Genomic DNA, 233,446 nt, shown 5'->3' on the forward strand with positions numbered 1-233,446 from the left:
AAACAGATTCCAAAATATACATGCATTCAGTTCCTGAATGTGAAGAAATCCTGAATCTCAATGATTGCAGTGAAGTACCAGCACATCTCAAATCATTTAATGTTTTTGAATCTCTAAATTAAGCTTTACTTGGCCTACATTTAAGAATTGATTATACTGAAAACAGGATTCATTCAATCCAGAAATCTTTGGATCAATACCATCATTCTTGAAGGGAGTCATAAATGAAACAGAAGTCAACAATTCTGGATTAATGACATAGAAGAAATCCACTCCTCCCTTTCTTTCTCAAGTCAGCTTCTACTGCTACAGAGTAGCTCCAACACAGGGACCACCTTATGTGCCAACGTGCACATCCAGAATGTCAGAGTTCTAGAAGAAATAAGGGGGGAAATGATGCAATTATAACTGCCAGAAACTTGAAAGCCTTTCACCACAAGCGTTCTTATGGCTAGATTACCCTTGCTGCCAGTGGCAAAGTTACAATTTTCAGGAATTCAAACCTTACTGATAGCATGAAGAAGAGTGACATGAAGGTACAAGACTTGGGGAATGAGAACGATACTGCAGTATCACTTGTGTATCTATTTCCTCTTACAAGAGAGCCTGCTGATGTGAAGTCAAAACTATACAAGTCTGCAACATGCTCAGCAAGGCCAGAGTGACATTTTTAGTTTAACTTTTTCCTTTAGGTCTTCTAGTTTCCATCAGTTTAGATATCTTAGGTGACATGAATAATACTAGAAGAGCCTTCCAGTCCCAGCTTGCAATCCTGGAAAAAGGAATTGGCTTGTCAGCATTCAAAGAACGCAAATTTACACGAGGCTGGAATGAATTCCAGCATTCAAGGTTAGTTACACAAATACCTCAACTGTTACCCTGGCTCTCTTTGACCAAGGTCTCTTTCTTTGTTAAGAATTGCAAGACTATCAGAGAAGCAAGTCCTGGAGCATTTAGAAATGTATAGATTCAATACAAACAACCCCACCCCCCCAAAAAAAAAAAAATCAGCTAAGATAGTGAAAGGCAATGACTACAGATTAGGTCTCAAGGAAGTAACAGGTTCTTGCCATCACTGTCAATTGAAAGAAATTTGAAGCTTAGCCTATCCACACAGGTACTCTCACAGTTAAGACCTATATATGCTTACATTTGAACCAGACTTGCATTGCTTTTGATCAACTTAAAGGATTTCCCTCAATTTCAGGTGATTTGTTGTTTAGCAATCTAAACAGGGTTGATAAATACAGCACCATTACTCACTGCCTGATTTTAAATTATTGAGACAGGCAGGAAAGCAGCAAATGTCATCAGGACCCCTAGAGTGCATTCATGCAACAAAATGCCACCTTTCCCCTTGCAGTAAACACTGTCTCTTTCCCTCATTAATAGAGCACCTACTTGGCTGCAATGTCTCCTTGCTTTACAATGTAACCACTACTAGCATCTTGTTCTGCATTTGCTTTAAAAAAAAAATTACATTGAGAAAACCTACTCTCTGAGGCCAGTGGCAAATTAAGAAAGGTAATTAACAAAAGAAAAAGGTTGCTCATCCAACCTGTACATGTTGTGGGTTTGTTGTGGGTTTTGTGTTTTGTTGGGGTATTTTTTCCCCCAACTGACTGTAAGGATAAAATTCTGCAGAGAGCAGGAAACGTGCAAATCAAACAGGCTTGGTTTAAATAAACTTGAAATTGTGGATTAAGTTATTTCTCAGTTAAATCTCAGTTCTTTAATACAAATTGTTCACTATATTTCTTCTGAGACAACTTCCTCATTCAATATTAATAAGAATCTGAGCACCTATAAAAGGTGTTTCAGGACCACGTAGTATCTCTTGAGGTGAAAACACTAAACTTCATCCCACAGCCACAAAGCAGCTTCTCTGATAAAACTTTGTGACCTATTTTACAGTTCCTTCTCTGGCTGGGAAAGGATTTGTGAAAGGACATGCATGTCACTTTCTCAGTATCGAGACAGTAATAAACTGTCAGTTAAATTGCTAAATTGACAGATTTTATTAAGTTTGCATATTTGCATTAACCCCTTTGAAAAAGTTACCAGTGCAGAAAAATGTAGTTCTTGGAGCCTAATTCTGACTTCCTTGAAAAACAGTATTAAGAATTAATACTATCTTTAAAGACAATAATTACACTGTTAGAAAAAGGCCCAAGGAGAGGTCAGAAAGAAGCACAAAATAAAGAGAATTCAGGCTGTAAAAATGCTACGAGATATGTACATATATATACACACACCCATATACATGAAATTATATGAAATACATGAAACAGCTACAAAATCTGTGATAAGAAAATGCCAGATGTGTCAATAAGTAGTATATTACAGTTACAATACATGATGAAATTGTGTTAAAAGTGTGATCCTGTGTGATACACACCCAGACAAAACCAACTGAAAGAGCAACAAGATTTTTTTTTAATAATCTAAGGTTATCAGCTTTTGAGATTCAGCGTGCGGTCCAGCGTTGTAATCCAGTCACACTTTAAGGTTCAGATACCAACTAGATTCTCAGATACAGGTGCCTCCCATTAGTCAAAACTGGTCTTCCATCTGTGACTCATTATGAGTCTGCAATATTTGCTTTGATACCAACTTCACTACAATTATCTCTGTCTTTGTCACTTCGCAGCAAGTCTATTGCAATGCAATCAATGACAGGTTACAATTCAAATATTTTAAAAATACTCCATTGATGCCTTCTTTGATATTTCAGTTAAGCTGATGTCACATCTCTAACATTTCAAAATAATGTCTTTTTACCTTCAGGATAGAACACTCGTAAGGGCTTTAAGAGGATCCACAGCCTGCACGGCTTCCAACAGTCTATCAAGGAGGTTTTATTTCAAAAGTCCTAAACACTTGGACCTTCTTCCAACTTGTTTCAATATTTTTATCCTCTTTAAACATAGTAAATCAAGAAATGACACTATCAAAGCATAAAGTTCCCTGCAATATTTACCCAATACAGATGAAAAAAAGTTTATGAATATACATAACAAGAAAGAAATTCAGAAGCAACAGAAGATAGCTACAGGTCCAAGGAGTGAACCTTAGGACTCCCCTCCTCCAGTTCAGCATGAGCAAATGGATTTGCTATCTTTGCCCCCAGTCTTATAGCAATAATCCCAACCCCTTTGGAGGTCCTCTAATTTTACTGACCCTACAGAAAGGTGCTTCACACACCACCTGAGCACCTTCACACCAACTAGGAGATATAGCCGGGCAGTAGCTTCTACCTCACATGTGGCCTCTCACACCTATCTTGCTTTTTTGCTAAGATGCAGGGTGAAATAACTTCCAGGGAATTTCAGGGATTTTTACACCTTTAAAAAAGGGCAGCTCCAAAGATCAAAAAAAATTATGGGACACAAACTTCAAGACTTCTTTGCCATGGCACATCCCTTCCACCTCTGTCCCCAGCTCCAGCCATTCCGGGGAGGGAACTACTCACAGAAGGTAAAAGCACTTCAGGTACAAAAGCTTTTGTGGGTTTTTGTGGTTTTGGTTTTTTGGGGGGTTTTTGTTCATTTTGTTTTTAACAAAAAATAGAAAAGTGAAAAGCCAAAAATGTCTACAATCTGCCCTTTCTCCTGACTTTCTGTCTCCTGTATCACATACCCCCACCCCTTTTACTCATGCATTTATGAAGACTTAAAGCAGTCTATCTGAAAGACTACTGAAAACAGGCAAGTTTCCTCCTGCTTAAACTGTCGCTTACAATAATACCCCTTCTCTAGACTAAAAGTTGAGCCTGTAAGCAATTCACAGTCCCAACTCAAGCAGAGCAGCAACGCATTTTCTACAGTAAGAAACCTAATAGGAAGAGGCAAGCCTACTGTTTTTGGGTAATTCAATTTTTATTGCTTCTAAAAATCTGTTCATCCATTTGCCTCTTACTTGACTTTCACACAGCTAAGGTTTGTAGCTTCATTCGCCTCCACGTCAAGCTGCATTTGCGGCTACATTTGAGACAACCCAGCCATGATATCATAAGGTTAAAAAACCTTGATACTGGGATTTTGTTATGAAATTCTGAAAAGCAGGGTGTTGTTCTTTTTGCCTGATACTAATGGGGAGTTTCCAATACATCACCACTTGTTATTAATCACAGGTGCAAGAAAACCTGCATTCAAATGGGAACTTTGCTATTTACATTTTCTGCAAACTCAGCTTGCTTGTAGGCACCAGTTACACTTATGTAAAAAAAAAAAAAATCCCATTTTGAGATCTCAGGAATACCACAAATAGGACATACAATGACCATTATTTGATCATTTCCCTGACTATACTTTTTGTACTATTGATCCTTCTTCTACGCTCATTTGCTCCAGGGCTTTTACAGCACACTCCTGTTGACCTACTGAATATGCCAACCATTTTTAAAAATGCCTCAAAGTCTGCTGTCATTGAATTAACTGGGCTTTTTTTACTACTTAATTTACTCAAAGCAAATGCAGTCAGGCCATCTGGAAGCACCTTTGAGAATTCTGTTGCTTTTCCATACAGACACACACTTGTATGGTCTTCTAGCTCTTGCAAAGACCATGACCTCCCAAGAATGCAGTGTATTCGGTGGCAAGGAAGCTTCTTCAAAAACTGCAATTGACACAAATAACAGTAGCAGCTGCAGTTATACTAATGATATAAAGTTACAAGAGCTAACCATATCTAAAATTAGGTCATGAGCTCATCGCAGCCAAGTCAGAAATAAGTTCTTGGAAAAATATTGCACGATGTAATAGGTACAATACAGGCAAAAACTAATGCCTCAATCTAAAGCAGCTAGTGATTGCTACTTAATTTTATTAGTCCGCAGCATGATTCAGGATATAGCCATGTGAGGTACTGTACAGACACAGAATTAAGTAAATTCACCACAGCAGGAAACCTACAGTGAAGGAAGATTCCAGCTATTAAGAGGAACTTGGCAGGAGTTGTGGGGGTATGTTGTCATTCAGTTTTGACTACAGAAACTCCAGAATTGTCATGATAAAACTTGGTTTAGATTTACCCACATGCACTGTAAATCACTTTAAATGAAGACATGTACCACTACAGCCTGCGCAGATGGACTGTGCAAACTGACCAAATCAAGGCAATAGTGGCAAATACCCACTTTAACTTCCATTTAAATGACTACCAGGTGCAAACAAATGAAGGACCAGGCTCATGATATCTAGTCATACATTCCTTATTCAGTAGTACTACAGAATTATAGTTCTTCCTTTCTTTTGTAGGGATAAATCTTCAGCCGGCTCTCTTCACAATTCAGTTTTGAAGATGCTCACATCAACCAATAACATGATCTGTGAAAAATGGCTTCTTAGGTTAAATGAACATAAGGGGTTTTATATATATGTATATAATGTATATTATGTATATATTGTATATATACATATACAATGCATATACATAATGTATATTATGTATATAATGTATTATATATGTGTATATGTGTGTGTATATATATATATAGTGTGTGTGAATATAGCTGTTCACAGGTCTATGAGAAGGAGGATTTCTTTTACAGAAAAACAAGGAAAACAATCCCAACACTCTTTAAATGCCTTTCCTGGGGACTGATTCAGTAGGCACTGAAGCTAGTCCAGAAATGGCTTCATTCCCTAGAATAAGGGCATCACTGTTTTAAATTGTTAATTCCTATATCCTTTCAACAACTGCAGAAGATATCAGGAAGAGATTAAGTCTCTTAGAAGCCATTTTAAACACCAAATTCAAGTGCTGCCTGATACAACCTAAAGATTAAACTTGCATTTTATTCAAATGCTACCATAATTAAAAAAGTACCAGTAGCAGAAATACCGCATTTTTCCACACCTCTTGTTTAATGTCTACAAGGTTATTTTTTATTGCAAGATGAAAGACTAACATGGAAGTTTTACTGTAACTTTAGTTGTATGTTGGCAGGGAAAAGAGACTAGCCTGTCAACTGAGTCTTCATCTGCTTATAAACATATTGCAAATTTAGTTGTGATATTAATTAGCTCTCAAATGACTTATTATCATTTGCTCTTAAGCTACATCTCTTTTCACCCAATCTATTGGTTTTTACTGTTATTTTGAAAAAATAACTTTCTATATTGGACTATAGTCATACAGCAACTGCCAGTTGGACAAATACAAGTCAAAAATATGCCTTTCACTGTAAATAAGAGTATAAGTACTTCTCACCAGTTTAATTATAATATACTGGAAGCAATAAGTGATTGCTTTTCATGAAGAGGAACTGAAATGCTAATTAGCACTTTTTTAACAAGTGTTTCAGTTTATACAAGTGTTTACTGCCAACAAAAAAGGATTAATATAGCTCTCCTTTTCTGCAGCTGTATTTAAATTTGCTGCTATATTGTCTTATACAGAACTTGTTTCTTCTTGGAAAGCCAGTGTGGTTGTGTATGCATCAATAATTCTTCTAGCTTCTTAACTCTTGAACAAAGATAAGTCAGTGAAATGATGACCTATGCAATAGAGCTTAAATACTTTTATTCCTACTGATCTCCATATTTCCAGTTTGATATGCTTTCTTGTCCAATTTATTGATTTTTATATCATCAGTTAAATAAGCACATGACCTTTTTGATATCAAGCACATTCATTTTCACAGAATCTGCATTTATTTCCACAGCTATGAAGTTCTTTGTATGACTACTTGTCATACTTTGTATGACTATTACTACTTGCTTCCTTACACCTCGTTCATCACATGAATGACCTCTTGATAGATACCCTGTTCAAAATAGGACATCCCTGGCCAAATGTGCTCCTTCCCAAAGTATGTAAAGCACCAGTTTCTCATTTCTATTTATATCCTTCCTCCTCCTCTGCTTTGTAGGTCACAACGTATTAACCTTGTATTTCATATGCACATAAGCCACGTGCAAGACACACATCACTTTTCAGACAGATGCAGACAAAACAATACAGGTATACCCTGAATTAATAATCTGCAATCAGCATGGTAGATAGCTTTGAACTAGCTATTAGCAACACAGAGCTCAGCATGGCTTCCAAAGCCTGCTCAGGTAGTACAAATTAGCTTGCCAAAGCTGTGTTGCAACAGCACTGGGCTGTTACTGGTCTCCCACTTCCGATGTGCTGAACGATGCATCTCCATTGCATTTCCAGCCAGCCAGAACCATGAGTCCAGGTACTGACAAACTAATCCATGCAAGGTCAGAGAGGACTACTACTTCAGCTCCAGTTTAGAATAACAAAATAAAATTATAAGGCTCTAAGGCCTCTCCAATCCTGCCTACAGAGATCTCCCTTAATTTATTTGGAGGCCCTGGTAGGATTGTGCATGAGACCTGTTCAGTCAAGTCTGTTCCTGTTTCCAATTCATTTCTTACATAGAGGTGTCAGTTCACAACTGTCAAGCTATACATGCTTTAGTGTTCACCTGTCCGCTCTTAATCCTAAAAGCAAATCAAATATAGTAACCCTTCAGCTCAAAAGCTGTCTCATTTAAGCTCATAGGTTTCCCTAGAGACAGGAGTATCCTCTATTAATCTTCTAGTGGCTTCAGGACACCAAAGAAAATAACCCGCCTGCATACCTGTCAGACAGTAGCACCAGCTGCTGAGATTCTGATTCCCTGGCACAGGTACAAGCAGCTTTAGGTGCATGGCTTTAAAACTCAGGATCTGCTCCCCCTATAGTTAGTGGACTATCGTGTACAGCATGAAGCTGGTTATTTCATTCGTAATACATCCTTGATATCTCCTAAGGGGAAGAAAGACTAAAACAGCATGCTTAAACTTTTACCTTCAACATCTGTTGCAAGTGCTTGGAAGATAGAAAAGGTAAGCTTTAGAGCCCCAACCAATTTCAATTTGACAAAGAAGAGCTGTCTAAGAAAGCTTAAGCCCCTTCAGGTTTCAGGAAAGTCAGCAGCAAGGTAAAAATCTAGTTCTCTGCTCACCCTTCTCCCCCAGATACCAGGATGGCAGACGACTTGAGGCTTAGGTAGTTCCACTCCTCAGAGGACTTCCATAGACTACCTCTTTACAAGAGCATAGAATGTTTAACTATGTTGGAAGGCAATTCAGCTAGAACTATCAGGAAAGAGCACACCCCAATAAACCTGTATAAAGAATTCGCAATTCCATTTTCCCCTATCAATGAGAGAAAACACATCTCATATAAACTCTGGATATGCAGCACAGGACATGGCACACTAAGTCACAGCAAGGGCAAAAGTGTTTACATTTGAGCATGTTAGCAAAATCTCAAGAAATAGAGCACAGAATTTGAACGGAAGCACAAAACAACACACAAGGGTGAGGACCACTCGAAATGCATGTTACCTTCTTGCAAACTTCTTTCAACAGTTTACCATAAAAATCTAAGTAGAAATTGAATATAAACTACAGATTATTGCTGTTTGAGTCCACTGTATGCAACATGTTAATTTCACTCTTCCTTTAAATCTCAAAGTGCTCACATTTGCAATAAATGTCCATTTATCCACCCAGAAGTGCTGTCTTATCAGCTGAAATTCTAAGAGCATGTGCAAAACTATTCAAAATCAGTGAATTTTCACCACTGAACTTGGCACAATGCCAGGTGCACAAAGTCAAGATTTTTAATTGCTAAGAGTGCAAGCACACCTGCTTTACTCCAGCTAGCACAAAATCATCTTTTTGAAGACAAGGAGTAGCTTCACCCTTAGCTAATTCACTGTTTAGTGAACAAGGTAGTATACTGGAGCCAGCACAATTATACCCGTCAGCATCTTCAGATTTACTTCAGATTTATTTACACATTTATATCAAGGCTAATATAGCCCTTAAATTTTCATGACTAGCTGCTTGTGATGAGGGCCTATGTTCTCCCTAGCTACACAACATTTCATAGGCTACCATCTAGCCCTGTAAAAACAGCCTTACAGAGACAGAAATCACGCAAACCCATAGCTTAGGCCCATATCAAGAATAAAAGGTAAAACTGCTTATTCTACTCCTGAAGCTATTTTTAAGACTACTTATCCCAACGTGCACATTACTTATCACTTATACGATACCCAACAGGCGTTATGCTAAAATGAGATTTTACTCTGTATTAGGTGATTGCATCTTGTGCAAAATGCTTGCTAGCTACCAAAAAGAAGTGTTTGCTATTCTGTTCTGAATACCTGACTGAGTAACTGACATCGGGAGCATTTGTTTGACATGAATATGTAGATATGTGAAAATCTGTGTTCAAAACAAGACAGACTACGATGAAAGGTCAAGTTTGACGGGCTGGAAAAAAGCCTTAAGGCTCCTCTTCAAATCAAATTTGAGTTTTCTTCAAAGGTCAATGTCACTGTGACCTATTTCAATTTTCTTCATTAGCAGGCCTCAGGAATGCTTTGAAATATATTGTTCTAAGCATTTGGGGAAAACTTTAAAACTGATAAAAATTTATCACTGCATGACCAGCACAATGCAGCCTCCATAGCATGTCAATTCTTGTGACTGAAGAGGCTTCTCTATATCATACATCATTGCATCAAAATTTAGAAACAGTTTCAGTCTGAGTGTTCCAAAAAACACTATCAATATGCTCAGTCTAATGAGTATTTCCCCAAATAGAACATAAATCTTTTTCACATAGCATTCCAAGTAACCCGATTTTTTGTTTGGGGATAAGCCAATGATTTTTGTATTCCTAGTGCATACCACTCAATGGTCATTAGAGCACTCATATGAGAGAAATCAAGATGATACTTCTTTGTGACTTTTTCCCCAGGAGGCTTCCTCAAGCATCCTGCAAAGATGACATATCCTGTCTGTTCAAGTCTAATATGACTACTGCATCAACTGGCATCACAGATAAGATCCATAATTATCAACTAAAGGTACCAAATAAGGCATTTCCCAAGAATGATGATGTATGTAGATATGGAAGACTTTTTTAGTTTTATTCAAGTTTGTGTCAGTTTAAGAACTACACAAACTGACTGTATGAAGCTCATTTCTCTTTCATGTTGTAAGTAACTGCAGAGTTCAATTTAGATCTCGGGATCCTGCCTGATTGAGGTTGAGTCTTCAACCTATTTTTATTTCAGTTAATCCACACTGCATTAAAAGCACTCCAAAGTCATTGATTCCCTAGAAATACTTTGCAGTAAAGACAGGAAGAGGTGGAAAGATACAGTGGGTATTCATGAAGCGACTAAATCCTTCCCCAGAAACAGATTAAACAGAAGTCAGGTCTAACGTTTTCCCCTTGCACAAATCTTATTTAGGAAGAGATCTAGCCCAGGCGGTGTTCCTATCCAGTTACATACCCTGGAAGTACAGTAAGTCACAGGAGTACCTGCAGCAAGATACAACTTAGAGTGCTTTCACTTCACCTACCTTAATAAATTAATCTAAATAAGATAGCTACATACATTTGCCTACCCCAACCAAAAAAAACCCAACAAAAATACTTTCGTGGCAGGTGTCTCCAGACAGGCCTAACATTTTCTACTGTGTTCTGAAGTTTAAAAATCATACAAGTAAGATTTTATTGAAAAAAATCTTGGAGGGGAGGAAGACATCCATGATATACTATTATCTTTCTGTATTAATGACCTTCCAAAAGTGTACAGTTTCCCTGGAAATTCACAGATAAAGTTCTTTACCATTAATATCAATACACATCACAATTAGATACCTTAACATAAGAAACTAAAGGTAATGATCACCATATTCCCTGATGTACTGAGTATGGTTCACCCCTTATTTTAAAAAGGATATTCATACTATTTATACTATAAGAAGCTTTCATAAGTAGCATTTGAATGCTTTGCAACTTCAGGGAAAGAGATGCACAAAGGTTGAGATAAATATTTGTTTTATTGGTGATGTAGCAAAATGCAATTTAATGCAAGGCAGCATTAGCATAATCTAACCCTTATAGACAGGGTGACATCTAAACAATGGCATCTCTCCCCCTCTCATTGGGAAACTGTTTGTTCCATCTTCCACTCAAGTACATCCAGAGCATTTGGGGACAGCACCTCTTTGCATCAGCACCCGGCTAATTTCAATGCACTTCATAACATTAAACATCCTGTTACAGCAAGAGCATATGTTAGACACCTGAGAAAGCCATTACAGCAAGAAAGCCAAGTACTCCTCAACTCCAACACCTGTAGGCCACACAAAGCTATTTTGCAGCTATGAAAGAGGCATGGGAAACAGATGGGCAAAGACAAGATAAGCAACTACAGGTTGGTTTGCTGGAGCTGGAAGTTCTGCTTACAATTCCTGAAATTCATAATTGCTACCATGCATGCTAGCATTTCCATTATACTTGCATAGACAACTTTCAGGCTTTGCTAAGCCCCCAATTCTCTTCCATCAAGGAACAGTTTAAAGAGATTTGTCTGCACAGATTTTGAGCAACCGTTTCATCCAAGCTCACAGTTACCTCACAGATAAGTCTCTTCTACAAAAACAGAGGCCATTCTTTAAGAAGTTGCTGCAATTCCCTGTTGCAAAACTTTAATCACTAGCTCTGCTCACTCACCCAGAACCTAAGTATAAGCTTCAGTCAGATGTATGGCTGAGCCAACAGGACAAGAACAGCACTCACACTAGAAAGGGGTTTACCATGCCTGCTTCAGAGGAAAACTAGACTTCAATACAAAATAAAACATGCTGAACTGAGAGAACAGCCAGAGAGAAGTACACAACATTTTCATTTCTACAGTCAGGTAGGGATAGTTAGCTGGTCAGCACAACTCAGCCATCATTGACTTGCTTAAAAACCAAGCAAGTCTTCCTCACCTTCTCCTGCCAAAGGATCTGTTTTCTCTCCTGCCACGTGCAAAGAGGCTGTCAGCATACCGCAGAGCCAAATTCCCTTACACACAAACCCTTCTTGGAGGAAGGAGTAGTGACATCCAAGGTCATCTCCATGCTAGCAGCGCACCAGTGTGCACAGGGTGCATATATAGAGGAGGAGGAGATTGTTCAATACCCTACAAGTTACAGATATCTCCACCATTAAAGAAGAATATTATGCACATTAGCAAAAAGCATCTCCACAGGAGCGCCTGTCCAAATATGACTACTGTATTAGGGATCCAGCTGTTGTAAGCAAAAAAAACCAACCACACACACATTTCTCAGACTGAACTGCACACTTTTGCATAGACTCCTCTTTCTGAATCATAGCAATACCTCTAGCACTGCCACTTGACAAAGGTATCAGATATGCAGTGGTGTGACCCTTTTTACTAATAATAACCGCTTTACAAAACCTACAACACAGGAAAGCACCTCCTCAGCCTTTGCATATTCCTTTTTTGGGACAGCGTTGCAATATTCCTGTAGAAGATGGGCATTATGGAGTGAGCTCACCTCAAGTGGGAAATCATGAAAACTTTACCCAGGAATCCCTTTATAAACCTTCCCTCTGTCCTCCTTCCTCTTTTATTTCCATGGAAAACTCCTCATCACAAGCCAGTAGATCACACCTACTTTATTACAGATAAGCTACAGCTTATTTTCTCGTGTAGCTGCACACTTAGTTACATTTCTGCCAGACTTCTCTTAATGGAGTCATGTGTTCCCTCTCAATTTATATAAAGGGGCAGGAACATTCATGGGGTACCTCTCCTATGTCCAGGACTAAAAATCAGAATATGCTGAAGTGTACTACAACGCAAATATGCCCACACCTTCAGGATCTCTCCTTGTAATTATTTTTTCTAACCCTACCTCCTAGAGCTTTTCTCAATAAGAAACCCACAGCCCCTTCCTAGGAACTTTTGCCTGCCTCTTTTTCTTCCCTAGCTCCTGGAAAAGTGAGCTGCCACTTACCCTTTTCTCCTTCAATGTCCAGGTAACAAACAGACAGAAGCTTACATCCCACGGCATTTCCCTTCAAAAAAACAGAACCAGCAAACCAGTCCTCCAGTTACCTCTGTTACTGCAGGAGAGTCAAAGAACACAAGGCAACCCCCGGGAAGCCATACAAATATTAGCGTGGCTTTCTTCTCCTCATTTCTAGGTGCAGGTGCCACCTGGCCTGCCCACCTTGTCAGGGCCAGATGGGGAACACCAGGTGCATGGGGCAGCAGGAAGGGCTGACACTATTTTTCTTTATATGCAATGAGTCCGTAGCAGCTTCTTTGGTTTTCATAGCTTAGAAAGAGCTGGAATGTCAGTAACTTCGCTAATTCTAATGAAACACTGCAAGATTTCCATAGGTATTTCACTTACTTAGAGAAAGCTAATGGCATTGTTTTTTAAAAGATGTTTGTATTGAGTAACTGTCTTTTACAAAGTAGCAGCTTGGGGGGTTTTTTAGCTGTTCTTAAAAGATCTGTGAAAAGATCTGTGCAATCTGGAACACATTTTCTTTAATCAAATAGTATCTCACATTCTTTTTGCAGAAAAATAAATGTCCTAATTATCTCTTCTGGACCTAATAAAAACAGGACAGTTAGTCTGTAACATTTCCATGTGCCAGGAATTGCTGAATAGTTGTCTTTTACTGATTTAGACTTTTTGTTTATCCTGAAAAGTCAATTATTTGCTTATAGTTTATGAATCTTGAGATACCAGAAAGGAATTGACTGAATAAGTCTTCACTACCAAAACATGATTTGCTAGCACCAGGGCAAGTTAATCCCAACCAAGACTAATCTTCTAAAACAGATGACCTGAGCCAGATTTAACTCTCGTTGGACCTGTACATTATCGTTTCAGCTGAATTATGACTTTGTAGTCTCTCTCTTTACCCAAAGCAAGGCGCTTAAAGGGTCACTTTTCGTTTTGTGCCCCTGAAAAATAAAAAACCTGAAACAGCAAAAGACTAACAGGCTTATGTCTAAAAAAAGGCATAATGCTGTTCTGTACGGTTTTTGAATTCTCCTTGATTTACAAATACACAATCCTTACACAGCCTGGTCTAACGGGCAGCCCTGGCTTGCTTCCTCTTACCCAAAGGAGAAGGGAACCAGCTTGTTCAGTGAACTCAGCCCGAACAGTGCCTCCTCCTGTTTGTACCCCAGCGGTGGTTTGCCATAGGGACCGGTGCGGCTGCTGCTGCAGATGAGAAGCCTTCGCCTCTTGCCACTAGTCACAAGCACTGCTCCGTCCACAATCCACGGCGCAAACCAGCTCTTGCGTCAGGCAACAGCCATTCTCCTACTCCCAGCAGTGAGAACAAAACACAGCCCACAAGGGATCCTAAAACCCAAATCTGTCCCATGCAGCTGACAAAATTGGACCGCCCTACAGATAGGAAATGAACACATTCCTTATCTAAGCGCCCGATCTCTTTTCATTAGATAACATACGTTTGGGATTGTTGGGAAACGTTGCTTCTTCACTTTCTTGCATTGAAGTTATCTCATTGCCAGCAGCTGAAAAAGTGTGGGTGCCAGTGTGTGAATACCAAATAATAAAGGAATCCCCAGGAGACGTCTGATTCAATTTCCTCTGTACTACAAGACAAACATGAAAATTCATTGTCTTGATTAGCTTTAGTGCAGGGAAACATCTTTCACAGCTGATTGTAAATCTTCTGAATGATCTCATTTAGCTTTTAACCTTCCTCTCTTTTTCATCCCTGCACAGATTATTCCAGCCCAGACATTCATTTATTTAAATAGCGTAAGACATGCATATGTTGTCTCCAGTCAGAATGAGAAGCCTCTGAAGTGCACAAATAAGACTAAGAACATTATAAACATCCTTCAGAGTTTCTTAGTACAAACACATACTGCATATCTTATTCCTAGAAATAAGAAAACTACAAGGAGCATCCCCATCACAGATAAAACACATCTACTTTCCTTAAAACTGCTACTGTTAAAACCAGGGAATGGAGGAACAGTTTAAAAACTGGAGACTGCACCCTATGTTTTAAATCACCTTTCTAAGGACATCCACAATGACATGAAAGCTAGTGATGTGCTAAAGCACGGTGCCAGTGTAGGTCACAGAAACAGGGGATGAGTGTTGTGATCTAATGAGACACTAGCGGCATGCTCACACAGCTGCACTATTCTTACAGTCACTGCATCTGGTGTATCTGTGCCGACTTCTCGGCCCTTCCATTGTTTCATCTGTGATGTTTCTGTTACAGTTACTGAAGGAATTCTTCAAATGTCAAGAGCTGTTATGACCAAGAGAGAAATCACTCTCTAACATGTTTTTTTTCCCAGAATTTTATTAATGCAAATGATGATGGAAATTACTGATCTGCTTTCAAAAGGCATATGGGAGATTAAATCACAAACAGAGCATCATATCTCAATCTGGTTTCTATCAGTATTCTTCCTCATAGGTCAGAAAATCTAAAATCAAAGCTGTTACATGCTTCACTAGGCAAAATATAAGAAATCAAAATATCATGAGATATAGTCCTACCTCAGATACTCTTTGGCCTTAATCATGTTTTAGCAACTTCAGTTAACTATAAATTTTGCAGAATCTTCATGAAATAACTAAACACCATCTTCTCAAAGGTGCAAAATGTCAAAAAAAATTGGGATGTGCTTTTTCCCACCATCTCTTCCTAATATAAATAGGAGGCAACAAAGATCAGCAGGAATATCTTGTTTGTGTGTTTTTCATTCACATGCGATTGGTTTAAGTTAGATGTTTAACTCCTAGAAAACTAACCTACAAAAATCCTACCTAAACTCTTTATGTTAGATTTTCCATACTACCTACCCAGAGAGAAGAAATAATTTACGAACAATCATTATCCCCAATATATTGTCAGTGTGTCATCAAAGAAGGGCATATTTGGACAGTTTTGATAGCTGCCTGGCATGCAGACGCCATCCTGACACATCCATTACAACTGCAGAGTGGCCATCACACTTCCTCCTCCAGAGAGGAGGAAATCATTACATGATGTGTTTTCTGATAACTTTAATTGCATTAAAAATAATGAATATGCAACAACACGAGAGCACATAAATCAGGTTTTAATAGTGTTTTGTATGCATGTTCTTATTAATGCATTGAGTACCTATCACTGTCCAGAACTTCCAGTGACGAGCAGATGAACATTCCTCCCCGAAATGAAGGGAGAATAGAACAAACGTTCCAATCCTGATTTCAGCAGGGACTGGGAATGGCAGCAAAGGTGAAGTAGTGCTCAGTCTTCTTCAAAACTAACTTAATTTTGTACGCATTTTGTCTTTTTCCAGTTATTTTATTATCAAATCAATAATACAGAATACCAACAGTGTTGAGGCAGCCTGAGGACACATCTCTAGACATCCACCACCCATTGTACGCGCCTGTCAATGCCAGATACGCATCTGGTCAACCTGCATCAGAGGGCAAGTCTGGAGGGAACTGAGTGAAGGCTGCCACCTCTTGGTGCATTAAAACGCACAAAAATTGGCTTATCTGCTGGAAAATGACATGCCGTGTGTATTGAGTTCACATTCATTCATTTGAAAGTATGCAGTCAGTAACAGATCCTTTATGTCATACCAGTCTATGTTTTAATGTATGTTGGTGTCATTAAAAAAATACCTAAAATTATATAGAGTCTTCTACAAAGGCCAAGATTACAGAATTTCCAAAAGAAATGAGCTTCATGAGTTTCCATTCAGAAATATACCTAGATTGCCAAACAGTAACACCAGTTGAGGTGATGTCTTATATTCTAAACAGATAATACACAGTGAATAACATTAAAACACCCCCCATAAATTTTGTACACATAGTGTGTCAAATAGATCAGATAAAGGGAGTATTTCAGCCTTAACCAATCTCTAATGTGGAGTCATTGGTAAATTCCCCTTCATTTTGCTCTACTACTAACCTTTAATAGATGACAAGTAAAAATTACTTTTATATAGCATACTTCGCACATACTGATACATGTTAACACTTTTTTTCCCCCCCAGCTGAAATGTAAGATTGCTTTGTAAAGAGTTGCCAATTTCTATTTATTTTCTTCTGGTTCAGTGCCACAATTTGAGTACTCCAGGTTTTTCTCTTCCTTGGCAATAGTTCTGGAGTTTTCATAAAAGTTTTGTAATATTGATAAAATCCTCAAAGCAGTGATAGCAGCACTGCAAGAGTTGCTGCTGTTGCTGTTTCTATCAAAGACCTTTATATTGAATTAAATCTAATGATGACTCTGCAAGGGCTCAATAAATATCAGCATGCATTTGAAATAACATTTGTCTTGTATTTTACATATATTACCTTGATCCAGTTTGTCCTCACGCCTTACATAGGACAGCAATCTGAGAGTGATATAATTTATTTTTTTATAACTTGTTTATTTTTTTATAACTTATTTTTTCTTCAGGTAAAATCCTATGAGATAAATACAAAGTCAGTGCATTCAAATGTCATCTAACTTTGTTTCTGTTGCATTTCTGCTTGACGAAGAACAGACACATTTATTCCTCTGACCAATACTAAGAAGATCAAATTAAAACGAGAAGACCAAATTAAAATAAAACTTCTATTTTAGTGTGAAACAAGTGCACAATGCATTTATTAGCATGTAAATACAATTACCACAATGATGCTACTTTTACTGACACTCTGTATTTTATCTTAAGAAGCCTAAGACATAAGTACCTTCTCCTGACTGGACAAAACCCATCCCAAGAAACATCGAGGAGGCCAGTTTGCCCATCTGCACTACTTCCCCTGGTTTTGGGATACTGGGGCGGAGGGAGGAACAAGGCTTGGTCCAGTTTTGGGAGGAGAAAGAGATGAGGTACTTTAAGACTTTGAACCAACATCCACTGAAATTAATGAGAACCTCTCGAAAGAAGGTCAGCTGAGTCCCACAGGTTCTCTTCAGAAGAGCCATGGCTACGTGGACACTCAGCTCCTGGTCACTTCCTCTTTAATTCCCTTTCAGGTAATCCTAAAGGCCCCGTTCCTGCAGAGGTCAGCGCAGCTGGGGATTTGGGTCAAGACAGAAATGGTGGGTGGATAAATGCTCAGAGAAGTGTTTGTAGTACACGGCACTATATTCATTCTTCTGCTGGGATCAGCACTGCTGAAAGTTTCTGAAACTAAATTTTAAAAATCACCCATTATATCTGTTGAAGCCAGCTGTAGTAATGAAAAACTTACGCCAGGCATCTGCAATGTTGACAGGTCTTTTTATAGGCCTACAAAATGTGTTAAAGAAAGTTTTATCAAAATAATTGCTTTGAAAAAGGCACACTTTGACATTGCTCATTGGCTCCAAGTTCATAGCTCGCTATGTCACATTAGGCAGTATATCCCACTTCTCTTCTTATTCTCAGTTTAGAATAAGTGCCACCAGATATTTATGGAATAAAGAAAAATGTTTTAGTATCGAAGAAGTAATTAAGCCTTTAATGGGATGGATTACCATCTCTATCTCAGAAGACGTGTACGGACAGATATAAATATTGTTGCTAAACTGACATTGAAGAATTACTCCCACTATAGGCATGTCCCTCAGAATAGGAAATGAATTAATCTGCTCATAGTGCAAATAATTTTGCTTTTTACTACAGGCCTCATTTAAGCAGCACAGTAAGTTCTGGAGCTAATTTTTCATAGAAGGTCTGCACAGTATGATTTAGCTTAACAATAGCTAACTTACCCATGATAATTTTTCTATCTTCTGCAGAGCTTTTTGACTTCTAAACAAAATCCTCACTCAAAATTGTGTTTAGAGTACAGAATCACAAAAGAAACTTGAGTGTCAACATGAAGTTTGATTTCATAACAGCAAAGACATTCCTAGGAGAATGAAACTTTCTTGTAGCCTCTTAAATTCTGCTTTCTGGACTTTTGAGTATGAATTAGTTCTACAGACTGAATATCTCCCTAGCAGGCATTTTCGTATTATTTATAGATGACTTGGTCTGGCCTATTACATGCAAAGCTTACTCCAGTGTAAGATCAAGAAACACGCTTTCGTTAGTCTAGGCATTGTATGCTCTTCCCCATAACTGGCCTCTGAGCATTATCTGTATCACAACTCCATATTCATACGCGCCTACCAGAGCACACAGCGTTACCATGTACTAGACTTGGAGTCATCCAAGCACCCAATGAAAAATATGATGCATAGTATAAAAACTAAGTTGAGATCAAGCCAGATTGTTTTTCACCTAGCAGTTGCCCTCCATCATATTTGTGACTTGCTCTCTGGGCACTAAATAAACCTTTTCCATCCTGTTCTATAACCTCTTAACAGGGCTGACATACTTCTCATAAAAAGCTTGAATACTTTTTTCCTCACATGGGCAGGCTACAACTACTCTGTAAGTATCTTTTCTAAACAGATTGATATATTAGGGGCAATATTAAAGAGTGGCAACCAGAGCATGTATGTAGTTTTAGTCCAATCACCATCTTCAAAAACTTGCTCCAATGCATGGACCTGTTCCATCTGGAACCAGCTGATTTGAGTTTGGGAGGAACAGATTGCTTCCGAGGGGTCAGCAGGTTCCTGGGTGGAAATGAGGGTGTTCGGGGATTTGTCAGGCGGAACTACTTTTATCTTCAGAGCAAAATGAGTTTTCAGTGTAGAGATATGAGAAGTAAATGTATCACTCATATCTGAACAGGTGTTTAAAATCTTATCCTTCTAGCAATGTAGTAAAGTAGCTATGCTATTATGTCAGGCTATGCTCCCACAGCAGAATCACATCTACAGACAGTAATTCTGAAACATCGCTATCTCTATTTTAAAATAATCTAGCACAGAATCAGAGCAGGAGCTATGGATGTTGTCACCAACAATTTGTGGTGTCTAGGTGGGTGAGGCAAAGATAATCCATATGGCTGTGATAACACAATATGAAACTTAAGCTTAATTCCTCAGAAAACCTACAGCTATCTACTATAAAAGTATTTTTTAAAATCTGATTTTAGGTGCCTCAAGGAAACATGTTTGAGTTATTGCCCACATCATTTATACTTAATTCAATAGCGAATCATCCTTGTTCATAAGCTGCATTCTGAATACTTGAACATTCTGAATATTTTTTGTTGGACATTTCAAGGTTACTTTTCTAATAAAATTTGCATTTAATTCTGACTAAAAGGCATCTAAATCAGTCCCAAGTCATAGTATAGTGGCTTTCTATATATATGTAAAATATATAACTTGAATAGGTAGTAACAGTGCCTCCTCAAGTATCAAGATAATTACATGACATACTACCACTTCTCTGGCCGTTTTAGCCACTGCTCAGTAATTTTTAATATCAGCTTCTCTTGTGTTTCAACTAGCTATAAGCTGCCTGGACTAACAATAGCAGAGAGGATATTAATTTAGCACTGAAGGTGCATGCTGTAGTTTGATCCAAATATATCCTGTTGTTGTAGGATTGCTTGGTGAAATCTTATGGCTCCTGTTACTCAGGAATTAAACTCGCTGGAAATGTTCTGATGAACGCTTGTCAGAAAACGACAATGTGTGGAACACAAACTGTTTTATTAAAAATATCTCAGGCTTGATAAGCTTTTGCCAAATGCTGACTGAGTGCTCTAGGACATGGAACCTAGTGGAATCAAGAGCCCTCAATGGTCCAAGTGTGCCTGTCCCCAGGACCTTCCCAAAGTCAGGAGCACAGCTCTTTCAAGGTCCACACTTTCAGGGTGGATCCTTTGATGAATAACGCAGGACTTCAGCTCTGCAGTGGAGCTGGGAATCTAAAATCTCTACCTCTAGCCAAAAACACAAACCCTGGCGTTTTAGATGGCAGCTCAGTGAATTCAGCATTCTTTTTATTGGCCAACACGAGTTAGACACAGGTTTCAGGTTCACAGAATAGCTCCAAGATATAGCAAGCATATTTAATTTTGAAAACATATGAATGTTTAAAAAAAATTACTTGGAAAATTTCAAAACCAAAATGGTTGCGGTCCAGTTCTTAATTGAAAAAAATTCCCATCATCATATAGTTACAGAGGATAAGGATGCAGCCTTCACCAGTGACTTTGCTTATTAACAACTAATCCACACCTGCATACCTGTTTATGAGCACCTGATCTTCAGAAAAGCCTACAGTTATGCCTACTTTTCTAAATGTAGAGAGGAAAGCTTGAGAGATAGGTGCTTCCATTGAACAGAGAAAAAGACTGTCCTTTTCTTCCAAGCAATGTTGAGGATATTCTTGCTAGCAGATAGAGTAAGAGTGCCGTTACAGCTTACAGCATGGACGTGGAACGGAAACATTGATGGTTCCCTTATGATTTCATTGACCTTTCTGTCAGTAAGTGAACTCTTTAGATGGAGATACTCTTCAGTGAATAAAAGCTGATTAAACTCCTTTGTAAGCCAACTGAAAAATGGAAGTAGAAGGCACCTGCAGCACCTTTCCTGCCTCAGAAAAGCACAAGAGAATAGAATAAGTTAAGGATATCAATGCACTGAAAATATTACTTTAGTCAGCTTCATGTGAGGAAGTCAGATTGAAATTACTATGATGATCCAGCTGAGCACTGACCTGTTTAAAATGTGGGTTTAAAATATTAGTCTGGGATTTGAAATCTGATAGTACCTACCTCTAACACAGACTTTCTCATCAGTTTAAGCAAGCTGGTTGATATATCAATTTCTCATGTGCCAAAATGAGAGCAGACTTCCAGAAGTCACAGGAGCTCAGGAAAATATCCATTGAGAAGTGCAGAGTGCGAAGGAGACATAATAAATCATCTTCTGAGTATTTTGTAAATATGGTGGGGTTTTAATGCAAACTGTCCTCACAAAGTACAATATCTAAGCAGTCTTAGTCTTACAGCCAGTTCTTGTAGTTTTCATCATTTCTATATTTAGAAATAATTTATCAAACTCAAAGATATTAAAATAGTGGAAAGAAAAATCAGGATTAGAGGAGAAACATGACAGATGTAGCAATCACAACAGGTCACACACATAAAATGTTGATTTTTTTTTTCCCCAGTTTCACTCAGAATCACTGCAGACTTACAATGCATTATTTGATGAATAAAAATGAAGCCTCTATTCTGTAATTTAGCTCTATTAGGAATACCACTAGAACTGCTGTCAACAGCTTAAATATACAAAGTGTCCGCATAAAAATTGTTGCTCAGAAGAAATAATTATATTCTGCTTCCTCTAAAAGATCGCAGTAAACACATGAGTTTTGCTTCAGAAAACCCAGTGCAACAAAAGTCTCCAGCTCACCCTCCACCAGGACTAGATGTGCCCCCTCTTTAATACCCGGATGGTCTCAGATTAAGCCCTCAGGCTCCGGTCTCTCCATCCTCCAAGCTGTTTTTTGGCAGGAGCCCTGCTCCTGCCTCACATCCTCCTGTAACGCCTGAGACCCTCCCCTAAGGCACCGGTCTGGTACCTGACTGCAGCCGCCTTTTGCTGCAAGGTTGTTAAACAGGGAAGGGAAAATCATCTCGGCGTTACCAGATGGGAAATAGCAGTGGGATCAGGACACGGCCTCTCTGCAGTTTTCTACACTGACTGTCACTGTGGGAAGGTAGCTGCTACATCCTGAGTCTCTGCAGGCCAAATGCCTCCAGGAAATACTATTATAGATGTTTCACATTTAAATAAGCAACAGAATGTATCATTGACTTTCATTCATACATAAGAGTTGTCTGTAATTTAGCTAAATGCTTCTGAGTCTGGATCAGGGAGCTCTCCCTATTCCTGTGCATTCAACCATCTTTCTCCTGCCACAGCCACAGCCTCTTTCCTCCTCCATAATCTTCTCTTGCTTGACTTTGCTTGTTACTTTACTTCTACTTTTTCTCTCTTTTGGCATCTTTCCTTCTCATTGACGTCCAAGGAATCATTAGTATTTTCTGCTCTCAGATAAAGCCCCCTAACTCCAGTTTCTCTCTTCTGTCTTTGTTCCTAGTATTACTACCATTTGGATTGCGTGTGATTCCTCTAGGAAACAAACCGAAAACACATTTGTGGTTCCCCTTCATTTAAAAACTCCTTGAAAAGGGCATTAACATCTACTACCCTCCTTTACTTGTTTCAGTACCTTTCTGGAATACTTCAAGCAGACATACAACTTTGGTTGTGGAGAGCCACTTAATCTTACACAAAGTAACTCTTTCAGGAGTTACTGTATGAAAAAGTGTTAGAAATTAATTCCAATTCTTATTTTCCACACAGCACGTGCATCAGGATCCTAATTAAATGGTTCAAGAGTGAGAATCTCAACATGAAAAGGTGCTACCTCGTTGCCACCTGCAAGTGACAGACACAATGAAAAATGTTAAACAAAAAAGATTTTTTAGGGGGCTCCCTTGAATTGTAGTAAAGTATACACATGCAACAAACTTCTGAAATCTTTGCAGTGTTTAACAGAGTCCGTCCCATCACCAAGGTGTTATCCACCTGGCCAGCACAACTGCACTGAGTCTATCTAATTTAGATAGATTCTACGCATTCCTTCCAAAGCAGTCAGGCAAAAGAAGACTGTGAGCAATACCATCCTCTTCTTAGAAAAGTTATACAGAAGTAGGACAATCAGTTAATGCAAGCAGCATCCTAGAACTAGCACCAAGACCTTATCAAGAGGGCAGGATAGTAGCAGACAAATTCTTCAAGAAATCCTGCCACAGTCAAGGATCTCAAATTTACTTTGCTGGATGATTCTCCTTATACATGCTACCACCGCTTTTTCCCAGAATGCCACAACTGACAGAAAGCTCAGCTGTCACACCGCAGGGATAGGCATCAACACACCTCTCTTTCATTGCACAGGGTATGGCTACTACTATAACCACTTCACAGGCCTGGATAGCCTTGTCCGGGATGCAATGCTCTCAAGGGCTGGATGCAGCCACTGATTCCACCCTCTCATTTTACATCCCCAGTTAAATGAACGCATTTAACAATTGCCTTATTGTTATTGCTTGTGCAGAAAGGACTAATTAGGGTCTAGAAAACTTTTTCTGTAGAGGACAGGACAGCCTGTGATATTGCACTTGTCAAATTATGCCTAGAAATTAAAGGAAACTACATTATGCAAATTGTCAGATGAGACAGTAGTCCATAGTTTGTTCAAAAAATGCAGAAAGGATCCTCTTATTCTCCTGATAAGAATTGGAAATAATATTCTCCACTTACCTCCATGACACAGAGCTCCAGAACGGACAGTTCAGCAAGCAAACTAAAGCTTGCTCTTTCAAAAATCTTTGTTTATTTTGGATACTTCTGTTTTTTAATCACCCAGTGTGGGAAGACTGGAGCTAGTTTTCTCCTTAACATTTGCCACTCTGATTTGCTCAGCCCTAAAATTACTGACCTTCATTGCAAGTATACAGGGTCTCCTGTGACCACCAGGATGTCCATGGAGGAGAGTCACTCTGTGAAGGCAACTGCCTAGTGCAACATAATTCATGCTGCTATAGGGCGTTCAGGGTTTTTTTTCTGGAATGCTGCCCAGTTTTTTTCTGATAAGCTGGTTATGTTGCAAGCCTGCTACTATGTTGTAACGCAATTAAAAATGAGGGGCTTTGGCATCAATTTCTACCAATTTAGAAACACTGAGCCCTGTCGTTTCTTTTGCCCCCAAGGGAAGTGCATCATGAAGTCTACAGATTGCACTACTCACATGGCAAATTTTGCCTTTTATTCAGGCAAATAGCCAGGCAACGAATACTTTCTTATCCAGAAGAACTAATGGCTGCCTCCATCACCTTTTCCCTTCAATTATTTAGACTTCCCCCACAGTTAGGCTGGCTTCCTGCTGGCAGCACTGCAGACTGTGTCTATTAATCATTAACTGTCATTGTGCTTTAAAAGAAGGAAAGTGAAAAGATTGCTGAAGAACAAAAATAGGCCTTTCCTTTTTTTCCTGATGAATAAATGACAGCTATATGCTACCTGGATTTACAGTGTCTTCAAATATGTTTTCCCTTTTTTCCAAGGAATAATTAACATTCTAGACAAGCAGAGCAAATTGGCTGTTCCCAGTAAGTCCATATTCCAGGGCTCCCTTTTTCCTGTCATATCAAGGTTTGGTAGCCTCTGTTGAAGCTTAGGAGTCCTTCTCTGCCACCACCTCCAGACGAATATCAGTAGAACAGTGTTACGTTATCCATGTAGTACTGGAGACTTAGCCTATTAAATCAATGGCAAGCCATCTCTTCCAGTGGTAAACCTGACCTGCTTCACTATTTCCCAGGAACCCTCCCAGCAGTACATACTCTTAGGCCTCCTCTGTTGTCCTTGCCCAGACAGACCTCTTGTAGACCACAGCCAGGATCCTCCTCTGCAAGTCCTCCCACGCAGCCTTCTCTCTGAGGAGGCCACAAGGAGGTTCCAGGTCCAGAGCCTCTTTCCCTGAATGCTTAGACTTTGCACAACTTGTTTTCCTAGGTCTTCCTCTTCGTCAATCATGTGCTCCTCTGGAAACCACAGGCACAGCTGAATGCTTGGCTGTACCAACACAGTCACCGCAGAACAAGAGCGTCTCCCAAGCCTTGTGCTTTAAAGACACGTAAAGCTCATACCAACTCAGAAAATAGGAAAACGCTCGTTTCCACTTCAGTATATACTCTCAGTTTTGGTTTTTAGAGACTGAAAAGCCACTATAAGCTGAGAAATCACAGAAAACTGCTTCTATTCACCGCACAGTGTTTTGCACTTAGAATAAACTATTGCCACAACACTGACCCAGTCACTCCAATAAATAATTCATGGTCTGTCTCACTCCAATGCTTTCCTGCAGGGTCCAAGAAAGGAGGATTCCCGAGAAAAGAACATGTCCTGTGAAGAAATGGCCATTTGAGTGAGCATAACGAAAATCCTCCTCGAGTTGCAGTACATCCTGCCAGAGACAGGAGTCAGCCCCAGCTGATGGAAGTGCGGCAGATGCAAGGGCTCCAAAGAGCTGAATCTATATGGCTGAAACGCTTTGAAGCCAATGAAAAGTTGGTTGGTTTGGAACTAAGGAACCTGCTCTCCCTTGTCTCATTAGGAATTAAATATACAGACTATGCTGTATATTTATATGCTTTCTCTGCATTTTATTCTTGTTACAGAATGTAAGAGAATCTTATTCTCTGCATGTTACAGAATGTAAGAACTGAAAGTTTTGTCAAAAACTTTTCAGGGAAAAACACTTGCCATTTATAAGGCTAAACATTGACCTAATTCACTGCAATATATTCATATATTTATAATATTATATTACTATTATCATCACATAGTATTATAATAATACATTAATACATGTTATTAAACGTTATTAAATATTTGCCATAATATTTATATTATTATCTTATAAGAAATTACCTGAGAAATGTCTGGCACTCATGGCTTTAAAGGTACTAGCAGCACTGGAATGGATGTTGCTAATCAGTTTGGATGAGCCCTGTGTGTATATACAAGTGTGTTTATGTGTTGGTGTATCATGTAGTCCTCGTCACGTAGTATGTTTATCACAGCTGTAAGCAGCCAATGCACATGGCTGGGCTGATTCGAAGCATCTTCACTTAAGTTTCATTACAAGTGATTTCATTTTTTCAGAACAGTGAAACAGGGGAAACTAAAATTAAAGAAGTCAAAGGTGCTGACTATAAAGGAGACAATACATTGGCCACATTTTCCGTCAAAAACTGATTATCTAGCAGTAGAGAGAAACTGGAGCAGCAGATTAAACTATTTCCTGGCATCCTTATTTCTGATCTTTCAAATGCACAGGAATTCAAATGGTGCCATTTAAATAGTCAGTAATAATGCACAAGAATGCTATTTCTTTTCTGACTACTGAAGAAAAGACAAATCCTGAGGTCTGTCTTTCTATAGACGAGGGATATTTTCTGTTCCCTGTTTTCTGGAAATTATCAACAGAAAAAGATTGTTTTCAACAGAATTATCAACAATTCTGTTGACAATCAGATTATCAACAATTCTGTTGGCAATCAATTATCAACAATTCTGTTGAATTATCAACAATTCTGTTATTCTGTTGACAATTATCAACAGAAAAAGACTAGTTTGTGCTACCTTTTAGCTAGGTCTACATTAGCAAGTAGTGTGGACCACTCTGTAGAGTAAAACTGTTGATGCAGAGGTTTTGACACCAACAGCACGCACATTTTAGGTTTTGACATTTTACTTCAAATTATCTCCAGTCTGGGCCCACGGACTGAATGCCACAGCTTGTCTTTCAGTTTAGTATCACCTGAAAAGAATCCAGTTCATGCACTCCACGACTACGGTATGATGCCAGCCAAAACCCAGTAAGTGGGGACAACCGGGAGAGACATCTCAAAAGTGCACTTCTACCCAAACTGAATATGGATGCACTTCCCTGTAACTTAGTGGTGCCTGCCCTTCCACTGCTGTCACTTCTGGGTTTCAAAATCAATCTGCACCACAGTAGAAAAGGCAATTCTGTTCTTCAGCAGCCACTAATTTGTTAACTACAACATGGATGTTTATTTGCAAGGGAAAGCAGGGCAGATGGGACCAAAAAATATTGATGTAAGTATCCACTGAGACATTAATTAAATTATAGCATAGGCATGATAGCAAATTAATTCACACTTAAGAAAACTACAGTTAATTAAATCTAATCCTGTTTACCTGGAATACATATAAAATTAACGTTTTACAACTAAGAGAAAAGATATCTCCATTGACCATCGTAGTGCCTCCTGAAAACACAGCAAGACTCTGAAATGTAATAGCTGTAAGGTGCCACTTATTTCTATATTGTTGCAAAACGTCACAAAAGCCCTCAAGAGTACAGAAGTAAACAGCTTTATGCATTTCACTGCGATTCCTGATTAAGTTTGTGACTAATAAGGTTGTGAGTTTAAAGTTTGTGAGACTTTACCACTGTCAGACATTTTCAGTGCTGTTTTCTCTGAACAGTCATGGTATCATTGCACGCCGAAGGCACAGCCAGTTATTTGCTCAACAGATTACTTGGCAGCAAGCTTTTATCTTCTGAACAGCTCAGCTGCCCGTCTCCTCTGGAGAGCAGCAAGCAACCTCCGTGACACCCTTAATAAGAAGAATGAAACTTTAATTCATTCCTAAATACAGACCACCCCTATGTCAAGAAGCCTCTGTGGTGCTGGCTTCCCGAAATGCCGCCAAACTGTGACCACATTACTTGCCAAGGAGCTCTGCAGTGGTGGACAGACCCAGCAATGCAAATAGCCTCAGTACCTGGTTTAAGCTTGTAACTTTTCACACATGAAGTTTATATCTTCAAAGAAAAATGTTTGGTCTGAAAAGCTCAGTTTTGGTGTTATACCTGAAAACAAAAATAGAAAAAGGAACACTTAATACGAACACACTGTCCCAGGAAGCACTGTCGTGAAAAATTCAGTACTCGCATAGGAGACACTGCTCCTCGAGGGAACTATGAAGTGGAAATCGCCAAGGAGGTGCCATGGTAACTTGTAATGCCTATCTGCTCTCACTGATTCAATACCATGGGATGAATTTAGCAGAGGATGTGGATCGAAATGCTATTTTCCAGACGAAAAGCTAAATGATGTCTTATGCACTTGCGTTACGAGACTACCAAAAGCAATCCTCTCAAGAGTAGTAGATTTAAGTCCACTGTCCTGGCCAAACTCTGACTTGGTAAATCAGATAATTTCAATTTTCTAAATTAAATTCTTCCTTTTTAAGGATTGCAACCACTGAAATCTGTAAGGACATCCAGTAGTACCTGGAGGGTCTCATGCTTATGTTTTCCTCATGATCTCTAATGCTTCCAGCATCCCTGTGAGGTGAGGAGATACTACAGCTTGTATCTTAGCTCCCTCACAGCTTACAAATGAGGAAATTATGTATATAAACTTACCGGTAAAGCTATTCAGGAGCCAGCTTTGACTCCCTGGCTCCTGAACATCCATGGGAAGAATCATTTTCTGAGGAAAGAGGCTCTCAGAAGCCATAAGGTTGAGTGACCTAAATTAGCAATTATTAAGGATTCATACTAAGGATTCAGCAGCAGCCAAAGAAGGATCATGGTTGCCTGGAGTTATATCCTTAAATTTCTCAGTAGATCTAGTCCTAATTGACTTGCTTAGTCATTGCACAGTAAACTTTGAGAGGCCTAGGAGTTAAATCTAAGTCTTCTGACACCCTGACCATGCCTCATTCAGTAGACAATTCTCTCAGTGAGTTGGAGAGAATACATTACATATATTTGGGGCAAAGAAAACCTAAAAGGAAATCCATTTTACTTAGTTACACTATAACACATTTTTCAACACCCTGAACAAACTGAAGCCTGCATACCTTGTACAACACTACAAAGCCACAAAATTACTGTAGGCATGAGAATTTGTGGGCTGAATATGCTCAATGACTGCTTGAAGCAGATCACGCCACCCATAACAGTGGGTAGCAAAAATAGCCAACAGTCCTAGCCTACCTGGCCTGTAGGGAATCCTCTTCCTGACTCAGATTTAGCAATTTGTTTAACTGTGTGTGCACAAGCAAGACACAAGCTAGAGGGAAGCGAAGGGCTTCATCCCAGCTCTAGCTGTGCGCTGTCTCCTACTGAAATCAAGAGGCGTACTCACGTCCTCAGAGGAAGGCACTTTTCCTCAGCTTGCATGCTTTTTATGTGCTTTCATGAACAAACGAATTCTGGGGGAAGTGATAAAATTGCTTTCACTCTTTTTTTTTTTTTTAACAGAAACAGAGTAAGAACTGAACCTGAGTTTCAGTCACTTCAACTGAGACTCAAGAATTTGGGGTTCAGTTCTCCAAACATGCCTGAACTGTCAGCATCGCCAGGCCCCACTTCTGTCAATAGAAGAGGGCCACAAAAAAGCCAATAAAGCAAATTCATGTACGCCTAGTGGGAGAACAGCTCTATTTCTGAACAAGAGGGAATTCATTATTTTTAGGTTTTTTGTGGGTAGTTGGACACCTCAAAGCAAAGCTTTTACTTAGAGAGTCATTTTTATAAAAGATTTAAAGCTGTCCAACTGGTTTCAGTTGGCATTCCGACAAAAAAGAGAAAACCGTGTCTCTTGGAAGACCAGCTGCCAGCTCTCTTACGCAGGAAAACTAAAAAAAGGAGTGACTGCACCCATCAGGTGCATCAGCTCAGCCAATAGGAACTATTAACTCACACGTTCAGCACCCTTACCTGCTCGCAGAATACTCGGCAAAGAGAGTCGGAGGCTGGTGCCTGGAGGAAGCAGCCGGTGAGTGTTGGGGCACTTGTCCGCTGTATGGTGCCTGCTGCTGCTCCCATCGAGCCCAAAGATGCAGATTTTCTTCAGCAGAAAAACAATGCACAAGAGGGGCTGGTACATGATCTCACCCTGACAGAGACCTTCAATAGGACTGTATAGCTGGGAGCTCTGAAACATTTTTGGATCCGCTGGTTTATACATACCTACATTGATGAGAGGGCAGATGCTGATGCCATTCTTTACAATAAGCAATGCATAACTCATAAAAGAGACTTATTGAATTACTTAAATGGCTTACCAAATATGATTAACTGCCAAGAATAGCTAAACTATTCTTGCTTCTGTAAAAAAAAAAAAAATAATAATTTTACAGAAGCAATGACCCAAATGACAGATTTTATTTGGGGATAAAGATTATTTCAAATTAAAATTCACCCTTGGATGATGATAGCTGTCTTCATGATTCTTCAGCAAATGTTTTTACATTCAGGCTGCCTAAGGGCCTTCATAACACTTCAGAGCACAGCACTGTACAACTGTGGCACAGCAATGGTTGCAAAACATGTCTATGATGGCATTTGGTAATAAGGTACTCCATGCTCCATCAACTTCGAGAAATCAGTATTAGCAACAATAGACTAGAGACAGAAATCCACTGCCATCATTTATGTGGCAGAACAACCAGATTCATGCAGAGAAACTCCCTTTTGCTCTCAGTGCTTGTCTCCAAGATTAAGTACTTTGTTCTGGACTTGGAGCAGGTGGAGAGCTTCCTTTTCCCCCAGCAGAGCTGCAGTATCAATTCAAGAGCCAGATGAAAAATGATGGCATATACTAAATAAGACTAAAAAAAGTGACAGCTGCTTTTTCAGAACCCCTGCAGGTAAAACAAAGCTTAGCAAGGTTGGGTTTTTTTCTTTCTTAGCACTAAGATGACAAATTAATGTTGCTATTATAATCCCACTCCCCTGGGTGTTTGTATGTCTAAAATAAACTTGCCATGTCAATAAATCCCATAAAATCACTTTAACAATGGAGTGTAAATGGCTTCATTTTCTATTAGCACAAACACACAAAAAGAGAGTAGTGATTTTATTTTCCATGTAACATGCACAAATAAATAAATACACACACACATGTATAATCAGATTGTTAAGCTTTATTCATCAGCAACCTTGCAGCGTGAATGTTTTGACTCGTCTATTTAAAATTCACTTGCCACATGTGCAGCAGGTGTAGTCCACTTGAAAGAAGAAAACACTCATAAAATCCTGCACAGCAGATGGCCCTCTCTTAACTCTGCTGCAGACATGTACGTACTCACTAGGCTCAGCCTCTCCCTAATTGCTGTTTCGAATACGATTCCAAGATTACTTGCCATAACAATCCATGCAAAAGCAGCAGCACAGAAATTTGGACAGACTCGCAGAGAAACATCTCAGCCTTCTGTCCCTCCTCCTCCTTTACTTTCTGGTTTGTATTATTTGGAGTGCATTTCCTCAGAGGGAGTGCAATGTGTATCTTTGCTGCCATAAGCAGCTTCTAGACCCAGAAGCCTTTAGGTCCAACTCAAATGTTCTCACCATATGGAACTTTATTTACCGTGGTTGTCACCACTACCAGTATATCTTTTTAAAGACTAAAGCTCCTTTTTACTGCCCTAGGAGAAGTGTCTGTCAGGGAGCAGCATGGGCAGGGGCCACCCCACCGCCCCCGGGGATGGGAGGGAGCAGAGCAGGCGGAGGGGAAAGGGAGGACTAAAGTCGGATGGGGAACTGCGGAGAAGGGGAGCTCAAAACAGCTATGCAAAGTCATGATCCCTAGAAAGCACAGGGACAGCAGAGCTAAGAGTGAGTGGTTGGCCAAAGAGATGAGGACAAGGTGGAAAACAAATGAAAGACACTGAGCTTGCACAAAAAGAGTGTAATGGGAGACTAGGACCAGTAGCTAAAAGAGGGGAAAAATAGCTGGTGGGCAATGGAAAGAGACAGGCACATTGGACAAGAATCTGGGAAAAGTATAAAAGGACTGGGTAAGACAAGATGAATGGGGATAAAGAAGTGGAGAGTGAAGTAGGATAACGTCCCTAGAGAAGCAGACTAAGCATGTGGGAAGACTGTGATGGCAGGCTGGAGGGACATTACAGTTTACTGAATAAGTTACAAACACATGGGAGCATATTTTACCTATTTTGTTGTAACTATGGGTAACCTTTAAGTATGATGCAGGACCGTAAAACAAAGTAGATTGCTGATTTGTTTTTAGCTGACGTTAGGAGGTGCAGGAATGACGCAAGGAATTACAGGAAGAGAAAATATCATTTAATGGCTAAGAAAGTGAATGTTGCTCCAGAGGGGGAGGGAATTACATTCTACCCTGGCTTGCACCACAGATTCCCTAGGATGCTAATTAAGTCATTTAAATTTTTCAGGGGTGGTCATTAATTGTATGTTCTTCATTTTCTGGGCATCTGACTTTGAAGTCTGAAGGTTAAAACACAAAAACACTGAACAATCTCAGCTACAACTGAAGCTGATAAAAATTGTGTCTTGTACTTAGTATCTAATACCAGTTTGAAAAAAACACAGTCCTTGGTATCTCAGAGAGGGCATCCAAAATTAACAGATACTTCAGGTGTTAATTTTCCTGTGCTTCAGTGGAACAAGTATGCTTCAATAATGAAACTTTCTCTGGCTTGGGTGTTACTCAGATTTTGGAAGTGTTTATATACTTACTAGCTTGGGAAATTAGATGGAAGAGCTCAAGAGAAAAAGACCGCATCTGTCTTCTGACAGGGTCTGAATGGTGAGCCGCAAGTATGCCACCGAATGCACGCTGACCAACAGTTGAATACTGTTCATTAAGTGAACACCCCTCTTTTCTGCACTGCGTTATGTCAAAGGATGGTAAAATAGAGTACTGGGTCAGTTAGTTAAAGATTGCAGTAATGTATATGTGCAACAGGGCAAAATTTAAAGCTATATGGGCAAATTTGAATGACTAACTTGGAAATCTTGCTATTGCGTACTCCCTGTGTGAATTTAGCAATCCATACGTCCTTGTGTGTCTTCCGAGTGTGTGTGTACAAGTGTGCATGCACCTATCCTTGGGGAGCGTACATCTATGTATGTGTGCAAGAGAACACTAATTCTGTATGAAGAAACAGGTTTCTTTTAAGCTTCCAGTAGAAACTAAGACAAAAATAATTTCCATGCCTTCATCATGTTATTTTAGCTGCAAAGAACCTTTCAATCAAGTGTGACATGAGATAAAAATAAAGATGTGGTTTAGCCACTTACAACATTTTAGGAGAAAAGGCTATGTTTGCCTTGCTAGGTTTCAAAGAAAACAGAAAATTTCTAAAGAAGCTCAAAAAGAAGGAAAAAAAGAAGAAAAACCCATGAAGACCTCTTCCATTTCCAGACCATTGTCACTCCAGGGGTTAAGGCAGATTCCTGGTGGTGCACTGTTTTTAGGATAAAGTAGAATTCCTTGTGCCAATGCCAGCTGGCAAATAAGACGGGGACTTGGAGGTGAGAATGAAGTACCGCTGTGCTTACAAAGGTACAAACCTAACCAGCTTGGAGGTATTATCTTCCCCATTTCCCTTGAAATATAAATTAATCTGTGTATTGTACAGGTGCATAATTACATTGCTTGGCAGCTCCTGAAAACCAGCATTGCTCTTATGCCTCTGTATTTGGAAATCTTATTCCAGGTTGGAGTCCCCTCTTTAGCTCTTGTGAAAGTGATGTGGTTTGAAGACTTAACACATATTCCATTACTGTATATTCAAAAGCAAAATAGCAAAACGGAAAAATAAAACTTTTTTATTATTAAATTGTGCAGAGAACATGGAGAAGGTACCAGAATTTCATTACAAGCTCACCCACAAGAAAAATACATTCCTGGACTAAAAAATACAGAAACTCAAACTGTCCTTGTTTTATAAAACCAAAGTTTAGCATCCTCTTTTGGATGTAGTAATGTTAGGTGTTTCAGAGAAAGCGTAAGAACATTCCAGTGGGCCAATGTGGGATAATCTGCCTCCCATAAATCTCCTCTTGATGTGACGCAGTGATTGAGTGAAGTTGCAAAGTCTAATGAAATGTAATATGCTTCCCAAATTCTTATTATTTATGATGAGACTGGATTGTCTTTTTTTGTAATCCATATACATTTCCTACCTTGCTATTAAGGATCTTGATGTGTGGTGAAGGCTGACCTACCAATGCTTTCAGTGTATGCCTTTGGATGACACAATAAACCTGTGAACCTAATGCGAACCAATACAGCGTGATCTCTCAGACCTTGCAGTCAGCTCACAAAACTCTGCTGCTCCAAGTAGCGACTCTGAAGAGCAGCAGAGCAAAATGACCAATACCCTGGACAGGTTCTCTGTTACAGCTTTAACCATGTTGTCAGTGAGACTGAAGGCTACTGTCGAGTCTATCTATTGGCAAAGCCTGATACAGCAGCCAATTCACAGCATGGAAGAAATTAATCCCAAAAGCCTAGATGTGTCAGAGCACAAGCACTGGGGGTGGGGGGGGAGGAAGGAAGGGAACAAACATTTTTAGCACTCAAAACTGGGTGGAAAAGTGAAGTCTACATAAAGCAGAGTTACCTGAGCCCTGAAATGGCTGTAAAAGGTCCTTATAGGAACCCAGTACCCATGTAAGATTTGCTAAGACATCTCTTATTTCTTGCAATCAGTTTCTTGACATAAATATAAACTCAGTAAGTCTAGGCAGCCTGTCATTCCTAATTTGCAAGGATAATAATAACAGGGGGCTTTTTTAGTGAAGCATGAATTCTGTGAGCTCTCTAGTCTCGGCACATCTGCCCCTGCTCTCCTGCCAATCCAACCACCCCAGCAAAAGTAATACAGCATTCTCAAGAAAAAGAAGCAGAGAAGGAGCACAGAAAGTTTCTCCCCTCAGTTTCAGCAACAGCAAGCTGAAGCAGAGACAAGAACAAATAGATGGGGCGTCCAAACAACAGGACCGTGGCCACGGTTCCTGTGGTAAGGAGCTTGCTCAGTCTCAGCACCTCAGCAGCCTGGGGAGGATGACGCTGGGAGACGCACCAAGTCCTCATTAAACAGGCAGAAACAGGCACAGAGTCACAGGGTCTCTTTCTTGCTTAAAATGTTATTTTATTGCCTCCTTTCGTCTGTCGCTCTAGGCAACTGCCTGCTTCGCCTGCTCCTAAAACTGGGCCAGCTTGCTAGGGAGCTGCAAAAAACCATTCAGCTTTAAGTTAGTATTCAATCAGAAGATGTAACTCCACACAGGAGTCTTTTAGCTTCTATGTGAAAGGGGAGATGCTGGTCAATTTGCTGACCCTTAAACTTTGATTTTTGACCTGATCTTAAAACTTTGCCTTCCCAACTCCTGAAAATAGCTACCGTTTTGGAAAGAAGACAATAGGAAGGCTGAACATGCAGCCCCCAGCAGAACCAGGCTCTAAACATCTGAGGAGAACTGATGGGTATTTTAAGTACCTAGGTCATACCTTGGTGGTTGTATTTTAGTGCAGGGCAAAACACTTTACTTGAAAGATATAAAAAAAACCCCTCAGCTATTATGACCCCATCACATACGTGGTACAGGATTTCCAGAAGTGCTAACTACAGGTATGCCTTCACTTCAACAAAATTACTGAGCACGTCTCCACTGATTGCAGCGAGACTGAAATTAGACCACTACCGCGCACTTTTGCACACCCCACAATATGTATTAAAGTATTAAAGCACGTATCTAAATTTAGGTTGCAGACAGAATAAATATTTCTTATAGTTAACTTTGTATCACAACACTGCCTATAGCGTTATCACTCAAGTTACTTCGCAAGCTCTTCAGTCTATTAGAGCTGAACTATAATGCTCACCTTCATACAAAACTGAACTCAGAATTACATGTCTCAGAAAGCTGTGTGTAAACTGCAGACCCTTCTTCATGCTGGGTTTAAGCCCAACAACTTGGTGCATTTTTTATTGATCTCCACGGATTTGGATCAGGGCTACTGAGCTATACTTCATACCTCCAGAGCCCTACCATTGGGACTCCTGTGGGACTGCTGAAGAAGTAAAGCACTACACTGTCTGAATTACAGCAGGATCAGGCCATCAGGAATAACTTGGGTTTACTCATGTGTTTTACCAAGGGATGTATTCTGTAGCTTCATTTAAATATACCTGAACTTGGAGCAAATGAGGCCAGAATGATAATCAAGAAACATTTGGATAAAAGGGGAAAAATGTATACCCAATGCATATGAGTAAAGATTCCCTGGTACTTTACTGATTTATGGTTCAGGATCACGCTACCGGCCATGTTTATACGAAGTCACTTGCAGAATTACATATCTGTTTTTACTCCTGTTAGCACAAGGATACTTCTTGCATTAACTTTAATGACAGACACTAAAGATCTGCTCCAAGTACAGTAAAGTCAGTGTGAAAGTTTGGGTATCATGCCTTCAGGCATGCGATCCTTTCTACAGGATGAGAACCTCTGCTCAGGCGGCTTCCACATAACTAGTTTGGGACTCAAATACAGACACTGACTCTAAAATATCACTTCTAAAGTAGTACATTTGCTAAATGAAAAATTTACAAAATCTGTTATTCAATATGAAACATGCAAATTTTGATATATGTTTTATAATGAACACAGCAGTACCCTCTTTATTATTTGTATTTGGGTTTACATAACATTCTTTGATATTCTTTTTCTTTTTGTTGAATTAACAAAATATTTTTTTTAATTTAAGAAAAGCTACCAACTAATCTCCAAACTGAGTTAACCCAGAGTGCTTTCATACTGATAAAATCTCAGGTAAAGCACTAAGTGAGTTTCTCTGTAATCGTTTCTTTATCCTCTCCACTTCAGCCTCATTGTACCTCATTCCCAGCATTCTATATTCACAGGTGCTGAATCTGAGGATGTTGAGCCCCAAATGCAGAGAGATTGAAGCCGGACAGCTGAAGAGATTACCACTCTGAGGCATCTGTCCACTTCAGCTTTCGCAGAGGTGGCAGCTACCGTGACAGGAAGCTGAGTCATGCATAAAGGCAATCCAGTTTACAGATCAAAATAGAAATAGTGGGAGCCTGCAAGCTGCACGGACTACTCGCTTCATATGCAATGCAACTAACCCTGCCGAAAGAGCGGTAACACCCAGACAGCAAACAGACATGGTGAACAGTTGGAAATGATAGGCCTGGTCCCATGTCATTCAGCCTGGGTTCGTGAGACAATATATTCAGTTAAAAGCTGATGCTGTTGTCAATGTTGACAAAGACAAAATTCCAAAAGAACTCAAATGATGCAAACTCAAGTTTTCAACTTAGTAAAGATGACTGCCAAAAAGGCTTAAAAAACCACTGCATTATGGCTGGCATGTAAAGGGGTAGATCAACGAGCCTCATCTTCCAAAGAAGCTGTCTGAGAAATTTGTTGATGATAATAGTAAGGCAGCAGCAATATGAAGTGAGAGTCTCTGCATCCTTACCAGGAGCTGCTTCCACAAGCAGATTCATATTTAAGAACTTCCTAGTACTTCATGCTGGAGAAGCAAAGGAGATAGTCCAGCTGAGAGTTAGTCCCAGCAACGTACGCAAGACGTAATTCAGCCTACACTATAAATCATTTCCTTCGTGCATTCATTAACTGTCTGCAGCCTCAAGGAGCTGCCTTTCAGCTCTGTATAAGAGAAATTACCTGTTCATGACAGAAGCCAGAAAAAGGAGTGTCTAAGCACATTGGCTATACAAAGGGTAAGTGAAGCACAGATAAGACCGACAGTTTTGTAAGCAGTGACGTATATGCAGCCCTCATTTCCTAGGGAATTGCTTCTCTTGACTGTCAGATTTTTTAACCAAATTATACCAAAGCTTCAGGCTTGTCTTAAATGGAGCATCAGAGAATCTACAGAGAAGAGAAAGATGCACGTCCACCACGAAAGGCTTCAAGTGAGATTTGCTCCTTATCGGACACTACAGAATCCTAAAGGAATATACATTTTGATTGAAAGGGGGATTTTCCAACTCCTAGGCATTCAGTTCCCAACACAGTGGCACAACCTCTTTGTCCGGTGTTGACATTTCAATATTAATGGTTGAAATGTACGCTGCATATTTTTCCTCTTTGCAGATAAGCGCACTCTCCCCTGCCCAGCTATGTTCACAGAACTTACAGGAATGTTCTCTCTTTCAGAATTAGTATCTTAAAATTTTCCCCTCTGCTTCATTTGGTTGAAATCGGACCAAAATTTATGGGGTGCAGAACTCATACAGCAACAGCAAGCAAACAGCAGCAAAATTACTCCCTTATACTCACATGCAAATACACATGGGATGCAATTTCGTATATGCCTTATTTCCTTAAGAAATCAGGATTAAAAAAAATTCTGCTCAGCAACACCTAAGGAACCCATCTGGCTGTCACCTTCGTTTCTGAAAAAGAGCGGAGCAGTCCGCTTTTGCCTACTTCAGGAGCGGTACCTCCCTGGAAGCCAGCTCAGCCTCCCCTGCTGCTGACACTGCCTGCCACAGCCGGCAGCTCCTCCGGCAGGGACCGCAGCGGGGCAGGGGGGAAGGCAAGCGAGCACCGAAAGGACGGCGGGAAGGAAGACCGCAGCTCTTAAATGCTGTGTGCAAATGAACACACGAGAAGGTTGGCTTATACACGTTATACATGGTGTATTATATATTTAATACGTGTAGCTGCACAAAGCGGCTTTGTAGCCGATATAGCACACGAAATAGCCTATATAGATACTACCCGCATTAAAGACTTTCCTCTCCAGCCTTTTAAGCATGCAGAAACACCTGCAAACCCCTCTGTCGAAGTCTGCAGCTTCCTCCCGAGAAGGCATTCCCGGGGCCAACAGGCCCACCAGGCTAACCGAGCCCCCGGGCCCACCCCTCCCCTGCCCCCCAGCCCCTCCCCTCCGCTGTGCTGCCAGGTCCCTGCCCGCCCGCCCCTCCCTGCGAGGTTTCTAAACTCTGCGGCTCGCCGAGGGCCCGCCGCCCGCTGGGGCTGGGGCCGCCGCACCGCACCGCACCGCACCGCACCGCGCCGCGCCGCCACCCTCCAGCGGGGACCGGCCGCCGCCCCCGCCCGCCCCGGCGCACGGCGGAGCCCCGGACCGAGCCCGCCGCCCTCCTGAATATTTAATCGGCGCTGCCCGACGGGATGCCCCGCCACTGACTGCTGCAAAGGGACCGCATCCCGCCGGCTGCTGGTCTCGCTGCTTCCTTCCTCTTTCATTCTTCAAACCGGGGCTTTTCATTTATTCCGATAAATAAATAACTGATTAAAAAAAAAAACAAAAAACAAAGAAAAAAGCAGCGAGAGCATCCCTCTTTGGTATCTGAGCAGGTGGGACTCCTGTGCAGGCGATTACAGAACAAAACGCAAGAAGGGCTCTGAACTCTTCGGGGCCCAAAGGATGAGCCGGCAGCAGCTTTCCTATAAAAATCCGACCGCGGGGCTGTGACACACTCGGAGGAGGGAAGGCGCCCTCAGCCTCGCCGGAGACGTCCCTGCTTTGGACACCGCAAACCCTCGTGGGCGCAGGGGGAACCCGAGAGCCCCGCCGGCCCGACCGCGCAGCGGCTGTTCCGCCGCCCGGCCTCCCGCTGCTCTCCGCGGCGGCCGGGGGCCGCGGGCGGGCGGCGCCGGGGGGCAGGCTGCCGCCGTGGGGCCGCCGTCCCGCCGCCGCCGCCGCCTCCGCCGCGCCCGGCGCCGCTCCGCCGCAAACTTTCTTCCCGCGCCCTCCCTGCCGCCGGCCGCCGCTGGGGAGCGGCGCGGGGGGCGGCCGACGCCTCGCCCCCTCGCTGCCCCCGCGCTCCGGCGCCGGGCGGCGGCCCCAGCCCCAGCCGCGCCGCCGCCGAGGAGGCAGGCGGCGGCCCCGGGCAGCCGGAGGGTCCGCATGGCCGCTGCCGGCGAGCCGCTGGCGAGCGCCGCTGCCGCCGCCGCCGCGGCGGTCCGGGGGCTGCCCTGAGCCGGGGCCCGGCGGCCGCCTGCGAGGATCGCCCCGCAGCGCGGCGGGATGTGGCCGGCCGGGGCGGGCGGCAGGCTGCCCTGCCCGCGGGACGCGGCGCTGCGGCGGGCGGCTTTCTCCGGCAACCTCTCGGCGCTGCCGTCCCACCTGGTGCCGAGCGGCAGGAGCGTCCGCGTCTTCATCAGCGCCAACCCCGAAGGTAACCCGCGGCCCGCCGGGCCCCGCCGCTCCCGCCGCCCGCCCCGCAGCTCCCCCTGCCGCCCGCAGCGCCCGCGCCGCTCCCCGGGCCCGGCCGCCGCCGTGGCGCTTCCCGCTGCTCCCGGGCGGCGCCGGGCGCCCTCGCTCAGGGGGTCCGCGGCGTGGCCGATGGCCGAGACCGGCCCCTCGTCCCTGCCCCGCAGCCGGCCGCCGACCGGCCCCTCGTCCTTCCCCCCGCAGCCGGCCCCGAGGGCCGCCAGGGCGGCGCGCTGCGGGCAGCGGGGCCGCTGGGCCCCGGCGGGCGCCGTGTGGGGCGGCGCGGCGGGGCGGGGCGGGCGGTGTGGGGCGCGGGGCGAGGCGAGGCCTGTGGCAGCGCTCGGGGCGGCTCGCCTTGCCGGGCGTCGGTGTGCCAGCTTGGAGGGGGTCTGGAGGCGCCGATGCAGACCGCTCCTGAAGTTTTATGCCTGTAAATGACACGTCTGAAGGGCACCGGGGGGTCTCTCTTTTCTGCGGTGTCGGAGCAGCGGGGCACAGGGTACGCGGGGGTCTCGGACCTGGAAACGGGCTGCCTGCTAGCGAAGGGGGAGCTTTTCCGGGGGGATGTTTTGTGGAGCTCTCCTGGGGAGTTTCCGATTGATTTCGTAGCACAGTGAAAGGAGGTCTCTGCCGGCTGAGGCGACAGCAAATGTGATCCTTTGATCCCGGTCATACTCTGCTTCCAAGGAAGCACGCACTGAAACCTGCAATTTTAGCTTAATAAAGTCGGGATCGCATACTCGGTGTCTGAACTAATTAGGCCTCTTGCTACTTAAAGCCTATTTTTAAAATTACCCTTTGATACGAGGAATTTGCATACATTCAGGAGGTGTCATTCCCACTCGTAAGATTTAAGTTGCTGAAGCATATTCCCACTTGGAAGCACGGAAATAATAAATTAGGCGTTCACACCTATGACATTTCTGTAAAAATGAGCCCACTGTATTCACAATTCTCTTTCACATCACCACCCACCACCTTCCCCCCCAACACTTCTAATTCAACAATACTGTCACCTTTTCTGCAAACATCAGAGATCTGAAAATCGTGCCTGAAATGACAAAATAGTTTGAATTTTGAAGTGAAAATTGTCTTGGCACCAGTACTTACGCGAGTATGAGAAACGGCGCTCACAAGCCCAAAAAGTGGGCGTAGTGCTGCCTTGCAGAATTCCCACACCTCCAGGTCTTCCGAGTTCCTTTCGACACAAGGAAACGCTCAGCTCTCACATCCAACATCCCTGTTTGTTTGAAAAGATGCCGTTCTTTAAGGAGGGCGTGAAAATGCTTGCAGTTTATTGTTGCAATCTAAGCAAAGACATATAAATAGCAATAATTGAAAAAATGTTTATTTGGCTCTGAAAGAAAATTGCTGTGGATTTTTAGAAGACATGTTGTTCATTAGAAATGGATTTCTGCCAGCATCGCCTTAACTGTGGAGCTACTGATGCCTCCGTATTTGACGTGAATGGCATTTATCATCAGGATAGCTTGGTATGTTAGCTAGATATTTCATAAAGTAATTTAAAAAACCCATTAGACTCATTCTAAAAGTTTGAAGCCATTTGCAGGATTTTACCCTTGCATTGTTATTTCAAAATTTCAGCTTTAAAAAAACAGAGAGGAAGAAAATAATTTGGTCGGTTTAGGGTTATTTATATTAGCTTCTTTGTAGCATCATGTGAGCACAATGATTAAGACTTCTCGTGCCCAAAATTTTATCTGCAATGTTGCTCCTTCTTTCAGAAGTGATAGTATGGGACAGAAATTTCAGAGTGTTTACAGATTTTGATTACCAACATGAGTCACTTATATGAACATTTAGGGACTCTAAATTATGAGAAACAACCATGACTATTTATCAGTGATATCACTGACACAAAAGTATCACTAGCTGCACATGACCTTGAAAAAGAATATATGCATAAACAAGAAAAAGTAGCCTACAAGGGATTTAGATATCATCTAGTAAAGTACTTAGAAATAAAAATGCTGTTTGCAAAATACCTAGAAGAGTTCACAGTGCAAGAGTTCTGGGAAAAAAGGTTAAACTCCTCCAACTTAGTAAACTATTCAGCATATTTGAGCCCCGAACTACAATGTATATTTGCATGACTAAGGCCTTTCTTGTTAATTTTCAGCATACGAAAGCCCTTGATACCTGTTCTTCTTGGTGCTGAGCATTCCTGAAAGGGGCTGGCAGTGCCCAAACTCCCAGTGGTAGAAGTGACTACCCCCTGGCTGTGCTCTCTGCGTATCAGCACTGGGGTGCCAGAGGAGCGTAGGGATTAATCCTGCTAGCAGTCACAAGAAAACTTTATCTACAACTTAAAGTGTGCCATCTACAACTTAAAGCGTGCCATCTTAAAAGTATTTTTCTTGAACGATACCAATTTAATAAGTGTATATTGGAGAACTCTGGTGAATCGGTGTTTGGTCTGTTCTTTACGAACGTACTTTAGTATGACTGAAATATATTATGGTTTTATTATGCAACAAGGAAAATGATTATTTGTAAAATTTCTGAAAAAGAAATCCCTAAAAAGAACAGTAAGTGGTGACAGTGAGCATGGGTAATAGGAACAAAATTGCTTCATATTACAGTCTCTTGTTTTCCAGAGGAAATTTTGTAGATACGTGAAACCGTATTTTCCCCTAGTAGTTAACAGTATTGTCTTGTTCAAATTGTTGATATCAGTTAATCAATGTCCATATCAATGAAGATGATGGGATCTTTAGAAACATTGAAGTTGCTTTATTATTTGAATATAAATAAGTCTGTTTTCTCATTTCAGTAGATATAAGCAATCAGACATATTTTAAATACATATTTTGTCTAAGAGAGGTTGAAGATTTTGCTTTAAATAATTTATTGGTTTTCTCAAGATAATTTTATTGCTTCAAAGTGACAAGGAAAGTAAGTTATATTTGCCTGATTGTAATAAGTGCTTTTGCTGTTACATGTAGAAATCTGTGGACTGTAACAGCAATCAGTTAATGACAGTTTCTCTGCTACTCAATAGTGCCTGTATAGATGCCTGCCATTAACATGCAGGTCCTATTAAATACAACAGGTATGAACTTCCATACGGTCCCATTATAGGGACCTGTGACAGCAGCCCTATATAGGTTCAGAACATTCCAATGATTCTCACCACTACTTCAAGCAGAAAATTATTTGAGTGGCAAAGTCCGCTATTTCAATAAATTATTTGGTGATATAAGGCAATATTACAAGCCCTGGTTGAAACCGATGCCTTAACTGGAGTTAGGAATTCGTCTTGAAAATGAAACCCTATGAATTGGAACATACAGTCAAAACTCTGATAATTTTAAATTCTCTTGGCTCTTCTGAAAGTGAGGAAGTTAGCCCTTTGCTCGTTTGACTTAAGGTCTTGTTATTGCTTCGTTTAGTTAAGACATTGATAATTTTTTACTCTGAGCTCTTTAAGTTTTGGTTGTGAAGGTGCCTTTCACGTCTGTCATTTAGCAGAGACAAATGAAGGCATTGAAGAGAGATACGTATAAAGCCAAATCCTACACACAGGTGGTTCCGTTGAAGACAGGATGATAATACCTTTATATAGCATCTGAGTGTGTCCTGACATAGGTGGTGGTAGCCAGTCTTATCTCAAAGTGTGAACAGGGTTGCACTTAACACTTCACATGCTAAGCATGCTCCCTTTCCCTCCATTATGTCAGCTGCATACTGCTCGCTCGTCTCTGGGCAGCACCTCTGCATACCTCCTCAGTTCCAACACAGGATTGCTTTTTACTGGATCTTGACAGTTAATACTTTTTAGCCATTTTTTAGCCATTCAAAACATTTCATGCCATTTCAGCCATTCAGAACATTCAAACCATTCAAACATTTCAGCCATTCAAGACATATTGTACAAACAGAAACCATTGTGATGAGATCATGAACAAACCTTGTTTTAACAGCCCTTTTTAATACAGAGAGGCTATGTTCCTCATGGTTTCTGTGCCTCAAGTACCCATTTTTTAAAACTATAAACCAAACTGCTTATAAAAAACCTAACTAATACTAGGTTTGGCATGATTAACAACCTTAAGTATGAAGTCCCATATATACATGTAGAAATGTAAAATTAAGATCTTACTCTAATAGAAGATACTGCTGATACTACCACTATTTTAACGGCTCCATTGTACAAGCACAGTATAAAACGAACCTGTACAGTTAGAACTTCACCAGCTTCCCCATAGGCTGCCCGAGAGAGATTTCCTTGTCTTACACTATTGAATGAGTTGGAGTTTTCTTGATTTATTATACAATTGTTCAACTTAGTTTAGTTTCCATTGACATGCATCATCCAGAACATTGTATGAATTTGAAAAACACTCGATTCTAATAAAGCACAAATGTTTGGTGTCCAATTTACATATTTTCTCATGATACATAAAGCAGAATTCTCACCTGCAGTTAGTTTTGTTGACTAGATAAGGATTATTCCTATAAATGATTGTAGAAATGGGTCTTACTAATGTTTTTGTTTGGACCTATTGTTGTAGCCTGCTTTGCAGGAATTACATGTATTTTTATGCATGTTGATGTACATCTGAAAGAAAAAAAAACGTTCTGTACATTTGTAGTTTAGTGCTACTGAACATGAGGGTGAATAACTCATAACAGATGAAGAATTATGATTGCTTTAAGTACAAAGTTATTGGCATATGTGATAAAAGAAAGGTATAACTTTTCATTCTTAGCATATTCCAGGTGTATTATATTATTTTTGCCTGAAATGTTGTTTCTCTTAAGAAAAATATAATTGAGGAAATGTTAATGTGGAGAAATACTCAAAAGCCAGAATAATGCTTAGTTAATGATGGTCCATTTTGGCCAGCCCCAAAATACCATATGGTGTCCTTACTTGGATACATTGCATGAAGATCTTTTTCTAAAGGCAATTTTATATAATCTGGGTGGAATTTATTCCTTAGCTAAAGGAAAACACAGATGTTCAAGTGTATGAAATTGCAAGGGAGGTGTTGCGGAGATGTGGAGACAAATAACTCCAGGACTTTTTTTATGCTAAGTGTCAGTTCTGGTTACCTAACTTTGTAGCTATTTATGGTTTCATGTGACGCACATCACTGTAGTGTTTAAGAGCTACAAACCAAGCTACACTTGGGGAAAAAAAGAAAGTTCAATAGTTTTAGAGATAAAGTTGAGTATCTCAGAGTTTGGGAGAGCAACATGGTTCAAGTACCTGGGTTTGGTATGGGCCTTGATTTGAAATACGTCTTATTTCAGGAGGCCCAGAGGTCAGTTCATTAGGTTGGAAAGAAGCCTACCTTTTTCAGTATTTCTGCCTCTATGTGAAGTTTTCTCTCTTTCCTCTTGTGCCACAGAACAACTCTGTTGTTGGTGTGGTTGAGCAGAAAGCAAGATCTGACTCTCCTTGAGACTGTATGAGCAAGTCTCATGTAGGCTTTAACTTTTTTTTAACTACTGGCAAGGCAGGGATGGTAGATCTCAAGCAGAACCAGTACAAGATTATTTTTTGCTGAGCAGATCCTCAAGCCTTTGTTCCTGTTAGAGGAAATTATAATTTGGGGCTAAGATGGAGACTGAATTGGATTGAAGTTTATTCTGACGGACAGATAAACTTGAGAAACTGTTGATAAAACTGTATGAAAATAACTGCTCTTCATGTCCCCCTGTTCTTTTTGTGGGTTCTTTGCTTATGTGGCTTGGGGACCGGGCTAAGGATTTGCTCTAAATGTACCAAATGTGCAAGTGGAAACATTGAGAGCTTTTGTTTAATTTTCAACAAAATTTTTCATCACATACTTAGGATGTGCATTTGAGGAACAAGACTAGGATCAAGAGGGGTGGGCTGGTGTTTTTTGGGGTTTTTTTTGTAAACAGCAAGCTATTTAGTTTGTTGTGTTTGTTCTTTCTTCTTGATATTTAGAAATAAGCAAAATTACCTGAAACCCAGTCACCTCCCTGCTAAGCAGCATCTGGAATTATCAGCTCCAGATAAAAGTCTGGATTAGGTATTTACCCTATCTACTTAAAAATCAGCACTTAAAATTTTTAACCACATGAAGATTCTTTTTTAATTTAAAACAATTATTAAAATTTTATTTTTCTATAATTTTTGTATATGTGTTAATAATGTGTATACACACACATGCACACATATACCCAAATTATATAAAATAATATAAACTGTATAAAATGGTATAAATGGATGTATAAAACTCAAGCCACACTATCATAGACAATTTTCAAACTTGCTGTTAGGACCCCTTGTGAGAACTGGCTATTTATGTTCAAAGGGCATCACTCAAGGCTGTAATTCTAGCATTATTGAAGAACAGCCTAGGTTTTGTTAAATGCCGTTGTAAAAGTAAAAGCTTTACTGAGGGGTTTAGATTTTATCCACAAGTAAACTTGTAAACAGTCAGGGTTGTATGCACCTGCAGCTTAGGTTTTATGACTGTTTTTCTTAGCATTTAAGAAATAATATTAGAGCAGAACCTACAATTTCTTTTCTTCCATTCTAACTTTGCAAATATTGCTTTATTTCTTCAGATGTATTTGCAGGCTAGACTGGTTCCATATATTGTAGTTTGTGTATATGTACATGCATATATATGCATGCGCCTTTTTATTAAACTAGAAATACAGAGCAGTCGAGATGTGCGTAGGACACTGGAGCGTGCCTCGTTCTTGCGCAGAGTGGTCATCCTTTCAGCGACAGACAAAGAGGAGCTTGCGGCCCCTGTACATTTGACACAGTTTCTAAGTACAGGGACAATGAAACACTTGTGCAAATTCCATGTAATAACGTGTTAGATGATGGACAGCAGCAGTATTGAATGGAGTCCTTATTGTGAATCGTTCCCTGAGCAACGTACGAGACCTAGATTGAAACGCGAGGCAGCCCGGTGCAGGCAGCGTTACCGTGCCTTCCCCCATCAGCACAGGGGAGCTTCTTTCCTGCCCGCCCAAGGGCAGTGGGGTGACCTCTCCGCTGAGCAACCGTCTGCTGTGCAGCAAACTAACGAGGATTTCCGAGGCTGTGTTTCAAGGAGACCACGTGTATTCTGTGGTGGGATTTCTGTAATGGCGTAAGAACAGTGTACCTCAAAGGGTACATAATTTGGCATCCTATCTCTAAGCTTATGCAGTGAAATAACTCCTTTCAAGAAGCTTACATGCATGACAGTGTAGACGTATGCATGTGTTCACAGATGTGTAAACACACGAGAGAAAATCCTACATTAGACTTCGAAGTTTTGTTTGGAGAATTTTAAAATATTTATTATGGAAAGAAAACTTTAGCTCAAGGAGTTACTGAACTTCTAATACAAGACATGAAGGCAGTGCCTGAGTGGCAATTTTTTTCATCTGAAACAAATGAAATTTCTTTGAATTTTCATCTGCTGAAAGAGTATTTTGTGATAAGATATGTTTTCAGGCTGCAATAATAATCCATTAGTAATATTTAGCTACCAGTAATTTCTGGTTTTAATATATTGAAGGTGGTAGATATAAATATAATGTAGTCATAGATAGTCGTGTGTATGGAATACAGAGAAATCTGGCAGTTTTTAATATAGGCAGTGCTGTTCAAGACAACTACTTTATCCCCTTACTGGAATTTTAATTAAAGAAGAATAATAATAGATAGAATTAGAGAACCCAATTCAGTCATGGTTGTGCCAGTGCAACTCTAAAATAACTCCACTGGCCTGATGCTACTCTTATTAATTTAGGTTTTGTATCAGAGAGAGGTTTTTCGTTCCAAAATCTTTAGTCAAAAGGGGAGTAGGGCTAAATCACAGGTAACTGAAAGCAGGGAGTGTGGCAAGGTAAAGAGGAGGGAGCCCGAGTCAGTGCAGAGTACCATGTGCATGCTGCTGGGTCAGGCAAGGAGGAGATGTACCACATGCAACTCTTGTAAGCCACCCCATCACCACCATAATTACATGCCTGCCTCTATCTTTGACCAGGTCTTAAACTCCCTCTGTAAGCATCTGCTAATGCCCATTGTCAGAGACAAGATGCTGTGCTGGACAGACCTGATGCCTGACCAGCTGCAGTCATAATTGTGCAGAATCTGGATCTAGAGAAAAAAAAGTCACCTTTACAGACTAGATGTATCAGGCTGTTCAAAATACGCTTGGTGCCAGAAGCTGCAAAGACTAGCAAATGGCAGGACTTCCACACTGGGCTTAATCCAGAGTCATGCTGTTGCTAAGTGTCGGTCTTTGGGACTGATCAAATAGCTGAACAGATCAGATTTCAAATTGTCAGGGCCTGAAAAACAATCTTGTACAACCTGCTCCTAGCGTTTGCTTGGGGTGGCACAGCTGCAGTCTTCAGTATAGTGTCTTTGGTGTCTTTGGTATGATTAAACACTCAAAAACGTTTATTAATAGAGTTCATATCACTCTACTAGCAATTGAATACCTTCGCGGTCTCACCTATGCTTTATAAATCTCCATCTTTGTCCTCCAACTCTCTGTTACCTGAATCAGGTATTGAGACATGTAGTTATTATAGTGTATGTATGATACATAGCAATGTTATTTGTAAAATTATTATTTAGAGTCTCTAATTAGTAACGTTTTACAAAGCATGAAGATGAAATGAGAATTAATGACTAAGAGCTCTATCTGGACAGCCTTAGTTTCAGAGAGCTCCCCAACTGAAGTGTTTGCTATTGGCGGGCATTTCTGAAGCCTAGACCCTTTGATGTGTTCGTATTACTAAAGAACATTTGCATTTCTTACAAGCTACAACACTTCATAAAAATACAAAATAGACATTCAGAAGCATATAGAAGTTCAAAGTTAAAAATAATTGGCAAAATAAAGGGCTTGTGCAAACCCTCCAAAAAGCCTTTTTACCATAGTGGTTTCAATGTATATTAACTGTTAGTCAGTACTGTTTATTTGTGCTGTACAGGATTGATGCCTGACCATGCAATGTAGGAAGAAATGACTGGCACTTTAGAGTATTTAACAGAATCCCTGCCACTGCCTGAGCTTACACTCAATGTTTATTCACAAGCCATCTCACTGACTGTAGTTTGTTAGATTAAGATTACTTTTAAATGATTGAGAACCATTGAATAACCATGTGGGTCTACTACTTTTAGATAAGAGGAGTTATCCATATTTGTAGAGTTATGCACATCAGCTATTATAGATAAGATAAATGAGAAGCAATTGCAGTAAGATCGGACATAGTGAGTTAGACCAAAGGAGCCCAATACTCGTCTTGCGACCCTGGCAGTTTCAGATGCATGATGAAAGAGTAAGAGATCACAGCAGGGACAAAATGATAAAGATTGTGTCTTTGTGTTTAATAATCTGTGAGGTCCTTTGCTTCCGCGAATTTGTCTAGTTGCTTTACTAATTAGTTAATAGTCTTGGTACTTGTAACAACCTTTCCAAGTCTTGAGATAGATTATTGCCCAGTGAAATGCCTAATCCTACTAACTTCAGTGGGAATTTTGTATGAACAAGACCATGCGTATTCAGCCAAAGAAGAGATCTCAAAAAACAAAAGTGGAAATATTTGTAGAGTGGGAGTACCTAAAAGCAGATCCCCCTAAAAGAGTAACTTTATCCAAAACCATCATTGTAATGATCCATTTTTGTCTATCTGTATATAGAAAGAGAGGTTAACTGTGAAGACCTAGTTATCTGAATGTTCTTATTTCCATGGGATTATTAAACTGGAGCCATACTAAGAAACAATAAGGAAATGACAGTGTTCAATAATCTAAGGAGCCTAAGGTATGGAGTCTAATCTAAAGGAGTCCAGTGTGTCACGCAGGACTCTAATCCAAGAGTTATTTTATTGCCAAGAATTTTCCATACCTACCTATGCCAGCATGACACATCTAGAGGATCTTGCTTTACTGTCATAATCAAACATAACATAAATCATGTATGAGTGCTTTATAAGTGGTTTTCTTAAAATGAAGGACTTAATCTTTTTATTTTTTCATACCTACTGTTGTTTAATAAAGGCCCCACAATTTCTATAAAAGGAGATCAGGGAAAAATATTTTCTTACTTGATAATAATCCTGGTGGCTAGATTCATAGTCTGTACTGTTCTGGCAAGACAAAGTTATTTGTTCTGAATAAAATGCCTATTTTTCTGCTTCATTTTCCATCCTGTAATATTTCTGATAGCTCAGATACTGAGAGCAGTGAGCAGTAAGTGTTGATCCTCTTTTTAGGAGTGGGTACTGGTAAATGTTAGGAAAATTATAAAATCATATTATTGTTTGATAATGGTCTTGATTTACTTATATATTTATCGGATTACATTTAAATGTGATGCAGAATTATGCAATGCTCTTGAAGCAAGTTATTGAAGCATTCCTGTGTATGCGGTCCCCAGTTTGGCATATCAAGACACTAGCAAAGTTTGTATGATGACTTTGATCATCAAATGCAAGTAATTTACAACATGGGATTATAAAGAATTAAGCAATCTGTGGTGAGCAAAATGAGTGCCATTGAGTTAAATGACATGCCATTTAAACCAGAAATACGTGGCTGTAACAGACGTCTAAGGGACCTTAGGCAGTTATTTCATTAGGCAGTTGTTTATTGTGCAAATCACAGACCAGAAGGCTGGAAGGGACCTCTTGAGGCCTTCGGATCTGCCCTCCTGCCTGAAGCAGGATCAAAGATACCTGTGGCATTCCTAACAGAAGATAGTCTAGCTCTTCATGAGCTGTCTCCAAACCAGTTAAGAAAATACGTAGGAAAACAGGCTGTACAGCATACTGCTGCACTGTGTCTTCCATAGCACTACTCGTAGCGCTTACTGCAACATACACAGACACAAAATAAACTCATTAGTCAATAGAAACTACCAAAGGTAAAAAATTCCCTGAGAATTTCCTTGCTTAGAATGAGTTTCAGTAACTTTCACTAGTCTACGTCATTAGTCATAAATTTCTCAAATCTAGTTTCTGCCTCTTCATGCTTTTACCATGTCAGGAAGCTGATACATGCATCCCAAGAAAAGCACGTCTAATATAAAGCAATAAACTCCCATAAAGATTATTTTACCATGTACGTATGTCCTACAGAGGAATGCTTGTCGCAGGTGAAGCTTTCCTGCAAATAAGGCATTTATGAAGTGTCTAATAGCTCGTGTTACAGCGTTTCCTTTGATGGTTTATTTATGAATGGGAGGAGGAGACTCCTTTACAGGATTTCTCTTGTTTATCTGCCGATTTATTCTCATATAGGATATTCATTATATTTGAGATTAATATCATTCTGTCAGATTTGCTTAATGTCAGTCATGAGTTAAAAATATTTTTCAAAAGATAACAGAAGACATGTAGAAGACACACAGATCATCATATATTCCTCCTTTCTTTAGAAAACAGAGCTAAAAATGCAAATGATCTCCTTACACTCCACCTGTTTTAATTATGAATTTTCTATTTTATACTTTCTATAATCAACCATCTATAATACTATATAATTCTACTGACCAATTCCATTGCTGGTGTATTGTTCCAGTGTTAATACCACAGTCAGGTCCTCATAGTCATTATGTAAATTCAAAATTGTTTCAAATAAAATAAATTAGATCCCTAGTTGTGGATTCAGTTGTGTTTAACCGTATGTAGGTGTAGAAGGTAAAAGATGACTTAGAGATGTTTTTAGATATTCTATAGCCAAGGGACAAATACCTTCACAGACATTGAGAAAGACTGATAGTGTCTGGCAGTGCAAGAAATGGAAATGAAGTCAAGTCCACACTTTCAGCCGTCTTCTACACTGCTGTTGAGAGTATAGCATCATAGAAGATCTTTATCCTCCTTTAAAGGTCATCGTAGCTCATTGGGTATCATTATTGTGAAAATAAGAGCAAAGAGTTGGGGAAGATGGCTAAAGTAATTTGAAAGTACTAATTTGGAAGACAGTCTGTAGTTCAGTCACTGATTGATTAAATTGGTATGCCAGTTCTGGAAGTTATTCAAATATTATTTTCTGTATCATGCTTGTGAAATGTATTAGTGGGAAATTGAACTTGGTTGTTTCAACTACATCTGCTTCCCAAATGGAGTAAGTGATTAGAATATGTATTGTCCTTTTTCAATTACTAACTCCTCAAGATTGTTAAACTGCAAATTTACTATTACCTTAATATAAATCATCAACTAAATGTGGTTAGCAAGCAGAGGAAATTAATAAAATCTGGAACAAGAAAACAAAATACAGTAAAATCAAGTCATCACAAAAATATTTTACTGATAAAAATAGATACATTCGAAAATCTATTAAAAATGGCCTTTTCAACTGGATTATATAATCTTCACTGAAAATAATGCTTAGGTGCATCATTAGAATGGGAAAGGGTAAGGGAGAACGGAGGTAAGATAAATCACTCTTCTCTTACATGTCAGTCACTGTTTTCCTCTCTCATGTTACATAATCCATCCAAACGAGCCAGTTTTGTGAATGATTTGGTCATGCTCAATGACTTTTAGTACAGACCCCACCTGGAATTCTTGCTTTCAAAAACTGTTGTACTGCAGTGCCTGTAAGTGGGTGGTTATAGCTAGGTAGAAGTTGTCTGTCGGTTTGTGAAATAGTCCTGTAAGAAATAGTTGAGATTCTCTTACTTAGGCAAGGTGTGGTTGAGTTTCTGGCATCCCTCCCTCACGTAGTCCTGTTGTTCTGGGCTTAATGCCCTCTTGCAGCTGCTCTCCTTTGCCAGGATTGTCATTTAGTTTCTTCATCTTTGATAACTGTTTCTACAGCAGCCAAGTACTATTCTGACTGTGCAGTGATGGTATTTAATAGTCCTCTCCATTCAGCCTCAAGAAAAGAAAGTCTGTTGCAAAGAAAACTCCTACTTTATTGAAGCAGACTTACTACACTGAGAGCAAGCAGCACCTCTCACTTCTTCTGTGGGTGTCTCTGCACACCCTGAAGTGTCAGGTTCAAGACTTTTTCATCTTCTGGTGTAAAAGTCTTCACGTCTTTCACTTGAAGCCAATACAGTAGGCTACATTTATCAGTCGTGCTTTTCCAGCTGGCCCGACTGACTTCAGCAGTTTTGTAGTGACCCAAACCATGGCCATGTGCCACCAGACTTAAGGAAGAATACGACCTGGATTTGAACTTTGTGACTTGTGAACTGAAATAGAAAGTTTATAGAGAAGGGAAGGGCAACTTTACTGGAGAGCCAACAGTGCTTGCAGAGCTCTTCCATAGCTTTGCAGCGCTGCCAGACGTAGGGTCACATAGGAGCGTCTATTGGAATTTCTTCAGAACGAGGTGTATTTAATGGGCCTGTACTGTGAAATACGTGTGCTTTCATGAGCCTTGCTTTCTCGTGGTTTTTTATGGCTGGCCTCTGCTTTATGCCTTCTCAAAGCCTACAACGTACTACTTCGTTTGCTTCCAGCACTTGAATCTGCAGTTCAGTTAGGAGACAAAATGTCTGTGACATCCCATTGCTTTATTGATTGCCACTGCCTCATTACCTCAAGTGCTTTAATAACGTACCCTGATTGTTTTCTCTTTGGTCTAGTGATGTCAGAAAAAAATAGTAAAGCTACTGCAGTACACACAACTTAATTGTTAAAAATATTTCCCAGTGTTGTACAGCTTTTTTTCTGTTTTCCAGGTAATTCCATAATTTTTTGAAGTCTGAGTTGACACCTTTAGATGAATTAGTAGGATTTTTGCACGTATCTTTGTTACTGCACTGGCCCTTTTTATGTCTTCTGTTATGCATTTTTGCACAGCTCACTCAGAAGTCCTCTTTTAGATTTCAGAAGAAGTTTTTCTTTCACGTTAATTTTGATTATCGTTGCAAATTCCTGTCCTTGCAGGCTTTGCTGTTTTCCAGTGTTTAGTTGTAATAAGCTTTGGTGTTCTGCAGAGATAATTTTCAGACTTAATTTTGGTGTCTCTAAATGTGCTGTGTCTTCAGTTTCTCCTGTCACATCATTTAATTGTATGACAATAATTGTTTGTAAATTGTCATGTTTTCAAGAGCTTTTCCTAGTTTGCTTTATTAAATGAAAGAATTAGATTTTGTTGAATTTTTCCACTTGTGCAGTTTGCAGAATGCAAAATTCTCCCCCTGTAGAGATTTTGCCTTCAACCCATGGTGCCACTAAGGCTCCCACTGTGCATTGGCATTTGCATACAGATGCATTTGCATTTGCAGTGTTTGCCACAAATCATAGCCGAGGGATGTAAGGACACCTAGGCACCCAAGCTGCAATCTGGGCACCATTTGCAGGATTGGGAAAGGATTCCAGGTCAACCTAACTCTTCTTTTTTTCTTTAAGAATATCTACAGGTAAGGGTGCCATGTTCCCAAGGGGCAATGTGAGGTTAGTTATTAGGATACATTATGAGATAAAATTCTGCTTCAGAGTCCTTACTCATACCATACCCACTAGATTTAATGAGGATGTAGTGGGGTTTTATTTATTAATTTATTTATGAATTGAAGGATTTAATCCAAACTCTGTGGAAGTCAGTAAGGCATCAAAAGGTACCGGGTTTCAATACATGCCACAGATGTAGAGCTTCATTTACGATCTGCTGAGATTAACAGATCTTTCCATTAACTTCACCAACCTTTGGATCAGAATCCACATTTGTTTCATGTAAGCATATTGTACACATAATAAAACTCAGAACTCTCAGAAACCAACATTTGTTTTAAATTGGGAACACAATCATGTGGGAATAATCAAAAGTCTTTTAATACTTAGGTACAGGAACTGCTTTTCCCTTCTGTCATGTCAGTTCCATACTGGTATTTCCCAAAAATTCTCTGTTTTAACAGGAGTCTTGACCCCTTTGGTTTTACTAGTTGCCTCACTTTTTTACGTATATAAATTGACAGCTGGGTGTTACCATTAAGCCAATAGGTGGCACTGGTTAATCATATTAACAGTCAAGATGCAGGGTATTTTATAAGTAAGATGTCACTGTGAAATGTGGCCAGCTATTAAGCATTATAATTTAAAAAATAATAAATACGTATTCTAGATGTGTTGTTTTAAATTTGTCATCTTACAGAACTGACAGTAGGAAACATTTCAGAGGAGTAGGTTTTAAAACTACACCTCATTTTAAATTGGATATTGTTTGATTTGGGACTAAAAAAGAAGAGCTAATTGCTGCAACTAGAAGTTTTAGGCTTGTAATTATGCCCTACATTTTGAATGCTGCCTCAGATAGTTAGGTCTTTTGTTTTGAAAATGTGTTTGTTTAAATGTTCTGGTGTAGACCACAAATTTGTAGTCACATCCTGTCATTTATTCACAATTGAGAGACACATTTCAGGATTACTTACTATTTTAATGTTGTTTTCCGTTATTTCTTCTGATTTTCATGCCAAGCGGCCATTTCTTTGGGCTCAGATGCTCAGCCCACTGCTGTTGTATTTATCTTTCTAAGAACTGAGAAGGCTGAGGAGAGGGAGATGATACCACCAATGTTACTATGCAATATCCTGGTGGCTAGAGGGCTAACCTCTGAGCAGAAGGACTGCCATCTAGGTCCTCCTTAGTCCAGCAGGGTCACGCACACTTTCTGCACATCCACGAGAGACCTCCCACCATCAGGCAGCTGTGCACATCACAGTAATGTTGCAGTATTTTGCTAGTCAGAATTTATTTGGAGGGTTGCAGTCAGTTCTGAGTTTTAGTTTAATTAATGAATGGCCTTCAGTCTGTCCAGTTTCTCCTTTGCCTTCTTAGAGAGCCAGTAGAGACCTGAAGGTTGGCAGTGTTGTTTGGGGAGGGCACACCGGGAGAAGTGACCCAGACCAATCTGTTCCCATTCCCGAAAAAGAGTCTTGGGGAGCTTTGGATGCTTACCCTAATGCTCTCTACTCACAGAAACCCCAAGGGAAGGAAATGACAACAGAGTCTATGGAGTTAATTTTCTAGGAAGGCAAGGGTACTAGGTAGCTCAAGTCATTTTTCCCTCTCTTACCAGCTACCTGATTCAAACTCATTGCTTGCAAAGTGCTCTGAGATTCTCAGATGAAAGGCACTATAGAAATGCAAATGACTTACTATTATGGTATTATTTTCAGAGACAAGGTTTCCATAATATTTAGGGACATTTGTTACCTACTGGTATTCAAAGCTTTTAGTATCAGGGATAATATACAATGCTATTGTGCGTTATTAGTGAAAAAGGCAGTTTAAAAGGAATAATTCAGCTGAATAGTCCTATGTGACAAGAACATACTAGCATTAAGAGGTTTGGCAGCCACTTCCTTACCTGGTATTCCTGCTAAGTAATTTTTAACCTTATTTGCATCATATCCTTAGATAATTCAAGTACAGAAATTCTCACTGCAGTTAGTAGACAATGGTTATGAAATACCCACATTTTTTAATACTGCAATGCATTAAAAAAAATCCTATGGCAAGAATCTGTCCTACCCATCCAGCAAATCTAAGCATTTAGAAAACTTAGAGGAAGCAAATAGCTGGGTATCTTAGTGGATATGCATTCGGGACTAGATTAGAAGATGTTCTCTGCTCATCCAGGGCCTCAGACCTCCATAGTTGCACAGAAGACTCCAACATTAGGTGATAATAAACATACCTGCGTGCATTTGTGCAGGAGACTAAGCTAGCAGAGAAGTAGGCTGTGAAAGAGGTGAGGTCAAGACCCCCAGCAAGCTTCTGTCCTGACCCACTGCAAGCACGGGAACACCAAGCACAGGGGGGTGATACAGAAATTGTTTCTTCTGTGCATACAAGGAGCTGCTCTTTCCTGGGTGACGGGCTGGAGATGAAACCTGCAGGCAGCTCTCTGACCCCGTATGACGTTCATTTCTGTGGTAGCTTGAACAGCTGCAAGGGCAGCTTTTTTCTTCTTCTTTTTGTGCCTTGGTCCTTCCAGGTTCAGCTGCCTGCCTCAACCTGTTACGTCAGTCAGCAATTTTCCTGCCAGCTCCCGCGAGCTGGGTAATGCCGCGTTCCTCTGTCAGTCAAACTGCGGCAGCTCAGACACCCTCCCTGCTTAGGACTTTCCTCTGCTTGAGGGCCTTAGCTTGCATCGTGCTTGGGTAAGGTTACTCATGGGTTACGTTTCTGTGAACAGACTCTCAACTTGAATGCGCTGCTCCTTTGAGGGTGGTCGAGTGGGGCTCACTGTCCCCACATTGGCACCCCCTGTGCAACACACGATAACAGGATGGGGCTGAGCACCCTGCTTATTCAGCTGCATCGAGCCTTGGTTGAATAAGAGTCATTGTGTGACTGCAGCCGACGTGTCAGACCGCCATTCCCATCACTGTAGCTGAACTCCGACCAGTACGACCACCAGCAAGAAGAGAAACTCTTTGGTCTTAGGACAGAATAACTGGTGCTTGAAAATGGGCGTTTTTCATCAGGCTTCCACGTTAACTCGTTCTGTTCACCTCCATACACATTTTGAAATTTTCTTCAACTAGGCTATTTTCCATGACTTATTTTATCCCAGAGATTAATGTTTGGCAACTGTTTGTAAATACACGTCATCTGTTTACTAACACAAGAATGTAAAATGTACTTTCCCTATTAAAAATAAAATAAGCGACTTTAATAGCAGAACAGCTTGTGTTTGAAGGTCAGACTTTGGCATGGAAATAGTTCATGCTGAGAAGCAGCACCTTGGAGTACTCTAATGAAAACTGGCAGTGATTTGACTGAGCTACAAGCCTTCAGAAATCACACCTCGCACAAACAGTTGTGTTTAAACAGCGATTGCCTATTACTTGGCAGAAAGGCCATAAATACATACGTGGCTAATTCAGTTCTGTCCTCAGCATTGCACTGGGGATGCACGAAGAGAGGAAGGGCTGCGGCAGCGTTCTCAGTCAGTTCAAAGTGTAGGGGTAGGCAGGATGGTGTGGTTATGGACTGGCTTAGGAGGCAACCGTCTGCAAGAGTTAGCACTTGCAAGAAAGATGCATTCAGCAAGTCACTGCCTCGCTCAAGACAGGGTTGTTTTTTGGTTTGATTTAAATATTGGAGATTAATTTAGGGTTGGGGCTTTTTTAAGTCTTGTCTTAACATTTTTGCAGATGTAGTTTCATTCCCACAGTTTATTGTGGACTATCATTTGGATTTCAGCTAACGAACTAACATTAGGAGGTGCATAAAGCTCATCTCATAGCTACTGTCTCATTTTGGCTGCTAGAAGAATGTCATTTAGTTAATCCCGGCAGCAGCAGCCTGGAAGGTGGAATTTGCCTGTGTGACATTTTTGTTGTTAGGATCTGCCAGCTTCACAGATTTGCTGTCACTGTAAATCAGGTTAGATTTTATTTAATTAAACCAGCTTATCTGCCATCCATACTAATTACTGTAGTTCATCTTAACTATATGCACTTCTGTTTCCTTAAAGTTTCACAACTTATTACAAATACGGGAATTCTTAAAATTCATTAATATAAGCACCAGACTCAAATTCCAATTAGATAAGCACATTCCATTAGATTTGGAGGTAGGAATAAAAATACAGGATGGGTATGCCGCGTGTCTTATCCAGAACACAGTTCTAGTTGAAGGAATGTTTTATCTCTTTCTCTTTCATTTATAAGGTATTAGAAATGTAGCACTACTCCTGCAGTGTGTTGTTTCATTTTCTGAACAAGACTCTACAAGTTACACTGCAGGGAACAGCACCATGTTCTAAAACTAGAGCCAGTGGGGTTCTGCAGGGTAAGTCCTATGGGCATAAATGGAAAGCAGCAGAATATGGTTTTATCTATTGTATACCTCAGACAATATATTTCCCATTTATGATTTAATCATGTTTACTCTTAACTTCTGCCCTTTTCCGATAATTTTTTTTTGTTCCTGCAACTTAGCCTATTTTAGTTCCCTAGTAAGACTGTTCTGTCCATTGTCACATTGATCATTTAAGTAACTGCAAACCGTAACTGTGAATTGTTGCTTCCTTAATAACAAAGCTGTAGTCATGATTAATTTGAGTTTAGAGAGGCAAGAATAATTTTGTTTTAGCTCAGTAACTGAGTAGTAAGTTGGTTTTCAACGGAGTTTATTCCGTTCAATTATGACGATATGATGCTCTGTGTTTTCGTAGAATTGCATGCCAAAATGAACCTGCCTTAAGGCAAAGAATATAGAATATATAGTTCTATCACTGACTGATCTAAGGGCCTCAGTTACTGTGAACATAAAAAAAAAAGGTGAAGTATTTCAAATGAAGCAAAGTACACAGGTAGCTTTTATCACAGGGTACAGCAACACCGTGCAGTACAGTGACTCCAAGCTGGCACTGAGAAAAGTTGCTTTGGAGCCAGAATAATACTGTGTCGGCACAGTGCAACCCTCCGGCTAATTAGCCTTGTTAGCTGTGTGCTACATTCTGCAAGAAAAGGTTGACTTAGGCACTAAACTATGAGAGAAAATTAATGACTGTGGATCCTAAGGAGGGAGCAACTCATCCAACCCTCTATTCCTTATGTACTAACTCAGACAGCTCTGGGCTGAGAGCGTTGGTGTTTGCACTCCATTCCTAAATATTTGTAGGATGCGTCTGTATTCATCCAGATCCGGAATACATTTCTGAGGTGAATCTCTTGATCATCACTATCTAATATACTTTGACTCACATCATAGAGTGGTCTTGGTGTGCATGAACTGGGTTCCTTTTGGATGAAAAACAGGAAGATAACTCCAGGATCTCACCTAATGTACTCCAAATGTTTGTGGGGGTTGAGCCCAATCCAAAGTAAAATCCCGTGAAATACATGTGGCATGGACATTGGGTCCTTGGCACCAGCTATTTTACCCTACAGTTTTGCTCCCATTGGCCCACGCAGTAGCAAAGTCTTCCCAGGCACTGTACGAGGGGCCTGCATGACTAAGCCAAACTGGCAGGTTCTTCTGAGAGACAGGACCACTGCTGGTTGCAAGGGGGACTCAGGAGGTCATTTGGGCTAATCTTCCTCTTGAAGTGCTGCCAGCAGTAACTTGGTCAACCATGAACTTGTCTAGTTGAGTCTTGAAGAACTCCAAGGACAGAGGAGCTTCTCCTAGTGTCCAACCTGAGCTTCCCAAGCTGTAATATGTTGTCATTGCCTTTGTTGTACTGACACTGCCACAAAGAGCTTGGCTCCATCATCTTTGTAAGTGCCTTAGAAGTAGTTGTAGGCTGCAGTTAGGTCCCCCTTACACTCTTTGCCAGACTAAACAAGCCCAGATCTCTCAATCTTCCCTTGTAGGCCATGTGCTCTTGGCCCCTGACCATCTCAGTAGCCTCTCCAGTTTCTTCCTCATCCTCCTGATTTGGGGTGCCCAGAGCTGGGCACTGCACTCCTGGTGCAGCCTCTTCAGTGCCCCGGAGAGGAGGGTAGTAACTTCCCGAGAGGGAAGTGAGGAGAGAGGGAGTGAGGCCACACTCCTCCCAATGTAACCCAGAGGAGGGTCTGTCTTATTTGCAGTGTTCAAACTGGGTATATAAAAGCTGTGCACTCCAGATTTAGGATCTCGCTTTGAATGGCGTGCCCACAGTCAAACAGAAAGCTTGCAATGGAGCAAGGACTTGACTAACGCTTCTGGACCATTCTTTGTCTTCAGAACGGATTAGCGTAGTTAGTATATTTTAAAACATGAAATTGTAAATACATAATATTGTTGCTCTTAGAGAGGATGTTTTATGAAAACTACTATGCCTTTGACTTTTTTCCCCATCAAAAGTTTGTGAAGGAAGAACTGTGGTAATTCAGGTAAATTGGATTAAGTTCATGGCTGTACTTTTGAGCCTTTGTGGTACAGCCTTTTTACCTTGATGCAGATTTCATAAGAAGTAATTTCTCTGGAGGTGTTTTGGATTGTTTTGGATTTGGTTTACAACAATATGGTGATTGTTAAATCAGTTTTAACCTATTGTTTTGTTTCAGCACAGTTATACAAATATTGCTTTAACTGCAGTAGATGTTTTCCATCATTCATAAGTTAACACTTTTTTATTTTTCATCACGTGGCGCTCAGATCTAGTAGTTTACAACAGTTGTGTTTTATTTTTGAAAATAACTTAGCAACAGTGTCATCCTCTGTGTCTTAACTCAGTTGACACTGGTCACAATCTAGCCCTAGCAAAATCCATCATGTAGCTTAGTCTTACTGGGAGAGACAATAAAATTTATTATCTATGCAAGATTTCATTACTAACCAAATTTACTGCAAATTTGACAGTATGTTTCTTGAGCGATATGTTTTATATAAATGTGTTCAGATTAACTTGGACAGACAGAACTTTATAATAATTTTGGCATCATTGCCATACTGTACTTCATTATCAAAACATGTCATTTTGCATGATGAGAATAACATGATGTCAGAACTGCACATTTAGTATGATAGCAGGAATCACCTGCACCAAAAGATACCATAAATGATGCTATTAACAGCTTTCTTCCTTTTACTATCAGATTAAAGATGGTGAAGAAAGTGGTAGTGTTTGGCAGAATGTCATTAATCCATGTTATTGATTTATTTCTAAGTATAGTGATCTATTGCATCTTTGGTATATCTCTTTGTTCCATGGTGTTTCTAATTCATAAAATTCAGCTTCCTGAAAATTACGTAGAAGTCAAACTGATGATAAATTCTGACTGCTGAATTACAAAATCAATTCAGCTGCGCTGTATTGAAATATGCTGCAATATTAAGATGTGTATAAAGCCTAATGTTGCACATACAAACACATTTATGTGTTTGTACAACGTACAGTTTGGAGATCAAATCTCAGCACTTGATTTTCATTAGGTTTGTGTGTGTGTGTGTGTGTTTTAAGGGCTCTTTTTTATGTGATAAATCTGTATCTCTGACTACAATAACAGAGTTTGTATAAATATTAATAACATCTTTTTCCCCGACACAGATACAATAGCAGAAAGGAGCGCCCTAAGAGAACATGTGTATCCTAAGCTGAGAGAATTCTGCAGGGAAAACTATGGGCTGGAATTTCAGGTAGGTTTTGTTGTGTTGAATCTTGCATTGCTTTTTCTTGAAATTAACTCTATTTAGAACAGATAACATTTTTAAATATCATTGGTAAAATAGAAAATTGCAAAAAAATGTATTTCATATACTAATTGTACTGAATTGATGTGCTTAAATTATTTTACAGGCAGATTTGAGGTAAATTCTGAATAGATTAAAAAAACACACGGTTTTACAATGCAACATTGCACTGGTGGTAAAAGCAATATGGCAACAAACTGACGACTTTCACATTAGAAACTTAATGAAACCACCACTGTTTTAGATATTCAAAGTATTTAAGAAGAAATAATGTTACATCTCAATTACCATGTTGTACTTCTAGAAACCATACTTAAGTTAATGCAACCTATTTTTAATTTCATGTAATCATCATTGAAGTAGCACCGTCTGTATATTCACACAATTGTTATATTATATCCACTCTAACTACGGGTTTGTCTTCCACTGTAATGTGGAAAATAATTTAACCAGGTGAATATTGAAACTGATTACCAAAATGAATTGGATGTGGAACATTTCTATTGTGATTATATACTATGGAATTTGCTTCCTTTAATGTCAATGGTAAAATTCCCATTGCTTCAGTCAGTTCATGTTTTCCTTTGTGTTATGGAAGACATAGACCCATCCACATCTTTGGTAAGAGCCAACTGGTAATAAATACAGTTGCATTTGACTTAAAACACATGAGTTTGACATCACAGTTAAAGTCACTGGTACTTTTAAGTCAGGTATATCCTAATTCACAGTCCAGTAAAGTCATCCAGTAAAGTCCCATATATGTCAGCAGGCCTGGAACTGGCTCTCTGCTAAGAGAAACAAATACAGTGTGCGATGTAAAAATGTTGTTCAGTTTTTCAAAAATTCTGGTTCTACATTCTCAAGCCTTCCTCACATACTAGTATTAACCTCCCGTCTTAGTGACCCCAAAACCTCAGGTCTCCAGAGTGTAGCTTACTTGGAAACAGCTACTGCCTTTTATGCAACATCCTGTTCCTCCCAGTGTATTATTCTTGATGCACATGCAGCTGGTTTTTAATCAAAATAACAAGTTCTTAAATTAGGATATTTGGTTTTAATTCCCTGAGTCACAGTGGAGTTGCTGAATCTGCATGGTGGTAAATTCCAGAGTGATTTTTGATTATGGCTATAAAAGAATTTCATCTGAAGGTCCTAGCTCATCAGCTGATTGGGAAGTCCCAGCTGCAGTGGTACATGCAAGGAATAGCAAAAGATATCCTGTTACTACGATGTGATATTAATGGAAAATATAAACTCTTTATTTCTCAGTCATCTTTGAGGAGACATTCAGTGACAGGAGAAAAATGTCTGTTCCAAGTAGATCATAATCCACTGAATTGTTTGTGAGAGGAAACATGTCTTTCTTCAAATGCATTGCAATGTGGTCTCTAGGGGAGGAATAATTAAGTTTACTCTAGTTGATACTCATGGAAGCAAATTATTTTATTATGTAGTTTCAACACCAGGAGCATCCTTACATGATAGGAGGTCTGAGAGACAGCTCCACTGACACATTTCTGAAAACAGCTAGAAAGCTATCACATTTCTTTGGAAGCAAAGTAGGAAAATTTGTACAAAAAATTACCAAGGGAAAGTAGTAAAGCATTTTGGAGGAGGCTTTGAGTTAGACTTTATCAAAACTTTTTTTTTGCCTTTTCCGTTCCTGATACATTGAGTTTCTTAGGTTAGCATGCAAAATCAAGATGACAGTTTTTAGTGCAGTGGTGTCAAGAAAGTATTATGTAATTTTCAGATGCAGGGATAAATTTATATTTCCCTGTACAGAGCAGAACACATAACTTTTCATCCTGATACATAATCTTCTACTGACCAAACAAGAACTACCTTGCGTGTGACTACCACAAATGCGCTATAATATAGGGTGTCCTGAAGACGCCCTCTTCCTGATAAATCATGACCCAAATGAAATGCATTTGAGTACATTCATTGCTCCAGCTTCCGCTGAGTCATCTGGCTGCACCGATAAGTGTTGCAGTTGTTGCAAAGCATGAGATCTGTCAGGCGTCCTCAAGTTGGTGGGAGCTGTTAGGGAACATAACAGCCATGTGTGTGGAAGCAGAACTGAATATATGCAATCACTCTATGAATTTGTTTGCTCGATGGACTTCCTTTTCAATTGAATCAGAAAATATTTCTGAAAAACAGGTATTGGTGAAGACAGAAGGCAAGTAAGCTGAGAAGACGACTTCCAGAGTGCATAGTGTTTTGTATCTGAAATACAGTATTTTTTTAGGGGAGGACAGAGAGGTTAAAGAAAGTAGTTGTAACAGAAGATTTTTGGAGGATAACTAACCATAGTTAAGTAGCAGCATACTCTTTTCTTCTTGGGAACAATGAACTGTTTCAAATAATTTTCACCATGTGATATATGCTAGAAGGAAAGTGGAATTTTGCATGAATGACATTTTTTAGTGTTTTTTTAAGCACTTGGAAGCGATAAAGATAAAATTATTTCATTTCCATATAAAAATCTGTGAAACTGTAAGATTGGTAGGACAAAAGCTAAAATAAGCAAAAGGAAACACTGAATTATGAATGAAAAGTCTCCGTTAGGTGGCTAGTGTGGAACTGAACTAGACCAGGGTCAGTCCACTGTGTGTAAGCAGCTCTCGCACAGAGCACTGGTTGTCATCTCACCTTGGCAGCCTTACTGAAAGTTAGAGTGGGTGTTTTGTTTGTCACACAGTTTTTCCAAGTATAAGTAAAAATATACTTCAGCATCAGATACAGTTGTCTTCTTGTTCCATTTCTTTAATTTTGTAAATCCTGTTTATTTTAGTTAGCGTAAAGAACAACCGATAAGCCCCTCATTTTGAAATTCTTGGTGTTTTCAGAGGTTTGATGGCTAAAATATTTCCTCTTGCAGGGCAAAATTATAACATGTTAAGATACTATGTGCCAAAATTGTGTTACCCCATAAAAATAATCTATAACGTTATAACACACAGAAGGCAGCCGCTGAGCCCCTACAATATCTGCTATTCCAGAGAACTTCCTCTTCACATTTACAGAATTAATGTGATTTCTGAACAGTTAATTAAAATAGAAATTGCTTTTATGTTTCAGATGAACTTGAGCAGCACAATAAATTCATTCAACCAGTAATTCAAATATTTTTGACTGTATGCTAAGATGCTCTAATTTTATGACTAGAACACTTAAGCTCTATCATACATCATTCAAGTAATCAGACAGCTGAATACAATGTGAAGTTCAATAATGAAGTCGTATAGATAAATAACAGAAGGGAGAGAGGACGAAGGGAACACTTTTTTCCTAATGAGACTAAAAGAGAAAAGGACAGAGAAGAAATCAGTGCAAATGAGGGAAATAGGAAGGCTGTTTGAGATGCAGTTTTGTAAAGCAGAAGCTGCTTGTTCCAGCAAAGTTTTGGAGCAGAGTTTCTGTAAAAAAAGAAGATATTAAATGTATTTTCATGGCAGTGTAAGCTACAGTGCATTCTATACATTGGGCTATTTCACTCATCATCAGTCAGATGGCACATTACCTCTCGTGTTTGGCCTACTCCAGCAAACACTGACACGCATCCCAAACTTTTCTGGCAGAAATAACCAATGAGACTGTTGGTAGTGAAATTAAACATGGGCATAAATACTTCAAGGATTAGGTCTTTAAACCTTGGCATTTATTGTTATGAGAAATTTTCCAAGGAAATTAACCAACTGTAAACTGGTGAATTTTACTTTTACATCAACCCATTATTAGTTCTTATGTTAGGTCTTCAGGCTGATTTTATGATCTGTTTAGACAACAGCTAGTTTTGTGATTCTGTTTCTTATGGAAACAGCAGAGTGCGTCCACAGTACAAATAATATTACTATAAACTATTGTAATATATTAATGTCTTAATACAATTTTGATTTTTTTTTTTAACTATCCATTTGGACTTTTTTTTGTTCAAGTTACATACATGATGCTAACAATCAATAGTAGCTTAAATGAGAGAGTAGTAGCATGTACCATAAGTTTTATTCCAAAAGAAATGCATACATATGATCCCTATTCTTTTAAATTCAATTTCCCACAGTAAGAATTCAGCCTTTTAGTTAAAATGTGTAGTGAAATCATACTTCATCACTTAATTTCTTCAAATAAGTTTAACATCCATATTCCAGTTTCTTCCAGGAGTTTGTTTGCAACTAATTACCATCACAAAACTGAGTCTGTAGCTACAGATGAAAGGCTGGACAGCAAGCTGTCTGCCATTGCATATCTATACAATCTCTGCTTCCAAAGTAACAAAGACCAGCTAACAAAGGAAGTACAATATTACAGAACCGCACATATTCTTTCTTTTGAGCCATGTGCACAGGATGAGTTTATATCCTGTGGATACAAGTGACACAGGGTGTCAAGTCATGGTCTTGACTGTGATCCACAGCAAAACTCCCATTAATTTCCATGCAGCCAGGATTTTATCAATGCTTTTGTCATTATTCTTACCTATCCATTATATGCAATCTAGTACCAAATAAAGACTACATCAAATCAAGATCTTGTCATGCTAATCTCTGCAAAAAAATATGAATATGAAATGAGAGACTGTCCCAGGAGGGACTGTCTGGGAGGGAAAATAAGAGGCTTGAATTGTCATTTACCTAAGGAAACCCTGCTAGTCTGTGTAAGGACTGGCTATAGACCTTATTGCCTTTTACTGCACTGCAGAGCAATGCTTAGCAGGACACCAAATATGGACAAAGCTAATTTTTATTTTGGTAGGTAGAAAGGGCATATGATAAAGTAACAATGTTGCATACTGTTTTCCAGGTCATAGACTTATACTGGGGAGTCGAAGCAGACGAATGGGACAGTCCTGAGCTGCAAAAGACTCGTATGAAGCTGTTAGAAGATTGCTTGAAAAGTTCTGCAGGTCCATGTTTTGTTGTGGGTATAAAAATAATGTTTTACTTTACAACAAAAATATAATGTTAGCTATCCTAACATGCATGATTCAGTAACAAATGAACTTTTCTTCTTTCTGAAATATTTGATATTCCTCGCTGTACATTTGCTATACTGCATCCAAATGTTTCCCTATACAGCACTGTAGATTAACAGTGATTACTCAGTATTAGTGGAGAGGAAAGAAGGATCTTTCATGATCAGTCCCCACAGCGAGATGGGTTTAGAAACCACAAGGTATGACTGTACTACTGTCACAGCAGAAGTAGGGACTACTTCTTTAAGGAGGCCACCACTAATTAATTCTTGCACTTCTCACACATGCATTATTGGCTGGCATAGAAGGACTTACTTACAAAAGCACAGCAGCAGCAAAGAACTCTCTGTTCTGATCTGCATTTTGCTGGTTTGTGTCGTAAACCCAGGGCAAGTTAGGGTGCCAGGTATTAGAGTGTGAAAAGGCTGGAGGTCGGTGACAACCTGAGGAGGTTCTGAGTCTTTGTCTCTGCCTTCTCTTTACTGTTGCCAGAACAAGCGTTGCTTTTAGGATTCTTCAAGAGTCAGTAAAGCTGGCAAAAAAGATAGATCTTCACTGGCTTTTCCTATTAGGCCTAAAGGAGAGACCAAACCACTTTTACAGGAGTGGTTTATAAAGTTTTACATGTTTATTTTAATGTCAGAGAGGTCTTTTTCTGTAGATGAACCTTTTGTTTTACATCAAGCTCAACAGTCTTCAGCTACCCCTCACAGCTTTTACAGCTGAAGCAGTATGAATTTATGAAGTCATGCCAAACATTGGGTAGGGTTCTAATAGCTGAGAGGCACTGGGAGTAGGCTGTGTATATAAAGTTCTGCCAGGTATGCTTTTCTCCCTTCCAGTGAATCATATACAATAGATTTTGCTGTCACTGATGTTGTATTAAATATACAATTCAGAGTAGTGCATTTTTTTCTCTTTCTTCTGTGCTTAGAAAGATTTGTACCACGCTTTGAAATGAACATAGTTAACTTGAAAAATATTTAAAGACCAGTTTAGTGCATGGTATGCTGACTGTATTAGTTTTCAGTGCATAGACAAAAAATACATGACTTTTGATAAATGCTTTTTCCCAGCTGTTTAGAGAGTAGCATATCCTCTTTATCTGTGAAGAGTAAAGCTGTTCTTTAACTTTCTGGGTAGATCTAGATAGAGAATCTCTCTAATGAGATTGGCTATTCAGCGATATATACTACATACTTAACAGCATCTATTAAAGCATCAAAACAAAAGACAAGATGATTTGGGAAGAATGTGGGTTTATTTTGTGTATGAGAAGTACTATGTGCAAGGGAGACTTCAGTGAAAGTACAAAAACGGCCACAATGAGTAGGATTTGCTATGATCAAGGATACTTCTCTAAAAGATAAGTATTTATATTATTCCAAAACATATTTCATTCTTTATCAGCTGTCTTGAGGCTCCATCTTTGTGCAAAATAAATGGGGGATGTATGACAATTATTTTTCTATGCATAGTTGTAGGATTGCAGAGATATTAGGATAAGTCTCAAGTTAAATTAACCTCTATAAAACTCTTCATTTGTGTCCAAGAAGACAACCAACATTATTTTAAGGCAAAATGCTTGCAGAGAAAAAAATAGATATCCTGCCTACATTAGATAAATTCAGTTCCAGATTCATTCAAGTGCTGTAGAAGTACCAGAGCATACAGGGCGAAAGACAGACTTGTTCAGTATCTATCCATCAGCCTGAATGTTTTCAAGTAAATGTGCCTACTTAACTAATTTTGTCAATTATTATACTAATCATTAATGTAAGTTTTACTAAATTACAAGCATTTTGCTATTGCATGTCTTTACTACAAGTTTTCAAGGATTGGTCTGAAAGTAAAAAAACATTGCTTCTGTTTACTACTGATATCCTACTGATTGTCCTCTCCGTAGTCATTTGCTTATTGCAACTGGAAGGGTAGTGGAAATGCTTGTCACTCAGACATCAAAGGACACCTGCCACTTTGACAGCTTTAATTCCAACTTATTAACCTGTGTTTTGATGTTAGACTTCAATGGAAAACAATTTTAAGACCATGCCTTTGCTATTCCAAATTTTCTTTCTTATAGTATATTTGCTAAGAAAATAATTTAGAAAAGGTAGACTTCTCCTCTATACCTAAACGTAGGTAAGTGAACTCTAATTCTTAGACTTCTCATAATAAGGCAGAGAGAGTTCTGAAAAAACTGCAAGTTCTTGATTATTTTTTTTTTAAGGGAAGAATTTTAAAGATTTAGAGAACTGAAATCACAGAATCCCATGGTGACGGAAGGGATACAAAACACTGCCTGCTGTGAAGGCTGGAAATCACTTCTCTCCATGCCAAAGATTAGACAAAGAGCAAGCTGTAGCATGTGTTGTTCTGTACTTTTATCACACCCTTACAACCATCTCGCTGGCTCTGTTTCATTCACCTGCTTGCCTCACTCTGCTATTTAGCTTCAGAGCCCTGCGAAACAAAGGCCATCCTCAGCGCTGGACCGTAAAGAGCCCGGCACTTGGAGTACTGAGTCTGGGCTGGGTTTGATGCTGACATGACACTGCTTTTCACAAGCACACATTGGCCCAGATCTCTAGAGAGTTTGGGTAGCTTCCATCTTACGTGACTAAATTTAGTTTTCTGGGTTTATTTTTCTACTTTTTATCTTCCCTTTGATGAAAAAACAGAGTTGGAACAGAAAGGCATGGCATGTTTCCTGTAGCAACACCCAGTGTCCTTAGACATGGGTGTTCTAAACTCTCTGACAATGAAGGAAACCTCGTCATGTACCATTGCTGCATATTTTAGCAGCTCAGAATTTTGAAGCTGTTAAGAACTACCTGCCTGATATTGTTCCTAAGGAAAGAAATCAAGCCAAATCAGAAATTTTAAACAGAACAAAACAGTTAGCAAAGAGGTTGCAGTGAGCCAACAACTTCAATATTTATTCCAGGTTTTCCTAGTATGGGCCAGAGTAATAGCTCTCCCAATGACTAGACTGGCAAAACTACAGAAATCTCTTTATATACATTTGCTTTTTGCTCTGTTGTACCTTAGTGGGATGGGATTTATTTAATTTACAACACAAATCGAAGATGATTCTGCTCCAACAAGTATAATTAGTTTTAATTTATAGTAACATAATTAAAAACTGACTTTGGCACTGCAGGCTTTGGGCAACTTCCCATTTCTTGAGAAAGTTCTATAAAATGCGCCACTTCCATTCAGCTGGGTATTTTTTTTACTTTTGAATTACTGCTTTTTTAATTCAGACACAGATCTGGGATTAAATCGGACTACTCAGAATTAACTAGCAGAGATGGATTGATTTTAGAAAGTGTTTCCTTATGGCACTTTGTACCTGCATTGTGATATCAGATGGAGAGAACATGAAATGCAGTTCTTAAATTAGTGCAGTGCGTAAGTTGGAAGTCCTAAGCTTTTCTTCAGATACAAAACAACAAAATCCAAATGAACACATATTCATAAACACAAAGGAGGAAGCAGTTCTGAAAAAAATGGGTAATTCATTTCCTGTGACACTGTCTTTGGGAATGTACAGTCCCCCTATTACCTACTGCCTGAGCTCTATCAACACTTGATCCAATTAAGGGAGAGGGGAGTTGTTTGGTTTTTGGTTAGGATGGGTTTTTTTGGTTGGTTGGGTTTTTGCTGTGTAAAATCAGTGCTTATTATATGTGATCATTTAAAAACTCATAGCCTTTACTGTAGGTAAATACATATCATTCTATTTTTGATCTACAGAATAATTTATCAAGATTTATTTATGAGGCGAAAAGTACTGTTTCTGTGGGAAAAATACTTTCTGTACAAATTTTATGCAGAAATCATACTGGTTGTCTCTGGAATCTACATGGGGAGACAGAAATGCAGTATATTTATTACATTGTGAACTGCTTAAACTCTGCATTGCATAAAGATACCAAAGACAAAATACATTCAGTGCAACACTGGAACCTTTACATATTGTTGGGTTATGTTTCCTAGTAAATTCATAAGAGGTGGCAATACAGACAGGATGGTAGGGTGACAATAAAGGTTATATTATCATCCCACAACTAGTACTGATCACGAACAGGATTCACCTATTACGGACCTAGTCTCAACACCTTCAACAACTAATAGAAAGATATAAGTACCTCCAAGTAATATCCGAGTCATCTTCTGGATGACTGTTTCTCCATTAACAGCGAGGAGCCACTAGGAGTTAGATTGCTAATTTAGGAACCCAAGTACAGCGCTTGATATCAATGAAGGCCTTGAGCTATTTAGGATGTTGTTAGTCTATAGTGATTATTTGCAGCATAAGTTTACTGCCCTTTTATCGGAATTCCCTAACTAATACTCCAGTACTAACCTGCTGTTGATTACGCCTTAGTGCAGATGAGAGAACTGGCAGGCTTCTCTGCACTTCTCTTCAAACACACCCTGCAAGTTATAACACGTGGGTGCTCTCTTCCATCTGTGCGGCACCACACAGTCTCTGCCTGAACTGATGTTCTTGCATGAGTACGTCCTGAAAAATTGTAAAATGAAAGGGAGAAATGGAAATGAAATGTTAGTTTGTCGCCTGTAAGGGTTTGCTCAATTAAATATGTTTGGGTTTGTACAAACCTAAGAGATTCTCCCCACCCATCATTCAAATCATCTGGTCCAAAGTATAGTAAAAACATTTTCTACCTACTCTGAACAGACATTGTAATTTACATTATGCCTCTCAAAGTATTGACAGCTTGTTGTTAATTTCAGCATTTATGAACTATTAAAGAAGACCTAGCATTATAAAACTGGGATTCCAGTAGGATTTTAAAAGAATATTAGCAATTTACAGTATTTGGCATGTCCTTAAATCACCCTGAAATTGAAGACAAAATATAGTAAATTGAGGAGTGAAATGTTTTTTACATCTCTGGATCTTTTTGTTCCTACAGGATAATGCATGCTTTAATCATTGCATGAAGTACACTGCTACTTGGTTCTCTTTGCTTAGTACAAATGGCTGATAATTAATTCTGAGCGCATTCCAGCTCAGAGAAAATTCCAAATTATATTACTCCAGCTGTGCTGAATCTCCTCGACTCCCATTTCAGTTCTGGTGTTACTTTAGGGTTTATTCCTAATGTGAAAACTGAATATATACAGGTTCTGGAACACCTGAGTTACCTTTCACTTTTGCTGTCCTGGGAAAATTGCCACACATTTTGAGTTAGGGAGGCTAAAGTCAGTCAAATGGGCCTATAGTAAAACAGCCAGTTTAGGGGGAATGCTAAGCACCCAGTGCTCCTTGGGAATTCAGCAGAAGTTACATGTGCTTGGTACATTTTAGAATTTGATTTTCCTCAAGGAAGCAGCTCTATATATAGTTTTTAAGTGAATGAGGAGAAATAGCTAGAACCAGACGTGGCACAACAGCCCACCTCTCCCAATAAAGTATATTCCAAGAAACAAATATCAGCTATGAATTTTCTTCTCACTCCACATCTGATTCAAAACCTCTCCAAATAAGAACTTCCTCTAACATAAGTGGGGTTGGGGTCATACAGCATATCAGGAATGGCTCCATAGGACTTGTTGGCATTAATCTGAAGTGAAGTATATGCCTGCGGACACTAATCCTGGTTTAGATGGACTTGGCCAACAGGAAAGATTTTTCTGTGAATGTCAAAGTAGAGCTTTGTATATTTTTTTAAATCCTTCAAAATAGAAAAAAGTAATTAAATTTTAAAGACATAGTATGCAACTTGTCTCAGCAAGCCTTGGTCATCTTTCACAGCCTCCAGACTAACAGGCAAAAGGTGTATATCCCTTTCCATGTTGTTTGTCCCTGAACAACACACATGCACACAGAATGGAATCAAGCACAGGGTGATGTTATATGATTAAGCTATTGTAAGTGAGTTCCTTGATCTGCTTTAGGGCTGGGAATGTATTTTCCTGTGAATCATCTCTGATTCTCTAAATCTAAAATCTAGGGTCTAAAATTGCTTACCGATTTTTTAAACATATCCCATTGAAAATAGCTACAAGATTCATCAGGCAGCTTTTCCATAGAACATAGAAATTGTATGGTTTTTGATGTAGTCTTAGAATAGCTTGCATTTTCAGCCTACACTCAGAAGACTGTATATATTTTCTGCTAAGTCACTGTATTTCTTTTTCTTGACATAAATAGAATTTTTGGTGCTGCCGTCCAGAAAAGTTAAGTATTATATTTAATATAAATGACCATATTAGTGAGAACAAGATTAGGATGAACTCAAATTTCCATCATTCTATGTATAATGTGTAGAGGAAGAAATAGGCTGCATGAGATTTATGAGATTTATTTTCTCTTGACCCTCAAGAGCTTTACCAAACCATCTTCTGAGGTAGTATTGTAATCAGCTAGATGTAATGGTCTGTTCTACAAATGAAACTCTAGATCAGAAAGCCAACATTGGCTATTCTGCAGAAGTGGGGGGGGGGCAAATCCTAAACCTTGCAATTCTATTTCTGTGTAAAGAAAGAGCATACTTTACAGTATTTAGCAGGCAGTTGATAAGTTCAAAGAGAACTCTTAATGCTATTGCTTGCACCTAGGGTATATACCTTCCCTTTTCTGAAATACAGAGATTCACTTCAGCGATCCTTTGGTTCTCCAATAACAGATCCAGAAACAAACACCTACCCACAAAGTAACTAGTTCACTTTTCAGTCTGATTATTGTTAAATCCAGCTAGCAGTAGCTGGGTCTGTTTTTTTAAGATAATCAGAGTGTATAATTTCACAGGATCCTTTTTTCTTCAATGAAAGATACTAATTTACAGAAGTAAAATAAGAGACAGTATCAGTGTTCTTCATAGTGATGCTGGTATGCATCCATAAGGTATTGCCTCTTTTCTCTTAAAATATTTGCTTTCAGTGCAAGGTGCTTTTTTAGGTGCTTTTTTTGGAGTTACTGTTGTGTTAGCATGCCATGTAGCAGCTAATTATCATGTGCTTCTTTCTTTCATAACTGGAAGACCTCACAGAGTAACTTTTTATTCCATTCCACCTCAAAAAAATGAAGTGGAGAATACTTGCTTAGAATGCTATGGAGACTGTAATTATCATGAGTAAACTACATGTTCTTTTCTTGTTAACTACTTTGCATAGTATAGAAATTACTTTAATGCTTAAAACTGTTTAAAAATAATTTAGAATAGTAGTGCTACTCATGGCTGGAAAAACAGCGCATCGCCTGGCCACATGCTCTTGCAGAGCATATACTCTGCCTCTCAGTCATGCCATTGCATGGCATAGGCAAGATCGTGTTTTTATTGAGAGAAGTGTCATGACCTGATGTTCTTTGCTATATTTCATTCGTTTCCCATGGGGATTTGCTACAGAATTTTTAAACATTTAGCTAATGACTTGACCTATTACCTGCAGGCAGTATTTAGTATTTAGTATTTAGTCCTTGTACACTTACCATTATTTTAAGGTCCGATTACCTTTTAGTTAAAAATTAGTGTTAGAAAAGGCATGAAGATACCCAATAGAAAGCTACTATGGGTAAGACTTTATTTTAACCTGTTCCCTTCTTGAAGAAGTATGGTAAGTGAAAGCTAAGAGGATTTTTAAAGGTGATTTTTTTTCATCTATATTATAAATGGAAAACTAATATTGGGTAATATTGAAGAACAAAAGTTTTTGAAATGTGGCATTCCTGAAGGTGACATTATGAAAAGATGGATTGATATTTAATATAAATTAAATTATCAGGGTTAACATTCTTATTGTAATATTTGGTGATGTGAATTAACTGTAAAGATTGTTGACACTCTGAATACCTTAAGTAATGCTGTTCTTCATCAGCCACAATCTTTGACAAGTGTGTAAGGGGTGTGGTTTATGAAGGCAAGGAAAGCTTTAATGTCTACTGTGACAGTGCTTGCTTTAGTCTTTTTCCTTCAGTTCAGCATTTTTGAAGATCCCTTCCACATTTTTCTTTCTCTCCTGAACTGTTATTACAGTTCAGATTATTAGTTCCTTTCATAGGAATTAGTTCCTTTCATCCTGCAACTATGCTACTGTCCTTTCTAGCCCCCTACAAATTTATAATATTTTAATAAACCAGAAAAAACAGTTCTTCCCCTCCAAGCATGTGAAAAGTAGGAAACACATACAAATAATTTAAGAACATAAAGAAGGGACTGATAGTTCCACATCAGTCTTAAGTTTACTGGGCCATCATACTGCTAACATTGCTGGGGAAGGAAAATTATACTCTTTCTATATATGTCTCTTCTTGTGCAAGGAATTATCTAATAATTTATTTTCTTTTCTAATCATTTCATTGAAGGCCTAGATTGATAAAGTATCTGTTCAGAGGGTACCAGCCACCAACTGTCCCAAATAACAAGCCCTGAAACTTATGCCAGCTGGCTTGGAGAAAAGAATGTTTCATTACAATTGGCACATAAGCATACAGAAATCAAATAAAAGTCATCAAAATCCAGGAACTAGTCAAAATAAATAATATAGGCCATTCCACGTGTACTTGCAAAGCAGATTTGATGTTACATTATGCTACTTGTTTTGCATACTGTGATAAACACAAAATTCTGGGTGCTGTGGAGAGGTGGCATTATAATCTGCTAGAGCTAATGTCCCTTATACTAACAATTTGGGCCTTCATTTATTTTATATCCCTGCAAAACATGTTTATTAATGGTGTTTTAGGTGTTTCGCTACACACTACACAGTCTTGGGTCATATCAGGCTCATGGGGACTGTATTATTCTATGCAAGTTGTGAAATAATTTTCTTGACATTTAATTACAAAATTAGGTTTTCATTTGTAGACTCAACAAATACCAATCTGTTTAGCTCTAATAAGAAGGGGACAAAAACAGCAAAAAGAAATTTGTAGCGAAATGTCATATCATGTTACAACTAGCTTCAGTTTTCCTAAAGTCAGGAGGGGTGTTAAAAACTCCGTTATACCATCAGTGATCTCTGCTTCTGATAATGCTAATTAATTAACACTTTCTAATACCTTTGTAGTGGCTATATATGTTACTGAGAAACACAGCTTAATTATGTTACAGAAAAGCATAAATATGTAGGTTTATTTCCAATAAAGAGTGTGTGTATGTGCTTACAGTAGGATTTGGATAGGTTTTGCAGTCCTAAAAACCCTTCCTCCGTTGCTGGAAGTTTGGCGGTGACTACAGACTAGATGCCTCTCTGTTAATCCTTTAGGTGCAGAATTCATCTCTTCTTGCCATGGTCAACATTACCTTAATCTAAGTTCTTTGGCTCATCATTTATCACTTAAATGCCATCCCAAAATAGGAATTTAGAAACTAAGCAGCCCTTCTGATAAACACTAGCAAGATCATATTTCCCAGAAAACAAATATATGGCCCCTTCTTTTTAGAGGGTGCATGGGTGCAGCATTGAGGCAGCATGGTTTCTTACATATGAAGCATACCAAAGAGGGCAGTAAGGATGCAGGAGTCCTAGTTTTTAACTCCTGGGGTTGGTGTCCAGAAGCCAGTGCCCTGTTCTCCCAGCTGACTACACCGATAGGCTCAGAGTTATCTTCTTCCCTTCTGGCTCCGTGATGCCAGCATCCCTGCATGCTCAGTAAGGCACGTCATTAAACAGCAACAGTAGGAGAAGCCTTTCTCCATTAGCCAGCCTTCACCTATGAGATGCAAGACAGGATTTCAAACCCTTTCACAGTTCCTCCCTGCTTGGGTGAGTGTTGTGATTATTTTACAAAGCAGGGGAGGTTACACCACCATGCCCTCCTCTAAAAGACAAGATTGATCTTGCTGTTTCCAGGAAAGGTGCCTTTCCCAGTCCCTGTAGGAAGGGTAGTGATTTCCACAGGCAAGGTTATTGACTCCAGTCTGGGCTGGGTGCTAAAGTCTTTTATTAAACCTAGCCCTTGTAGTTTGTTTTTCTACCCAGCTCCACTGTTATAAAGTGTTACGGGACCTGTCAGAGAGTTGTCAGGAAACTGGACTGCAGTAGAAGTTACCTGCAAGGTCCTGAGCTTTATATGAGAGCAAAAATGTACATGCCCATCAGGAAATCTCCCACCCAATTTCAAAAAAAGAGCAAAGTGAGAATAATACATTTGTTTGGAGGAGAATCAGTGAGTGAGCAGCTCAAATCTATAGCCAGAGGTAGGCAAAATCTTCTCCAGTCTTTCCTCTACCCTACCTTTATTCACAGACCTCTTTCCTAATTTTATTCTTTTTCACTGATTTTCTCACCTGCACCCATGCTCAGGGAGATCAAAGACCCAGCAATGACAAACGGTGAAGGAAAAGGCAACAAAATGAACTAAACTGGTGCTTCATGATCATGTAGAAGACAGGAGAAAGGGTGTGGAGGAAGAAGACCATTGATACTTTCACAGCCAGGAGAAAGGAGAGTTCTGATGAATCAAAGTGTATCAGGGAAGTAGGTCATGAATTTCTTCTGAGGAAGCACGTTCACTCTGCATGATGAACTGTTAACTCCTACCCGCTATGTCCTGAGAAATTACTCATCATTGTTTCATATCTTCCTACCACTAGGGAAAAGCTTTGAGATTTAAAAATATTGCATTGTGGGTGAAGTTCAGAGTTGAGGGAATTGATTCATTTACAGCTGGATTCGGCTGCTCTCTTTAATTTTCTGAAAGACAGGTTAAGCATCAGGTAACTCCACCATCATTTTCTTCTTACAGCTTATGTCAGGAACATTACTCACAGCAAAAGACTTCAGCACTTGCATCTCATCCTTCCAGTCCCAATTCCAGTCAGTTTTCTTACCAGGTAGTTCAACAGCCCTTTTTTGTTTATCATGGAACTGAAACCAATACCCATCTCAAGTTTCTGAAAAACCTGTAGCCCCCCAGTGTACTTCTGGAGCACCTCCAAGGAAAAAAGGAAGAGAGAAATTAGGGCATGGCTCTGTGAAACAATGCACAGCAACATTCCTCAAGCCAAGAAACATAAATGCATATCCAGGCAGGTCGAAAAAAAACCATCTATTTCTCAGCACAGAAATGTCTTTATTATGCCTTCAGTTTTCTACTCACTTCAATAATTTCTATTAAAAATTTTCTTATTTTATGTTTTGTACAGTCAGCTGAAGTTCTAAAACTAAATGTATTGACCCATAAGCTTCAACCAAAGGATTGAGGTATGGACACTATTATTATCACCTAGGTATGGAGAAAAATCAATTGAAAATGTTTGATACTGCTCTATGGTATAATTTTTCCCTTAAAAACTGAACAGGACAAACAATGTAAAGCAACAGTCCCATCCCTGCTGATACATAAATACACAAGATCCTTTGCGTATCAACACTCAAAATAGAAATGCTTATTTTGCAAGCTATCATTAGCCTCATTTTATAGATAGGCAATCTGAGGCAGGGGCAAAAGCATCAGGAAGTTACCAGTTTCCATACTGAGATGAAGCAAAAGTGGAAAGAAGATTTAAGAGTTCTGCACCAGCTTTGATGTTCTGTCTGCTAACTTGCACTGTCTTACAACTGTTGGCAGTAGAAGAAAAATGCTGTTCTGAAGGCACTTTGACTCGGACATCCAAGAAATCGCAGGTTACAACTTTTTTGGCCTTTTTTTCATATTTTTGATTTCTAATGGAAGTATTTTTGGAAGACTTAATTCCAATGCAACATAACTTTTGTCCTTTGATCACTACCATGAATAGGCAAGAAAAGCAGTCAAATGTATTTACTTGAAGAATATTCTCTCTCTGCATGTATCAGGAGGCCCTCACAGTGTACCACATTGCAGCTAGAAGGAAAAAAAGGGCGTAGAAGCAGCTATTTTCAAGATAACTCTTGGGCACCAGCCACTCTGGAACTCCAGCTTCCTAAAACTTGGTTTAGATGAAGTGCCTTACTATAGCTTTCTCCATCTTGGTTTCAGTTGTTTACTTCAGTTCAGTTTAGTGTCTTGGAGTTTACCCTAACAAGCAGTTAACATATATACTCCATTGAGATTTTCAATTAATTCATATATTTGTTTTTCTTCTTACTGAAATCATTAGTGCATTGAAAATAAATTTAAGTAAATATACTTTTCTAGTTTCAGTTCAGATGATTCACTGTTGTTTAAGCCATTATATTTTTGCTTTGCGTTTGAGAAGAATTGGCTATTGTTGCCTTAAGGAATTAAAAAAAAACATATAGGACATTATTTTCTGTTTGTTTCTGGTAGTAAATTCTCAGTTTCAATTCAAATCATATTTATTTCTCAGAAACAAGGTTCCAGCTAATCCTGTTATTTTGTTGGGGTTTTTTTCCCCCAAAATGTCTCTGGCTGCACCTGAACATCTTACCTCGCATAAGTAATTTCTATAGGATACTGTTACAATACAGTTACAATCTACTGACAACAAACCAAAAAGACCTATAGTTGTACTAAATTTCTTTGAACAGGATGTTAAATAGAAGGCCCTTAAAAATTGGTATCCTGACCATTTGTTCCAGATTTTGAAGACATGGTTTACCTATATATTTGGTTATGTCAATTAAGCCCACATTTCTGCAGACCAGGAGGATAATACACCTGCATGTTACAAATCCTGTGTGCCTTCCCTGACTTGAACGTGCCACCTAGGCAGGTTTGCACATGCAAGTGCACTGTGTTAGCACATCCAAATTCAATGTGAAAGACAGGACATAGAATGTAGCCAGTATACATATAAATACATAGAATGTAGCCAGTATACATATAAAAAGTAAGGTTTGAAAACAATGGAGCATTTATTGTAGTTATGCTGAAGTGATTCTGACTTCAATTCGAACATACGTATATATCAATTGAAAGAAATTGATGGGTATTAGCATCTAATTATAATAAGTATGCTTTTTAGACAAAACATTTATAAGAAATTTGAGGGGTTTTAAAACTGAAGTTAAATAGATATGTCAGCCTTTCACTGTATTTTTCTTTATGTATCTTTTTTGTCTATAGCAGTCTGATCTATTACTGAGTAACATACTTTTTATCAGCTAATAGATGTATTAACATCACAGTAAGCAGTAGTGCAAAAACCACATTTCTCTGAGTAAAATGGCTATTTGACTGAAATGTATGGCTTTAAAGAGGACAAGAGTTTTTATTTCATAAGAAAGATTTAACTACAAGAGGAAGGAAGCCTAGAAGCACAGGCTGAGGAAGCAGAGAGTTCGATCTCTAACCCCAGGGATTCACAGAAGGCAGTGAAGAGCGAGTGACCACAGGAGAGTCAGGGATCCAGAGGACTGACATTGTAGCCCTTGATTAGGGCACTCATGCAAACTGTGGAAAGATAAGGTTCATGTTCCTGCTACAATTAATATTCAGTTACTTATACAAAGCTATGCGATTTCATATACAGAGAGGAGCTGCACTAGCAGGAGCTGTGACACGCTACTGTTACCCCATCATTGATGCCCAGAAGCCCGATCAGTAGGGTACATACCTGGTGACCACAGACTTGTCCTTCTTCCAGTTCAGGAGGATTTTGAAACAGGCCTCTTGCTCCACAGGTGAGCTTCCTCATTACCTGTCTTGCTTTAGATTTTGACCCACTAGCTACAGCCTGCTCCTCACCAGTTTTCTGCCCAAGGCGTCCTGGTGAGGCATGGCACGAGCTTCTACCAGACTGCAATCCACACTTCCCTTGAGGATGGTAGAAGCACACCTCCAGGACATAAGTGGGAGCATCATTTCCCAACCCTTGACAACAGATGAACAACATAACATCCCAAGGCATTTTAACAGCACTGAAGTCCCTACAAGTCAAGCAGCTGCTCAAAAACCACTTGGTGCATCTCAGTGGCACCTGAATGCTGATGTTGGGTGCCTGCAGGCAATTTTCAGCACGGAGCATGAAGAATTTTCAGCACATGCATCTTCAATAATGTGAGATACTCTCTTTCTCCTAATGGAGCTGTTCTACTTTGAATAAGTGATCTCAGTTTAAGCTTACATTAATTTAGCAGGCTGAAGTGTGAGTCACTCAAGACCTAATTCATGAGTGGGCAAGGCTTTCCTCCTTTAGTAGTGAGCAGTTTCTGTAAGGACAGGGCTGAGAATTAGGAACAACAGCTTCCACTACCCAGTTATACCTAACCACTGCATACCTGTTACAGCTCTGAATCCCTGCCCAGGCTTAGTTCCCTGCACCTACTTCCTATGTCGAATGGGGACAATACTACTTCCTAATCCCTCATGGATCTTGCAAAAACAAATTGTTTAAGGTGCTTAGCTCTGGACACACAGAGGTATCTTAGGTTAAAAAATTAATTGTGGTTAGATTTAATTCCTTCAAATATGATTTCTTGAATGCTTATTCTTCAGAAAGTTGGCAATCCAGGACTGTTCTGAGAAGAAGCAGAGAGGGCATTTGTATGCGCTTCAGTGTCAGATGTGGAACTTGACAAAGACCAAGAAGTAGAAGTGGTAGGACTGATCCCATGAAGCCCAGCAAAAGACCATTGGATCAGATCGTTCACCAGCTACAAAACTATATTTTCAATGAATCTGACACTTTCTGTGTTGGCAAAACAGCAAAAAAACTGTTGCTCTTAAGTTGACAAGTATCTGAAATCACTTCACAAAACATTACAAATCTGACTTTTCAAATTACTTGGTTTGCAGATGTTAACATACAATTTAAAAAAAAAACAGATTAATGAAACCAATCAGTAACGAATATAACTTGCTGTTATTTGACAGCTTGTTTTTATTAAAATTACCACTAAATACCTTAGTTGGAATTAAATGTATCTAAAATTTCAACTTGTTCTGTATTAATAAAAGGTATGGTATTAGGGTTCATGAACATTTTCATGATGATGTCTGAACTAATAACATGAGATGCACTATGAATCCATCATATCAAGATCAAATCCAAATATGGTTCGTTTCCTCCTTTTGGTCATTGTTGTGACTGTGCCTATAATTTTAATACCTTTCCACACCAAGAAGATCAGAGGGAAAAATATTTCCCATCTGGATCTGAACAGTAATTTTTTAAACTTCATTTAATAGTAACTTCAGCCTCAGGCTCAACAAAGCTAACAAGACTACTGCTGAGGTTGCTCTGTGTTAATTCTATAAAGTTTTGTTAGATACAAATGGTTGCTGAGAGCTTTCTACATGTTTGCCAGCCTGGTAGCTTTAAACAGTTCAATCACCTTCAATCTAATGAATCTTTAATTTGTTGTTTTACTATTAAAGGAAAATGACTCATCAGGTGGGAGATTTTGATTCACGAGTCTGCATATAAAACTGTCTCTTGGTACTGAACATAGTGTAAACATTACTGTTCCCTTTAAAAATAATTTCCTATAATAACCATCAAAATGCTGCAATGTTGTTATCACAATTTGAAGTTTCAGGTTATTACTGTAGAGTACTGTGATATTTTTCATAAAGGTCTGAAATAACAGTATTCTTATTTGCAGACTTAGTATGAAACAACATGAAGATTGGGATAAATTATATTTTCTTTCAATCCTGTTGCTTCATTTTTCTTCATTTTTCTATGAAAAATTTGCATTTACTTGAATGTATAGGGAATATGGGGAGGGGGGCAGATATTTCCAGAGGCTGCTGCAAGCCTCTGGCATGGATGCAGTTCAGACACTGAAGCCCCTGGAGGAAAAGCGCAATTCAGAGCTTCTCATTTAGGTCTCTAAAGGTTTGAGTGTTTTTGTGGTACCATGATAGACTACACTTACACAGCCAGATATAAATTTAACCATAACGACACCAAAAGAGTGGAGGGGAGGTGGCTATTCCCTGGTACCAGCTAGAAGGAGATACTTCCAAGCCTCACCTCTCTGTCTAAACATGGGAAGATGCAGCTTTCACAGCCTGTGCATGCATATGCACCCATCCTAAGGCTCTGATGTAGCCTTACAAACAAATCATTTATTAAGATTCCAGCAAACACACATAGTCTGTTTATAGTCCTTAGTTGTTTTTTTTTTTTAGTAGAGACCCCTTTTAATGGAAAACATGCAGTGTGTCTGGAGGAAGGTGTGTTTAGGTGAAGAACTGTTCCCCAGGAACCTGGTGCGTTTATGTGACCTAACCCAGCATTCAAGCATCAGTCTCTCAGTAGAGAAGAGCTGCATTTACTCAGCATGCCTCCTACTTCCAGCATTGGGGTGTGATACCACAGTCCTTTAGAAAAACAGCGTCAGTTACTTTTGTCTTCTCCAGAAAAATGAAAAGAAGTTGTGTTTCAGTACCTCAGTTAAATGGCCAGTGAAACTGGGCTGTAGATTGAGGCTAGTCTGGAGTTACCGGAAAGCACAGGAATGACTCCACGAAAAGTCTTCTACCACATAAAATTTTTTACCAGAGTATTTTTCAAATGGCTACACAGAGTCAGGTAGTAATACCAGAACCTCAGCTAACTTCTGTTGGGGCACTAAGAGGAACACAGCTGCAGTGCAGTGCCTGGGATTGCCCTGCTCTGAATGATAGACCTGCTCAGCACAGTATTTACGATTTGCTGGTTCTTCTTGTGTAGTCAATTCCCTTCTTCATTCCAGTACTGTTCTTTTTACTCCCTATCCTGTTCCTATTTCTATTTCTCTTTGTTTACTTGTCAATTCTACTGTATTTGAATGTCAAAGACACTAACTCATTTAATTGCCTTTCTAAATGCACATATTCACCAAGTAGGTGCCACAGGTGTCTGCTTTAATTGCAGAAATGCCTAAGTTTTGGCTAAAACATGGAGTCCTTGCTCACACCAGCCACGTGAAGCAGTATTCCTGAGTTAAACACAGCCAAGTTTCAGAGGTGTGCTCTGAGCCTGGCCAACTCATGCAGCTTGTATGGAGGACTTCTACCACAATCCCTACCATAGTTTTCTGGTGTGCAGTGGGCACAGTTGCAGAAGACTGGTTGGCACCGTGCTGCCTGCTGTTCCCTGAGCAGTTCTCAGGGAAAAAAATACGTGGCAGTGGGGTGCTGGCATGGCCTCTGCAGCTTCCTTCTTGCCATGGTCCACTTTTTAAGCTCTAACACAAAATATTTTAGCACACTTAGATCCTTACGTGATGTTCAACTGATGTGTTCCTTTCTTGGTACAGCTGTTAGCTTCAGGCTCTCCTGAACACTAGATGTCAACCATAACAAGCTAGACTCAGTTTTCACCATGCAGTGCAACGTATATTCACTCAGACTTCTCTTTCCTCCACACTTCCTTATTCCTTTTCTTCCTAGCAGTATGCATGTTTCATCTTTTAAGATTAACCTTAAAATTTTTCCATAAACCACAACCAAACAAGAAGAGGAGTAATACCTCAAAGCAAAATGATACAAGGCTCATTCTGTTGTTTATTAAGCTTTACGGATGCTCACTGCCATCATCCAAATGGAGGACACTCTTTTGTCTGTGTAATTCTTCTTCTATGCATGTCTGTTCTTCCCTCAGCTAATGCTAGACTTCTAGCAAAATATTAGAAATGTCATCTATAGCACCAGGGTGCACCATGATAAATGTATGTCCTCTACTGTTTAACATTTGATTTTTTAAAATGTGAAGGCTTTCAAATAATATTTGCATAGGGCTCCTTTTTATGTAAAAGCTTATGATACAGTCATCCACAGTGATTCTAGTATTCTGATCACGTCACAGTTCCTCTTTATTGTGTTTTGCTTTAGTAGGCAGGAGGATGATCCCTAATACAGGATTATTTACATAATATCTGTTGCAATGACATTATGACATGCAATGACAAAGATGCAAGAAAAAAGCCATCCGTCTTTTCATTTTAAAGTACTGCCTTTTGTTATTTACCTATAGTACAGTGGAGAGAGAATAGCACAAACTGTACCAGAGAAGCAGAAAAGTACACAGAATAATTCCAAAACAAATTTAGTTGATTACATGCAGTACATTGAAACCAGACATTTTAATGTTGACATTTTAGTATTGTTAATGAAGGCCCAGCTATTGATCTTTGCTTGGGCAACTGTCTGTTGAATCCACTGGACTTAAATTCGGAAAAAGTGTAGCCTAATGAATTTCAAGTAATAATTGCTATACAAGGTAATTGCAAAATTTGCATAGCGAAGCTCCTCTGAGAGAAATTTATGAGATTTCTACATCAATCTGAATGTGCAAACGCTTGCAATTCAGCATTATATGAGTTATTAACCTCACTTGAATAAAGAAGCAAAAAAGTACTATATTTTGTTTAACCTCTGCAGCTTCAGAATTCCAAAATTATAGGGCTCTATGAATAGATCAGAACAGTAAAAACTTAGAAATTTTCCCCGGTTATCTCATTATGTGAAGCAATGTAGATCTCTCTATGAGGGGAGCTACTAGTTAGAATGATCACACAGAAAAATTAAATTCACATAGTAAAAATACTGGATCATTTCATTAAAATTATTATTATTTAATTCGAGTTACTGAACACAATTGTCCCTTTCTCCTGACTTCTTGATGTGCACCCTGAATGAAGCTACTGTGGGATATGAATGGGCAGCCAGGAAAACCCATCTTTCCCCTAATGCCTCTCTATTGGAGCAGCTTCTTGAAGGACTTGGGTGCTGGGACTTGTCTGAGCTGAAACTTGGACTATAGGAACTATCACAGTTCCTACATTCCTTCATTTCTCCTGAGCAGCGGACTGACATGGACTTGTTCCTGTCCACCAGCTCTTTGTCATTACTCCTCTGCTGGAGGATGCCAACCACTTGCATTCAGAGCCAGCACTGTAGTTCATGTGAGCTCTTCCTAATCTGCTCCAGGCAAAAATCAGCCAGGTTAGTTTACACAATGTGAACTGTGGTCTGAGGTGGTTTTGCCTGAAAGAGGTTAGGAAGTGTTCACGTGCACTGCTCTGACGTCTCTGCTCTGAGGCTACAGCATCAAGCATGATGAGCCACTTGAGTACCTTCTGCCAACACAACTGGATTCAGAAAAGGGGTCTGCAGCTTCACGCTCTTATAATCAGTGAAGCAGGCTTCATCATCATCAGTTATTGATTTTCAGGGTTTAGTTATAGCTGGTAAAGTTTAAAACAGCTTCTCATTATGATGAGTGCTTTAAAAAAATGAATATTTTGATTTTTATTATTTACAAACAAGGTCATTTGCATTTTTAGGGTAGTACTGTATTTGCATTAGCATTACTTAACTAAGAGATCTTTCTGATTCAAATCAGGATGCTGATACTGTTGGTTCCTCTCCACATTAAGTACTACTCCTGATTAACTCAAAATCTTTACTGAATACATTTAAATGAGGAAAGAAATAAAAAATCCTACTTACAGGAAGTGAGAGTTCTCACTGACTTCTGTGGACAAGATTTGAATGCAGAATTAAGCTGATGATCGCAAATTTGAAAAATTCTGTCGAAAGAATGCAGGAATGTCGTGCAACTCTATCTTCTATAAAGTTTTTCCCAATCCTTTTTTTATAAAATATTTATGGACAGCAAACTATGGAAATAAATTCAAAAAAATGTCTTCAGAGCATCGCAACCAATATTTTAATCCTCAGTTTTGAAGGTGAAAAATCTCCCATGCCACAGTTTAAGAACTGACTTCCACAAACCTTTGCCAGTATACCAAATATGTGCATCTAAGTACTAAAATTTCTATTTCTTTTTGTATTTGATCAAAACTGTTTTCCCTTGCCCCACTGTTCATTCAGTGGACAGCTACCAGGGCAAAGACATTGAATATTTTTGCAACAAGGGAATATGAGACAGCAAAGCAGCCTGTGGTTCTACAACATTGATTCTTGGTATTGCTGGTATAAGCCACATTTTTAATAATATCAGTATGAGCTGTACGTAACGTCATGTGAATTTTCATCAAACAGAATTCTGTTCCATTACTGTGGAAACTAAGAATAAAGCCAAGAGGTAAAGAATCCAGAGATGCATCCTTACCCTGAGTCCAGAGTAAAGGATTTCCACATTCGCTTTTGCATGTGAGATTAATGCCAACCTGTGACTAATGGGAATCAATAATACACAAGTCAATACTGTGCTAAGAAAGTATGTTGGGTATTTTTAAATTTCTTCTTTTGAATGCCTTTGTATTTTTATTACCAGTTCATATTAAGAAAGACAATGCATCTACTTGAAATTTTACCAAGTCATCATAGTAGGATGCAGCTCGGTACAGTACTCTCAACAGTAATTCATCTTACACTGTATCTGTTTCCCTTCCTAGTAATTTCAAAGTCATTAAACTATTACCACACTGAATTTTATGAAATTCAGATCCTGAGGAAGGTTTTTGCATAAATAAAAAGAAAAATTTAATCCCTACTTTCCTGCAAATACACAGGGCCTACTGGGAGAGAAGTATGGGAACATCCGAATACCGGGGGAAGTTGAGTCAGCAGAATTTGAAATGATCCTGGATGCTGCTGTAGAGGCCAAGCTAGAGACAAGGATTTTAGAAGAGTGGTATTGCAGGGATGAGAATGCAGTGCCACCAGCATATTACCTCAGACCAAAATCTGAAATGCTGAAGAACTACCAGAATACGGTAAGTCATAGTCGCCTCCTTACAAAATTCTTCTCTATCAGTTAGTGGCGGGTGGTCCCCAGGGCCAGGCACTTGCTGCTGTCTCTGAATTAGCTTCCACAGCCCTGTCCACACCTGAGCAACTGGTGCTGTGATGCTCCTTTCCATACATGGTGAAGGGCGCAGCTGCGAAACACCAAGGAACACGACAGGTCATGACTCCTGCATTGATGCACTCTCTGATAACAGCTAGAGCAAGCGGACTGTAGTCATTCATGACCTGTTGGGGCTAGTGGGACAGTTGTACAGATTTATCTTCCCTTCCCTGATGCTAGAATAGGGAGAGCTCAGGCTCTCCTGCCCTGGTATTGTGCTTTTGCTAAATTTCAGTGAACAGGATTTGCAGAGGAAATAAACATTTTCCCTTCTATCCCTGTACAAGAAAGCTCTTTAGCTTTCTGATCCCGAGTCAGATCTCATACTTTTAACTTATTGACTGTATTCTAACAGAAGATTTTTGAACACTATGAATTATCATTTTTAAAACAGGCATTTGTATTTAATTGATGACAATAAAAACTGCATATTATTCCGGGCTCAGTTCTACTCTCCTACACATCCTATATACCCAAGGACAGATTTCAGTTTACAAAAAATGAAGTCCTTAACAGAGTATTCACTTCATTTTGAGTGCATAGTGTATTATACAAGAAAATGAAATTAAACCATTACACTGCATTCACTTATTATGTAGCAGAATGTTTTCTCTGTTGCATGAAAAAGCATTGAAAGCATGAAAAAGAGACATGGAAAGAGTTTTAATGAGTTGAAGACAGTATAATGTGGCTAATTCTGAAGTATTGATCACAAGGGAGAAAGCAAGTTTTGTAACTTTGCATTGTTTTGCTTATGCCGACAGTATCCCTCTGAATAAAGCTTGGCTTTTTTGTTATTAAAACTTTGTACCTTTCCTCAAGCTACTGATACACAGGAGTAAGTAAAAAGCTGTTCATAACCTAAAGCTAACATAGAGTTACATCTCATAAACTTACAGAAAGTAATAAAAGATACACAGCTCTGAACGTGTCAAGGAGTTGCTAGAGAGCTTATCCTGGAGGCTGTTTTTTTTCCTATTACACCCTCCAGGAAAACTGGAGACCCCTTAAACACTTCACCTGCAGTAAGTAATGCAGCAGTGACTACCAGCTGCCTTAGAGAAACCTCCACCATGGCATCTGCGAGATACCACCTAAAAGGATTGGTGAATTTATATTAGAGTCCCTCTCTGATGACAGTAAGATTACTGTTACTATAGCAATGAATGAATGAAAGTAATGTCAGATATAATCCCGTATATTTCAAATATGGTAGCATATATGAGGTGCTTAATTACAGGTACCAGGAACCTAATTTTCAGTTTTGAGATCCAAGTTTAAATTATTATTAATATTCTTACTTGTCATTAAAGGAGCAATAATTTTAGCAGTATTACTGCTGCTTTATTATCATTATTTTAGGCTTGGTTCTCAAAACCCTCTTTCTATAAAGGTGTTACTGGTCTTATTGTTGAATAATATTGCATTAGCTGTGTACAGTAAGAATTCAGAAAATACTCAAAGTAGCTAACTTTTGTATTTCTAAAATGGAATACATTACAATTATCTGCAGTATAAAAAGTTGAACTCTTACTTATTTATTTTTAGTGTATGTGTTTCTCTGTTACCATGTTATTTATGACTTTGAATATTAGACTTTTACTTTCTGAAGTTGTAGATGTATGTATTACAGCTACTGTTTAACTATGGATATTTTTAAAAGATGGAATCTTCTTCAAACTCTGTGAATGAGAACAAATGGCAAGATATATCAGAAGAGATTAAGAAGATTTTTAAGACTGCTGTGAAATTGCTGTATGAGAAAGGAAAAATGAAACACAGCCAAGCAAAGAGATATCTTTCCTCTGGTAAAGTTCACACTAACTGTTTCTGTATATTCACTTATCTTTTCTATCAACCTTTCCACAAACATGAAAATACATTTCTGTCGGCGCTTCTCATATAATTGAAGAGAAAAAAAATGTTCATTGTGCTTGCTTGAGACCAAAAACCATATGAAAGCACCCAGCAATTTTTCTGTGCTTTTTCTGTTTTTTACAGAAAACAGATGCAATCATTTAAGAGCCTGCATGTTGGGGGTGGGGGATGTTCTTGAACTGTTTATAAAGAAAAGATAACAGAGACTCTGTGTTCTCTTTTCATCCTCAGCTATTGAAGATGAACTTGATTTTGCCTTGGGTAAACAAACACCAGCTTTCCTAAAGAAGTGTGTTTGCTACATTCGGAAAATTGCCAACATTGAGCGTTTCGTTAAAATTCCAGAGATGGGAAAGTACATGGATGTGGTACATACAGCTGGGAAGTTTCTACGAGATCCCGAAGCCCATGAGAAACTGATCAAGCTCAGGGATGAATTCATTCCTACCATCGTCGCATCATCCAATCTGAGAGTGTACACGTCCGTCACTCACTGTGACATGAAACTGGGCTACTCCCAAGAAGTGGAGAACCATTACATCGAAGGACTTGGTAAACAGTTCTATGAAGACATGATTGATATAATCCAAGCAACAGTGCAGCAGAATTTTGACACTGAGACAGACTTGCTGTACGATGAAGTTCTTCAACACTCATCGCTATGTAAAACGTACTCCACTTTTTATGAATATAGATGTGAGGCATTAAACATAGTTCACAAGTACGTTCTACCTAGCAAAATAGGACACATTAACCCTCTTATCATATACGGAGGACCATGCACAGGGAAGACTCTTTTATTAGCCGAAGTGGCGAAAAAGGTAAATAAATACTTTATATAATATGGTGATGTTAGGAGCATTAGTGTGTAAGGGCCAACTTAGTTTTCATTCTTCCTTTTGTCAAGAGATCTGATATCAGCCCTCAATATATAAAATAAAAATAATAAAAAGTATATTCTGCATATTATTGTACGCATATTGAGAAGAAGACTTACCTTTCAATAATAACATGTCTGTATCATGTGCCTAGCCAAAACAAAAGTACTTTATCAAAGCTCTTAAAAACCTAATAGGAATCAATATATTTTTGAATTAACAACATGTATTTTAGAAGGATCTCTCTCCCTCTTGTTCCACTGAGGTCCTATGAATCTGGAACCATCTAAACATCATATGCTGCTTTTAGTCTTATTCACAACTACAACATGTCTTTCCAAGTTATGCCATCTTATGTTCTCATCAGAAATTATTCCGGAATTAGTCTGATACACTTGCTACAAATACACTTGCTACAAATCTATGTGTAATAACCTTCAAAAATACCTGTACTCATTTATCTATCTGACATATGCTGTTTAAGTAATTGAGCTGAGTACTACAGGGAGATGCGTGAAACAGATGAGATGTGCAAGGCAGGACCAGATGCAGAAAAAGACCAAGCTGACATCTGTAAGCCTAATTCTCCAGCTGGGAGTCACAACTTTGAGTTCCCTGCAGGGTGCTCAGAGAATTTAGCACAGTAGGCTGGGAAACAGCCGTATCAGCTAGAAGGAAATGGAGAAGGGAACAATAATGTTTAAAATCCTGTATCTTTCCCAAATGTGACTTCCTGTAGATTCACATTAATTGCGTATATGAAATTGGGATTTGCAACTCAAGATCTCATTTCAGATCTGAGTACATACGTTAACCTAGAGACTCCGGTTACGCTTTTCTTTTAAAATACTCTGTAATAACTTAAAGTGACGTGAAAAGACTTAGCAAGTAAGAGAACTGAGTGTGTTAGCCTGCACAGACTGAGAGGATTTAAAGCTACATTCCTCACTTGCTTAGAGTATGCTAACCAAAAAAAAAGGCAAGAGATACTTTTTACCCCTTGCGGCAGTGTGTAAGAGCAAAAGTCACAGGTACACCAAGACAGAGCGTACTTCTGTGGCCCAGGAATTAAGGTAACCTACTAGTAAAGGACAATCTGTACTCTGATCCCTGTCCTCCAAAACCGTCAGGGCGTGCATTTATACTCAGCTGGGAATCAATGTTAAAGAAGTTTAGGTGGCAAGCTGGTCTGCCTGGCCATGGATGACATTGCTTAGTGTCTAAGGAAGTTTATTAATCAGAGAATCTACCTTCTGACTTTCAAAAATGATTTTGCAAAGAGTACCCTGGGATTTATGGACTACATTCTACTCCTGTCCCCTTAGACCTAAGCCTTTTTGTGGATCTGGGTCTTAGTGTTTTGGGATATTACCTGTGCTAAACAAAGATGACACATGATATGAATTTCATTCAGTGCACATAAATCAAACCAGCCTTCAAATCTGCCAGGAAAGCATTTCCATTCAACCAGTAACATTTAAAAATGTTTATTTATATATAGGCAATCACTATTTATAAACTCTGTTACTGTGCTTCATTTAGATATTAACTAACTAAATTATGCTCTATATTCCAGTCTTATTCCTGGTTGCAGGAAGAGATGGGACCAGATTCTGACCCTGTGGTAGTTATAAGATTTTTGGGATCTACCGAAACAAGTACAGATCTGAAGAATATACTTCAAAGCATTTGTGAACAATTAGCAGTCAACTATCGTTGCCTCGTACAAAGTTACCCAAAAAAGATTCATGACCTTCGGGACTTGTTCATCAATCTCTTGAATGAGTCTTCATTCCACAGGCCGCTGGTGATAATATTCGATGCCCTAGAACAGCTAACAGATAGTGATGATGGTAGGAAGCTCTGGTGGCTTCCCATTCACCTTCCCCGTTCAGTACGGATAATTTTGTCAACACTGCCAAATAAGCATGGGATCCTGCAAAAACTGAGGTGCCTTATTCATGAAGAAGACAACTACATTGAATTGACTGCAAGGGACAGAAAGATGTGTAGCCAAGTACTGAAACATCAGCTGCTGAGAGTTAAAAGGAAAGTGACATCAGGGCAACAAATCTACGTCAATGAAGCATTCTCCAAGTGCACACTGCCTATGTTTGTGAACTTAACCTTCAGAGAGGTCAGGAATTGGAGATCTCACAAAGATGTGGATGAGTCCTCCCTCTGTGTCACTGTCCATGAAAGCATAGAGCAGTTGTTTTGGTCACTGGAAAACAAATGTGGTTCAAGACTACTGTCAAGAGCACTTGGCTACATCACTATGTCCAAATCTGGCCTGAGTGAAATGGAACTGGAAGATATTTTAGCCCTTGACAATAGTGTTATGTATGAACTGAGTGAGAGTGTCAGAGAAAGCAACCCACTGAGAATTCCATATATATACATTGCAAGGCTTAAGGAGGGCTTACAGGGGTACTTGATAGAGCGACAGGTGAAAAATGTAACGCTGCTTCTTTGGGCAAATAGGCACTTGCACCTAATTGCCCAGAAATTGTACCTGCACAATGAAGAAGATTTACATGAAATGCACACGGTCATGGCAGAGTATTTCCTTGGTGTTTGGTCAGGTGGACGAAGAAAACCTTTTTACAGCAATGACCAATATCTGAATGGTTGTCCTGACCATGACAGTAGAGGCCTGAACGAGGATGAAAAGCACTGCATGGATCAGACTGCTTTTGACAGGCAGGCACCTGATCAGCCGTGGGTCTTTCAGTGTAATCCATTAGAGCCTGATATCTTTTTTATCAATCACAGAAAAATGACAGAGCTTATTCATCACTTGACAAGATGTGGAAAAACAGATGATCTTCTGTACGGAGTCATTATGAACTTCAGCTGGCTGTACACCATGATTAGAATAGGGCAGTTTGATAAAGCACTTTCTGACATAGAACTGGCTTACACCTACTCGCAAGAAAAGGAGCTGAAATTTCTGGCCAGTACCCTCCGCAGTATAAAGTTCAAAGTAGTAAAATACCCAGGTTCGCTCTCCGCTGAATTGCAGCAGAGACTTCTCCCAGTAGTAAGTTCATTGCCCAAACTCAGACATCTCCTCTTAGAATGTGACAAGGATGGACCCAAGTACTGCTCTATCGTCCCTTTGCATTCCTCCATGGATGTGACTTACAGCCCCGAGCGCCTGCCGCTGTCATCCAGCTGCATGCACGTCACTGAGATTTTGCCTACTTTTAATCCCAGCACAATTATTGCTGCTTTAGAAAATGGCTCCATCAGCACTTGGGATGTAGAGACCCGCCAGTTACTAAGGCAGATTACAACAGCTCCATCTGTTATCCTAGGGATGAAGCTTACTAGTGATGAAAAGTATCTTGTAGTGGCTACCACAAAAAACACTCTTTTGATATACGATAACATAAATTCCTGTCTTCTGTCCGAAGTGGAAATTAAGGGGTCAAAGCATTGTGGAACTGGGGGGGGCTCCAGTTTTATAAATGGATTTACGTTATCAGTCAACCATGCGCTTGCTTGGCTGGAGGCCAGCAAAGACGTTACTGTAATAGATCTGCTTTACGGTTGGCCTCTCTATCACTTCCACTGCTGGTACGAAGTTACCTGCGTGCAGTGTTCTCCAGATGGAGTTTATGCATTCTGCGGACAGTATTTGAACACCGCGACCATTTTTCACTTGGGCAGCGGAGAGAAGCTGGCCACCGTGACCTCTGAATTTTCTGGTGGATTTGTGAAATTCCTTCTCATTCTGGACACAGCCCAAGAAATGGTGATGGTGGACAACGAGGGTAGCCTCTCTGTTTGGAATACGGAGGAAATCGCGAATCCCCAGCTTACGGATGACTTTGACTGCAGGAGAGAAGACAGTGAAGTTGTCAGCATAGAGCTTTCTGAAGACCAAAGTGCAATTTTAATTTGTAAGGCTCTCAGCATTGAACTTCTTGACACTCGTGTGTGGAAGGTGGCTGAAAAGTTTAGAGCTAAACACAATGAGCGCTTTATATCTGCTGTGTTGTCCAAAAATGGCAACTGTATAATTGCTTCAATGGAAAATACCTCAGCCATTTTTGTTTGGAGGAGAGATACGGGACAGTGTATGGCAAGCTTACAGGAAATCTCAGGAACTATAGTCAGGCTAATTAAATCAAATCATCATAACATGCTGCTATCCTTATCCACCAGTGGTGTCCTTTCTATTTGGGATATAGACATCATAACTGCTATGTCCAATATTGACAAATCTGGCAAGCCTATCCAAAGACTGGTGTTGCCAGCCAGAGGTGAATTAATATACACATTGGATGGATCAGATTCTGTCCATAAGTGGAACTTCAGCACTGGATTTATTGAAGCCGTGTTCAAGCATGAAGGTATTGTTGAAAACTGTGTGCTGACCTCTTCTGGAGAGATAATGGTTACATCAGATGATAAATGCAGCCAGTACGTATGGCACACTGTTAGCGGCGAAAATATCTTTCGCATTAATGGACAAAAAATCTCAGAGCTAATGATTACTCATAATGATCAATTTGTAGTCTCTCTGTGTGAGCAAAACGCATCCAGAGTTTGGCGACTGGCTACAGGACATAGGGTTTGCAATATTTTAGTTGCCTTACAGAATGCATTTATAACAACTGCAAATACATTTGTAGTCGGAATGGCAAAGAATAAAGTGTTGGCAGTGAGTCTCTGGACAGGCAGTATAACCAAGAAGTTTTGCTGTGATGATGGTGCAAGCATTGTGGATATTAAGCTGATACCAGACTGCCCAGATATTATAGTATTTATAACATCTACTGAAACTGTGAATATCTGGAGCCTAACAGAGGAAGTCATCTGCAGACGCGTACAATTGCCTACCAATTTCTTAAAAAATCTGGAAGACATTGAAATATCCCCAAATGGGAAACTAGGAATTATAACCCGTGGTGATGAGAACATCAATGTGCTTGATTTATACAGTGGAAAACTTCGTGTGGTTCATGCTCCAGGTGTCATCTGGCGGCAGAGGCTGTCTCGGGATGGCCGCTATCTTGTGTACATCTGTTTTCGCAGTGAAGAAGATGATGACAATGGTGCAGTCTCTAGTTTAATAGTAATGAGGCTAGCGGATGGCAAAAACATCGGTGCCTGTTCTCTTTATAAAACTCCCACTTTTCTTGCACTCTCACAGAGACATTTAAATATTATTATTGGATTTGATGACGGAAGTATAGGTACTTACACTGTAGTGGATCGAGTCGACGCTGCACTGAAGATCAAAATTGCTACTTCAAACAGCCGTCAGATTTTCAACAACACAACCCAAGTGATTAGGCCAAAATGTCACAATTATAGTTTCAAAGTGACTGCAGACTGCATTTGGAGGGAATCAACGGAAGTATTTGCAAGGGATAGCCCTATTACAGTTACAGAACCTGAGGTGAGTGAAGCGACACCAACCAAAAAACACAACTATTGCTATGAGAAAGTGTGCTCAGCCATAGATTGCAGAGGACACAGCTTTGCTGCTGACAACTGAGTGACCGTCTGGACTAGCTTATCTGAATAATAGTATACATGCATAGATTTGTCTTCTGAATTCACATAAAAATCAGTGCATTTCTTGAAAGACAGAAACAGCAGAGGGCAGACCAGCTGTTTTTTCCTCGACAAATATTCTTACATTTATGTAAACAAAAAAAGCAAACATAAAGCAAATGGGCTGCAGGGTTTTTTAAATTTCGGAATACAAGGTTCAGTCCAGGATTTCACCAGGGCCTTGATTAAAAATTTCTAGCAATACTATCAAAATTGTTATGCTATTACAGAAGTTAGGTGATCTTATCTGGGATTGACAAACTGTTTTAACTAGGACTAAAGCTCCATATGATCAGTGAGAAGAGTCAGACCACTATTTTATATACCAAGTCGCCTAGATGGGTCTATAGCTAACAGCCAACTTTATACCCACTTGCAAAAATGTTTTTTTCTGCTTGATGGTGCAATGACAAGATGTCACCTGCCAACCTGGAACACTTGATACATTCCATCATCATTTAAAAAATACCTACTTTTTTTTTTAATTGGGATTAATCTTTGGGTTGAAAGGAGTAGGTGCCAGTCAGCTGCAAACATGTTAACATGTGAGCTGATAACTATTTGTTCACCTCAATGAGTGGACTGAAAGATTTTTTTTTAATTGCATGCAGGGATTTCAGGTTTCTGTATTGTGATAAAAATTATAAAAACCTAGGTCATACAAGGAATATAGGGTTTGGGGGTTTATTTTTGGTTTGGGGAATTTTTTCGTCTTCACAGTGTGTATTAGTACAGGTCATAATGAAAACTTTTTCAAAGAGAAAGGGCATTACAGATGAACAGTTAAACATTAATTTCTTTATGTTAAAAGGTTGCTATCCATTTTGTTGTAAGAAAGTCTAAAGTATCTCCTATGTCCCCAAAGTAATCATAATAGAAAGTTTTCAGCCATGTCATGTATTAATCTTGATAACATTTGCCTTACTATCCTTTCTGTTCTTTCCCCTGATAAATACAGATCAGATGACCAAACACTCTGGGACTGCTTGTATATGTGCAGAAATACTCCACTAAATGTAAAGGCTGTCCAAAGGTTCTTTACTGGTCCAATTTGTAATGGGTTTTTCTTACTTCCACATACTTACAAGATGCACTTTCTGCTTTAGAACTGTTCTGAGCCTTTTGTACAGTTTTACCAGTTTCAAGGCAGAAATTGTGAAATAATGACAAATGCTTGAAAAAAATTACATTTTGCCCAAGTAAAAAACAATACTGGACAACATCTGAAAGGATAAGAAGATTTTTCCCTCCTTACATATCTTAAAGTTGGCACACTTGTGGAAATATTTTCAAATTATTTAAACAAAACAATTTTATTTTTAGAATCAGAACTCCATGCCACAAATTTCCAAGAAATGAATGCTAAGCTAGAACTTAATGTAGTGTGTGAATGTTCAATGTACAAGCCAATATAGTATATTAAGTGACTTGAATGATTTTTCCTAACTTGTTTGCAACTAATAGATCATATTGAATGTTTTTATGTAAACTTTGTATTGTTGGGAAAACCTACCCAATCAGAGATTTATATTTTCATAAATGTCAAATTTAGTTAAATTTTGTTACAGAGTTGTTAAATTAGAAATCTATTGCAGTCTTCAAACAATATACAGTCTTGTGTATGCATTGTTTGTACTAATAAACTAAGGAAACAGACTTGTGTATGTCCCTTAATTTTCAGAAAATTTCACTCTGGCAGAGGGACACAAGGCATTTGCAGCTCCCATTAGCCTTTATTTAAATCATTTTTAAGGGCTATATTCGTAAGGAAAAATTCCAGTATTTTTCCCACTTCAGTTAACTAAATCAGGCATTCAAGAACCAATGAAATTAACCCCAAAAAATCCATGCTTAGATGCTGCTTATGACTAGATTGCATACTGCCAGTGTGCAAGTCAACAGACACAAAGGCTTGTGTAACCTACCCAGTAGAAAGCTCAGAAAAGAGGGGAGCACCTGAAATCCCACTCCCCTTCAGACCTTTGGAGCTACAGGAAGGGGCTGTGGGATCCACACCTCCCGGGATCCTGTCCTGAAGGTAAGCAGCTTCCACCTTCTTTCAAATACTGGGCATGACTCACACGTTTCAGCCTTGAACTCCTTGTGCATAACCTGCATAATGTTGGAAAGTTAGTTCCCTCATTATCTTGGAAGAGTAAAAATACATCTCCTATCTGCCAGGAGAGTGGCTAACTTTGGGTAGTAAAGCAGTATAACATAGAAACAAAGCAAAACACAGAAACAGAGAAATGTTCTTCCTCTTTGGGAAGCACTACCAGAACGCAGCTGGTCGCAGCTCAGCTGAGTGGCTTATCGATAGAGTACCCATACTTGCTCCTCTTGTTTTCTGGCTCAGTGAACTTTGTGGACTTCTGCATAGTGGCAAGGTTTCTTGGGGCAGGAGATAGTTGCCAGCAAAATAGAGGATCGGCCTAAAAGTGAGAGCAGTCTTCCCTTTATCTCGGGTCAAAGAGGGAATTGATTTTAGGCCTTGCCTAGTTGGTCAAAGCAATAGGCTGACACATGAAAGCAGTGATGCTGTATATAAAAAGGCGTGGGTGTTCTTGTCCTGCTTTGAACCTTAGTCTTCTGTGTTCTAACCAAGGACAGTAAGAGTGGGGCAGCACTACTATTTTTCTTAATTGTAAAACAATGAGAAAGACAAACATGAACGTGACTCCTAATCCACTTAAGCCCTTCAGCCAAGTATTGGGTTCCTGATCTCATTGAAGGATGCTGTTTAAGTCCTGTCCTTCCTCATAGTTTATCTATTAAGACATAGATAAACTATCTCAGTCAGCTTTCCAGCTTTCTGAATCTATTTCTCAGGGGTCAGACTCCTCACACTGAGCCTAAGCAGCAGGCACAGGTTTCTGAATGGCATTAGGCTGCTCAGTGTCCAAATACTTGCTACGGCAAGAGTGAGCACTCCATAGCCCCTCACAAATCTGTCCCCAAGTATGTCTATGCAGTGGTACAGGGACAACGTAGTTTCTCTAATAATGAGCCATCCAAATGCCAAGTGCTGTTCTATCCCTACATAGGAATAGAGCAATTTACTTTCTTTCAAGGAGCACTATTTGTGTATCTAGAACAAAGGTTTCATTTATTCTTTATCTATCTAAAGTGCATCAATAAACAGGCTCAGATGGGCTCCATATTTTCTGACACAGAAGATTCTAGGAATAGGCTGTAGCTGCAAGAAAGCTTTAGAGGGGAATTAGCCGGAAATTCTTTGGCAGACAAAGGTAAGCCGGAGGTCAGCTAGAAAAAATATTTTTATCAGTCATTTCCTTTGCACCACAGCTGGGGAATGCACAGCCCGTGACTTCATTTCATACGGCCTGTGGCCATTCGACTTTTTTCACATTATTATCAGATAACATCAAAATGTGAGTTAACATGTAGCCTGGAAAAGGCATTCAGAAGGCATTCAGATTTCAGTGGTTCGCCAGCCCTGATTTCTCCATGCTGCATACTCAAGCCCTCTACATAAACCTGTGGAAACAGAAGTTTTAGCCATCTAGCAAAGGGAATTTAAAGCAAAAATCCATCGCTAAAATGGCGTTCATATGCAGGGGGGACTATTTCAGCCCCAGATCAGCTTAAAATCCTGAGATTTTGCCCTTTGTCAAAAACTTACGTGTGTTTATACGATACATCATAAAATGGGTCCTTTGGGTCATTTCCATTAGGCTGTTAGCAACAATCTGCATTGTTTTATTTTGTTGATTAAGTATTAAACATAATCCTGTTTTAACATAAATATTAAGACTGCAAAAGGACAGCATTCTGAAATCTATTTTTATTTCTTCTAATTATAAAACCAAAGACACCTTACTTTTTCACACATTATTTTTTATGTAACCAAAAATGGATTATGTAATCATCCAAATGCGGACTAGGGCCTTTGGATAGTTTTGGTTATCAAGGATTTGTTATTAAGAATCATTATCAAGCATTTATGCCACACATACAACCTACTTCAAAGTTCTTGTATGGTGTTAAGGATGTTACTCAATATCTCTTCCTGGAACACCACGTCACTGCAGGGAGAGTAATGAGCTACGTTTTTTTCCCATGCTTTACCTTTCCAGCCTGGTCACTGAACACCATTTTGGAGGCAGTCTCCTTACTTGTATGACGTGAAGTGATGCTCTCAGTGTGGGTCTAAATCATAGTCTCAATTCTCAATTTCAACAGGGAGGTCAAAGGCTGAAGGAATAGCCATCACAGTCCTTCCCAGGGTGGGATGAGGCATTTTATCATGTGGTTCTCCAGAAGCGGCAGTTTGCACCACCATCCTTCTGTCAAAAAGGGACTTTCACTATCAAGGACCAGCTACGCAGTGCTAAATTCACTTGAAAACACAGGCCAATAACCAGAAGAGTGTGAGGGAACGTTCTCCCAAGATGTCCAGTCCAGCAGAACGTGCTCTTAAAATCAGAAGTGGTTCCCAAAGGGACCGTTAAAATCTGCCCCTAGCAAGCTCTTCTGCCTCCCTCCGCTGCCCCATCATCCCAGGCCCACGCTGCTCCTGCTTGCCAGGGTAGGTGATGCTCCCATCCCAGCTCAGCAAAGCCCCTGACGTGTTCCCAGCCATGGTACACTCTCCACCTGCAGCGCCTGGCCTTTTGGCAGCACACCGGTCCCCTCTGCAGCCTCAGCAGGGAATATACAAAAGCAGATTTAAGGCATGTTCACATGTTCCCACTGTCACAGCTTTCACCACACAATACTGCCACACCAGCACGGGTCTTACTTTTACATAGCATATAACAGAGATAAATAAAATCATCTCCCCGCTTTCATGCCACAGTTCTGATTCCACATGCATTTCGGGTCATGCAGGAAAGCTTCTAGACTAAAATGGATCTATTCAGCATATTTAAAGTGAAATACACACACTTCCAAGGTGAGAGATGAAGCAAAAATCCGGACATGCTGTAGCACAGATGATAACAGAACATCCCAAAAGCAACAGGATAGTTTGCTGCCGTTTGTCTCCATTATTCCATTGCCTATTAGTAAATTGCCTGGCACTTCTCACTGGAAGATGATGTTGACGATAGTATCTGAAGTTACAAAGTTAACCTTTTGGGCTGTAATTTTTCAAGGCAGACTTCTATCTCAGCAGGAACGTTCTCCAGAAAACCTCAGCCAAAACAGTCACCTAAGGTACAAGAATGAGATTAGAGGAAAAAGAGGATTTCTGCAGGCTGAATGTCTCAACTACTTTTCCTTTGAAAAAAATGTTGTCACACCCGTGTTTTTGAACAAAGACTATGGATTGGTAAGACAAGTGATCATTTCATGCAGGACACGTCTGTGAAAACATCACCAAACTATCAGCCTGAAAAGATCTCAGCAGTTTGCGCACATTCATAGAAAACGTTAGGTTTCAGGAACAGTACTATGGGAGCACAGCACGCTTGGGACTGCAGGGGCTGGGGCAGACCTTCGCTGCGACTGCAGGAACACTGGGTGTGGGTTCGAGAAACCACAAGAATGAATAGTCTCTGGAACGCCAAAAATACGGTAGCCCTGAAAAGGGTCTGAGGAGGAGGCCGAGCACCAGGAGAAAGGGGGAGGCAGCCTCCCCGAGGTCACTTCCAGTGGCCTCCTGGCCTACAGCACAGCTTTTCGGCTCGGATATTTCTCAGCCTGTAAGCCCAGCTCACTAGCCCAACCGCCACGAGGGTAATGGCAAAATGCCACCGGATGCAGAGCTGGCCCACGGGGGCTGGCTGCGGCTTGGCAGGGCTGTAAGCCGGGGACGCAGCACAGGCTGGGCACGGGCCTGCGCACAGCAGCAGGCTGCAGAGGTAGCCCCTAGCTGTTTGCATCTCCCGCCGTCCTCACCTCCTCTAACAACGTGGGGATATGTTAGCCTGACAATGCTTTACTTACTGACCAAAGAGCCTTTGGGAGAGTTTAGCGAAGGTTTTGTAATAGGACGTTTGCTGGCCCTCAAAGTCCATTTTCAGCTAACGCTAAAAGCTTGGAGGAATAAGGAAAAAGAACGATCTGCCAAAGAGCTGTTGCAGAGCTTTGCAGCTCGCTAGCTCACAGACGGTAAATGGCATTTGCCCTTTACGTTATGACACAGCTCTCTGCTTAAAAGAAGCACACCCAACGCAGCTCTTAGTAAGTCGTTTGCTGGCCACCGTCCGCTGTTTCGGCCGGGGTGCGCGGCTCCGCAGCGGGAGGCCGGGGCTGGGCGGCGCGGCGGGGCCTGCGCTGCCGGCGCGGGAGGCGCCGCTCCCCGCGGGCGGCGGGGATGGGCTCCGCAGCCGCGGCCTCCGCTCCCCGCCGCGCACGGCAGCACGCCCAGCCCGCTGCCGAAGCGGGGTTTTAGGAGGAGACTTCGCATGAGAAAGGCAAGCGGGACTCCGGCACGCCCCTCAGACGGGGAAGGCGAGGACGCAGCCCCCGCCAGGCAGGGAGGCAACCCTAAATCCACGAGTTAGGGTGAGAGCAGCTCCCCTACTCGTACCGCCGCCGAACCTCACGTAACTGCTTGCATGAGGCTTAACACCACAAACAGACAAACAAACAAAGGATTTAGTAGATCATTTCCAAAGCACTATGGAGTGGGCTCTGTTAGCGCTGCTGCGAACCCCCCGGCTGTGACACATGCAGTTAGATGATGCAATGTGAGTGCCGGTTCTTTCCGGGAGGTTGTTTGTTTGGGTTTTTTTTACAGTTTCCAGGTACAGCAATATACGTTAAAGAGTACAGCTGGGAAACACCTGACCCAGCTGCTTGCAGAGACTGCCTAAGTTAAATCTCTCCTCCTGCACAGGGAAGGCTCTCCTAACTGGATTGTGGCAGCAGAACTTCTTTCATATCACTTTTGGAAACACCACGCCCAAACCAAAATGATGCCAGGAAAGTCAGCAACTTTCACAGGTAAAAAAAATGTGATGCGATGCCTGCAAATATACCTGAGAGCAGAGTTCCTCCCTAGAGCATCACCCAAAACAGCGGGGATTAAATGTCATTGCTAGGCAAAACTACCTGGTGTAACAGAGGAACTTTCTGCCAAATCCTTCCAGCGCCGTTTGTGACATGGGGGCATTTAATTTTAAGAATATGCAAATGACATCATTCATACACTGACGGGCTCAGACTTTGTTGTGGTCGTTGTAAGCGACTGTCCCGGAGGAAAAGGAATTATTTGGCATGTGTTCTTCCTCTTCTTTTTCTAACCCTGACCAGGAAACAGTGAGCTCTATCAGGTTTTTATCCAGCTTGCAGGTAAAGGGTTACAGATTCTAGGAAGTATTAAATGCAAACTTTAAAGGATTTTATTTTCATCTGCAGTCACATGATGCCTTAATACCCAATGACACTAACTACAGTGTCTCATTAAGAGGTCATGCAAACTCCCAAGCTAAACACGGCATTCTTATATATTTAACATTCAAATGCAGAAGCCAAGCTAAGCCATGGAAGATTGTAATCAGAAAAAAGCTACACTTCCTGATCCGCACAAAAGCTACAGGTAGGAAAAGCTCTTCTTCCTTTAAACTTGTAACGTTGTGCTTTCAAGAGAAACTGTTTACAGGGCATATTGTGCACTCTCTTTCGTTTTTGGCTTTCCAAATAGTCTAATAGTTTTATCCTGAAAATACCTGCTCTCACTTGTTCCACCTGTTGTAAAGTCAGTATTGTTTTTATACTCAGAAACACAGTTGGCTCAACAGAAATCCAAACAAAACAATCTTTTTAAACCAAATCTACTTAAAAAGTAATATTTTCAAAGATTTCTTAGTTATTGAAGCATTTGTGTTAGAGTATGTGGGGCGAAGGGGGAGTTAATGTGTCTTTGATGTCTGAAATGAAGGGATTTAGAACTCTTCTGACTTTACTTACACTATGAATTGCACATTGTTTCAGTCACTTCAGTCAAAGTATATTTTAATGGATGTGGCTTCCTCACTGAACTTACACGATTTCTGATTTCCCTTCCTAGAATTTGGCGCATTCAAAAAAAAAAAAAAAAAAAACCACTTACAAAAGCAAATGAAAGGCAGATGGGGAGGGTATTTCAGTGCTCCATAAAAGGAGAAAATTTTACAAAATAGGGAGTAGGAGGAAAGTCAGTTAAAACCCAGTTAATAGAGAATTTAAATGACGTTAAAGCGTATGCATTTTCACATGGAAAGATAAAGTTTCACTGACAATTGCTGGCAATATTGCAGTTCATTTCTTTTGCTTGTGCTGAAGGATTTTTCCAGGGTACAGTATTAGCATTTTTATCAGTAAGATCTTTTTCTCATCACAACTTTTCTTTAAACTGTAATTGTTTTCAGACACTGTTCTAAATACTCAGCATTTTAATCCCTTTATAGGAATTTAGTTAGAGACAACATTCTATAAAGCTACGGAATCTATATTTACTAAAAGATCTCTAGTGCATCATAATATTTCCACCCCCTGGGGATTCCCACTGCACAAAAGCAGCAAGCGGTGTTTATTGTTTTACTCCTGCAATGGCTGGGTGGTGATTGCAAGCAATGAATTTTTTCCTCACTTTATTCTATAAAACCCATCTATTTTTCTTCTTCCCACATAACGCTAGGGGATACTAAAAGAAGTGGAGAATAATAATACCTACAGCACCTTGCTTCAGATAAGCTCTCAATTTTCTTTGCAAAAAAAAGTGTTTTATCATTACCAGTACTTAAAATTAAATTTGAGAAAATTTGATCCCAAACAAGTTTACCAGTAGTGCTTCAAAAAATTAATATTGTCCTTCACTTTCAGGGTGACCATCTCAAAACATTGTAGGTCTAATGTTGGGGAGGACCAAGACCCTAGTATGGGCTAGTATGTTCAGCCTGAGACATCAAAACATTTTTTTATCAAACTAATTGTACCGCTAACCTCCCAGCAGAGTCGCTCACAACTGCGCTGCTGGGAATGTAACAAAAGCCACTACACTTTAAAAGAACTGTTCCAAATTTACTATAACTAACCTCTGAACTTAAATTATTTACAAAAATCTATTTAGAAACTCTTGTAGATAAGGGGCTTATTTGCTAAGCTAAATTTAAATCTTAGGGAAGTGAGGGGAACGCACCAGCTCCCAAATAAACTGCCATCCTATTACACAGGCTTTCCCTGAGGAGGAACGGTGCACCTGGCACGCCAGGAACAGCCTGCCACGGCCACGCTATTTGTACAAATTGGGTGTGTCATGGTAAACCAGCACTTAGTAGCTCAGTAGTTAGATCTGTTGAATGTTATTTACGCAAAGTATCTTTGTAGGGTGGAAGGCAGGACAAACACTGAAGTTACTCTGTGACCAGAAAGACAGACTGGCCGTTGAACGGGAGGGAGCAGTAACTCCTTTCCTAAAGAAAGGAATACAAATGAGGCTGTTCAGATGTTCTTTATACCCACAATTTTCCACTCATTACAGGAATTTGCACTGCTTTAATTATTACTTTTTTTCTGATGAAATAATCCAACCTATTCACTTGCTTTGTCACATCAATATGGAGTCAAATGTAGCGTTGTTTCCTGGGGAGCACACACAAATCAAATACTTCCTGCTCATAAACAAGGAAGGAGAGAGGTTCTTGGAAACTGAAGTTATTGGAAACCCAAGAAAGATTTTTTCACTCAGATCTTGCAGGAAATCAAGCAAACATAAAAATCAAAACACTACCAGAAGTTTGGAATAGTTTTCTCTTTACCCCAAAATCAGAGCTACGCCAAGCATTGATCAAAAGCCAATCCAGATCTTCCAAAAGGCTTGCAAATCTCAGGAAACTTGTACCAGATTTAAGGCTAATACTGAAAATCATCAACCTGATGATTTTTGCGCAGCTCTAGGTTGGTGGGAAGACAGAGCAAAGCCTGCAGGTGAAGGGAACTGTGGCTTCCTTGGAAAGCCCGGTTGAAAGTAGTCACTAAGCAGGGTAAACATTTGTGAGTGCTGAGGCCCTTCTCTAACCACACAGTTGTTTGTATCTGATCTCAAGGAAACAAACTTCAGTGTTTGCTCTCAGGCTTTACTGCATGAAAGCCAAGGAAAGCCTTTCTTCACGTCTTTCAGGAAGGGATGGTCTTTTACTATGTTTGCACAGTATCTAGTTAAACATGGCCTCAGCATTGTTTACATATTCCACTGATATCGTTTTACAAAAGACTTGGGGTGGGGGGGACTCACGACACGCAACCCACTGAAACGTGATGAAATGTAGTGAGGTAATAAATACTTGTTTGGAACTTATAATTCCTCCTTCAGACCCTGTTTATCTGAGAATTATTTATGGTCACCTGTCAGCAGAGCATGCCCGTGATTTCCACACAACAAAGTTGTCATGGGGAGGGCACGGCTAATGCAGAGCAGGAAGCCAAATCCCCGCTCCTTAACCAGGAGTGCCTCATTTAGCACCCGATTTTGCTGGAGTAGTAACATCAAAACTTCACGTCCAAGCAATGATGCATGGAAATCGTTGATTTTTGCTGAGCTACAGAAGAAGAGTGCTGGCAAGCAGGATGTATTGCTAAAGAGAATAGGTATAAAACACAATGTAGTTTTACTTATTGGAAGTTTGATATCAAAATGGACAAAATAAATGAGTTTTTGTAGAAAGGTCAAAAGGGATTATTGGAAAGGGGAAAAAAAAAGGCAGCAATTTTCCTATGAGCTCTCCTCTGAGTCACTTTCACTTAGACATATGGAGGAACTTTAAAATTTTATTAAGAGCCGAGTACATTGTTTGGAAACTAAACATTTAATCACTTACAGCAGGAAGCAGTGAAAAAAACACCCAAGTTTTCTTTTTTGTGTGATGTTTTTCTATCTGCAGTTTTTATACAAGTTTATTTAACTTCCATTTTTTCACTTTAACCACAGATGTTTGCTGCAAAGCCACAGATGCTTTCTGGTTAGAAAAATACTTCTGGTTGAATATTCTATTATTAATTCACATAAGTTACTTTTCCATTTGGGATAGCAAGGAGTAAGCCATCTCCTTGGGGCTTACTTTTTTTGGTGTTACCAACTGGGCCTGGCTCAACTTTGCATCATTTGCCAACTATTTAATGTAGTTGTGTATTTCTATTAAAGAACAGTTCATTGTCTGATTTTATGCTAACAAGGTCCAATGCCTTGCTATAGCAGGCAATCTGCTTTTCTGAAAGAGCTGAGTAACAAGGAGAAGAGTATCCCACGTCAAGAACAACACACACCCAATGACTGAAAACATTTTCAACCTGAAGTCCACTCTGGGAACTTTTCATACTGGCTGCAGTGGCAATAGGATCAAATCCCACTGATTTAACAGAGGCCAGAAGAAAAAAGGAATAGTCCAATGTAAGCTTTGCCAGTGCTACCCAGCACACTGCTGCCAGCAGAAACGACAGCACGGTGACAGCACGGCAGCAGCACGGGTTTGCCTGTGCAAAAAAGTGAAATCACTTCTGCCCAGCCTCCTGTGCTCAGGCCAGGTGCATCTGCACATTAAGGAACTTTGCCCAGGCAGGTTGGCATTAATGTCCTCTTACGACACACTCCAATGCACAGTCTCTGAAGGCGGCTTTAAGGCAGGGGAGACAGAGTGTCCCAAAGGAGTCGTATGGAGCCGCGTTCCCACAGTCCTGAGGACTTCTCGGGCTGTGGGCCTGTTCCTCCTCTGACCACCTATCCTCCTCATTGTATTTATTGCAACGACTGTATTTATTGACTGAGCTGTATTCATTACACTCACTTCCCCTTTCATCCTATAGCCACTTTGCAACACTGTTTTATCAACGGTAGATTTGGGAGTGTCCAGCTTTATCTACCTTATAAGCACCTGAGCTTTGTGCAACAGTCTAGGATACAGAAAGCACCGCCTATGCCCTGACACAGCTGCCCAAGAATTTCCTCCTCTCTCTTCTGGACTGCGTGCTCCCTCGTACAGCCCGGCGGTGCGGCAGGGGCCCTCCCCACGGCCCGCCATGCCAGGGCACAGCCAGCTCCGGCCTGCAGCCTGGAGCCAGCCTCCGGGCTCCCTTGGCTGCTGCTCCTCGTGCCCGGCTAGCAAAGCCATGCTGTTCCACGTTACAGGCAGCTTCTTTCCCTCCAAAAAGTGTTCTCAGCTCTTACTCCTCTTATGGCGTGCAAGCTTGATAGTGATCACATCTGCATGATTTCACCACTGCTAATTTCCATGGAGCTGCTATTCTCATCTACTTCTGATCCACTTACAGTAAAGGAAGCGTAAGTCTCAGACAAATTCAGGCTTTTGAAGTAAGCTGGCAGTCTTGTTCACTTACAGCTCAGGGGAAAACAAACAGTTACTGTCAGCTGTCAGGAACCTGAATAAAGCTTTGTTAAGGGCCCCTCTGTCTCTATTTTTGGTTTGGGTGTGGCATGGAAAAAAACAATATTTACCATCTCGGTAGCTGTGCCCTTTGTGTGTTTGTTTTCATATTCCCTTTCCCCATGTGAATTTAGCAGACGTTGCACGGCTTGCTATCAGCCCTGCATTTCTGTTGTCAGAGTACGTGTAAGTCTCCACTGAACTTTAGTAATGAGTAGGCAGTGTCTGTGCAGCAAAGATACAGATTCAACTGCCAGGCACCGCTTCAGAGGCAAACATGGATAAAGACCAAAAATACCACAAGATTTCATTTGCAATGTAAATTAAACAAAAGCTACGGTCATCAGCCCTAAACTGAAGGCCTCCAGGGGCCTGAGAAGCTACAGCCATGTGCAGTGTCCGATTTCTGTCCTTAACATTTCTTTTTAATTTAAAATCACTTGGGAATATTTTCCATTGCTTTGGATGAATGCACACCTATTGCTAAAAGGCTAGTCCGTATTTACCAATATACATTAAAAACTAATGCTCAGTGCAATTATCCAAGCGCAATTATCCAATTAATTACCTTCTATAAAAACATTTCCATTCACTTTATGTTTATATAGGGTACAAACATACGGATTTACTAATGCACAGATGATCCAAAAACCCCACAAACAGTTTAAGAAAACAGAGCAAAGCCAAGGACAAAGAGCTGGATGCTAGGGGAAAGCCAGCTTGCTGCTTTCATGGCCAACATCAGACTACAGCCTTAGCTTTGTTTCATTTCTCTGCCATCCTTCCGTGATAAAGCTTTACAGTGGCACCACTGAAATCAATGTGGCTGGACTTTCCTCCTGGAGAGAGTGAGAGAGCACCTATTTAGCTCAGAGCACATATTGTTGCCCACATTTTGCATGTGGGGGAAGGCCAGGTTTGAGAAGCAAGGTGCTAAATCAGCCCCGTGGCTCTGTGCGGGAGGCAGAATTTGAATCCAAGTCTCCCAAATGCTCCAAGAGCCAGACCTGCCTCTAGGGACTAACACTCTTTAAAAATCCAGCCTAGTGTCAATAACTTTCTTGTCATGGGGCAATATGTCAGACTGGCTAATAAATAAAGTTCTAACACACAGGCAGCAGGTATTTGCTTTACAACAGAGCTACTCGAGATACACCATTTATAGCTATGGCATAAACTCTTTGGAACAAGCAGTTCTGCTGGAAATGTCAGCCTGTTGTTAGCATACAGCACCATGAGGTGCTCCGCTGCCGAAACACAGTCCCACAAGTCAGACTTAATTGTGCAATTTTAATTGATAATTTTGGTGAATACAGCCCATTCTTTTGCACAGGATTAAAAGAAAAAGAAAGAAGGCAAAAAAAAAGGATTACTAAAGTGGCTCGATGCCAGACAACAGTAAGTCTTTTAAGGCAATGAATACTTTTCTATAGCTTTCAGGTATTGTTCTACTGAGAGACTGAAAAAGGTTGCAAATACAATCAAGATAAGCAATTCAATAATGTAGCAGAAATGCAGCTGTATTTCACTGCTGTCTCACTGTTACCATATCTTAGCCACATTTAGACCTTTTTAATGCAGTGGTCAATACTTTGGATCTGCCTAGTGCTGAGAAACAATTATTGTAATTATAAAATAAAACCCCTTTGCTCTTGTTCACAAAATCATTGTGTTTAATCATTCCCTTAGCCACCCATCATCACGCAATGTCTGTGAAGGAAATTAGCTTAAAATAACCAAATGGAAAAGTTCACATGCACTCTAAACAGCTCTAGATTAAATTATCTCTATGCTTTACACATTAATCTAAGTGCTGTATTTAAAAGAAAAGAAAAACCCTTTGAGTCAAAAATAACTCATGTAAGAGGAAAAAGTCACATCACATAAAAGGGTCTTTATTAAGGTATTGTATCAGAGTCTTTTCTTGAATATTTTTGAGTGTGACTTTTAGTGTTTTCTGTATTTTTCTGTTTTAAAAGGTTTGTTACCCATTTTCACAATACTTTGTAACTATGGCCCAAATAATCCTCTGCTTTTCTACTCTCTGCTGACCATTCTTTATGTGAAGTGTTCAGGAACAATGAGGTAAAAAATGCATCCTAGTATGTTTCCCATACTTGTTATGTAGAAGCAGTACCATGTGGGGGGAGCGTCTTGAGCAATGAAACTGGGGGAAAAGATCCCCCCAGAAAAAGGGTGAAGGAAAAAGACATGCATGAGGTGTATTAATATCTTTCAGGCTATGTCTGATCTGAGATATAGCTGATACAGCTATAACCTGATAAAGAGACTGATTTATATGGCTTATACTGTTTTAGAAGGATTCCTATTTTTAGTGTACATATTTGATCCTTCTCAAACATCCCCATAGCTGACTGGGCCTAAGCAGTTCTACTTACAGGCTACAAGATCATCTCAGAAATAACTGCTTGAGCCAGGCACACCATAGCCTTACCATTCACTGAAATACCAGATTCTAAACATTTGGTGCTCCTGCATGCTAGGCATTCATCCCAACTGTGGACAACCAATATCTGACATAATAACAATTGGACAACCAATATCTGACATAACAATGTTACCATTTTGCTCACAAAATAAATCAACTCTGCTCCCACAACATGTCAAATTCTTCTGCTGGGGAAAGGATTCAGGTCTCCCAACACAAGCTATATTACTTATCTGGATTTCATGTTGTGATCCCACTAAAAAGGAACAAGGATAAGAAATGATTATGGTGAAAGTGATAACATTGATTTTACCACTGTTTCCATACAGGACAACTGGGTAAGGAAAGTTTGATTTTGAGGTTGGTTGGTTTGTTTGTTAAGATGGACAAAGTCAATTTTTTCTTTCAAACCCTCTGACTCATCTCCACCAAGTATACTGTTGTCCAGGCTTTACATTTACTTCTTCCACATCATTCTTCTCTATACGCCTTAGCCCAAACACTGCATGCTATACACAGCCTTCTGATTCTCAGACCTGCTAGCCGCCATGACTTTTGGCAGCAGGCTGAGTTGTTAGTTCATGGTGTTCGCTTTCAGTCTTCCCAGGAAAACATGTTTTGGCTGAACAATGAATTTATAGCGTGTGCTTTGTGGGTCATACCTACTCCTCTGTGTAGGATTCACTCTGGGCTAGCAGTAACAAACCAAGGATGTAACTCTTGCAAACTCAAGCTATTTATAAACAGGTTTCAGTATCTTTTCTTTCTGTTTACATTCCAATTTGAAGATCCAGTTATAACTTTAAATCTTCCCAAAAGATTTTCCAGTCTGCCAGCCACACAAAATACAATTTTTTTCCTGTATCAACCTAAATTTCCTTTGACACAATGAAAGAAACATCGACTCTTTTCCCTGTGGGTTCTGTTTGCCCTTCAAGGAGCTAAAGTTTCATGTTTTCCCCTCAAACCTGTTGAGTTGTCTTAACCTGTTAAGGTGCCAAACATGTTAAATTGCCTTTGTCACACCATTTTGAAGTCTGTAAACTATTGATTCTTCTAACCTTATGAAATTGTTTTCCATTCTCTGTATTATTCCAGCTTGATGCAAAAAGACAAATCTGCAAAAAAATTGTTTCATAAGGCCAGTATCTGAGAAGAGCCCCAGAAGCATGGCTTATTGCAAACCTGTGGTTTGCACTGCTGTAACAGCTGCATTAAATGAATACTTGTTAGGATAAAGTAAACCTGACTGAATTTCTCTAAAGTACATTTAGGGCAGATAATCCAGTAGTGGTATGCTCTCCATGCTACAGGGCTTTTATTGTTCAGTATCATGCCATGAAAGAGCCTAGATTTGTATGTTCTACTCTTGACATGAAATAAAGTTAATCATAGACCAAGATTTCTTTGTTCAGGAAAACAGATTTTTTCTGGCCTGCTCAATTTTGCTTTATCTCACATTCCTACAGCCTGCAGTATTCTTCTGTCCGCAGAGCTCACTGTGCAGTGCAGTGCTAATGCAGTTGAACAGCTCACCTAGATACTGGTATAAATTCCCTTAACCCAAGGACTGAGTCCATCAAGAGCCACCTGTTTTCTAGGTTCGGCTTTCTGTTTCCCAATCTGTGCAAATCTCTATTGTTACCCTGCAGGATTTGAACTTTATGCAGGTTGTTTTGGTTTTCCTCATCTCCATGGCATCCCTGGTAAGGAGCATAATATCCAAAGATATCATAAAAAAGCCCTTTGTGCTCCAGGAGATATACAGCGTTTCTTGAATAAGGCTGCTGGAAACTTTGCAAAAGAAACTATGTGAGTAAATATACTACTGCCCAGAAAAAGCCATGCTCCCTCTCCCAAGCAAATGGAAAGGTTAACTCCATCAAGCCCTGCAGATTCAGGAGTCCTTCATCCTCAAAACTTCCTCATCACACAGCTCTCGCAGCTCGTTTGACAGAAGGAAAATTAAGCTTAAGTTGGCAAAGACGCCGTTCATTTATGCCAAGAAAATCCCACACAATTTGGAATTAATCAATAGCACAGAAATCCCCTCCCACATACCACATGGAGCCCAGTCTCCAAAAATCTGCAGAGTCCCTCTCTAGGGTGGTATTTGAAACAAGCCTGTTTGCAGAACTAGTTTCACCCTCCTCCCATGCCACCTTCCCGCACAGAGAGATCTTTCCTACTTTCCTCCCATGGAAAAAATAACACACCTATGTGGAAAATGAAGACTAGATCATCATAAAGCCTGGAAAAGCCTGATATGAGAAAATCTTCTCCCCACTGAGCCAATACACTTTTCTCCCACTACGAAACACTATTTCTAGTCCAGCAAAAAGCAACGCAAACAAGACTTAGCACTCATGTCAATGAGCCCTTTTGAAAGGCCTGGTAACAAAGGTTTGCCTGAAAGAGAGCCTGGGCTTCACCTTTCTTCTTTCTCCAGGCATTTCTTTTGCTTTCCAGGAGGCCTGAAGATCTCTTTATGGAAGCAAAGATTGCAATTGATTGCCAAAAAGCTTTCCATGAATGGCCTTTTTGAAGTACTCAGGTGAGATGGCTGGAAGACTCTGAGCTGTTTGTTATTCAGTGTGCAGTTACCTAGCTCCCATTATACTTCAGGGCTTTTGCCCATTCCCTTCCTGCAGGATTTCCCCATATAAAGAGGCTGTAGGTGCTTTGCCTCTGAGTTACCTTCAGTGTTTTGCAGCATTTCCTTTTTTGTGTTACAGCTGCATCTACAGGCACCAGAAGCAATAAAGGCCTCATTGCTCTGGCTGTCACAGAGACACCTAGTAAGACATACCCTATTTAAACACTTATAGATTAACTAGGCAGTTCCAGACTGGATCCAGACTTCTGGCACCTGCTTACTTTAGGGAGAATAAGGAAGCATAACCCAAGCCCATCTTGCTTATTAGTAAAGAATACAGCATCCCTGAGAAATAAATGCTCTGGGTTTTCATCCCTTTGGATTTAGGAGGCACTTAACCACAGGTACCTGAAATCCCAAGTGATGGGTGACACCAGGAGGTTATCACAACACGTGTGGTTGCCACTGCCTCATGTAGCTTTGACAGCAGGAGGTTCTGGTGTCTGCCCTGTGCATGAGGTGGACTCAGGGCTCACCCAGAGCAGCAGGGACTCTTCGATGTCAAGGAAACACCAGGTTTGTGAACCTTGAGTTGCTTTGGACAACGTGGCTGTCAAGCTGCCTTGCTCAGACAGAAGGGTACCTGCCACAAGCATGCTGCTGTCAAGCCCAGTAACAGGACTTTAGACAGCTACACAGATGTTGCGGGGCAAAATCTTATATGTAACAGGCACTAATATCCCACACAGCTAGGCAGGGCCTTTGTGAATTGTTCTGCCGTGATGTGGCACTTGACCACTGCTGGAGCTGAGCCAGAGCTGTGTCCTACGGACCACTCCTGCAGCCCACCCACTGCTGGGGCAATGGAGAGCACAGACAGGCAGCACCAGCAGGAAAGCCACAAATAAACTGCTGGGTGTTAGTCAGGCCTCTTAATCACAAAGCTGTCCTGCCCAGTCATTGCTCCACCCAAACCACAGAGCTAATTGCCCTAATATTAATGTTTGCCACCTGTTTCCTTCCTCTTAGGCTTTGCCAATGGAGACATCCTTTCCCTAAGCCCAAGTTCCCAAGGTTCCACACTTTTCATGTCTGTAAAAATTTCTACTACCTGAAAAAGTAATAAATGAAAACCAGTATAATATGAGGGTGTTTTTCAAAATAGCTTGAGCTAGCCAAGATTTGTTTCTTTTGTTCAACATTATGCACAATGTATTCCTTTCCAGAAGCAACAACAGTGAAGAGTTTCTACTCCCCTCTTCCTGCACAGGCTGCAGCAGGGCTGGCATTTTAAGACAATGTCACAACAGTGCAGGCATTGCAAATTGAACAGCAAGCTTGTTTTGCAAACTCCCTTGTTGGTTTCTGACTATTAAATACCACCTGAATAAGGAGACTCCTTTGTTAGAGAAAGAAAGGAGGAAATCAGCAGAGACCTGTCTCTGTGTCCTCTCACCTCTGGGGAAAACCTCTCCCCCCACCATTGCTGGGGGGCCACCAGATGCTGTGCTCAGAGCCAGTGCCCAAGGGGACACCTTTGAGACACCCTCAACTCCAGCTGTCTTAGGACAATGCAGTGGTTTCAGCAGGTGTCAAGATCTCTGGTTCACAGGCTATCACCTTATGGGCTCAGATTAAGCTCTAGCCACAGCAGACTGGGTTTTTTTCAGGACTTTTCTTCATTGTGAATCTTCAAATTCACTTTTTTTCCTTTTGAATACATACAGCACAGCACAAGGAATAGGTGAGAAAAGGGCCATCTCTTGGCAGCAGTTCAGCATCACAGAAAATTAGTTGTGACAGGAAACTACACCGCAAGTCATTCATGTCACTTTTGCTGGAAGAAAGTTTTGCTACAGAGAAAATAAAAATATAAGCTTGATACATTTAAAGGATTTCAAGAGGTAATATGCCGGCTAGCATAGTGTGAAAAAGCTTTCTTTTCTGTAAAGGACAAAAATATCTTATTCCTTCAGACCCCTTCCTCACCTCATCACAATGAGCCATGTAGACTGAAACTTGATCAGATAGCAGAAGGGTTAGGAAAGCACCGACTACATTTTTATGCAGATGTGCCAGTCCATCCTAGCTGAAATGAATTCTGGTGTCTTTTTGACATGAACAAGGCAGGATTTGATAGAATTTAGCAGCTATCTGGGCCTCCATCAGCAACTCAACCACTGTCCTGTCACTTCACCATCTCATCTTACCAGCGCTGTGATCCAAACAGCGAAAGAAGCTCAGTTCTTTGGAAATCAAACTGGCAGCCTGACAAGGAGCACAAAAACTAAGCCCTGATGTTTTTTCCAGGGGTACAAGAACCTCAAAGCTCTCTCAAATAGGGAAAGACCACCACAAAGATCATTCTGTAAAGCTAAGGTCTTTTCACAGAGAAATTTAAAAAGAAACCACAAACAAAAATTTGTGTTTTCTCAACCAGAACAAAGCTACATTTTTTGTGGCTTCTGTAAACCAGAGTTACCATTTCCCACTCATCCTTATTACCGCACGACATTTGAAAAAAATATATACAATAAATGTGAATGTCTCTAGATGTCGAAATGTTGGGAAATGTGTATGGTGAATCACCACAACAAAAGACCTAGAACACTGCAGCGCAAGGGACAGCACAGACCCTTATGGGCTCCGGTGTCCCCAGTCCACACAGACAGCCCTGCCACTAGGACCTGAGAAACAACGTAAACAGCTGAGGGGAAAAAAGTCCTTATTATTTGGGATAATACTCATTTTTAGTTCCCATAGATCACTTAGGCCCTCAATTAAAGGTGTTCTGTAAAATAAAAGCACTGCATCAATATTGGCTTTGGGATGCATAATGGAGGTCCAGGATTTTAATTTTAACTGATTTTAACACTAAAAAACTATGTTTTGTCAGAGCTGGGGAACCATCCATTCTGAGAATCAAATCACATGACTGAAGGACTGATATCAGTCATATCTGATTACATTGCAGAAAAAGGAAGCCTTTGCTACAGATTTAACCATCCTCAGGAACTCCAAGATTTAAATAAAGCTCATTCAAGATTTCATACACAGCATTTGTTAGTGTAAAATCAAAAGGAATACTGATTAACAATAACCTTTGCATTGTCTGCTTAAAATCCCAGGAATACATACAAATCACACCAGTTAGTAAAGTTAAACCTACAACACAAAAATAAATACCTGAATTTGAGACCTTCTTTACAGATGAAGTGATCAAAGACTGCAAACAGTGAGGATGTCTCCCATCATTTAAAACTATCCCTTTGGTTTCAATCCTACATATGTGGATTGCAAGTAAACACCAACACCTGGCAAACCCCAAGAAGCCAGTCTCACACCAGGGCACTGCAGGGGTCTCGGCACAGGAGATGTGAGAATCCAGCCTGTATTAAATGCTGCAGCAGCACTGCTTCAGCTGCAAAACCATGGCTCAGAGCAGCTCATGGAAAGACCAATGTGTACTGCATACACAGCTCTAAAAAAAGTGTGGTGTTGCACTGGCATAGTTAAACTGAAGCAATTTTGTACATAAGAATGATGTGCTGATTTAAAATTGGTTTATCATGATTAGTTTACTCTTGCTTCACAACAGTGCCGTTTCTGTGGGCAAACAAGGCTTCAGTCTTAAGTAGATGCTTGGACTGTCGGTCTCATAGGATTAGCAATTTTAAATTAAGGAATAGCTTGCAAGAAAAAGTAATTTCATGCTTTGAAAAGAACTTTTATTTATTTCAAAGGCTTGGAACCTAGAACAATCACTCCATAATCTTATCCAAATGTTGATGTCGTCAATGCATTTTAAAGCAGCTTTTAATTAAGTTAAATAAAGAAAACAGATGCTGCTGAAGAAATGCCCAGTAAGAATTTCTATTTCTAGATAGAACTGCTTTAAATGCATAACCAATTCTGCTAACTGTGGGATGTGATGCACACGACTGAGTTTATAGGTGTTTCGTGAGAGTTTTGTGCCATTTAGTATGTCACTGTGAGCAGTCAGCACAAAGATAATGATATAAATATAGAAGAGTGGGCCTATAACCTCCACTTCTTCTAATTAAAAAAGTATATAAATTGCGTAAGTCATACCCGGTAGCATTTGCTCTGGGCTGCAACAGCGTTTACTTTCTTTCTAAAAAGTTGCATCTGCCCAAATCAAAAAAGTCCTTTTTCAATTTTCTTAGCTCAGATGAGCATACAGACAAGATAACCATTCAGGGAACATTTTCTGTATTTAAACTCTGTCAGTTAATGGTGCTGTAACGCAAGTCCCATCCAGGCCATAACATGATCTTAAGAAAGTTAAATTGTATCAGTGTGGAAATCTGTAGCAGGGAGAGAAGAAATAAAAATTAGGTCAGTCTAATTGAATTGCAGTAGCTTGTCTGAAAAACACCTTTGCTACCCACTTTGAAAGGGCATTAGAGACCACATTAGGGAAATGTTTTCATTTTCAAAACCTTCTTCTTCGTTACTGCCTGCTTTGCTCAGAGGACTCACTGCTGATACATCCTCCTGAGCTTTTGTTTGGCTGGAGGATAAAAATATTGCTAGCATTAAAGCTAGAACCTTCAAATGGGCCTAGCTTCAGCAGGATTTTATGTGCCTTTTAGGCCCTTACGTGCACATTAAGGTTTATAAAAAATGCCTCTGCTTCTCACCCAGAGGAGCTACCCTACTGCAGTCTGGTCTTGGTCTGTTTTATGCATCGTGCTGCCTGCACAGAAAGCATAAGGAGAAAAGGGTTGGGCTGTCGACTACTTTGGCAATGGGGCTTTCTGGCCTTTGGGGACAGCTTTACACCTCCCTCGCACAAGTCGAGCAACTTCAGGAAAAGCAGTAAGCCTCGTACTAACACTTCACCTCACTGACACCAGCTCCAGCCTTGGCTCTCCAGCACTAGGTGCTCTGGGAGAGATGCAGATGCCCAGAAGCTGTCAGCCAAACTCCCCTGGACTGCAGCCCCCATCCCCTAGATGTGGCAGGGGTGTTCATGCTGTGGGTGCAAGTATTTCATAACAAATTGCAAAACAAATATATGTGGCATTTTGAGCATATATTGGTTACATCGATTACTGATGTAAGATGAGCTACATAAATGTACGCCAACTATAAAATAAGGGTCTATCCATTTGTTCCACTCAATATCATACTTCCTAAGCAAGAGGAAACCTGGCTCCACCCTCTCAACAAAACCTAATTTTCAAGAGGAGGATGTACCCTACCAAAAGCAGGAGAAAGAAGCAGCAGCAGCCACTGTGACTCACTTATCTTTCTAACTAGAGGAATAGACACTATTAAAAACTAACTTTGATAGTGTAGGGCTTTCTACACATTAACAGAGCAAGCAGGAATATCTATCTATCTATGCACATAACAAAAGTGATGGGGAAAACCTGCTCCCAAGCCTGTGTTTGCTAGCACTGACTATTCAAAATGTCATCTGAAGCACCTCTGTTCATTCTTTAATTGTGTCAGTGTAGTATTCACACAATTACGAACTATAATGAGCAAGTCCCACTCTGAAGTTGGGGCCTTAAAGGCTGCATATGTTATCCAAATATGTAAGTGAATGCTAAGCACATCGGGATTCTTTCAATCACAAATCTACGTAATGGCGATTATTTCAAATGTTGCAATAGAAGAGTCACAGTCAACTAATTATAGCTCAGAGCATTTTGCTACTACATCTACTCAAAAAGAAAATAAATACCTTTCCTCAAAGTTCCCCAATTTTTGTAGCTTTCAGCAAAATACATTTCTTACCTCTGTTAGCACAATCTTTACTATTAAGCCATTTATATAAGTTAGTTTTTGACTGAATCTCTAATCTTCTGACTGACAGGATTATAGACATAATGTGTTTCCTCAAGGGATTTTTCTACTTACAGAATCAGTCTGCAATCTTCTCACTGTCTAAATTATGGCCCATGATTTAATGTCATCCATTTCTACATCCTCAAAAATGTGAATGGAGGGAAATCCCATTTCTACAGGAGGCTCCCCATGGCTCTTTGCCAACAGAAGAGCTTATGAGTTTATGACAGTGCATTACACTCTTCAGAAACCTTCATCACTTTTGTAGCTAAATTAGATGTTTCTGTCACCACTGCCTGAAAATAGTCAGAGACTGGGAGATGACTGGGTGTCTGGGAATACCGCTTACAGAGCCAGGTCCTAAGCAAGATAGCTGGGGATGATGATTTACTTTTTCAGCCATCCCTATGTAAGACCCCAGAGCATGCAACACAGGCTTTACAGGAAGTTGTGCTGATGAAATCAAGCTGATGAAGATTTTTTACATGATTAAATGCGGTCAGGTATAGCTTTAATAATAATTTAAGAAATTATTAAAGTCTTTTGATTAAAGCTGTTATATATAGATGAGAAAGCTAAAATATTTATTCTACAGTTAAATGAAAAAATGTCCTCTTATAACAAACACCTAGCGTACTAGTCGCCTGGTGTCTGGCATTCTTTGTGAATGTTTCCCAGAATTACCGATGTCAGTGTCTGGCCAGTACAGTTATAAGTATGTTTAAATATTTAAACTTAGAAAAGAAGCAGCATTTTTGACTGAAATTTGTTACGGATGTTCTTGTTTTGGCATGAGTGTTTAAAAACCAAGGATCATGGATCTTGTCAGGATATGGACATGACAGGGAAAGGAAGAGAGGTCTGAGGATTTTGCCTGATTAAAATGTGCACCGGCTTGCACTCTTAACACTCACTCTGAATCTTAAGTTCCAGATAAATATTCGTAAATGCACTCACCACAGGTTTGGTAATGTCCTGAAATTTAGAGGCCCAATTCTCCTTGAATCCCTAGATCCAGAGAGTTTTTGGGCAGGACCTAAGCAACAAACAAACAAACAAAAAAACCCCCCAAAACTAGAACTGACACTGTTAGTACATCACAGGGTTCAAGCAATCATAGGAGAGTGGATGCCATTCTGCACCTAAAGTTTCCAGGATGCTCTCACACCTGTAGGCAACACTGGGAATATAAAGCAACACTCAACCATTTTTTCCAGTATTTTCAAGCTTATTTTTCAGTATTTGAATAAAGCACCACTGTTTTCCAATTTTCTTTACTTAAAGATTAACTCCACATCTCAGAGACATCCACACTAACCAAAAAGACCCATCTGTATAGAAGAGCTCATCTAATGCTCTGAATAACTCTTTCTTCTAAAAAACAGCTGCATTTCTCAGTATACATTTTTCAAAGTCCTCTAGCTGTCTAGACAGCAAAATCCTACACTGCATTGTAGACTAAAGGGGAAGTGTAACCATCTCATTATATAATATAAACACTGGGGAACATTCAATCAGATCAAAAAAGGGACTAGTTTGGAATGGAGCAAACAAAATTATTCCTCCAGCATAACTAGTCTGGGCAACTGCTATCTATAAATTTGTTACCAAGGGAAAGAGTGTAATGAGGTTTCTGTAGAAAACAACAAACACTATCCAGAATCACAACAGTGACCATGGCAAAATCAAATGTAAGTTTTAAAAAGTTAAAAGTTTTAGGAGAATGTAAGTCTGCAAACTCGGAGACTTAGGCCATGTTTGATGTGATGTAAAAGTTGCATAATACCAGCTCCCCGAGGGGTGTTTGTGCAACTTCTGAGGTATCTGATGCTGACTGCAGCACTGAACTGGGGTCTGATCCAGCCTGACAGTTTCTGTGTCTCTTTACACATATTAAGGTAGAATTAAAAATACAAGAAAAATCAAACAATGCAGAGATATTCCTGGTGACCCATTGCAGGGACAGTTTTAAAATGAATAAGCTTTTTTCCTTTTTTTTTTTTTTTTTAAACAGAGTGCCAGGATAAATCTACTTGATTTTTTTTTCATATTATAATTAAATTCCCCAATCATGGAAAACAGACAAAAACCACTCTTTCTGTTTTCCCCTAAAGTTTTCTGTAGCAGCCATTATTAATGCCTTTGTCAAGCAAGAAACCAGGAGCTAACCTGCTGCTCCTTTGTGGCTCTGATCTGGGCGTCCAAAGAACAAGGATTTGTTGCAGTCATTGGCTTGCCACCTGCCTGAGGCATTCAACTGTATCTAGCACAATGATGCGGGAAAGCCTTCATGAGTAAATACACAATAACATTTGGATGTTTACAGCATCTGCAAAAGGTGTGCGTAGGGCAATTTCTCTACTGTGTGTTTCCAGAGCAAGTCAAACCCATTAATTAAATTCATGCTCTTGTCCTGCTTCAAAAGAATAAACAGAGCTGATTTATGGGCACTGACAGCTGCAGGAACCAGGAGCTGGTTTTGCTCACTCCCTCCCCTTAATTGATTTTTAAGCATCTGGGTAGGTTGATTTCTCAGATTCTGATGATACGAAAGGCTCCATGTCCCATCTTCTACAAAAAAAAGAAAAGGAAGCCGCTCCATGCAGAGTACTGTCTGTCAGACTGTCAAGGTTTCTCAGTCCTGGCTGAACAGTGTCTACAGGAATTGAGTATCTGAACATATCTGTGCCCAAGCAACTTATGGGATGAAGCTGTAAAATGTCCCACTCATAAGACATTTCTTATTCTAGTCATTATTTTGCTTGTCCTGACAACAAAAACTTCAAAATGAGAAAGTGGTACCTGAGGAACAATGTAATCTACTGCAACAAAAAAATTCTCTTTTTAACAACAGACCCAAGGAAATTGCCAGAAATACCACCTTCTAGAGGGAAGATAAATGTCTCTGTATTGCCATAACACAGTGATATATGCATATAGCAATATACAGCAATACACCAGTATGTTCTTTTCTTCTTCTAGGTTCTTTAAACAGGAGACGGATTGCTAGCATTTTGGGCTGAAATCTGGAGGTAAGCAATCAGAACACGTTTAACACCCAAGCTAAGAACAGGCAACTGTTACAGAAGTGGAAAATTTTGGATGCTGAACTTTCACCCTAGGCTTCTGGGAGATTTTTACTAATAAAGAACTATACAAACATAGACAGAGTATATTGACACTGCATCACCTGCCCAGCAGAGCCATATGCTGCTGTTGCAGACACTGCCAATAAAGATCAAAGCTTCCTATGCATTAATGAGCTAAACCTGGGTGTTACATGTTTCATACCATGCTGTAGACCTGTATTGACCTCTATAGAGTGGAAGGTTGGGCCAGATCAACTCTGGAGCTCCCTTTCAATCGATTATTTTATGATTCTGTACGACACTTCATAAAACATAAGACAAATTTATTTTGTTGTGATTCATAGTCCAGGCAGCAGAAAGTCTGCTAGGAACAAGATACTACCATCTAAAACAGCTCATGATCACTAGTTGCCAGGAAGAAATAGTAGCCAGCGTGGTCTACAAAAGTGGTGGAACAAACAGAACATAAAAATACCTCTTTCTGCCACTGGCCCAAAGGGGCCTCACTAAAAGACAACTGTAGCTACGAACCTGTACCCAGACACAAATGGGCACATGATAATGGACTAAACAGACAGCACTATCCTAAGCTGCCTTAGCTAACGGAAAGGTGGTAATGCTCCAGAAATCTCTTGTACATATTTGAATATACCACTTCTTACAGTCCAACACACCAGCAGTTTATGACATTTTCAATTTATAGCAAAATGAGCAAAACGCAACTCACACAGGTGGCAACTGGAAGTTCAGCCCATGCATCCAGGAACTGGCAAGACCATAGAGCTCTTCCAGACGATTACTGCCTATTTTCAACTCTGGATCAAGATCTCTCCTTTTGTCAGCTTGTTTTTACCACTCAGGAAACAACCTGTGCCTTTTCAGTCACTGATCAGGCTCTACACAAATCGGGGAGATTGGTCAGATCTCGAAGAATTGTTGAACAGCGTTCATTCAAGTGTTAACTGGCGCATGGTATCTCAGTTACCTGCTTGTGTTCTTCATGTTGTTAGTGACAAGTTTGATATTTACAAGGAGCGTAATGACAGAATTCAAGAACTAGTGTACTGGTAAATATATAAAAAGTCTTGAAAACCTTTCTGAATTCAAGAAAGATTGATAGAATAACTAACCTCAACACGATTAGGTTTCCTAGGTGCTTTTCATAAAGAAAACTATTCATCTCTTTTCCTCCTCAATTCCTCCAATAAACCAAGACAGCTATAGTTAACCACATTTTTACTTCTCCTCATCTCTATAGAGGCTAGGGGAGAAGTGTGCAGTTTTACAGTTGAAGGATTATTTCTCCACTCCAAGCATTCATAGAAACAATTTAGGATTCAAATTCAGCTTTGATTTCACAAAACTTCTCCCTTTCATGACCTTGCAACAAAATCTTAAAGGCTTTGATTCCACTTCTAGCAAGGTCAATCACAGTTTTACCATCAACATGCAGTGGGCCTACATTTTACACAGTATCCCACATACAAAACACATCTCAGCTTGCCTTGCACAAAGAGCACATTAATACAACCATATGTAAACAATCATAGTGAAACACATGGGCAGAAACACAAAGAATGCATGGAAATCAGAGGTTTGTTCCACTGAAATTTGAATTGAGACAAAGAGTTGAACTGATCAAAAAGACCCCCAAAAAGCTATTGGACAACAGAGTTTGCAGCAGAGGAAGTATTTGAACAATAGCACAAAAGCACCCATGGGGCAGGGCCAACACTATTAGAGAAGGGAAGGAACCTGTGAGGGGAATGCAAACCTCAGGGCATAAATTAAAACCACTGTTGATAGCTGAACATTTTCTGAAACTGTCGGGGACAGCATGGAGTTCTAATACTTTTGACCAACAAAGGAAAACAAGTAATGTCTACAACCAACTGATCTTCAGATCAGCTTGGAAGACCAAGTTTTGAATTCTGGAAAGAATGAGTTAAACCCTGTATTGCTTGAGTAAAACATATGTTAGTTCTCTTTGATCATTAGGGTGAGGGAGGCTCTCTTGTTATGGAAGGTGCTGGTTGACTTCACACAACATTGTACAACAGAGAAACTGTGTATGGTGCTTGAAAACTTCAGCGTGGGAGCTCCTAATGGAGTGGGAAAATAGGTGGATCAGAGCAACAACTGTCCAGCCTGCACAGAGAAAGCAGCACCCCATGCACACTTTGAGTAGAGCAAAAATACAACTTTAGAAAACAAAAATCTAGAAAGGGATTCAACAACAGCAGTAGAAGGTAAATACGGAAATAACTGCTCAGTGTCCAAAAGGTTAATTTTGTCCAGCACAAAACACACCCAAGGTCTGAAGTGTACCCAGGGTCTCTGCCAAAGCAGGCTTAGGGTATTGCATTTAGATTTTGACTGTATGACTTTAGGATAGCATGGTTTTCAGCTACTAAATGAAATGGAAAATGCAAATAGGAGCTTCTGAGAGCCTAATGATTTTGTTTAAATTCCAGGTTATTTTGGAATGTGAAAACTACTTGCTGCTTGGATCCATGACAACCATGTAGATACTATACACTTGCTTTAATGATCTACACCAACATGGTAAGCCATATTCCAAAGATCAGGTCTCAGGTTACTTGTAGTTGTGTTGGGCAATAAGTTGGAGTGACTGGGTGTGTAAGGCTTCACGTTTCTATTTCAAAGAGAGTAATACAAAAAGTATTAAACAACATAAACGAGCAGGATGTGGCAACATTCCTTCATTTATGAATACTGTTTTACACACCAGACAAGTATTGAGTTTCCCAGAATATCTCAAAAGGGATGTTGCTAAGCAAAGATGATGGTAAAAAGAGTATTTAATTAAGATGTCTGAATGTAATTTGCAGGAGTAACAGCCATGTTCCAAACTATCATCAAGCAGCAGAGGAAAAAACTCCGAATACAATGAAAAGGGGATATTTTAAACTCAAGTTTAAGTACAAATATAGCATGGTTTATGCCTGATCCTGTCTGACTCAGAGAAAATGAACTATTGGTTCAATTGAAAGCCAGCTTCTGCGCACGTTCTTCTGTTAAATATCCAACATTTGAGACTGAGTTTTCGGCACTCATTTTAACATTATAGACAAACAGTTTCACTAATTAATTGCTTTTCCTTTTCCTTAAAGAAAAATCACACCCTACTTTTGGGTCAAAAGCCAGTCACACGCATCAGACAGAAGTTCACAGTGAAATCAGTTATCACTTGACATGATATAATGGGTAAGCTTACAACTTACCAACAGCTATGACTCCCATGAACTCTCCTTTTTGGCATTTTCATTTTAAGTTTCCAGGGAGTTATAGAAGCATATTTCCTAGAAGATTTAAAATAAATGAACAAAACCCAATTATAAATTAAAAGAAAACCCTATAGCTAACCTACTACTTCAAAATTTGTTAAGCAGACAAAAGCAATCCACAGGAGATAAGAACACACTGTAAGGTTCAGTTAAGCAGGCTACATCTTTTGCATCTGTTAAATAAAATCTGCATCCTTTCAACATGTGTCAAGAGGCCATGGATTTTATTTTTCATTTTACTTTCATTGTACGCATAAACGTTTAGGCCATGGCTTATACAAAACAAATAAGGACATCAAGACAGAATTACACTGTAAGTAAGATTAATTAGAGATTGGAACAAAAATTAAATGGAAGAATCTACTTGCTAATTAGTAATGACAGCTATATCAAGTAAGAATAGAATTAAGGCAAAAAGAGACACAAGATGACCCCAGTAAAAGGTTGCAGAAAAACAGGAACACACAATGACTCATTGTTCATAAGTTTTATTATTTACTCCACCTAAAGTACTGATAGCACCTTTAACAGATGCACAGAAACATTCTCAACCCTTTGCAACAGTATAACAACATTGAATAGGGCTATAAATCTCCAAAGTGCTGCACAAACATTAAGCTCTGAGAAGGGTATGAAATGGTAGCATACAAGACAAGTTAAGTGACTTGCTGTTGGGCAACAGAGCACACAACGAATCAAGGGTTCCCAGGCTCTCCTTAGCAATGAGTCACATCAGATATCAGGGCCACTTCAATTTGCATTTAGTTTTCAGTCATATTTCAGGCTTTTAATAGAAAATATTCTAAATATCACCTATGCGTCAAACACTATGCATTGTCGTCATCTTGACTTTGTAGGCCAACAGCAACCATGAAACTACCTATACAGCCAAGGGTATTTTCAAACCCTAAAGCTAGCAATGAAATTTTCTGAGAACTTTTGAGAGTTTACCCATAAATTCTGAAAAGTATAATTGCAAGGAATATGTATGCAAAGACAGTGTAGCAAAACCAGCAGCGACAGCAATGACCATGAAATTGCCTTGTACTGTCCTTCTCCAGCCCCGTTACCTATGGATGCTGAATTCAGGAATGAACTACCTTGGCTTAGGTCCTAGGAGAGTTCTGCTGAAAGGGATCTCAAGGCCAGTAAAAACCTCACTCTCTTACAAGAAAAGCCTTGCAGGTTTCAAGAATGGTGCAAGCACAACTCTATCTGGATTTGTGGCTTGTAATGTAAGCTGCCCTGAGATTTTTCAAGTTATTGTCACTCAAGCAGAGAGATGCTGAGAATGAAAGAAAGTGCATGGCCCAAATTCTAAAACCCCCAGGAAAATACATTGCCCATTTCACAGAAATGAGCTTGACTTGGTGATTAATATTCATTACAGGTTTGCGTGCACACACAGATCCACATGGGCATATGCCCACATTCCACTCACTACAAGAAATACAGAAAATATTAATGTTTTTAAAGGAGAAAAAGCATCTGCGTTGTTTCATTCTAATTCTAGCATCTCATGAATTTATTTGTCTCTCTGTAAATTCTTAATAGAAAACATTTTGCTGAATTTTCCATTTAGCCTGGAGCACACATATCTGAAAGAACAATAGCTTTACTGATACCTAGAATATTACTGCAATGCCAGAGGCATTTCTTAGGTTTCAAAGTTTGTGAAAATCTGAAGGAGAAAGTTCTGACATGCATACAGTAAAGGTAAAGTTTTAGCCGATACTATAAATATCCTGGCTCCCAGCAAAGAAAAAAAGAAATCCCATAATACTGCATATTTGAAAATTTTCTAATTTTATTGTTGTTGTTTAAAGTATAAACACTTCACATGAGTCCTAATCCACTGTAGCAGGCAAGATCATGCTCACTTTAAGCAGGTTAGCATTCCAGTTCAGCTCAAGGGGATGAGCATACTACTCAAGTGATTTGTTTGATCATTGTCTAAATTAAAAATTCACAATGGCACAAAGAGGTTGTTATATTTCCACAGTGTTTGCAGTAGATAGCCTACACCTCAGAGTATTCTTCTTACTTGTGTGGGCACATGAAGAAACCACTTGCAAAGTGTTGTTTTACTATTGCAGGATCAAGACATTTAAACCAAACCTTTCAAGCAGTTGATGGAGTACAATCTGAGAGGTAGGATTATTTTTTTTTATTCTCCTTGTGTAGGTTTAAAACTTACTGGCCATTCACTATTATAACTTCAGCGCTCCACAACAGAGAACATCACTGGATTATTTTTCTCTCTGCGGTACTCCACCATATTTTCTAATGAAGATGCTTTGCTGCTATGAGCACTCGTGACAGAACAGGTTCTGAACCGTGTTTCTTTCCAAGCCCTAAAATTTCTGTTGTAACAAATAAAAGCCTGCCAGTTTCCACTTTGAAGTTTAGAAAATGATACTGTAAAGAAGAAATACAGGAATACAAAGTTGACTCATTCTAAGTTAGTTAACACAGGTGAAAAATGGACGGAGAAAACATGGAAATGCAGGCAAATGGTACAGGAAGAACAAGCTAAGGCAAAGGAGGAAAGAAAGAGGGAGATTTGGGGAAGAACAAATTGGAAAACATAAGGATTGATTTGGCTGGAGAGGGAGAGCACGCTGACTTCTAACAGTTCCCTTACAAAGAGCTGCATGTTATTGCATTAAATTGTCAAACGCAATATCCTGACAATTTTAAGAAAGCTCCTTGATCCATTTGTTGTTTGGTTTTTTTACAGAAGAGAATCACTGACTCATATTAACTGCTTACGGCTTTATCCAATTTTCTTTGTATTAAGAGAGGCTGATGTTCTGAGCAGTACACCACCACCACAATACCTGCCACTAGCAATATCAGAAGCATTTGAAATATTCAGGGCAAGATGATTTTTGGGGACGCAAAGCTACACTTGAATACCGCAGCTGAGATCATGTATCCTACCAGGCCTCAATCCTGCCTAAAGGCATATACACAAAACACTCCAATACCTGTTTGAAGCAATCTCCATAGACATCTGAGCCTACTTTCAGAATATTGGTCACTTAAGTAAAAATGTATGGCATACTTAAAGGATAAAGGCCTGCTAAACTCCAGCAGTGTCTCTTCATGCCCACTTCCAAAAACTCCACGGGGGGGGGGGGGAAGAAACAAAGCAGCACTGAGCCTATCCTCAAAACTGATGTGCAAAAAAGTTTTCAATAAGGTAGAATGCCAAAATTACATGAGTTAACTTGTACCATTTAGTGCACTAAACTTAACTGTTGTTTTCATAGTTTGGGTTTTTTTTTTAACTTACAAGAATTTTACATCATCTAAAGCATGAGGTCTCTACCACCTCTCCTTTCCCATCTTCCTCTGTTCACAAAGTGTTTCCCAGATCACCTAAAGATTCAAAGTCTTTCAACAGCATTTTTTAAAACTTCTGCTATCTATAGCCCCCAAACCGCTGCAGAAGGCCAATACATTTTTTCTGTGTTTTCGCTGCTGTGCAGAACTCACAGGCAAATACAAAAGGCAACAGGTTCCAGCAGACAAAGGATCAATGAAGAGCTTGATTTCATAGCAGTGTACGGTGTGCTGCTATGCTGCAAGCTAGTGGCAGCTATGTGACAGTGTATATGGCATAATCACATAACATAGCTGGGAACCAGTCTGGCTTGCCAAGTTTTTCTCACAGACTTAATCTTGTGGCAGTAGGCTGTAGCCTTCATGCTCACTGTCTGATATTTTCCATTTTCCTAATGTCCCAAGTACAATTTCTCATTGATATCAGCACCTATGAAATGGATACAATAAAAATGAAATTATTCCAGGAGGCTACAAAACTAGTCTTTATATAGATTCATATGATATATATATATATATGTATATATTCAGTTGAGAAACAATCCACACCTGGAAAATACTTCTATATTTAAGCAGGCTCATAGTCTCCAGCTGATTCTGCAAGTGGAAGACTAAGGAAAAGTGACTTCTGAGCCAAAAGACAGAAAACAAGCAGCTCCAGAGCCCGTTGTGCTGACACACAAAATTCAAGTCAAAGGATTTGTTTGCTTTCCTGTCAGTACTGCGAAGAAAATCGAACTGTGCAGTTTCTGGCTCGTTCAGCCCCAGAGTCATAAATATTCTGAGAATCAGATTCTGTCCTTATTTGCATTCTGCCAGTCCCCTCTGGTGAGGGTGCAGGAAACTAAGGCCACATCATGGCCAGGAGAGAATCTGCTTTGTATTCACATTACCATGTGGATCCTACATTGCTGCAGGATCTTAGTGACCACCATACCAGTTCAAACCAGTGACCCAAGTGACCAGTGATACCCCAATTTTCAGCTCAGTACCTGAGTTTAGAGCTACTTCATGTTTAAGTCACGCATAGGTATTAAGATCCCCCAGCTATGCCTCATTAGGCACTTTAATTCATCAGCTTGCTCAGCAGCATCTCACACACAGCCGAAAAGGGACATAGCCAAAAGTAAATCTGTCAAGGGCTGGATGCAGTTGCAGACCCTGACATATTGTTGTTTTCTTCAAGCGTACCTTTCTGACCTCAGCATCTGCCCTTCCTCAAATTCAGCTAAAATTTCAATCAGATCTTTCACCAGGGACAGCAACATCTTTCAACTGCTGCTATCTTTAACAGATGTCTTTGACCTCTCAGCAATTGTTGAATTTTCTCAGTCCTCAAAATTTACCAAAGCCTTTAATATATCGATGGATCAAGCAGCATGCTTCTATCCCCTCTCTCTACTCTTTGAGACCTAAATTTATTGAGTCCTGTAAAGTTATTAAGTCTTTGTTACCTCATCTTTCATCCAAAGGTTAAAATCTCACTTCTTCAGCTAGCCCTGTAGACAGAACTAGAAGCATCTGTAAGAAAGCCATCACAAGACCTTTAGTTTTTCTCATTTTCTTAATATTTTAAAGATAGTCTGAGACACCTACTGGGGGAAACAAAAAAATCACCAGGTTTGGAACTGTATGTAGTTTTTATGCCAGGAGACATGGTTCAACCATTAGGAAAAAAAGAAAGTGTAAAGAACAATAACATACATATAAAAACCTCGGTGTTTCCAGTGAAATAGACAACTAGTCAGAAATTAGTCAATGGAGGGACTAATCAAGATTTTTTTTTTTTTAAATAAACTGAAATGTCTCCACTGATTTCAGTGTATGATTGTTTCTCAAGTAGGCACACAGAATATGGATGCACCCAGTGTAAAAGCGTGCATCTATAAAAGTGGACATAAAAGTGTCTTCAGGATGCTCAGACCAGGCCACTGAACAGGGTTGAAATTACAGAATATCACTGAAGCAGGATAGAGCAGTTCAAACTTAGGTTTGATCCTCCAGCTAATATGACAAGGGGAAATACCTAGGACAGATATTTCTATCAAGAACCAGGAAGCAGCCTCTTGTGAAGGTACAGAATAGGAACTATATGAGAAGACAGCGAACAGAGGAGTATTTTGGAGTATTTAAATATTGCAGAAATTATTAGGAACAAATTACAGATTTTAACAGCTACACTAAAATGATGTGAACATAATTTGGAACAGAATTTCCAAATTACAGCTTTTATTTTTACTGCAACATCTTTATAAGGTACATCATATTCTAAAATAAACATAAAAAATGGAACTTGGACATTTATGGCATACATCAATCGCCATGCACTTTTCTTTCAGCAACCTCATGCAACCAAGTCAAACAAGTTCTGCTGTATGATGTCTTCCTACTATTCTCTTGAGAAGTCCCTGAGGCATAAGAGCAATGACTCTTTGAAATCCATAACCAGGACTTCAGTAATTGTGTTTCCAAAGCTGAGGAGCAAATAATGAGGCAATTTTACCAACAGGAAGAGAAAACTGCTTGGGCTACCATGAACCTATTCCCTGTTTAAGACCTTTTTATTTATCTATACATATATCTGTATGACACCTAAGGAGAGGTACATGTATATAGAAATACAACCTTACAACCTAACTTGCCGTGCCATTTCTTCATCACAAAGATTATGGCACAAAAATAACAAGCCACTTCCTCTAGCTGAATCTGAGCTGTCCTGCAAGACTGGACAAATGAGGCAAATGAGTCATGTTTTTCTCTTGAAAAGATTCACTGCATCATATATATGACGCACATGAAGTCTCCACTGCCCTCAGGGAGGAAAGTCACAAATCAGCTGCCAATGCTCAGTTTCTACCCGTACCACTGCTATGCCAGTGGGACCCAGATTCTCTGCGGTGTAACACCTAGCTAGCAGAAAAAGAAGTTATCCACATGGACAACCTGGCCTCAGACCCTATTCAAGCTTCCATTTCACTAAGCCCAGGCCAATCTATTGTATATCACACGGATGTATACCATCCAGTCAGGACAGAGCCTTTTAAGTAGAGTCAGGAAAATAGAGCATTTTAAAGGATTTCTTATTCCAACTCCATTATTAATTGTGTTCACTCTAATACTTTTCGTGTCCTGGTGACAGTTTGATGAATTTGAAGTGCCCGAGCCCAAAACTGAAATCCACAGCACTCTCTGGAAGTCCACAGACATTGCATTTCCACCCAGGTGTCTAGCTGACTAAAGCTGTTTCGATGGACGTATCAGAGCTCCTACCATCTTGACAGGTCTCAGCAAAGTATCTCCTGCCAAGCTCATCTGGGAATTGTAAAATAAGCAGACTATTTGTAATCAGGAAAGGCTGTCTAGCCAAATACATGATAGAACAGGGAGTCCAAGTTAAGAGCAAGGATTTATAATCAAATATCCACATGCCTCTAAGCCAGGAGGGACAAGGCATTTCAGCTGGATACCCAGCCAAGTCTACTGAGAGCTTATGAACCCCTTGCCCTAGGGTGTGACTATACCAGATTTCCTGTGGCCTGAAACCACATGGTGTTGCTGAGGCTCCAAAGCCTGGCAGGTGCGTTAAGGCCACATCTCACAGACTTAGAGCACAACGTTCAACCTAAAAAACAGCAGCCACAGCAACTCCCAGTCAAAACCACAGGGGAGGCAGTGATTATTTTACATAGTATTCAAAGGGTTACAGAATTCCCTCATAAATTAGGAGCCCGGGTTCAGTTTGACCCTCAGCCTCAAAGCCATGTCGCACAGCTGTCAAAGTCACATCCTTGATGGCATGCTGTGAAGAAGGCTGTTGAACCCTGCCACTGGGAAGGGAGCTGTTCCAGGCAAAGTGTAAGCAAAGGATACTGTGAATTGAAGCCCCGTGGCAGCACTGTCTCACTGCCTGATTCTAGGGCTCTTTCTATTTAAGTGCTTTAAAAAAACATTGGATACAACCAAGGTTTTTCAGACCAAGGGTTGGAACCCAAGAATCCATTCTCCAAAATACAAAGTCACACAAGGTTGCAAAGAGACACTTTAACCTACCAAGAGCAATGAGATTTCAGATACAGTCCCTCTTTGTTACATAAAAATTGGCTATAGCTATTTTGAGGCTCCAGCTGTGTTCCCAAACACAGATCCCCACTTGGGCCTAGCCTAACACAATTACTGAATCAAATATAGTTTCTCTGCTGATTGCTTCTTTCACACGTATATGACCATCTGCTTATCATACCCATTTTTTGCCTTGTCACACATTTAGACCATGCATCCCTTAGGAAGGAGCGCATTTCTATGTTTGCCTCTGCACAATATGGACCTAAACATGATTCGGGGTTTTAGGCCCACTAGAGTACAAGCTATTATATTTTATAGGATTAACAATTTTAAAAGACAGGAAGTATAAACTTTACTAACTTAAACTCCAGACAGTGATGTAAGTTTGGGAAGATCAGATAGAGGGAATAAGCTTGGCTGAAGAGGAAATGAGTGGTTTTATGCTACAAGCTATATTTGTTTTTCCTTTGTGCAAACTGGCTAATGATTGTGAGAGTTTTACCCTTTGCCCCACTCTTCCTTTTAACCATAAAAAAACCCCCAAACATTTCGTATGGTAAATAATGGGGGTAGGGAAATGTTCTGTGACCTAGTGCTGTGAGTGATGAGGAACTAGTCAGAGAGAATGCATTTCCTCTTAAATATCTCATAAATATTTAAAATCAATTGCAAAGAGTATAACAGGAAAAAAGCACATGTTCAGATCACCTCTAAGTTGTAGCCCATGTGCCCTCTAGGGCACTCTACTGCAGTAATAAGGGCCTCACAAAAAGGTGAGCTGGCCTTCCCTGTGAGCTGGCCTTACTTTTTCAGAGGTGTTTTCAAAAAAGCCTACAGCTACCAGAGAGATTAGTCAGTCAACGAAATAGTACAAGAATGACTTTAAAATAAAAACGTTGGCAGAGTGGAAATAGGAGTCTATGATGAGAATAAAACATGGGACTTCATATACTGACTAACACCGTCAGGAAGGCACTAGGGGTAAGTGGAGGATCCGGCTGACCTTACTGGTTTGGAAAGAAGGACATTTTGAGGAGGAGCCAGTAGGACTTAACATAGCTATGCATATTACTACATTTTTTGGAAGATTAGCTTAGGCAATAACCAACAGTTACAACTCAAAACAAAACACCTTTTGTAAAACTGATAGCATCTACTTCTCATTACCTTCCCCTTCCACCAGCACACCTGCAAACAAGTGCAGGTGTGCTTAAGCTGAACTGGCAACACTCCAGCTTCCCAGCCTTGAGACCTGCCCTCCACTGCATCTTAGTTTGGTGCAAAACAGCTGCATGAAAAAGCAAGAAGGTGAAGGGGAAAGGTGGGAGCAGAAATACCATCAGGATCTGATAAAAACACAGCTAGATGCCTGGGGGCATGGGGAGAGAGCAGCTGTAAAGAAGGGGAGCAGTTTCTGATGTTGCATTTGCATCAACTCAGATGCTCCCCATTCCAGGTAAACCATTTACACTGGCATGTAACACCTGGCAGGTATTGCCAACTATACTGGTATAGTTGCTTGGTATTACAGCTACACATATGTAAGATAATTTGCACATATTTTTCTATTATCAGGAGAATTGGGATAAATCTGACCTTTTCTCAGCTCTTTGAGTGAGAATATGAACGTAAGCAGGTATTTCCATTACTCTCAGCATCCTGACTGCCAGAGTCACTTCTCATCAGATTGTAGCTGGACATCATGCTGGCAGGATGCTCTTCCCCAGTGTTGAGAAATGCCACAGCACGCACCCACAATTAGAGAACATAATTGACTCCTGCACAGTAGACACACCTCTCAGCTAGGAGACTGCACTCTCCCTTGGATGCTGTTATGAATAATCCAAAGATATAATATGCAGTTTGTGTTATTTCATGTACATAGTAATTAGTGTTGACTGCTAATGTTGTGATCCAGGGACAAAGAGCACAATAAGTGCAAATTTTTGTCAATTATTATTATTATTGCAAATTTCCTGGACAAACACTTAATACATGCATAAATTTTCAGATGATGCCATGCAGATAGAGGTTAAAATCACGATAACATTACTCCCACTGGTCATTTGGTGAGTAGGCCATCATTTGGTGATTAGCCGATGCTGTATTGATGATTCATTGGGCAAGCATAGTGTTTATTTGGGTGTTTGATATTAAATCAATTTGCTCTGTAATCTCCTGAAAAGTGTGGGATTAAGCTAATTAGAAATAATTCTGTTTAAGTGTCACTTGGTTTGCTTTTCCCCATGCTATGACTGCTCGCATACCTTTGTCATTTAAGGATTCTGTTCTCCTGTCATGTATTACCTTGCTGAAGCAAAAACATGTTGTGATATCAAAGCTGCTTCCTCAGTAACAAAAAACTACTGTATGTCAGAATACAAAGCATTAAAGTTTATGAAGCCATACCTGAGCGAGTCCTATAAATTCCCAGATAACAAGCAACACATGCTTCTGAGGCATGAGAATCTCCAGGTTTTGATATCTGCCATGGTTAAAGCCACTTTTCTCCCTTGAAAAAGCTACAATGAGTGTAAATCAGTTTCATGGATTTGTCGGAAATAATACCCCATAAATTATACCCCTAAGTCCCTACAAACAAAACCAACTCCAAACTTCATGCCTGGAATAGCATAGAAAATACATCAAATTCTTCCCTCACTGAAACAAACAGACATTGTCTGTACACAGTGCCAGTGTGTAATATCACCCAAAAGTTTGACACTTCAGTCACAGAAGCATGTAAAGAATCAGGCCATTGCCTCAAACAACGTACAATCCATGGGCTCAATTCAGCCTGGCTGGGGAGGAAAAAAGGGGAAGAATCATCTTCAAAAAAAATGTAAATATTCTTCTCAATAGCTGAAGATAATGTAAGGATTATTTGCATTCATGCAATGATGACATTCATCTGTGAAAAACAGGGGATCCGATTTGAAAAGGAACAAGCAGAGAGTGGCAAGGGGTGTCAAACAGCTAAAGCTGACTGCCATAAGTCACCTGTAAGTCACCACTGTAGTTACGCTGAGGCTGAAGAAGTTTTATACGAGTCTTTGATAGGTCCCTCTGTGTCAACTTCTGTTATCTTCACAGTTAGCTGTACTAGAGATGTATGCAAACCATTCAGTGGGCAAATAAGGCCTCAGTGGAGAATAAAAGTGGCTGGTAGACCTGTGCAGCTCCCCAGTTTTGTCTGTACCGTAAATGAAAAGAGCGCATTTGAGGGGGAGGAGTAATGAGGGGAAGGACAGGGTACGATAACCTTGGCGATAACCTTGGCAATAGCCTTGTGCTGGCAGGATAGCATAAGGCTCTTTCTGGCAGGGTCTCTTACACTCCTTATTCCCACATACAGAGCCTGCCTCCCTCAAAACAGGAGGCTAAACCAAGCTGCACCAGGAAAAACACTTGCACAGTTCCCTTTTCTTGCAGAGCAATGCAGACAGCAGGGACTGCAGAGTGACTCTGAGTCAATCTGCAGGCCATACTCCATCAGCAGGACGACACAGCCAGGTTTTCTCACTAGGGCTGGATGGCATGATGGCTGAAGCATGGAAACAACACTTCAGTGCTGTACTTTAAGAAAGTGTGAACAAAGAGACTGAAGTCAGTTCTGCTACAGAAAACCAGACAAAAAGAACCCATGAGGCAGGACCCGCTTCCTATAAGGGAGCATACTAGGGTATTTCTTCAGGTTAGTTCATTTATTTTAGATTATATATGACAATTCAGTTGTTCCCTGAAGCACTTTTAAAACAAATTTCCAGGCTAAGAATCAGTCAGAAAAAAAGTAATGTAGACAGACTGCAGTCCAGCTTTAAGTATTGGTCTTAATGCAGAGTTAAGCACAGACTAGTTATCAAATTGTCACCCCCACAACAACTATGCTAAGACAAGAGTTGCCAAAGGCTCTAGACACTTGCTGAAAAAGATCAGACATTCTACATGGTTTTCTTTTTCATAATTTTTTTGGCTGTCACCTATATGCTAAATGTGACTGTTCCAGCCAAATTGGGCTGTAACTTTCAGGTACAAGAGTAGAGCTGATCTGGAGTTTTGTGGGAAAGAAATTTGTTTTCAGAAGACATTTATCTGTCAGCTCCAAAGGTTTCATCAGTGGTGTTAGCCTCCACAGAGCATTAGCAGGAAAGGATTCTGGGCCCAGAACAGGTGGTTTTGGTGTTTTTTTCCCCCCTCTCTCTCTTTGGAGGCCCTCTGGCCTCAGAATAGTGACTAAGGTCCAGAAAAAAACCCCAAACAAACAGGATTTGAAGAGTTCTCTGTTTTTTAAGCGAAGTGAGACAGTTACAGATTTATTCACCCAAAAGTAGTGATCATTAGCTACGTGCTGTGCAGGCTGAAGTTATGTCCCTGCTCTTCCTTTACAACCTTTTCCCTGTTATCTTCTCTCTCCCTCTACCACAGGCTGGTGTTTTTTTCTACTGTATGTTTACTAGTTTTCTAAATTTCTAAATATAGTTCTTCTCAGCTCTACCATCTGTCCCACAGTCTTTCCATGCTTCTTTTATATTATCTGTCATCCAGATCAATTGTTCCTCTGCCTCCACCCCTCAGTAACATATTGCACTTTCCTCCTCCAACCTAGATGCACCTGACCCTTTCTTAGACCTTGGCACATGCTGAGGACAGCCTCTGAAGTCTCCTGAGAGGTGTGAATGCCTACTCAGCACAGAAGGCAAACTGCACCTCCCACAAGGAGAAGCTTGCCAAGAGCTCTCTAAGGTTATTCCCACCCCAAATTCTTTATATTCCTTCTGCACATATTTCTCTGCAGACACTTTCTCTTCCCACATTTCCTTCTGTGAATATGTCTCCTAGCTGGTTAGCATTTGGCATCTATATGAGACCTCGCTAGCAAAAAAACCCACTAAGTAAATTGTGTTTGTGTTAGTGGTGAGGCAACCAGGATTAATTTTGATGAGCGAGGGTTTGCGTCCTTTGCAAAGAGACTGGTAGCTCAGGCCAGTACCCTGAGAATAGACAGCTTTCACTGAGGAATGCAAAGCACAGCAGGGAAGATGGTGAAGACACTGGCAGGGTCTAGTCTGAGAGGTACCTCTACTGGAAAAAGTGAGCAGAAAGAGGTGCCCCAGGCCCCTGGGAGATGCATCATTGAGGTTTAGCAGCTCAGATAATACACACATAGGAAAAAAGGCCTTACTTTGTAATCTAGAGTGGGAAAAGATGGAGAGAGAAAAGCCAAAGAAACAGCAAAAGCTCATAAAGCACCAGGGTGTGGGGGAGGCAAAACCCAAACAAACAAAAAAACCCCAACTGGCTTATAAAATGAATGACCCAGATCAAAAGTCACCAAGCCAGAGTTTATCAATTTGAGACCTACTAGGAAAGCTATTTTAATATGCTCTCCCCTCACCTTTCTGCCTCTGCTCCTGGAGGGGTTTAAAAAAAAAATCAAGACAAAAGAAAACACACATCGTGAACAAAAACAAGATTGGCCTTTTTCTGTTTCTATGTAAAATTCCAAGAATATCAAGAAAGATTGTCAAACCATTTTTATTTCTCCAAAGTGTTTGCCCTTCCCTTTTCATGACATCATCTTTCATTGGCCTTTTGTTTATTCATAACACAGCTACAGTTTAAATAGACAATAGAAGCTATGTTGTTACATAATGTAAAATCAGAAACATTGTGTTTCTCAAATCTGATAAAGCAAAGCAGACTTCTCTTAAAGCACATTGTGGCTTGTAATGCGAGGTTACATTTTTGGAGTCAGACACTATTCTTGTTATCCTCAGCAAGGTCTCACACTGTAAGAAAAGTCCCATTTCATTCTTTTAGCAGGTGCCACCATAAAAGTATTTAACAGCCTCCCCTTTTTCAGCATTTGCTTTACTGATGGGATTGGCGTTCTGCTCTCCTCAAATTAATTGTAATTACTACCTCCTTAATAACCATAGTAGGATTTTTTCCAACTGGTTTTAAAATAGTTGCTCTTCTGTATCATTTTCTTTTGAAGGAAGAAAGTCACTCTTTCATGACATCAGGTCTTCCTGGTCTTTCTGTGAACACTTGTTTAATACATTGCAAGGACATATCTAGACTATCTTTTGCATGGCTGACTAAAGGTCTGCTGTGGTGGCTGGGGGAAACAGACACAGAGTTGGGCCTCTTCCAAGTCTTTCACTGAAGAAAAGTATCATAACTTTAACTGAAGCAAGCACTGACACTGAATATGCAAACCACAAGGCTATCCTACTCTCTCATGCTGCAAGAATCTGATTATTTTGTAGAAACTGCTACAAGCTCAACCTCAGAGACAGACTTTAGAAGATTCATAGAGCAGAATCATAGAATCATTTAGGTTGGAAAAGACCTTTAAGATCGAGTCCAACCGTTAACCTAGCACTGCCAAGTCCACCACTAAACTATGTCCCTAAGCACCTCATCCAAACGTCTTTTAAATACCTCCAGGGATGGTGACCCAACCACCTCTCTGGGCAGCCTGTTCCAATGCTTGACAACCCTTTCAGTGAATAAATTCTTCCTAATATCCAATCTAAACCTCCCCTGATGCAACTTGAGGCCATTTCCTCTTGTCCTGTGGCTTGTTACCTGGGAGAAGAGACTGACACCCACCTCCCTACAATCTCCTTTCAGGTAGAGCAATAAGGTCTCCCCTCAGCCTCCTTTTCTCCAGGCCAAACAAACCCAGTTTCCTTGGCCACTCCTCATAACACTTGCTCTCTAGACGCTTCACCAGCTTTGTTGCCCTTCTTTGGACACACTCCAGTACCTCAACGTCTCTCTTGTAGTGAGGGGCCCAAAACTGAACACAGGATTCGAGGTGTGGCCTCAGCAGTGCTGAGTACAGGGGGACGATGACTTCCCTAGTCCTGCTGGCCACACTATTCAGCAGCTACTCAAAGCTGGAAAAGTGAAAGCAGCCTAAAAAAAATTTAATTCTAGGCCTCCCTCATTCCTCTCACCTGAACAGCTCTATCTCCTTCCTGTAAATGCTCCCAGTGTTCCAGTGCATGTCTAAAAAAAAATCCGTACTTAACATTTTAGTAGAGCTTTAATGCCAGATAATGTGTTAGTGTTCAGGATTAAGTGACTGTATAATAACCAGTGACAGAAATTTACAGGCCTTCATTCTTTCTCAATCATGAAATTCCTGATGTCTAGGATTAATGGCAATTTGATCTGAATTCTGAGGATCTAAATGTTAAGGCCAAGCATTTTACTGCCACTTTACATAGGCAGCCTTTTTCTGGGGGGGAGACTAGCCCCAGAAGTGTTCTGCAAGGGAGCATTCTGCTTCACATCATGTTCATCTGAAACTATCTAATCAACTGAGCAGCACAGAATATCTAACAGAATAGATGTCTTATAAAAAGGCAAAAAAAGTTTGAACATAAAAGGATGCAATGTTTCTAAACTCAGTATCAGATAACATATCATTATCCACTGCTTGAGCTCTCTAACCCTTGTTTTTTGCAAGTCTGTAGCATGTGCTTAATTCAAACTGCTCCAGATAGCTTCTTAAAACTACTTATCCGTTAATGGAACTACGAACATCACACAATACAGAAGTCTTTAGAACCAGTTACCTAAAACAAGATAAGTAGGATTAAAGCATGCCTTTTCATGCTATAAAATAAATTTGTTCCCCAGACTTACTTGCCAGCTTGACTTGAAAGATTATTATAAATACAGAAGAAAAGGGCAAGGAAAAGAAAAAGCAATAGTGTTCAGACAGTGACATTCTAAAACCATATTCCTATTTCAGGGACGTGAAATAATTTGTAAGATAATACAACATAAAGTATTTTCCATATGTAATAGTTTATTCATGCCAGAGGACAGATCCACTTGTAACTAATCAGTGGAAAAGCTTAACACAGTAGCTGCAGAGATAATTCAAATAGTAACTGTAATTAAAAAAAAACCAAAACAGGAAAAGTGCTTCATATGGAAACAACAGTAATTTCCATTTATAACTGCCTTCTATGACCATCACAAGTGTCTTTACAACAGAATAAAGGAGAGCAATTGGCACTTCCCAATGGTTAAAACCCATGAGCAAGATTTTGTGATTTAAAAATCACAAAAAGTTATAAATAAAAGCACTGAGTAGGAAATTTGTCAGATAAAAGTTTAAACAGAAGCAGCCTGACCTGAAGTGCCCACACCCAGCTAGAAGCAATATCTATTCTCAGAACTGGTCTGCATACAAACCAGGACTGGTTTCACCAAACCTGTAAACTTTAAAGCCAAGCCAAAGGCTGTTTGGGCATTTCAGTGGGCTCACACAGCAGCTGACAGCAATTGGAGTTATCATGATTTAGCAGAGCTGAAATAGTATTTGCACAGTCTTAGCCCATGGCAAGCATGAGGGACAGCAAGAGTCTGTATAGAAAGAGGCTTAACGTAAGCCAAGTTACATTGCCTTTCCCATGAACAGAGATGACACAGTGACATATCTAACATGTGGTAACCTGCCAACCACTGAGACTTGAAGGTTGAGTCTATCAACAGGTAGTCAACTTCATGCAGTTTATTCTTTCAGTTTAGAAGCAGGTTTAAGCTAAAACTAAACATGTCAGTCAAACAAAAAAAAGTGTCCACACAGGGCTTAGCTCAACTGAATTAGCTTCAAATCAGTCTTAACCTAAAGAAGGACTATAGCTAATTCAGCTTTTAATGTGATCAAAGCAAATTGTATTAAGAATTCCTCTTTGGCTGGAAAAGATGGCTACACCAGCCAGCTCAAATAAGCCCCATATCTATTCAAACCTGTCCAAACACCTTTGTACTGTACAACAACTGCATGTAAGGAGGGTCTGTACACAAGACCACCTCACCAGTTATTGCATCCTCTTCAGATGAAAAATCCCGTATCAGAATTCCTGATATGATGTTGTTGAACGGCAGGGGACAACAACATGCAGCACGAGATCAGCAGAAATGTGGAAGGGAGAATGCATTTAAGGAAGAGAGAGAAGCAGCACCAGGACAGAGAAAGCAAAGCATCTGGCTTACAAGCCATCCCAACAGGCACTGAGCTACAACAAGCTGGCTACTCCTGACAGAAGTCTCTGCTCCAAAATAGTTCACATGCAGACAAATAAAAAAGCATACGTAGGAGCAGCTACACCCTAGCTAAAACCAGCTGCTGAATGGTTGTAGGCCCTTAGAGGCTCCAGGAATGAGGGGCCTGGCATCAGGCATTTTGTTCAGTTCTAACACCAGAGGAAGTCAGATTTTAGAGGAAAAAGAGTGAGACGATAAGCCCATACAACAGAGAGTGTTGATTGCAAATTCTGCTAGCATAATCACTGGTGTGCAGTTCAGGCGATGCCTGGTAAGAATAAATCAATGCTACTTTCCTTTGGTGTTTTGTGAATAAATCACTCTAGAAAATACCCTGACCTTGCGTCATCAATTTCTGTTTTATGGGAAGTGAGCTGCTGTCCTTAGGCAGTGGCAAAAGTATGCAAGGCTGTAGAACATCTCAAGAGAAAAAGAAAGCCTGAATAACAATGGACAAAACATATTAACCTGTCCTGACTTGATTAACTTGAAATAGGATCGCCCCAACCCATAAAGAATAATGTTTTTTTTCTAGTATTTTGGGATGTTCAGATCTGTGCCTTCACTTTAGGTTCAGAACATAAAAGTTCTCAAGGGTCCAAATTAGCAAACTATTTCTTCCCATAATAAAAGACTTTGGCATATGAACCATGTAATAGATAGCTCTCAGCATCTCACTGGGTCAGGCAATGACACACATACACAGAAAGCTTGCAATATACCGAGATGTAGCAAAATGCAAACACTGCTAGCTCTAGTCAAACTCTGAAGAATTTACCATAGTAAAAAGCAGGTGCAACACACTGCATATAAGAAAGTGCCAATCCCAGCAATATGTCTGTGTCTAAGAGACAGTTCCACAAAAATGCCACCTCAGTGCTCAGTAGCTGTCACAGAGCCAAGTGAGTGGGGACAGGAGTTATTAGGAAAGAATAAATCTGTGGTTCCCCACACCTTGAGAACTCCATAGATGAGGTGTGGAAACCACAAACACAAAGGATGTTGAAATGCAAAAGGCCCAGAGAACCACCATAAGGACAATCTATAGGCATGAAACAATATCAGTATGGGTAACATTTAAAAAGATGAGGATTCTTCAGACTGCATATTCAGAACTGAAGGGGCAGTACGGGACCTATAGTATAGTGACAATAGGACATGATGCTCACCATCTGTTCTAATACAAAAACTAGAAGGCAAATACTGCTAGTAAGAACCAGGTTCAAGTCAAACAAAAGCAGGTGCTTCTTCACACAGGCAAGGCTGGGCTGTGAAACTCCCAAGTAAAAGACTGTGTAGATGCTAACAGTTTATTGGAGTTCAGAAAACAACTGGACAAATTCATGGAAGAGAAGTCCATCAACAGCTGCCAAATTAAAAAAAAAACCACAAAACAAAAACACTACTCTCCAACTTAGGAGTCTCCAAATGATAAAATTGCTTAGGAGAATAGTCTGGGAGAACACCACTATGTTTAAGAACTGTTAAATTCTTCCCCAGATTTTTCCCCAACTAAAGGCCACTGTCAATGCAAGACAGCAACCTAGAAAGACCTTGAACTGTACTGCATCCATTCTTGTGTAGGCATCTTTCTTTTCAGCCAATAAAATCCTTCTAAACATGAGCATCATTTTCAATGCAATTGCCCATACATTAATTTCATAATGCTTCACTCACTTCCCCTCTCCCTTGCCTTCCCTCTCTCTCTTTTCAGATTAAAGAAAATCCAGATGGGGTGCAGGTGCTGCAAAATGATACAAAGGTACAACAGAGTTGCTTAGACTGAATAAAAGAAATGCATTAAAACATGTCTGTGCTCCCCCACACCTGTTGCTTAAATTAAGCTGATTTACAAGGCTGGAGCTTTCCTGAAGTTTACAGTATCTTTAATCATGCCAGAGCATAGGCATACTGATTTCCTGTGAATGTTCTTTTGATTCACTGTAATTGAGGTCCATTTCTGCAATTCCTATCCCACAGAAAAATTGTGTGGCATTGAAAACTCATCTTTAGCAAAGCTTTTTCTCATTTAGGTGGCATGATCAATTCAGTAGAACGAGGAGCACAGACTTTTTCAGATCCTCCCTCTCTCCTAAGTAATGAAAATGAACTACAGATTCTTGCTTCCATTATGACTTTTAAATGTAGCTGGTTGTGGGAACAATTGCCACATTAAAAGTCTCCTTGGAGAGGGAGACTAGCTAGTTTTAGGAAAACTTCAGCCCCACTTGATGGTTACTCCTTCTCTTGGCCACATCTCTAGAACAGGTAAGGAAGTGGGAAAAAAAACTGGTGCTATAAGAGAAAGAGGGGAGGTAAAGAAGAGAGAAAGGCTCTGGAAGAAATAAGTCAAAGAAAAGTTAGGAGCGAGAGGAAAAAATTAAGAAAGGAAAAAGGAGAGGACAAAAATTAAAAGAGGACAAAGACTTGAAAGGAAAAACACCAGAAAAAAGGGATATATTTTAGCAACTACATGAGGACATAATTTAACAAGCTATGTGATAACTACTCATTCGTTAATCTACACCCCAGAGAAAATAAAAAATAAAGCTGGAAACATGCAACAACCAGCACAAGGTTCTCTGACATCCTCCTTACGCTCCTGGTGAATCTCACTACCAGGGTTAGTTATGGTCAGTCCCAAGAGACAGCAGCCCACAGCTGCATTTCCACAGTTCAGCATTTCCATTCAGTTTAGCTCATTCTCAGGACACCAGGTAAAGCTTAGTGACACCAGTTCCTCACGATCTCCAGCTTAAAAATTAAGCTTAATCCTTTTTCTAATTATATTAACAGCATAATTAACATTTCTTCTGCAAATTTTCCTTGCTCCAGCTATATTTTTGATCCAGAAGAAGTACAATCGCCTGGATGCATTCATGAAGTAAACAGCTACAAACACAATGAGCAAGGCAGCAATAAATCCAAATTCAAAGAGAATAGTGAAATTCAAGAACAAAAGAATGAACTCCAGAAGGATGAGCTAAACAGAACAGAAAATAAAACTCAGGTAATTAGCACAAAAGAAACTCTCTGGAACCACAGAGGCAATGATTTTCAAGAGGATGGCCTTGTGAAGTGTGTTGCAAAGCTTGATGTTGCAGTCAATGGTGGCAACTCCTGCACTGGAGTGCACCCCATGCTCAACCACAGCACAAACCCAGTCAAACAAGCTAGTGAACAGGGACCCATCAGCCAGTCAGCAGAGTCCCCTTCAGCCAGCAACAGAGACTTTTACACCAAATTAAATAGGTCTGGCCAAGAACTCGACCTAGAGACAGGCAGTCAAAGGAAGGCAGCCTGTAATGAGCCAAACAGTATTCAAGATGGGAACTCCCGCTCTGCAGATGATAGCATCTTTCTCAAAGGAAGTGCAATACTGGAGACACAAAACAATGCCATACAACTGCCAGATATTGACTATCCCCAAAATGGCAATCAAACCAGGAACTACGTTGAAAAAGATAGCTTTTCAGTCAACTGTGCACATTCAGACCAAAACACTGGGCCTTCAGCAATACAGGACCAGGACCTTTGTGTAACCCCACCTTTGCCTATGAAGGAGAGCAGTATCGAACCTTTTAAAACTGACTCTGCAAGTTTGAGTGAGGGTATTCCTGGTGGTATCACTGCCGTGGCTGTTACCAAAGTAGCACAGGCACCCACACACCCCAGCCACAAAGACATCAATGGAGAAATTGAGGAGGAAGATGCAGAAGTAGCAGCAGCTCTGGCTGCACTGGAAGCTGCAACTGCAGGGGAAGACCTGGAAGATGATGATGAGTACTAGATGAAGGTGTCTTTCTAATATGCTGGGTAAGATCCAGACTTTATTTCTGGATCTATATGAACACATGTACACCACATGTGGACAGCTGTTATGAACAGCATATATAAAAGGAGTTGGGACTAAACTTATGTCCTTCAGCTGTTTTATACAGCCTTTTAATTTCTACTGCTCGAGGTACAGAAGTGCTCCCTTGGCTAACGGTAATACTAACACTTTTCTATGGTGCCAAAACCAGGAGGGCAAAGCATCATTTCTTCCACACAAGGTATTTGCTGTATACCCACCTCACCTGGACTCATGCAAACATTTCCTTTGGTTTTGACCCTCAAGAGGGTCTGCGCACACTGCATGTTCCAGGTTCAAAAAACTTCCGTTATTTAAAATAGAACTATAGAAGCCACAGAGTTAGAAACCACAGATTTTCATCATGTTAGCACAAAAAAATAAAACTGACCTGAAGTTTTATGATCTAAAGAAGTATGAAATAGAGAGGGCAGCTTGGCATGCATTTCACTGCAGTTACAGTTCCATTCCAGCTTAAGCCTAAATCTGTGCATGTGCAGCTGGCATTAGGATGATAAGCTCATCTCTTCCCTTACACCTCCCTTGGACTTTGTTTGATACCCCAAGTGACCTGCTTCAGTTCATTAAAACAGCAGAAGCCTAGCCAAATCCCAGAGAGTGGGTAACTTTCTGTTGGGTTAATGAGCTGAAGTAGCTCACGTAAGAATTGCACACACACTATCAGAGGTGCCGGAGAAGGATCAAAACTCAGTCCTACCAGTTTGGATAGATTCAAACTGTTGTAAAACTACAGCCTGAGACCTCTCAACTCTGCTAAATTTTCCAAGCACACATCACTTGCCTTAACAATACAGTTTGCAAAGAGGTTGTGTCTCAAACTTCCCCAGCAAGACGTGTTTTGTTTATATACAAATGGCAAGAGCCAGTGTGGACCCATCCCTGGCTCTGCTGCAGTCCTTAAACTTACAGCAGGAAAGGGACTGAGCTTCAAAGTTGAATTAAGCATTAGATCTGAAAATATCAGAGCTGCATTCCTGGAGCGTTTACCCTTTCTCTCATCTTCAGACTAGTATGTTAACCTTTCTTGCGGGAAGCAAAGGAGATAGACCAACTTGGTGCTGCCATTTCATCAGAAGTGGGATCTTAATGAGTGAAATAGAAAGTCCTTGACATTTTATACTGACATTTTGTGGTTTCTGAGTCTGTTATAAACTCTTAATAAATTTTTTTAATCATATGAAAAATCACCTGGTGGCTTTTGTGCTTTATGCATTTTCTGATTATATTACAGTTGCATAAAAGAAGTACTATAAGATATATCCTTCATTAGATATATGAAAAGCACCAACTATGTATTTGCCAACAGTATATGCTGAATCCTAGTCTAACCATTAACACACATAGGGATCAGAATAATAGGAGGTGGGTTTTAAGTAATGTGTAGATATTTAAATTATTTCTGTTTAAATGCAGATTCGCTCTTTTCTTCCAAATACTGCAAGCCCAAATCAAGATTGCAATTTCTCAAAACATTAATGATATCCCTAGGAGCAATTAAAAAAACCCTGAAGTCTCAGCTTCAAGAGAACTATATTCAGCTACAGGTGAAAGTCACCACATTGTATCTGTAAAATAAAAAAGCTTTATGTGTTTTTAAAGTGTTGTAGTACTGTTGATTTCTCTACCACTTTTGTACTTTAATAGGCCCTTCTAAGCATTTTCGTAAGTGCATACAAGTTGTACATGCACATTTGTGTATCAAATTGCTACAATACTGAATGACAGTGAAAGACTACTTGCACGCTGTATATTACTAGTTATGGTTATGACAGGACATAGCATATGTCTGCTTTTATATTGCAAGGGTCCTGAGGGCATCACCAGGCCTGACTGTCCCTGCCCACCCCCAGGGGCTCCCCCTGCCCTGCCCAGGGCCCAGGACCCCATTTCGGCCCCTCAGGGCCATCAGACCCTGCCCCAGCTCCCCACAGCCCTGCCCAGCCTGGCCACAGGCCCCACCAAGCTGGGCCTACCTGCAGGCCGACAGCCTGGCCCAGCCTCGGCCTGGCCCCAGGGAGGTGCCCGATGCCCAGAGCTGGGGTTGCCCTGGTGCCCCCACCCTGCCCTGCTCCCTGGCTGGGGCGGCAGGACAGGCCCTGGCTGCGAGGCCCAGCCCTGCTGTCCCCGGGGGAGCCTCCACCGCGCCCCACGTCCCAGCCCCAGGGAGCCACCAGCCCCTGCTGCACCATGACACAAACCACGAAAAATTATTTAAGTAAAAAGATGTTAAAGAAACGCAACAAACACCCCAGGAAACATATCCGATTTTTCAATATCCACTCGATTAGATTTTTCCAACCTGAACTTCGAGTGCAAATCGCACCAATTTTTCATCTTGCTCCCCAAGAATTAAAACACGCTAGAGGAGAGCACCTGCTCAAACCCAGCTGGTGCCCTGGACACTCCAAACCTGGCATCCCTTCCGCAGGCAACTGCCCGCAATCGTGGACCACCAGACTTAAGTCCTCTGCAAGAGATCAGCTGGGCCACAAACATTTCTTGCAGCCCAAGTTTTCATTGTCTTCAATGTCAGAAAGGCAAAAACCAGTGTAAACCAAGTATGTTCACTGCATCGGAAATAACCGGTCAATGCTTCTCTTAAGCAAAAAAAAAAAAAAAAAAGTCAGGCATATGCATACCTCAAATCTGCATTCAATTTTATGGAAAGCTTCCATAAAATAAACCTACAAGGTATCACCAACATTCAGACTTCTCTTATCTGCTATCTAAAAGTGCATTTGTTTTGTTTTGTTTGTTTTTTCCAAATATATACATATGGGGTTTATATTTTTATATGTGTTTACGTCCCTTCAGCTCTACCATGTCACAGCTGAGTGTCAGGAATTATTAACCATTTCTCAGACTGCAGTACACTTCTCACAATAAATATGAAAACAGAATCAATTATTTCAGAAATAATTTTAAATACCACACACAATTTCCTCTACAAAAATCAGCTTTGAAATAATTATGTGAAAATCAAATCTTATTCAGTTCCCTCGGATGTTGATGCAAAGAAGCACAAACACCGCCAGCTTCAACAATCCATTTTGCTCAGACAATTGTGAGTAAAATTTAGTATGTTGAGAAAACAGAGAAAGTCACAGGGAAAAAGTTACTGGAGTCAAGAGTAAACTGTGTATTTTAAGACTTCTCTCAAAAACTACACACCTTTTAAGACACCTCTTCCTCTTTAACCATACCCAAACACTGTAACTTCACATACCAATCAATTATATTTCCTATATTCAGAGGGCTCACTTATGAAGTAGAGCTTAAATGTTTCGGTTTTCCTTTGATACAAAAGGAATTAATGAGGGTGCTGGTTGGCCAATATCTATTTTTAATGTTTCTATATTTGATGTAATTCTATATAGGTGAGTGTGAAGACATATGTAGCAATAAAGAACAGGCAACAGGATGGGAAACCATTATAAGAAAGATTTTGCATCTTGGAAGCTCATGTTTCACTCGTCATTCTCCAAAGCCAGTAACACAGCTTAAAGGGAAATTGTAATTTTTCCATACATAAGTAAAGAGTCATTGAGTAAGAGTGAGCTTAGTACCCTCTCATTTAGCAGTGGGTCACCACTAGACTATGAAAAATTTTTCAGATTGCTGAAGAGATTCCAGATATGACAACAAGAATGGAAGGCAGCCCAGTCCACCCAACTCAAGGAAGTTAATTATTTCCTAGAGAAAATGTTATGGGGGAAGTTTGTTTACAGAGCAACACAAGAACCTGAAATTTGATACTGCGGAATTCTTCAGTTCAGCAAACAAAACCCTAACAAGAAAGCAGGAACCTGAAAATAGATAAATTCCACATGGATTTTTTTTTTTTTCTTTTAAAGAACAAAGGCAATCGGCTGGGCAAGTGTTGCTATGGAGACTTCCCATTAAAAAGATTAAAATCCAGAAATAGAATGTATATTATTTTCTAAAAGATAGTTCAGATTTGATTGCTTTAAAATAATCTAAAAATAGGATTTATCATTTAAATCATGAAACAAGAAACACTGACTGAAAAATAAAAAAATTAATCTTGACCTTACGTTGCATTTGTAGTGTCAATTTCCTAAATGTGATTTAATTTTCCAAAAGATTAATCCTTGCCGATGTATCACATTTTGCTAAATGAGGATAGAATATCTCAACATTTATCAAGGCCTGCGTATATGGTATTTCATACATTTATTCAAATACCTATATTGTACATTCTAATTACATTGAAACAATGAAGATTAATAGATTATTTATCTTGAATTGCAATATCTCTTCTTGCATGTAGATGGAAATTGGAATCCACCTAAATTGTGCAAGAGCATCACTTCAAAATTAAATGTATTAGAACTTCTTTAACACGCTGAATACACAAGAAAGTAAATTTATCAAAGTCATTCTACCTTAAAAACTAATTTATTTTTAAAAGCAAGTTTCAACAGAATTGTTTCAGACACTGTGTCCTTCTAGGTTTTAGAACACCTGTATCATACAATGTTTAAGAATAATTGTTAGAAGCAGATTAAAACTTTTTCATTGGTCTTTCCAATACGAACTGCCCTTGGCAAAGACAATTTTTCTTACCATCATGAAATCAAACACCTCAGCGCCTTCCCTGTCCAGGCTTTCCAAATTTCATGCATTCACATACACAACTACAGACCTCAGTCTCAGGACTCCCTTGTCCATTAACAATTTCACTTGGCGTCTCACGGACGTTTGTTTTTAAACCTTCCTTCATTTTGCACAATAATTTTCTAAACTTCAGATTAGGCAATCCTTGAATTGAACTAGTTGGATAAACAGAAAACAGGAAACACTGCCTGCACCCACAAACGCTACTACTACTGACCAACCACTTCTGCAAACTCTATCCCACCTGCTTTGGGACTTTTTCAATTTCAAACAATGAGCTGTTGAAATTTTGGAAAAAGCTAAATGTGCCTCCTGGACTCTGTAAGAGACTGAAGTAGATTATAGCAATGTTATGCCTTAACATAAGCAGTCACGACTTTTTTAAATTTCTATTGTTAAATACAATTTTAATTTTGTTAACATGGTTTAAATCCAACTTCACAACAGAACTTTATTAATAACAGACTTACTCCCCCACTCCTCACCTCTTCCTCCTTTGTTCAGAGAAAAGCAATATTCCCTTGTACAACCTAATTCAGAGAACAGGATTCTCTCAATGAAGCAGGAAAGACAATGGCTGTCTTGATTTTGTTTTTAATCCAATTGCTGAGGTACAGATCCCAAGCAGTCATCTCACAACCATCACGAACAAAACTATGGAGGTTACACCATTCCCTGCTCTGAATCTTGATTGAAATTATTATAGATTAAACAGGATTTAACAGGTTTTTGCTGTACTTCATAATTCAACTACTGTACATTACCAGCTGAAAAACATTTTATTCTGTAGCAAAACAGAAAAAACAAGTCTTTCGGGAAATACAGCATCCCATCATTATGTCAGGTTGCAGATGACTTAAGTAGTGAACCAACCCCACAATAAAACCATGTCACATGAAGATTGCAGTTTGATTTGTTTGCTCATTGAGCTCCCTTCTATTTACTCTGAGCCAGAATAGCTTGATTTTTATGAGGGCGCAGAAGCAGAAAGGAGCAAGGCAACGCCCTCAGCTACTCACCTGAACCTTAAGCATGGCCAGATTTTCAATAATCTGTGATCACACATGCTATTCCTTGCTCTTAACGCTTGGAGCTGTACCAAGTGATAGCAAGTAATTTACCTAGACTTAGCCAAAAGGAAAGGAAGATAAGTGACAAAGGCAAGATGACTACAGAGCAAAATTAATGCATGAACAAGATTAAAATACTGTTTAAGTATTTGAGGACAAACTGTAGGGATCCGGCCAGGAATTAATAACCTAGGTTGTCTCCATTTCATGTCTAAAGGTTGGTATCTAAATAAAGCTTTACTTTCCTTGAGTTCTCATTTGAGAACGTCTTCCAGCAGCAAGATAGTATCAAATGAACTTAGGGACATTCCTCGCATTAGTTTTTTCATACAATCTTCAGAAAAAAGTAAGATCCATGCAAACCTCCATATTTCCAATACAAGATGTGTTATATGAAGAGACTTTGCTGTGGCCCAAAGCAATACGAGTTTCGCCACAACCCATCTCCAGAACTGAGGAAATACTACAGACTTCTAACCCCACAAATGTCAGTTCGGTAGATAAAAGCGACACAGGGGTTAATCTAACAAGTATACAGCATGCTTTGCCAGAACAATGTCACTGTCTGATTTGGTTATTGTTAGTCTTTAATGATTAATCTCCTGTTTATGCAGACTTGCATACAAAACTCATCCAGTCAGCACCTGCAAGAAGGGACTGTATTAAAGATCCAACATTAATCAAAATCAAGACAAATTATCAAAAGCCCTACAAAATAATACACATTCCACCCTGACTGGGAATTACTTTTCCAGAGGCATGCATGAGCGTTAATTAGCAGCCGATGCACACCGCTATTGTTTTGACATACGCCAGACAGATCCTGTTCTTCCTCATCGCTTCGATTAAAAATTTGGCTCAGGGAGCAGTTTACGTCGGTCCTTTCAGTAACTGCGGCAGCCACTCCCAGGCCGCCGGCGGGGCGCAGGGCAGGGGCCGCGCTGCCGGGTCCCGGCCGGCCCCAGCCCCGGCTGCCGCCGGCTTCGCGCCTGCCTCCCCCTTTCCCTTCCCGGGGCACGAGAGAGCCGGACACGCACCCCCAGGGCCGCAAAATGCCATTGCAGAGAAACAGTGAGGCACCTCAGATCTCCGACTAAATTAGGGCTTTTAATTTTTTTTTTTTTTTTTTTTTAACACTGACACACTCCGCAAGTTTTTTGAATGATCAATAAAAGCTTCAATAGCTCCCTCTGCTGCCAGCAAACACGTATCTCAGCTGCCTTATGCAAAACCTGCTCGCAGCTGACAAAAAGCCACATTCCTGTCTCTGCGTATACATGCGTGTGTACGTGTATACACACAGAGCTATGTAGAATCCATGAAAAATATGATTTTGGAAATACTATGGGTATTGTAATTAACACTATCCTAAGATTGCTGCTTTTAAAGGATAATTATTTTCACTGTAAATCAAAATACTGAAGGCCAGTAGTTAGATACTATTTTCATATGAGTATTTCAAAATACTATCTTACTCAGTGCAAAAATCACACCATATTACCTGGGTATCTAGCTGGATATATAGTGACACCCATGGAGCAATGGCTCATTGTTAGGACAATAAGAGACAAGAGATTGTCTCAAACCACTGCTGCCCTTACTTTCACTACTATTTTTCAGTCTTCCTCCCATCTTCTGAAGTCTTCCATACTCCCATTGCTGCCTCCTCTCCGTACCTGCCCCTCTGCCATCAGGGCCTGCAGGTATCAGCTAGGTTTGTTAGTTGTTTTGCTATTTTGCAAGAGCAAAATGGCTGTTTCGCAGCATGCTGACAGCTATGTAAAGTTTACTGAAGCAAATGCTCTCTATTCCCCATGACCACCATTTCAAGACCATCAACACAACCACGCAGTACAAGCACAAGTGCCTCCTGTCCACTGCTGCTACACACTTAACAACTCTGCAGTCCAGAAGAAACGAGACTGGGATGACTAACTGAAAAAAGGCGAGGAAATGACAGCTAACGGGGGGGGGGGGGGGGGGGGTGTCAGAGGGTTTACGTATTTAAAAGCGAGCAGTTATATTGATAGAAAAATACATTTGCCAATATATCCTCTTTTGTGGAAGACGGATATGCTATGGCTAAACTTGATGCCACTGCACCTCTACAACACTAGGGGTTGCACAGATAAAATTTAAGAGGAGCTATTTCAGTTAAGGTGTCATAGGCCTGCTCTGCAAAGACTTTACATAGACCAAGACAAAGCAAGCCTGACTGCACGTCCAGAGACAGATGGCCAAGCAGTACCCACGTAACAGTATCTGGACTAAGGCCCATCCATGTCACAGGTGACATGGTATCTCTTCTTATCTAAACTTCCTAGCAAAATATACCACCAACCCACTCATCACCCCGTCACAGATAATTCGGAGGTCACTTACTTTAACAGCACAGACAGCTTTCAGACCTTGTCGGTATGTCTCTTCACAGGCTTCTGCCATCTCCACGCTGCTAGCACTATGGGCCTGGCACCTCTCCTACCTTCTTTTCTCTGAGAGTTAGAGGAACAGACTCCTGCTTTCTCAAACTGCTCAGCTTCCTTTTCCTCATCTTGCTCCAGCCTTACATATCCTTTTACTAGTTTCACCTCACCATATGGTCTTAACCTGCCGGGAACGCAGCTGCGGGGCTGACTGGGTGCCTGTCAGTTTGGCTCTGCCACCCACACCCCAGGCAGCCACATCTCGGCAGCAGGCCCACCGAGCCCCCCGCCCCGAGCTCTGCACACACACACTTCAGCAATACTGGAGCCTGGGTTCATTCCTACAGAAAGTGCGTAGATGCAACATCTATCCACAGACTTGAAGTACACAGAAAAACGCCTGTGCTTTAGCTTTTTTTTTTTTTTTTAAGCAAGACCAGCTGGCTCAAACAACACTGTCTTTCCACAAGCAACACACAAAACACTTGTGAGTACAGGCATCATATAAGGTACCAATTTTGTCAAGGTTTCTGTACCTGTGAAAAACAGGGAGACAGTTCAGAAAGAAAATGGCAATGAGCTACCAAGTACACTGTGGCATGCTTTTCAACTGAGGTTGTTCATAAAGAGATTCAGAAATAACAGAAATGCTTTAATCTTTACCATGTTTCAAAAATACATTGCACATGTGCTCTGTGCTCTTTACAAGTAAAATCAGATTTTATTAAAGATAGAAGTAGCTCCCTCATCTGTTTTGCTACAGCAGAATGAGGTAGGATCCTGAATTTTGGCATAATGCTCTACTAAAAAACCCAAAGTGTCTGTATTGGGGAAAAATAACAGAAGTATTATCCACATAAGGAAAAAATTCTTCACATTTCTTTTGAGGACTTCTCTATGTCAGTCCAGTTATAGCAGAATTTCTCAAACTTTAAGACAGCAATCCTCTTGTATTTCAATATATGCACACATTATCTAATAAAAACTGTGTATTACACAAAATTACAATCTTCTATCCTTATCTTTTCTGGCATCAAAGTTTGTTGATACGGTTCTATTTGCATTCAGTTTTAACTTCAATATAACCTGAAATTGTTCCTGAAAGCAAGGAAAAGAGGACAGGGGGGAAACATGCTAAGGGAACAAGTAGTAGTATAATATATTACTCTCAGGTTATTTTGTTATGTAAAAGAAAAGGAACAACAACAACAAAAAATCCCTGAAAATGAGAAATCAGAAAGTGTGTTCCATTTCCAGAAGCTTCACCATGAGCAGTGTCTCAATTCTCTTTGAAAATTAAGGCCTGGAGGGATTTTTTTTTTTTTTTTTTTACCTCTAAACTTCAAATACAGACCTCAAAATAGACCTTGTGTGATGCAGCTAGGAACACTAAAATAAAGAACAAAAAAACTGCAAACAGGATGGTACACTGATAATTACATCTCAGCTAGCCACAACAACTTGCTTTGAGCCTCCTTCGCATTATTCATACAGCAAAACTCATTTTTAATACCATTTACAGATCGTAGTCATCTGTGAGAACATAATGTAACAAATTAAGCATTGTAGTATCACAGAGGGACACAGGCTGAGAGGAAGCAACTGCAAAGAGCTTCCTGTCATTTGTAATTTTTCATTCCATACTTTATGAAAACAATTGAGAATAAAGATAACGTTGTGTATTTTTTAAAAGCTCCACGTCAAATGTTAAAAGTCTTGATATTTTAAAGGTAAAAGGTCTTTCATCTAATCAGATACCAGCTTGGATTAAAGCACAGATTTTTCTTCTTTCCTATATAGAATATGGAACTAAAATAATACTTGCAATTGTCCTTTCTCAAGAAAAGAAAACTGCTCACAGTTTTCTGTACATCACACAACCACCTAACCTTCTCACTACCTCCATAAACAAAAACTTAAGATGTAAAGAGATTGCATTATACATTAAGACTGTGCAAAGGTTAAATTTCACACAATGCATGCAGACTTAAGGAAATCACAAGCATGCTTAAGAATCAATATTTTTTTATTTACTGCTTGGTAGTACAAAAGTTGTATATAAACTATTTTGTTAAAAATACATCTGATATGCAAATTTAAGAAAGGCAGACTAATATGGCAATATCCATACCCCTACAAAATAGCAGAGTGTAGTGTTAAATGCAATGAAACAGGCACAGTTTCTAAACCCTCTTATTGAAGTAACAATGCACAAATAAAATTCTTGCACATATCAGGTCTTATAATACCTTACTGTAAGTATTTTATACAGGTAAACAATGTTTTACATATCCAACACATTTTCATTTGTTTTATTCTACATATTTCCAATGGAATCAAAATAGAAACTACTTTTAAGTTAAGTAAAAAAATACATATTTCTGTTTAAAGCTTTCTTCCATCCATTTGGCAAATTTACTTTCAGTACTAACCCATCATCATATATCAAAACATGATATTATCAAAATAAACCTCTTTTTTTTTAAAGCTTTTGGGACAGTCTGTAACTGTGTATCTCCTTTCTGAAAATTATTTGTAACTGCTTGGTTTTGCCCAATACTCCTTTTTTCCAGTAACATTTTATACTCATAGCTCTCAATTTCTTGGAAACTGAAAGCTAACCACTATAACCAATACTAACTAAATTATTCTAGAAATATTAGCTCTTCATACAAATAATCAAGTGAAGCTTGAAGAAGAAAACAATTCAAGAATATTAAATGTATGCCTGTAAGGTGAGCTTGGTGTTTATGTTACATGTTATACTTAAATACTGAAGAGATTTCATAAGCCAGGTTTAAATTAATAGGAGCAGGGATGCTAAACACTCAAGTTCCAGTCCTGGCCAAATAGTTATTTTGGGTTCTCAAGGACAGGCAATTATCTCTAAAAATATCCATTTTAAAAGGAACAATAAACCATTTATTCTTTTCAGAGCTTTGGTGGGTGGTGGGTTTTTGGGTTTGGTTGTTTTTTGTGGGTTTTTTTGTTTGTTTGGGGTTTTTTTCCCCCCAAATATAGCATCAGTGAAAAGTATATATTGATAGGTCCAGTCAAAATCTCATGGATACAAGTAGAAGGAAGACCATCAGCAGCACATACTTTCAGCAAGAGTGAAATAAACTTAATGTTTCCTGACAAGACATGGGAGTATCTAATACATAAGCAAGAAGATTAATTTTTATCTTTGTACGCATTGATTGTTAACACTGCATAAACTGATTAAGAAACCTGATTCTCAGATCTGAAGGAGAAACACAGTTTAGAGCACTTGGACTAAAAGGATTGAAAGTATTAATTTAAACCAAATCAATTTCAAAGCAAACACTGATTTTCACCAAGTTCATAAAGCAGATTAAGTTACTTTATAGTTCTCAGAATATAGTGAAATCTCTGCTAAAATGCATTACATTAGAGCTTATATTCTTAGGCACTCAGAACAAACGTTATTTTTCAATTTCTATTACACAGCAAAGTTTGCTGAAGTATTGCAAAGACTTCCCTCCCCCAAAAAAAAAGTAACAGGACAAAGCAGAGATCGTAAGTAGACCCAAAGGATTAACATCACAAAACCACCAGTGGTGGTTTTAGCAGTAAGTCACACTTAAAATATGAAGGGAGTGACACTGGCTTAAGATTTTGGTTCCAATGAAAACAGCTACCCTCAGTCCAATAAAGCCACTCTGAAGTACTCTAGTATATACTCCACAAATTTTTAATGGCAAATATTCCATATCTTTATCTAATGGTTGAAATATGTTGCCTTAGCTTAATAAGGAACCTGTGGGTAAAAACAAAAAAGAAAGGCAAAACTATTAGGCATTCTTCAAATACGAGTGAGCAGTTACAAGACAATGGGAGAATAAGTGGTCTTGAGGAAAGTAACCTTCCCAAGAGCTCACCCAACTGCATAGAAAAAGATCCTCTTCAGCCTGTGTTAAGTAGTAAGGGGGAGGTGGGAAGACAACAATTTAATTCAACATCTGCATATAGCTGAACCACTCTGTACTATGAAGTACCCTTCACAGAGTTGAGGGCTTATGTCTAAAGGCACACATGCAGATCTTGGCTGACATAATTATTTCCTTGTATGTTTTGTTTGGCTACTAAGCAGTTAGATTAAAAGAATATTTTCATATTCCAAAGGCTGGCTTTTATCTTCAGCAAACACTTGTCAATTCTGGAGGGGAAGAACAGAGGAGAAATATCCAGATAGACCAGAGGGGAGAATACAGTTTATCCAAAGGGTAATCATATTACTTGTAATATTGAGCTCATTAAAAATGCTTGTCTAAGTACCAAAAAATTAAGGTTATTTGATAAGGCTTTTACCTTTCCTGTCCAAAAACTTGTATGTATTTTTTCTTTCCAAGACGAAGCCCAACATTTGGTATGAGGTCCACACAGCTCAACAGTATTTAAGTGTCTAAATCTTACTAATTTTACTGGTGAAAAAACCATTAAGTGTTTAACCTTGCATGGGTGCCATCACAGAACTTGTAAAATGCTACAGTGCCATAAATACATTTCCTTAAATAGTATGCATCTCTTGGGAGTTTTCAGTTTTCTCCAAAGTGCTAGCAGACAAGCTTCTTCTAAAAGTTCCACCTGCAAGAGAAGAAAACAATTCTAAAAATAAGCTGAAATAGCAAAATTAGTTTTAGGATTAACATGCCAATTAAAAAGTTAGCAGATGCTCTGAAATGGAAAAAAAATGCCACAATTGCATGAAGTGTTTGCTGTGCATTGCAAGTTCAGCATGTGAAATCCTAAAGGAGAGGAACTAAAAGTTCAGCTGGTACTCATGAAGAGGATGGACAAACACACGGGCAAAAGCACACACAACTTTGAAAGTATACTAGGGATGGAAAATGTTACATAGCTTCAGTGCACCAGTACCTTAAGTTTTTGTTTACCCAGTAGCTTACAATGGACATGCATGAGCTCAACTCAGAATTTTGACTTCAACCATCAGCTGTATATCTACTACTTTTTTATGTGCCACTAAGCATATTTTAAATGAACTTAACTGATGAAATGGAGTCTGCTGAGAACATGGACCTTGGAGACACTGAGAGGACATGCTACAACGTAAAATGATGCAGCCAGCAAGACACTAGGATAAGCTGAAACACTGTAGAGGTCACTTCAAGAGCATGTCAGTTTAGGGGAAAAAAAAAAAAACCCTGAACTCAAGAGTAGCAGTGAACACCAGCAACCAGCAATATTACGTCATTCAGGTACTGCCCAACTCAGGAATTCCGTCTCATACAGGAACTCTCAGTAACAGCAATTAAAATCAGGCCACAAAGCACAAATCTACTGCCTCCAAATACCGGAACAAACCTTTTCTGGCAGCAGTTAAACACACGTTTGTGTCTGCCTTCTCCCTCTGCATCTGAAGATCTGAGCCAAATTCTCCAAAACTATATGCTTTTTATCATAAATTCATTGCCTGGAGGCACAGAAGTCTTAAATGCTGCTTATCTGTTCAGTTTCAGTAAATTAAGCTATAATAATTTATTAGAAGTCTGAAATAAGTAATTGAAGTAAAGGTCTAACTACTACCTGTTTATATGTGAACAGCTTTTCATGGCAGTGGACAAAAACTGATCTAGAACCATGCTAGGGAACAGTATCATAGTCTTTCGAGCAAGATCTGTTTATTTTTTGTAGTGCACATCAAACAGGCCTGGCTAGTTTCCCAGAGGATTTACAAAATAGTTCTGTTGGACTGGAGAGACCTTTACAAGAGATTCCGCAGAGTCATTTCTCTGCTATTAGAACATTTGGTTTCAGAAAGGGCAATACTTTAATCCTAAGGGAGATTCTACAATAAAAAGCTGCCATAGATGGACATTTATTTTTTTTTATAGCTATACTACCATCTCTCTCTAGAGAACAGCTTATTTTTAGATTAAAGTAGTAATGGTTTAAATTTAGAGAATAACTTTTAGGTAATTACAGGGAACAGCTTTCTTATTTAGGAGAGGAAAGAACAAATCAGAAAATTGGACTACAAAACATTTTGAGAGTGATGTCAAAAGATTATTTTTTCTTTCTTTTTTTTTTTTTAAATCAAAGTGCACTGGAAAACTTTATTTTCATATATGCCCTTCTCTTTAAACATTAGAAATAGAAAGAAAATATAACTAGTCTGCCTTTAAGTCAAAAATCGTATTACGAACAGTCTGATCATGCTACCATTAGAGATACAGAAAAGGAAAAAAAAAAAGTCACAGGAGTAACAAAACAATTAGCTGGGCACGAAAATGCCATTTCAGCCAGTGAATGAAGAGGTTATCTCCTATTGCATTTAGCTAATATTGATTTTTAAAAAGGGAAGAAAGGAAAAAGAAACCACACCAACAAAAAAAAAACCCTGAGCACCAGGACATAGTTCTGAATCAGAAGAGTAAAATTTGTCTTTCACTGACATCTGTAGATCCTTCACAGATTACAGAGCAGCAATGAGACAGCAGCCACTAGAAAGCTGTGATTTGCCAAAGTTTGCCACAAAACAAAAAGCAAAACAAAAAACCCCAACCATCCTTACAGTCTATCACCTACCTCCAAGACAGGGCCAGCTGTATTTACACCAGCTTTGACAAGCATTTGTCCAGTCTGGTCTTACAAATGTCCAGCAGTAAAGATACGACAGCTTACTCCAACTTCTTAATTTTTAAAACCTGAACTCCACCTCCTTGCAAATTAGAATACTATTTACCTTCTTACCCACTGAGCAAAAAGAACAATTTACTTCATTACCCTCCACAGCTTTTTAAACATTTGGAAGCATACCACATCTCCAAGTCTTTCTTCCTCTATGGCAATGGTTCCAAAAAATTGGGTATAATTTAACAATGAGGCACAGAGTCCAGACAAATACACTCTTAGTTCAACAGTCATACCTGTGCTGCCAGTAAAGGTTGGGAGGAAGTATCCCATTGCATACCAGCTCCTACTTTGTCTTCCTTTCTAAATTGATACAATTACAGAATGTTTTCTTAATGAATAAAAAATTGATATAAGGAAAAGGCCGCATCTTGCACCTTGGCCTTTCAGAATTTAAACTCAAGACACTCAAGGTGTTTTGGGTCATTACATTTTTAAACATACCTAGTTTCCACTTGTGCATTTCCCTCTTATATTTGAAGTTACAGAGAGTTTGAAACTGGACTGAGCTGACACAACATGACTTTATCCCCTCTCTCCACATACAAAGAGTTTGGCACTGTGCCCTTTGTTCACTTTTTTCGAATCCAGTGCCTTTATTTTGTCACCCTAGAACCCCTTTCTTCCTCAAGGGTCAAGCCCTGTATTCTGAATCACATTTGTGTAAAATCACCTTTCTCCTTTAGATTATCAATCAGTGTGTCATCAGTTAGAAGCAAACCATATTAACTTACAGGGTTTTTTCCCCCCTGACATTCTTAACTGTTAAAAACAAACAAACAAAAAAATAGTCAGAGGTGCATTCCAAAACCATGCCAGACATGTTTTTGACATGCTTAATGGGGTACCTCAAGCAATTCGCTGAAGTTTAATGACTCACAAGAAAACCCCAACCTTCTGGCTTAGTAACCTACCATAGATCGCTGCGATACGAGCATTTTCATGTGTCTCCATTCTTATTAGCCAAACCTCCACTGATCTATCAGAGAAGTATCTAGTAAGCAGTTACATTATACAAGCACACAGTACAGGGCAGCAAGCATAAGGAAGAAGCACTGTAGTTATTCCAGTGATGCAGCTGTCAGCAGCATTTGTTTCTTTTAGGTAATAAGCACATCGCCACTAAATCTGAACCATCATTTATTGCCAAATATTAATATGCAGATGTTTTATTTCTTGGACCAGTGATGTCACCTCCACAAAGTATTTTTTATTTCAACATCTACCCTAATTACAAAGTCTAAATAAACAATTAGATAAGAATTTGGTGAATAATTTAGCCTTTACCAATTTATCGTTAACTTAGTGATCAAGTATAATTTTTGCAGACTTCTGTAGAAATGTTTTGAAATTGAAAGACGAGTTTTCACACAGAAGTGATACATTTTCAACTTCATTTCTCTTTACTGATTACCTTCACCTATTTCACAACATACAACTTTCAGTGTGAGCTCCCAATGTTTAATACCTGCAGTTTACTCTGAGCTTCCCCTCTCCTGCATCTCCTGTTTCACAGGCGTGGCAGGCGCTTCACTCGCTTCCTGATTCACAGGCATGGCAGGCATATCACCATTGACACTCTCCACGCCAGTAACAGACATCAAGCTTTTCCGTTCTTTGGAATTTGATTTGTGCTCCACTTTTGTGACTCTAAATCTGTAGTAAGCAAAATAAAGATGCGGTTGTATTTCCCCAGAGATTAGTTAGATCGTTCTTAGTAGCCAGTGTATGGACAGGAACATGTTTTCAGGTCCCAAGACCTAGACATCAGAGCAGACACCCACACCAACCCAGCTTCACTTCAGAGCAATCTTCCTTCCTGTTACCTGCACATACTTTTAATACTCACTACTGCTCAATCACACTCTCTCAGGGAATTGTGTTTTAAAGCAGAATCCACAGATTGCATACCACTTCTTAGAACAGTTATCTTCTAAGGCAACTACATAAGCTAGGAATTAAAAATAATGAAACAGAATGAAATGGTTTATATAGCTCACACTTACTTGAGAAATATCAAATTCAGAAACAGAGGAATTTATTAATGTGCAATCCTTGTTTCTTTTTAGCCAGTATCAATACAGCAATAGCTTTGGATTTATACCCATAGTAAATCCCCATCTATTTACACAGTTCTTAAAAAACCACCACATTTACTTCTTCCAGAAATAACTTCAATCTAATAATAACAGGGTTACAAAAAACAATCACTGATGATATAAACAGAGCAGAATCAATGGATATCTGATCCAATGTGGGCCACTGTAGCACCCCTAAGAAAAGTATACAATAAAATGACCTAAGTCTTACCTTCCCACAGAAAGGACTGTAACTTCTCCAAGACGACTTCTTCTGTGCTCTTTAGATTTGTGAGCTGGCTTTATAAGGTGCCATCGTTTGTGGCTACAACGAGTACAAACATCTTTTTCTACTACTCCTCCAACAGTATGGAAGTGATGGCCTTTGCAGCTGTGTTTAAATGGAACAGCACCAGGTGACAAAGGAGACCCTGGACTTGTTGGACTCCCAGGAGAGGTAGGAGATGAAGGACTGTAGGAAAAAGTATAAAGGAAATTTAATGTTTACTATAAAATCCTGTTTCTTAAAAAGGAGAAAAAGGACAAAATATAACCTTCATTTATGTCTAGTGAATAGCTAGTTTTTTCAGGGACCATTTATTTGTGAGGATGTCTGGTTTAAGGTTCCCTCTGATACCATATTTTTGCAGTTTAAAATCACTTCCATAAATTAATTCAGCTGCAGTCATGTGGTTAAGGTAACTAACACAAAGGGCAAGGAAATGGAAAAAAAAAAAATCAGGCTAAAATACAAGAGAACAGGTTACATGAACTTATACTGATGAAGACATCTAATTAGCTGATTAAATTCACACTTGGAGGACTATGGAAAGTATTTCAGAATTTTTACAGTATCTCTAAGAATTCACAGAGGAGCAGCATAGTCCCACAATATTGCAAAGAGGCAAAACTAAAATGTCTATCATGAAGAGAAAAGGAATCAACAGATCATTCAACTTAAGCTTTGGAAAAATTTTTTTTTTTTTAAAAGTACCTGAAAAGAAAGAAAAAGCAGTACAACCACCAAAAGCATTTATTAAGAATATCTAATCATATCACTCTAATTTTCTTCTAATACAGAAAAGCAGATACTATAGATAGAAAGCAGATGATGTACTTTTTTTGGACTTCATCAATTTTGACACTGTCTTACAATACATTCTCCTAAAGCAAGCTAGAGCTCAGTGCATTAAAGGTGAAATTACTGTAGTGTAAGGTAGCACACCTTGTTAAAAAAAAAAAAGGAAAAAGACATACCAGAAAGTTATATATCAGTAGCTTACTATGAAACTGGAAAGACATACTAAATGTGGTTATTCTGGTCCTGATGATATTCAGTGTTTTAAATAGTTCCTTGGGTAATGGAATAGAAGAATAGGTAAAGTACCCATAAACTTTGGGTCACCCAAAGTAACTGTAGAGGACAAGATGAGAAATTAGGATGATCAGAGAAGAGCCAGTGTGTGAAAGACACGTTCACACATAAATAAATCTTATTAAAAATACTGGATGTATTGCAGTAAGGACAACACAAATTTCAGTGCGTTAGCAGAAAAACTTTACAAACCCAGATTAAAAAAAAGCAACTAGCCAGATGATCATTCTTCAGAAAAAGAAGGTGAAGATCACAAGCTGAACATGAATCATTATTATGGTGTTGCTTAAAAAGGACAAATTTCACAGTGGAAATAACAGGAGTAACCTGTGAACCTGAAGTTACATTACTCAGCATTAATCATGCCTCAGCTGATCGCTCTGTCCAGTTTTAGAGATGTTACTTCAAGAAAAATACCAACAAACTGAAGAGACTCCAAAGGAGAACAGAAAGAACAAAAGAACACGCCGTAAAAGACTGGAGTTACTTGGATGCTTATTTTCAAAACAAAAATATTGACGGGAGACATTTAATGGTCTTCAAATAAGTAAGAGAATACTATTAAGGGAAATAAAATCTGTTCCACATCTGAAGCAAAGACAGGAACTAATGGCTTTAAGTGGCAGAAGTACAGATTTTACTTAGCCATTACTATTCCTACCATTAGGAAGCATTTCATAGTGCACCAAACTTACAAAGAAAAACAGTGTATTTCATTTGCACTGGAGTTACTAAAGGTTTAGGAGTATCTGTCAGAAATTATATAAGAGCAAACAATCATTTTTCCCTTCCCCTTACTTTTGGTATTTTAATTCATCACTGAAACAATAGTCTAAAACTCCCCAAACAACATCACACATGCCTACACAAAAAGGCTGAGTTAAAATTCAAACAAATATTTCTGCTTCACCATAAAAGTTTAAAAATAATTCCTATACTTGAGAAGAACTCCTTTTGTAAATTCAGGGTTTTTTTTCTTCAGTAACTAAGCCTCTCGCCATTAAAACAGGTGATAAACAGTTGCATACTCAACTCTGTTTTGCTAAAGCTATACACTCCCACTTCTTTTATTAGTGACAGTACTACTTGAACCTTCATCTTCTCTGCCTGGAATATGAACACAGGGTTACCTATGAAGATTATTTAGAGTAGTACAGATATAATTTAAAGGTACTTATGTACAGATATAAGTACTTTTACACAAATGATGCATCTGCATCTCAAGTGCTGAACTACTTTCTCTACATAATTCTCTAAATAGGTGTGTAGTGAAAGAAATAAGAGGTAGGTCAGCCAATATATATTACCACAATTATGAAGTAAAAGTAAACCAGAAGGAGACATAGAAGGAGATGTCTATTTTAAGTTAGCATCCATACAAATGAAACGAGAACTGTTCTTTCAAGTCAGATAGCTTTGGACTAAGCCAACTTGTAAGTAACTTCACCCTAAAGTAAACAAGTACTTGCAGCCTCTGTAAATCTTTAGCCCAAAAAGCAATAAATCCGTATCACACACCTAGAACACATAACCAGAAGAGCCAGTTACTAATCCAGGGCATACATTAAAATTTAGTGACTCAGAGACACTACAAGGAAATCAAAGTATTATCCTCTTAGCTGATAACTCAAGGAAGTGATGTAGTCTTAAAAGTGCTTAGGAAATAAAATCCTTTGAAGGGATATGTTTTTAGTTGCCTCGGGAAACATGCATTAAAAAGATGGGTAATTACCTTTCAGGTTCAAAGACACTGCTATCTGCTACCATGGCCTTTAACACATCAGCATTTGCTGCAATGAGAATAAATAGAACTCTTCAAAAGTGTACCGCTCTAACTTTGGAAAAAACAAAAAGCAAAATTAAAGGTCCTCAAAGAAATTTCATCTAAAAGAAAGATGACTGCATTATGTATATCTCAAAAAAGGCATGAGAGAAAATTATGCAAAAAAAATGTTAATATAATTCTATGAGATTTTCTTAACATGAGCTACTAAAATTACAGTCCCTATTGCACTCAAAGCTTTGCCCCGATATAAGCCATATAACGTAGCCATCTGCACAATGCTCCCAAACAAGATCTCTGAAAATTTTAAAGCATCATTTGACCACAGGAGTAGCATCACCTCCCATGTATAAAGCAACTTCAGATTAAAAACACCGGTTTAAGTGAGCCCTACAAAATACAAATTAATTATGAGCCAAGAACTACCGATCGCTCACATTCTAAAAAACACATAGGGTACCTAATCCCAACCTCAAGGAAAAATACACAAGCTCAAAGACCTAACAGTTATTAAGGCGGGAGGTAACAAACCACCCACAAACCAACCCAAAATACAACTGTTCCAAAGGACTAGTCTTCATTCAGAAGTAACTCAAAGCCAGTTCAATGCTTAGAACTTCAATTTATACAGATGTAAAATTAAAAGGCTAAAGGTTCTTGTACTATAAAAACATGCAGTCTCCTAAATGTTTCTTCTACTGGGCAAACACATTCTGAACTAACCAAGCATTTCATGGGCTGCTTAACTGTGATTTTATTTTTTCAGTCATATCTTCTTCTTTATCGTTTACTTTGCACATACAGCACATGAAGATACCATGTCCAAAATTCAACATTGGTGCTAGTCTATCCTGTTGTCTCAGTTATGCACATACCTTTCAGACAACAGCTGCAAGAATAATTTCAAGACAAAAAGTTTAATCTGGTCAAAATATAAAAATTTCACATGCTTTCAACATTGCCATTAAGAAAGCAACCTTGAGCTTTTACTTCACAAACAAAACAAAAGGATGAACCAAAAAAACCAAACACCCACATAGTTAAAATATCAAGAAATGCATGAACCAAACTTAACATGCAAAATAATTTTCAGGTAAGCAAAGAAATTCCTTATTTTATTTGAAGTTATTGCCTTCAGAAGGCGATCTCAAAGAGTTAAACATATACAAAATGGTTATTAAATGGAAACACACAAACATATCATAATTCAGAATATCTGAAAAAACATATTTGTTCTATAACACCATCACAAAGGCTCATAACTTCCATATCACAATACTATACCTTCATTTTTCATAATGTAGTTAACAATTTGTCCCACAGTGTCGCTATTCTCATGTACAGTTTCATTCATTTCTGTGCAAGGAAATAAATATGTTGTCAATATCTTGGCCTTCCAAATCAATAATTGAGTTATTTGAAAACAAAGTAAAAACAAAACAAAAAAAAGTCAAAACAAACACCAGAATAAGTTACATTAAAAAAAGACAAGATTTATTGTCACTTTGGAGGGAAAGCTTAGATAAGACTTTTTAGTCCTTATTCAGGAAAAAATACAAACACAAGTTTATGAAATCTACACATATGCTCCAACATATTCATCTAAGACTTGAATAAACAGTATTTTCACAAGCATATGTCAAAATACCTTCTCTAGCTAGTAAGGAGGAGACAAAGAAGAAAGCAGTATTTCTAATCCTAACAATAGGGAGGGGGGAAAAAAAATTATTAATCTGTCTCAAGTCACTATTTTTAAATCAGTATTATCAGCTTCTAGTATAAGAGGGATTCAGTTTAAGCTTTTCACCACATCTACAAGGACATAGCATTTGATTTTTTTAATAAAAAAAAAATCTCAAATGACTACAGGAGCAAGGGATTTAAGAAAGAAACCTCAGGACTATACTTAATGCTTTTGGAACTGATTGCACCCATTAACAATACTGGAAGCTTCCCCAGAATAACCTCAGAAGGCAGAGAAAGATCGGGGAGAGAAACAGAACAATGAAGAGGCACAGCTCTGCCTTTCCCTAGTAACTGTTATGACTAGCTTTATTAAAAGAAAAAAAAAAAATAATCACAGGATTGAGGCAAGTTTGATAGGTGAGACCCTAAGTTTGTCTCTAAGTAGTACATTGGGGCTTCCCCATCTCTGTACCCACGCCTCATCTTCATTCTAATACCTGCAACTTTGCAAGGCAACTTAGACAGAGCTACTTCCCCAGACTAAGAAACTTGAAAGCAGTCCCCCTTTCATTACCGCTTAACTTGCTGCTACCACGCAGGTGAACTAAGATTAGATAGTCCCACTCACTGTGTACATGCCCCAGGCAGTAACTGCTTAAGAACATACTGACACATCATTGCTGCACCACATGGCTCTACCCTTACCACAGAGCCACTGTAATTTGCACTTATTATGAACCTACTGACAGTAATTAATTGGGAGAAAGGAAGAGGCCCAAAGTATTTACAAGTGACCTAGCCCTTGTATTTACTTAGCCAAATGCTATACTGAGTCACTTATAGCCCTTCCCAAGTGGTAACACTCTTCTCTTGGTTTTTTTTCAAGTAAGAGTAGATGGGAATAAGGAACCATAAAAACAAGAGCACAAACAAACAAACATTAGAACAAAAACAAAGGTAATATTTAAGAAAAAATTACAAGCAGCACACATTACATAGAACACAGACAGTGAGTTCAAAGGCTCAGTTTTATAATGAGAGGGGAGATGAGAATGACAGCACAGCAGGAACAAATTAAGTTTGCTAAACATAAAACTAAGATTTTAGGCTTTAAACAGCAGCTTTTTGTCACTCCTCAGATAGAATTATGTATAATAATACTTTGTTGCTAAAATACTTTGTTGCAGAAAAGCAATCTGGTGACTCGGATTGCAGTGTACAGTTGCAAATAAATATGCTGGATACTTTGATCCCTCTGTAAGCTCTTAATTGATGTTAGAGGACTTGCATTGGAAATTGGAACACTCCTAGTTCTGACTGGCAAAGATCAAAACCCAACAGACATAAAATGGTAATAAAAATATTTTTCTTAATATTGTTTTGATGTCAAATATAGACAGCGAAATGACGGAAGTCTCACAATAAATTATTACATCATAGTTGCAATGTACAGAAATAGGTTGTTTATACTTGTTGATTACCTATTTTTTCATCAAGTTTTTCTTCTTCTACTTGTTCAGCCTCTGTTGTACAACGATATCCTTTTTTCTTAAGGACATGACAGATGAGGATCCCCAAAAGACCCATGATGAAGAAAACGGGAACCAATGCAAAGGCAATATACTCTAGGTGTTCAGACTTGCCATCATTGCCATCGGTTTTAGTTGTCAAAGTAGTTGTCTGTAAGCCATAGCTTGACAACACCTGGAGAAACTCTCTATTACCTACATAAACGAATAAACACAGTTATTACTATACACTGTAAATCACTTCAAAGCATTTAGAAAATTAAAAGCATGACCAAATTCCCATAGTGTCACTGTGATGTATCTTCTGTGATGACTTGAACGGGCAACACATACTCTACTGGCTGAGAACTCACACCCGTAACAGTAGATATTCCTTCCTCATAAAACAATTACAAAACATCTAACAGAAAAACCCACATGATATTTCTTCAGCATAACAGTGAAGAACAAACAATATTCTAGCCTGACAGGCTTGTAATCTCATCAAGAGGGCTCACATATTTCACAGAAGAATAACACCACCATTGCTCCTTATTCCCATCAGTGAGGAAAATGCCATACCATTCCACTGGTCCTAAGTTCATGCAAAATTGCTAAAAAAACCAAACGTGGATCCTTCCCTAATACAAGGGTAAGTACAGGATTTAGTATTGACCTTTGCAAAGGAAAAGTATCAGGTGAGAGAGAAATAGCCTTGATTTTTTTCTAACAATGGGATTTCACAGCACAAAAGAAAGAACATTTACACTCTACTCATCAGCATAAGGTGGGCTCATTCTTTGCTTGTTTAAGATTTGGAAACCATTTTGTATTTAAACTTGAAACAGGATGGAAAAGAGGCTTTTTGGTGGCAAAGAATTTAAGTTGCAGCATAGGCACACACTAACTCTACACCCACAGTTAAGCACTTTTGTTTCAATTAAGCTCTGAATTTAACAGATGTATATTCCATGTTACAGATCAGGCCTTTGAACTATGAAGAGTATAGAATATCTACATTAGAAGGGACCTCTGAAGTTCAGTAGTCCAAATGCTGCTAAAAGCGGCTCTGATTAGATCAGGTTGCTTAGGTAAGCTCCATCTGAAGGATGGACATTCCACAACATTTCTGGGCAACCTGTTCCAATATTTGCCCACTTTTATGGCCAATACACACAGATAAATTAAAATCTCAGTACCTTCTCACATAACAAATATGAAAGTATAAAAGTTCAAATGTTCAGCTAAATACAAAAATACACATTTGCATACTCAAAATTCCTTCTGAGCCTCTAGAGTTTATACACACTTCCCACCCCATATAAGAAAGATTTAAATATTACTCTTCCAACATGCAAGAATATTCCTGCATTTCTACCCTCTCTTCTTCTCCTCCCCACTTCAGCTGAAAACAATTTTTTGGAGTAAGAAAGAATGACAACAAAGACCAATGAAAAAAAAATCTAACACTATTTCAAGATATTTTCCATCTACTTGTATTAAAATGGACAAGGCAATTCAGAATCATTCCATTAATCAAACTGGTTGAAGGAGTGAAGACTCATCAGAAAAACATTTACATGACAGTGACACTTTCACAACAGAAGTATCCAGAAGAATCAAATCCCTCCCTTCAAAAAAAAAAAAGTAAGCCTCCAGAAAATTGTCAAAAGACCATTATTCCACAAACACCCCTACGGCATTGGCTGTATAACTAAACTGTATTTGAAAAATAACAGTAAGGTGACACATAGCTAAGAAAAGATTTTTAAAGCTGCAGTTAGGTATTTACCTTAGTTTTCTTTATATCAAAACAGTAAACCATTTATTTTTAAATATTTCTGAATTTTTTAGGACAGTCTTGAATTTTCAGTTCAGTAGCACATAATACACAAGACTTGCTCAAAGTGAAAAAACACTGGAACTTCGAAATAACAATTGATAAAACCCCAATTAGCAAAAAGAAAAAAAGATGTGTTAAGCATTTCTCTAATTTTCTAGACAATAATAGAAATGCAGAAAAATGGAAAGAAATGCAAACAAACAACTGAATAGATCACAAGGCTAAATGTTAAAACAAAGTCTCAGGATGTTTGCTTTGGACAAAGACGGATGGTCTAGCTTGCTCCCAAAACCAAAAGAGAAAGCTATTCACTTTTAAGAGAGGCCAGCAATCCTACAGATAATTGTATGCAGAATTTACTAGGTAAGTAACCTTTAGCAGCTTTAACTTACACCTGAGTAGGACAAGTGAACAATATATACAATTTAACACTTTAAGACTACAATTTTTTTACACTATAAGGAAACAAGAGACAGGAAAGGGTAATGGACATAATCATATAACTGAGAAAGTTGATCTTACATACAGTTTATTTGCTTTCTAAGAATTTATAATTCATGTTTTAATATACCAAAATAAAATAGTTATAATTTTTTACTTTTGCTAACTCATCAGGTAGCAACAGCTACAAAGTCCCACACTTAATCCCACAAAGTAGCTTAATTTACTTCCCAGGCAGGAGAAAAGCCATCACACCAGAGAAGTATTATTTTGATGACTACAATGTCTCAGCATCTGAGAAATCCAACAGCATACATCACAAGCTCAGAAGGATATTAAAAAATAAGCACCATTCATGTTCAAATACAAGACAAAAATAGGCAGATGCTTTGGATTTTGCTGTGCATTACCCATTTTAAGAATGAATGGGAAAGACCTACTACATGATTTCTAAGACATCAACATCCACTTACTAGTCAAGCTAACGGGTAGAAGGGCAACAAAATGAACCTGACTTGATTTCTTAGGTTTTTTACCTCTCTTTGTGGCAAGAGTGCATTGCCCAAACACATAACATCTCTTAGTATTTTCTCCATAACTGTAGTAGGTAATTCCTACTTCAAACCTAGAGAGCAAGTGGGCCTTATTGCACGGCTAAAGGCCCGTGCTTCAGACTCTCCAAGCTGTGGTTCATTACAATTTCTCCAGATACAGAGAGGCTTTAAGAGGTCCCTTCCCCTTCAGTCCTCTCCTACCCCACTGGCTGTGCTCCTGACAGACTGTAGCCCTGAAAAGTTTTAAACTGGATTACCGAGATGACCATGGTTGAAGAAAAATGCCTCAAAAAGTCTTCAGTTTTTAAGCAGTCATTTTACTGAATCAGTATAACCTGTCATTTGGCAAACTGCTCTGTCAAGACAATCAAGAGAGTGAGTAAGCTGAAGTGGGGGAATAAACAACCATAAGCAAGGATAGACGAATACATCTAGAACTAGCTTTCCTAAGGTAATTGTAGTAACATGGAGCCATAGTCTCAGAGTATGCTCCAAAAAGAAGGGCAGGAGGATTAATTTATGTGTGAAAAGTATGATGTCCTACATAATTACTTTTAAATCATCAACTTGAAACCCCATCAGCTTGATACAGCCACTGAAAACATACATAGAATTTAAAATACAAAGCTGATTCACAAAGCTGCATAACATCAACAGAAGAAAACAATTATACAAAGGAAATGGGAACATGAATCCCAAATACTATTAAATGTTCACAGCAAACAAGAAAAAATTCTGTATAAACCTGAGCCAATCTGAAGTTCATAAGCAACTCCAGCAACAGAGCTACACCGCATTTTCAGAAGGACGGATCATTGCTGAGCAATCACTAAATACCATCCCCACCCTCCAAAAAAGGAAACCATCAGAAACTACTGAGGTTGATATTCCCAGCCTACCTAACATATATCACCTGTAGATGCTGGCATGGTAAGAACCATGGTTTGAGTTTCTTTGTTTTCTGTTTCTTTTTCTACTTATGTAATCTGTTTTATGATTTAGTTTAGTACTTCTGCTCGTAAACTGCCACCTGAAACACCAATGAGAAAACCTCAGCTACAATCTAATTTGCAGTCAAAAGGTAGTGACAATATAGACAAATTCTAAAAGGACAGATGCAACCTATACAAGTTAAAAGAAAATAAAAAAATATGCCAGAACTGTATCTATACTGGCACTTTTTTGCCTGACAGAACGATGTTGAAAAATTCATAATTTATCAACTGAATACTCTGTAGCATCGATTAGTCCACTAATTGGATTGAAATTTAAAGACCTTTTGAACTAGGCAGGAAAAAAAAGTATTTTTTTCCATTTAAAGATGCACTAACAAACATAGATACTCCAACTTACCAGCCTATATAGATAAGCCTATGTGATTTTTCTTCAGTTGTCCTTAGATACCTAAAAACCTAATTCTCCCATTAAAATTCAACAAGATACAAACAACTTCACAACGTATTTTGCTTATTACTAGTAAAGCATTAAAACAATAATATTTCTATATAAATACATAGTTTACACAAAGTCCATAAACTCCTTGATGCCATTCATTTTATGTTCAGAGATGTAAAAATTCACCAAAAGCAAACTAAAAATATCCCAGAAGAAATGCATTAGCTGGATCAAATACTTGGTGCTGTGTAACCTTATAAGCAGAGCGAAGCACTCAGCTTTCATTATCAAACACCCTACACATATCAAGACGTCTGCCCTCAAAAACCTCAGCAGTTATGACATAATGCAAAAACAAGGCTTGCCTAGCTAATGAGCAATATATATTATGTCCCAAGTCATAGCGACATCATTCATTGTATGTTCCCTATTCCTCTTCCCCAGAGGCATATTACACTTATTAACAGACTGTTGATAGTCTACCTCATTCTCATGATGTATGATGTTGCCTCAATGTTTTTTAATGACAAGTTCAGGCCATAGCCATCTTCCTTGACTCATGTCGATTCATACAGAAATACATTTGCTTTGGTGTTTTGCTGTCCTGGCATTTTTATATACCTGTCATTGTATACCAGTCTACATATCAAAATTACTTAAAGATGTGATATAAATAAAAAGATTTAAGGGCAACGTTCAGCACGTTTAAAGTGATGCTTAAGCTGCAGATCACAGATTGCATTCATGCTACTAATTCAGATCCCATGTACTCTTGTTTGCTTAAAAATGAATATACATTGGGTATTGAACTTGAATATTGTCTGCCCTTACTTAATCCTTACCTAAAAAGTAAAATATAAGGACAGTCAACCTCAGAGAAGTCTTTTACACTGGTTCTGATCATTACTACTCTGACACAAAGATAGTGGTCTTCCATCTCAGCAATGGCTGAAGAAAATTTTACAGCACCTTTAGGAAACAGAATATGGGGGGGGGGGGGAAGTTAGCACATTAATGAAAAAATATTTTATCCTTCATTAAATTGCAACTTTTACATGGCCTAGATGTATCTATTGACGTTCTAGTTAAAAGCTGCATTCCCTCCATATTAGTAAAATAATGTTTGACCACAAAAATATTCCAAGACTACAACATCTTGAAGGCTGTGATAAGAATGAAGCTGGAGAGGACCATGTAAACAAAGGTATTGCTCTGTAATAAAAGTTGGTTCCCCTTAAGGTTTTATAAACTCACAGAAAAGAGAGATGGGAGTACCTTAAAGAGGTCATCCCACTGTCAAAAAGCAGGATTAACTGCACCTAAACAGCTAACTGCCAAGCATGGCTAAAGATCCTGCAAAGGTAATAGCTTGCCCTCCATACCTGTTTTCTTTCTCACTGCAAGTGGAGGGTGAGAACAATTCCTCCTTTAGTATCTACTACCACAATATCAGATTCTGCTTGCACTGAGTTACAGAATTACTCTTTCCTTTGTTTAGCTCCATGTACTTGAAAAGATTTCATACTTGGCATGATCACTAGGACCTCTCCAATATGAGCCCCAGTTACCTCAAAGCTTTGCTTTTAGTATTGATCTAAATAGACAATTCTCAAACTTTTCATAAAGCACATGAGAAATCTCTAGAAATGTTTAATATTGCTTAAAGAACAACTCAGATTCTTGAAAAATAAATCCTTTTTGTAACAAAGATCAAACCTGTTTAGTTGTTATATAAGCAATATAAAACTCATAATTAAAATAGTGCATATTTATTTTTCTAAATCTCCTATATTAAACTTAAGCATAATCTAAATCTAGCTGATTACTTCAAGCACATTCCAGTTGCTTTTGTATTGTTTAATTTACAGAAAGTAGCCCATAAACAATGATGTAATCTTCTCTCTGCTCTACTAATAAAGAATCCTATTTGGTTACTCTGGATTTTGCCCATTACGCCCATGCCATTTATTTCTTATGGCATGCCTTTTAAAGAACTTTGTTTACATTTTATGAATTTGACTGTTCTAGCAATCCACATGCTAAATATAAGTACATATATATTCACTATCTTCTTCTCCATAAAGTTCAAGGAGTTACATGAACATGTTTCCTGCTTTCAGGCAAGAAAATGAAATGTAGCTATCAATCTCACAGGTTACAGAAACAAACTATTGTTGGCCTTAATGTTAGTTAATATTTAAAGAAATTAAATACGATCAATGTACAAACTATTTAAGTACAAGACAAATGAAATATTCAGATACGGCATATGATCTGCTCAAACATCTCAGCCAAGCATAGCTGGAAAACATGTCTCAGTAGCAACATCAGCTTATGTATTTCTCCCCCTCCTCACCACTAACATGCCAGTTCACCCATCTGTGGAAAAGAGGCAATCACTTACAGTTCAAAATAATTTAGGCAGAATATGGTTTGCTTGGGTGGTTTTTTGCTTCTTTTTTGTTTTGGTTTGGTTCTTCTCTTTCTTTCTTTCACACCTGCATCACTTCTAGTTCAATTCACCACATGGGCCTACACACTGTTTACAGGGCATAACCAAAGGACTGCTTAGCTGGCAATGCCACAAGGAGGAATGGTCAGACAACTGTGACCTCAGTCCACCCTGCAAGGAAAAGGCACCTGATGATCATACCTAGTGCTTCATCCTCTCCTGGCTCTAGGGGAAGTATGCTTTGAACTGCATTAAACTATAACGACACTTCCTACCTCCAAGCCGGACATCTAAGGTGGATGGATGTACGCTTTGATTTAAAGCATTCATTTTAAGTATAATTTAAAGTAAAACTTTTTTTATTTTAAATTACACACTTTTAAATTCAGGCGTAAAAGTAAAAAAACCTTATTTGCTCAATTTCCTAAATACATGCTAAATACCTCACTCAAGAATTTAAGAAAACTAACTTTATTTTTAAAAACTTACTAAGGTAATGGAGTTATAGTGAAATTAATTAAATGCCAAAAATGGCCAGCTTATGTCCCTTGGCATTTCAGAAGTGGTAGATATTTTCTTAAAAGAAAGAAGCTCTAAATCAGCTATTTACTTTCTTTCAGTACATTCAACTTATTTAGCTATAAAATAAAGCATCCTACTAGAGCTGCAGTAGAGGCTTCTGTCACCAAAGTCTAATTTCATTTTTTAGATTCTTAATTCAAGTGCTTAGCAGTGAATTTGTTTAGAACTCTGATGGTAATTATGTACTGATTTAATACAGGCTTTTAGTTATTTTAATGATAGTAAATTTAGCCAGAACAGTTTGCTGCAACTTCATATTAAATATACTTTTTAAGAGTTATCTGATTTAAATAGTATTTATCTATTCTGGACACTGCAGTCAAATTGCCTTTGCATAACTAAGCAGATGAAATAACAAGCAATTTCAATCACAAGTCAAAATCCATCACTGCCCAAAACAGGCACACACAAAGATATTTAGAAAATGTTTGGGCTTCTCTGCCTTACTAGTAAGGTGGTAGCTACAGAAGGGACCAGGCACACTAGAAAAGGCAGCAAAGAACAGGTTAAAAAAAAAGTTAATTTTCTAGAGGAAAAGATTCTTAAGTGAAGAAAACCTATTGCCTACCATTTGCTTCATCTATTGTTCAAGGAAATTGTACTTTAGGGAATATGCATAAACTGAATAACAAAGGAAAAACACCTCTCATCGAAGAGGAACATTCAACCAGTTTTTGAGTTCCGCTTAACTTCTAGCTTCCTTGTAGTAATCAGAACCTACAACCAGAAGTGAGATAAGCAGGAAGTCTGATGAGAAAAAGGAAGCCACACGATGAAAGAACATACCGACAACTAGTAACAGTACTGCCAACTGCCTTAGAGGTTAAGTCAGGTTGTTTCAGGTTTGCTGTTAAGAACAGACCTCAAAACCTTAATTAGCTTTGTCAAAAGCAGCATCTCAAAAAACTGAGCAGAAGGATCAACCATCGCTTGTGTGTGACAATATGCAGTTGATAATGCTGCGGAAACATATACTGAGACAAAAAGCTCATGTTTCACTGTTTACCAGTGTTAAAATTGCAGTGCCTATGGTGTAATTGCTTTGGTCACTACTTGAGCAGCGCATAGCTCCTACTGCAAAAATACACAGAACCAATGCTTTGCATTTGCATTTCTGTTGGAAATTTTTTCCTCAAATTTCATTTTCAAATAAAATATGCACTGCATGCAGCTACCACTGCACTTAATAAAGCACACTTCACCAGTTTAAAAAAAAAAAAAAATCCTTCCTGGACACACCAGATATTTAAAAGTATTCCATATCACAGGTAAATTTACAAGTACAAGCAGCATCTAGCAAGCAGCATTAAATCAATGCTACCAAACACATCATATCAATGCATTTATGCAAACTAGTATCAACACTAGTTTAGATGAGTCAAAAATCAGTTTTAACCAAAACCCCTGTATCTTCTGTGTGAAGATACAGCAGATAAATGACAGAAAGCATTTGGCAAACTCAGACGAAGGAGAAAATTCTTTCATAGCTTTCGTATTTCCTGCTAGACTTGCCAACTTTTAGCTTCTAAAAGTACAATCCTATTCATCCAGATATACCAGACTAAGTTACCATTGTTATTAAATCTTACCAATGCACATGGCATACTAACATAACTCCAGCATAACTGCCTTCAAGCTCAATAAAGCAATCCTGAGTATAAGCATTTGTAAAGAGTCAGTACAAGCCTATGTATACACATCCCTTGGTTTACTAAAACATCTGTTTACACTCTCTCCAAGATGCCAGCAGTAGGTAAACTGTAGAATAATCTCAACATGTAGAAACATGCAGTAATATGCCAAAGTAACAACCAAAGAGCAAATTAATTTTTTACCTGTTAAAAAATATTTTACATTAATGCAACTGAGAAGGGGGGGCAGATGGTCATGATCAAAGAAGAGAAGGAAAATCTACAATTCCTCCCTTCCTCTTACCTCTGCATACAAAACCTGAAAAAAGTAAGAATTAGGGCCTCTGAGAGCACAAGCTACCAGGCAACACAAATTTGAAATTCAAAATGCTTAAACTCTTTCAGTGAAATCAATTAGCTGGGGAAAAAAAAAAGGTCTGATAACGCTAGTATCTTTAGCACCATTTTACTGGCCCCAGTTGTGCCCAGCGGTACTTATTTCTTTCCGCTCTCCTGAAGCGAAGGATGGACTGGATGACAAGCCTTCCATTCCTCTTGCTTTCAGAAAACAAACAGCACATGGTACATCTCTCAATCCTTTCTGAACAAGCTGGCCTGCACCAAGTAATAATTACAGATGTACAAAAGTAAGTATAGAAAGACTAGAAACATTTATTGCTTAATTTTATGCTAATAATTATGCCCATGTTAACCGTTTCCACTAAGTTTAAAGTTTACTCTCAAACAAGCTGGTACAGTCTTATCAATGTCATACCACTCAAAGGTAATCAAGCTGATCAAGTTGAAAATCACGCCAGGTAAAAGTGAGCATCAGCTTAAACACAAATGTTTGAGAAGCGTAAACAACACAAAAAAGCACTTTAGACTACACAGGCAACAAAATCAGTTTCACTTTAAGATTATTAGTACCATAACATTTGGGGTTAAATATAAATAAAGTAAATGTCATTAAAAACTTCCTCTGGCGTTTGTACACGTGCGAGTGTTCTTCAGAGATTTCAAGGGTTACAACTGAATTTCCAAAACCTAAACGCTACGCCAAGTTTAATCTCACAACAAACAGACGGTGAAGTAGAAACAATTCTTTAATGCGTTTCTACCTCGTGAGCCATCCGATTCCTGCCTAAAGTGACATCAACTACGGAGGAGTTGCCAGACTCGAGTTTGTCTAGTTCAGTAGGGTTTTTTATTTCTTTTTTTCCACAACTCATGGCCACACTTAACTAAATGAAGAGTGCGGGGCGGGGGCTGTCGCGACATTAAGAACCGTTTTATCGCTGAAAGCACTGGCACAGGGAAGACGGACAGCACCGTTCCTCCGAGCCCGCCTGAGCGGGACCCAGGAGCGCCCGCTCCCGCCCGAGCGCCCGGTCCCCCGCGGGGGACCGCCCGGCTGACAGGCGGGAGAAACCTCAGCCGCTGCGACCTCAGCCGCCACCTCCCCCCTGCTCGCTCCCCCGCTCGCCCCGGGGGCAGGGCGGAGGGGGGACGCGCTCCCCCCCACTACTCTCCTACGGGCCGCGGCGCAGGGACTCAAGCGCCAGGATCCCCCGAGTTACCCGCTTCGGCCCCGCGGCGGCGGGGGGGGAGGACTCCGGGGGAGAAGCAGCGGGGTCAGCCGAGGCACCCGAGTGGCGGGAGAGGCCGGCGGGGCCCGGCAGCTCGCACTCCCCGCCGAGGTCACAGGCGGCGGCGGGAACCCGCGGAGAGGCTCAGGGGCCGCCGGCAGGGAGCGAGGAGGTCCCGGCTTGACGCTTCCCCTCCGACGGAGCTGCCACCGGCAGCGAAGGACCGAGGCCGCAGCGACCCACCGAGAGCAGAGCGATTGCTCAGCCAGGCAGCCGTCGGGCCCAGCGAGGGAGCAGTCGGCGGGATCCCGCTCGTCGCTGGCGGAGCCATACCCAGCGCCTCACCCGCGCCGCCTCCGCCTTGGCAGCCGCGCTGCTGCTGCTGCTGCCGCCGCCCGGCCCGGCCCAGCCCAGCCCAGCCCACCGGCGGCGGGGCGCGCCCTGCCCGCAACGCGCCTGCGCGGAGCCGCCGGCCCGGGGCGGTGCTGCGTCGGCACGTCCCGCCCTGCGTGAGGCACCTGACGGGGGCTGTGCTCGGGAGGGCCGTGCGGGACAGCCGGGGCTGTGCTGCGGGAAACAGCTGCACGGACGCAGGGTGCCTCGGCCTGGCTCTGAAGAAGGGGGAAGGCCTTTCTTATGTACTCCTGTGAGGATATTCCCGAGGTTGTCCCCCACCCTCAGAAGCAGCTTAATATTGCAGCTCCTAGACATGGTTTTCAGAGCTCCACCAGCCCCCTCAGCCCAGGTGCAGCGGAGAGGCAAGAGGGAGATGGGGCATCGTGTCCTGAAGGACCCGGAGCAGGCTGAGCTGACTCCTTCGCCCGCTTGCTTAGCACTTGTGGTGTGCCGCAATGGCTCCCGAGCACCCGGGGTGCTGTGCCACCCTTTTGGGCTTGCCCGGGGCCTCTCATCCAGGCAGGTTCAGGTGTGTCTCCCTTGAGACCAATGTCTTTCAGCTGTGGCCAGAGAAGGCTGGATTGCCGCTGCCACCCCGGTGGCGGTGCCCACCATGTCGGGGAGCATCCTCGCTGCCGGGGCGCAGCGTGGCACAAGGGCCGAGGAGGTGCGGCAGGGACAGTCGCTCTGCACCAGGGGCTCCTCTCACACCGGAGGGGAGCCTGTTTGTTATCAGAGCTGCGTTGAAGATACTTAGTGCAAGGGCAGGGCAGTGCAAGGGGGGCCCTGCCCCCCAAGGGGCCGCAGGGCCTTGTGGAAGTTCCGCCACCAATGCAGCATTCACACCAGGACTCACAAGTGCTCAGAAACTAAATATGACCCTGCGTTACCTGTCCCTTAGCACGTAGGGACATTGCTCACACTCACCTCTTCCCATCCACGAAGCCTCAAATTCATGCTTTATTCCTTAATTCTTCACAGCTAAACTCCAGCTTAGATTTACACTCTGGTAAACTCCTGTGTTTAGACCTTGGCCCACGTTGTATTTCAGCATCTGCAACTGGACTTTTCTACTGACATGGCATGAAACTAAGTCATATTCTTGTATCAAGGCAGAGGCAATTATAGCTTCCATGTATCCAAATATATTACTCTAAATTATTCTAATCTAAATAATTTATTTCCTTGCTTTTACTCATTTTAAATACCTAAGCAAAAAACACCATTCATTTAAGAAACAATATAGCAATAATTATAAAGGCAGATAAATTCTTGAATGATTTTTTCATCTAGTACCAATGATGTGTGTAGAAATATTCTTATCAGCCACTGACTAGAGCTATCCACAGCTAGATTCAGTACACCAGACTGTCACCTTTTTGTTTGGGACAATCAGCCCATATGACATCTCCTCCTCCAGCCCTTGGTCTTCTTTTCCAGTAAAGAAAATATGCAGAAAATAATGTCCTCAAAAATAGTACGTCGGTACCATTTGTGCACTTGAAAAAGATAAAGCGCTCTGGAAATAACCAAAGTTGTAACCCTTTTTCTCTGCCCTTGACTGTCAGCTCTATTCATGGTACAAACTGTAGCCACTATTTTTTATAAAATTTTTTTTTTCAGAGATACACACATGAAAGGATGATTTAGTATCTGAGATAAACATGTTGACAAGCAAAAAGTAAAAAAGCTGTCTTTTATCCTTTTGGGCACAAGGGAAAAAGGCCTTTCCAGAGAATAAGCATTTTCTGAGTCTAGTGACAGAGCACTATTGATTGTTTAGATACTTGTTTACATTTCCATTTTTAGCATCTATTAGTACCATGATTTTACAACGCCTTTTACAATTGAAAGTTGAGTCCTGATAGAAGCAAATTCTGAAACACTTTAGCTGACTTTGCTATTTGCTCATCAGCAGCATCCAAATAGAAACGGCAGTACAGCAGTCCTGAGAACAGACAATGTAAGCCACCAGAAACAGTTATGACATAGATAATAAAAATAAAATGTTAAAGCCCAATTAAAAAAAAAACCCCTAAAGCTACAGGATAGAGTACATAAGCAGAATAAGTAGGGATTGCTGATTATTTTTTTTTGTCAAGTTTAACTTGTGCATCAAATCAAATGGTCAGCCTGAAGGAGTTCAGGAATTTAATGAATATAATGTTTATAATTGGAAATGCCTCTTCTCAGTCAAGTAGATAACAAAGAACATGAAATCTCAGATTTCTTCTTATTTGAAGAATTGGTGGGAGACTTAGGTATTTATTAACAAAGAAAACTAACAAGGAATGAGCAGAACTGACCTTTTCAACAGAATAGGAAGTCAAGCAGCAGGAGACAGGGTTCTTTGCACTTATAAAAACAAGTCTTCCTTCCTCTCAGGTTTCCTGCAGAACGTACTGCTGCTCACCCGAGTTGCCTCTGCTCTGTCTCTTAAATTTTGATTTATTCTTTTTTTGAGGGTGTGGTTCTGTGTCAACTGCCCTCAGTGTCATAAAGGAGACATACTCCGGGAGAGGAGGGGGAATCCTCCTTTTCTCTTTGGTTAAATGTAGCACTGTGGTTCCCAAGTCACAGGTAACTGCAAAATTAAGCAGGATTTCTGAACCAAATCTGACTCCATGAAACAAGCTGTCCAGAGGTAGGCTTTATCTCAGAGTCTCCCTCTGACTTCAGAAAGATTGTATTTAAAAAAAAAAACTGATTAGAGAACTAATATAGGTTTACAACACAGCCCACAAGCATTGAATCGGCACAATTTCTGAGGCAGTAACTTCCTGCCCTTCTTCACCCACTGGAACCAACACCCCTGGGCACAGGGGAACTCTTGAATCAGCTTTCCCACTAGAAGATCTGTGAAACAACCTGCCAGCTTTTGTGGAGAATAATAAACATCACTCAAAATACTATGAACTGTAAAGTTTCCTTAACAGACTCAAAACTAAGTTGCAATAGTTGTCAGTTGTTTCCTCAAGATTTCTAAAATGTATCTTCAGTTTGTTCCTACTACTAGCAAATGCAATGAGTTAGGAAACATGTAAGCAGTTTTTCTAATGCAAACCAGTCAAGGAATGTTCTTCTTTAAGTAGTCTTTGGCTTTACCCAGTACTAATTCTTGACATTTCATTTCAAAACCAAATTTAATTATCTCATTTTGTACTTAGTTTGTGCATGCACTTTGAAGAGTTTAGGCTTTGCCTCTTTTCATATGTATTATTACGTATTTCTGCATTTCCCTTGGAAATCCTCACTACTGTTACTGGAAATCTGGAAAATATATATGCCTTTTCTTGAGCTTTATAACTAAGAGGCAAGTAGGTTTCACTTGGTATTTCTCTGTTATTTTATTTTGAATCACACATTAACTTACGTATTATTCAGAGGATGTCCTATTAATTAATTTACCTATTTTTTCCTTTGTTTATTGGACTTTCTTTATTGGAAGACTTTTTGTGGATTTCATTTTTATTGGTAGGAATGCCTGAACAGGCCAGACAACTAGCCATCCTCATTTGTAAAAGTTACGGAAAGAAAAAACATTGGCAGCAGCAGACAGAAGACAGAACCCATTGCTTTCACGTCTTATGTGACATGGTCTTAAACTTCAGAACAAAGAAGGTGACACTGGAAATGTCACATCATCAAGCCCTTTTATATGACTTAATGAGATACTTTATACTGAACTTGAAAATCATTGATCAGGATGCTAATTCCACAATTAATTACATATATAGAAAATTATGTATAAACCCCCCTCTATTATATGTATGCAGAAATACCTCAGTGTAAAGCTGACCAATGCTAGCGCTACTAAAGCTTGAACACATGAAATTGCCTTTGAAATTCAAATGGTACATATTCCCACATCTTTTAATTGCTCAGTTTTATTTATTACTGGAATCACAGTTAAGACACAGGCTTCTTTGTCTCTGTTTTCTAAGGGTTCTTTCTAAAAGTGTTCTTTGTATGTATTATCTATACATTCAAGGCAAGAATACTTCCAAAACATTTTAAAGCTGCATCCAAATACCAGCGGTATTTAAAACACTCATATACATCAAAGAAGCACTCTTTGGTAGTGATAACTCACCTGACAGTAATTTACTTTACAGATCAGAATGAGCAAACTGTAGAAGTGTTAAAAAAATATTAACTTCAGGAGCTGGGATGATGAGGAAGAAGCAAAATAATTTGATGAGTAAGATATTAGGTACTTATAAAACTCAAGTTTAATTATTGGTTTTCTGACAGACTTTTTTTTATATATTCATAAGCTCAATTCCTCATTCATAAAACAGCTATTACAAATCTCTATAGGACTGAGACCACTTCTTAGTATGTGCGTCTACAATCTGAAGACTAGGAAATCTTCTGTATTTGTTTATGGCAAATTATATATTAAAAAAATAAAATAAAATGTGTGGGCCCAGACAGTATAACCTACCTTGGTGTACTGGTTTTGGCTGTGTGGTGCTTAGCTGCCTACTGGAGTTAAATCACAACACTTGGAAACGATACTTCTAACTCAAAGCAGCTATGTTCATCAAAACTTTGGCCAAGAAGAGGTTGTAAGGAACACTCCCAGCAAACTGTTTAAAAGCTAAACTCCTAATTATTACTCTCCACTTTGCCCAGTATGCAGCTGTTTCTGGTGATGAAAGTAAACGTATTTCTGAAAGGTATTGCCTTACATGGAATAATAAATCCCTAAAGCCTAACAGAGCTGTAAAGAAGGCACAGTTCTCTCAAATTCTAAACTTAATACCTGAAAAATTGCCCATTTTTACAATATTTCTGCCTGTCAGGTTGAGAAAATATCAGTAAAGAAACTAAGCTATAAGGGTAGTGTTTTTCTAGAAGCAATCTCTCTCTCCTGCTCCCTCTCTCTCTCCCTGTCTCTTTCATGATACTGTCCTCCAAATGCAATAATCAGTTAGGTTACAGGACTTTCTTTGTAAGGAGGAATTAAGTTTGTTTTATTGTCCCTATGTAAGGTCGGGGTTGTGGCTGCCACCTTTCAAGGAAATAGTTTAACCACTAGATTTTTGGTTTGGTCAGGACTGTCTCCCCTTTCTAATGGATCCCACTGATAAGGATAAAATCTGTTTTTTTGGACCAGAGAGAATAAAAAAAACTGGACTTGATTCTGGAGCCAAGTAGTTATGCTACTTGCCTGAGAAGAAGAGAGTAAGGTTATAGATGCTGTCCCAAGGACAGAGCCAATACTTTACAATCATCTGCATATGGATTGAAACAAAAACTATTAAAAACAAGAATTGGGGCCTAGCACATCCATCCAGGATGCCAGCCCTTAACATTATAGCAATCGTGGTAGGGAATAAAGAGGGAATTGGTGCAATTAGCACCAATTCTTAAAACTGTTGTGGTTGCCATTACATTTCCTGAGATGCCAGATCCTGTTGGTACTCAGTAGGTGCTCCCCAAGAATGGCTGGTAGATAGAGCTCTCCTCTATCTCCCAGGGGACTGAAGGAGAGGAATGTTGGTGTTCTGGATTCTGATCGGGTTTAGGCATGATTTGGTATTCGCTAGGTCCTAAGCATCAAAACAGATGTGCCTTCAATGCCTGGGAAACTTTAAAGGCTATGCTATGGCTCTTAGGAAGCTCAGGTGCTTCCTAAGTTAACCAAAAGCTTTGGGCGTCGGTGGAATATAAGGACTTGAATGTTATTCGATCAGCTTCTTGGAACATAGGGAAAAGAGAGGATCTTGAGCAAGTACCAAAGCAGCTTCTGAGCTTAACAAGAGGACTACAGGAAAACAACAAAGTCCATCCTACGCTGAAAGGAATTGTGAAAGAAGACTAGTGACTTTGAATGTTGTGGAGAACCATATTATGAATACACAATGTATAGGGTGGCTTGCTTGGTGTGTGGTAGAGGCAGAAACTGAAGTAGCACAAAGTAGACCATGCCCCTACAGATAGCAGTTTTTTCCTGGGGTTGTCAAGGAATTTTTCACATAACAGTTAGTAAGTAAAAATCAGCATGTAAATACTATATTAAGGTTTTATATTGTAATGCTTATTTTAAGTAAATTAAAAGTGAAGCAAAGGTCTACAGTAATGAAACCAAAATCCACTGGTTCCCATTCCCCATTCATACATTGTCGTTAATTAATCTGATGGAGTTTTAATTTGTCACAGCTGGGCAAGTACTCATTGGGGAATTCAATGATAGTACTGGTGGGTGGAAAACTAGGAAAGCCCAGTAGTATTGTGTGAAGTCACTAAGCATGAAAGAATTGGCTTCATTAATGGCCTTATTACAAATAGCCCATTCACAAGTCTGCATGCCTAAAGCATGCAGAGGTACATACAAAAGGAAATTTATAAATATTCTATTAGTATTTTGATTCCTCTCTAATCATTCTGGCAGCATCCATAAATGAAAGTAGCAAAGTAACTGAGGAAGGTCACTTTTGCATTTCAGCAAAGGGAAGGGAAGCAGGGAGGATGCACAGAAACACGTGCGTGGAAACCTGGAACCGCTTCTTGGTTCTGGCTGTGTAAAGGGGGGGCAGAAAGTACTTCTGAGCGGAGGCCCTCCCCATCTTCTGCCTAGGGCAGATGTGCAGTGTGTGTTGCATCGCAGGTGTTTTCCAATTCCCAGAGATAGTAAGAAGATCAGTACAAATTGAAAACCCTGGATTTTCTAATTAACCAAATTGTCTTGATTGATTTTATCCAGCCAGTCCAAGGATATTTGTTATCCTCATCTTCTCTATCCCTGTTCCTATCAGGAAAATAGAATAACTGAAAGCTGGATTTCTTTCAAGTTAAATGATTTGCAATGTTCAAACTTCAGATAAGATTTGAAGTAAGTCTCCCTAGCTTCTGAGATTTGATCGTCAATAACAAACTGCTCATCCTGTAATATGACAGTACTAAATTTATTTGGAAAGGAGAGTAACACAGTATTTTGTAAAGTATAAATATTAACCAAGTTTCTGTATAATAGATAATTCAGGAGTTACTTTGCCCAAATGCAACAAAGAGATTTGTTCTTCAGTAGAAACAGACTGCTTGGCTCTCCTCATTTTCTAGGTTTTTTATAGACCAATCCTTCTAAAGCAGTCCTGTCTCCAGAGCCATTCCAACGAGAGATAGCAGTTAAATCTCTACAAGAAGTGATTAGTAATGGCAAATATGCTACCACGGACTCTTCCAAAAGTAGCTTTGTAATACATTTGCTCCCTTATGATTTAATGAAAGTTGGGGGGGGGGGGGGGTTGTAAAATGTATAAAAAGCTAATGTGCATTTTGATTTTTTTTTTCCATACTGGTCTGACATAACAGCAAAAAAAGTAGCCAAATAGCAGTAATTTATAGAGATTATGCCACGTGCAGCTTTATTGTGGAACTCACATAAAAAATAACCTGCTGAAGATTGTATTAATAACAAAAGCCAGGCTATGAGAATTCAATACCAGTAATCAAGTAAGGAGATAGAGCATAAATATATCTGTTTGGCATTCACGTCTCGAGATTTATGGTCCTTGCCTGTCAGAAACATTTATGCTTAGCTGTATGCTGCCTAGCTACTTTTGAGGATTTGTCAATCCTCAGCTCAGAAGCTTTCTCAGTTCTTAGTCACTCATAAATAATATTTTCCAGAAAATTTAGAGTCTAATTCTAGGAATTATGAACTTAATTTCCTGGAAGAAAAAAGGATGTAGACATCCAAGAGACCTCTAGCAAAGGACTTAAGTGCTTCACTTATTAGCTTAAAGGCTGAGTTCATTATAAAAAGCCCTGCTTTAATTTGAGCGTGTTGGCTGTGCAGGTGGAATAGCACATTCCTTCAAAATAATACTGAGGCTGGAACTATTAAAGAAGAATGTAAGTCACACTACTGTGGTAACAGTTCCTCATACATTTTCATAGGATGAAAATCTGGAAAGTGATCTTTTAATCTGATGTGGTTAGACTTCTCATGTTGGTTGACCAACTATTAGCTACCACATTTAATCTCCTTAAGTATTAATATATAATGTGGGTAAAAGCCCAGAGCCAAGTAAGTAATCACTAAATTACAATTTAAAGTCTTATGTAGAGGACGGTCTTTATTTCCCCCAAGATTTCAGAAGCACACTCTGCTTTACGCAAATATGACTCGCCAAGCTTGCATGCAAGGAGTTTGGTTTAAATCTCAGTCAAGAGCAGATCTGTCGAGATAAACTTCAAATCTTGTTAGACCTGTTTATTTCCCCTGCTTTTTATATGAAACTCTTCAGATAAGAAGCCACACACAGACTGAAAAGCTGTAGGGAGAGCTGTACAACAGTATTTCTATTTATATGTATAATCCCTGGTAGGTCACCAATCATTTAGAGCCAGAGAACACTTAAAAGCAGTTGTACAGAAATAAAGTTAGAAAAATATTAAAGCTGGAATACAGTAAGATATACAGTAGACATGGTTGTATGGATGCTTATTAAGTGTAACATGCTAGGTATTATTTTGGTTCTTTTCTGGCACAAAATGTTTGGGATTTCCTAAGTATGAGTATTGGGAATTTCTGCAGCATCTTATCTTGCCTTCTCTAAGCCCAGTTGTGCAGTAATCTTCAGACCAAGGTAGCCTCTTGCAGTAACTCTTTTTCTCAGGTAGAGGCAGAACAGTTTATTGTCCAGGACTGAAATGAGAAGGGCTAGTGACATCCCAGCTGATTTCTCATGCACAGAGTTTCCATTGTACTGACAAGACCTTGTTGGATCAGCTACCTGGGAATGTGGATCTGAAGCGCAGTTGATTCAGGAGTTGATTCAGTTTTGAAGACTGAAAGGGAATCAAAGGATGGATGGGGGCGGGAGGGGCAGGTGGCTGAGAGTCTGGGGAAAACTTCTCAATAGAAGTTGTCAATAGAGCTGGTCAGAAAATAATGTCCCCTGACTATGAGGACTTAAAAGGTTTTGACAGATTTTTCTCTTTCATGTCAGGACAAAGCTGAGATCTGAAGTGTGATTAAGTCAGAATATTTTTTGCTTTAACGGCTCATGAACAGTCAGTGTTTGTGACAGCTTTAAAAAGATAAAATACATAATTCTGAGAAGTCCAATTTTTTTCCCAAAAAAATGTGTTATCCATAGACTAATCTTCTATTTTTTTTGCTTTAAATTAATTAGAATTTTCACTGGGGATAGAAAAAAGTGTAATCAGAAAACAAGTAGTGCCAAAGGCCAGCAGGAGTGCTGAGAGTCACTCTGGGGAAAAGGAGAAGGCTCAGCAAGCAAAATGGACTCTGGTGCTATGTTTTTTGAAGAGGATCTTGTGGCGTTAAGATCCTGAATGTCACAAACCTGGGCCTGCCGTGGTTAAATTAAGACCATTGTAGAGCTCACCTATCTTTACTGTCATACTTTCGAAAACTGTAGTGGTTAACTTCAATACAAATGCCGCTTAAACAATAATTTTGTTACCAGAAGGCAGCATGCTTTTTTATAAAAGAAACAAGTAGGTTGTGTTCTCAAACAGTAGTAGATAAAGGAGCTGCTCATCTTCCATGTTTTGTGCAGAGCACATGGTCTTGTTAATTGTCCTGGTTACTCTGCTGTATCACCTACCCTTGCCACAGGATTCGAGATAAATATCTTTTACGGGATTTTAATAGGTGTGTGGTAATTAAATTAATAAGAAAAACGTCTTGTAGTTGAATAGGTTTTTTGGTTAGGACATGCCCATACATATCAAGTTTTAGCAAGTTAGTTTCTTTTGTCTAGGGTGACTGGGGGGAGGTGGGGGCAGGAGTGAATAGTAGATTCATTAAAATATATGATTTTAGATATTCCCAAACTGTTTATTAAATGCAGTCAAACTTGTTGAAATATGATGACAGAGAAAACATACTACAAAAGATGGGACCAGGTTCACACATTTGCAGAGGGAGGAGACACTTTTTAATCAAAAAGCCCAGTGTGTTAGCCTTCCTTCCAGCTGTGGACAAGTTGTTTGATTTCCTTCTGCATCTGAAATGACTTAACTCTATCGGTCCTGCTTTGTTAATCAGAGCCTTAATCAAAGGGCTGTGGAAGCTGAGGTTGGCTGCTCTTTTTCTCAGTTGTGGATGCTGTTCTGCTTCATACAACTAGCCAAATCTTCAGAGCAGCAGAAACTAGACAGTGGTATCTTGAGTCCTCATCACAAGGATATAGAGTAATTGTCTTTCTTTCCTGCTACCTCAATGATTATTTGAAGATTTTCTATACTTAAAACAGTCTCTAATTCTCAAAACATTGCATAGTTTGATGATTTAACACACTGACAGAATATGTAGTTTCAGTATTCTGGGAGAATACAGCAAATGCTGGACTACTAGGAAAGAAGAAAAGAAACTCCCCAATAGCTTATCGTTCATATTTCCTTAGTAATAGTTTCAAAGAAATATTTAACTTTATGTTAAGTCAAATGTTTCTGATAAAGTGTTTTTGCTTTTTATGTTCAGGAAAACCCCAGCTTTGGTATAAAGCAAATCACTTTGTTCCTGCCAGAGTATTTTCTGATGGAAATGAGGGCAGGAACGAAAACATACAAGCAAAATTGCTTTATAACCAGCCTAGACTTGCAAAGCATTGTCTCAGAATAGTGCAAATAATACATTATGATGAGGACAGACTTGTAAAGGATATTTTTTGTATGAATCACTATGTACACCAAACACTAATCTGCAATAATCATGTCCTTAATTGTCATTATTGCAGGAACAGTACTTAACCCAGCCTTCCTCAGGAAAGTCATTGCCTAGAGTGATATCAGTGCCTAGATAGATACAATATATTATATGTCTCTATAATATCTGTATGATATATGATATATATCTCTGTATCATATGTATAATGTATAATATGTTATTGAGAAATATCATCACCTAGAATTATACTAGGTAAAAATCCTAGATTCTTAAATTGCTTCACAGAGAACATATAAGTAGTACATGGTACTAGAGATTTTTTTTCTAAGGATTCATTTGACCTTTATTCAGCCTCCTAAAGTAAACACCTAAATTATTCCATAGAATCCCTCAAGAGTGTTAAGTCAACAAAAGGCCTTGTATCTCCAAATATTTGCTTCTGGTGATAGCACACTACAAATAGAAGCCATAATCAGGATTTCCACCTGATGTTTATAAAATGTAATCTTGTCTCAGCTACTGAGGTCCTATGGTAAAGGTAAGAAGGTCCTGCTGAATATTTGCACATTCCTTCAGTTCAAAATATTTTGACTGAAAAAAAGCAAAGGCATGTTTTCCAATGGTGTTTGTCCATACACCACAGTAACAACAATGCAAACCAAATCAAAACAATGCTGCTGTATAAGGTCAGATCCTTCACTTTAATTCTCCACTGCAAGGAACTCTGACAAGAGGATTTCTTTTTTCCCCTTTAAAATATGAAATACCCTTTTTCGGAACAAAAGTCAAACTCAAATAGTGGTGTAAGTTCTGTTGAGGAAAAATACTGTCAGACAGTAACAGTCTGTAAACTTAGTGTTAGTACTTTATCCTGTTTCCCTCTCAGCTCTTCCTCCTGCCTTTCTGCCAGACTGGGTCATGGGTTGCAGGAGGGCTTAGATGCAGGAGGAAGACCAGCCCCTTGAGCAGCCCAGAGTAACTGGAGCATCAGGTAAAGTCTAAGAGATGCGAGTGAAGTTGGCGTTTGCTATAGATTCAGATTTGTGGTTAAAAGCAACACAGCTTTTTACTCCGCCTTTCATGCAATTTATAATTGAAAAGCAGCAGAAGTCTAGCAGAAGAGTAAGCAATAGTTTGAATTACGTTTTGCTGTTTGGAGACAAATTATACAGATCAATTTTGCCGATTCTTGTGGGGCCACTGATAGTATCAGAGCTGGAAAAAGAATAGAGATGTGATGAGAGTAACAGGAAGGGGAGCAAGAGCTGATTAATCGGCACACTGTCAGCGGTCATCATTGCTAAAGCTGACGTGGAAACACAACATTACGGTGTTTGAAGGAACCCATGAGAATGGATGAGAACAAAACTTGGGAGTGGTTGGGTGAAATCGGGGTTTTTCTGAAGCAGGACATTCTGCTTCAGCAAAGGAGGGGAAATGTTGACTGCATGTTTGTCTCTTCATAAAATCACTAACCAGTTTAGGTTGTGACTTTTGAAAGAGCCCGACAAAGCTCCAGCTCTTGCAGAGGACATCTGACTTTGATGTACTTTGTAGTCACAAAGTCCACAACTACTTCCTAAGGTAGGCAGCACATAAATAAGGCTAAGGATCAAGATCAGTTCAGCTGAGCATTGCAGAGCAAGGAGCTCTGCACCTTAAAATAGGAACACAGATCTATTATAGCAGCTGAAAAGGTTACCAGCTCCAATATAGCCATGCCAAGAGCGTGTGGTTTAATCAGCTGAGGAAACATCCGCATGTGATCCTTGCCTGTCATGCAGATAGCTGCTTACAAGCCTTTTCAAGTAGGGGATAGTAGTGTTGTCAGGTTAACATAGTGCAGTGAATATGGTGGGGAAAGGGATTAGTTTTGCTCCTTTGTGCATTCTTGGCGTTTTTTTCCCCCGTTGTACAGATAAGTAAAGCTATATTGCTGACTGTTTCTGCGTTCAAAGGGCTGTAATACTTCCAGTGGATGATTAATAGAAAACCCATCTATAGTAAATAATTCTGTGGAGAACTGCCCTATTGACACCTGGGATTTTGTCTCACTCAGTCCTTCTCTCTTTCTTCCAACACTTTTTTCTGTTTTCTGAATTTTGTAGGTTTATATTAGTCTGTCTGGTCACATGGCTATACCTGTGAATATCCCAAATAATGATAGAGAGGGGTTTTTTGTTTGCTTGTTTGTGCTATGGTCAATGCATCTTTGTTTCTTTGACAATTAACATTTCTCCATGTGTTTAACAGTGATGTTGACATTGTATTTGGTGCGTCAGTGCTGGCTGACCTGCCAGGAACCTCTAAGCCATCACAGCAAGCCAGAAGGATCCTAAATAGCTCGTAAGTATTACAGTACATGTGGAATGGAAATCATGGCTCATTGTTTCTCTGGGGAGCTTCTGTCAGCTAAAACTAAGTCACTTCATTAGAATTTAGCTGGTAAACTTTAGGTCCTGGAAGTGTAGGCAACATAAGGCAAAATTTAATCTCTGACTAATCACTTCTGAGTCAGGGAGGAAAGAAGGCATTTTATGTTTGAAAGCCTCTCTTTTATCCACTGCCACCCTGCAAACTTAGTTAATTTTCATTTAAATTCTCACAGCACTTCAAATACACGTGCTTTGCTATCTTCAATATTGGCATCAGGTTCACATCAAAATAAGCTTCTAAGCCAAAAGAATCAGAGGTGCCACATTAAATTTGCTTGTCTAGAGCTCCAATTGAAATTTTACTTTAATGAGTAGACAACCAAATGAAGATATTTCCAGTATCTTCAGAAGTGTGATGGCTGTCAGCTAACATAAGATTGAATTTTGTCTTGAATGTAAATTGTTGCCTTACCTAGAAAAGGGACCAATCAAGAGAAATCTCCACCTTTATGTCTGAAAAATGTGATCCAAAAATGTCACACTGGTCCTTTTTTTCAGTACACAAAAGCGTTAATTGGAGATGTGGGACAACTGATATTCTTCACATTATTCCATTATTTTTTATAGAAAATGGTTTTTGCTTTTGAGAATGGAGAGCGCCAACTTTTTTTCGGTGGCACGGAAAGTAAATCTGAGTAACTGCATTGGTTGAAAATTGTTTTAATTGTCAGTGGTTGCTAGCCTATTCTCTACAGCTATAAGATTAAAAAAATGCAATTTTTTCATGAAATGGGTAGTAATTTAAGGAACTCTCTTCAGTCACTCCATGATAGAGTAGCAGTTCCATAACCAAGTGCTCAGAATTAGGTGAACATGTTTTCTGAAATACGGGGAGGGGGGGAGGGCAGGCTTTACCTTTAAAAAAAAGTTTTGGTAACTTGTGCCATTTTTTCCTGAAGATCGGCTCCCACAGAAAAATGCTGCTTGTCCTATTTATATTTCTTCAGTGATGTTACTGATACTAAGACTGGTTATGGAAGACTTTTATAATAGCTATGACAATACAAGTTTTATGAAAGGAGAAATATTATAACCTGCTGTATTATACTAAAATTTAAATTGCTCAGAAGTCCTGGAAGTAAAAACTCTAATTATGACCGGGAGTACTGTAGATGAAACTTGTACGTAGCGATGACTCTTTATAATCTATCTATCTAGGTTATTACAAAATGTTAGCTGGGCTGCAAACTTACTATGCTGCTTTATGCTCCTTGTCTGTCCTGTCCTACAGCACCTTATGAAAAAGCACTACACCTTTGTACTCAACAGTGCGTTACATGATTATTTTTTACCTCTTCAGTACTGTGTTGTGCTGTCTATAACTTGATGGTGTGTTATCTTTATTGTTGGTAACAAGGTAGTGCCTTCATATTACCACTGTACCAAAATGTCTTGGGAGAGGGGAGAGGCAGGGTGCAGCCTGCTTTTTAAAATAAAATAACATAAAAATGGAAAGAAGTGAGGAAGTAATAATACTAGTATTTACAAGATGTTTTTGCTAAAACTGTGCCCTGAAGAATGCACAGGTGTAAACGTCTGCTTCTGGGTGCGTAGAACAGAGAGAGGTCTCCGTGAGAAGCATCCTGAGACACAATGAACAGAAATATGTACATCAGATCTGAAAATGAGCAATATGAGGGAGAGAGAGCTTTACCTCAGAATCAGGATCAGCTTTGAAGTGCTATACTTCACGCAGTAACTATTTTTTAAGTATTGACTTTAAGAGAGAACAGGCAGCAAAATAAATCAGAGGATGCAGATCTGTAAGGAAGTAAGACATGGTTGGCAAGAAAAGTGATGGGTTGGTCATGCTGTAGTTAGAATAGCTGCTGCTATCCAGCACGTAATTATGTTACTTTTTCGAAGGGAGAAACTTTGCTTCTATATGAATAAACAAGGTTTTCCCTTAAATAGATTTCTGTCTACGAGACAATTCACAGCTGAGGCCCATAGGTGTTTAGTCAGACCGAACAGACTACGGGACAAGGCCACTCCAGCTGACTATCTGCACAGCCTCAAACAATCTGCACCCTTGGACACATGGTTAGAAGTGATGCCTACATATTCTAGAGGCCTTGCTGAATTTCTGTTCCTTAAGCTTCTAATTGCCCTGTGAACCATGCAGATATCTAGCATCCTTAGCAGAGAATTCCACAAATTTACATCTCTCATGAAGAACCTTCATTGTCTACTTTTACTTAACACGTCCCAGCTCTTGCACTGGAAAAGAGCATGGTGGAGGAGGACTGGGACTCTGTGCACAAGACCTCAGGGTGGGAGGTGGCAGCACCAGGAACAGGGACAGGAAGAAGCTTCTCCCTCACTTACTAGGGTCTTCTCCTTTCCCGCTTGCCAAGTGGTGAAGTCCATCTAAATGTTGGGTTTTTTAAATAAAAAGCCTCCTTCCTTATGACTTCTGGCACTTTCTCAGCCCATCAGAGCACTAGATCAGCTCATGGGATGGGTGGAAACTTTCAGCTCTGCACCTGGTGGCCGTGTGTCCTGCTGGCTTCCTGGGCAGCTTGCAGAGGGGGTCAGACACCAGGCAGAGGTGGGAGATGGAGGTGGGGGGACCCACAAGCACCCCTGGGCTTGGGAGCACCCCCTTGCCCAGACAGAGAACACCCATCTTCTAGAAGCGCAGAAAGAAAAGTATTTTATTTCCTTGCAGTTTTTATTCCCCCTTTTGCCACAAATATTTATCACATTTCCTGTTAAGATACCAAAGCTGACTCCTTTTTTTTGAATACTTAAATGAGGAAACCCCCGTGATTCATAAAATTGCAATATTTAACAAGAAAGCTGAGAAAATACTTTGAAGACATACGCGTCTCTTGTTTAAAAGATTGCAAACCCAGTTTTAAAAGATATTGAAATACCCAAAATTTTTACTGTTAGATTGCTGTGTATAAAACTTTCATCACTGTTTAAATTTGCTGCGATGTATGCTAACAGTAGTAGAAGTTCCTCACGCAATATAGGGAGGGGGAGAAAATAAGAGGATATCTGTTTAAAAAGAAAACACCCAAAATTTATGTGCCACACATTTTGGGATGCACTAAGAAAACTGCAGCTGGTTCAAAATTTGGTTCAAAATTTGTAGCATGGGGAACTGAGTGACTTACATCTGTGTGTGTATTTATCTGCTTTGTTTTTACAGCATAAGCTGAATACTGTGTTTAATCATTTCAACTAAGAATTTAGAATAGTGTATTCAGTAAGTCTTCTTGCTGACAGTTTCTGGTATGTGACTGAGCTCACATGCTGCTGCTTCATGAAAAGAAAGATGTGAACGATTGTCTGTGCCTGCATGGCGTGCTTGCCCGCACTGATGATATGAGTCGATATGTATCGGCTATATATGGGATTTATTCCTCCAGTTTACTTCATACTTACTAATCTTTTAATTTATAAGACAGATTATTGCTTTCAAGCAAGTCTTTAAATAGAAAAATGTGAACTCATCTTATTGACACTGAATTGCTTGAGAATTCTTTAATGGTATTTTTGTCAGGAAGACTTTGTTCCAGCAAATATTTACATCTATAGAGGAAGTCATACAGTTTCCTCTACAATAATATTGTATTACAACACACCAGCGGTATGTACAATAAAGTAATGGTAGAGTGCTGTAATAAAGAACAGGTTTCAGAATGTAGTGTTAAAACGTCATCATTCAATATAGTCCTTTCATCAGCTGACACCTACAGAAACTTTGTTCTCTCTCTTTGTTGTCGGTGCAGAATACCTATAGTTCATTCACCAAACAGGACTTGAATGGCAGTTGTAGCCTGTCTACGTGTCACCAGATTTGGGCTCTTCCATGTCAACAGACTGAACATGCTGTAGAGCCACCAAGCCATCCTGGCCTCTTTGCCAACCACAGATGTAGCAATAAATGCCTCCTCAGGTAGAGCTGTCTTGGCTTATCTGGGGCTTGTTTGTGGACAAATGGAAGCTTTAAATTTGTGCCCATAAGTGTAAACTATGTATAACTTAACTCGTTTTTATATGTTACTTAATACTGTGATTCTGTCTCTTCCCTACTAACAGCCTTCTCACTTGAATAAAACTTCTCCCTTTTTTTCAGCGTGACACACCTGCTAAATGGAAAGTTAATGCTGCTTCAGACCCAGACAGAGATTCTAAGGATAAATCTGATTTTAACAGAACTAGGAATGGAAAGATAGTCCTTCAGAATTGATAATAATGCCTCCTTTACAGAGCTTGTGCTGAAGGGTTTCTGCAGTGCTGGTTTTGTACCACATCATATTTTCCTAAGAAGTTTCAAACAAAGTTCAAGCTTCCCAAGAAGTGTGACTGAGGCTTATTCTTTTCCTGTTACCCATCTCTATCTGCAAGTATGTTTTTTTGTGTGAGGAGTGCTTTCCTTCCTCAAGAGTAAAGCTTTTGTAAGCTTCTTTTATATTTTGCTAGTCTTTTTAAGGTTTGGTTACCATATGATCTAAAGCACTGCACTATGAACTATCAATTCCTAAGATAGATCTAATTATATTTCGAAATCTGAATGGTGGTCACACATCCCTGAACAAGGCAGAAATGTTTCTTACTGGTATCAGATAATTGTGCTGGAGGAGGCAAATATTATGAATCACTTACAGCATATTTGCAAAGAGTTAATTACTGTTTGTGATCTTATGAAGCTGTTCTTGTTATATAAGAAAGAAACTATAGTTTAAATCAAACATGTTCAAACCTTTTCAGTGCATTCCCATTCTAGGACATGGGGCAGAATTGCAAGACATTATACTACTACTTCTTTTGATCATGTATCATTGCAGTCTTTCCATGAAAAACAAGCAGACTATGACTAGCCTATTGCCTACAAAATATGAACAAGCAGGAAGTAGCTTTGAGTCTGAGCATTTGGCAAGTAAACCAAGAATAAAAATGAGCATAATTATGCTAATCAGAAAGCCAATCTCCAAACAATTTCTAAAGCAGTGAAGGCATTGAGCCAAATACCTAGTCAGATATTTGCATTTACCAAGCAAGCACATGACCCCAGAAAAATTTATTAATACAGGAATGGTTACAGAAGCAAATTGTTCTCAGAGGCGGTGACATTAATTCCTTTCAACATTTTGATCATGGAAGGTAGAAAGCAAAACAAACCCCCTAGGCCCGTAGTGAAATTTCAGAGTCTTTCCTAAAGCGTATTACTATGGTAATTTACTTAAGTTCTCTATATATTAACAATAGGACTTCAGAAAGTAAAATTTAGTTGAATACAACTTCAACTTAAAGTTTTATGCAAAATGAGGTATGGGAAAGCTGGTAGTTTTCCAAATGCATGGAGCTCCTTTACGTTCTCAGTATTTCTTTTTATTCCTTTAAAATGGAACATCATGCAAACAGGAATATTGTAGCAGTGTGAGGAACAGTGCAGATATTTTTTATTCACTGACATTTGTTACCTATTGCACAATTCTATGTCTTTAGCAGAGGAGACTCCTGCCCCCAAATTACAGGGAGACTAGCACTAAATTATCAAAGAATTGCTATCTGGCAGAAACGTGGGGATTTTTGACAAGGCAGGACACCAGGAATGCAGTTCTATCTCAACTATTATAGCAATAGATTATTTCTGTAATTATCTCTGCTATGACCGAGAGAGGGCATCCTTTTCCTATCAAATCATGACACGAATACTGAAATAATAAAAGCTTTTGAAGAACCTAGTTAATTTTTTAAACTATTCTGTTACATTTTAACTAAAACTTTTTGCAGTTTAAAAATGCAACTGTTTAAAAAGCAGATTGTAGTTCAGTCTCCAAGTTGTTTGAGGCCATTTTAAGACCTGCTATACAAATTTCTTAGTATAGCCTTTCATTTAGTGCCTGAATGGTTTCAGTAAGTTATGCTTTATCTCCTCTACCAATAGTAAATAATCTGTATTAGTAAGAGTTTATCTCTATTAAATCAGTTCCTTAATTGCAGATATTTTATTTAGGAAAAGCAAGGGAGGGCATTTAGTGTTACCTTCTTCTTAGAGCAGCTTTCTAGCACAAGTGTGAAGTTACCAACTTTCCATATTTTAGACACTATTTCCTCCATCAGTGGGACATCAGATAAATCTTTTGTGTGTGAGCTCAGTTTTTCTGGCTGTAAAACAAATATTTCAACTTGGGTGGTGTAAACTGTGGAGTGTAGCTGTATATTATAAAAGCATACTGTGCCAGTTTTTTTAAAGCAACCGCCTTTCCCCTTTGATACTGCCATCGTGCCTCTCAGTCATGCATTTACAAGCATGAGCATTCAATGGGAACTGCTGCAGGTTCAGCACTTTTGAGAAACAGCTTGCTTAGAAGTCTAAAGTTGGATTTAGAAGCTTAACATTTTTGGGAAACTTGTCTGTAATCCTCACAACTTATTGTTGTTAAGGCAAATATCTATCCAGTATATTTATGCTGCGACCACTTTAGATTGTTTTACTTCTACTCTGGATAACTAATACTGGTTAAGGAAACCTGTCCGTAACTTAGGGTGAGAGAACTGTCAGAATCACTCTCAACCCCGTTTCTGTAACAGACAGCACTGTGTTGTCCAAATCAAGTTGTAGGCTTAGTAAGTCTACCTAGGTATCCAGAAATTTACCTAATGAAGGAAGAAAGTTTAATTACAGTTACAACAGAACTAAAGAACATAGATAAAAATAGTGTACCCCACTCACTTCTTTCATTAAGGAATTGGGCCAAAATAATCTGTGCGTGTTACTCTCTAATTCTATGAAACCAAAACATTAAATACTTAATTTTTGTCACAGCATAATTTGAATCATTTGCATAAGGGGTGAGTTCAAGATCAGGTATTTATTAGCCAGACTAATTTTATTTTTCAGTTAAACTTGCATTTTGGGGCTTTAAAAGTGAAGCAACATCTAAGGGAAGGGCAGCAATCCAAAATATACTGAAAAGAACTGGCATTAGCTCTAACTTTGTCCTGTCTGTTGAGCAAACGTAAGTTAATTTGTCCTTGAACCTGGAAACTGGGTGCTGTCTAGAACAAGACAGAAAAAGCACATTTTAGTAGTTCAGTTGCCACAGGATCTGAGATCTGCCTGCCTGCCAGAGGTCAGGAGTTTATGCCAAACAGTGGAAACTAGAAAAGACTTTCAGCTGTGAACAAGAGGCTTACAATAAACAATGGAGAAAAAATTTCCAAGAGGAAACATAAAATAACCTGACACATCCTTGGGTTAGCTGGTCGACCACAGAAGTGGAGAACAAATACTAAAATTCAAGCCAGGAATACAATCTCCACTACATCCTTCCTTCTCTTCCCCTCCTTCCCCCTCCCCTCTCATCGGGTTACAAGAACAGTTCTTTATTTAAGACAACATCCTCTTGTGAGTGCTATATGTGCTTTTTGAAATGTGCAACGTGCGCCACAGTTTGCCAGTCAATCTGTGCTATAGAATCTTCTGCCTCCCTCTGGTATTTCAAGCTAGTGATGAAGGTGAAAACTAATGAAATACCTTGAAATTTTCAGACTGCACAAAGTATTAGAGCTAAGACGTTTCTGCACTTTAAGCTCTGAGGACCTACAGCTAACCTGAACTTATCCTATAATCCTTAGCCCTCTTCTTTATTTCTGTAGGTACCACAAATACCAATTGCTATGACGTCTCACCTATCACAGAATCACAGAATGGTTGAGGTTGGAAGGGACCTCTGGAGGTCATCTGGTCCAACCCCCCTGCTCCAGCAGGGCCACCTACAGCCGGTTGCCCAGGCCCATGTCCAGACGGCTTTTGAGTATCTCCAAGGAGGGAGACTCCACAACCTCCCTGGGCAACCTGTGCCAGTGCTTGGTCACCCTCACAGTGAAAAAAGTGTTTTCTGATGTTCAGATGGAGCCACCTGTGTTTCAGCTGGTGCCCATTGCCTCTGGTCCTGTCACTGGGCACCACTGAAAAGAGCCTGGCTCTGTCCTCTTTGCACCTTCCCTTCAGGTATTTATACACTGATAAAATCCCCCTGTACAACCTATAGTTGTAGATTACTGGATTTTTAAAAAATCCTTATTGATAACAGATAACTGGTAATCTCTCATGTTGTTCCAGCATGTGCCAAATAGCATGCTATATCGAAAGGTTCCCTAGGAAATGTCGTTTTATGATGCCTATGAAATTTCTAATATAACAGTTAAGGAATGGCCAGGTAGTCCATCACGTAAACAGCTTCAGATTTTTGTTAGCTCTTTGGCAGGTCTCATCAGCTTACACCAGCTTCCTTAATAAATGTGCCTTTTATTCTGTCACGTGGCAAACTCATCTGTTACCTGAAGAACCACGAGTAATAGTTAATTACTTGTGCTAACAATTAGTGCTAAACTTATGTGATGCACTGAAAATACAAGACATTGCTGGCACTAACTTGCTCGTGTTATCTGTATTATTTCAGGTGTTAACTGAAACATCAGATCTGACAAAGTGGTGTGTGGGCACTGATGAAAAGGGAGAAAATATGGCTACATCTAACCATTAACTGCTTGTCTCATCTCTTACGTTTGCGATACCCTTATTCCTCTGGCTGGCTGGCTGCATGTGACAGCAAGTGCAAAGCCTTGCTCACACTTTGCTAAGCACCCACCAGAAGAAGACAAGACAACTATCTGCTACTGTCCCATGCTTGTTTCTCTTTTCTTCCTTACATCTTCTTCCCTCTATTTTCTTCCTTGGATTTCCTTCCAGGGATGGCATGCTCTTCAGTGTGAAAGCTGGGCCGAAGAAACGCCTTACAAAGTGCAACAAATAGCCTTCCTTGCAGCATACAGCCAAATGACAACCAAAAAATATATAACAGATATATTAGATAAACCTCTTTCATCAGCCAGAAAAATAGCATCAAATGTATCATTTATCAAAGTCTCATGGTTATTGACAATTACAGAAATCGCATGCTGTTTTGACTGGGGAATAATCTTGTTTGTGACCTTGTTTGTTGTTGTGACCTTGTCTGTGTTTGTTGGGACACGAGGTCACAACAAGACCTCACACACAAGGTTCAACTCCATTTGTGACGGAGTTGAAATTTAAACTTCTTTAAATTTCTTTCAGGATTTCTCTTTTGTTGTGGTTACATTGCTCTTACAGAGCAAGCTGTAGTAGTAACATCTGCTGTACCAGCAAAAGACCTGTGGGCTTAAAAATTCTCCAAAAGGTTGCAAACTGAATCCTAGTCTTCAGACTGACAAATAAGACTGTCTCTACAAGAGAGGAAGACTCTTGCTAAAAGAGAAAACACTGTACCCAACACAGCAGTTGCTCCATGAAATACAATTTGGACAGTATGACATGATCCAAAGATGTCCTGTGTTGTGGCTGACATGGAGCCATGAGTGATTTTGGAACTTTACAGTCATTTTGTTGTTGGTTTTTGTTTTTTTTTTTCATTTCAGAGAGCAGGTGTGTTCACAGACTGCCATGCTTTGGGAAGAAATGATACCTTATTTAATGACCACACACACAGATTGGTTCTCTCAAAGTTGGGCAAAGTCCTTAATAAAAACACCATAACATAAAATTCAAAACTTGCTAGAAGACATTGATCAGCACCATTGTGATCTCACTTTTCTTCCTATCTACAAGTTAAAAAAGCAGTTTACTGCTGTGGTGTTACAGCTAAAGAAATAATGCAGATAACAAGCACATGCCATTTAGTTCATACGTGGTGTGAAAAGCCTGTGCAGCTGCAACCATACCGAGCCCGAGTTACAACATTCATTATTCATTTGAAGCTTTTGGCTTCAGTAAGTGTAAGTGAAGAGGGATGCTTTAAGTAGCCCACAAAGTACCCCACTCTGAAATTCCAGCATTAATTTGAATTTAGTCATGTTTCCACATGTTTTGAGGAAGATGCAAGTAAAATCAGCTACAGTATTTGAAATTCCCAGAAAGAGTATAAAGTCAGCAAATGTACTTGTTTTATTGGCTGTTTTTTATTTTTGTTTTTTATTTTGCTAACTTCAGTTGGTTTAGGTAACAGCTGGATAAAAGAAAGGAAAAAGACTCCATCCTTTATGACTTGAGTTTTATCTGCTTTTTGATCTGTGGTCAAACAAATATAACTTTTCTCCAACCCAGTATCTAGGGCTTCTCATGAAATACTGTTGGTTTTCTAATTCTTTCTGGGAAATTCACTTTCTGAAAGAGTCACTAGGAAGGATCTAATTGTTAGATTAGCTGCTATTTTGAAATTATTTCAATGTATTGATTGCATGAAAATGATGTTAATCACAGGAGCAACTGCAGGCAGCAGCTGGCTGTTCTTCCTTCTTCAGCCTCTTTTAGTCCCATTAGATCATGATGTTTTTAGGACTGTGGCACTTTGCAAGTTGCATGGTTCCAGCCACTCTGTTCAGAGCAGTCTGGGAAGGTATTAGACGAGGACTTTCAAACAGCTTTTCAGTGACACAGCTGAGCCTACGCTATGTGATGGATCCCGATGACCATTTTCCTCCATCTTGAAGAAAATGTTTGATTTATAGTCAACCTGAGGCAGGAGAAAGGAGATGCTCAGGAGAAAGAGGAGATGCTCCACAGACGTGTTCCTGTCTGCCACCACTCCTTCAGTTGAGTCAGTGGTGATACTTTGTCAGTGCTTTGCAAAGCCAACGTCTTAGTGGCTATACCGTTCCTCACTTATGCAAATGCTGTTGTTTTTTCTGTGGTTACTTCTCTCCTGCCTTTGAGAAGCATGGCAGAAGTTCAGTGACATCTCTACAAGGGCAGCCCCTTCCTCATTTGCCTCATCCTTTAAACATGGAACAAAGGGGATGCTCAGATTGTTCCCACTGAAACACTGCTGGAAAGCGCCCAGATAGCTATATCCTTCACGGGAGTTCAGATTCAGGACTTGGCAACGCTGGCAAGTTACTCTGCTGGCTCCAGGGCGTCTGCTCCTCCTCTGTGCACCTTCACAGTGACCTCGCATTGCTCAGCAGCCTCAGTACCGTACCCAGGGATTTTCCCCCTACCTTGGCCTGTACTGCAGAGTTGAGCAGGGAAATCCCAATCACTCCTCATAGCTCTCTCTGCTGTTTTGCAGCACCTGGTCTAGCTCAGATTCAGACAGAGGTTGACAAAACGTAGGGAAAAGCTCCTGAGCAGCGAGCGCTTTGTCCCTGAAACTCCAGAGCAATCAGACCGCTGTTTCCCTTCATACTTTGGGACGCTGACACCAGCTATCTTGTTACGCAAGAAAGAGAGTTCAATGTTCTCTGGACTATACTTCTGCCCAGAAAGTTGGAGGAAATCAAACTGGCCGAAGGGGCTTACCATGGCATCTTCAGGGGATTCCAGCCAAAACCCGACTAAGTTACAGAAACTGTTTAGACAGAGCAACGGCTTGGCAACTCAGGCTTCTCTTGAAGACACTGTGCTATAAACTATAATAATTATTCTTTCCATGCAGTATTAACTAGTCTTTAATTCTGGCAAGAGGAACAGAATCGATTTTCCTGAGTGAAATTCAGTTACCGATTGTTTTTTGATTTTGCAGCTGAGGGCAGATCTGTGTCCAGCCAGGGAGATGCAGAGGCCAGAGGAGCTGCTGCTGAAGGATCTTTACCAAAGCACAAGAGGAGAGAAGACAGATGATTCCAAAAGCGGCCAAACGACGTATTTTTGTTTGCTTTCCTTACTCTTTGGTTCCGCTGATCTTTCAGAGTTTTTCCAAAAGGGTATCTTAACTGTTATTTTTACTGACCAGTAGCGCAGAAGGATATTGATTAACATCTTTGCAAGTGATGTGTAGCATTTCTGTTGTTCACGTGCATTCTGGTAACATGCTAATGAAATTTGAAAGACTTCCAAATATCTATACAAGTCATTATTTCTATGAAAATGTACCCAATTAGTACTCATTATTCTAATCAGTCATACATGCCATTAATGTGTGGTTTCCTGTATAAACGGTAACATGTAGAAACAATGTTTCAGCTGATAACAATGAGCAGCTCCAACTTGAAAGGGTGTAATATATAGCAAATTTATTCAGAAATAAACAAAAAGCATTCGTCAACATGAATAACATTCACAATACTGAATAAGCTCTTTTTAGGAATAGGATTTTTAGCCCCCGATAGTGGGAACGGAGTTAGCCAACTTCTCGCAGCACTGAATAGGAATCATCCAGGATTCATCTGAGTAATCTCTCTGATGTGAGGCCAGGCTGCTGCGTGCTCGCTCAGAATTAGCAGAAGTAGAGCGCTGTGACTGTGACTTCTGTAAAGAACTTCCCATGGTTGACTGGTGGGCAGTTAAAAGAGAAACAGAAGTCATATTAAGTTGTGAAGTTTCAGACTAAATACTAAAAAAACCAGTTACAGGTCAATTCACTAACATATTCCCCCTTGCACGCCGCTTGGCTGTGCAGAATTCCAGCTTGTTCTGGAGCGTAGAGGATACAGCAACGGAGGAGGAAAGCTGGAAACTGAATTCCTCCAGGCCGTTTCCTTCTTTTCCTCCAGGTGAATGCAACTTGTTCCTATTTTTGTTACGGGAAGGATTGGCTACACTGTTATTAGGATCCAAAACCAGACACGGCTAAAACTTTTTCTTGGGGCCTTTGCCCCTTCCATGCTGTCACATTCCAGACAGTAAAAAGCAAGTAAAGATACCACATATGCATCTAATGCTTTAAGTAGGTGACTTCATGTCTGTATGTTGCTTTTAACTCAGGGTTCCTCAGAGATCATCCCCCATTTACATTGACTTTAAAAAGAAACCTAAGTAGCCTTACTCCAGCGCCCATGAAAAGTTAGCACTCTCAAATTAAAACAGCATTAGTTTTCTTCTGCCGGTGGTGCCGCGAAGGAGGCAGCAGCTCGGGCAAGTGCCAACAAGCCGTGCCATTCATCGCGGTCCTGCCGTTGGTATTTGGAAACGCTCCGCCGCCGCCGCGCACGGCGGCTGTCGGGGCGAGGGGCCGCTGGGGCCGCGCACGGCGGCTGGCGGGGCGAGGGGCCGCTGGGGCCGCGCCCAGCCGCCGCTCGGGGCCGCTCCCCTGCCGGCGGGGGCAGCTCCCCTGCCGGCGGGGGCAGCCCCCCGCGCCTCCCGTGCCCCGGCGGAGCCCCGGGGCGGCCCCCGGCACGCCCCGCACCACCGCCCCCGCGCCAGCCCCGGCGCTGCCGGCGTGGGGCGGCACTACCGGCGGCGCTGCCGGCGTGGGGCAGCCCCTCGCCGCGTCCCGGGCGCGCCGGATAAGGACAACATTCAGCGCCCCGGTGACACGCAGGGACGCGGCTCACCAGACAAAATCATTGACAACCCCACTCCTCCCGAGACGCCCCAGCCCCGCAGCCGGCGCCGGCTCCCAGGCCGCGGCCCCGGCGGGCGGGGCGGAGGTGGGGCGGCCCCGGCACGGCCCCGGCTCTGGCCCTGGCCCTGGCCCTGACCCCGACCGGGGCTCGGGCCCGGGCAGGCGGGCGGGGCGGAGGTGGGGCGGCCCGGCACGGCCCCGGCGGGCGGAGCGGAGCGGGCGCGCTCCGGAAGGGGGAAGGAGCGGGGCGGCGGCGGCGACAGGAACAGGGACGGCGGCGGCGGCAGCGGCGGGGGCATGGCAGCGCGGGGCTCCGCCGGGGATGCCGCGCTTCGCCGCGCGGCCGAGCAGTGGTTGCTCTGGGATAAGGTGAGGGGCGGCGGGGCCCTCCGGAGCGCCGGGGCCCTCCCTTCCCCGGGGACTGCGGTGCGGGGGCGGAAGGGGCCCGCTGGTCACGCAGGGACTTGGGGAGGGGCGCGGTGCGGGCGCAGGCTTGTGAAGTGTCGAGGCGGCGTGGGGCGAGCCTTGGCTTTTAAATCGCGGCAGCGCTTGGTGCGGTGAAGGCCCCTGGGGAGCCCGTTCTCTCCGCTCGCAAAGCCCTCCGGCAAGGCGGGTCCCCGCCGTCCCGTCTCTCCCCTCCTCCCTCCCGGCCGCAGCGGCGGGGCTGCGGACCCCCCTCCCGGTGCCGTCGGCGCCGCTGCTCTGTCACCTCGGCACTGGTGTCGTTTCACAGCAGCCCCCTCTCTAGTTTAGAAACCTGTCTAGCTGGCCCCTAAGTATCTTCACTTTTCAGCAATGCTGAATTTCTTTTTTAAAAGGGCCTGTCTTGTTCCTAACCTCTTCTGTTTGTAGGGGCAGGTGACAGACTTAAATTACTAAAGGCGAGAATCCATCGCCGTATTGTCTGACTCTTGGTCTTAAAAACCTCCGGGTACCTTCGTATTCTTGTTTACTAAAATACTGTTTCCAAAAGAGTGGGCTTGCTTCAAAACCACTGGGAAATGCAGACTCCGTCCTCTTTTCTTGGTGTTGTCGCCCAGTGCGTAGTGACCCTCACTGTTAATAAAATAACTCCTGAATCTTCCGTATTGTCCGGTTTCATGGTTTTTCTCCCTTTTTCTGCTGTTGGTTAGGAACACTTTAGCATGTGTTACTTCCCTTCCTGTTAAGGTGCTTAAACATCTTAAGACTCATCTTTATGTCTTCAGTTTTGGTGACAGCACTGTACGCAGAAGTAAAATCTGTGTATTTCTGTATTCCACGTGTCTAAAGAAATGTCTTGCCATTGTGGTGTTCTGGAAATGCTTACGTAGTTGCTTGCTGCTGCAGTTCCCACTGAGATGCAGGCCCGTATTCGGTGTATGTGGTTTGCATTTGTTTGTCCCTCTACGTGAAATGTGTTCATTTGCCTCTACTGGAGCACGCTGGCCATTGCCCGCCTTCGGTCACGTTAGTGACTGCCCTGGGCTCAGCATCGTACAATGCTCTCTAGGTTTTGTGCAACCTACATATTTTTTTGGTAAGGGGTTTTCTGCCTATTTAAAGATTATCAAAGAAAACATAGAATAATTCTTTTTTTAGTATTATTTCCAGGTTCTAAAGGACATCATTGGAAGTACCTCAAGTTTGTTGTGATTCTTCATTAAAGACCATTCGACTGGTTAACTGATCAGTTCGCCAGCTGTTTTTATTAATGATAATACAGTACCAAACCAGCCCGTCTTTCAGAAATGCTAGTGTATCGCATGACGTGACAATGAGCTTTTGTGTTTTTCCCTTTTCCAGTGTAATTGATTTTGAGAAAACAGTCTGGTTTTAAAGGGCCTCTTATTTCCGTAACTTCCTTGACTAACGTTAGTTCTAGTCCTGTCTAATCATTTCATTTTCAACTGGCTATTCCGGTTATTTTGTGAAACTCTCTTGAAATCTAAGGCAGCACCCCTTATAGCATCTTTACTTTTGAAAGGTTAGCTCTTTGGTAACAATCGCATCTTTGATTCAGTAATAATTGACCGGTGTGCAATACCCATTGCCGATTGCTCAAAAACGATGAGGTATTTTCATTTCTCAGGGAGCTCTTACATGTTTGTATTGAGTAACAGAAGAATCCGATATAACCCTTGTCCATTTACTCTGCTATTAAAAAAAAAAAGGTTCCTTTTTGATGTGTAGAGGTAGGTTAATATTTAATGATGATAAGCTGCATGTTTCTTACAAAATAATAGTTTGCAAGAGCAAGCCCTTATGGCTGAAGATGGTCCTGCTGACTTGCCAAGAAGTTTTTACCTAGATGACAGTTACTGAGCTTGTTACCAGGCCATTTTCGTCACTGTATTCATTACAGTAGTATCATATTTTTCATTTGTTCCATTATCAGTCATAAAATTATGGATAGAAGGTAGCTTCTGTTTTTGTTAAATATAAAACTTGTTTAGTCAGTAGCTGTCCCTCTACTTTAAGACCTGCACTGATGAAACCTCTTCGGGGCCTTCCTGTAGTGTAGATGAAGGTAAATAACTCAAGTGTTACTGGGTGATGTTTAAGCAAATTGCAGTACTGGATATTAACTCTGTATTAAAACCTCTGCCACTGTATTCAAAGAAATCAGTATTCTCCTATTCACATCCAGGTTTATTTGTGAGTAGAAAAAGTGTAACCTGAGAGAATCAACAACGAAGGAAAAAAACAGATACAATTGTGCTCTTCTTTAGCGGAAATGCTGTGAGGATTTCATCTTGACTTTTTCTTCTGCTTAAAAAAAGTTTTGTTTGTTTCCTTAGCTGTATTCAGTGGCATCACAACATTCCTAAAATTGAAACAAAATGGGAATGGTCATCTGTACAGTAAAAAAAAAATAAAATACAGATTCCTAGGAGAATGTAGCCATAAACAATTGTAGCAGTAATTCTGGAAAAATCCTTCTGCTATATTAAACAAGACTTGGGCCTGGCTTTTACCATGACTTTTTAGAGGGGGGACGGGGCTGGCAGGAGGTAACAACCCAAACCACTAAATTCACACAATCGAGTTTCCTGTAGCTAATGATGTGGACTGAAACTCCGAGACTCGGGCAGCCACCTGGATAAGTACGATCATTTAGCCAGACCTGAAAAACTGGAGGATCCCTGTCGTTTCACAGTAGATACCAAACCGGGGAAGTCCCTCTAACACAACAATAACAAACAAAAATCTCCTTGGTTGTGAGAGCTACAGTACGATCCTGGTGTCAAGCTGCCCTTCTGTATTGGCATGAGAGCTTCTAGTCCGTCCAACATCTATACAAACCTGTGCAACATCTGCCTAAAGAGATGTGCGTTTCAATGGTGAGAGGCAGCTCCTGTGCACAAAGCTCATGCAGGGGGAAAAAAAGGGTGAGTAGGCACTGTACAAAGCCTGATGCAAAAAGTCGTGTTCAGGCTTTACCTATGAGACATAGGCCTGAAACTGCAGCAAAAAGTTCAGGTCAGCTTTTAAACAGCCTAAACTCAGAATAGTTATGCTGACCTATATTATTCTATAATAACATAGAATTATATTTACTCTTATAAGTATAGAATATAATTACTCTAATAGTACAGAATTACGTTGAACCTCCTACAAGGAAGTGTCAGTTACAATGTTCTTGGACTGGTAATTCTTAAACTGCAAATGAGTAATTTAGGTGTACCTAATTGCTTCCTGCACCCAGGAAACCTGATTTTTTTTTCTTTAATGAGTCCAGCTTATTCTACATGATAGAGTTTGCTCATTAGCAGCAAAGGCTCTTTAGCTTTCTGAGTGTTTATTCAAACTATGGTGTTTGTCCTGCAGCAGCAGGTACACAGATGAATGATTAGGGCATCCAGACCCTGGTCTCAGTTTGGTTTCCAGCATGCTTACACCTTTGTTTGCCGGCTCACTCACGTGCCTGCTACTGTGCAAGTTCTGCAGCATTTTCTGGAGCTGCAGAAAAAATACTTTTTTTTTTTTTTTGCCTAGGATGATAATGCCTTCCCTTGCTGTAAGCATACCTAGGTCATCCAAGAAATAGTGAAGGATTTTATGAGGTCATTTGGTTGACCAGAAATCTAAGCTTATGTCCATTTGGAAATGCTAATCTTTGTACTCGAGTGTAAAGTGTGCGTAATCACGCGGTGACTGACCCGCGGAGTGTGCCGCCTCTCCACAGCACCCTGTTGCCTAGGGGCTGGAGTGTGCCATCTGTCCTCTGGGCTCATCACTTGTCAAGAAAACAAATATTAAACTTCACAAATCCCACGTTATTAAGATTGAGATGTTGGGGCATACGGGACTTTACTAGTTCCGAAGTGTGGAAACAGAGTTGATAACAATAAAGAGTCAATATAAGTAATACACCAAGAAAAGCAGTGAGACTTAGAAACTCCTCACTGTTTGCAAGCAGTCTGACACGGCCTTTCCGTCGCCACTCTGCACAGTCATTTTAAGAATTCAGCTGTAGGTGCTAGGCTTTCGTCCTGAGGGTTGTGCTTATTTTTACAAACATTACCTGCAAATATACTGCAAATTGTCATCTTTATCTTCTGACTAGTCTGCTTAGTTTTGCTGCTGCCTCTGGTGTTAGCCAGTCCTGGGACAAAGTTAAGATTTTATTTTTTTTTAAGACTCTACTTATAGCACTATGGAAGTAGCAATTATTTCTTAATCATCAGCTTAACTTACTTTCTTATATGTTTAGAGTAGTTCTTGTGTTGTTATGACAAAAATTCTCTGAACTGTAAAGGTGCTTTTTTGGTTTGTTTTTGTTTTGTTTTTAAAACAAGAAAATATTAAAATAGACATCTCGGAAATTTTTTCTCTTCCCAAAATGTGTTATATACACTGCTGTCAAGGCAGCATGTTCACTTAAGGAGATAAAACTAAAATAAATAATACTTGAGATTGTCCTGGCTTAAAATTAGGAAGATGTAGCAGGAGTTCTGGTGTTCTTGAAGTGGTGTGCGATGTTTTGATACTGAAATAACCCAGTACAGAGAGCGGGAAAGAAAGTCAGTTCTGTTAAGAAGCTTGAGGGTATTAAAAACAAACAAACAAAGCCTTTTCTAGAATATCTGAATTTTGTATCTACAGAATCCAAAAACTTCTGCAATAGTGAAGCAACTGCTTGCTGAAGGAAATGCCGCAGAATTGCAGAAATACTTTGGCTCGCGGATGGAGTTTGGCACAGCAGGGCTCAGGGCTGCCATGGGAGCAGGGATTTCCCACATGAATGACTTGACTATTATCCAGACAACCCAGGTACTGTGTTCAGCACTTTATCTCACTTAACTGGTTGTATATATGAACGGAAGAGCCTCATTTATGACAAGCAAACAGGTATTCTATGGCAGCACAAGCTTTTTACTATTCCTCCAGTTTTCAGAAGTCATTTAAATGATAATTATTAGCTGAGTGCTGATCTCTGAAAACAAGCAGAGAGAAGCTATTAAGCCATTAAAATAAGTTATTTTCCATATTTTATTTGCAATTGAATTTATACACAGCTACAGTTAAGCTCAAGTGGGTCAGTTAGTCCTCATGTAACAACTACAAAAAAACCCAAAGGTAGCCAGCATTTGGCTAAGCTTTGTGTATGTTGGACATAAATTTACATAAAAGCAGTGAAGCTATATATATATGTATATAGGTCCTAAAGTAGATCTACTTGGGGAGAGCTTAAAAAAACCCAAAACCTTAAATTACTGCAGCCTGGAGTGGTGGTGTATCATGTCCTAAACAGGTGTCATTATTAAGGGTGAGATTCAGTTAAAAAAATGGAGAGATTTCAGTTAAAAAACTGAAATATGGGCCAGTCGTTCTCTTCCTCATCTGAGACCTAACACAGCTAAATAATTTCTCAAAATCTGCAATTCAGACTAATCGTGTTAACTGTTTTTTTCTGGAGTTGGTTCTGATTTTTGGAAAACTACTTAAATGCTGCCAGCTTCACTATATTGATTTGAAGGTTGCTGATACTTCTTGGTGTTTATTGGTCATAGACAAACTGAATCCCGATCCAGTTCGGTGCATGTTATGTGCACTCACCTTTCTAAGGCGTCAACATCTTAGCAATCATCTTAATGCAATGATAAATTAAATATTAAGATTGGGTTAATGGGTGGATTTGTTGTTGTCTTCAGGGATTTTGCAGATACCTTGAGAAGAATTTCAGTGACCTGAAAAAGAGAGGAGTTGTGATTGGTTTTGATGCTCGTGCCCATCTTTCCAGCGGAGGTAGTAGCAAAAGGTATGTTTTAGGTTTTAAGTATTTTGTAGATGTCTTGTGTGATCCATTATGGTTTTATATCTGCTTCAACTGTATTTTCTCTTTCTGTAGAGTGAACTAAGGTGAGGGATTTATAGTATTTTTATATTCTGTTAATGCCAAAGCAGTTCTTAAGTTGTGCTTTGTCTGTTGGGAAGAGTGAGGGAACACATTTAAATTGGGTCTGTATAATAATTTGGGGTTTATTTATGTGAGGTTTTGGTTTTTTTTAGAATTGGAGCGGGGGAGAAAGCTGTGAATTCTGGGAAACTAATTGGTGCGAAAATGAATATATTTCCCACGCATCTTTTCTTCCTGTTTAGGTTCGCAAGACTTGCTGCTAATACCTTCATCAGTCAAGGAGTTCCAGTTTATCTGTTCTCTGATATAACACCAACTCCTTTTGTGGTAGGTTTCTCTACTATATCTTTTTATATACACACAAATTCTGTCAGATATCTTGCATTACTTACATTAAGGAAAACTAGACAAACCACCTTTAACTTTTTAAGTTCTACCTGCAGTTAGTCTTATGTTTATTTAGCTATATTTAGTTTACAACATCCACAGCAAGAGAAGGAAGAAGCTTAGTGGAATATCAGTGACAGTGGGATGTGTTTCTATTCCTGCTTTCAGGCAGACTTCGTATAGAAGACATCTCATGGTTTCTAGATCGCTGTGCAGTCTGAAGTCTGAAACATACACACGCATTTAGTTTTGTGATTTTTGGTTGGTTGGTTTGGTTGGATTTTTTTTAATTTTTTTTTCTGTTTGGGGTATTGAATCCAAGGTAGCCTTTTGAAATAGCAGGTTGGGAGTGCAGCGCTGTTCTGCCGGGAGGGTTGTTGAATGCAGACGCGCTTTTACCATCAGATCACTAGGTGTCAGTGCTCTAGAGCAATAAGGAAACCCCTACCTTGCACTAAAACCAGCAGTTTCTCCCAATACCAGTTGTGTGCAAACAGAACATAGCTGGATGAAGACTTTGTATGTAGCGTTCTTGTACCGATACAAATTTTGGTAGATTTAGGGTCAGATTCTTCATAGTGCAGCTTAAAGCAGTTGCAAGAACTGCAGTTGATTGCATTCGCTATTGAATGAAGAGCCAGGAGTAAACTCGGAACTGGACCCGTGGTCACAAATAATGCTTTATTTTTAATTCACTCCATCTGTTTTGGACTAATTGATAAGAGTGCTCTCCGAAACAGTTCTCTTCTGAACCACGATGGAGTAGTTGCTCCACGGGCTGCTCTCAAAAGGTAGTATGGATGAGACTGCTCCAGTTGCAATTCTCTACCCTATGCAGACTTCTGTCATTGCCCCAACAGACTTTGCACCCTTAAAAACCTCAGGTATCTCAAGTCATTCTACAGTAGGCAACACGTGCATTCGGTTTCCTTCTATAAAAACACTACTCTAGAGATCCACAAAGCGTCTGAAACAGCATTAAGAATATATAAATGGGAAAATGCACAAAAAAAGCAAGGGCCAAAGTTGTGCCATGTGCAGTGTAGTGGAGCAACTACTACTTAGCTTCTGCTTTAGAGAGTCAGTCTGTAGGAATCACATCCTGGCTTTCTTTTCATTCAGCAGTATGGAATTACTGCATAAGCATGAGAATAAATAATATATAATATTTTGCACATTCCACTTCAGATAACTTTCTCTTTTTACAGCCATACACAGTAACTCATCTGAAGCTTTGTGCTGGAATTATGGTTACGGCTTCCCATAATCCAAAACAAGATAATGGTTACAAGGTATTCCTATACAATCTATTTTCTGGCTTTTTTCGAATGTTCTTTTCCATGTAGAGACACTAATACTATTGTGTATAGTTCCTATCATACCATAGACCAAATTAATTGATAGTTTGATCTCTTCTAGATGTACGCATTTAAAGCTAGTAGCATGCTATACTAGTAACATAATTAAAATCTTAGCTCTAAAAAGCAGGAAGATAAGTAATACCATTGCATACTTTGGAACACTTTAAAATATTAACTGACCTCTTTTCAAGAGCATTAATCATTTCTCCAATTCATCATTTAAAAAGATCTCTCTAGATTTACAAACCCAGAGAATTAAAAATATCTGAAACCTAATGAGTTGCTTGTTCAAAACATTTTGAATAAATTCCATTAATTTCTTGTAGTATATTTTTCTCTTGCTAAGTGACGCAGTTATCAGTGTGACTTTTTTCTATGGCAGAAATCTGCTTTCCACTGAAAAAAACATGGCTGAGCTGCCTGTCTGCCAGTCATCCCATAGCTGGACTAATCATATGCAGACTGTTTCCAAAATACAAAAATGGAAGTGGGGAGATCTTTTTTGTCTTCTTAATAGAAAACCAAGGCATTAGCAGGGATGATTTCTTGCTGTCTCTCCCTCCAGAACTTCATGTCTGTTTAAAATTGCTTTTCTTAATATTTCATGTATTGATCTGGATAGCTTGTTTGGATGTTTTATCGATTACTTTTTTTAATCAACTTCATTTTTTCTTGATGTTTTGTTATTTGGGCTACATATGTACACGGCCCAGATGCTGTTAGGTATCTTTCCTTAAACTTGTGGTCTGTAAACCATCAGTAGAAGGAAGTGTGCAAACAACTGTCAAAAAGTAAAACATAATAAGTACACCTCTTCCTGGGTGTGTGAACGATCAATAAAAAGGAGAAGACTACAAGTAATGAACACCTTGAAACTTAGCTGAATTTGTGCTTGCTGTTGTGGCAACACTGCTGCTGTAGGCAGCTGCAAAGTTTTGTGCCTTTCTCCTTAATTTTTTTTGTGGTAAATGTGTTTCACTTTTGCACACTTTTTTCCTCTTAAGAATTCTTCTATATATAAAGATTATACCTAAAAATCTGGATGTAAGTACATGAAATAGCATGGGCAAGTTATCAATCCCAAGGCTGGCAGACAGGCTGAATCTTCTCAATAAATGAGCTGGGTCTTGTTTTGTGTTTCATTATGGATTTTGGTATCTTCTGATAAAATTAAACAGCTTTTTTAATAGAACAAAAATAGGATGTGAGAGGAAACACTGAATATGAACAGGAGAATACTCTGGGTATACTTAAGCCTAATTTACTGTAATTACCGACTATAGTGCACCTTAGCCAACAAAAAAATAACAAAGCTATCCTACAGTATTAATGACCAAATACTCACTTACCCTATTTATTATTTAGGTTTACTGGGAAAATGGTGCTCAGATCATTTCCCCTCATGACAAAGGAATTTCTCAGGCTATTGAGGAGAACCAAGAGCCGTGGCCTCAGGCTTGGGATGACAAACTGATTGACAGCAGCCTGCTACTTCATGATCCATATGCCACGGTCAATAAGGAGTATTTCAAAGATATACAGAAACAGTGCTTTCATAGGTAACTGGTGTTAACTCCGTTAAGAATACGGGATTTTCCATCTAGTACGTCAGCAGGGCAGTTTAAATTGATGGAAGTCAGGGCAGCCATGATCCTGCCATGACCCAGTTCTGCCTGTCCCTTCTTGTCATCTTTTGTGGTAGCACTGGCAGCTGTGTGGTGACCTAAGTCAGCCAGTTCATAAAGCTGGTCTGGCAGAAGTCTAACCCAGCAAAGTGAGCGATTAGTTTCTGATTATATCATCTCCCTGTATTTGCATGACCACGCATCAACCAAATGCCACAGCGAGACTGGGGCTATCTTGCGCAGCTGGGGGTGAGCTGACACTGGCGGTCCAACAGCCTTAAAATGGGCTTCTAAGAGAGAAGCTGAACCAGGCTGTTAAGCCAGTTCTGGAAGAAGGAGGTCTTGCTCTGTCATTCTGGCCTTGCGTGTGCACCTTACACAAGCCTATTCCTGTCACTTGCTCGGTAAAAACTTTACTCAACAAAATCAAGTGGATGTTTCTCTTTGTGATTAACCAGTAGAATAGTTTTATGGATTAGATGAGCAGCAACCTGTTTGATCTGCTCATTTGCATCAAAATTTTAACCACCAGTAACCATGTTCTTACTCTTGCTAAAAACGAAGTCAGAATTACGAGAAAGTTGGGGCTATGTGAGAAATTACGCTGCTTTCAGAATAGGAGTTAAATGTCTCCTTAGGAATTTGCAGGCCTTTACGTATATTCTACACTTCCAGTAACGTACTTCATAAAAATGAGTGTGCTCAATGAGGCATGCTGCTGCCGGTGCACTGTGTTCACAGTCTTTGGAGCTGGTTTAAATGCCAGAGTTGGGGATGAAGAGCCTTACTAGTCTGTTGCGTTTGTTTTCCACTCGCCTCCTTTGGGACGCATAGAGTGTACGATCTTTCTTATTCCAGTGATTTGCACATAGCAGGACATTAGATATCAAGAGTGACTCGTATTGCTGAAAAATGAGGCTAAGCCAATTTTCAAGCCATTACCTTTAAAATCTGACCTCCTTTAATTTATAATTTTAACAGTGATATAGAATACTGAGTCATACCTGTTTCCCAACGTAGTCGATTAGCGCAGAATATTCTTCCATATCCAAGTTTACTGTTAATCTGTTTTATTTCAGGAATATAAACAAGGAAACAAACCTGAAATTTGTTCATACTTCTGTGCATGGCGTAGGTCATAAATTTGTGCAGTTGGCCTTCAAGGCATTTGACCTTAGCCCTCCTTTTGCTGTTCCGGAGCAGAAGGATCCTGATCCAGAATTTCCTACAGTGAAGTATCCAAATCCTGAAGAAGGCAAAGGTGTTCTGGTAAATAGATATTTTTTTAATAGTTGCAACATTTTTCAAACAGTGTTCCTTTCTGCCAGTAGTCATGGCTGTAAATGTTGGTCGAAGGTCTATCTTGTTTCTGTTTTCATAGCCTTACATTTAGTGAAGAGTTAGCTGGTATCCTTTAATTGAAATTTTAACCCTTTTTGAAGCAGTCAGGTAATAATTAGCTATAACTTTAAACTACTTTGTTCTGCGCTCTAACAGAATGGGCAGCAACTGCACATAGAACAAAGTGATACAGTTCCTTTTAAAAAATAAAATAATAATTAAAAAATCTTCACGGTTGGTTTTGGCAAGTTTCTACAATTTACATCTGAAATACAAGGACTAAATTGTTCTGATATGACACCGGGGCGGGGGGGGAAGGGGCAGGGGAAGTCCTGACAGGTGTTAGAATTTCTGCTACACGTATTTCTGCTACACTTCGTTATTGAAGGATCCTGTTGAATCTAAGTAGCTTTTGACTCAGGCTGCAGAAGTGGAATGATGTAGGTGAAGTTAAATATCCTGACTGTGCTCTACTGCTGCCAGGCTTGAACTTTGTTTTTTGTAGAGACATGTCATGATTTTGAGTGTTTGAGATTAAATAAATTGGGAAAATTATTTAAAACCTATAAAGAAAGTGAAACTATTATTTGGGAGTATTAACATATTAACACTCATCTGGTCTTGCTTACCACTTTTCCAGACATTGTCTTTTGCTTTGGCTGAAAAAGATGGGGCAAAAATCATTTTAGCAAATGATCCTGATGCTGATCGACTTGCAGTGGCAGAGAAACAAGAGAGGTATGGTGATAAAGAAATGCAAACCATTTACATTTTTACTTAAAGGCTAGGCTCATTTGGAGGATTCTTGCAACCCATGTTGCAGAGGAATACAGAATAGTCACAGTAGTCATTTTTGGACTGAAAACACATAGAAATGTGCGAGGACTGTATGAAGCAGACCACAGTGGGGGCAGTAAATGAAATAGTGATTAATATTAGACGCTGTACAGAAGCCAGAATAAATACTTGACACTTGCTGTACCTGAGGCATGCACAGAAGCATGTGAATTGTTGTGATTGTGCTATACCTTTTTAAAGGTAGGTTTTCAGTTAGAAATTTTTCACAGAAGACTGATAAACATTCTTTCATACTGTGTTTATTAAATAAGAACTTGAATATTCAGGAGAACCTTTATAGTTCCCTGATAATCTCAGGAATAGGAACCATCCCTGTTCTTTAATACAAGTTCCTTCTTTCACAAATACTGTTAGACCAGACTTTTTACTGATCATTAGATGATTTGGCCCTCTCTCGCTCCACTTCTATGGATAATGTTACGTATCTGCATTTCACCTTAAGCTTTGTCAGTGTTTGGTACTTCTCAGTATAGTCATTTGTACTCTTTCCTTTAAGGACCAGCTATACATGCATTATTTATCTATGTATATCCTGTCAAAGAACGGGATCACAAAAGGCAAACTAGCACAAACAGGGGCTTCTCATAAATTTATCATATGTATGGAACGTGTAACCTATAGTTCTGACACAATATTGGCATCCCCTTATTTCATGCTCCCTGGTATCCTGTACTTCTACAGTTGTTTGCATTTCTGTATTGTGGTTATATTTGATGAATGAAAATAAGCTGAAGTAGTGCACTTGGTATGATAGCTACAAATAGTGGTGTTTCTCTTTTATCTATCTTGATAAAGCAGAAACTAATCTGAGCAGTTAGAAATCATAAATCTTTAATAAAAGTAAACTTCAAGGTTTTCAGCTCAGAGAGGAGCAGAACAAAAATCTGCTGCTGGGCCAGGAACAGAAATAGTGTAAATGAATTCCCTGTGTGTGAGAGCCAGAAGAGAGAGATAAAATCATGGCAACAGTCCTTGGTACCCAAGGGATGAGATGAGCACCTCCTAGAGGTTATCCGTGATTGTGGATGACACAGGTACTTGAACCTCAATCAGTCATGCAAATTCCAAAAAGCCAGTAAAAGGAGACAGCGCAAATATCCATTTTGCTTACCGGATAACCTCTTCTGGTCTTGTAGCAGCTTCAAAGGTGGCGGCATTTTATTTGGGGGTTGGGGGCTTTTTTTAACTCGTTATCCTCACAGCATGAACTAAGGAGGCTTCTCTGCCTTTAGAAGAAGAATAGGCTAATTGACACTCTCTGCTGTATCTTTGGCAGTGTTAGCTGGAATATCATTATTTTAATGTTTTTGGCCTGTGCCAGCCTCGGTTGGCAATTCAGCGTTGAGGAAGTAGCATAAAAAGCTTTAGTTTGTGCTAGTTATGATGAGTTAAAACAAGAATGCAAAATCACTCATGTTTTTTGTCTAAAAACTTACAGCTATCAGAGACTTGAAGAGGGGGTGTTAGTTTATTGTATTTATCGCCACTGAGAGCATGGTGCTCTCATTCTGCTACCTCTTTGCTAATTGTTTAGCCAGTCTTAGTTGTCTCCTAACTTTCAGTCCTGCGTCCTCCTCTCAGACTTCTGCTGTAGCTGTTCATACACTAATCGAATATTAATACAGGCTTCTACAGTATCTGTACTTCTTCTTTGACAGAAACTCCTGCTAGAGCACACTCTCTCAGCGCTCTTACACTAAGTTGTCGCTGTGCATTGCTTTGTGCCTGTTGGCATCAATAAATGCAGGAGACTGACTCTGCTTCTCTTTCACAACAGGTACTGTTTCTGTAGGTCTTGATTTTTGTCAGTTTGGCAGTGTCTTTGTCCCCTTTTGTGACTGGGAATTTTTGGGCAATTTTGACATCTGTCTTTCCCTTTTTCCTTCAGTTTTTCTTGTTCTAGGAACACGTCAATGTTAATCTTTTTTTTTACCTGTTTCAGATTTTTTCCAATCTTCCTCAATGACCAATTGGTGTATTTGTGATTAAATAAAAGGTGTTTGTCACTGAGTCAACTAAAAATAGTGACCAGTTGAGAACTGTATTTTCGTGTCTCTGTGCTTGTCTTAATAATTGATTTTATAATTTGTCTCCTGAATATTTTTGTTTCACTTAAAATATACTGGAAATATCACTGTTTCATCTTTGGATAAACTCAAAAGCTGGTATGTATGATGGAGGAGGAAGGTAACCACTTCAGAATTTTTTGGGGGAGGAATTTTTTTGTTTGTTCTTAATGAACACATGATATCTTGTTACTTGGAACTTGGATGCACTGGTTTTATTTGCTAGTATTCATATATGGAAGAACCAGCAGATTATTTTTTTTTCCAGTATTATCCTTTGAATTCATATCCTTTCTATTTTTTTTTCCCATCCAGTGGTGAATGGAAAGTGTTTTCTGGAAATGAGCTGGGAGCTCTTTTAGGCTGGTGGATCTTCACTTGCTGGAAAAATCACAATAGGGATACTTGTGCCATTAAAGATGTCTACATGTTATCCAGTACTGTTTCTTCCAAAATCCTGAGAGCGATTGCACTAAAGGAAGGTTTTCATTTTGAGGTAAGCTGTTACGTGTTATTCCATGTTCTTTTATTTGCTTACCTACACAGTGCCATATCTTTGTGAAACATTGCTTTTATTTTTAACACCTTTTTTTCTCCTCACTGCTGTAGGAAACACTGACAGGTTTCAAGTGGATGGGCAACCGTGCCAAACAGCTCATGGACCAGGGAAAAGCTGTTCTTTTTGCATTTGAGGAGGCTATAGGTAAGAAACAGAATATTATGTTCTAGTATCCTGTAAAATAGTGAAAGTAGGACTATTGCAAAAAATGGCAATGTAAAGGTGCCCTCAACACAATGGGTGTACTTCCAGTGAGTAATCACTATCATCCATTTAGATGATTGATATTACTAGTTTTAACCCTTTGTATCTCTGCTTAGCACAGAGTATGATGATGTAAGCTAGGTGTATATATCTTCAGTAGCATGGCTATGTAGACTTGGACTGCAAATTCTGCAGAAGCTGTTTAAAAAAACCAAACATGTTTTTCAGACTTCAAGTTGAGTATGTTTAGCTGACAGTTTTAAGCCAAGTTTAAATGTGAATAAAATAAAGTAAAAACTCCCCCAAATTATACTTGTAAACTGGAAAGCCATGAATAAAAGCTATGAATTTGTGAGAAGGAAATTGTAGAGCTATAATGCTATTTCTTGAGTATCTCAGTACCTGAAAACCAGAGAAAATGTGACTAATTGCACGGATAATTATCCATGTTACCATATGCTGCCATGTAAGGGTAATCACATTTGAGACAAAGTGCTATACTTGCATTCTTCCTGCAGTGTGGCATTTCTCTTCCATGAGGGCTCCAGAAGTATTGGGGAGCATCTGGCACTGATACGATACAAATCTGTCTCTGTCTTGAAATTCCATTAAATACCTTGCTTATCAAAATTAACACTGATTAGAAGATAAAATTTTTCCACTTTTGGTTGAACTCTAAAATGTCTGTACTATGGTAACGAGCATTTTTCCTTTAAAAGATGTTGGTTTGATTAACTTCCTGTCCCCACCATTTTATCTTATTTCCTCATAAAAATCTATCAAATATATAATTTTCTTTGTTTAGGGTATATGTGCTGTCCTGCTGTTCTGGACAAAGATGGTGTCAGCGCTGCTGTTATAACTGCAGAGATGGCTAGCTTTTTGGCAACGAGGAATTTGTCTTTGTCTCAGCAGCTGAAAGCTGTCTATGATGAGTGAGTTCGATTATAATTGGTTAATTTTCAGATTTTCCCCATTCCACATACTGGAGTTAATAGGGACTCAATAGCAACCTATAGTATATGAAGAAATAAAAATTGGGTTATTGTACTATTAACCCAGAATTGTGTTAATAGTAATCTTCTAGAAAGCGCTCCTGCCGCTTGGGCACGAATATATTTATGACTTTGTTTTGTGTCGTTTTAAGCTATTTTAAAAATAATAATATAACCTTACTAATCCCTATTAGTTAATGAGATTTTTGAGGTGTTTTTGTTTGCTTGTCTGAAAGGTTTCTCCCTTTTGGGAAGTTCTGCTCTTTGATCCTTTTACAGAAGATTGGCCTGGTTTTTGGCCAGCAGTATTGCTGTGTTGTAGAGATCGTAGAGCCTCTTGCTGCTTAAATGTGCCAGACGCACAAAAACGTTGATGGCAGAATAGGTCTAAGTAGCTCTGGCGTATTTATGCTACTCATAGAAGCCAGCTTGCTTCTGTCCCACTTGCAGGGCTACTTGTGATTAAATTAATTCTAGTTGGCTGTAAAGTTAGGCTTTTTATTATATTATTCTGTCATTTTTTGATGGATAGTATATGTTGGTTGTTCTTTCAGCTCCTGAATACTGAGATTTGAGCTGATTATGTGGAAGTGCTGTGACTGGCCATAACTGTTGGCTATATACAGCTGGGTATCCCTCTGAGAGCTTTTAATATGAGGCACTACTTTTCTTTTGTTCTTGTTTAATGTGTTCAAAGACCTACAGAAATCAATAGCAGAGATGGCTATTGGATTTCATGGGTCAGGGAGTGTTTTTTGTGGGGGTTTTGGGTTGTTTGTTTTAAGGGAGGGAGCAGCACAGGCTGGCAGATACTCTCCCCCTCTTCATGTCTCATAGACACTAACAAAGGAGTGGTGGAACCTGCAAAGGGACTCATGGAAAACTCCAGCCTTGGTGCTTCTTGTTTTCCAGTCCTCAGATCTCTCATTTGCATGCAGCACTAGCTGTGCTTATTTCATCCACTGTTTAAGAAGGAATTGAGTGGCAAAGATTTGCTAACACACTGCATAAATAAATTGTGGAATTTATCAGCTATTGTACGTGGCAGAAGTAAACAGTAATATAAATGCATGGAAGGGGAATTCATGCCTAGAGCTGCAAATACAGCATCTGACGTGAGAATTCCCTTAATTACTAGTAGCTGGAAGTGTATATTCAAAGAATTATCCTTCTCTGGCTCGTGCCTTTTTTTTTTTTTAATACTCATTCAGTAAACAGCTGCTTCAGGTTGCCCTCAGAAACAATATTTAACTGAGTGGAGCTTAGCTGTGCCACAGTGCCGCTGCGTACATAGCCACCGAAGAGGACTCTCAAAGTCAGAGCTTATTTAGCATAAAAGCAGTCTGTAGATCCACCTCAAAGTAAGATGTCACTGCACATAGTCATTGTTTGTGGAAAAGCTACAGATACAGGAAAGGATACAAATCTTACTTATTAAATTGATGCTTGATAACTAGAACTGGAGGGGGGGTGTCTTGTTTTGTTTTGGGGCATCGCGTTTGGTTTTTGTTTGCTTGTGGCTAGTATAGAGTTGCAGTTTTCTACTCCTTACTACTTTATTCTTTGTCAGATTTGTCTTGTGAGTTGCTGTTGAAGCAGAAGAAACTCTACTCGGTATTTTAGAGGTATAGGAGGGGGATCTGTTCTCAAAGAAGTAAATGCAGATCAGGAAAAGGACACAGTCCTAGCAGGCTCATCACTTCTTTCAAATATAGGATAGGTTTTGTAAATTCCCTTGCTGGATTCTCAAGACTGATTTAACAACTATTGACCCTCAAGATGTCCATTTTGGTATAAACATGACCCTATTTAAGGAACCTTTCAGGTTTCTAGCATGAACATCCTAGTACTAATGAAAGATTCTGCCCTTCAGATTTTCCCTGGCATCAAGGATACTCATCAAGTGTTGATCTTTAGTAAGAGCTCACTTAAGCAACCAGTCCAGGCTTGTCTGCTTTTCAACAACATGCTGTTTTGAAAAGTCAGTGTTAGCAGGTCATTTGTCTTTGATACAGAATCTGCATCATATTACCTGGCAGCAAACAGATAAGGTAAAAAGACTATGTTCAGAACAGTTTGGTTTAGTAGAAACACTTTAATGGGAGAGCAGCTTCTGAAGTGTGATTGTGTGAAGTGTGAAAAAACAGTCTGGAATTTGTTTTACTCAGAAAAGGTCAGCTGGAATCCAGTCAAGGAGGCTATTTAGATGTAGTCTGGTCTCCTCCTATGGTGGTTACATCTCTTCAAGTCAATAATGACATCTTTTTGTCTTCTAGTTTAGCAGTAAACTTTCTCATTTTTAATCATTAAAAGGAAAAGGTCTCTGCACAGAAGTTTCTTTAAAGTATGTAAAATAGGGCAATTAAGCTGTTGAGGACTTTTTAAAATTGTAAGGGGGTGAACTGATGCTACAGCTGGGTGACCATGAGTGTAGATTCTTGCTTTATAGAAGGTTGTATAATGTGTATGGTGTACAACTCTTAAGAAGAACATTGCTTCTTCGATTCATTAATATTGTGTCTTCACAGATATGGCTTCCATATTACCAAAGCTTCATATTTCATCTGCCATGATCCTAAAGTTATTCAACAGCTTTTTGACAACCTTAGAAATTTTGATGGAAAAAACACATACCCAAAATCTTGCGGTAGATTTAAAGTTTCTGGAATAAGGGATCTAACTACTGGGTATGACAGCAGCCAGCCAGATCAAAAGGCTGTAAGTATATTTTTTAAATTATATATAAATCACATAAGTATGTATATACATATGTATAAAATTCTATGGAGAAACACACTAAACATTATGTTACATCCTGAGTCTTAAAGTAAGTTAGATTGGGGATGATTGTTTTGCTTTGGTGGGAGAAATGAAGGGGGGGGGATTTTTTTGTTTGGTTTTGTGGTGTTTTTTCTCTCCAAGATGACAGTCTGTAAAGGGAAGTAGGAGGATCTTGCTGTCTTGCTACAGCAATCTTGCTTTCTCTTGTTGTAAGTGTAAGTTAAACTGTCTGCTGAGATGTGGCTTTGGGTTCTCTAGTTTTCCATAATGCATGTTTCTTTTCCTCCTGGGAAATGCCACCACAGAGCAATTTCAATTTGCAGTAAAAATGTTGACTAGACTTGAAATGAGCTACCTAACAGTAATGTACCGCTACCAGATTCTGGGATGAGGGTAAGGCTGTCATTTGCCTGTTGTGGTCTCAAGACCACAATGATGAAGAAAACAGAACAAAGCTTACTTTTAACTGATCCTTTAGTTATAATATATGACATCAAGTCATGGGTTTTGTCTTCCATTTTATTGCATGCTGTTGTCTGCATTTGCAGAGCCCGAGAGGGTTGTTTGGAGGTTACCAGTTGACTTTAATACAAGGGTTTTCTGCATTTTCAGTACTTGTTTTCGATATTAGTGTAGCTCTAACACTAGTCACTTTCCAACTTCTAAAAAGTTATTCTTACTATTTCTAGATACTTCCCACTAGTAAAAGTAGCCAAATGATAACGTTCACTTTTGCTAATGGAGGAGTGGCCACAATGAGAACCAGTGGGACGGAACCAAAGATCAAATACTATTCTGAACTTTGTGCACCTCCTGGAAACAGGTATTGTCACTTACAGCAGTAAATTCTGTGTAATAGGGGCTGTGTGGCTTTTTGGTATTGTTTTGGTGGGGAAGGGGCTCTCCATGATCAAATAATACTACTACAGTCATTATTTTAGAAAAAGTATTTGCATAAAGCTTCAATTCTGCAAAATTTGTTGACGCATTCTTGTCACTGAAATTCCTTTGAACTTGGTTTCACTTTCAGTAAAAACAGGATCAAGAAAAACATTCTGCCTTAAATTATAGTAGATATATTCACTCTCTTTTTACATACATAGTTGCTTTAAACTTATATAACTATATATGAAATGTTCTAATATATTTTAAACCCTTTTATGTTTAGTAATTATATCTTTGACTGATAGCCTTGGAAAGCATATAGTCTTAAAGATAAGCAATTATTAACTTATGTAATGAAAATAATGCTTTCTCACAGATGAAAATTCATCTGAAAATACTATTACAAGTATAAATTTACATTTCTAATCACATACATTTAGTAATAGAAGATCTTCTGAACTCAAACTGTCTGTTCTATTTTAGATTATATTGTGGGTTTATGTTTCTCCTTAGACTTAAATCCCTTCATGCACATCAGTTGGAAGTGAACATCAGTACATTACCATAAGAAATCAAGTGCATATATTTTTAGCATTCATAGAAAATGTTTGTCTAAAACAATGTGACAGACTTAAAAATTCCTCAGACTGAAAATGTGCTTTTTAGCTTCTCCACTGTGACACTGTTTTCTGTATTTGTGTGGATTTTGTTTCTCAGTGACGTTGAGCAGCTGAAGAAGGAACTAGATGAACTGGTCAATGCTATTGAAAAACACTTCTTTCAACCAGAAAAAAATAATCTTCAACGGAAGACTGAGTAAAATAGCGAAATTACTACCTGAATTGGTTTTTGCAGCATTAGAAGTGCATTATTTAAGAAGTAAGGATTTTTAGGACCAAACATCTGAGAACTCAGACTAAAAAGACTTCTGCTTTTATTAAGAGTTATTCTGGGTACTCTTGGATCTAGTATCTTATTTAGGAAGGAGAGTACCTTTACCCTTAAAGGACCAAAAAAACCCCAACCAGTTGAACTAGAAGCTTTATGAACTAAAAGTTGACTGCAAATGTATTTCAATCAAAACTTGTTTTAATTAAATGTTATAAGTAATATCCTGATTTCTGAAATGTAGCCTGTTTTGTGGGGACTTATATTTCTTCTGTGTATGTGTAATCTGATAATACTATGCAACTTTATCTAGGTTTAGATTTGCAAAGCAGGTTCTTCTGTTAACAAGAAGTACCGAAAGCCTGTGGTGAGACTTTGACAAACTTGGGGCAAATGTTTCAGAAATAGTGATCTTTCTTGGGGATTTTGGCCCAAATAAACAAGAAAGTCACAATGAATTTGCTGGAGAGCTATTTTGCTGTGGGACTATACATCATATTCCAGGTTAGAGATACTAAATGCACTAAACTGCCTTTTAATACCATGAACATATTAAGATAATATATCTATACACAGCACCTTTCTGTTGCCTCATTGAACTAAGCATAATTAGTTCAATGCATTCCCCAATCTCAGAGGCTGTCATACTGTATGCTACCATGACTCGATGCATAACTCTGCATGTCTAATTTAGAGCAGAAGTTTCCATTTTATTGCATGCTGTTGTCTGCACTTGCAGAGCCCGAGAGGGTTGCTTGGAGGTTACCAGTTGACTTTAATACAAGGGTTTTCTGCATTTTCAGTACTTGTTTTCGATATCAGTGTAGCTCTAACAGCCCCAGTATTTCTTGGGTAAAGAAACCTCTTTGCCAGAATTGCTTCTGGTATCCCATGGAGAATGACTAGTTGCCACACCAAGCATAGATCAAATTTAGCAAATTATTCATAAAGGGACGAACTTGCCATTCCATCCCCAGTAAATACTAGCTTACCTTGTTAGCTAAGATGGTAAGCAAAGAACACTGGATGCCTGCTTTTGCCTTACAGACTTTAGAGTTATCATCGGAGGACACAAGGAAAGGAGTAGTCCCTGCATTCTGTGGCTGTCACGTCAGTTTTTCTTGGCTGTGCAGAGTCAAAGGCAGCATCTGAGTCATTCATATTGAGGCCTGTCTGTGTGGCATAGAAAATTAACTTTAAAATAAAGTAATAAGAAGGGTACTGAGGAAACAGAGTATGCTGCTAATCAAATCCTAGTCCTTTAGAGTAGAAAGCTAAGAAGATAGGTTATTAGTTTGTGCAGAAAGTGCTTGTTCACACCCTTTACTTTTCTGTTTCCATTTCTCTTATACTAAACCAGAGATGATAAGTTTTTATTTGGTGCCTTGACTAATGCAGTCCATAGTCCTAAATAGGACCCTAGGGGCTACTGAATGTAGTAATAACTGTAAAGGGAATCTCAATATTGACTTAGTGCAATCAGCTTTGTCACATTGCACAAAATTTCTGCACATAGCAACTCCCACTGTCTTTTCCTTCTGAAAATAAAAGCTAAGGACAAATTAAAAGCTTAAAATAAATATATCGTATTTTAGGCTTTTTTTCATGCATGTTAAGTGTGCGAAAACAGTGCATTTGGCATGTTGTAAATCTGAACTGATTCTCAAAAGGAAGGTAGAACTTCTTAAGACACTGACACTCATTGATAGATTAATTGATCACCAGTCCATTTCCACCTGACCTGGTGGCAGAAAAGTCTATTAATCTGTTTTTTTCTGATTAAAGAAACGTTTTGTTCATGAAATCTGAAGGCAACATTACCACTCTCTTAAAATTTTGGGGTTTGTCATCTTATTTTTGTCCCTGGAAGTATGTTGAAAGTTCCAAGTCCAACTCATGGCTTATCATCTAGAACTGAGATGGGGAGGGATTTCAAGACCATCCATAAGAAGGAGGCATGAAAACAAGGATCTATTATTAAGGAATTAAAATGACAATGACAACTTTAGCTTTTGACAGTCCAAATCTGAAGTACTTCTCAATAGTAGATGTTCCCTTGTTCCATTTCCTCTGCTTCCTCAGTACCTGTGATGCTGGGTCCCCAGCTGCCTGAGACCTGGAATAATAGGTGCGTGGTACAAGTCTGTGAGAGCAGAGTATGAAATGGGGCTGACACATCACAGAAAAAAGCAAGCACTGGGTCTCTGAGGTTTCTGTGATAAGTTTCAATGTGGCAAGAGCTGAGAAGAGAAATTAAGCAGGAACCTTACTCACTGCTCCCTAACCCTGCTATTGCAAAGGTTCCTCTTTTCTTCTTTCCATGCCCCTCAGCACAGGAGGGCCTGCTTTCCTTCATTTATGAAGAGGCAGCAGGGAGATATGAAGAGAAGAAGGTAAGGGGGAAGATTAAATTGAGATAGCGTGTGGAGATTGCATACTCCTGTACTCAAGCAGGAGAACAAAGCTGAAAGGAAATAGCTCCCATGTGCTATCGCTCTGTCTTTTACACATTGATTCAAAGAGAAGAGCAGGAGAATGAGAAGCAGAACGGAAGACTGGGGCACCTGATTCTCCTAACTTACCCTTAATTTGTTCACCCTGACATTCCCAGTAAGAGCCTTTCTGTGTGGAATATCCTCCCTTGAAGGAGTGCTGTCTTTGGGGTGTGGGGGTTAACAGTTGATATAGGGTGTCATGTTCAGCTGCACCATCAGTTCTGGCAGAACAGGTAGAAGGATGAAGCTTGCGGGGGGAAATGGAATCTGGTTTGGTAACTGTACATTATGACTTACATACATTCAAACCATAGCTACGTACGTTTTATAAATGCAAAACTTTAAAGCTTTATTATCCTCCCAGAAGTCAAGTTCTCTATCCTTGTTATTTTCAATACAACTTGAGGATTGCACCAATTGCACAGCTGGGTATGGGGAAAGAACCTCTTGGAAAGAAGAAATTCAAGAAATTTCTCAGCGTCATGATGAAAGGGATGCATGTGCCATTCGTATTCAGCTATGACTTGTTTCACCCTGCATGCAGATGCGATCGGTTCTTCAAGGAGTAGCACTTTTTATCTGGTGGCATTGGGCTTTTTGGCTTCTGGGTAGTCATCTACTGCAATGTGGTACCAGTCTGTCACTACCGGCCTGGCACATACACTACTGAATGTCCATGCCTGTCTCTAGCCTAATGTCAGGCTGGGGGGAGGAGGGGGAGACACAGCCGCATGGTCCCTAGAACAGAGTAAGGGGCCTTATTGCAAGGTCCCGGCTGCGTGAGAAGTGGAAGGGTGACTGTTGGGCCTATACCTGAATTTCACTCTTGGTAGAGTTGAACATGTGGCTTGTGACTTAACCACGGGCCACCCTTGCAAAACATGGTTTCCTGCACTGCATTGCAACCTGAGCTTCAAAGCAAATGGCTTTTCACAAGCTCCCAACCCAGACTGCTTGCTGCCTGGTTACATGACGTTGGTCAGTGCTTCCAAGACTGACTTGTTTGTGGTATCCAGCCTCTGTGTGATCACTGTGGACTGAGGGTCAAGATTAAGACAGGCCACGCAGCAGCAGCACCTTTGCCAGAAGATACAGCAGTAGGGGGCATACCATGCCGGGGTATGCATCATCTGCCAGCATGCTACAGACAAAAGCTTCTTGAAAGAAAAATGCTGAAGCAAGAGTTGTAGTACACATATGATTAATGTAAAACACTCCCTCAGCAGCCTAAGTAGGCAGAGAACAAGTGGTGCTACAACCCTATGGCACATGGGGTGGACTGTGCAGCCTCCACCTGTGGCCCCAGTTGTGTTTGACCTTAAACTGCAGTGTGAATAGATGCACCGCAGCTGGCTGGGCCAGCTGTGTTACTTGGCTGGTGAGATCCCCAGGTGTGTGGGGTCCCAAGCTGGAGAGCACAGAGGAATGGTTCTACAGGAGGCGGACTGGGGCAGTGCCTTCAACCTGGGTGCTGATGAGCTGTACCCAGGGCAGGGGGAAGCTTTGCAGATCCGTACAAGCCTGCAGCCCTGGGCTTCCTTGAGGGAGGTGATTCTCCCCCTCTACTCCACTCTTGTGAGACCCTACCTGCAGTCCCAGCTCGGGGGGTCTAGCTCTGGGGTCCCCAGCACCAGACAGATGTGGACCTGTTAGAGCAGGTCCAGAGGAGGGCCATGAAAATGGTCAGAGGGCTGGAACACCTCTCCTATGAAGAAAGGCTGAGAGAGTTGGGGTTGTTCAGCCTGGAGAAAAGAAGGGTCTAGGGAGACCTTATTGCGGCCTTTCAATACATAAAGGGGGCTTATAAGAGACAGAAAGACACTTTTTTACCAGTGCCTGTAGCAACAGGACAAGGAATAGCAGTTTTAAACTGAAAGAGGGTAGATTTAGATTGGATATAAGGAAGAAATTTTTTATAATGAGGGTGGTGAGGCACTGGAACAGGTTGCCCAGAGAAGTTGTGGATGCCCCAGCCCTGGAAGTGTTCCAGGCCAGGTTGGATGGGGCTTTGAGCAACCTGGTCTAGTGGAAGGTGTCCCTGCCTACGGCAGGGGGGTTGGAACTAGATGATCTTTAAGGTCATCTTTACTTTCATTTGTAGTGTGGGAGGTCTTGCATTTCTTTTGTTACAGAATGTGGTAAAGGATGCTTTACTGAATTCATGGGGAAGGTCTGAAGACAGTAGGGTTACAGGTCCTGAATTTTTTTATTGTTTCCTGTATTTATCTGAAGATCTCCACAGGCTAGAGAGGCATGTTTCTTTTACATCTGCCTCTACATACCAAGCCTGGACCTGGATTTTGCTAATGTTTCCTTTCTCTAGGAAAGCCATCTGTGTTCAGCCTTGGCCAGAGTCCGTCAAGGTGCTTCACTCTTGAGGGATGCTAAGGAGAACTGGATGGCCTGGTCTATCTCTCAGGTTGCTGTGACAGGCTGGGTTTCTGCTGAGGTGTTGCTGTTATTTGTGGATCATCTACATGCATTAATTACTACTTCTGTCCTGCCTGGAGATCTCCTAGGGACGTCATCTCTCCTGGGAGCAGGCAGTCCCTGGTAGTGCCAGGGTAGATGGCTGACTGCCTGGCTGGTTCTGCTAACATGCTGACAGTAGGGCCATGATGATGTTACTGCCCCTATTGTCACTGTCTTCACCATTCTCCTTGTTTACACCTTTACAGGGAACCTCCTCATCCTTCTCTCATCTTCCACCTAACTGATCCCCTAAACCAGTTACTTCTACCAGGTACTGGTACAGCAAGACTGTGATTTATTGTCATCAGTAAATGAGAACCCCCTTTTTTAGGTTATACAGAAGGTCTTATGGAGCAGGGGAATATGGTATAAGGCAAGACAGAAGGGCCTTTATAGCCATCCCACAAAAGCCTATGAGAGATTGCATGCTGTACACTGAGTGGACGCACTTGGAGAATTCTGCAGGTGTCTTGGAAGTCCGGCAGCAGGGCCAGCAATGAGCTGACATATACTGACACCCTTAAGATGGCTTTAGACCATCCTCAGAAACAGTACAGATATGGTCAAGATGATGGCGAAATCTGTATCATTCTGTCTTCCCATGGACAAGGAATTTACTTGCTCCGTTCCCTGCTCTGTTCTGAAGAGAAGTTCACAACCTCAGGTGGGGGGAACAAAAAAAACCCACAGTGGTTTATCAAGCTGATTGAACAATTACGACAAATTACAGAATTGCAAGACGAAACTTGTTCTTGCTAGAGTCTTTACTAACCTTGTCTTGCATCAGAGAAAGAGGATCTAGAACTGAAATAAAGAACTGAAACAAAGGCAGTAGTAATATTGCAAATTGGAGAGAACTTGGTATTGCGAGTTGGAATGGATGCTAACTTACAGCTTCTTCACAGCTGGTCTAACTCCTCCATCAAAGTGTTGTGTAAGATAATTAAGCCAATTTAGAGATAATTTGTACCAGGACAGACATTAAAAAAACCCCAAACAAATGTGATTTGTGAGTAACCAGCCTTGAACTGGGAGCACAGGCATTAATATTTTATCCAGAAACAGCAATTGCCACGACTAGAACAAAGAATACTTGCAGCCCAGACTGACCCCAAGCGTCAGGGAATCCCTGGCTACTCCTAGAGAAAGACACATCCCTAAGTTACCAAAACCATGTAAAATGAGCCTGTTTTTTAAAATAGATGAATACTCGTAATTCCAATGAAAGTTGTAAACGTTTGATCCTACAGGGAATCATGCCTATGGGGCTAGTGGAGAAATGCCTCCAGACTGAGGAGAAATTAGCATAGTACTAAAAACT

At 39.7% G+C, this 233,446-nt stretch overlaps 4 protein-coding genes across 11 annotated transcripts; 3 read left to right on the forward strand and 1 right to left on the reverse strand.

Annotated features, from left to right (window-relative positions):
• The first annotated feature begins 40,064 nt into the window (after positions 1–40,064).
• NWD2 (NACHT and WD repeat domain containing 2) lies at positions 40,065–98,058 on the forward strand. Of its 4 annotated transcripts, XM_072862830.1 has the most exons (8): positions 40,065–40,347; positions 62,302–62,390; positions 67,257–67,373; positions 87,763–87,966; positions 89,764–89,908; positions 90,210–90,799; positions 92,433–96,269; positions 97,386–98,058. In XM_072862830.1, exons 1-8 carry the CDS (start codon positions 40,197–40,199, stop codon positions 97,392–97,394), a joined length of 5,142 nt encoding a protein of 1,713 aa, XP_072718931.1. In that variant the 5' UTR covers positions 40,065–40,196; the 3' UTR covers positions 97,395–98,058. The 4 variants fall into 4 exon arrangements, with proteins under 4 accessions (XP_072718931.1, XP_072718930.1, XP_072718932.1 ...); XM_072862829.1 differs by having other exon boundaries at positions 92,433–98,058; XM_072862831.1 differs by lacking the exon at positions 40,065–40,347 and having other exon boundaries at positions 62,356–62,390; positions 67,257–67,359; positions 92,433–98,058.
• A 4,578-nt stretch (positions 98,059–102,636) lies between these two features.
• Positions 102,637–147,907, forward strand: PGCKA1 (PDCD10 and GCKIII kinases associated 1). 3 transcript variants are annotated; one of them, XM_072862833.1, is made up of 8 exons: positions 102,637–103,083; positions 103,233–103,339; positions 103,864–103,934; positions 122,601–122,650; positions 125,182–125,272; positions 128,112–128,166; positions 144,215–144,262; positions 145,336–147,907. In XM_072862833.1, exons 7-8 carry the CDS (start codon positions 144,231–144,233, stop codon positions 146,288–146,290), a joined length of 987 nt encoding a protein of 328 aa, XP_072718934.1. In that variant the 5' UTR covers positions 102,637–103,083; positions 103,233–103,339; positions 103,864–103,934; positions 122,601–122,650; positions 125,182–125,272; positions 128,112–128,166; positions 144,215–144,230; the 3' UTR covers positions 146,291–147,907. The 3 variants fall into 3 exon arrangements, with proteins under 3 accessions (XP_072718934.1, XP_072718935.1, XP_072718936.1); XM_072862834.1 differs by lacking the exon at positions 103,864–103,934; XM_072862835.1 differs by lacking the exons at positions 102,637–103,083; positions 103,864–103,934 and having other exon boundaries at positions 103,180–103,339.
• An 8,637-nt stretch (positions 147,908–156,544) lies between these two features.
• Positions 156,545–180,532, reverse strand: RELL1 (RELT like 1). 3 transcript variants are annotated; one of them, XM_072862661.1, is made up of 7 exons: positions 180,341–180,532; positions 169,584–169,826; positions 167,701–167,772; positions 166,366–166,423; positions 163,491–163,730; positions 162,649–162,836; positions 156,545–159,113 (listed from the first exon to the last, which is right to left on the reverse strand). In XM_072862661.1, the coding sequence occupies exons 1-6, from the start codon at positions 180,426–180,428 to the stop codon at positions 162,656–162,658; spliced, it is 882 nt and encodes a 293-aa protein (XP_072718762.1). In that variant the 5' UTR covers positions 180,429–180,532; the 3' UTR covers positions 156,545–159,113; positions 162,649–162,655. The 3 variants fall into 3 exon arrangements, 2 of the variants coding, with proteins under 2 accessions (XP_072718762.1, XP_072718763.1); XR_012042690.1 differs by lacking the exon at positions 156,545–159,113 and adding an exon at positions 163,030–163,131 and having other exon boundaries at positions 162,698–162,836; XM_072862662.1 differs by lacking the exon at positions 156,545–159,113 and having other exon boundaries at positions 162,700–163,131.
• A 26,196-nt stretch (positions 180,533–206,728) lies between these two features.
• On the forward strand, positions 206,729–228,858 carry PGM2 (phosphoglucomutase 2). Its single transcript, XM_072863467.1, has 14 exons — positions 206,729–207,234; positions 211,954–212,121; positions 213,003–213,109; positions 213,451–213,535; positions 214,804–214,887; positions 216,322–216,515; positions 217,661–217,850; positions 218,563–218,660; positions 221,162–221,342; positions 221,456–221,549; positions 222,415–222,544; positions 225,133–225,322; positions 226,075–226,208; positions 226,988–228,858. The coding sequence occupies exons 1-14, from the start codon at positions 207,163–207,165 to the stop codon at positions 227,088–227,090; spliced, it is 1,830 nt and encodes a 609-aa protein (XP_072719568.1). The 5' UTR covers positions 206,729–207,162; the 3' UTR covers positions 227,091–228,858.
• Positions 228,859–233,446: the final 4,588 nt, after the last annotated feature.

The sequence above is a fragment of the Ciconia boyciana genome, chromosome 5 (assembly GCF_034638445.1).
Source record: "Ciconia boyciana chromosome 5, ASM3463844v1, whole genome shotgun sequence".
NCBI classification, from domain to species: domain Eukaryota; kingdom Metazoa; phylum Chordata; class Aves; order Ciconiiformes; family Ciconiidae; genus Ciconia; species Ciconia boyciana.

Coding starts and splice junctions, on each gene's coding strand:
- NWD2 (XM_072862829.1), top strand. CDS start 40,197: ATGTGGCCGGCCGGGGCGGGCGGCAGGCTGCCCTGCCCGCGGGACGCG. Junction 40,348..62,301: donor CATCAGCGCCAACCCCGAAG/GTAACCCGCGGC, acceptor TCCCCGACACAG/ATACAATAGCAGAAAGGAGC. Junction 87,967..89,763: donor TGAAGAACTACCAGAATACG/GTAAGTCATAGT, acceptor TATTTTTAAAAG/ATGGAATCTTCTTCAAACTC.
- PGCKA1 (XM_072862833.1), top strand. CDS start 144,231: ATGGGGTGCAGGTGCTGCAAAATGATACAAAG. Junction 144,263..145,335: donor TGCTGCAAAATGATACAAAG/GTACAACAGAGT, acceptor TCCTTGCTCCAG/CTATATTTTTGATCCAGAAG.
- RELL1 (XM_072862661.1), bottom strand. CDS start 180,428: ATGGCTCCGCCAGCGACGAGCGGGATCCCGCCGACTGCTCCCTCGCTG. Junction 169,827..180,340: donor GAGCAATCGCTCTGCTCTCG/GTGGGTCGCTGC, acceptor TCGTTTATGTAG/GTAATAGAGAGTTTCTCCAG. Junction 163,731..166,365: donor AGTGTCTTTGAACCTGAAAG/GTAATTACCCAT, acceptor TTTTTCCTACAG/TCCTTCATCTCCTACCTCTC.
- PGM2 (XM_072863467.1), top strand. CDS start 207,163: ATGGCAGCGCGGGGCTCCGCCGGGGATGCCGCGCTTCGCCGCGCGGCC. Junction 207,235..211,953: donor AGTGGTTGCTCTGGGATAAG/GTGAGGGGCGGC, acceptor TTGTATCTACAG/AATCCAAAAACTTCTGCAAT. Junction 212,122..213,002: donor CTATTATCCAGACAACCCAG/GTACTGTGTTCA, acceptor TGTTGTCTTCAG/GGATTTTGCAGATACCTTGA.